The sequence below is a fragment of the Pezoporus wallicus genome, unplaced genomic scaffold, assembly GCF_028554395.1.
Source record: "Pezoporus wallicus isolate ANWC-B61680 ecotype Strahan unplaced genomic scaffold, APGP_CSIRO_Pwel_v1 contig_7237, whole genome shotgun sequence".
In the NCBI taxonomy this organism is placed as follows: domain Eukaryota; kingdom Metazoa; phylum Chordata; class Aves; order Psittaciformes; family Psittacidae; genus Pezoporus; species Pezoporus wallicus.
In genome coordinates this window covers 1,337,418-1,625,775 of record NW_026635802.1, presented here as the reverse complement: position 1 = coordinate 1,625,775, position 288,358 = coordinate 1,337,418, and the positions used below count along the sequence as shown (strand labels likewise).

Sequence of the window (288,358 nt, the reverse complement as noted above, 5' to 3'; positions counted from 1 at the left end):
CTGAACCCAAAACTTACTAACGAGGTTGTCCTCAGAAAACAAATCACCTGAGTGAGCTCTTTCATAGGCTGAAGTTCAGCTCCTCTCTTGCCCCAGGACATGGGTTTGCTTTTAATGGAAGCCTGGAAACTTAAATGATAATAATAACAACAGTAATAACTGTTTGGCTGCTGTTTATAATCTAGCTGAGAGTTTATGGCTTGAGGTGTTCGCCCTTATTTCACAGCTAATTTCCTTATGTTCCTGTATGTGGATGAATTTTGACTGTTATCTATGGGCTTCTCTGTGGTGGGGAATCAGCTGGGGTCACTAAGAGCCACAGGCTGCAGGGTACTGTAGCAGAGGAGGCTCTGACTCACGTTCCTTCCTTGCAAACCCTCCTCCTCCACACCCAAAGAAAGACCTCCACAGCCACAGAGGTACGATGATCAGCACACCACAACAGAGGAGCGGTGGCTGATGCATGCTGCCCCAGTGTAATCAAGACAGAGAGCTCAGAGTTTGCCTTGTTGCCTACTACTGCTTTTAAGGTGATGCTCTCCATGTTCTCACCTGCAATAAAGCCTCAGCACAGATTTATAGCCTGTCTATAGTTAATTTTAGAGATCTGCTAAAGGAGGCCATCTTTAGGGTGGCTCCAACATAATGGGGCCTTCTCTAGCTAGTGCTGTAACGAAGAAAAAAGGTTTTTATGGGTATGTTTGATCCTTGAATAGGAACAAGGAGGAGTGAAAACATGTATGTAGGGGATATTCATATACCTCAGCTAGGAGGCCAGGTTTCCTCAGGGGCAGGGGAAGAGTAATTGCAAGTAGATGCCATTCTGCAACAGCTGTGTAAGGGACCTCCAGTTTAATTAGTGCGAATAGCCCTTTAGCAAATGCATATAAGTGGCTCAAGGATACGAGATGAAGCTGGACTTCATGCATCCACATAAGAAACAGGGTAGTGGCTCAGAGCAGTAGGGAAGCAAGGGAATCCCCGGAAGATTTCCATTTTGCTGTCCCATGGCTCCCCCTCACATGGCTGATCTGCAAGGTCAGACTGCCACAGGCTCCCAAGCAGTATAGGAAGATAAATTTGCAGAATCAGTCTTGGATGCTAGGGGAAAGGAGGGAATGTTTATACCCAGGCATCAGATCTGAGGGAGTTCTAGTCATAGAATCGTAGAATGGTTTGGGTTGGAAAGGAACTTAAGATCATCTAGTTCCAACCCCCTGCCATGGGGAGTTGATGATCCCACTAGACCAGGTTGCTCAAAGCCCTGTCCAACCTGGCCTTGAGCACTGTCCAGCAGACTCATCATTTGTTTTGGCCAAGTGAGACTGTGCTACCTGGTGGAACAAGTCACCAGCTCAGAGGGCTTCCTCTGGACTTGGGAGCAAGCTAGGTGCCTCAGACAGCCCCTCTTGCGCCATACGGCACCATGGCAAGTTATGAAATTGTTGACTGGATCCATGTATGGCCAAGTCCCTGATCTCTTGGCATAACCCACTTATAGGACTCTTAAATCCTATAAGCACTTAAGCATCTGTAAGACCTAAAGAAGTTTTTTAGCTCTCCAGAAAAGTCCCCAGGTGCTCAGCCTCTCTGTGCCCCAGCTGACTTGGTCTCTTCAAAGAGGATACTCCGTGCCTGTGTTACAAAGACTGCAGGATGAACAGCAGCACTGGTGTGTATGCCCATGGACACAGCCTGTCTGCATTGATTATTTGTCTCACCCTTCTCAAAGTTGGTTTGTTGTTGTTTTTTTTTTGTATTGTTGGGGTTTCTTTTCCTGTTTGAATGCACAGGCAAGATTATTTTCTGTAATTTGGAAACCAGAGCTGACTGGACTAGAAGTGGAGCAATCTGGGTATATGGGTCTGTGAAACTGGCTGTGACATAGACACGGTCAACAATGGTAGAGAAGGTGCAGGTAGGGCAACTCCTCCAAAAGATGGATAGATATTTCTGGTTCTTCCATAGTGCCTGTCTCACACTAGCAAAATGATAACTGTGCCTGAAGAAACACCAGGCACCCCTGGAGTTTCCTGTAGCCTTTTAGAAAGACAGTCTAACCAGGAAGGGAGAAGCCATGACTTATTTTCTCTTACAAAGATGATACAGAACAGTTGGGTCTCACATAGTCTATACCCAGCTCTGAAGCTCTGTTTGTGCTGATGACTCAGTTTGATGCAGTGATACTCACTGGGAAAACAAAACAAAACAAAACAAAACAAGAAAAGCCTCTCAGAATTTAGCTTCTAAGAAGAGGTGGGCTTACCTGAAAATTAGCTATTGGTTAATAAAATTGATCTGCCGATTCATGTCTTTGTGCAGGCTGGGCTGATTTGCTGTCACCTGGGGAGGGTTTTTTGGTTCTGAATGCAGAAGGCTTTGGCATCCCTGTGCTGCTACAGAATCTTTAAAAACAAGTTTCATCGAGAGCAGTTGTTACTGTGAAAAATTCTTGCTTGCAGTATGTTCCATACAGTCAAGGTCTAGGAGAAAGTTATATAGCAGACAGTAAATCCCACCTACACTTCTTCTTTTCCCCTTTTTACAGACAGATGTCAGTGCCTTTGAGTGTATGCTACTTTTCAAAGTGGCTTTGTAAGCTGATAACACATTCTTCCGAGGCTACACAATACTTAGCACTGCTCTAACAATTTTTATCTTCAAAGTGCTCTCCCCTGTGCAAAAGGAAAGTCAGTCTCTTCCCTGAAGAATTTCAACTCTAAAAAAGACAAAAAGAGGTTAGTGGAGAATGGAGCTACATGAAGCAAGTTCTCAGACAGTAGTTCACTTGCCATAAACAAGCCATTTTCAGTTAACCTGAAACTTGGCAAAATCATGCCACATTTTCGAGGTTTGTCACCCCCAAAGAATGGAAGAAAAATGTTTGCTTTTAAATATTGCAGTTCTTTCACCTTGCTGTTTGCAAAACCAAAACTTTACATCTCAAATCAGTGTTTTGCTTGGAAATGTAACTGATGATTTGTTCTTTTAAAAAAAAGTATAAAAATTAAAAAACAGAATGAAAGAGATATTTCATCTTGGGTAAAATGAAATAATCTTTATGTTTCCTGGTTCAGCCACTGAATCAAGAAAAATAAAATCAATGCTGGGAGCAGCCTTTGTAAGAGAAAAACATTATAACCAGTCCCGTAAAATGGAGAAACTAAATGGTAGTGAATATTGCTGCACTGATTTTTATGGTTGACCTTCTGGCTACCCTTGCCCTTCCCAGACCTATGTCATGCATCAAAGCCGGCTATGCTATACTCATGATTTCCTAAGCATGGTGCTGTGATGCAGCTGCATTGTTTCTTTTCATATAAACCAGGACCCTCATGTGAATGGGTCTGCAGAGCACTTGTGTTTCTGAGCTTCTCTTGCTTAGAGACCAGCAGACAGCAGAAGGAACGCAGAAGCTCCTGGAGGTATTAATAAATGTGGTGGGATGGGTGCTGTGGTTCACTTTTGTGGTATGATTCTGCTGTGCATGGGTTACCCCATAGAGGCCGTGATGGGCAGTATTGAGATGTGAAACATCAGCCTACATCACAGGACAGCTCTCAGGTTTGGTCTGGGCAGCCACTGGGTTGAGTTTTAGGTAGCTGGTTGCCAGATATGAGCTTGAAATTCATCTTAAATATCTGTGGAAACACAGTAAACAGTTGTGTTGGTTGGAGGGAGAATTTGGACCCTGGATAGAATCCCAGCCTATTGAGTTATGGTTGATAACTACATAAACTGCTTTCTGTAAATAAATTTGGCAGGGGAACATCTCCTTTGTGAGGAGGTTGAAACAGGTTCCTTGTTGGAGCAGTGTGAAGAAGGTGAAGGGTGCTCTCAGCTGCATTGATTTAGGAGCATGAGTCTGTGGATGTCAAGCTCCTTTAGTTCCTCATTTGTAGGTGAAGCTGCTTTAAGATCCATGAGTTCCTCTCCTTGTCTCCTAAAGCAAAGAGCCTAAACATGGTCCTGTCCTGGAAGAAGGGTAGCTTTTTATTTCCTCTAATTTCACAAAGGACTCACTCAGAGCATGAAATCCAACCTCCACCAATGTTTTCATGCCCTGCTGCAGACAAAGGGATTGTACAAGTGTGCGTGAGAACGTGGTGAGACTAAGCGGGACCTTCCCTTGCCTTACAGCATCCTTGCTCTGCACACTGCAATAACGGCTCACACTGCAAATTTACAAAGAGAAGCAATAAAAGATCATCATGAGTACTCTGAGAAGCCCTAGTATAAGGCCTCAGCCTTAAAATAATTAGTATTGATTTGCTCCAATAACTTTGGCTGAATGTGTTAGTTCCACAAGCTACATCTGCCTAGAGGCTTTGTGCTCAAAATAGCTTCCTTTTCCGCTCTTCTTCAACTCCCGCTTCCTTCGCTCCTCCAAATCACTGCAGAGGAGCATTCTGCAGGGAGCTATGGGGAAAATCCCATTATAGACTGTGTGGGAGCTCATAAGATATTCAGAAAAGTGAGCCAGGTTAAGTTAGATTTGAGTATTAGAAGAGAAACTACTGAAAAACAAGCCCTACTTCAGTGGTGTCTCACAGTAAACAACCAAGATCAGTGCTGACAAATCCAGTTTCTTTAAAACCTTGTTTGAGAAGAGTAAATGCCCTGTTTCCTGCAGAAGCTACAAAGCTGGCTGGAAGTTTTGGAAAATAGCTTTTTAAAAGTCTCTGTTGCTTACCATCGCTGCACTAACAGGACGGTGATACTCCCTGCTCTTATCTCTTCAGAATACGATCCCTGCAGAGTGAGGATATCTATTTGCATTTTCCCATTAGTGACTAGCACAGTGGGTGCAAGAGAAACTTCAGTTACTATTGGGCTGAGGTAGATGAGAGAGCCACAAAGGAGAGAAAAGTTTCTGTAGCTGACCACCATTTCTCAGAAAACCTCAGGCAAGTTTCTCATGCTTCTGCTCAGACCGAAGGGAAAGGCTTTTACAGAAAAAATTGGGGGAGGCTGGAAGAAAATTAGTTCAATGTGTTCTGTCAGTTGGTCTCCTTATGCAGCCGTTACCCTCTGCATTGGTTACCTTAAAGTTTTTCTGACTTGTGCAATTGCTGGCCTCCAGAGAGATTGAAATAACACATTGCAAAATGTGATGTTAGGGCTGCCCCTGGGCTCCAACTCCATCCTCCCATAGCTGGGCACTCCTCAACTCCCTCATATAAATTGATATGCCTGAGTGTCCCATAGCAAAGATTTGGGGATTTTTTTTCTCCCTGCTCTTTGCTATTTGCAAAGCCAAAAGCAATGAGATAAAAAAAATAAAAGCTCAAAGCTTCCAGTAGAATGATATAAATCATTGTGCTCTTAGTAGTAAAATAGTCATGTCCTGAAAAGCATGCTTAATACCATTCCTGTGCTCTTTTGTTAAACAGCCCCACTCCTCAAAAGGAAGAAAGTCTCTTCCCACAGTCTTTGAGAGATGCATGCACCCGAAAGGGAGAGGAAATCCTCCCAGGCAGCTAAGGAGAAGCAACATTTGGGAGTATGATTTTAAAGAATGAATGTTGTGATAGCAATACTTCCCATGCAAACTTAGATGTGAAGTTGAAGGGGATGCAGCTGCACCAGCATCCAAATCCCAGACAACAAAATAAAGTGGGATGCAAGAATGAGGTTAACTGCTTGGGGTAGACCAGTTTGATCCTTGCTTTAAAACCACTTTATTCTATGGGAACATGAGTAAGGCACATAATGGTATAGGGAAAAAAAAAAACAATAGGCCTATTTCCATTAGTGCTACTGCCTGGAGGGGGACCTGCTGGATTTGTGTCATGTGGACCGCATGTGGCTGTGTCTCCTATGCCATGCACTTATAGATCCATTGCATACACATCAAACTCCTGGGTCTGGGCCTTCCAAGTTTGTAGATCTGTCTTCATAGTCCATTTTATCTCTGTTTCTAAACTGAGCTGTTAGGGTATGAGGGGATGGTGGAGCAGACTTCACCTGCTCAACCCCCATTTTGTTTAGAGAGACTTAGCTTTGCCTTTTGATCACACTTGCAAGTTTGGCAGCTTAATGCATGTCAGAATAGGAGTTGCTTTCTTAGAAATCTGGACTCTAATGACCTGCTCTAGTGAAAACGAGAAGACTTCAACGTTTTGGAGTGGGATTCAGTTTACAGATTAAGGCACACAAATTTAGATGTCCAGCTGTCCCAATTCCCATTATAGTCAATAGGGGTCAAGGAAGTCACACAGTTATCTAAACATAGGTATCTAGTGCCATTTTAAATGCCCTCTGATACCCAAGATATCTCCCTGGGGCTGGCAAACATTACCCAAAATCTGTAGGAAACCTGCACCCCTCTGGTGCAGCAGTTGGGAACCAACCAGGACACCCCAGAACCTCCAAGGGTACCAGTTGCCTTTTATGCAAAATTATTTATCACCTGATCAATGTTATGTAGAATCAAGAAAAACAGACTTCTACAAATGATCAGTATTGACTAGACCTCCATTTGTTACAGAAGATACTCAGCATCTAGCTCATTACACAACTAAATTTAAGAGTCAATCTGACACTTGATCCCATAACTAAAAGCTGATTCCTTCCTTTTGCTGTCCACACATTCATTACCCAAGTGGAGCAGCCCTGGATTCTAGACTGGTGGCCTCTGTCCCAAACCCCAACACATTGCAGCAGAGTGGCTGGGAAGACCAGCAGAGACCAGTTAGGTCTGGTTCCTCTGGGAGATCTTGGCTGGTTCATGGAGAGACAGTGACAGGGACATGACTCAGATGGCTCCAAAGAGACCAACAGCACTCTGGAGAAGCCTGATGCCCAACACCCAGAATGGCTCTGGCTCACAAAGCTCTGGAGCAGCCTATGCCCAGCTTTCTATGCATATCCTTGTCCTGGCTTTTCTGTTGTGGTCTGTTTCCACCATGTTCATATTATCCAGATTTCAGGTGGTGGTCATGGTGCTTCCTTTCCCCTGGAGGCAAGATTTTTGCTTAATTTTAAGGCTTATATAAATTAAACAGCTAAGAAAGTGTATATGAATATGACCTCATTTTTCCCTCCTACCTCCCCCCACACACTTCCCCAGTTGACATGTTTGTGCAAATGTTGGAGATGAATAACGTAAATAGACTTCTTTAACAGTGATAGCTTATTAAAATAGCATGGGTGTGTGAATTTCTATCGCTAACCAGGAACCCTGCTGCTTACCAGTTGCAATGCCATACATGCATTATTCAGCAGCTGAAAAAGCCCATTGTTCCTGTGTTCTGGAATTAATCAGTAGAGTATGAAAATTACCTGTCACCAAAATATCATGTTTACTCAGTCCATCAAAACAGCCTGCTCTGATGGCAGTTGAATTTCCTCCGTAGAATGGTACGTGTTAAAATACATGTTTATGAATATGATAGAGACCTAGTGGTGTTCAGGAGGGTATAAGGAAGCAATATTTTTCATCCATCTTGTGTGCTGGATGTTAAAGCCTGTTGCGGAGGGAAGAAGGATGAAATACATGGAGCAAGGAGCACCTGTGAGTTATATTTCAATCAATCTGAAATGCATAGTATTATTGTGACAGATCTAAATCCAACTTTCAGGCTTAAGTGTTTTACAGCTGCAGCAGAAGCATATGAGGTCTTTGACTTCATTATTTTGCTTCCATGCTGTCTCAGAGCTCTGGTACTTTCTTTACTGAAAGCTGTGGCCTTTCTTCCGTTTCTCTTCTCCTGGCCCTTGACCTCTTCACTACATTTGCTCCTCTTGTTGCCAAAATAAAAGTATTTGAACATCTGGCCTTGCCAATTTTCACTACTCTGCTGTATCAGATTAAGGAGGCCCAAGGTTGAGCTATGCCGTGGCACATCTCAAAGACTATTGTGGACAGTATGTCTGAACAGAGACCTGAGTGAAAAATGACAAAAACAACCAACCGAAAACATCTGTAAAGGAGAAGAGTGGCTTACACAGCTTTCTTTCAGTGTCCAGAATACTTGAAATAGGTAGAAATGCTATTTACACACAGTATCCCCTATTATTTTTTGTTTATACACAACTTTTTCCTCAACACCTACATATTAAAAAAAAATCTATAAAATTGGATCCCAGATCTTCAGAACCTTGTGCAGTTACACAATCTCAGGTAGAAACAAGTGGTTTTCTGAGCAGGGATGAAGGAAGTGAATGGAGTTGTCCCTGCTGTATCTCCAGGTCCTTGTAGAGCGCCTGCAGGGCAGAGGCAGATGTGCAGCAGCATGGTGCTGCCTGCCCCTTTGTCTGCACAGGCACTAATTTTAGTCTCTCTCTTTAATTTGCCCAGATGCTGCTTTTAATTAAGCTCCTAAAGTTCCCTGGTCTTTGAGACCTCTTTCACTCTGTCAATTTTTGTTGAAGCTGGCAGGCAGCGTGATCACAGACTTGCTTCCTCTTAAATTCAGGCTGAGGTTTGTGAGTAGATATGACTGTTTCCAAGCAGGGTTAATGCATTCACCTGGGGTGTGAAATATCAGCAATGTTACATGTTTCCCATATGACCTTGACGCTGAGAGTGACTTGCCATATGCTAGCTTAAACTGATGGCAATCTTTTTCCCCCCTTGTTGACTTCAGAAGGTGTCTGATCAGGGTTTTAGTCTCTCTGTGCCTGTAATCCCAAGCAGTAAACGAGTATGGACATCATTATATTTAAAATACAAGCTCCTCACGATCACCATTTGTACACATTCCAGCTCACGTGGAGGCTGGTGTCTCCTTCTGGATCACCTATACCAATAATAAATTGCCTTGCCACCCACCTCTGAGGGATATTCTCCCATAGGCATGCTCCTATCAGGGACTTGCATAGTGTCACTATCCACATCTTACAGTAGCATATCAAATGTGATCATGGCAAGGAGTGTAATTCAAGGAACTAGCTGGCCTAGCTAAGAGAGGAATATGTCCTCTTACAGAAAGGCAGCTGTCTCCATGTCTGTTTGCTCTTAACTAGATCAAATCTGCTTGCTTTGAAAGGATGTTTTAAGGATCTTCTGCCATTCTTTAAATTTTCCAAGGAGAAAAATGGATTATTTTAATGAAGAGAACCCAAAGAAAGATAATGGCTTTAAAAAATACTGGGGGGTTTAGGGGGGTGGGGAGAAGATAATGATGCTGCTATCAAATATTCCAATTAGCACTTTCAGAAGAGAAGCTGCTCTCCTCAGAAGTGTTTGTTTGATCCTTTGACTGGCTGAGACCCATTTTGTTGGTCTGAATGCTGGTATCTCTGCTCTTACTGTATAGAGGATGTCCCTGGCCTGGCCATTTGAATTCCCTAAGCTAGAAACAGCTTCATTCATTGCAAGTATGTCAGCTCTGCTCCAGGCTCTGTAATAATAACTCTTTCACTTCAGCTGATGAGATCTAGATATCAATCTTGCTGAGGTCACCAAAGGAAAAAAATGAGTGGTCACTTCCCCATTGACAATTCAACACAAACCATATATCTATGCCTAGGGGGCCTCACACTTCCTCCTTGTTTTATCCGAATTGCACAAAAAAGAGCAACTGAGATTTCACTGAGTTAAAAAAAAAACCCAGCTCGATGACACCATTCATTTTTGGTACCTACAATGTCATAGGGACAAGTGGCAAAAGGCTTCTTGTTTTATTAATGCCAACCATATCTATTCAAAAGAAGCTGTGAAGCTGACGTAAGCTCTCCTTGAATGCGAAGCACAAAAACCCTGTACCCAGAGACATTATACAAAGCTAGTAACAGCCTTTTCTCTGGTGCCTGCTACTACTGTGTAGAGAAAAAGGAGCAAATGAATTCAAGTCTGTTTATCCCCATCTGGTTAGATGATGTGTTATTGGCAGGCCTGGCTGAATTTGCTTTGTGTGGCACCTTATACAAGACACCTAAGGCATATGTCTTCCAGATAAAAGCCAAGTCCCCTGATTAAAGGGTCAAAACAAAGTGCTGACAGTAGGAAGATGAAGCAAGCTGTTACTGAGCTCTGCAGAGGGATGGGAGTGGAGATTTTAGAGCAAGACAGTGAAAATCTGAGAAAAGACGCATTTCATCCAGGCAGAGATACCAGCACTGAACGGGCTGCACGGGATGTGAAATTATGTACCTGCTGTTCACCTCTAAACCACAAACTGGAGAGAACCCCCCCCCAGGACCAAACATGGACAGTGGGAAGTGGAAGATGGAGACATGGAAGGAGCAGCTCCTGAAATGTGCCCATGTAACAGCTCCCATGTTGGTGGCCTTTGCCTCCCCATTTCCACCGCCTGTCCCCACTGCCGCCTCCCTCTTCCTCCTCTCCCACCGCTTTGGGCTAGCTGTGGGGACCACGGGCTCTAGCTCATGAGCATGCAGAATTTGGGCTGGCCCAAGAAAAGGCACTGACCTTTATTAGATGGCTTCAGGTCACAAAGCTGGACCTGCACTGGGGACTAAGAACAGTCAGCCACCACCATTGCCCATTCCTGCAGGTTTTTGCAGTTTCACGTCTCTCCTGGGGACAGAAAGGCAGCTCTTGGTACCTCCCAGAAGTGGAGAGCTGAACCTTCCCTGCAGAAGCAGTTTCCATCTCCATGGGGAGCCCCAAACCGCCTGCAAGCCCCAGCAAGCACAGCTCTGCTCCCAGGGACGGGCTCTTGGACTGCTGTACGGGATCCCTGAAGCAAAGATTAATTAATGAGTGTTTGCACAGCACTTTAAAGGTGTGAAGAGCCATATAGATGCTGCTAAGTATCATCGTTAATTACGATTAGGTGTAATATTGTAATATATCAATATTGCACAGTAAATAGTGTGAAGAGCATGAGAGAGAATTTCTCAGCCGCCATGGGCATTTTATCTTTGTAGCTGGAGAGGCATACAGCCATTGGACACACACCTGGCCTAGGAATTTGGAGAGTACAAGCAGTGGGGGATAGAAGCCAAAAAGCTATTTTAGTGGTAGACTGCATTGTTTGGATTTTTTGCAGGGAGCGTGGAAGGCAGAACAAAGTGGCATTTTAAAACAGAACAAATCAAAATGTTGGAAAAACTCGCTATTGAATGAACATAACTTCTCCAACCTGTTTTAAGGAAACCACCAGCTCTGCAGCCTTCCCACCTCACCAACAGCAATATTTTTGCCAAGATGGGTTTTTTTCAAAGGCAGGTTTGATACTGCTGAGCAATGAAAAAGGTGACTGCAGCCCAGGGACAGTCCCCAGCATGGTCCAAACAGCCGTGTGCAGCATTTCCCTCTCTGTTATGGGAGCTTTGGTGGCTGGGGGGGGACTTCCGTCTGCACTTCTGGGTGTCTGTTCCAGATGTTCGTATCTCCATCTGGGTGAGCAGCGGTACACTCATAACACCCATTCTCAGCTCCCTGGATTCAGGTTTATCTGTGAGCATCGGTATTTGTGTGTCCACCTACCGATCACCCAGGAAGACCGAGGTAGATGGAGACTGCGCACCATGTCCACCTTCTCACTGCCTTGGACTGCGTTTGTGCTCAGGCTGAGCAAAGGGGCTGTAAATCTGAGGGTTAAGCTGTAGAGCCAACACACCTGACAGGCATGCAGTTTTAGGTGAAATCCTATTAAAATCAAACACCTGAGTATCCCAGAGCCTCAGGCCCTCATTTCTCAGTTGTTCAGTTTCCTCACCTGTAAGGCTGAGGACAATAATTTCCTTTATGAAACAGGCCAAGATGTATGGCCAAAGGGCCCAAAGCCAAGGAGAGTTAACTTTTATTAAGTGGATTCTAAAGGCCAGAAGGACCATTGTGATCGATAGGTCTTGTCCATATAACCTTCTTCTGCACGTTCTTTGGACCAATTCTTTAGCTTCTGTTTTAGAACTGATGTGTTACTCTGTGCCTTCACCCATCCCTGGGACCTCAGTCTGCCTCCCTCAGTGCCAGCTCAGAGAACAGATCTGGTACCTGGTGCTTTTGATACAAGGGTGAGGGTGAATTTGTTAACGTTTGTGAAGGACTGTAATTTGGTGGCTGAAGGGTAGGTACATTAATCAGTGGCATGTGAATGCTATAGAAGCCCAAATTTGCCAGAGAGAAAAGCAAAGCAGAAGTGGGTAGGGCAAGAACTAGTACATGATAAATCTAAGTAATATACAGAGAGAGAAACTTATAGGTAGTGAGCTGCTATGCTTCTTCTCTTCTTTCTGTTATTCATGCCTTATTAATAATGCTTGTGATGTTAATTTTCATCTCACACAAATGACAAATAAAAAGGGCTGATTTACATTGTTCTTGAAATACAAAGATTCGTACACAGCCTTGGAGAGAAATTCTGATCACTCATTCCCCCTGATAAACATAAATATTCAATAATTAATATTGAATTTTTGGAAGATTGATCTGTTCTCTTGATCTCTACAGCAGCCTGTTGACCCTGTCATATGTTATAGGCAGCACAATGTTGAAAACTGAGCCTCATCTATATCTGCATATATCAAGTGAATCTATTCAATCCCAGTTAGAAGGGGATATATTAACCATCTCTGAGCTGCCGCCCCTGTGTTATTGCCTTGCTGAAGAAGCAGCACCCTGACTATGCCTTTCATGCAATGCTTTGGAAATTGTTTGTCCTGTATTTTCTCAAGAGAGTCCTTGAGCATCCCTGTTCCAGCTAGCAGAGAGAGCTCCTCTTCATGACAGGGCCAGCGTGAGACATCAGGAGAACCTGGGTTTCTTGGGTTGTGCCCACTCTTTCCCTCAAGGTCCTGGATGCCTCTGAGGTTCACTGCAACCCTCTGTCCTAAATTTTCTTCTATACCACGTAGGGGACACCCGTGCTTTCTCCACCCCTCTACAGAGCACTCAAGAAGCTTCCTGAGGGAGGGAAGTGCCCTAGAGGAGAAAGAGAAGAAACAACTGGTCCTGTCCTGGAGGGAATTCAGACCTGACTCTTTCATTTGTGCTGGCAGGTAAGGATCAGACTTCCCAGAAGTGCAGGAAGGAGAGCAGGGAGTTGGCATTTTGGGCTGGTAACAATGGCTCCCTCCAGCCATGAGGGCAGTGATGAGCAAAATCCCACTCATAAATTCTCCCAGCTCAGAGCAGCTCATTGCTTCTGTAATTGCCGTTTTTCAGACCAGCTACTCTTGACAGGACAGCAGCACCTCTTGAAGCTGAATCCCCAGTGCCTCAGCCAGAGGACCATCTCTCTTAACTCACCATGAGCCACCAGCACAGAAACCTTGTATGACCTGCAGTGTCAGCTCAGAGAATAGCCTTCAGCATTCTCACTTTTCCATAGCATCGGTGCTAATACAGCCACAAAGCAGGAACACAGAGAAATCAAAGGAAGGAATAGCTTCCAAAACATGTTATTTTGGAAATGAACATAAAAAAAAAACAACCAAACCAACCCAAAAACACCCTCAGCACAATAAAATTTCTCTCTGGACTCCCTAGTGGTTTCATCAAAATTTCTTCCTCCTTGCTTGACCTCTCATAACACCACTGAACTATAAATAAACTTGTGATAGTTATGACACAAGCCAGGCTGCCAAAGCAGGCGTGGAAAGTGGATGGAGATGCTATGAATGATCTCTACTATTAGAAGTGTTATTTTACTGTATTTCTTACCAGCAAACAAGACAAGACAAGGAAGAGAGCAAGCCAGCTGAAAAATGCCTTCTTATTTTGCGCTTTCAAAATCGTTCTCTTTTAAAAGACTGCTTTAAAATATATAGGTGGTTTTCTTTCTGTAAATAAATGGCTCTTTTGTGCAATAAATATGTAAATTAGACTACCAAGCATTTCAGATACAAGGTATTTCCTTTCAGGTATCATAAATATCACAGTGTAACCCCTACTTCCGTTAGCAAAGTTTCTGTCTCACAGTCAAGACATAGGAAGAATAATTCACACAAAAAATACCTTATTCCCTGAAAATGTTTGTTGTAGGTTACCAATCAATCCTTTCAGAGTCCGTAGGCAGACCCTTTCTTGTTATAAATTGGTGACACTCCACTGAAGTCAATGGAGATTATATAAATCGAGGGTCTGACTCCATGTGTGTGTCTCCCACTCCCTTACACATGGTGTGTTTTAATCAGCTGAAGTAGAGAACTTGCTGTATAACCTATTTGAGGAAGGAGAAAAAATAACATTGGAGAAGTGATCTTTATCTAGGGCATGGATTTTCTGTTTGAAGCTTGGGCTTGCAGTGATGACTGGGAAACAGCTTGTTGGCAAATGTTTGCAGGTCTGTATGTGACTGAGAAGAGCACTATTCTTTTAAATATTCTAAACGATTTTTCAGGGGTTCCTTGTTTATAAAGTGTACTTTTGCTGGTGGCATCTCTGACCACAAGAACATTACTTGTTTGAGGCTGTGCTCTTCAGTTCTCTCTGCTGACCCACTACTGCATCAAAAATGAAGAGATTGAATTTACTTCCAATAAAATCGTATTAAGTTTGCTATAGATGTCTTCTATTTCCAATTGAATATGGCAGCTCCCTTCTATGAAAAAGAACCAAGTACAGTGTTTCCAGCAAAAACTTCTGGAGGTCTTATCTGTGATCTTCTCTCCAGAACTTTTAGCAAAGTTCTATTGAATTAGATGCCTACTTTGCTGTGAAACATACCTTTAAACTAGTATTGATAAATAATTCTGTGTTGACACTTAAAAACTTACTCTTGCAACGTAGCTGGACTCATAGGCCTGTCTGGAATACCACTGAGATGATCTTTTTCTCACAGCGTAAGGAGATGATGTACAGCAGGGTGCATGATATTTATCTATTTCCATAAGTATCTATGGGAAAGGGGGACAGTTTGAATGCATTCTTGCTATTCTATCTAAGGGTAAGATACATGATTCAAATACCCCCATGAGTATTTTATATTCATTGTGCAACAAGTTTTTCAGAAAACACTTGTCAGGTGTTTAGTTTTTAAACTGTTCTGCACAGCCATTTCTTCCACTGGGTGATTGCTGCTATCTGATTAAAAGAATGCTTTAAATGGGAAAACAATACAATGCTGAATTGTACAATACTGAATAATGAATATTATTATTTTATCCTGGCACAAATTTGGAAACATTCTGGGCATTGTGTTTGGTTTTTTTGAATGCACAAAGTCGTAACTCTACTTGCTTACAAAGAACAAGCAAAGCAGTTCCACAAAATACCGGGAATCAAATTCAAGCTGTTTTGTTTATACTTATTTACCAAATTTGTTTCCATTCTCTGACTAGCTCTCATTGTAACTAGAGTTTATCAACATTTTCAAATGCCAGCATTTCAGTGAAACAGATTTGTTTGGGGGGAGGGAGAGGAAATGTTCATTTCATTCCAAAGAAGAAGACTACTTATGTGTCAAATTGTTCCATTTGATTAAAAAAAACCACCCTATTTTCATTTATCATTCCATGCATCTTGTGAGTTTCTAGACTGAATTAGTTTTCAAGATATTTCTAGAAAGCTCCTAATGCTGCTGAATAGCAATTACAAATTTATCTTGTTTCTATTCAGTGAGACTGATGTTTCTGACAATCCCTGTGTAGGATGAGTATTTAATTTCTCTTCACATCTCTGGTGCTTCAAAGTTTAATTATTATTTATTATGAAATTGTACATAGACGCCCTGAGGACTTTACAGAAATAATACAGAAGGGATCAGTGCTAAGTGGGAGAAAATCAATATGTTCTTGTCATTGCTTAGAAGGTGATACATATCACATTATTGGCTTCACCTCTTATCCTGACCTGTTTCCCTACCTGATTGCAATCACTGATGTACATGGTGCGAGTGATCTGTGGCGTAGACTTGTCTATGATTTCTCATTCTTACTTGATGTGGTAAACCCAAAAGCTTGTGCACTAGCTTTGGTGAAGTGGTGCCTGATTTATCATTATGGTAAAAGCATAACTGATCCCAACATTTACAGTTGGAGCTGCTGATATCTAGCATTACTGATTATTTAATATCAAACGTTTTTGTGTCTGAAATAAGTTTCCTGGTAGTTTTGACTTAACAAGTACGGTCTGTACAGCCCACATACTTTTAAAATAATTATTTTCCTCCCACAGCTATTAGTAAAAACTGTGACATCTTCCCCTTGTTCACAGTGATATGTCATCTCTGCTTCAGCACCAGATGGCCCAGGAAAATGAGCAGGAGAAATAAGCGTGTCTATTTTCCCCTTCCATAACATGGCGAGAAAATAAATGTGAAATAAAGAATGTGTTACCTGCGCTAGGATAAAGCCTTGCTATGTGATGGCTCTCTCTGCCAATTTCCTCCTCTTCACTTTCCTCCCTGCCCCTTCCACCAATGCAGTCACTACTGATAACTGGAACTTATCTATAGATTGGTCCTTCCCTCAGGCCCTTCTGCTTGAACCTCAGGTGCAGGAAACACTTCAGCAGTCTGTTTTAGCACTATCTGTTGCCTATCATGTGTCCCACCTGACCTATTCCATGATTAAGGGTCTCTGTTGGGATCAGGAGAACTAACTTTGGTTCCTGACTCCCCTGTAGGGATCCTAAATGACCTTAAACATCATTCATGCTTCATGTTCCCCAGTTGTTAAGAGGAGACAGTCAACATTGCTTTTTCTCCTGCATATTTAGAGACAGGGCTCGTCTATGACTCCCAGGTCAGACAATCAGATTAGAGATTTGCTCCCACATCTAGAAGGTGTTTCTTACATTCACACCTGTGAAGCAAAACTCAGAAATGTGAGCTGAATACAACGGAAGAAACAATATATGTATAAGTAGATAGGCAACTGACACAACAGTTTTGAAGATCATTACTAGAAACAATATATGTATAAGTAGATAGGCAACTAGAGATTGTTACCCCACCAGCAGACTCAGATGCCCTGCCATTTATGCCTTAGCTTTGCCTGAAAACTGAAGATGGCAGCAAGTCCCAGCAAATACGCTCTGGTTATTGTATTAATAAAAGAAGACCTTTTATTGACCCTCAGTGCTTTGCCTTAAGGGTAAAGAAGATGTCTGTTTCCAGGGGTACAAAACAAGTGTTCTCCAGGCTAGCGTCCCAGCTATCTAGGAGGGTATGGAGCTGTGGTGTTCTCTGTTGTGGTGTTCCCAGGCCCATATTTACCTTTATCCAGTCTCAGTGTTCAGAGATGAAGGAGAAAAGAAAGAGGAGTCAAATACAGCCTTCTCAGTTCCCCTGCAACCCAGATTGCTCATACATTGAAGCTGTTTTGCACACCGCTGCCATACAAAAAGTTCTTCATTAAGGCTAGAATAAATGGAAAGGGAAGGCAACTTAGACATTAGCACTAGTTAGCATCTAGAGCTCCATCTTCTCTTTTGGCTTGAGCTAAATGTGCTTGAAATCCAGCTTGAAATCCAAACCGTCCTATCATTTCTGCCTTAACCTGAAACATCAGGTTACCAACCTGTACAAGGGACAGCCACATTTTTAACTGTAGGCATGTCGTTTATGCCCTGGTAGAGCATTTAATCTCCCAATCTAATCTGCTTGCATGGGACGTAACAGCGTTCATGGGGGCATACACATGAAATTCAGCTGAGAATTGCCTGGCCCCTTGTTTTATTTTGCTGCCTGCTCATCAAAATGTTTGCTAATCCTCAAATTCCCTTCAACTTCTACACCAGTGAGAACATGTCTTGGAGTTTCCTAATACATGTTTCTTGTTCTCCTTCTTGAAAGCCCTGTCATTTATCAGATAACAGAAACAATATGACTGAGATGAACCACAACCCAATAAGGATATAAAATATTCTGAGTGAACATCTTGTGAAGGAAGAGGTCTTGAACTTTCGTCAATAATAGCTTGACAAAAACATAGGAATAAAAACTATCATCTTGCAAAAGCATAGATTGGATCATAAACATTTTCTGGCCCAAATTACAGCTGTTTATCTGTTCTTATAGCCATCTATCACAAACAGTTGGGGCAGCCCCCCATAGTTCTTATTCCTGGTAAAATGCCATGCTTCCATTTTCTTTTCATTACTGACCTACAATAAATTGTGCTGATGTCCCAAAGGCAAAAGACTCTTCAGTCCACTATCATTCCCTAGAGCCATCCTTTCAAATGTAGTTAAACTTGGATCTCTCTTGCCTCTGAGGCCTTTCTCTTTTTCAGACCATTTTCCATTTGGATTGACTAAAACTCTAAAAGGTTAAATGGCTTGGCCAGGGTCATACCATGAGTCTGCGGCTGAGCAAAAGAGAGAGCCTGGGCATGACGACAACTACCCAAGCCCCCAACCCTAAGCCCTCAAGCGGTATAGAAGGATTTTATAGGCAAAACTTCAGCTCAGAAAATTGCAGACTTTTAAATAGCAGGGTTTATAATGGAAATACTAAGAGAAACCTGACTGTAGCAGTGGAATAGTAGTAATGCATTACTTATTCCGTTAATGGCGGTGTTCTTATTAGGAAAAGGTTCATTACATGGTGAGAAGCAAAGTTTGCGTTAAATAGAAACATCATTTGGTGTTTTATTGATTAAAAGGAGATTAGATTTCCATGATGTTCTTTAGCAAATAAGATGCCTTGGAGGAAATGTATATATTTATATTATAAGGAGGAGGGTTTTATTACAGCATAATGGAAAGAAAATGTATCTTACAATGATAGTTTATACCACACAAGGGATCTGATAACTAGAAGTTTAACTCTTAACCTAACAATGAAGTCCAGAATTCTGTGCTAATGTTTAAAGGCAAACTTAACATTTTCCTTTTGGATAGCCTATTGTTACATGCTGCACGTGACAGCAAGGTTGGACCCTCTCTTCCTTACTAGAAGACCCAATCAAACATGTCCCTGTGGATTTCATGGAGAAGGGAGTGGTGTGGGAAAATTATTACACTGAAATATCATCATCATAAACATAATCATCTCCAATCAGCCAATATATGGCACACTCTTGTTTCTCTTCTCCCTGGATCCTTAATGGCATAAATACCAGCAATGCTGATTACCCACCAACTATTTCATTTCTCTCTTTCAGACACATGTGGCTGCAAAAGTACATATTTTCTAAGCTTCAGGACTGTGGGTGACAGGCTGAATTTCAGCTGTGTAAGGGCTACCTTTCCATCCATCTCTCCCACTATTGCAGAGGAGTCAATCCCTGATAGCCCAGAATCACCACAGAAGCTTTTGTTAGCAGATCAGAAGCACATCAGCTCCATCTGAAGAACATCTTGCTGAAGGTCAGGGTGAACTAAAGCACCTTGCAAACTGCTCTGACTTATGCCTTGGACCAGCCTCCAAATTCTGTGGTTCCTTTTCCCCAACCTTTCCTTCACACTGGATTAAGGCTGATGTTTTTAAAAACTAAATCTTGAACATGGTGTGGATCCCTGTGCTGATGTGAGTGTGGGGATGGTGTAGGCTGCCTTAGAAGCAAGCATCTCCATGCCCCACTGTGTGTTTCCAGTTCAAGAAGTGAAGGCACATGCCAGGTGAGCACTTATTTGAGAGTGAATGAGATTTTACTGAGTACCCAAAGTGTCTGAGTTGTCTGAAATACTCCCTCAGCGTGTAGCCTCTCTGAGACCACGTCCCTATAGCAGATGTCTTCATTCATGGGCATGTGGCTTGAACGTAAACCCATCACTTTTCTATCTGGCATGAGTCAAATCCATCAGGTCAGTCAAGAGTTAATTGAAAAACTCCCATTAACTTCAATGGGGCCAGACTTTGCTCCTAAATAATTCTGAAGAGTTCAATTAATATTAATGGGCACCTAATGCCAGTAACTAACAATCTACCTTTAACAGCCTAATTATTTCTTGACAGATGTTGGACTAGTAAATAATCTAGTGGTCATTGGTGATAGCTGCTTGACAGCTTTGGAAAAATGCCTCTCAAGGCAAAGCAAAAATGGTTTCCCACCAGCCGCCCTGCAGATGGTCAGATTTTACAACTTGGCTGTGTTTTGCTGACCTTCTTTTCTTTTTTATTGTGGCTGAAATATGCATGATAGGAAGGAAATACTGTAAATGTAGCTTGGTTGGCTCTGCTGTTCAGCCAGATTATAGTTCCTAAGTGCTTACTGGCAAGTATGACCTGATCATTTGTAGTCTTGTTTCTCTCTAATGTCTGTAAAATGGGGCTGAGGACTCCTGTGCCTCACTATGCGCTTTACCCAGGGAGCAGGCAACAGCTCTAGCTATCCTTTCACTAAGCGACGCATGTAAGGATGCAGTTGTTTGGAGATAGAGTAGTTCAGTGTTCCCTCAGTGCAAAGGATGAGATGGAAAGAAAGACCATTTCAGATGTCTCCCAAATCTTTTATTTCTTAACATGAGAAATGTCTCTTGCTTTCAAATACCCATATGCAGAAACACACTGGCAGAAAAGTAAAAATGTTTATTTGGAAAATGTGCTGGAGAGACTTGTGGAAATTGTAGTCTGTGTCATCCTCTGCATTCTATGGCCCAAGTCCCTGTTGCGTTGTCCTTTACTGCCACAAATAAGGGTTCCCAAAAGGTAGCTCACATTTGTCACATAGGATGCAATCCAGCTGGTCTCTAGGTAGTGATGATAGCCATAGGAGCATGAAATAAATCAAAGCTCCAGAAAGACACTGCAGAATTTCCAGATGACGAATGACAATTTTTTTGAAGAATTTGTGGAATATCTAAATTTCTCCTGAAAAAAATCAAGGCTCTTCCATTAATGAGGATAGGGAGGCATAATTAGAGCTGATGATTATTATGACTTCCCTTGTTTTCACCAAAGGACCACTGAGCTTGGACCTGTAATTGTGAGATACATACAGCATTCAGCCTCGCTTTGCATTAGCCTACCTTTGATGTGTAACCTGTATGGGAAACCTCTTCCACGCAGAGAAATCATTTTCACCAGTCTTGGAGACTGGATCTGGAAAAGGCTGTTTCTTTAGCCATGTCCACCTCCTGCCTGGCAGCCTGCCTTGTGCTGCCTGGCACAGGCTTTACCTCCCTGGCAAACAACAAAGCTCTCAATGCTGATTGGTTTTATAGTAACAGGGCATAATGATGGTATTTATACAGTTTGGTATGGGTCTGGTTCAGCTTAAGCTGTGTGAGGAGCTTTCTTAAGGAAATTGTTTCCTTTTAGATGGTATTGAAAGTCTGCTCAGTGTGTTTAATGGTGCTAGACCTGGACAGGAAAAAGGCAAATTCTATATGTCTATGAATTCTGTGTGTTCAAGAACCTACTGGGGAAATGCCAAATAACTTTCCAACCCAGACCTACCTGAAGATAAATGCTTGTTATAGAGTTGTGCTTGAAGGTTCTGATCCCATATTTTGGGGGTGTTTGCCTGACATGGGAGTTAGAGCAGGTTTCAGAGCAGGTTTCAGAGCAGAAGCAGGGGTTGGCACTGTAGGGTGAATCTCTTGTGCTTCCTCATTGGCGCCCTGGAGCAATCACCACTGTGGCAGCATCCATGGCCCCAGCTGTTAAGGCAGTTTTTTTACCAAAGGGGACCAGCTTGTGCTGATGGGGATGAAGCAGAGAAGAGACATGCAGCTCACGCAGTGAGATAGGGGTCTCCAGGTGAGATGGTCACCCATGACTTCCTTTATAACCTATATAGAGAAATGAGTGTGATTTATCTGACCCTAAAGCAGTTTGGTTTAGGATGAGCTGAACTGCACAATAAAAGTGTCTGCTTTTCTGCAAGGATACGGAGGAGTCAGGCTGTTCAGCTCCGATGGAGATATTCACACTGCCAGTGCTAACACTAGGTCAGATAAATCTCTCCCACCAGGCTTTGGACACTGATCTCACTCAGATGGCTCTTACGTGGTATCTGGACCAAACAATGTCAGCTCAGGCCAGATATGATGGGCTACAATTTGTCTCTCACTTTTCTGAAAGCTGCAATCTTTGCAATACAGATCCAAGATAATTACTGCAAGTTAATTCTTTCATTTGTTGACTTCTACCGCTTCAGTAACTTGGTAAAAATACGCAACTTTTGCTTGGCATATTTTGATCAACATCAAGTGTAAGTAGTTACCGTGTAAGATATTGCTGAGATGAGCCCTGAGACCCTGAGTGGACGAAAATAAGGGACGGCATTGGTTTTGATGCAGAGAAGCAAAAACCATTATGATTAAAGATGTAATGCTTGTGTCTATGTTCATAAATGCAACAGGCCAGGGCCTGTACACTGCTCCTAGAAGCCACTGGCATCTCAAGGCTTGTGTCCATACATCTAAACTCTCTTACACTCATAATTAGGCTACAAAGTACCCAGATTAGACTGAGTGATCTAGAGATCTTTTTTATTTTGTTTTTGTAGATCAGCTGTGGATACTGATGGTTTCCCTTGGTTCATATAAGGATGAAGAAAATGTGCATCTGTGATGTATGAAAGTCAGGAGTAGGTAATGGTGGCCATGAAGACTAGAGCTCTCTTATCAGGCATGGAAAAGTATGCATCATTGGTGATAGAGGAGGAACAGAAGTCCTTATGAGGTTTTAAGCATGCTGTTATCTGCTGGTATAGTGTTATGCCTCTTGGTGAATTTCCCATTGCTTTATCCAGGTTTTTCTTAACAGTCACAAGCACTGGGGACTTCTCCAGGTGACAATCATGTGGTTCTGCAAGACTGCAGGACTTCATGGAGCTGAACCAATGTGGCAATCTACATCTGTGAAGCTCCATGTCTAGCCACTAGCTGGTATTTTGAAGAATGTAATTTTATAGCCATGTTTATTACTCTGTGTGACTATAAATGGGGATTAGTCCATTTCCAAATAAGAACAACTCTAAGGGTGAGAAGCAGACATCAGAGAACAGCATGGAGGCACCTGGAACTTGTCAATGCTGAAAAAAATTAGGAGAGATTGTTTGAAGAAGTGAGATTTAAGGACAGATTTGGATGTGTGAAGATAGAAACCCAGATTCTCAACCATTCCCAGCTGCTCTTGGGATACAACACAGCAATAAAATTAGGATTTGAATCTCTGGGTGGCACAGAACTGGCAGATCCCTGGGGTTTTTCATGCCACTCCAGGATGAAAAAGTAGGAAATCCTGCTTTTTGGAGCAGCTCCTTAGGATCACATGTATAAGTCAGAGAAACTATTTCTGATGGATTTGAGCGGTAGCTGGAGTAACTCAAAGTCGTTTACGTCTCCTTCGGTCATCTACTAGAGTTATTTCAATGGGCCACAGGAATGTGGCCTAAGGAACCTGCAGAAGGTTGGATTGTGGAGCAAAAAAGAAATGAGAATGGGAAAATGTAGCGGTAGAACTAAGAAGACTAAAATAATTACGGAAGAGTGCGGAAAAGAGAAAGATGAGGTCAGAGACATTACAGAAGGAACAAACTGTATTTTCCCTGTCCCCTTACAGCATCTGCTAGCTAACACATTCTCTCTCTCCTTTTCTCACTTTCATTTTCTGCAGAACTCAAAGATGAAACTGCTCATGACTTTATTTTTGGCTTTTCAATGTCTGTGTCCATATGAATTTTACTCATCGGTATATCTCAAATGAATGAGATATGAAATGTAATTAACCAAGTAAATTAAATTAGCATGATTTGTCCTCTCCTTGTTCTTTGCCTCAAGTCCATCTCTTACATGTTTCCATGAATTATGGTTTCTGTGGGGAAAGAGACTGAAGGCCTAAAAAGAATAATGTATTGAAATTAGCACGGTGCTGAGATAGAATCCTTGATTTAGGCTTGTTCACATTAATGGCATTAAAAGATCAAGATCCATCCCCTCATACCTTTTGCGTAGTGACAATTTCTGGGCTATATTTACTTATGAAGGGAAACTAATGAGGAAAGATGAAGGTACGTGATCTATCTACTCATATTCCTTGCAACAGATGCTCTCACAGCTCATCCCTGTGCTGTAACCAGCAGGTGAATGGTCAGGGTGAGTGGATAAAGCAGAGGAATGATGGCAGGAGTCAAGACTCCCTGTGGCTTTTGAAGTGGGAAAAAAAACTTGTTCTGTTTGTTGTTCTTATGAAAATGTCCCTAAAGTTACGTTATATATGTATTATATATATATTACATTATAAGTTCTCCTAAAATGTCAGGAGCCTCCTGTCCCCATAACTATTTCATCCTAACATCAAAAACTTCTTTTGGGCTGAGAGATGATTTGTCTCAGCCTGATGACACTACAGTATTATGAAAACATGAACCTATGGGCCAGATCTGCTTTCCAGGTTTCTTCTCAGAAGTGACACTTGGCGTCTGTCTCATGGCCCCTTATGCCCACCCCCAGTGGCACTGTCTTCCATTTTATAATTGGGTTTTCTAATGCACTGACCCGTATGGGGAAATGATGGTGAAAAGGGGCTCTACCAGCCTAGCATGGCCATCAGTGGCCACCACCAGCTATCGCAGGGGACAAAGAACCCTGTGGCAGCTAGAAAATGACTCTTACTCTAGCCACATTCACCTCAGTTTCCTTGGTTAGACCTTGCCTGGTGCCTTGTCTGGGGCAGGTTCATGTCTTTCACTTCACTCACTTCCAAAATCTGTTAATTAAGTTTATGGCAAGACTTGATAGTCTGAGCTCTGTTTAAATGGCTTTTCCCTTTCCTGTATCCTGAGCTCTCAGTCTCAGTCAAGACATTATGATTTCTTGCGGTGCAGCATGCCATTGCTGAATTACATACAATGCCAAGTAACATTCTGCTGCGGACTTCTGAATTTATCCTGTGACCTATGCGGTATCTATTAGAAGCTGCTGACCTGTTACTATTAAAGGGAATACTGTCACCTTAATTTAGACTGCTAAAAGAAGAATGAAGAGCTGTTTCTTATTCTCCACCTTCTTCTACTCCAAAAACTGATTTTTCTTTTACAGCCCAATTTTCCTGTTCTTTGGGGCTGGGTTTTTTCATTCACAGTGCTGTGGGAGACACCACACGCAAGCAACAAGGTGAATTGCCTGACCCTGCAGAGGGAGTTGGAACAGGTCCTAGGGTTTTTCTCCTGTTAATACCCCTGCGTATTAGGGGTAATTTATTCAATGGCCTGGCTTGCCTCTGATGTGATTTTCCCTTTGGCTCTGCCTGGTCTCAGTGCTCCTGGCTATGGTGCAGACAAGTTTTAAGGTTATTGTTGCTGGAGGAGTTTTGCTTGGCTGTAGCCACTTCTAGTAGTGGTAACCTGATGCACTGCTGCTTGTGACAAGCTCATTAGCCACTTTACGTATTGGCTCTTACCTCCTCCTGAAGAACTTCCCGCTAGGGCTCTTGCTGTGCATTAGCTTGAGTGCTGCTTGTGTGATGGAAATAAAGTGGCTCAGACAGAAACATGAAGTGTCCTCTTGGGGAGTGCTTTAGTCGAGATACAAAACCCAACTGTGGCTGAGATGTGGCTCCCCCTCTGTCTGACACTGGAGGGAGACAGGAGAAATTGGGTAATGGCTACCGTGAGCACAGCCTGGGCAGTGAAGAACAATTAATTTGCATGGTTCAACAAAAACGCATTTGATCCGAGCTGTTTGGAAGACATGAGCAGTGCCAGAGCTGAAAGAAGACTCTTCCTTGGTGTATGAGCACAATGTTATGGGGAAAGCATGAGCAGAAGCATTTAAATCCTTCTGCAGGCAGCCCCATCTTCTCATTCATTATCCTGTCAAGACAAATGATGACCTAGAGAACTAACCTTGTGATCAGTTAGTTGGTGCTCATGGCTCCTTGCCTACATGGAACATGTCTGACACAGCAGTTGAATGATGATGAAAAATGCAGGGGTCTTCTCAGAAACACAGCCAGTAGAGCTCCTTCTTGGAAGGAAGACCAAGTCGCAGCTCTTGGAAGACCCTTCAAAGCTCTTGGAGACGCTGGTCCAAGTCATTCCCTCTGCAGTGCACTGGATCATCCCCTCTGCAGTGCTTTCATCGGACACAGCAGCAGTGAGAAAGTCCTGTCCTGTCTCCTGACACTGAGGTTCCCCTGCCTTGCCAAGGGTACAGCAGTCCATTTGCTTCTCATTCCAGCTGCCATCACAATGACAATCAAGTGACAATGGCTCTTACCTACTATTGAGCTGCACAAGGATAGCTCACTGTGGTGGGTCTGTTGTGTTCCCCATATCAGAGGGATCTTCAGGTTGGCTTTCTACCCAAAAGGAGCCTAGTGGGCCTTTGGACTGTGCTGCCACCTTCGTAGCAGTTTCTTCACTACAATTAAATCACAACAAGATGCCCTGGCTTTTTGCATACGGAACAATGAGCAGAATAGAACTTCAAGATCTCAGAGTTAACATCTTGCCTGGATCTTTCAATACTTCCCTGTGAGCAATATCTGGATAGGATTCATCTACATTGTTTCTGGGGAAGCCTGTGCAATCACACAGCCATTTCCCGCATCCAAGGACTGTACCTCACACCAGCCGGTGCTAATGGCCAGCTGAGTGCTGCTTTCTGGATCAATCTTAGTACAGACCTGAACGCAGCCTCACTTCTGCACCATTGCCAAACTCAACCACTGGACTGGAAATTTATAGTACTAAATGCAGGAGAGACAGGACTCACCATGGAGATTTCTTATATGAAAGAACACAATGTGCACAAACCTGGCTCCAGACCCTCTGACTCCCAGCTGTCTGAGCAGGTTTGACAATACGTGTAATCTGGCTCAGACCCTTTACCGGAAAAAGTTGTGTCAGAGCAGCAAACTCCAGCAGAGCTTGCACTGCGAGGCTGTTCATGCCTTTAAGCCATGTGCTTTACAGGTCTCTTATCTCTGCATAGCTCTACTCGCAGTATACATGAGGACTGATGTCGCACATGAGCCTTCCTTAATTGCAGATGGCAACATTGTTATGGGAGTAGTAGGTTTTGTTTTCAGCTTTCTAGGGAGAAGCTTTGCCTTGCTTTCACCTTCGCACCACATCAATTCATCCAAACGTTCTCCCCATCCCCCTCCTCCACTCCGCCTTGCTAAAATTGTTGCACAATAATTGTAAATTTTACAGCGCTCAAATTAGATTATTTCCCTTGACACAGAAACAAACAGACTGCTAGGAAATGACCATTTCAGATTACTGGAAGAGTCACACAACGCTCCCAAGACCAGGCCAATTGCTGTTTCTCGGTTGCACATGAGTAATCCCAGGGATATCATTTAGGGCTGCACAACATGAAATGAGAGTATTCATCGTGCCCCCAACATGCATAAATCGCAGTGTACCCCATCCTGTGTACTGCTGTCATCAAGTCCAGACCGCTGTGCTTATAAACCAAACACAGTAAATTTAATTAAAGGAAGATCCCACAATGCTAATCAGATACATGTGCAGATCTTAACCGCGGGATCAGGCTCAGAGGTCTTGAGGGCTGAGCCCCATCCGCTGCCATGAACTTGTAGGAACCATAGGATCTGGCTTTGGGTTGTTTTGCTCCTGAATCAAACTCATAACCATAAATGTACCCAGAGGGTTTTGCTTCCTTCTCCATGGTGTCCCTGAGGCTGGCAGCAGCAGCAAGTAGAACTCCTTTCACCATGTGAGGTAGGCAAGTTGCCTAGAGCAGCACCAGGAGGCAGGCACTTTGATCCAGCAGGGTCTGGGGTGAATTCAGCTCAGACCAATGCTGGATCCACCATGCCATGCAGCAGTGAGGCTCTGTTCAGCTCCCAGCAGCTGCGGACATTTCAAAAGGAATATCAACCTGACATTAAGCCTACATGGTGTTGTACAGGATCATCACTGCTCTGGTCATGCCATAACTTGAAGGCTGGTATATACCTGGCTCTTGGCTCAGAAATTATGAAAATGAGATCAAAGGGGTCAGTTTTACTATTATTGGTTGATAAGTATCGTTCCCATAAAAACTGTGATAGCAGAAGGATACAGTTTGCTTGCATGTGGAGAGCACAGGTTCATTCACATGGATTAGGACCATCTTAGGAGATGCAGAAAAGGTTTGCAAGGCTTCTGCCTGTGCTGGGTTTAGTCTACAAACTCTGCACTGAGAGCCTCAGTTGAAGCCCCTGCCGTGTCTGCATCTGCGGCAATGATCCTTGTGCTGTGCTCTTTGGTGGAGGAAGAAAGGAATTCGGTCTGCTTTATTCAGCACCTTTCCTCCTTTGACAGGAGAATGAAAAGCCCTGCCCTGAGTCTCTGTTGTGCAAACAGGAGCGGGGAACCCCATTTTCCATGTGCTGTGCACTGCAATGCTGCCGTTAGGTGCTGCAAGGAGAAATCCAAGCTAATGATAGCAGTTATTTCAACAATGTTAATGATTTGTAGAAAGATGAATTAAGCAAAGGGAGAGAGCTGCACAAGTCTATTATTACCCTGTGCGTAACTCTATTAAAAAGAGCTGAGCTGTTCATCCATTTATGAGCCATTGACAGGGAGGCATATATCTCCATGAAAAAGGTCAGATTGCTCCAAAATGGTCATGGGCACATTTCTTTTCAAGGAGGAGCTTTCTGTGACAGAAAGTCTGTGTTGGCAGAGGGCTTCCAAATGCAAGGCTACCTGAAAGACTGCTGTGTGCACAAGGACATGCCTTCAGCTTTTGAAGTGCTGATCAAGAGGTTGAGAAACCAAATTCAACCTTGACTGCTTGCTTGCAGCTTGCACATGGCAAAAGCTGCGACACACTCTCAGAGGAAAGCTCTGCATTTGTGGGTTTGGGACAGAGGCAGGGCACCCTTGAGGAAAGCTGGTGTTTTGGAAGGGTATTATTACTTTGCCCCACTCCAGTCTAACCCATGGGGTTTCCCCTGTCTATCTACCTTGGAGTATTTTAGGAAATTATCATTGCGGTATTGAAGTGCCACTTGTTTAGTGCAGTCAGGATGTCAGACCTCAAGCTCCCTATTGATCTACAGAAGAAAAACAGCTTCATCATCAGCAGGGATAGCATTGCTGGCAGCAGTGTGGGGCTGCCTGGGAGGCTAAGGCAGCATCCGATGGGCTCCCATGGTCTGGGATCTGTGATGCTGGCTCCTCAACTCCCTAGGGTTCACACAGTCAGAGAGGACGTGGGCAAAGAGCAAGACAGATTTGCAAGAGGCACTACTGAACTTTGTGTCTGTCTTTATGTAACTATTTATAGCACTGGAAGCAGATTAGCCTTGACCACCTCAGTGGGGATGCATAAGGGTCTACGATTCCTGCCCTCCAGTTCTCCCTCGAGCATGCAATTGCTCCTCTCTGGTGGCTGCAAGGTCTACTATTGTTTCAATTCACAATGACAATCAAGTGACAATGGCTCTTACCTACTATTGAGCTGCACAAGACTCAGCTGGAAACAGTGACCTAGAAGTAAAGCACTTCATACCTCCTTCTGTCTAACGACCTGACATCTGATGCTGTTCTGTTCCTCAGAGTAGTTTAGCAAATGAAGACAAAACCCATCCAAGCTGCAGGTTCAGCTGTTTTTTCTGTTGGAGGCTGTGAAACCTGTGCAACACGTGATGCACTTCACAGGGTCTACTCCTGTCTTTCCCTGCCAACTGAAGAGTTTCAGGAGCTGCTGTGTGCATGCCTTGAATTTTTGTCATGTCTTGATTTCAGCATGTTGTGTCATTTCTGTTATGTCGGGCCATGGTGTGTCACCCCTGATGCCATGACATTGTTTGCTGACATAGAAGGAAATAAGACGGAAGCAGGCTTTAGCTGTCAGTGCTGCTTAATATTTGCACTATGGTCACGTCTAGACAGCTGAAGTGAGACAGGGTTCTTCAGTGATGGCAGCGCAGCAAAAACAAGGTAAGAAGTAGACCATTGCCTGAAGAGCTTTAAGATGAACATGAAAGACAAGGGATCGCAGGGAGGAAATACTGTGCCTGATCTTCCTGATGGCAGCCTGGGCTACAGAGAAAACATATCACTTATCAGGATCACAGAAGCCCTCAGCAGGGGAGCAGGACGGATGCTACTCTGCCTGATCCCACTTCCACGCTTCATTAAATCTGTCCATCCTTGTCTGGCAGCAAATAGAGAGGCTGTGCCAAACAGGGACTCCAGAACCACCCTTTCCCCTCTAAACATTTAAGCATAGTCTGGTGTCCAGGCAAGTCACACAGGGCTGAATATTCTTCTGATATTTCCTCTCATTGATAATGATGGGCAACACAGGGTGAGTTGCTGCTGAAGATCAAGTATTTTTCATGCCACACAATCCAATTTGCCCAGCTCCTGCTGCCAGCCAGACCCAGGCTGTGGTAGTTGCTTCATGCAAGACAAGATAGTTGCTTGAGACACTCCTTTCAAAAGACACTGCTTCCACACCAAACCCAGCATGTAAAAGGTCATTCTCTGAAACCAGTGATGGGTGAATGGGTTTGAGTAAAGTAAAAGACAGCCCCAAGCCTCTCAGACTGAATGCCCCCCAAGAACAACCACCTCTTTACCAAGGGAGTTCTGACCTTTATCTAAAGACTTGGCAAAATTGTATTCAGAAGTTTGTATTCAAAGTCTGTTCCTATCTGATTTCTCCTAGGGTTTTTCGGGGTGGGTGGGAAGGGCTTATCTCTGCATTGTGTTAGCTCCATCTTGCTCACTTAACAGGTTAGACAAAGTCCTGTTAAAATCCTGCAGTCTAGTGGGGAAGAGCAGAGATTGTATCATCTAACTCCAGATCTTATCATGGCTTTTCAGTCCCCATGATTTACTGCAATTCACTCAAATCTCTTTTTTCGCTAATTCAAACCAAATGATCCTAGAAGACACTCATTAGACATACTAAACAACACATCATCTGTCCATTACTCAGGCATACCATGGCTGTAGTTCCCCCCAAAATCAATGTGCTTTTACCCCAATGCTCCTGAAGGGCTCAATTCTACCTCCACACAATTCTGAATGTCCTTATTAAAATCACTGCTATAGATCTCTGGAGACAACTTTGAAGTTTAAGCAGGGTTGCCTGATGATTTTGGGATCCAGCCCTGTTTCCCTTTGACACATTACTTTCTGTTTCATGAGTAGAAGTTCATAAAGCAGTTTATCAAATTAAACAAAGCAACAGGTTAAGCAAAACAGCAGGTTCCTGGCTTGGGTAAAGAGTTTGCTATGACCTGAGAAGTCCTTTTACACAACTGGAGCTGGAAACTTCAGGGGAAAATAGAGGTTCTTAATGAAGAAAATGAGGACTGCCAGCAGTATAGTGAATAGTGGGGCTGATATTTTCTCTCAGAACTGATTATAGATAAGAACCAGCAGATACCAAGCAAAATTGATTCCTGTAGCAATTAAACCTACTGACCCTTGAGGAGTTTGTTACAACCTCAGAAAACAGGAGATAAATGTTTAGAAGAGCTGCAGTAGATGTAACAGACTATTGTGCACCACAGACAAGTAATTTTGCCAATTCCTTTGAGTTTCATAGTAGGATAAGGAGATGATGTAGCTGAATATGTGCAGAGCTGGAGGGGCTAATTGAATGTTGTTTGATTAGCAACCTCCTGAGGGATCTGCTGTGAGACAGATGGAATTTCATCATTATGAGTGCCATAAACCATCACTGATTGCTGGTGGAGGAGAACTTCACCTGGCCCAGAACAGTACTGTCAGCAGCAGCAGCAAAGGAGGAAACTGGAAGGCTGAAAAGATGGGTATTTAGAAATACCCAAAACAACAGCTGAACTGACCACAAAACGGAAAACCTCGATGAGATTTTTTTCTACTGTAAAAATGCAGCTTGGTTTCTTTTTTTAAGCAAAAGTTACATATGAAGTATCCCAGGGTCATATATACCTCAGGATGGGACGTGCAGACAAAAAAAAAAGCAATAGGAGCTCTGAAAAACGACCTCTCAAATCCACTATTTCATGCAGAGGTAAAGGAAGAGCACAGGAGACTTGATTTTGATGAGGTGGTAGATGTAAGCAATATATGCTTTCTAAAAGGCAATGAAGGACTTTATGGAGTAAATGTAGAGTTAAACTGCCTGTCAACTTCCACAGAAGCACATACAACACCATCACTGAATATATATCCTGAAGGGCAAAAGAGGACTGAACCCTCTGCTGAGTGCTGCATTGATATGTGGGCTTGCTTTTGGCGGACTCCTTTTGGTGACAGAGTCTTGGTTTGTTTGTTTAAAACACAAACACAAGAGGTAAAATATGTATTAGTCCTAGATACCTAGGCCAAAACTAAAACCCGTCAGATAGAGATTGTTTGCAAGAATTAGAAGGGGAAATGTCAAACTAGACCACATAGATATACTACTTCTCTGTGAAAATATGTGCAGGTATTTATAAGGGGTTAGGACATACAGAAGGGAGAATAATAGACATTTATGCAGAGGATAGGCTCATGCCAAAATAGCTGCTAATAGGGTTAGCTCCTTATGCCCTTGGAGGAAGGATTGAGGAGGGGTGTTGAAGGAGGGCATCATTCTGCCTGGATTTCATGTCGAGTTGCCTGTATTTGAACCATTAAAAAAGAGTTTCCTCTGCAGCAATTGTGCACAGTTGTGAATCGAGTCTCCGGAGGAGGCAAGCATCCCATCCCTTAGACACGGACTGTCAGGGCAGGGCAAGGTGGATTGAAAGGTTTGTGGAGTGGGTGCATAGCAGCGATCTCTGCAGACAAGGATAGGTAGGCACAGTGAGGATCTGACTACTAGGAAAGCAAAATAAGCAATGAGGAGCTTTGGAAATCATCAAAGAGCAAAAGAAGCATCATTGAAAGGGAGCCTTTGTTATACAGGGGTAGTAGGTGATGCCCTCAAGTGCAAGAAAAGATATTTCAGTCATCTGGGGGCAGCAGAAATTCATAACCAAGTACCTGCTGTCTTGTAAAACCAGAAATATAAAATCAGAAGTGTAATACCTGAGGTACTCAGTAGTCAGGGAAAGGACTTACTCTATGGCTGTTTACTTGTGGCCTTTAAATAGGCCAGCCACCTGGGAGGCAACAGATTTATGTAGCATACAGCAGTTGGTAAAAAATTATTATTAAATTCCTTTAGAGTCGTCGCATGAAAACCTGAGGTGGCTTGGTACCAGTGGGAAAAGGCAAGAGAGGATTATGAGAAATCTTAAATGCTGAGATATCATGGAAAGTGCTTTCCATTTTGACCCTCGCAAAGATTTTCAGTGCCACATCCCATGATGTTTTGGTATGCAATGTGAAGGCTATTTGAGGGTGGACAGATGGCTTCATCTTCAGGTCAGTGACTAGGGCAGAAAAGACTAAATTAGCTGATGAAAGAAAGGCAAGATATTGTTGTGGGAATATAACATCTCCATCACTGCTGAGATGGAAGTACTTTATTTTTCTGGCAGATCATAGCCTACTTCAAGGGTTCTTCCATCGAAACAAAGGCAACCTGACCAATGCACATGGCCAGCTGCTCTGCCAGTTTTTATCCTTTTCTGTGTGGTCTGTACAGTGAAGGCTAATGTAGATGTCCTCCCTCTGACAATGGCTAGTACTGCAGAGGTGAAGTCGCTCAAACAGGAAAGGAAAGGGGTAGATTGGACACGACGTATGCTGTACACACAATACACACTGTTGTACACTCAGAGGCCAAGAATTATATCAAATGCACAGGGCATTTTTTGCCTAAAATCTTTGTGGAAATGATGAGGACCTGAGAAGTCTATCAGCACAGTTTCCTGCAAGGAGCTGTCTCCTCAAGCCTCTCCCCAGGATCAGGGGGATGTTCAGTATGCAGGATTGGCTTGACATAAAAAATCATAGAGTGGAACATATACATAAAAAAAATGTCCATGGTGACCTCAGGAAAACTGCACTGCTATCTGCAGAAAAAGTAAACCAGCTATGGCTACACAGAAACAGCCCCTAGGGATTGTGGAGGTTGAAAAGTAACAAGTGTGGATTTACTGAAGACTTTCTGAGTGAGAATGGACTTAAATGTGCTCAAGCATTTTAATATAATCCAGCTTCAAATGGTGTATCGGAGAGCTGCTAGAAAGAGAGTGTGAAGGAGATGATTAATGGGAGCTTGGAAGAAGATCTGGATAGATTTCTTTTGAACTATGCCTCAAATTACAATAGATGTGAGCCTGGCCTTGCTGTTGATGAGCAGGAAGATAACACTCATTTAGTCTTAATCTATGCAGTCCTGGGAGAAGAAATAAAGTGAGCCTTTTAAAGACAAACCACTCGCTTTCATGCAAAGGATGAGCATTGTGTAAAGACTAACCACATAAAAATGCCAGTAGCTGGCAGTTTACATTATCTCAGCATATTGCCTCAAAGTGATTGGAATCTTTCTATTTAAGTGAACTCTTTCTATTTAACTTTAAACTAAACTTGCTGGGGGAGGGGAACCTCAATCCATCCTGCTTTTACCAGTTTGATGTCAGTGCCAGCAAGAGATGCCCAGATCCAGAGAGGGATGGCAGGTCAGCAGGAGAGCACCTGAAGAGCAGCACGAAGAAATTCCAGCCCCTCCAGCCATATGTCAACTTGGTTGGGAGCCCACTTTAAATGTGTCTATGCAAACACACTTTGCACGGGGAATAAACAAGAGGAGGTAGACACATGCATACACCTGAAGGTCATCACGGAGATGTGGTGGGATGCCTCCTGTGGCTGGAGTGTTGCAGTAGAAGGATACAGGCTCTTTAGATAGGACAAGCAGGGGATATGAGGATGGACACCCTATACCTCAATGACCAGCTGGCGTGCATGGAGGTCTACCTGGAAATGGATGAGGAGCTGACCAAGAGCTTATGGGATGGGTTTAAAGGAGGACAGGGACAGGTGACGCTATAGTAGGGGTCTTCTACAGGCTGCCTGATCAGGAAGACAGAGCAGATGAGGCCCTCTATAGACAGAGATGAGCAGCTTCATGTTCATAAGGCCTTGTCGTCATGGGGAATATCAACCACTCTGATCTCTGCTGGAGAAACAGCAGGGCATAAGCAATCCAGGAGGTTCCTGGAATGTGCTGTTAACTACCATCTCCAAGTGACAGAGAAGCCAATGAGGAGAGGTGTTGTGCTGGAGGTTGTTCGACAAAGAGGAGTTAGTGGGGAAATGTGAAGTTCAAGGGCAGCCTTGGCTGCAGTGACCATGATGGATACCTCTGACATGTGAAGGAGTGAACGTGGGTGCTACAGAGAACAGGTATTAAATAGGTGACATGAAAGAGCCTCTGATTTTTAATGTAATGTGTATGAGCTCTAGTTAAGAATGGAGGGATAGAATAAAGATGTCACAGAAGTGTTAATATCTTATCCAGGGCATTATGGGATGCAACACCCTCATTTTCTGTTTTCTGTAGCTCTGTGCTAAATAAAGCAGCAGGTTCCCACCTGCAGTGCTCTGAGCAGAGTGTTTGGTTTTCTTCAACCAACCAGTCTCTTTGCTCAAGGAACTGTTTTTTTCTTCCACCTTGGTTGAAGCCCTGAGGAGTCTTATCCTTCTTGGGTAAACACGTTTCTTGGATATATGAAGTTATTTCCTTTTACTCCCTTTTTTTGCTTCAAGGAGAGCGAATGAGAAAGGCTGGCCCAAAAGCTGGGCTAGTCTGAAAGACTTTTATCTGCTCCCTGGAGGCGCATCAGTCAGTGTAGTATACCTGGAGAAATGTTTGCAATTGCACGGGTGCCAGGTACATGCCATAACCGGATCAGCCCTGGTTTTGAGCCTGCAAGAGCTGTTGTGGAAAGATACAAGGACCCATGCAGACAAGCTGAGCTAATCTGCTGATAGAAATGGGGAGCTAAGTGGAGTATCCTCTTGCTTCCATTCTCATGTCCACACCAGCTCCTGTCACTGTTCAGAGGTCAGAAGGAGACCATGCAATGGAAGAGCTTGAGAGCAAAGTCCTGTTGAGCTGGTCTGTATTTTAAGCAGCAATAAAGAACCCCTCAGCCTAGGAAGCTGTTCAGCTGTGAGTGCACAGCAAGGTGTGTGCTTGTGCACAGGCAGGTTCATCATGGGACTGCAGCTTCCTTGCCATCACCTTTTAAAACTGAGCACAGAAAAGCATGGATTGTCTTAGCAGCTGCTTTTTGGAGTTGTCTCTGGCTGTCATTTTTGGGGAGGGACGGGGGCAGGGAAATTGGGTTGGGTGGCAGATGGTGTTAAACAGGAAAGGAGGCAGTGTTTGTTTGCAAACATGTCGAGGTGTCGTTCCATTACTGCCCAGCGCTCTTGACAAAATCAGTGTGGGAGCTTTCTGCCAACTACCGCAGCCCCACAATGCTGCACAGCAGATGAATCAACGCCAACCAGGGAGCAGGTCTCTGCCCCAGAAGTCCTCCCTGAGAGTGTGACGAGCAGGAGCAAACATGGCAGAGATTCACTGCTAGGCACAAACAAGGATGGTGGTGCTCTTGTATTTCAAAGCTAGCACAGGCTGCCGGCGGCAAGCCTTCAGACAGCCTGCGTCTCTAGCTGTTTGTTTCTCCTCCTCGCCATCCTCAGAGATGGAGTGTTATCAGCAGGCAGAGAGAAATGCCACCCACTGGTGTGCTGGGAAGCGGGGAGCTTGTGTCTTGCTGCACCCACACAGTGGGTTTCAGGCATTTGGGACCAGAACTCAGCTCCTGCTTTTCACCTTATCCACATTACAGGGTGCAGGGCTATGAGGGGATGTCACAGCTCTTCAGTGGTGGCATGAAAGGGGCAGTGCTCACGTCTGCAGCTGCAGCCATGGCAGGTCTACACCAGGAGGGAGCCTTGCTGTGGATCCTGATAGAGACCAATCCTGCATGGGGAGCATCCTGCAATACATCTGGTCATGCAGATGCTGAAACCTCTGGACCCTTTGCACATGAGGTATAGCTATTGACAGCTCCTACAGATGAAGGCTGGAGTGTCAGGACTTTGGCATGTTTAGGAAAGTCTGCTTTGCCACGATCACAAGTTTACTGATGGCGAGGCTGGGAAGGATGCCAGGGGTTTTATCCTCCTCTATAAACCTCTGGATTGCACTCGTTCTGGCACAGGGTGGAAGGGCTTTGAGTCACTATCCCTGGTTCCAGATGTGGGCAGTAAGAGGGGGCAGAGCCTGGGCAGTTGGCATCTCCCAACCTGCAGCCCTGTGGCATGGTGGATGCTGGGGAGTTAGCACCCACTAAGATTGGGGCTGAAGCCATGTCTGCCTCTATGGGGACCGGGGGACTAAAGAAGAGATGGTAGTTTTTATGAGCATCCTCCTAAGCCACCGCAAAGCCTCTGGTTTTAGGGGGTTTTGCTGGTTTTGGGTTTTGTTTGTTTTGGTTTTGTTTGTTTGTTTGTTTGTTTTTCCTGGAAACACGGTGTTTCAGGACACTGCTACTTGTGCTCCTTTCTTCTCCTGCTGGGAAAGCCAGGATTGATGACTCAGAAATTGCTAAAAACATCACACTCAGCGCTGCCACAATCAGGAGACTGGGTTAAAAATCATGAGATTTCTACCAAAAAGAAATCAATTCTTTTCTCTTGTCCTCTGGTGTTTTTGTCTCAGAGGTCATTCTTCAGTCCACAGCTCTGATATATGTGTTATTTTGTTTTGTTTGAGTCTTAACAGAAAATGGGCTTCCCATCTTCCCTCCAGAATGAAGGGCTAGAAGGCAGTACAAAGTCTTGTGCCTCTCCCATGGAAAATGTGAGCACTGCCCACATCCAAGAGTAGAAAATACCAGGAAGGACGAATGCAAACACCCAACTCTGCACCATTAGCTCTTATATGAATATTAATGACCAAGGCACCACTGCAGTAAGTCAAGATTCAGGGAGCCAGGTTGTCTCCATACCCTGTGACCACTTGCCACCAGGAAAAATGAGTGAACTTTCACTGGCTGTTTTTCAGGGCTGGATATTGTACTTTAACGAACAATCAGAAGGCAACTAGCTGGAAAATAACTGGACCTTTAACAGCCTTGGTGCTTAATTTACCATGCACTTTTTCTTACGTTCTCCCACTCATTGCTGATATTATATCAGCATGGCTGCTTCTCTGACATCAGTTTTATTCCAATATTGCTGTTTCATCTTGTTCCATCTTGCCTCTGCTCCTCACCCTGCTTCCCTGGGCCATTTCACTGTGTCTGCCTCACCTGTCAGAGCAGCCTAGCACTGTCTCTTCAATCACAGCTCATTAAGAAAGGCTGCACTCTGGACACCTTCATCTCTGTGCTCATGCCACAGACCAAACACGAGCTCCTCCATCGGATTCAGGGTTGGTTACAATGTCACAGAACCCACCCTGCCTCGGTGGAGGGGGCTGTATGTGATGGCTGTTTGGATGGAGTCGTTTAAATCCAGGATGTATGTGTTCTTCACACTTTAATTGCATCAAGGAATCTCTCACTCTGGCAGCATCTAATCTCTCAACGTTTCACATGCTCTGCCTGTGCAGTGTCAGAAGATGAATAGCCCATTCATATGGGGAGTGTTTCACATCCAGATACGCTGACATACAACGCTGATAGAATGGAGCGGGAGTTGAAGGGTAGGAAGAGGGACTGAGTAACTTGCTGTGCTTACCAAACCTCATTGGTTCAAAAATAAAATGCACTCTGTTTTTACCTGTAAACAATAGCATTTTTACTCACATGGTTTTTAACTTGCATCTTCCACATCTCCTCCCTGTTTGCTAGTCTTTAAATGAGCTGCAAAGCATACCTTTGCCTTTGGGGATTGCAGGGTGATGCTCCCAAGAGTCAGCTTTGGTAGAACAGGCTATTGAGGAAACCTGAAAGTTCTCTTTAGAATATCTATGTGAGTTTTGTTACTATTTGGCGCTGAATCTGTCACCTGAAATGCCTGAGATTTTCTTAACAGTGCATGCACATTTTGCTGGCTCATTTTCTCTCTTCTTAAAATATGTTTGTTCTTGAATACTGTAGGGCTGAGGTCCTTTTTTATTACAGGAAGAGACCACAACGTACCACTAGACAGAGTGGGAGGAAAGAGGTAACTTTATGTTCATCTGAAGAACTAATGGATTAAATAATTTCCCCAAGGTCATACAGAAATTCTGTTTCATTGGATCAGGGAACTGAAAACAGATCTTTTTTTCAGAGTTTTGATTATAAAAGAATTTTTATCATCCTGATCTGCTGCATTTTCACACTGAAATATAATACTTACCTATAGAACAGGTAAAACTTCCTTATAAAGAATATTTATAAGGAATGTGTCCCAAACCCAGTCAGCAGATCCAATGTGAATGAATCCCAATTTTCTTCTGTAATTTGTGTATTTGCACATAAATAGAGTTCATCTGTATTGAGATCTGATGCAGCACAGACAAGAACACTGAGATAAGTGTAAGTTAATAAATAGATAAATAGAAGCACAACTCAGAAGCTGCTGATCTGAAGTCCCAATACTTACGAACCAACAAATGAGAAGGTTCAGCCGAAGGAAGAGAAGGGAATGTGTCTCTTTCACTGAAATTTTAATGCCCTGTTTATTCCAACCACCCAAATGATAGCTAGTTAATATTATTTGATTGCCTAATATATGAGAAATTACTTGTACAGGAGAGGAACACTTTTGGCAGAGTTTGAAGCTTAGCCTAGAGCAGTTCCTGGTCTGGCTGAGACTCATTAAAGGGGTCTCCTGCATGACCACTCCTTGGTGACCGAGCCTCTCCATAATTTTTGGTTTGGAGGCTTTGTCAGGCTCACAGAAAATTTTTAGAATTTTGGAAACACTCCTGAGAAAGGAAAACCAGTTTTGGCCCACGTCTATTACTGAAGACTGAGGTCAGGAAACAGCACAGCAATGGAATCAGAGGGGAAGGGTGGTTCTTGCATTTCAGTTGAAGTCTTAAGCACCTATAGCATGAAAAAGTGGTGTGATCACATATGTCTGAGCAGTCACATAAGTGAAAGGCAGGAAGAGAAGCCTGTCTGCCTTTACCCAAGTATGGACCTGGGTAGGATACATGTGTTTGGCTGCAAAGGACTCATCTCTAACCCACCATCTGCAACTATATTCCTAGTATTCATTTTCTGGGTTAAAGTTTCCTGGCCATATCTCTCTCTGCCACAATGTCAACTGTCCTGGAAATGTTGACCAAATATAGCTTAAATGATACCTTTTTCTTCTTCTGAGAACATACAAAGATATGAAAATCTGGATTATATTTTTTTTAACCTGGAAGCCACAGTTGGAAGTGTTGGTCTGTGTTTGAATAAACCAGCAAGTAACAGCCTTTAAAAGGGGGAATGGGGCTTGGAAATTGAGCTAACAGTAAGATTGCTTGTTTATCATTGCAATGAGTAGCATGATGAGATGCTGTCTACTTTAATTTCCACTCATTTAGCAAGTTACTGGAGTAGCTGTAAGTCCAGATGTCCAGAAGATCTTGGAGGCTTTTGAGCTTGTCTGAAAGTCTGGCTTTTATTTTAGGTGACTAAATGGGGATCAAGCACTTGTAAAATAATCTAGCCCAGTTGTGGGTGCTGAGCACTTACAAATCTGGCCTTTAGTTGTTGAGAAAGTCTGGCTGCTAACATGTTTCAAGACTGAAAAAAGCATGGCTAGAACATCAAGCCAAAGGAAACAATTTGTCTTGTAATGACAGGGTTGAGATGTGGATGATACTATTCTAAATAAGTACAGTACCTAGTTCTGGATGATCTCTGCTTCCAACTAGATGAGGATATAAAGACACTGGTAATGAGATTCATTACAGCAGCTTTCTAATCTCTTTCGCTACAAAATACATTACATTTGGAATTTAACTGTGTGTGCAGCACACCAGGTGGCCAAGCTGCTTTTACTGGGAGAAAATAAAGAAGCTGAAATGCACTGCTATGTAGTGCTCTTAATGCCTAATAATGTCATAGAGGAAGAAGTATGTTCTTGCTCTCTGTTGCTGATGACTGCCGAGCAAAGCACGTGTTATACAAAGTCACATATGCTGGAGAATAACGTTGCTGCGGGAGCCCTTAGCTCACTGGTATGTGACACTGCAATGTGATTAGGAAAGAAATTACATACTGGCAAAGAGCTTTCCCCCATTTTGGGAGTGAGAGAGAAGAATTACTCCCTTGGAAATGTTATATCTGAGTGAATTTACTTTTCCATGGGATGATATTCTTCTAAGGAAGAAGGATGTTCTAGCTGTTGCTCAGCAGAAAGGACATATTTTTACTTAATTGGCCTGAGGTGCTCATGGGGTCATGGACCAAATTCCACCTTGAGTGAAGCAGGGAGGGTTTCAGCAGTTCCAGGGAAATTTGAGTCTGAGGTTTGTGTTGCACACTGAATTTGAATATGGAGACTTAAAAATAGGGCTTCTAGTTCACATCCCCATCTCTGAGGTGTTCTTGCTAACGGTGGAGGTGTGTTGACATGGCAACTTCCTAAATCTATCCCTGAATGCTGTAAGCTTAGCTCCTGGCCTACCAGAACTCAAAAGTCTTCTGAATGAAAGACTAATTCAAGGTTTTCTGTCCACTGAGGGTGATAATTTATCATATGGGTGAAGTTGGCCTATGTGTTTTTTTTCTTTTAATTTCATACATGCACTCTCAAATTTTATATTTTAGTTTTAGAAGAACAGAGTTGGGCTCCGCACTTGTAGAATTCGGTCATTATAAAACTGTGTTAAACACCATTTCTCCCCTTCTAATACTTAAGCTCGTTGTGATGCAGAGTTACCTTTTTTTTTTCCCCTTCCTTCTTTTTGGTCTTAGCAGAAGTTCTGGATGGTTTCGGTAGGAAGCTGTGGACAGGCTGTGAAATATTGTGCGAGTATCAAATGCTCTTCCCAGCTGTTTGTTGTGGATCAGATTCGCTCTTTGTCATGGGCTGGGATCCAGTTGCAGGACAGATGCTTTACAATGTTGTTTATTGGGTTTGCTACACAAAGGGCTGTGGTTCACATTGACAGGGAGCAGGTGGCTTGTAGACAGAAAAGAACCCACCACCTTTTTGTACTTTTTTGATTGTTTACAGATTCTTGTGACATACTGATTGCAGCTGGATGTGAAAAAAGGCAGGGCTGGAGGTATCTATGCAGGCTACCATTCTATATCACTCAAACACTGATTAAACAGGACTTGTGCTTTCTCTAGAGCTTGGGGATGTTCATGCCATGGCCCATGGCCAAGAATAGTTGGCTTACAACCTCTTTTCACTTACCCTTCTCCCATGGTATCTTACTCCTCTTAAAGCTGTGGACCTTGTGGATGTCTCTGGCAGTCTAGCATGCTAAGTCCCAGCAACCCTGGAGAACTCCCTAGGAGTGACCAGAATGCACCCAAACCTCTCCATGCGGTACCTATGTACACACGTGTGTCAGGTGATGTAGCAAGTTTGCTCCCACCTATTGTCACGTACAGGGTGCCTGCCTGTCACTGCATGGAGAAAACTGTCACTTTGATGACAATTCGATTGGATGTCTCCTTAGTCTGTCTTCACTGATGTCATGGATGTTGCTTAAAACAGAACGAGGTATGAAGTTATTGAAATATGCATGTAAATGGAGCGTTGATTCACTTGAAAAGGCAGCAGGAAACTGAATAGATTACTAAAGCCCCAAATAGAGCTGAGCAGTGGCCATGCTCCCTTCATGAATTTCTGTTTCCATAACGTGATCAGACATGAGCCCTTGTGTGGCCAAAATTTAGGTGTCTCCCAGTCCTTCTTGGATCTCTGACTGTAAGAGTCATAGAAAAGTACATGCAAGAAGTTTCCCTTATGGGACTGAGGGATGCCTATGCAAGGGTCATGTGAGATTCCAGACCCAAAGGAAAGAGAAACAGCGGCAAAAATTAGACTATTTTGGGTAGTGATTTATGAAACAGCTTCAACATATAATTTTAAGCTAAAATCCAGGGGGAGAGATGGAGGGCTGTCAAAAAATAAGCATATAAAAGATTGAATCATTTCTGAAAGTCTGAGTGATACCTCCATGCTACACTGGTTGTGCTGACCACAAATGGTGATTGCTCAGGGACTTTTTCAAGCAATGCCTAGCCAGTAATACAGAAAAGCCTGGAATCAGCCTTCAGACCCTAACTCATTTAAACATAAACTGAAAAATCACACTACCATGTAGTATTTGGTACTGCCACTCTGTTGTGTTTAGCCACGCAATTATTTCTGCATATCAAAGCATGGATAAGAGCACTTTCACTCGTGTTTGTGCAAGAAGCATGGGTGAAGCTATGTGAAAATCTCCATGCCCTCTGCTTGGCTCATGTAGTTGAAGGTTAGTATGAGACACGTGGTCCTGGCAGCATTAAGAGCAGATGAGGAGCCAGGATCTTTTTATTCATAGCTGTCATGATCAGTGTGTGAGCAATCTTGATGTCAGTATAGGTTTGTATAAACCAGATGAGCTAATTAAGTGGGAATAGGTGCAGATTTGGGAATGATCAGCCTCTATTAGTGGCAAAATCACAAACAAGAAAAGGAGCTGACTTTGTGAGACTGCTTACTGCCAGCAGGTTGCCTGGTTTGGGGCATGACTGAAGAGCTTCTGTAGAAATTTAGGAACTAAGGAGAGAAATTGCTTTACTTACATATACAGGGAGGTTAACAGGCACCCACTGGAACCCTTTTAATTGGCAAATAGCCGTGTGGAGGCTGGGACACGTTAAACAATCTTCCTGGTAACCCAAAGCACAGTCAGGTTTAAAGTGTTCACATCTATCTTGTGAATTCCTTAAATAATAAACACTAGACAAAGTTCAATAAACAGCCAGATCAAATCTCACTGAGGAGGCACTAGCAAAGCAGCTAGACAGAAATGTGTATGGGGTAATGCTGTTCAAAGAAGAGAAAATCACACACAGAGGAACTGATGTTGTCTCCAAGGATTTATTGGCAATGTGAGGTTAAGTGTTTTGGGCAGGACAGGTACTTTTTGTTCATGTTTAGAAGTAGAAGTCACAAAACTTTTCCAAGGGCTGAATCAGCGTTTCAGACTCCTCTGGTGGACCAGAAATAAACATCAGTCTGTAATAATGCCAAAACCCAATGTGTCCATGAGTTGTGCAAAGTGGAATTGTGGCTTGTGGAAAGGCCACAAATTCTTCAATGCCACATCTAAAGTAGGCGAGATTCAGTGCAACAGATCTCTTTTCTACAGCCTTTCTCGCTATCCATTACTTCCCTTTGTTGGAGAATAGTTTAGCATCTTTAAATCATCATCAATTCAAAGTGTGTCCTCCCTGAAGCATCAGTATAGTTCCTTGCTAATGAAAGTACCTTTCTAAACTCCTGGCATGAATCTACTATATGATGCCTTCAAGAAAACTCATAGCTGGGATGATTGGAGCAGTCAACTTTGTCCCAGCTGAGTGGCAGGAGTTAGATGCTATGGCAGGAGAAACCCAAGCAGAGGCAGCTTCGGGATACCATGGGAAGCAGCTGTAACTCATCCCATTCCTCTCTCCTGGTGAATCCCAGTCCAAGCCTGGTGGTTAAAGTTTATGGGGTAGTATGTAGCGCTGGAAGGAGGTGGGCTGTGGTGATGTGCAGTTGGGTGTATGGGTGGGTGGGCTTTTGGGGGATGTGAGGGATGTAGACCATGGTGGAATCTCTGGGGTCATAATAGGAAGGCAGTAGTGCCACACATGAGGCAGAGGGAGGGAGGTAATGCACAGAGGGAGGTGGGTAGTGTGAAGTTTTATGGACGGGTCAGGGTTCATTTACAGACATTGTATTGAGGTTGCTGATGTATCCTGGATAAATATTGCTTTGACATTACTGTCCTTGAAAAGGAAAATATTTTGGCATCATTTTTAGCCAAAATGGAGCTCTTTGAGCCTTGTGGATATAACACCTTTGTCATGTTTAATGAGATACATGTGAACTGCTGGCTTTCCTACAAGCCTACCTGCTCTTTCACCTAAGCTGTTATGCCAGGCCTCTTATCATGCAAAGCTTTGCTGTTTGCACCTTGCTGACTGGTTGTCAAGATGGTGAACGGGAATGTCACTGCAGTTTGTCACTGTGCTGTCAGAGTGGAAGCAGGTGGTGGTGACATGCAGGTCTTCTTCCATGCTCACCTCCTCCCTGCTCTGTTGCTCATGGCAACATCCACAAGACTCCTTCCAGATCTTTCTCATCCCTTTCAGAAGCCGAATATGACTGGGGCGATCTCTGAGTGCTCAGGGTCTCTCCCATGAAAGGAGAATGGAGTTCAGCCTTTCCCTTTACCACAATTCCAACCACAGGGCATCAGAATGGTGCCTGGTCCCTGCTGTGTGTGTTAGAGGGGAGACAGCCCATGCAAACCCACTGTGGATATGGGTATTGATTTCTACAATGAAAAAAAAGGAGAAAAGTCTTTTCTCACAGTCTATTCTCTACCATTTTGTCCAAGTGCAAAACCAGTTAAAGAAGAAAATAGCATTGCTGCTGTCCTGGGTTCAGCAGTAGCAGTCATTTTTCTCCTTCTTGGTAGCTGGTGCAGTGCTGTGTTTTGACTTTCAGCTCGGGAACAGAGCTGATAACAAGGATGTTTTGGTTTGGCTAAGGACTTTGTGAGCCTCATGCTCTGCCAGGGAGGAGGGGAAGCTGGGAGGAAGCAGAGACAGGACACCTGACCCAAACTGACCAAAGAGCTATTCCATACCACAGCACGTCATGCCCAGGATGTAACTGGGAGTTAGCCGGAAGGGCTGGGGAAACTGCAGGGTTGGAGGAGGTATCGGTTGGTGCTTGGTCGGGCTGAGGGGGGGCAAGTTATCGGTCGGCTGGTGCTGAGGTGTTGTATTCTCTTCCCTTGTTATTTCCTTTATCATTATTATCATTGGTGATAGCAGTAGTGATTTGTGTTATTCCTTAGTTACTAAACTGTTCTTATCTCAACCCGTGGGAGTTGCATTCTTTTCGATTCTCCTCTCCGTCCCTCCAGGAGCAGGGGGAGGGCAAGAAAGGGGGGGAAGTGAGCGAACGAGTTACCTGACTGGGTTTAAACCACGACAGCTGCCCTCATGGCAGGTCGATATTGCAAGGTTGTTTCTATTGGGATAAGGAAGGAGCAATGTGGGCCAGGTACCAGACTGATATTATTTTGTTCACCAAAAAATACCAGCAAAATCCTGTTTCCCTATGTGCAGTGGAGGCAATGGACAGGCAGCTCTCTCAACTTGAGAAGCTCTGAGTGCAAGCAGCTTCTCTTTTTGTCCCTTCTTAAGACTCTGCTCTCATAGAACATAGTGTCACCAGCATAAATTCTCTTCTAAGCATGGCCAAAAGCAGAAAAGCAGGGAATCACTCCTTTAGGATGCTTCTGACCCATCCAGAGGTGAGCAGCACTTCACAATACTCATGGATCAACACAACTCAAACAAAGCTAAGCGTTGGCAGACTTCTTCGCTACAATGGGATCGAGTTCAATATTTCATCCAAATCCTCTGCATCTTGGTGAGTTACTGCTCAGTGCTTGCTAGTGTTCTTACAGCAATTGAGTCCTTGGCAAAGGGGGGAATGGATCCTATGTGTACGACTGCCATTTATCCTCCCTAACAGAATGCTAGAGTATGATCAAGGAGGACCTTCATTCTGCAGATGAGTTCTGCAAGAGGAAGGAGCAGTGAGTAGAAGGCACTTATAGGTGGAGCTTTAATGGAGGAGAAGCACTCATCAAATCAGTCAGGTTGCTAGTGCGGCTGGTTGTAAACAGGCTAATGCTGAACTGCTCTCAAGTCTCAAAAAGACAGAGTAACACTCCAGTTTATGGCTGTGGTGGTCTTTGAATGAAGTCACCACCACACTGAGCCTCCAGGAAATAAGGCAAGGGAAGCTAGATGAGAGCTGGATCAGACCAGTTTCAGTTATGCCTTTTGAACATAGAGAGCACACCAAAACATTGCACTTCGAAAGGTGAAAGGGAATATTTGCCATGATTTGAAACACTCTTTCACCTGCTTCCTAAGTATTTTTAAAACTGAAGGAGAATGTCAGACCTTTGTCTTGCATGAAGAATTAGTTCATTTCCTATAGAAGTATGAACATTTTGCATGAACAGCAGAGCCAGCCTGGAAAGCACAGAACTATCTGTTGAACAGTGGATAACATGTACACTCCACTGTATGCAGTTTGTCCTCCAGAAATGTTGGCTTAATCTTGAGGTGTTTCCCAAATCTTGGTCCTAGGAAAGTCACTGGGATCTCTCCTCCTCATTCAAGTGGGTGAAGATTCACGCTGAGGACCTCTTCTGCCCAGGACCAGCTCTGAAGACTGCGTTTGGTTGTCCCATGCAGGTGGAAGAAAAGTGGTCACTTGTATGAAATCCTCCTGCTGCTCCCTCTCTGGGGCAGATGTTCCCAGAGAGGGGAGCAAGTTCCTACATGAAACAGAGTGGAGAATTTACACCCATGTTGCTTCAGATGGGGTTCACCTGGCCTAGTTTATGCATCTAAAAGACAGTTTTAGATGCAACCTCAGACAGAGGTTGAGTTTAAGGCAGTCAGTCTAGGCATCCTTTATAGCCAAGTGAAGAGGTAAAGGGAATTCAGCTCCTCCAAGAGGTGCCCACAGACCCCTTGTACTAGTCAAGCTCATGTCTGACTACCAGAAAGAGAAAGCTCTGGCCCAGATACCTAATTTACAGAAGCCTAAAATATTTGTGATCAGACGCAAATCAGCCAAATCAGGTCTGTTCTTTTTTGTCTTAATGGAAGCAAGAATAATGCCAGTGGGATTTCTTCATTTCCTGTGTTTCCTTGTTCCTGGGGGGACAATGACTTGCATGGGAGATGAGTCAAGGTTTCCGATGTTACCTCCCCATGTCAGCATAAATCCAGTCAAGTGAAGGTTTGGACCAGCTTGCTAGGAGGTTGAGTGGGACCTGAAGTGGACCTTGCTTAAGCAAAATTGAATGACCCTGGTGTGAATCAGAAACTAGAAGCTTCTTCATTTTCTTTTCACCTATATCTGACAATTTGGAAACATCGACTAATTGCATTACTGCAGGTAGAGCCCATTGCTTTACACAGTGTAGCTGGTCCTTCTCAGAGCTCTCAGCATTTCTTGGTGGCACTACTGGGCCTATGTATTCATGCAAAAGTTTTGGCCTCTGTGGGATTGTGTAAATGAGTCTTTCTCAAGTTGCCCTTGAAAATTGGCCAGATCTGTGGATTTAATTTGCCTGGACCTAGCAGACAATGGGATGACAGCATGAAGGATTTATGGGATGTGCCTTGCACATCTCTGGAGCCTGTATCCTCACAGTTGCAGTGACAAAATCTGGTCCTTGTTGCAGTAACCTCAGGCTTGTCACTGTATCTTGTAGCACCATCGGAGTTACACAATGTAAATGTTTATTGCCCTCTTTTCATGGGGCTGTGGCTTGTGTTTTGAGTTGCATGCAATGCAGTGAGGAAGGCCTCTAGAGCTCAGAGTTAAAAAGAGCCAGAGGCCAGATGTGTATGAGGCTCCAGCCCAGAGAAAAGTCCCCGCAGTTTGACTCCATCAGGGCAGCAGGGTATTGAGAACAAGGGAAAACTGAGCCAGCCGTAGGATGCCATCCGGTCTTTAGGGCAGACAAATGCATGTAATCTTGGTCAGGGCTGTTAAAGCAGCATTGCTAGGCTGGAGAAGAGGAATGTGTGGCCGGGGAGCTGGGATAATAGAAGGAGGAGCTTGGAAGAAAGGAGAGAGGAGCGGCATTCGCTTTCCCTATCTGTGAACTTGATGCAGAGAGACATTCGTAGTTTCCAATAAGCAGTTCATTTATCTTAACTTAATACCTTTTTACTCCATGGCTAGAAGAGTGATCCCAATTAAGGCAGCACAGCAGGGCTTCCTAACACCGCCAGTTACATTATTTGCTACAACCAGCCAGAGTTATGATCACCAGTGAAAAATAAGCTTCCTATCTGGCAGCTGGCCAGATTCATCCTAGCAGAGCAGCAAAGTAGAAGGGCTGGGAGAGGGAATGCATTGAAATGTAAAACAGTTAACATTTCTACAATATATGTTAGCATCCACCAAGCAGTGTGGGCAATTAAGTAATGTTACATTGTACACTTCACCTTGGAAGAAAAGCTCATTTTGATGGAATAAAATACCCAAATGCCACAGACTCTACTGCTGATTTCACATCTAAAGCAGTGTTTTCCCTTCTATGCACAACGCTTAGCACAGAATTAAGAGGAAAAAAAGCAGCATGATTTTAGACTTAGAAGATAAGTAAAAGTGTGGGCCCTCTGCCAAGTTTCTCACCATTTAGAAGTACTGAGATGGGATAAAGAGCAGATTTCTGACTGCTTCCCACAGCCACTTTTCTAGTTTTGCAAAGCTGTTTTATATTAGAAAATTATTGGAAATCTTTCGTTGCATCTTTTCTTTCCTCTGGTTTAAGGGATATTCGTATCTCCTCCTTCCCCTGCTTTTCATTGGAAGCAGCCTCTATAGGGGCCCAGACCTCACACTGCATGGGAGCAGTTTGCTTGCAGGAATGTTGAAGCTCTTCAGCAGAGTGACCAGGGAAATTGATTGTGGCTGCAGATGTCAGCCCTTCTGCACTAGTTTGTGGGTTTTTTTTATAAGGTTGGGCTTTCCCAGAATTAAGTGTGATATCTTTCACATCGCCCTATGGACAGCCTTGAAACTGGGAGGTTATTCTGCTGAACAGTAAAACTGTGTGTGTGCATCTTGGTCATTAGTCTGAATAGCTTAACTTGAGAGATAAATGGAAATTGCCTGTTGCTTGAGTTCACCAGAAGGGAAAACCTGTCTCTAAAAATAAAAATACCAACAACAAAAAAAGGTGGTGGTGGGGGGAGTGGATATAGGGGATATAAGAAAAAAATTTCGTCTCTGCATTCCTGTGGGTTCTATCAAAATTCTTCTGCTGTTGGCATGTTAGGGAGAGCTTTTAGCTTTGAGAACTGATTGTCCAGTACTGCTGGCTTGGGGTTTTTTTAAACCTGAATGCCGACTGGAACCATATGAAAAAAATTTACTGAAATGTCTATTAGGGAACTAATTCTGAGAGGAATTCAGCAGACGTTCAGGCTCGTTTCTGGTATACCTAGATGACAAATTGGTAAAGAGATACTGTACATGCTGCAATAGAAGGAGAGGGATGGGGAAGGAGAAACAAAAATAAAGTGGCAAAAGTGTTTGTGACACTGGGAGGCAGAGGGGGAACATTTTAACCAGGTCTTCTTTTGCCTTTGGTCCACAAATCTCCTGAATGTTAGTTACTTTAGTCATTAAACATAATAGGGTCATGAGATTTAAAGAAAGAAGGAAGTTCCTATTTGCAGCTATGCCCAAGTTTCCAGGAGGTGTTTTGGATACACAGGCTGTTGTTATGCAAATGTAAACTGGCTTTTTCTGTTTTTTCTAAACCTCTCTGTTTGGGGAATTGGGGCCTGGTGCTGTCTTCCTTTGATGTGGTATTTTGGAAATTTGTTGGGCTCAGATTCTGAATGCAGACTCTGCTCTTAACACTTTGAGGGTGTAGGAGGCTGGCTTTGATATTTTGCATAGGTTCTGCTGAACCTATTTCAGGCTGCAGTTTAATGGTTTACACAAGAAAATAGCCTGAAGAAAGTAACATTTAAAACCTGATTATTCATGAACTACTAAAACCAGGAGAAATTGTGTATAATGGGAGAGCAGAGAACCTCCATTTTGTAGAGATCCCCTTCTGGTCATCGATTTTGTGCTTTCTAATAGTCACTGGTCGTTCACACCAGGCAGGGAACTGCTTTTTCAGACTTCCCAGAATATCCAGAACAAACCTGGGTTTCTCAGGCAGGAAAGACAAAATCAATCCCAACAATGCCATGTCTAACAGTGGGACGCTTATTCAAATGGCAACCAAAAGTTCCCTAGAAAGTATCCATGCAATATTAGGAATATCTGAGCCATGGCGGCTCCACTGAATTCAGCTGTCAAACACAAAATGTCCTTCTGCCACTGCTTCACCATGGGGTATGTCATCTCAACCTGCTAAACACTTTGGTCTTACAGACATGCATGCAAATTGCTTTCTGGGCTTTGTCTTACTATTTATCTAGAGCTTTTTTTGATAACACAAAACCTGATGTTCTTTGTTAGAGGTACAGCTCTCACACAGACAAAATATCCAGAAGCATTGATCTTGCAAGGACTTAGCCTCCCGAACACATTGACTTAATTAGGACTACCTGAACTTACTGTTAAGCATACATCCAAGCCTTTCCTGGGCTGAAGCCTGGATTAGTAACCAGGACCATAAACTGCTGGTGGTGTCTCAGAATGCCAAGTAGCAGATTCAAAATATTTATACGTCTAGGACCTGAATCCAAAGAAAACAGATTCTATATTTCCATATTCTGAACTGACCTGTAAGACATGGGGTCTTTTTCAGGGTTCTGAAAACACTCTGTTAATCTCTATTCCTTGTATTAACTGGAAAATTAATGTCTGGGGTAGCATCTTGGTTCACGTTCATGGAATGGCTGTGGATGCACACCAACTCGAGCAATAGGCTAGCAGGATCTGTATTTTTCCTGGGTTGTTTTCTGTTGTGTTCACAGTTGTCTTACTTATCTCTTCAGCCTTTTAATGATTGCAGTGGTCATATGAGTTTGCAGCAACATTCAAAGACCATTATGTGTTTCCAAAAATCTTTGGATATAAATCAGTCTTGTTAAATGAATACTGCAGCTGTCAGTGTGCCCTGTTACATTCAAGTCATGAACATTATCACCCTTATATCCTTCTTCTAAACTTCTCCTTATTCCGCCAATACCCTCTCAATGTTTTTTTAACCATCTGAGACTATTAATGGTAGCAACCTCAAACACCTTCTTCTACTGTTCTTTCCCATAAAGCTTCCAAAATGGGACCCAGGAACTTGAATTGTGCCCAGTTATGGCAAATCCCTCCTACAGTCAATGGGAGTTGTTCTGTGGAGGAGAGTGAATGATGGACCAGGTCAAATGATCTAGTTTGTCACATTTACACACACATGGATGTGGCAGGCTGGGGTAAACATTGTTGGCTCTTGCAACTGTGCTTGAGGGTTTAGGCAGCTCCCTTCAAAAGCAATTAACACACTGCTCCTTAGTAAGAATCTTGGTTTGTTTAATAGGACAAATTCATCCTCTGCCTGACCTCAGTGGGTTTTACAGCTGCACTGCATGTGGCTCCCTGTGCTCAGCTGAGATAGCTCTTGGTAAAGCCAGTAGTGGGGAAAGCCACTCTGTCATTTGCTTAAGGATCACCACTACCAGCAAAAATGTCCCTAAATATGAAACCCTATTACATGTTCTGAAGAATGAACACAGAAAATTCCTCTGTGTAAGCTGAGGTCCTGAGTGCCCCAGCATCAGTACCCTGAGTTCTGGTTCCTTCTGTGGTGTCCTGGAGCTATTTTAGTCTGAAATAATCCATAAAGACAAAGGAGGTGTAAGCATGCAGGGAAGTTTTCTGTGTACAAAACACCTGTGCTAATCTGTGATACGGAGAGCAAATTCAGTCCACAGCTCAAATGAACTATGCAGCCTCTGGGTTTCATGAGTCCCTGTGAAATTAGGTAAAGCAAAGCTCCGGGAGCCCCAGCACACAGTGGTCACCTACCGACAAACTCACATTGCCCTTGCTAGGGCAGGGTTTTACCCAAGATACAGAAAGATCCCATTCCTCCTTGTCCCAGTTTCAGAAAGAGGGGAAATGAGGCTTAAAGCCTATCTTTGCTCTCGCTAATTCTAGTTCTCTTGGCTAGATGAGTGAAATTCATCTGCACTATAAACATCTTCAAATATTTACATACAATAACAATTATGGGCATTTTGATTTAAGTGATTAAAACACCGAGCTTGACTAGACACTAATTGCTATTGATTGTTTAATGATATTGTGGAATGGTAATGCAGGCTTCATATTGACAGTCAAAAGCAATTGACTGAAAAGTCATTATCCATTTTTAGCCTTACAAGTAAACTGCCTGAATTTTGATTGAAAAATATCATACTAAATGTAGAAGACCTCTTAAAGAAAAAGGATGAAAACTCTAACCTCCATATTATTGAAAGCATTTAAATTACTCTTCTGATAACACAGCAGGAATACAAGAAGAAATTTAACCTTCATTTCCAGTAGGAAGCTTTGACTATAATCAGTGGTTAGAGCACTAATCTTTCAGTTCTGGGACTGGGATTTAAGTTCCTTCTCTGATTTTTATGTGCAGTATGTTTATGGCCTCATCTCACTCCTATAATTGGCATTGCATTTCATCACAAAGCCATTATACATAATTTAGCTGTGTTCTTCATAGGTCAGACCTGAGTAGAAGGTCACATTGGAGCTACCTAAACCATATGCCTTCTGAAGATAAACACTGAATCTTGATTTTCGTTCTACTGCCGATTACTTTTTTTCTTTTATGAGAAAGGAGGAAGGGAGGATGGAAAGAAATTTTGAAAAAAGCTGTATTTTATCAGAAGTGGTACACTTTTAATGTTCTCTGTGTATATTACTATGTATGTTGTTTGCAGCATAGTATAGAAACCTACTGGGTAAGATCAAGCATCCACGAACTCACCGTCTTCCCTCTGATCATGACCAGTGTGGGAATTTTGATGTTATTATTGGGACTAATGTTCCTCAAAGGTGTATGCGAATTAAGGCAGAGTCAAAGTGAAATCATGGACCTACAGAACACTGAGCCACTGACAGAATCAGAGCTGGACCAGGACCTAACCAGCTCCAAATTAATCATCCTGATGTTGGTCAAGCCCAACTTCTACATCTCATCTCTTCCACTCTGTTAGTGGTTGTCCAGGTTTCAAACCAGCTCCACATTCAGGAGCCAGAATAACTGTCCCCAGAGAAGAGACAACAGCACACTGACAGCTGCAGTATTCATTTAACAGTCTCTCATTCAGATCAATGACTGAATTCTGCCCCTCCTGAAAACAAGAAGTCACAGTTAACATATGAAACAAGAATGAACCTTGAATTAAAGGAAGAATTTGAGCAAGTGAGAATTTCATTTGACCTGGTAGTTGTAGGGTGGACATCAGCTAAACGGTGAACATCCAGAAACCTCCAGCAGTTTCCCAAAAGGGCATTTTCCAGGACTTCTCTATGAAGGGGTCAAAGCACAGCTGTGTGAATTGAAGTGGTAAGACAGGCAGAGCCATAAGAAAATCCAGCCATGCTTACAACATGGATCCTGGCACCCAGAGGGGCATATCCTGAGTCTTCTAGCTGTTTACACTGGGGTGAGTTTCCCATGTTCAAGCTGTCTTGATCACAGTCAATGGGGAAAACAGAATGGCTCCACCAACAAACACAGGAGAGAACACAGTTTATGCACTTTAATTAAGAAAAACATGCCTTTTTTGTATCATTTATTGTGATACTCGGGAATCTTTTCTAAGGAGCTGAAAACAGTCACTATTCTAATAGTAAAATCTCATCTTCTCACTTCTTGTTCAAAGTACGAAGCTATTCCAATACAGCTCCAAGAGGATGGGCTGCTAAATAGGATTCTTCAATCAATATTAAATCACAACTGCTTTTCAGGGCTTTGAGGACAAAAATATACACTTTGGTAACTGTGTTGTGGCCCCATTACATGGCAGGTATAAACTGTGGCTGCTAATGAGTTGTCATAAAGCCATACAAAAGCATCAAAATAAATATATAAATAGTAATTTTGTTTTGAAACAATTCAGAATGTATTTTCCTAAGTGGAATATTAAAAAATTACTTTTAAATACTTTCCTGCAGGAAATATGGAAAATATTTGCATATGGTACAATTAAGAAGGAAAATTAATATTAAAAGATTTTATGTGCCTACCAACACAATTCGTGACCTTCCAGCCTAAGAATGCTATGAGGTTTGCTTCAAGGTGAGACCAAAGTTTTCAAATACTTGTTTTCACTGGCAGACCCCTAAAATCTAAACATAATCAACTAAAAGCAGCCTGATTTTTATAAGACTGTTGAACCTTCAGTGGCTATAAAAACTAAGAACAAACTTTATTCATTTTTTAGGCCAGAAAGCTTTCAGAACAGCTCATGAAAAATAAAATAAAATCACACAGTCACCATACCAGGCCAAGGGGTATATCCAGCTAAAAATTCTCTTCCAGAAAGGATTTTTTTTCCAGCTGGGATAACACAATGTATGGAGAATCTTTCTTTATCCTTGGTATTCTGCTGAATTTCTTCACTACTTGGCTTTTAGGAGAGGAAAGGAGAATGAGCATCTTTCTGTTTAAAATTAGTTGAATTTCCAGGGGCTGAATCTATCTGCTAAAGGTTTTTTGCTAAAAAGCCCTTTAGGACCTGGCATTTTCTCACTACAAAGATGCTTGGTGATGTATAATTATCATTTAGATTGCTCAGTTTTAAGGTCAGTTCTGGGAACTCTGGTCCTTTCTTGCAACCTGGCAGACACCATTGCCCAGTTTGTGAAATGAAGGGAAAACCAACTTCCTCTAGTGCTCAGCAGCACTGAAGAGCTGGGGGTCAGGTACTCTGCTTAGTATGGGATGACAGCTTTTCTAGTGTGTGCAGCTCTTCTCTAACATCTTTTTAATTCTCTGTGCTTTTCCTACATGAAGTGCATGCATGAAGCAGATGGGCTTCTCATCTCCACGAGCTTTAATGGTACAGTGAAAAGTCATTGGCTAAGCTTCACTGCTTGATTTGTATGCTATTTCATTGGAATTTTTAGTGCCTCATCCTGAAGAAGAAGAGAGGCAAAATGCTCCAGGTCACCTAGTATACCTAAGGCCCTTTTCTTATGAGAGATTCTGACTTTTCTGAACAACTACAGACTAGAGTCTAATCTACCTAATTCTGGTGCTTTCTTTCTCCATACTTAGGAAATCTTCTCTGGACTGCACACAGGTCCAGAGGATAATGCAGTTTGTTTTCACCTCTTTGAGTGACAATACTGGGAGGCAGTGGGAAGCCCTGGGTGTCACCACTCAGCAGGGAATCTGGTATGCCAGGCTGAGAAAAAGTGTGGTGGTGACAGTAGCAATGTTGCTATTTTATGCAGTAACTCATCCAGCTAGGAAGAAGACCCTGGTGTCTAAGTTGTGCTCAGCAGGAGGGGGACGGCACCCCTTCTGTCCACCCCAGTCTGTGCCCATCAGTGCTGGGGCTCTTTCTGCCTTCATCACTGTCCCAGACCTGCAAAGCTCTGGACAGTGCTGGCCAGGACTGGCAGAGTCACAGGGCTGGCCAGAGAGAATGGAGAAATCTAACTTTAGCCTAACCGTAAGGGCTTTTAGCTGGAGGAGACCAAAACCGGGCTCCAGGCCCAGCTTCCTGGCAATCCTGTGCAATTTTCTTTAATTCATCAGTGGGATACAGTGAAGAAGTCTATAGCAGGGACTGGCACCTAAGTCTTTTCCCTTGACCACTGGACACTCCTTTCCTCAGTTTTCACCTAGTCCTTGGGAAATGCTTTTCAACCTCTTTTCTGTCCTGGAAATGTTTGCATTCTTTCCTGCAGACATAGCCCAGCTGCAAGGAAGAGTGCAAAAGCAAGCACTTCTTGGCTATCTCATATCCTAGTGGATAAGGACCTCCCAGGAGGTAACAAATAAGAAGACTAGACTGAGCAGACATAAACTACATCATCCCACTGTGGGTGAGCATTTAATTTCATCGCTAACGAAAAGGGCCAGAGGCTGGTGACACCTCCACCACCCTATACTGCTGTCATTGCTGCAGCCTTAATCATATCTTTGCACCTCTAGCAAAATAAAAGATGGTCATCATCTTCTATTAAGGATGTCTGGTGATGGTTGGTGCAGCCATCAATCTTTCACTTTTAATGTACTTAGACACAGGGCAACACGGACTTGGTATGTACACAGGCTGTTTAGGACTTTTGATGCACTTCAAGTGTTTAAGTCTCATTTGAAGCAGGATTTGAGCTAGCTAGATCTTTTAGTAAATGGCTAAAAATGCTTTCTAGGTTTGTGCCTCAATATGTGATCTTTTGATAGGATTCACAAGTATTGAGCTTGGAAATGAAATACTTTTGAAATGTCTGGCTAGGAAAATGCAATGGCTTTAATTCAAGTCACAGAGACTTTCTCCGTTTCCTTTAGGACAGTTACCACATCTGGTATAATCCTTTGCACTCTGGAATTAGAGATGGAGATAAGACTTTTGTGTGTTTCTTTCCAAGATCTCTTTTTTGGAAGTGACTGGTACTCTACCCTGAAATTGGAAAGTTTCTATTCAAAGTGTGGAACTTCAATTACGGGTAATGGTGTCTTCTGTGTATACATTCCATCTATCTTTTTATCTGACCTTTCTGGTGTTAACAGAAGACTTACCAAGCATCGAATATGTAAAGAACACTGAAAAAAAATGTCATGTAGGCACTTCTACTACAACTCTGTTTTTACTACAGATTGAGTAAGTGGGAATGCAATGCAGATATTAATTACAATCCTCTTTACTATGCAATCAGAATAATATAGAAAATACTTCCCACTTTCCGGGCAGTGGCCCTGATCCAGTAAAGCACTTAGATGTAGGAATAGTCCCATTCAAATGGGCAGGAATTTTATAGGATCAAAGTGTGTGTGAAAGAGATATTTTGTATGCGTGTGAAAACACATATGTACACACACACATAACCCAGATGAAATCTTTTTGTTAAATTCTCAGAAGATAATTCTCTAATTCCCAAATTTAAGGATCAGAGGCAAAAGTTATTGTTTTCATTACAGTGAGGCCTCTGCCTGTTTCATAGTACTCCTACTAACCCTGATGCAGCATCATGCCAGGGTGGCCATAAGACCCCTGGAAAAGAGCTGGCTGGTGGAATGAGTGGAAAGAAGTTGTTTGGCCATCCGTGTAGACATGCCCTTAGTCATGCTGAGTGAATCACATTTTAAAGAAAAATATGAATTCCTAGATGAGAACGTCCAGTTCTTTTGGATTTATGATAGCACAGTCTGAAGTCAGATCCAAAATTCATGGCTGACTCTTCCCTAAAATGATTCAAGACAAAATTCTGGACAGGAATAAATATCCTGGAACTCTTAAAAGTTTGAGATCCAGACCAAACTTCTACAACTCACACACCTCTCCAAGGGATTGCAAGGTATTTTTTAATTGAATAGTTGTTTTCTTCGAATAATGTAAAGCTTAAGAATTTGTCCTTTTGCTTCCAGCTCTGTTTTGTCACTCACAAGCAATCTATACTAACAGTCCAGGTCAGCCATCCAAGGTTTACAAATCTGGCTTTACATATCTCTTTGTCTTTCCTTGTCTCTTGTTGAAGTAAGCATAAAAATTCTGCTTGCTACTAAAGTGTAGTGAACTGGTGCTTGCAGTGGGGCTGAAAGCACATGGGATTTGTTGGTTTTGTTTGAGGCTTTTTCAAACAAGAATGAAAAAGAAAAAATACCCTAGGACTTATATCTGTTAAAGTCTGATTGGGCACCATCACCAAGACAGGCAGCAAGCATGGGTGATTAAGGAGCCAGCCCTTTGGCTTCCTCCCTAGACAGCTTCTGATTAACAATATAGACATTCCCTTGCAGTCTTAAGGCCTGAATCCTCCAAAACTATTCAGCTTTGCTTAATTTTGCACATGGAAACCTGATGTATAAGGGAATTGATGCAGTCAGGGCACCAATTAAAAGACATTGACTGAGAGAAGTGCAGTGAGGGAGCAGCTTGCTGGTGGTCAAAATCGACTGGGAATAGCACCAGGAACAAAATTCTGTTCTTCTTAGCACCCTCCCAAGTGACTCCTTCAATGAATAAGTATTGTGTCCTCTGTGATGAACACTGTCTAGTGCTACTACAGGTGGTTCTTTACACCTGGAAATGTGCAAAAATAATCTCTGGAGTGGAACAGGCAGATAACTGAAAGAACATCTAGAGACTGAGAGACACTGCGGCTCATTAGAGGAGAAAGCAGGAAAGCTGCCTTCTCACTTCTCTAGAAGAAAATCCTACAAGGCCAGGTGAAGTCCCCTAATTCTGGGGGTTAAGCACTACAAAGGGTTAAGCACTACAGAGGCTCCAGCCTAACAGCCACACTGGATGTGAGTAGTTAGGAGCTCTTTGGCCCATTCTTCACACTTTAGGAGGCCCCTCTCAAAGCAAACATACATAAGTCAATAGTTTAGAAGCAGAAACTATCAAGTCATGCTGTGTTACTCAGAAACAGAGAGAAGAAACTGGTATAATGGGAAAAAGAAATGATCTCACCTGACTAGTGGTAGAGAGATATTTCTCACAACATTTAATCTGAGAACTAGTCTTAGCCGCTGGCCATATCTATCATTCATCACTGCTTAATGAGAGAGAAATTGTCTTGCATTGGGTGCAGAGCTGTGCAACAGCAACAATAAACATTTTTGCACTTACAGTGGAATTCTCTTATCTTTCTTTTGACATATTCAGCACCACACAGCAGGGAATAGTTTGGCTTTATATAGAGCTGTATACTTACTGTGTGCTTTGCAAAGTAATGGATTAGTATAGTAGCAACTCTGCAGTTGTGCTGCTTGGACTGTCAGCTCAGCAAGGGCTCACCGGTGGATGTGGAGCTGATGGAGATGAGTAGTGCTGGTCAAAGCACCAGAGAAATCCTACTTCAAGATTTTCAGTGGTAATTTAGCAGCAAGATGAAAATATGGATTGCTAAAATCCCACTGAACCTTTGTAATCCTTTGCATTTGAAAGCTGTTCTGAGACGTGGCGCAATGAACAGATGACTGGTTTTCAAACAAGCTAGTTCAGATACTGTTTCATTTTAACTGGAGTAGTATCAGGGTCCATGCAGACCCACAACTATCTGCCTCTTTATGATAGTCCTACAGCACAATATGTGTTCATGAAGGGTCCTGATTTTTCTGTTGCCTTATATGGGACATGAGGTGAAATGTCATCCTTGTGTCTGAGTGTGTTTGCATTAAGTAATGTGCCTTCCAAAATTCTCTCTGTCAGAGGAGTCAGAGGAATGACAGCCTTATGCTTTGGTAGAAAACCACCTGGAAAAATGGCAGAAATGTAAGTGCTTCTTAAAGCATACATCCCACCTTGGGAAGGCAAGAGGATCCAGAACAGTCACAGGCTCTTTAGGAAGATGGCCTGACCTGCCATGTGGCCTGTGCTGTCCCTCCAGAGCATAAGGATCACAGTGGTTGCCAGATGTGTGATCCACCTAGACCAAAATACAAAGGGGCAATTAAATGAACTAGGTGTGAAATGAAAAAGGATTCTTTCTCTCCCAAAATCTACACTTTTCTAGAGTTTGGAACAGGGGATCAAGAAATAGTAGTTCATCTAAAAATCACATGCAGTTATGGAGTGGAAAAGTTCCTACCAAAAATGCCACCCTTCCTCACAGATGTGAAGTCTCTCATACTAAGGAAAGGGGTGATAGGGAGACTTGGGAAAAAAAGGATACTAAGATTTAATATTAATAAACTGGTCTTCCTCCCCTCTCTTTTTCCCTAGGAGTGTTCTTAGAAAAGTCTGGACTGCTTTTGATTATATTGAAAATAATCAACCTGAGGCAAACACTCAGCATGGAAAACCTTTTTTTCATACCATCAAATGTCTGCAGAATTACAAGAAATGGAAAGCAGAACATTTTAATGGAAAACATTGGCTTAGACTAGTAGTAAGCAGTGCTAGCTTCCCTAACAACGATATTGTTTATCTATGGATGAGATTACAAATAACCACATTACTAAGTACAAATTATGGCACATGCACAGTTGCTGCTCCAAACCCCCTTGAAGTCCATGCAAGCCTTTCCACTGATTTCACTGAATTTTGACTTGGATCAAGCCCAAAGGGCTGAATTTGTTAAAGCAGCTAAAGACAGGAGAGTGTTACTTTGAGCTAAAATTTGCAAGGTAATTATAAAAATAGTTGGCCGTTGAAGTAATGGCCAGGGAAACCACTGGTTGTTAATGAGAATAGCAATGAGCTTAATATGTCTAACTAGAGGTAATAAATAAATCAGCCTCAGATTGTGAGTATGGGTAGTTACCTGAAGCCAGAGTAAAAGCTCTGATGCTCTTACATAAGCTGTATCATAGGGACTCAATTCGATAAGGATTTTTGAGATTTGGCTGGAAACAATGGAGCTTTAACAGCCCATTGCTTTTATATAAACCTTCTTAAACAACTGTTACTTGAATATATTACAGGATCACATGCACCAGCCATAGTTACAAGGCAACATTTTGTATTTAAAAAAAAAAGAAATTCTGTTAAGACTCCAGTCTCACATTGTTTGACTCAAAGCAGCAAAACTGAGATCTTTGTATGTCCTGTTCCTATACATCTTGTATGTGCAACACTTTTGAACTTTTAGGTGATTTTGATCCAATTCAAATAGCTTGCTTTCTTCATCCTATAAATTTCAATATGTTTTGATCATACTAGTGGAATAGCACAAATTTCTTCCAGCAGATAAAACAACTCCTTTAAATTCTTGTGGGTGTTAAATGTCTACTACCCCCGTGCTAGCAGTTATAAAAACTAAGCTATGTTCCACCTTGAAATGCTTCCATTTGAAATTTCTTCAAGTCTGTTTTACAGTGAACAGGTTATTTGGCAGTTTTTCCTTTTCATTGCCTGTATGAATTCATAGACTGTGTGCCTAATTCCTGTCTGAAGGCAGGTACAGATCTCACCCTGAAGCTGCCTGGAACTGATTTTTTAGAGCATCAGCTAAAGTGTAGCTTGCTTGTACTGGGGTTACCAGAGAGAGCTCGTCACCATAACCAGTGCAGTGCCCAATTCCTCCTGTATGTTTTTTTTATAGATTGGCAAAAGTAGAGTTAAGTAGTGGCCAGTAGTATCCCCTACCTATCTCTTCACTTGCTAGACATAGATGAAGGGAGCCTTTCTGCCACATCCCAGTACTGCAAGCTTGGGTGGCATTCACAGGGCACTGATGCTTGGTCTGTCCTTTGTGGGGACAAGCAAGAGTTCTTGGAACTAAGGCAGGGACCTGGAGGGAGTGGGGACAGTCTGTCTTTCTGGAAAGACAAAGGAAGCTCTATGTATCCAGCAGATGCTGCAGCCTTTGTCATGAACATGACAAAGAAGACAAATTCAGACCTGCTTGCCCCCAGCTGAACCTTAAGCCAACCCTCTTTCCTTCTCCTCTGGTAGTCTCAGCCCACAAACAGAGGAGTACTCGTGTCCTGGAGTTGTCCTTTCCATTTGTGAGTCTTAAACACACTCCCACAGGCAGAAACACAGAGATTACTAAATCTGGAACGTTCTCTTTTTGTAGGTGTGAGAAAGAAATGGGAAGGAAGAAGATGTACCTGGAGACAAAGAGGGGAAAAGCTACAGAGCTAATTTAGGAAGGATGGCTTACTTAGTACAGCATACAAACATTTATAGGGACAGCATGCGGAAACACTTACCATCCTGGGGTGGAAGAGAGACCTTATTCAAAAGAGCATTTCCAGAACAGGAAATGAGGACATGTCCTTCTTCCTCTGTACCTAGAGTAGTTCTCTCTCAGCCATTTTTCACCTTCTCTCCCACTGCTTTTTTTTAAAGGGCAATAGTTAAGGTGGGTCAGAGAGAAAAACTTAACAATTAGGATGGCTCAGATGACAAAAGCTCTGCTTCTCCCATTCTCCTCTTTAAAGAAATGAGTCAATGTTGACAGGAGTTAAGGTTGGCGTTGAAAAGGGATCACCTTTCTGCATCTACCCCAAGTGAGGCAGATGGGATGTGAGGCTCCTTGGGATGAAGGGATATTGACTTGGCCAGTCTTTCCCATGCAAACTGGCCCTTCCCATTGCATGTATAACATGTCTGAAAAGAAACAGGTAAATTCCACAGCTGTTGAGGGGCACTTGCCACAGCATGGTGAGCAGCACAGACACAGCAAGGGCAGCCTTGAATCTCGTTGTGATCTTTCTTTCAAGGGAGCATGCTGCTACTGAAATATCTTCAGCATCTCAGATGGGCAGGGTTGCTGGTGAAGCAGCAAGGATGTGGTTGAGCAAAACATTTGGGGCAATAGGATTTCAGAGAAAGACATCTTAGGAAGATGGGTCTGATCTGAATATTGCTGAGCAGCTGAAGTGCAGGGGCACCAGTATAAACAGTGCATCTTCGAACACCCAGTTTTCCCCTTTCTCCTCCAAGCTACAGAAGCATAGTTCACATGTAGAGCAGAGAGGAAGCCCTTCCAGCTGTCTGCCTGGCATGTTCACAGTGAAGCAGAAATCATTTTGGCTTTCAATTTCTAGAAAACCCTCAGACTTCTTAAAAAAAATAAAAGAGACCCATTTGTAGCTGAGCAGTATGGGAACAAACTCAGAGTTATCTTTATTAATAAGTAAAAATATTAATGGTCTAAATGCATGTGCTGTGGAGATGGCCGGCGTCATTCTGCTCCATCATCTCGCTGATGCTAAAAGGACACTGTAAGGGACTGCGTGATGTAATACTGCATCCAGCACTGGTATTATTAATATTGCATTGTGAAAAGCCTTTATCAGCTAGATTAGAGCAGCAATGGCAGAAACACTAGGAAATGCCAGCGTGTTATCAGTACAATAATAATTATATAATTGTGTCCCAGAACTATGCTGTCATTAAAGAGGGCTCTGAGATAACAGAAAAATCCAGTGGCTGAATTCTGAAGAAATTCATTTGGCCAAAGTCCTTCTCATCAGTAACCTATTTTTCTGACTACTAAGAAAAGAGGCTGATGATTTTTCTGCTCTGCTCATTTAAGGATCACCTCCAAAATAATGCCCTTTATGAAAAATTTCAATCAGGTTTCAGACCTTATCATAATGCGGAGGCAGCTCTTCTCAGGGTCAGCAACGATTTACATATGTATAGCGTGCTGATCACAACTTACTGTCAGCTGATTTATTTTTGGATTTCTCATCTACTTTTCACAGGACAGACCATACAGTCTTGAGCTCAATTTGAGGAAAAGCGACTGTACAATTTCCAGCATGGCTTTCTATGTGTTCAGCCCTGACATTGCCACATCCACCAACTGATTTAGTGAACAAGGTGTGATTATTTACCCTTTTTTATTCCTCCCACAGCTTTGCCTACCGATTTACTGAAAATCAAAGCCTTGGGTTCATGCTTTAGTAGAGATAATATCTTTTGTATTGGCAAGTAAGCATCAGTAGGACTGAGCTGTGTGTAAAGTTCGGCTGTGTGTCTCAGACCGCTGACACTAAGGTTAATGTGTCGCTGAACTCCTCTCCTACCAACCCAAAGCAATGTACTCCTTGGATCTTCCACATAAACAGCATAAAAACAGGGCTGCATTTCCCTCTTTGCTTCAAAATTTTTATATTGTTTCTCTCCTTTTCCTCCTTTTGCACAATTCAGCTGGAAAAATAGGATCATGTCACTGAAGCTTGGGTTCCTCTTCTTGAAATCATTGTGTGCTTTCCTGAAATACCATCAAATATAAAGTGCATAACCAGAACTGAGAGAAAGATAGGACCCCAAAACATCTTACTTCTGCCTGAGTTTGACTCATGAAGCTTGTATTCCTGAAAAATGGACCATTTCAAGCCGTCTAGCTGGGGCATGTAGACTCACTTCCTAGCACCTCAAGTACAGAAGAAACATGGCTCCCATTTAGTGCCTTAATCCCACTGCTGTCACTGAAAAAAAAACAGCCTTCCTTATTTTTGAGGGTCTGGGTCTTGTTAATGTGAATTAGTACTCAGACCTATGAAAAGGGCCAGGTGAGTATCCAGCAGTGTACGCATATAACAATGCTTGTTGGCATGAAGGGGGTTGGGACAAACATCTGCTGTTAAGATGTCTCTTCTGTGTCTGGGTCTTTGCTTTTCTTTGCCTCATTTACACTTCTGCAAAAGGGAGGTTATGACTGTGAAAGCACTTCAGGGGCTGAGAAAGCCAAGGGCAATTTTTTTCCTCTTTGCTTCAACAAAAAGTAACCTGATGGAAAATAGAAAAGTTTTCCCTCAGAAATCCTCATCTTTGTGACACTTGTCAGTGACATCAAGCAAGACATGCCTTGCATTGCCCAGTGTACACAAACTCTGATCAATCCCATTAACTTCAGGATCCTGCTTATATGTTTAAATCTGAACATGTGTGCTAAACTGGGATAGTGGTGCTCTACTCATAAAGCTAAACTGGTTTTATGGCAGGTTCACTTAAGCTTTTTGAATCCATTTGGAAAACAGCAGCCTAACCTGGAGCATTTTGCTTTTTGTTTCCTGTATCTCTTTGAGCCAGGTAAGGATACAGGCACAGGAGTGTTTGTGACCATGCAGCATCCAAACACAATATCTTAGATGCTTTAACATTGTAATATAAAAAAATAACCCATGAAACCAGTTTGTCTGACTTTTACTTTCCCTGGTTAAACCTCACTTCTCCTGTTTCTTCTTTTTCTGTCTCATGACAGCACCTCAGGGCTTCCTTCGGTCATGACAGACATCTCTCCTGTCTGAGAGAGGATTCCTACTTTGAAGAGATTGAGGTCTAACAGAAGATGATGCAGCAAAGATGCTGCAAAGAAAGAAGAAAAGGGAAAGAAGCAATACTGAGAAGACGAGGAGAAGACATGGTGGCTTAGCTGACCAATCAGACGCTTAAAAAAAGCCAAAACAGCAAGACCTTGCACCAAATAGTGCAAGACCTGATGGATCTGTTATGGCTTTTTCTTCCTTTCACTATTTGTTCCCTTACTTTAGAAGTTGTTGAAGTTAGGCTTGGAGGATGTGATAAGCTGAGTTTTGTCCTTTTTTGAAAGCAGAATGTTGTTGGGTTTGTTTTCTCTTATTACCCTTTCATCTTCTTAACACCTCTCTATGTGTCTAGAATTTCTAAACAAATAAGTCAGTAGGACAGTAAATTCATCAGTAAAGCTCCCTTTGATCTCCTCAGAATAGATGTCTGCAGATATTCCCTCAAGTCCCCTGTCCACTTCTTATTGACAGATTTGACTGCAACTAAACTGCAGGAGGCCAGAAACAATCTGTCAAATCTCTTTTTTTTTAATTTTTATTTATTTATTTTTTTTTAAATTTTTCCATGTTTCAGTAAACATAGCTCTTTAGGGATAACATCTGCTTCCTGAAGACTCCTACTTTGGAAGAAAAGCACAAGCATTTACAGGCAAATTCCCTTGCCCTTGCCCTGCCTTACCTTGTCTTCCCTTTATGAATTTTTCTCTTGATATCCTCATGGAGTTGATGCTGTTGCCCATTATCCATAACTCCACCCCTATACAAGACTTATTTGCCAAGTGAAGCAATTCAGAGGAGGGTACAGCTCCAGCTGCTCTGGCCTTACAGTGGAATAAAAAGAAGTGAGAGAATGAAATTAACTGTGATACAGTCTCTCAAATGGATAGGTAAGCAAAGTTTGGGGTCTGTGACCCTTGCCTTCTTTTAAAATCAGTAACACTTGCCTTCTGTTCATTTTTCTGGGAAGTATGCTTTCAAGGTAGCCTATTACACCTTGTGTTCATCTGGATAACCATCTGAATCTCAGCTAGTCACTTTCAGCTCCCTCTGCAGTCAGTGGAGATGTAGTCCAGGGAGCCATTGATTCATTTAATCCTAAATTAGATAGCTAAAAGGATGAGAGAATCTTGGCTTAGGTGCCTGTTTGTTCCCATTGACTATGAGGGAATGACTGTCTGAATGACTAAATCACTGCAGCCATCTATTTACAGAAGGTTGGTAAGGCAACCTGCCTTCTATGGGCAGCCCTGCCTTCTCAAACTTCTGAGGTTTAGCTTCATTATATCTGGTTTTGTGCTACTCATCCATTCTTTGTTAGCTAAGGAACCTAAATTCTGTCTTCAGATGCTGCGAGATGGGCCTTGGGGGATTAGATGCAATTATTGCAAAAGTTGCAAATATTTACATTTCTATGAGGGTGTACTGGCAGGTGTGCCTTTTCTTGTGGAAATACATCATTGAGTTTGTGATATAAGCATCAAAAAATCTGTTTCATATCCAAGTGGCTTTATTTATACCAACTATTGAGAAAATAATAATTTACTGGAGAAGCAGTTTCTATTAATATTCATTATCATATGCCTTGAAAACCCATACACAGAATGTAATCACAGCCTGCATTAGTTTTGTAATTTGTGCACCTGACATGCAGCTATTTGAGAACTACACTGGTTAGTAGTATTAACGGCTCCTCTCCACTTGCAATGTTTGACAGTATCTAGATGGGAAAGGACAAAATGGTGGAAAGATGTGGGATATTTCCACTGTAGCTTGAGAGAGACATCTGAGTTGAGCTGTCTGCTTTTACAAGCTTTATGTGGAAATTGATGAAGGCAAATGTCCTAATGCACTGCTGAGTTATGTATATACTGAAGGTCCTGACTGAGGAAAGGCTGGAAGATTTTGAGTGTGACTTCTGTTTGGAAATGGGATTTGGAAAATAAATACCAAAATGTGTTAGTTTATCATGGTTTAGTTGGAGATGGAGGAAAAGTGAAGTAATAGCTAATTCAAGCAACTGATCTAGTGCTATAGCATGCTGGAAACTTAGCAGTAGATACAAAAAAGGAGGAAAAAGACTTAGGGGTGAGATTCATCTCTCCTAACTTCAGGGAGAGGATCCATCTCACTGAAACGTGGGTGTATAGAGAGTGATTCACTGACCAAACGTAGGAGTCTGCTTTACAGTGAGATAAATCGCTTCCTAGGCTCCACCGACCACATTGACTAGATCCCCAGTGCTGGCAGTGGGAGTGCAGACTTCCAGCTCACATGTAGACTCTCGCATTGCACCATCCTACACTACCTCCTACCCAGGCTGGCTTTAGGGATAGGATTCACTTCGTCTAATTTCAAACATCTCCACAGCACACTTCTACATCAAGCTGGTCACCCTGGGCTCCCTGCACAGTCAATGGAGAGACATGGGTATTTTTAGGGAATGAGTCATGACAATGCAAATCTGTCCCTCCCAACTGCTGGGCTACAAAACCAAAGCCCCTCTTGCTTGGTCCTGATACCTGGATATTTGTTTATGTTTAAAAGAAGGAAAAGGAAAGGCTATCACCCCAGTCTTGCTGTAATCTGGAGAACAGTGAGCTACAGGCTTGGTTTTGCAAAAGGCTGGAAGCCAGGTTTTCTCCCAGCTCCCTTTCCCCTTCTGCAGGTGCTGTTCAGCTCAGTCTTTGTGCCTACAGCCAGCTCTAGAAATATAGTCCAGAGGGTGGCATTACTGTCACCTTGTCTGTGGCCCTGATTCAGGCATCAGCATCTGCACCCCAGTGTAATTCCACAGTGCCCTACTCTGTGTATTCAGAGCCTGAAGTACCTCCAGGCTCTACCCAAGTGATGTTGGAGCCCAGCTTTTTAGTGTGGCTTCCACACTATGGGCAGGTACCCATAAATGTGTGACCATGCACCTCAGTCATGGGCACAAACATCCTTTCTGGGAGTCAGAACTCATCTGGGTCCCAGTCTTGCTGAAACTATAATTTCAGCAAATTGTTTACCAGAGGGAATTGCCTATGGAGAAGTTCATTGTGATTTTAGATTTATTTTCATAGTTATTAATTTGGGGAAACGCTGCTTCACCTGCTCTCAGCTTCTAAGATCTTGTGCCAACAGTGCTCCCAGTTGTGAGACCAATAAAAAAGAAAAAAAAAACAACATCACTTTCATATTGCTTCTCTTCTTTACCAAATTCATCAGGTCCCAAGGTGCCTTGGAAACTGCATATACATATGCACAGAGCAGCCTTTCAGCCATCGTTCAAAGGACAGTGGGTATTCAGCAGCCAGCTGGACTGTTAAACTGCTGTTTTGGACAGGAAGGGAAGAAAATTGCTAAATACGAGGGAAAACTGAGGAAGAAATTTAGATAAGTGGGACATAATTACCTGAGCTGGGATGGATCCAGGACACTGGAGCAAAATATCTTCATTGTATGGGTTTGCCAGTGCCATCAAGTCTTCCTGTCTCAGGATTTTGGTCTTTTACTATGGCGTAACAGCATGAAAGGGGTCGGTTCATCCTGAGCAATGGCACTGTTGGTGGGCTACAGTCTGAGCCAACAGCCCCAAAATATTTCCTTGTAGAACTTTATCCCTGCCACCTCCCCCAGCCCAGATTTGGTTAGCTCTAATAGATGCTTGGAATTACTTCTTTTGAACAAGCAACTGTTGATTTAGTACCAAGCCACAGTTTTCCCAAGTACAAAACACAAAATATAACAAGCTACGCATCTGTCTCTGCATGGAGAGATGCGGTCCAAATCTACTGGAGACAGGAAGAGCTAATTCAGCACTCTTGCTGAGCAACTTTAATCCACATATTTAATACAAACGCAACATTAAAACTAATTCTGGCTCTGATGTAGAAAGCAGCTGTAAAAGCTGTATGTGCCTCAGAAAATCCAGCTTTTCAGATTACCCATCATTTGTGGTTTGGATGTTAATGTGGTAGTCAAACCTCTTAGGATTATCTACCTGTCACAGAGAGAAAAGTGGTAGTATTTTCTGTTAGGCAATTGTTAAACCACATAAATGAAGTTAGTCCGTTGCCAGCTGCCTTACAGGACTGTCTAAGGATCCGCTGTGGTTATCCTGTTTCAGGGCTAAAACTTGTTTATCTAGCTGAGTGAATTTAATTATTTGGATTATGTATGGAGGGCAAGATCATAAAAGTTGACTCCATTTTCTGTGCTTGGGTGCTCAGCAAGGTTACACCAGAGGAGGCCAAAATCTGGAGGCTGGCAGCATATCCAGGAGCTTTAACTCACTGAGTGCTCTATAGGCTCAAAATTGTCTTGCAGGTATCTGACAAAAAGCTTCCATTCCTGAGCCAAAGGCACACGGAAATGTGTAGGGCAGAGAACAAGCAGTTAACAGCTGTAGATGTTTTTCCCGTCCTTTAGGACACGACCTCCTGAATTCACTTTGTGTCTCAACTGGCAGGTCCTCACTGCAACAGATTTCCTTTTGCCCTTGAAGCAATGTATGTGATAGCGAGAGGGGAGGGAGTTGTCTGTTGGGGGCAAAGCTGGGAATGGTACCAGTAGCAGCGAAGTGGAGATGGGATGAACCATACAGCTGGAGTTTTCAGAGGTGGCCAGTGCACAGTTTCCTGAAAAGTCATTGGAAAAGGTTTGCCTTTCCCCTGGCCAAAATCTATGAACCCCTCCTTGTGCAGAGGCAACTGAGTAGCTGGGGCAACAGATTAGTCCCTGTGCTCTGCGGCATGTGCCTCTGCTCCTGGGAAAGACAGGGAAAACAAAGAGCAACATTACCATAAGGTAAAAACTCTTTGGTGGGGGAGGGATATTTAGTGCTGGTTCTTGTGATCTTTACCATCTGTAGAACAGATGGAGCTTCATTATGAGGAAGGGAACACCTTGAGAAGCATTATAATCTCACACCAGCCCGGAGAGAAGCAAAACCTGACTGTAGTCAAGATCTCTCTCAGGGAGGATTTCAGCTTGTGTTTATGAAGGTTTAGGGAACAGGGAAAAGAGGATAATGAATGATTGGCAAAAAAAAAAAAAATGCTGCCATTAATTTTGTTAGCATATGAGAACAGAAGAACAGAAGTGGCTTTATTTAGTTCTGAGTCTGAAATAGCAGAGTGTGTATTTTTTAATCCTGGGAAACAAGCCTCATGCTTGCACCTCAGTGCTGAAGTTAGCTGGGTGTTTCTTGTTTGCAAGGTTTGGTGCAAACGCTGTTATTTTTGTTTGTTTAACCTTTGTGCCTTCACCCTCTGTCTGCCCTTCGGAGTGTCTCTGAATCTGGCATTCTTGCAAATCCCAAACTCACAGCAAATCTCAGCTCTATCCTCTGTGTTTTTCCTGTGTTGGCATGCAAATACCAGGAAGCCACAAGGTTCATCCCGCTCATGAATGGTGGATACAGGACAGATCTGCAAGGAGATGCAGACATTCCTGCCTTACATGGCTGGGAGAGAACTGGCTGCAGCGAGCCCTGTAATGGGGGGCAGGCAAATGCTTAACCCCCTGGCAAGCCTGCACCTGGTTTCTGCACCACAAAGCCATAAATCTGGCATAGGACACACCACTGGCCTTTGTGTTCCACCACCCTGTTGACAAAACGCAGCTGAGTTTCCAGTGTGAAATGCAATCCAGGTGAGTTGGAGGGCTGCAGAAACAACCCCATAAAGCTCCAAATCCCTACAGGTGAAGAAATGCAGTTCTAGGAGAGCAGCCTTTGCTCTTGATGACCTCCTAAAATTCCCCTCCGCTAGTTCCCATGGTGCAGATATTGCTGATCTCAAAAACTGTAGCCACTCAGGTAACTCGTCATGTGCTTTTCACCCTTGCAACGCTTGCTGTGTTTGCACAGGTCTGAGAAGTTTTCTTATGGAACAGCCACACAGAGCACGGGACTGGGCAGCAGGAGCCCAGCTATGGTCTTCCTTCAGCTTCTCCATACAGTGTTTTTTCTCACCACTCTTTAAATGTCTTGTCTCTTCCTCTATGTTTATGCGGTGCCTAGCACCATAGGGCTGGGGTCTCAGATGAGCCTCTAGTAAGCAGCACCTCAATACAATAAAGACATGCTCCTTTAGAAACTCTACCACCTTCCATGAATAGCTGCAAGTTTGATCCTGATCCAAGCAACCTTATCCACAAAGTACAGAGAGAACCTGTCATGGTGTGAAATACTGAACTCTGCCTCTATTTGGAGGAAAGCCACAATTTATCAAGCTGAATACCATGAGGAGTGGATCTGTCTGCCTACCTAAATCTTCCTTGCTAGTTAATAGCTAGGCAGAGAGTTTTGTCTCCTATAATTTTTTTTTATTTTTAAAAATCAGAAGATGATTTATTCAGAGTGTAATGACTGCAGGAGATGGGACTCCTAACAGATTCAAAATTAACATAACGATATTTGATAATAATCATAACATTTCATAATATTGATTGCTGTAGAGAACTGACAGCAAAAGAATGTACGAGCCGTCTGTACATGTAGCATTTCCCAGCTTTTTAACTTTTTGTCTCCTAATGATAACTATCAGACAGAAGCTGCATTTATTTATTTATTTATTGGGTTTTGTTCATTCATAGAGAGGGAAAAGAGAGGTGGCAGAAATGTGAACATTAAAGTATCTTCCCAGGAAGGTAAAGACCATAAAACCATTATCTCAGCCCAGATGCATTTTCTGACCTCGCCATCTCTTGCCCAGCTACAGATGAGCACTCTGAAGAGAAAGCCCTAATCCAGACTCTTTATAAGTTTATTGGGACCCCAGTGGCCTCCAGGAAGCTGTGCCCGTGGATGGTGGCTGTGACTGAAGCTGATTTCAAGAAGGCACTGCTCCCTCACCCTGAAGGTGAGGCCAGCCAAGAAGAGCGCATACTTTATACCTGCATTTTCTCCTTCCAGCCTCGGGGTGGCTGTGTCCAAACTGCCTCCTACCCATAGCTGAGTGTATGAGTCTCTGAGCCATGCTGGGGACCGAGTCAGAGAGCACCAGCCAAAAAACACTCCAGGGATGGTGGCTACCCTGTGGGTCACTGCAGGCCAGCCCAGTGCATGAAGCCGTGTTTTTATTTATGGGCACACATGGAATCTGGATACTTCATGGGTCCTAATTCAACAGCACATTTAATCCTTTGCTGGACAGTGCTGCCGTGGCGATGGCGTGGCATTTCCAGTGGCTAGATGCTTTGAACTTCTTCACTTTTACCATAGCAGATCCCTGCAAATGCCAGGAAGGGATTTAACTTCCAGATGCTTAGCAGTTTCTGAAATGCTACGTATGTCAAGAGGAACATTCAAAATCACTAGTCACATAGGCTACCATTGTCTGGAAAAAGTGAAGTGTTTCCCAAGACCACGCAAGTCTGTAGAAAAGAAATCAGCCTACCTCTCTCAAATCTTATTCCAGCTCTTTAATTATAAAATCTTGCAGTTGGTGAGCTTCTTTTGATCACTCAAAGGAGAATGAATTGCTAAATTTGTACCATGGGGGATTTATATTGTGGGAAATTATTGGCATTCCCACCACAATTCCCAGATATGAGTGCTTCTCTGTGCTAAGAAACAATTCAGAGGTTCAGTGCACAGGATTGTGAGTGTACCAAAGAGCTCACTTGAGCTGCCAAACCCCTGCTTTAACTCTTTACCTACTCTCTGTGTTAACTTATATTGCAACCCTGGAAATTTTTGGTGAGGAATTTGTTATGCACATGCAATGTAATGACATTGCGGCAACATCTGTGGCTAGCATTTTCCATCATGTGATGGAGTTTAACAGCAATGCAAAATGAGGGCTGAGAGGCAATATCTGAGGGGGGGGGAGGGGGGGGGTAGGAAGGGAGAGAGAAAGTCTGTTGGCTTAAGAATCCCTCCAAAGAGCATGGGACAAGAAAATAAGGAGACTGGTGGAACAGTCAGTCCTTGTTTGGCTGGCTGGCTGCAGATTGAAAAGATCAAATATTTACTGGTGCTCCCAGCACAGAAGAATAGCTGGATTTCTGGATGATTGGAAGCAAAGTGATACGGAGCACTGTTAAAATAACATAATGCTTAATGCATAATGCAGTTTTTCAGCCAGTACTCTGGTATTCAACTATACCTGTGCTTTGGAAAACTTTTCACCACTACAATAATTTTCTCCTTGGAGAAAGGTGAGTTGGGGAAGAAAATATATGTTTGATTTGGGGAGATGAGTGATTTGATAAGGAAAAACAAAAAATGAGTCACTGATGTGAATGGAAAGGAACCCCCTCAGAGAACAGATCATTTGTCACTAGCAATGAAGTCCCCCTCTGTAGCAGCTGGCTGTGCGAACAACAGGAGAAGATGGACAGAATCACTCAGCACTCATCCTCTGAGTGGTCCTCGCTTCAATGGCCACAGCTCCAGTGCTGCTGCCTTCCTCCTGTGCTGAGACCCAGGCAGCAGGCACAGGCACAGCTTTTGCAGAGGATACCGGAAAGTTTTGACTGTCTTTCCTTGCTGAACTATCCAAACCCATGCAAATGAAAAGTTCATGAAGGAGAATACACCCTAAGCAATTGCACTTGTTTTAGGGGCACCTCGTTTAGGAGATGGCAGCAGTGCCAAGGTACCAGCCTGCATGTTGCAAGAGGTGCATAATGCAGGAGAAGATATATGTCTGAAGGTCCCCTTTATAACCAAGGAAACAAAAGGAAGTAAAGCACACCCTGAATTTCAGAAGACCCTCTGATCTGATGACTTCAGCTGGATTTGACCTCTACAGATTCAAGCTTTGCTTCTTGGAGTGATGGCTATTGCAGAAAGACTGCAATAAGCATGGTAGGTGAAAGGAGAAGGAGGCTCAAAAGACACATGTGCTTTAGCTTGGTACTCTCCAGCCTTTTAAAGCCCTGGCAAAATCCTGAAGCTTTTACCTAATGTTGATGCGGTCTTGCTCAAGGAAAATATTCTCTTGTTACAGTGGATAAATTGCCAGAGGAAATTCTTGAGGATTTGTCTGATAATGAAAAGATGATCGGAATGGCTGTGTAAAAAGCCTAAAATGGTGAGAATGTAGCAGCGGAGTGGTTTGAGAATAATATATTTGCTTTTCTGTGTGTATAGTTCCACTGCATCTTTTGTGTAAATTCTCAGCATTCCCAGAAAAGATGGCTATCAACCAAAGGTGGCATTTTCCTGTAAAGTCTTTGAAAAAGATCATCCTCATATTCATTCACTGGAGACTGACAATATACTAGTGTGTGACATTGTAAAGCCTTTTGAGAAAGCAGCTGAATTAAAGTTTGCGGTTGTTGATCTATGAGACAATTTTACCAAATGCACTGTTCTATAATCCCTTCTTTGCCTTTTTACTGTTTGTTCAAAAATTGGTTGTTTTAAGTGATTGATGATTTTAAGTGATTAGTCTGCCCACCACAGTTTCTTCTTGGGACTACAGTGGAACCAAATCCTAAACATAAAAAGTGGAAAATATTGGGGCAGAAATTCTCAGAGATCATGATCTTTGTTGTTCAGAGATCATATACCAAAGTTTAATGCAGTGATTCTTTTACGTGCTGAAGGGTGAAAATTAGTATATTGAACATTTTCTATAGTTATTTATCTGTGGATTCAAAACCCCAGTAATTGATTTGGTGGCAGTAGAACATGGAAAAGAGGGATTCATGAATGAGAATGAAGAGAGAATTGTCCACTCTGCAACAAACTGCTCGATGCTTAAATTGTTGTAGCAAGTCATGGTCTAATGAGCTACATGAGCTACAGCCTAGTTTTTCATCCAGGGCACGTTTAATTACCATGTGTCTCATTTCTCTTGAGAGACTATGGAAGAGCCAGGTGAGAAGTTCTGCTGCCATTCAGCCTAGATGCAGCTGCAGGCTTGAGTCTGAATCAGCCCATCCAGAAGGTACTGATTTATTGAAGAGGACTGAACACATTAGAGATGGTGTGCTGGAGAGGTGAGAATGTATTCAAACTCTGACAGAAACTTCAGGATAAACCAGGTTCAAAATGGAAATTGCAGCTGAACTTACTTAATAAATTATTGGCAGAATGGCAGGAGAAAAGATGATTTTTGATCTTGCCAAACATGTAGGCCTGTTGGTAGGACGGCCAAAGTACCTTAGGTGATCTCCATAAATGTCAGAGAGAAAAATGTACCTGCTGGGGAAAAATTCCGTGTATGTGAGATCTGAACACCTTGTTGGAGAGTCCTGTCTCCCTCAGTTACAGGAACAGCCCGAGGTGATTAAGTTTCCAACTCACATGCCCTAATGAGATGCCCAGTGAGGAATCCTGAAATTGCCACATCCCAGAGCTGGTTCCTGGGGTGGGTGAATTTAGATCATTGCTTTTCCATGCAAGCAAACAATGGCTCACCAAGAGAGGGAGGAGGAAGGTTAAAGCAATGCAATGGAAACAGAGGTTGAGAGAGCTGCTAAATGCACCCTGGTCTCTGCTTCTCATGCTAAGAAGCAATTGAAATATTAAAGGTAATAAAACATGATTTAGTTCATGCTGTGAACTTCAGTTATTTACTTCAGTTCACGCTTTGCATTTTATCTGCTGGGCCTCAAACTGTCTATGTTGATAAATCACCATGTTCCAAGTACAGAACACTTTATTTCATAACTATTCAATTATGAAAGCAGGGGAGGAGGGATAAATGCATGGATCAATATCAGTTTTCCCAGAGTTATCAATATACCCAGTGTCACCCTTATTTTACCCTTTCTCAGCCAGGGATCTTCATCCCCATTTTAACGACAGGAATAGTGATTTGTCCAAGAAGACAGGAATAAAAAAGAGGTTTCCAACTACGGTTAAGTTTTTCCAATCTACAAAAATGCACAGTAACACTGTGCTGTGGTTAAAAAACAGCCCCTACACCCCAGGGAGCCTCTGGACCCAAATCCTCCCTGCTGAAAACCCCAAGTTACACTCACTACTTGTAGTATGAGAAGGCTGTCAACAGTGATGCTCAGAGAGGAACTGTTGTTGCAGCTTTAGGGGTCTACCCTTAAAGTGACAAATTATGACACTAGTTAACAGGGTCTGTGATAATTAAATGGAAAGTTGAAAGTTATTTCCTTTGTTTTCTTGCATTTGATTCTTGCCACCCCCAACAAAGGACAAAATGTCAGTCACAACTTCGACTCAGCAGGGCTTTGCCACTTTACCTCCATTTTAAATGTTACTTGAATGTTAGCTCTTTACATTTGCTTTCCTTTATTTAATAAAATAGGCAAACTGATCATAATAGGCATAAAACCATCATGAGAAGGTCATAAAATGCCTATTGCCTTCTGAAATGAATGAGGCATCTCCCATCCTATTTATCTGGTAAATAGGTGCTGAAGAAAGTTTCTCTATCTTGCTGTTGTTTATGCATTTTTAAGTGTACTCTGAGCTGGTATGAAGTGCCAGATTGACAACTCCGCTTGTTGCCAGAATAGTGACAGCATAGACTGCAAGCAGAGTGAGACACCATCATGCTAATATGTTTCAAGCCTGTTTTGGACCAGAATGGGATGAAAGAAAATATGTGGAGTGAAAGATCTATTATGTGGCCCATGTAATCTTTTGTCTGTCTAGTCTAACATAGATGGTGGTTGTACATGCCAGATCACAGAGGAAAATAAAGGAAAAAATGCTGGCATTAAAATAATTACTAAGCAAAGACTTGGCCAAGATTTACAAATACAATGATTTCAGTAGGGTTGGATGCCATTATATCTGGGTGTACAAACTAAACACCTTAAAAAGGTGATTTTCAGAAAGGAGGGAGCACTCCTCTTCCGTGAAAACTGCTCTTTATAAATAACATACCTCTCCCTCAAAACCAAAACACTACTTTTGAGCATCCAGCTTACACACAAAGATTATATGAAAACATCAATAGCTTGCAGGAAATAGAAAGTTTCTGTAAATTGCCTTTGGATTCTACCCAACCAAACATTCATTAAAAAGGAAAGAAATCCCTAGATCCACAGGATACTAAAAAGTCCTTTTGAAACCTGAACAATTATTTGGGACCAGATAATATCCCCAGCCCATGAGTTAAATAGGTAGCCTGGGTGCTTTCCCTGCTTCTCTGGGTTTTGTCAAAGAGGGGCGATTTAAAACATCAGTTCTCACTGGTCCCATGTGTAACACTGAGACAAAAATCAGGTTAAGTCCATTCTGCTGCTGCTGAAGATTGAACAGCAAAGTATATGTATGCATCTATCATATATTATCATATATATGTATCTATACATTATAACTACCCATGGGAACTGGAGAAAGGGAAAATTGCCTTCACGTCCACCTTTGATTCAGGTAGAAAAAGGACAAAAAGAACGTTTTTCAACAGAGTGCTTACACGACCTATAGGAAACTTGGTATTTAGAGGTATGATGAGGGTATCCTCTTTAAATAGAAGATGCAGTAAACTAAACCAATATTTCCCATTTTTTAAACCTGCAAGTGGCATATCTGATAGATAAAGCAGTAACATGGATGGTTTTCATCTTGCCTAAGCATCAGTTCACAGGCCAGGAGATGTCAGGTCAGCTTTTGGGAGCACAGTTTAACAATAAACTATAATCTGTGGCTGGAAAACCTATAAGCCCTCCATTTATTGCCTCCACAAGAGTTGCTGTCAGGGCAGAAACAGCACAGCAGAGGTGGGTGTATGCACAGAGGCTGGTGCTGGTGTGTTCCTCTGAGGTCTGTATCAACTAACACAGCTGCAGGAAGGGGAACTCAATTGTGTTCTTCATCAGCTCTTGCAATTAGTTGCATCTAATCACAGGACCAAACAATAGCAATTGATGAATTAATGAATTGGCAAAAGATGATCAAGAGACACAATGTGGCTTTCAGAGACTACGACTGACTTTGTAATGTGAAACAGAAAGAAAGAAAAGCAGGAAAAAACATGTTCCCACCCAGCCAGCTTATCTTCCTGTCCTCAGGAACAGAAAAGGTTCGCGGGCAAAAAAGAGGGCTTCTGCAGGAGCTCAGAGACATCACAGGAAACAAACCTTGTACTGAAGAACCTCCAGTAGATAAGAAAGCAGAGATGGATGGGATGGATGGGGGAAGCGCAGCATCACTTTCCCCATAGCTTCCTGAAGCTCCAGTTGGATGCATGAACTTGTACTTCTTTATGCAGGAGACACATGGCAGAGCCTTGAACTGAACTCGAATTTTCACATTTAGGACAACTTGTAGACAAGTGTTTAACTTTACACATGCACTGAAGTTCCCTTTAAATGCTTGAGAGCTGTCCTAGAACTCAGAAACAGCAAATGCAGTTCCCTGCCATTTTAAATGACCACACCTCTTTCAGAAACTGGTTTCAAGCCATATTCAGCCCACTGAATATTTTACTTAATTCCATTCTTGGCCACCACTGGCTGGCTGCTTTATATCAGGAATGCTCTCCAGCTTAGCCTGGACAACAATACTGCCCTGAGTTGGGACCATGTGATCTTTATCATAAAATCTCTGTGATTCATTTTTGTCCTTTTACATATTGTTCATATTCCAGTTACTGCTAAGCTTACACTGCTGGGAAGGACTCTGGGCTAGGACACCAAATACATTCATATGGTGTTATACATCTCCTTCCTCCTTTGTGATGGAAGAAGTTAGGGAAACTTGTGTCCATGGGTGAGCCTGAAATGAAAAGCAATCCATTGCACAGAACGCTACCTTTGAAAAGCTATTAGCTTTAGACACCCCACATGGCTTCCCATCTTACAAACCAGATGCTCTTTAGGGAGGCCAAAATTTTGGTGCCTTTCCTGGCACACACCTGGGTGATTCCAGTTTCAGATGTCGCATTCGTACCCACTGGAAAATTAGCCAGGTTCCAGCAAGCCAAGGAAGTGCTTGGCTGAGCAAAAGAGTTATATGGGGCTTGAGTCATGGTGGAAATGAACCTCCCTGAACCTTGAAGCCCCAGCCAGGATTGTGAAATTACTGTGTGTCTGGATATCTCTTCTCTTCTGTGAATAACAGCTTTGCGTGGTTGACTTTTGGAATCCATGTTTTTTGTCATAATAATTCTACAACAACATCTTGGGGGAATTCATCTTAATCCACAACATGCTCATGTTTCTGTTTGTCATAATTTAAATTTAGGGAAAGAGAAAACTGCAGTCCACTTATTCTTCTACTGAAAGAGAGGATCAGAGGGAGCATTAACTATTTGCACAAGTTAATGGAGATATATCTAATTCCCTCTTTACCTCACAGACTTGAAGCTGCTTCTTGCTTGCTGTCAAAGCTGGATAAAAAACCCAACAAAACAGCCCTGATAATAAAGGTAGCAATTATTTTTACATTGCAGGATGCCCAGTACAGAGGCTATGCAGGAGCCTCATTACTAAACAGCATTCAATATTTATTCATGTATGTAAATTCCACTGGTCTAAATCTTGACACATTCACAGCATCACGTATTTCATTCAGTTTATCCTCTGTAATTGTTCCCAACTGCTCAACAGCTCTGAACGATGAGTCCCATTGAGGGCAAGAGGTACAATGAGTGTAGTGGCTGTTGCTTCATAAATAATGTCAGAAGCTTGAGGATTGCAAACTTTTACATATATATTTTTTTCTTACAAAAAGAAAGAAAAAAGAAAAGTGCTGCTTTTGAGCTTGAAGCAAGGAGTGCACTGCTGGAAAGCTGTTTGGTGATTTTGACTTTCACACTCTGTGTTTACATATGTGTTTTGTTATTTTGTCTTCTTGAGAAGATGGATGGCACAAAGGGGTTTAGAGGACACAAGGTGCAAGAGGTGTGTAAGAGTTACCACTGTAAATAATAAATTTGATATTTTCACTCCAGCTCGGGGTTTTTGTTGAGTATTTATTGTACCGAATCACACACTGCAGTTGGCAGGAGCTGATCTCGTAGCTTACAAGCATATATATTTTGGGAACAAATATTTTAAAGTGTATGCACTGAAGAAAGAGTGGCAACTGAAGACCAATAGGTTAACATATGTAATGGCTCTCATTTAAAATTCATCTCCTGATTCTTCATCTCTGTCTGGAAACCATTTTTGCATGACTGACTACGTTCAGAAGGTTTAAGTGCAACTTCAAGATCTTGCTAATTCAGAGCCTGAAATGGTGGGCATAGCAACACCCATACTTTTTCTTAAAACGGTGCTCACATCTATGACCCTGGCATCATTGGAAATGCTTGGTAACTATTCCTGAACTTCCTGGCATTTTTGCTGCAGAGCTAGTAGTGCTTTGCAGTGGTGCAGTAAAAGATAAGTCCAAGAAAATGAGTTCTCGCATGTTATTTGAGCAACATGTTATTTACTTATTTCTTAGATATATCAGTGCTGAAACTTCATTTTGTCCTCATTTTATGTCCTGAGTGCTGCCTGCTCCTTAAAACATCAGATAGTTCAGCTGAGGGAGAAAGACCCCTCTGAGAGATCTGAGCACTAATAAGACAAGAAGACAGATTATGCCTTCCACCCTCTCGCAGGGCAATTTGGAAGACACTACTAAACATGTTGAAAGACAAAATCAAGAGACAAATATTTTGATGAGGCAAATCAACACCCGCACAAGGAAAGGGGAACAAAACACCCAAGGTTTTTTAATATATCTGCAACTTGTTTGTTGCTTTAAGCAAGACTTGCGGATTGAAATGAATCCCAGAGAGGAGGTGGAAGAATACGAACATTATTATTACTATGTGTAAATGTGGATGTTTTTGAAGGAAGGCTTGCCACAAGTAATCACAGACTAGAAACTTGCACTGGAGAACCAAAAAGTGAATGGCTGGAATCCCAAGCCCAGGCAAGTGGAAGGTAATCAGCAGGTTTGATCTCGCAGAAGGAAAATAGTGAGGAGACTTGCACTCCCACTTAAAAACAACAAAAGTTATCTTGGCACAACAGCCATCTTGGCTTTGTTATTACTGCCTAAAGTTTAAGAACTGCATGGTAGTGATTATCATCGTGGAAGGAGAGAGAGACTGCTTCAGGCTCTGGTTGAAATTACAGCATCTTTTTTTCCACGTACCACTCCTCTGCATCTCCAAGATAACTGCCTATGTGGCAAGAGGCTGTTGTTGAAACCTTGGCACAGCCACTGCCTGCTACAGACAAGACACACTTGTTGAGCTGATGCTCATGGTCCTTTGACATGTGTCCTTTTTTTATTGTTCTCTTTGAACTAGGTGATGTTAGACTGAAAGCATATGTTGGCTGTTTGTATAAAGAAAATCATGACCAACCAGCGCATATAAATTACAGCTGGTCTTGTTACTTCTTATTAGCAAGAACAAATTTAGGAGGATGTGGTCTGTGCTCATGCTGACAAGGTTCTTACATCGTGTCTGTCTCCAGAGCAGCCTTCGGAGCGAACAAGTTTTGTATTTCTGCTCTTCCATGACATAACCTGGCCCATCCACTGAGTTCAGGCTGCATCACAAGCTTAGCAGGAATTACTGTGAAGAGAGTATGAATGATTAAAAGGAGCTTTGACCAGCTAAGCTGTGAAGGCATTTGAGAAAAAGAGTCTGTCGCTGTCACAGTAATTAATGCTGAAGAGCATTTTGGTGCCATGAATATTGTACTTAAGGAATTATATCAGCATGTTAAAAATGCATCAAGAGAGGGCACATTTCATTGGGCTTACTTAGTTTCGAAAAGGAACAGATAATAATACAAAGACATAAAATCATGCCAGCAGGGAAAATCGTCCTTTCTTCTCTTAGGCTGATGTAACCAGACTCTTTCAATTACAGAGATCCCAAGAATGTGCCCAGCTGTTAAATTTAAGTTTATCAAGACTCCAGCAATGCTGGTGTCAATAACTTACCAGGTGTCTCAGGTGGGTGCTTTCAACATAAAAATTAAAGCTTTCCAAAAATTGCATGCTGAAGCAAAGCTGTTTAACCACATCTTTTATACAGTGTGCAGCTCTAGTCTTTGAACCCCTCCATCTCAAGAACACTATATTAGGACTACAAATAAATGGTACTTTAATGGTCAGAAGGTTGCTTGCAAGTATAAAAAGGCATTGTTGTAAGGAGGCTACACCTGTGCTAGTAAAAGAAATGGACTGGGTCCCAGAGGACAGGTAGCCCAGCATCACTTTCATGTGTATAGCTAAACACTTCTGAAACAGAACAGGTGGGTCTGCTCCCTGCTGCCTCTTGGCAATCCCTGTCTTGATCTGTCCTGGGGAAGGTGCAGCATCTACATTACTGGAGAGTTTAGAGAACAGGTTAAAAAATGTCAGAAATAGTTAAGCTCTATATGAAGCTGCCTTGGGACTGGGGCTTGGTATCTTCCTTCCAGTCACAGTGCTTTCAGTTCTGTTCATTTATAAATATATCACTTCTTGCCCCAAGATGTGTTACAATTTTTCTAGGCATTTTTCAAGTTTTACCTTTAACTCTCTTCTGAAGTGGCTGCAGGAGGTGGTGAAGTAATCCTTGTTCATAACAATCTTTGTATTGTATGTCTGAACAAAGTCCCTTGGGATCCAGCCCCGGTACTGGATGTATACTAGACATGATTATTTTAGCCATCACTTTTTTATTCAAGCTGTAGGATGCTGCTCTGCTCTTCCTTTCATTTGATGGCGTCATCTGACCTATTCTTCTTCCAGCTTTTTGTTTGTTTTGTGTTTGAGGAATGTTCCTTGGTTCTGAACTGAATAGAGAGGTCACTAATGGAAACCCTGCTTCTGAAACATTTGGAAGTGAGAGAAAAACTCTGCCCAGCTTTGAGGGACAACTTCTGGTTCTTAGGATATGTTATGAAACTGGCCTTCATTTTTGCGCCTGTGGCAAGGGGGAACCACCTTGGAAGCACAGGAACAGAGACTAGTCTGCGCTGTATACATCAGCTTGATTTACTGATGAACTGTACCTTGAGTTATTTGCACCAGGGTGTACTAGCATTTTGCATTCAGCCCATTCGGCTATTGGTCTTCAGAGGGCAAAGAGCAGCAGCCCTCTGCTCACATATTATAAAGGGAGGTGGGAGGACAGGGTGAGTAGTACCAGCTGCCATCTGGGGACTGACGTCCCAAGAGAATAAATGTTCCATCTGAGCTTTGTTCTCTTTCCCACTGAGTGTTAGATGCTAAGTCTGATTAATACAGCCTTCTCTTGCTCTCTCATTGAAACCTTTGGTGGTGTCTAAATTCATGAAAAACATGTTTCTTTTACCAACAAATTGATTTGATTTTCTTTGATAAATTATGAGTTATCATAAAAAAAGGAAGCATTTTGTGTGCCTGGTGACAACTTCCTTTAAGGTAGAGCATACTAATCTACATAATGCGTTTGCTTTGTAGTCAGAACTAAATCCTGTATTGTGACGTGAGTGCATGAAAAAAAGAAGGAAGGCAAGCTCAGTTCTGTTCTGCTACATCCATGTAAATCCAGATCAATACCAAAGCTGCAACAGAGTTAAGGACTGGGCCCAGTATGTTATCTCCATGCACATCTCATGCTTGGTAGGAAGAGACAGGAAAGAGAGAAGTGAAAATCCCCCTTTTTAGCTGTATCTCATATCATCTCCCCGGTGAATGATGTCTTGACCGGAGGATGATCTTGCACATTAGAGGTAATATTGTGTGTCTGTATAGAACAGCTTAAAGTGAACTAGAAATAAAAAAAAAAAAGTCAAAGGAAGCAGTTATGGTGGTAAATATCAGTCTGACACAGACGAAATAACTCAAAATGCTTTTTACTGACACAGCGTCAGCAAGATGTAGAGCCTGTTTCTCCACTTGTACCAGTTTTACAGCCACATAACTCACCAGATGGCAACAAAATAATCCTCGATTTGTACTGGTTCAAGAGGGTCAAGCAGTTACCCAAATTTCTCAGCCCAGCCCTCTCCTTTCTTTTTTGCTATAATATAACCTCTTCCTTCCCAAAGCTGTCATCGCTGTAGCCTGTGGGCCGGCTGCTCTGACAGCTCCAGTGCTGCGGGACTGGCTGTCTGCAGGAAGGTCCTCCTGTACTATGTTAGCATCCCTGAGAAACGAGTCAGACCCCATGTGTGGTTGTCAGTATCCCATCTGCAAAAATGTTGTTCAAAGACAATGTGTATAATGCTGAATATAATGCTTCAGTCCATGAAAACTTCAGGAATCATTACAGTGAAATGGAGATGTCTTACCTGCTATTCACCAGTCATAACTTTTCTTCCTCCGAGCTGCTCTCACTCTTGCTTCTTTGGCCAAAGCAGGGTTCTATCCATTGAATTTGGATATATTGTAATTTGGCTTATGATTTTTATTTCTTGGGTGTCTCCAAGCACACCTTGGTAAAGGAAAGATGCTGGGTGGGAGGAGGTTAACACAGAGAGGTCAATGGAGCACAAAAGGCAGTCACAAGTATCTGTGCTTGGATAACATGAGAAAACCACAGAATAAAACAAAGAGGTGGTGAAATCATTTGAAAAGACTGGTTTTACTATCATCTTCCCTGGAGTCTATACCACAGCCTGTAACACCCAAAACCAAAGAAGTAGCTGGTCCACTTCCAGTGAGAGAGCTCCTAGCATTCAGCGTGGTGGAGCTGTGCTCTCAATGGATGGAGACATTGTACCCCCTTCTAGTGCTGAGACTTCTGGAGACCATCTAATCCAACCACCTGCTCACAGCAGGAGCAACAAGAGCAAGCTTCAGAGGGCCTATTCTAGCTGTGTTTTTAATACCCCCAAAGGAGATGCCACACACTCTCTGGGCAACCTGTTTAAGTCTTTGACCTCACTATAAATTTATTTTATTTAATTTAAATGGAATTTTCTGTATGTCAATTTATGCCCTTCGCTTTTTGTCCTGTCACTGGATAGCACTGAGAAGAATCTAGCTCCATCTTTACACCCCCCCGTTAGGTATTTATGCACATTCATAAGCTCCCTCTAAGCCTTGTCTTCTCCAGGCTGAACAGCCCCAGCTCTTGCAGCCTCTCCTCTTATATCATATGCTCCAGCCCCTTAATCATCTTTACTGCCCTTCAGTGGACTCACTCCAGTATGTCCATGTCCTTCTTGTAATGGGGAGCCCAGAAGTGGACCCACCACTCAGTGGTGCTAAGCAGAGGGGGTGGATCAGCTCTCTTGGTGTGCTGGTGATTCTCCTCCTAATGCAGCTCAGGAGACTGTTGGCTTTCTTTGCTGTAATGGCACATTGCTGGCTTATGTAAGACTTGGACACCTGGGCCTTTTCTGTAGAGTTATTTTCCAGACAGTTGACCCCAGTATGTACTGGTGCATGGACTTTTCCCTCCTCAGGTGCAGGAGCTGGCATTTCGCGCTGTTGAACTTCATGACACTCCTGTGGGTTCCTTCTTCAGCCTGTTGAGATGCCTCTAAATAGCCACACAATTGTCAGCTACTCCTCCCAGTTTTCCATCATCTGCAAACTTGTTGAGAGTGTCACCCTGTCCAGGCAATTAATGTAGGTGTTGAAGACTATATGCCCAGTATTGACCCCTGGTGTATACCTCCAGAGACTGTCCTCCAGGTTCATTTTGTGCTGCTACTCTCCCCTTGAGTTCAACAGCTCAGTCAGTTTTAAGTCCATTTCACTGTCCATTTACCTAGCCTGTTCTTCATCACTTTGTCAATGAGGATGTTATGAGGATGTTATGAGAGACATTGTCATAAGCCTTGATAAAATAAAGATAAACATCCACTGCTCTCCCTTCATAACCAAACCATTCACCTCATTTTAAAAAGCTATCAGGTTGGTCAGGCATGATTTCTGCCTCAGAATTCCATGCTGACTACTCCCAATCACCTTCTTGACCTTCGTGTGTTTCAGAAAGGTTTCCAGAAGGATTTGCTCCATCATCATCCCAAGGATCAAACCAAGGCTGACTGGCCTGCTGTTCCCCAGATCCTCCTTCTTGCACTTCCTGAAGACCATACTGTCATTTGCTTTCTTACAGTTCCCAGGAACCATTCCCAGTTGCCATGACCTTTCAAAAATAATTGAGAGGCCAGGTCCTTCAGCACTCATAGGTACATCCCATGAGGTACCATGAACTTCTATATATTCAGCTTTTATAAATGTTCCCTAACCTGGGCCAACTGTACCAAGGGCAAGTCTCCTTGCTCCAGGGTCCTGGGGCAAGACTTATCAGCATAACTCCAAAGGCAAGACTTACCAGCAAAGAGACGTAAAAACCAGCACAACAAATAACAAGGCAGCCTCCCATTTTTCTTCCTTGTCAATAGAGGAAATGGTGTATAAACTGAGATGAAACCAGATAGCATATTGAGGCCAATCAGAAGAAAATACTAATGCAGCTCAGTCCTTCCTGGTGTCCATGTGATAAAGCCAAATAAATGCTTTTTTTACTAGAATAGCAGCCTCTTTGGCCTATTAAGAATGTTACAATCACTAATGCCACAGTTCAGTCTTGTGCGTTTTCCTTACAAACCTATAAATACTGTAGAGTCTTGCTTATAAATTGTGTAGTCTTTCTTACACAGAAGGCTACTGAGGTCTTCAAAAGGTTTCCCTTTAAACATACCTCACTGCAGTATTTGAGGTGCTTCTCAGCGTGTGATAGTAAGTGAAGCAACCAGAAAGGAAAAGATGCCATCTGGATGGTGTTGGCCCTATTTAAACTATTTATTGGGGGTGTGTTGTACGTAAGAGATCATTTGCATCTGCACCACCTTTGGCTTTTCTTAAAAGACCTCACTTTTTTTTCAGAGGGAGGGTGGGAGGGGAAGGAATTGTTTCTGAATCTTATCAAGAAATAAAATAACACAAAGTACATCTTACGAAAGACGAGGCACACTGTGCCTTCTTTTTTTTTCCACTGGCCTACTGCCTAAGGGAAACATTCACTGGCAAATCTAAAACTTGTTCAAAACCCTTTGGAGAAGCAGACTATTATTAAATTATTTATTTTATCTTTGAAGTGTTTCCATTTTTATACTGTTAAGGATTTCTCTGTAAAAGCTGGGGTGCCTCAGAATATTTGGCCTGTAGTGATCTTTGAAACATAAGCCTCTTCTTTTGTTTCTCTCTGCCTTTTCTTCAACCCCACTCTCTCTGTCCCAGTTTCTTCCCCAAATGAACGATCTGCCTGGTGCAGGGAGGCTGCACTCACTGGGGAAATTCAAGGAGATCTTTAGTAGCTGGAACCAGCTACAGCCTGGTTTGTACTGTGTTTGCTCAAAAACTATTTTTAAGAGAAATAAACCTGGCAGAATCAGAAAGGGTGGGAGACATATTCAAATGCTCTTAAGCACTTATTAAAGTGTTATGTAATTAAATGTTAAGATCACGCCTGTAGCAGTGTCTTTTGAAATAACTCTACTAGCTGGGCCTTGTGAAACCAGCGCAGGAAAGTAATTAATTTGGGAGGTTATCGGCTATTGAGGCATATGCCTTGGGGACCTAATTTAATGGAAGAACTCCCATTGACTTGCGTGGGCTTGGACAGCGCCTGAGGAGGGCCCTGCTGCACCCAGCATGTGCCCTTGCAGACTCGGAGGAAAAAAAAAATTGTGTAGCCATATGACGAGCACAGTGCTTCATGTTGGGTGAAGTGTTGGTATGACCCAGAGCGGGACAGCAGCAGAGCTAGCGGGCTGAGCCCTCCATGGGTGGTGGGTACAGGGCTTGGGAGGGATGCTCTGCTGGATGCTGGAGGCAGTACTGCTGCCAGCAGGAACTGAACTATTTGAAGACACAGGGACCATCGCTGTCTCTGCAGGATTTCTTACTGGATAGCAGAAGCTGGGGACACAGCATACAGGCTAGAGTGTGAGCCTGGTAGAAACGCGCCTTTTAAAACAGCATTATGGGCCTTCCCTTTCCAGTGCTGGCTTTTCTGTTATCACAAGGAGAGTAACTCTTTATGCTGCTTCAGGCTCAGGGACCAGAAAGGGTCTGAGTGTTGGGTGAAATGGATGCAGATGTGCAGCCTGGGCACCATGGGCACCTGTGTGTCAGTAGCTCCATCCCTTTGTGTGGGAGGTCTCATGCTAATAGGGTGAGCTATGCAGAGTTACACTTACAGGGCAGTTAGCGAAAAGGATGGGCTATTCCATAAATGGGATTAGGACCATGTGTGTAAGGGAGCATTTCAATGCAGCTGGGCTAAAGCTGACCTCAGCCATGAGGAGTTAGCACAGTGGCAATGGGAGGGGTAGGGCACATCCTAGTAGAAAGGGGCTGATGAGTGCTGCTTCCTACATTAGATAACATGCCAGCTAGTACTAACCCATAACGTTCGATGATCATCACGGGGAATTCCTAGCTCTCAAGATTACTGGTAGTGAGATGTCTTCTCTTTTAGCTAGCTCTCTGATTGAAGGACACAGCTAAAATGTGCTGAAGGCCTGTACACAAAGCCCCGTTTATATTGCTGAACTTTATTACACAAGGGAGGGCTTCTGCGTTGGTCTGTTTTGTCTTGTGCAACCTTTTTCTTGCTGTCTTAACTGCATATGATGATTAGGTAAATGAGTCTGTTCTTTCCCATAAGTAATGGGCATCTTTACTCCTCAGTGCAGTCTGGGTCACAGTGGATCATCTCACACTTTTTCACTCAGCATATTGCCTGTCATTAGAAATCTGCTCATCTTTCCTTCATCTCTAAGGCCAGTTAAGTGCATATGGTTGCAAATGCCTTTGGGTGCTGTCTCTGCTCCCACACCTCTCCTTTTACAAAATATCTGAAACTTAACATACTGAAAGTGCATCTTGTGAAGGGGCATTCTGATGCCACACATTTAAAAACACACTACCATGATCATGGTGTCAGGTCGGTGCAATGCCAGATCAGCCACCTCTGCAGACCTGAGTTTGGGCAGCAACACAGCTGCACACCCAAGAACCAGCAGGAATGGGACAGGATAAAAATTATGCTCCCACTTGTGGGAAAACTAAACACTTGATCTGGCAGAGCAACTTCTGATTTGGGGTGAATCTGTGAATAGTTCTGAACAGGTAGTAAGCCCCTATCAGATCAATGCTGTATGACATGTGGTCTTTTAGCTCCAGCACTTTGAACCCAAAGCCAGAAGTGGTGTGTCATCAAACCATGGCTTAAGCTTGCTGCAGGATCCATATTATGATGGGAAAGCATAAGTCTGTAATGCCAGGGTATCCACTTTAGGGTTTTTTCTTTTTTTTTGGGGGGGAGTGTTTTTTGTTTTGGTTTTTTTTTTTTTTGAGAAATAAGTGAGCATAAATAACGACTGTGGGACCCAAAAGCAGTATCAAAATATTTTGTTTTATTTTGGGTAACCAGGACAACAGGCCTCTTTCCAGTCAGATGGAAATCAGTGGAAACCAGTGAAGCCACATTTTAGCCCTCAAACAGGCCAAGTTTAGATGGGCCCCACTAAAATCAAAGGAATTGTGTGTACCTGGGAGTGCCTCTGAGGCAGCTGCTTCTGCTAGACTGAAGGATTTACAGAACAGGGTACAAGGAGAGAAGAAAAGACATTTTCCTTGTGTACAGCATAAAAATCAGATCCAATAAAGAACATTATTTTGTGTCCCCTGAAAAACATTGTTTTTTTTTTTCCAGGCTTTTAACATTTTCATCTACTGCTTGCAAAGCCCTACACTCTAGCTCCCTCTTAGCAGATGGAAATTGGAGAAAAAAAAGAAAAAGACTGTATGTGCTGGCATATCCATATGGCATTCAAGTGAGAAATCACTTGGAACATGGGGCCTCGTGTGGGGTCACAGCCTCCATACGTTCTTTGATGGGTGCAAAGGGTCCTGAAACCTGTTGCTGCTCTAACAGTGGGGGAATGGGCTTGGTATAGCACAGGCTGAAAATCCCTGACAGAGAAGGCGGGGAAGACAAGAGATATGAACAACCCCCAAGGTATTTAGTTACCTATCTGCCCCTGAAATCTCAAGCACTGTCAAGAAGCCAGGCCTGAGTGCTTTTGAGTGATTTGCAGCCTCTTGCTGTAAAACAATAATTACATCAGAGCAAATATATGCCAGCTTTATCATGCATAATAAACTCCATCTGAGTGAAACACTCTCCAGCAAGGAGGAGCTGCAGAGGATGCTGCACACCACATGGGGAGGGTTTAAGTGATGCAGGAGCGTCGTGTGGGCTTTCTGCCTTACTAGAAGGACGTGTGAATATTGCACGTGCTACGGCAGGAGCACAAGCACATAAAACAGATGTTCATACATTGTTCTGAGTGGCTCAGTAGTCTGCTTGAGCAGCTACTCAAATACCAAAGACTGAGCAGGGTCTTTTCTCTTGTCCCCTGCATAATGTAAACCTGGTTTGGATTCATCTTGTACATCCATCTTCGGCTTTTCGTTGACTTCTGCAGGTTTGGCATCAGCACTGTGTATACGTGTATCTGTCTCTCTAATTCTCTTAGCTGTTTACATATCTGTCTTATGTATTTGTTTTCCCTAGTACCCATCACTGCAATATATAAGGCAGGAATCATCCTCCACAATGCCAACTTCTTTTGGCTTCTTTCTTGTGCATGTTTGGCTTTACACTTTTCCTCTGAAGCTATGTCAGGGATTCTCAGTTATTCTGCAATGTTGCTCTAACTCTGTTCGGATGAAGGGTCTACCGCTAGCTTCAATGGGAGCAGATTCAGAGCAGATTCAGTGCAGGGATGAGTTTTTCTGGATATCTTGCCCTATGTGTATAACAGAAATAGCCTGTAGTTGCAGTATATCATATGACAAACAAAAGGGAGTGGACCATGACTTTCCCAGAAAATCAGAAGAGCTTCAGAGACCCTACAGATCCTTTCCCACCTGGTCAGGCTTAAATGTCAGTTGTTGCATCTCTAATTAGGAGTTAAAATAGCTGAGGTGGACATATTTTTTTGAGAACAGAATATCACGTACCGAAAGGGAACTAGTTGTATTCAAAACTTTATTCAGAATCATACCCACAGCACCAAACTCCCATGTATATAAGTAAGTGGAAGGAACAACCATTTGTTTGTATTCAGACAAATAAGAGGAGGCTAAGAAGAAGTCACATATCTGCAGCACTTGCAGACCTCAGGATCCTCTGAGGCCAGCTCTGGCTTAGCCCATCTTCAACCTCTTGCCAACCAGTTACTGTGATCCTTCCCAAGCTCCTTCTCAGGAAAAAACAACTGATGCTCCAAAGCCCACTGAAGGGATGGGGAGTCTCAGGCTGAAATACAGTTCTGTGCAAGATTTTCATCTATTCAGTGCTAGTGATTCAGCTTTGGGAAAACAGACATTAAATTTGTGCCCCTCAAAGCTTTACCCCCAAAAGCTGCTAGTTTATGTGCTCTTGTATTAAAGACTAATCTTAGTTACAAGCTAGAACACAGAGATCTCATTAGTAACTACCTGTGAACTTCAACTGCTTCAGGTCATATTGGTTGTCACTTCTAATTTTTCAGAAGGAAAGAGATTTGTGGAATATCACCCTTCTTTTAATGCCTTCGCTTGTGCCTAACCAGCCCTTGGAGAGCCTTGTAAGAGATGTGCATCTGTAAGGATGTGCTCTTGTAGCAATGAAACAAAAGACAACTAAATCCAAATGCAGCTAACACTTGCTAATCTATTGGAAGTCCAAAGAGCCAGTCATTACGTATGGACAGCTTTATACCAGACAAGAGTACTGCTTGGCATGGGTCCTTCTTTAATTGCATTGCACAAACATAGCAGAAAATTGACCCAAAGGGGGAAAACAATTTTATCCTTACAACACTCTTCTGACTAAGTACAGAGCTTTTAATTAAATTCCCTATACAAAGTGACTGCCTGTCTCTCATGTTGAGCTTAATTGATATCAAACCCATCCTTAAAAATCAATATTTTTTTTCTGGAAAAAAGAGCAAATACCCTCTCCACCCCAACAGAATTCAATAAATAATTTGATAGTACTTGACTCCTAACTGTAATCTTTGTCTCATTTGAGCAGAATATAAAGTGAAAATTTGTCCCCACTGCCCCCCAGAATTCCTACTGCATCACAAATCAGGTGCCATAAAATGTCAGTATTCCTCCTCAGCAGGTCTGCTGTTTCCATTTATTTCAGCAAACCACGCTGAGCAAGGGAGGAATTTGAAATCTTCAAGTGGCAACACATTTATGCAGCTTTTGTTACCTATTTTATATTTTTCACTTATTTGTGATTATGGTTGCAATTGGATCCCATTAGAAGTCTCAGTAAGATCAAAGGCTTGTTACAGAGCAGGCATTAGACAAACCCATACTACTCCAAGCCTGCTCAGGAGGGTTTGTAGTGTACCATACTCCTGCTGCAAACCCGTAAGCAGGAGCTTAACTCTCCTAGGAAAAGAAGCATGCAGGTCCCTGCAAGACACGGCCCCGCTTTGATAAGACAAGCACACAAATCAGAGGAGCAGGCCTTGTTTGTTACCTTTGCTTTCTAAACAGTCTCCTTCATCTGTCCTTCTTGCTTTGTGCAGGAAACCTGTCAATCTATCTTGTCAGAGCTGGCAAAAGAGTTGGTCCCCTTTGCCAGGAGCAGCTTAGAAAACTGATGGAAAAGAGCAAGAACAAAAATGAAGCTAAATGTTAGGGTGGTTGGTTTTGGTTTATTTTAATTATTCAGCCAGATTAGTGAAGCGGGGAATTAAAGTCTGGCACTGGTTGCTGCCCCACCAAAAAGATGGTCTAACTGTAAGTCAAAGCAGTTAGCATATGAAGTCCTTTTGCATTGCCTGTTCCTGATAAAAAGACAAATAATCTCTGCAGAGACCACTGCCTAGTGAGGGAGCACAGACACAGACTTGAAAGCTCAGCCCTGATCTTCACTTTCTGCTCTGTAATGTTCCTCTGTTGATATTGGCCCTTGGGGACTCTTGCTACAAGCACAATTTTCTTTCAAAAGCGTATGCTAATTGTGGCATTAGGGGTGTATTTATGATCTCTAGCTGACTGTGGCAGGTAAGACTGGGGGGGAAGCGATTCTGAAACTGCAGACAGATCACACTCATAAAGCATGATTTTGTGCTTCCTGGGCACTATGACACCCTGAAGCATGAGGGATTAGCATAAAGAGAAACCTGTCTTGGCACCACTGGAATAAAAATTCATCCATGATTTAGGCAGCTGAGCCAACCCCATGGACCTTGCAGCATGCTTGTGCAACAGGATAATGACCTGAGACTTGGTTTCCATAGGCAGCCAGCAAAGCAGTCTGTTGTTCTGGGTACTGGGCATAAAGAAAGGCTGGGGGAAGACTGGGGACATGGAAATATAATGCTATTTTACCTCATTATGCCTGTTCCTTTATTCCAAAAAGCATCATCTATTTAGTCCTAAAAATCATTTCTCTTCCAAAGTGGCCTCACACCTCACTATGCCCTCACACCTCACTATGGTTCACTTCAGAAGCAAAAACCTGGTGGCTGTAGGAGACAGTAGTGAACTAGCCCTCCTCAAACATCATCTTCTGGGGGGTTTCTCACTGTGGGTCTGCATCCCCTAATCCTTTTATAGTTTTGTTGCTGACTTTGGCAGATGAATGTGATTGGATCACCATGCAAGTGCATTTGCGCACACCTAAGTCGCATCCTCGGCTTGGATTGCAGCTGGCGGTGGGGAGCCAAGCCAGTGCCCACTGTGGTGCACAGAAGGCCCTTGTAGACCGTGTGTGTTCAAATACACCACCATTTCTCACCTAACATAAACTTGTTTCAGCTACATGCAATACAAATAAAATATTTAACAGAGGCTGGCCATACATCTGAATGCCAGCGGAAAGTGAGAAGGGCTGGAAATAAATATTGACATGAAGGTGCCAAGGCTTGCTGTAAGTGAGGGGTATGTGTCGCTATTTTATAGGCTTTGCTAAATGATCAGAGCCTGACGCTGCTCCCAGCTGCAGTGAGGTAAATCTGAAATAACTCTGCTGTTGTTAAAGTTACACCACCTCAGAACTGGTACGTGTGAGCCTCTGTTCAGTGGGGCCAAGCATTTCAACGCAGTCATGAAGATCCAGATCCCTCTTCCTATGAATATTTATGCAGGACTCCTTAGGCGTCTTTGGAAGAGTCACTATAAAATTTCTGTGGCTGTAGGGAGAGTCCTGAAAGAACAACTTGCAGGCAGTTATTGTTATTATTAGACATGGTAATTTAATTAGTGGCTATTTAATTATTATTATTAGTGTAACAAATAGTTCTTGCCCTCCTTGGTCCTGCAAAACGCAGCCTGAGGAACTCCGAGTAAGAAGGAAGAGCTCCATTTGGAGACAGCTATTAGAAAAACACTGCAGTGAAGGAGGAATGAGAGGAAATAGCCATACCCACACAGAAGGCAATTGCTGCACACTCCAAAATATTGCAGAAGATGATACTTCCAGAGGAGTATTTTGATTCAGGGAGGAGTTACACTGGTACGCTGGGAGCTGAAATTGTTGGTTTATATACATCATGTAGGGCTTTTCTTCATCAAATATATGGCATAGAGGCCTCCAGTGTAACCAGTTAACTTTTCCATGGATAAGTTGCTTTGACTTATGAGAAAGATTTATTTACTGATGCAGGAAGTATGGTGACAACACAGCCTGTGAGGCAAAGCAGGTGGAAAGAAGGGTCCATCTTGGCCAGTCTTTAACATGAGCCCAAGAAATAAGTGTTTCCAATACAGCATGCCAAAGTGATGCAGGGAGATTTGTCTCCTACCCAAGCTAATGATGGAGCCATGTCACCATATGTGTGGTTAGTTTCCAGCAGCTCCTCAGTTTTTCAGCACGAATGGAGGGTGACAGATTGTATATTAGACAAATTACTCTTCTCTCAAAAGCAGCAGTCACTTTGATATCCAAGTGCCTCCTTTACTCTTTCGCCACTGAACAATTTCTGCACCATCATTCAAAACTCTGCAATAAAAAGGTGGTCGGTAAGCAAGTATTACAGTGCAGCTCCTTAGCTCCCTGCCAGCACTTCCCAAGGCTATGGCTGTACCAGCAACCACAGCAGGCTGCATCCATCCTCTGATCTTCCTGCCAACTGGCACGGCCATGCTGGCACCCACATGGACAAACTCTCTTCTGAAAAAGCAGGGTGGCCATATCCCAGCTGCCTGCTGAGAGCAGCCCTGCAGGCTCCAGCCAAATACCCGCTGGGGAAGACACACTTGGTGACAAGTGCCAGAATCTCCAGGCTGGGCTTTGGGCCAGGCGATGGACCTGTGTCTGCCCTGGGATGTGTGGCAGAGGGATCTTCACGTGCAGCAAGATGGATTGATTCCCTGACCTCAGGGCTGCTCCCAGGAAATTCTCCAAAGAAGCAGATCCATCAGCACTGTGGGAAAGAGTTGGTGAATTGGTGTCCTCAAGGGAAGCCTCAGGGGTTGCCTCAGACAACAAATTCAGTAGTTGCCTCTGGGGCAAAAACTGGAAGGCAAATATGCTCCTTCAAAACGTGCATCATGTCCCTGAGCGCACTGTGGTAGAGATGAACTTTTTCTCACCGCGTTTGAAGCTTTCCTAGGCAGATAGTGATCCCCCTAGCAAGCTCAAATTTTTAAGGCATTTCTGGTATTTAAGACCCATCTCAGTTATCAGTTGAACCCCCAGTTCCCACTGGTCATTGCCTAAGGACATTGCATGTAGGGTCACTCAACTGGTGATGACAACCAGTCTATAAAGACATACCCTCTTGGCCTACACTTCTTGGTGGAAAAACCCACAGATCCTATAAGCCACATGTTGTCAGAGGTCTGGTGCTTCATGTCACCATCCATTTGTCTGTGTTCACTTTTGCCTTGTGTTATCCAGCATATCTTCCAGCCACCACCCGAATCACAGACCTAACTCCTGCATTTGTTCTTTGGCTATCACTTCTAAACTTCTTTTTCTCCCCTTCCTGAAAATCCTGCAGCTGCTCTGTGTCTCTAGGACATCACTATGGATAGTGCATTGCCCTCTAATGGATAGATTTCAAATTGAGCTCCTTCAACGACCAGAACTGTTGGCAGGATCCTTTGACCAACTAACGAGGCAGGAGACTTGTTATCCACATCCAGGCCACTTTCTATCCCCTGCTTCCATTGAATCAAAATTAAATATTTTATTTTTAATAGCACAGACATAGGATGGAATATTGCAGCTACTTTTAAGAAGAGGCAGAGGAAATCTGTGCCAGTATGAACCCTGTTTCCTTCATGTCCATGCATGCTTTAATTGGCTTCGGGGTTAGGAAAGCATTAGCAAAGCTGATTTCCACACATCTGGATTTCAGGGTGGGTTTTGTTGGTTTTTTTTTTTTACCTGCCTAATCCTGCTTAAAGTCTTAAGATTTATTTTTATGTTTATAAGATGCTGCTTTTCTCATTATACATACATTATAGTCACCATTAAAATAATGTAAACAAAAGGAAAAACAGAATGGACTTGCCAGCAGCTGATAATTAATTACGGAGAACTTTTGAAAGGGTGGCTTAGGTTCTTAAGCAATTCCTTTTGCTGCCAGATACATGGGCTTGTTTTATGAACTACAATCAATCTGCCATTGGGGGGAAACTGCAAATGAACTTAGTCATCTGAGCTCTTTTTCAGTTTCAAAAACTGAAAGGCTTTGGAGTATAAAGTACTCTCTTCTTTTAATGTCAGTAAATAAGTTGATTTGTTTATATGGTTTTCAATACAAGTAAACTGCTTGCCATTTAAACAAGTTCAATCAGCTGTGAAAATTGACATTTTTAACCATAAAATCAGACTTCATCCTACCATGATATTAAATATTAAGGAATCATTTAAAGGACAGTATACATTTCAGAAACCTGCCTGAAGAGATGAATGCCAATTTCTGCCATTCACAAATATGTACAAAAAAATGGCCCCTTGGCTGGAGGCCTGCTGCTCTGTAAAAGCACCTTTACAGACTTATTCCAACATGTCAAATCCTTGTTGCTCTGAAAGACATTCAAGCTTCGTATTCAGACCATGTGTGGCAAAAACACATCCTTGAAGAGAACTGACAGCAAGGATGGATGGAAAAAGGGCATCGTATGCTGATGCTTTCCGTGGTGACAGCATGTCCAGGACTGTGGGAGGCTGAAGCAGGGCTCATCATCCTCTGGTCCCAGGGGCCTGGGACTTTGTGAGCCTGGTAGGTATCTGCCTGGCCATTCCCTACCCATGGAGGTGAGTAGTGGGATTTCTAGCTCCCCTTGCTCATACGCATGGCTGCACTCACAAGTGGCACTTGGAAATGGGACATTCCTAATTTTAACAAGACTTCAAAAGGTCTGCACATACTCCTCTAGCCCCTGCCTTCTTTTTTTTTTCTTTTTTTTTCCCCTTTTTCCTTCTTCTTTTTCCCTGTTTCTAACCAATTTTGGGGACCAAAAAATCCCCCTCACTGCTTCTGACCAGGCTTACAACTGACACAGCTCTTCACAGCTCAACATCCCTGATGTTTTGCTTGCGCCAAAGGGTTCTCATTGTATAAGGGGTTTCCGTCTGAATAGGACAAAGCAAAACAGTGAAGCAGTGGGATTACTGAGCTGCTGAAGGGAGACAATGGGGAAACAAAACTCAGGCCAGAGAGACATTTATTTTTCAGAGGGGCATGGCTGCCCTTACACAATCCCTTTTAAAGCTCTGTGAAGTTTCTCTAACACAATCCAGTCCTGCAGCCAGGCAGAAATCCAGCACATTCGAAACCTTTTCATTCCATCTTTAATTTAAAAAATGTGCACCCATTCACTACCACAAACTGCAAGAGTATTAAGGTATCAGAAGATCTAACAGGCTTTGGGGTTTCTCTGCTTGAGCACCTCTGGATATTTCAAGCAGTGAACGATGATGGTGGTCAGTCCTTTCTGTGCAGACTATTTGATGTGGAAATCTGAGTGGGTGCAGGTTTCAGCGATCTGCTCTCTGCTGACTGAGCACATCTTTGCCATTCCCTGTCCCATACTGGCTCACTTTTGGCTTCCTGCCTGAACTTTAGCTCTAATTCCCCCAAATGACCTTGTCTGAGGGCAAGAAGAGGCAGCCCTTTCTTTGTAGCTGTGGTAATGATCTGCACCCATGGTGGGGTGAGATTGAAGAAGGGGTGTTAATTCTGTGGTGCTGCATGTGCTGGTAGGGTCTGGGTTTGTTCCCTGTTGGGGATTCATGCTGTGACTATAGTTCTTTCCCTTGTAGAGGTTTTCTCTGGAGCCCCTTCAATGCTAGAAGTTGATCTTACCCATACAGGACTACTCAATGCTGTCTCACTTGTCACATGTGCTGGACATAAGCCCCCCAGATCAGCCTGGGGGATTCATTTCCTCTCAGCTTCCTACATGCTAAGCTGCGCCTCTCTCCCTGCCCTGGTCATAATGGTAAAAATGATGGAGAGAGAGCACTAAAGCATCCCACAGGGCCGCTTGCTATAAGGCTCGCTCTTGGCACTCCTTTGTCCCTCCACAAAGGCATGAGGGATGAAGAGAAGCCAGTCCCATCATAAGTAAATAAATGTGCTGAGTTAAATTTTTTTAATGGAGTCATAAATAAAGAACTATCATTGGAGAAGTCCCTAAAGACAAAGTTTTTGCCAGGTTTTTGGTTTCGTTTTGGGTTTTGTTTTTAATGTTAGCAGCTTCAACAGCTTTTACAGTGATATCAGAGTAAATAGCCTGCGACCCTGCAGCATCCTATGCAGTCTTTAACAAGAAGTTTTTTATGTTTTCATATTAGGTGGGTTCCTAATAGACATTCTGTTCACGTCTCCTCATTTTATATAGTGTAGAAAAAAATAATAATCCCTGTCTGTAGCATATCTTAAAATGTGCATCTTTTCAGCAATTTCTGAACTAAGAAAGAACGAGATGCCTTTTGGACAGAAGATGATCAGGGTTTTCTGGGATTTGGAACATCCTGTAGCTTTTGCACCAGCCATAAAAGCAGAAGGGAAGGGAAGAAATGTTTATTCTGTTTAACTTAACGAACAGAAATTTAAGTGAGACTTAATCACACTGCTCAGGTAAATTTCCTGATATGCTGTTAGAAGGCTCTTTCATCTTGCAGATTAAAGGCTACCAGGGGAAGCTGTTGCACAGTGAGGTAAAGGGTGCATTAACTCTCCTGGCTCAGTAAGTACAAGGTGGGCCATTTCACTTTCAAAGGGGAATAAATTTTCTCTCATCAGAAGAGTTGCTACAAGGAGCATTAGAACAATGTGCTATATATTTACAACTTGCATTTGGGATAAGGTTGATTTCCCCCCACAGAAGAGGTCAAAAACTTGATGAGATACAGTAGCTGAAAGCTGACTCTCTCAAAATTCAACCTAAAAATGAGCATACACTCTTAACCACAGGAATTTTTAGCTCCTGGAACAACTTACCTAAATTCCCCATCATCTGACAGCTTTAAATGAAGTCTGGATGTGTTCCTAGAAAATACATTCTAAATCAGCTGAAAGTCAAGAGCCTGATGCGTGATTCCCATAGGGAGGGTCTGCAGCCTACATTATGAGGGAGGTGAGACCAAGCAAGCAGAACGGTCTTAGAGCTGCTGAAGACGATGAACAACATGTTCCACACCACTTGACCAACTGCATCTGACTGCACAGTGAATGCCTTTAATAAATCATGGATTTTTTCCTTTTTGTATCAATCACTTGATTCAATCCTGGAGCTTTCACAAATGAAATGTTATAGGGGCCCAAAACCTTCACCCATGGTTGAAGTGCAAACATGATGACAGGGGTTTAGAACATGGAGCTGGTTTTATTGAAATATCCTTTCTTCCTTATGCCTGGAACTCATCCCTAAAACCTCAGACTTTATAATTTCCTGTATCTGCTTCCAAGGTGACAGATAAGGTGAAGCCCACTCAAACTACTTTTGGAGTTGTTTACACTGCAGATGTCCACTTGACCCAGTCATCATGTGTAGTGAAATGACAGAAACAAGAGTGACTGTTCTGACTAACATTAGGATGAGATGAAGAGTGCTCTGGACTCCATTGGGTCTGCCAACTGGATGTGCAGGGAGCATAACAGAACCTCAGAGTGACGATCTCAGATAGATTTAGAGCTGAAATGGTGTCACTAGTATCTTGAAACAATCTCCAGATGAGAATTTAGGGCAGCCAAGTTGGGAGTAGGACATGATGGCGACAATGTCTTGTTAGTCCTACTGATATCGCTAGTAGAAACCCTGGACAAGCTTCTCAGAATTCTGTTCCTTCACCAGGCCTGGCAAGAAACAGTAGGCTCCAAGGTAAATACAGTTTGGCTGCAACTGCTAATGCAATTCTCTGCAAAGGTCCAGCATGAGGGCTGGGGACTGTCAAGAGATGCCCACTTATTAGGAGCACAGATCCATACAATTGCAGGAGCTGTGCTGGCTGTGTCATATGGACAAACTAAAGCCTTGTCTTTAGTATCAGCTACCTCCAGTCCTCTCTGAAGGCTGCCTTTCTCTTTTCCTTTTCACATGTGTAAACCATCATCAGAGGTGCCTTCCTTTAATGCTGTAAATAGACAGCCTGCTAGTTCCATGACTGTTTGGCCTATATACTTTTTAAACATTGCTCTCATGGCTCTCAACTCTTTATTTCAGGCTATTATCAAATCAGCGCAAACTCACAATGGAGATACAACATTTTACAATGAGGTAGGAATTACTCAAGCTACAATTGCATCTGATTTTGCTGCAAAGGTATGTCCTCTGTACTGTCTCTACACTCATAACCCTGGAGACTTAGTTAAGACAGAGTGGAAGTTTGTAAGGATAGAATGTCTATACCAGATCTGGAAATGTGACTGCAACTGAGAGGAAGGACTAATTAGGTGGGGCATAACACCATGCTTTTGTGGATACTGTAAGCTTGATTCAAAGTAGTGCACCGGTGTGGTACTGCACAGTGCTGTACAGTCAAACCAGACTATTCAGGAGTAGATCTGGCATCTCACATTATACAATATGTCCATACTATAGAGTTTGTAAGACTATCTGAAGAGGGCTAAGACTGTGCCAAAAGACTGGCATCCTAGTAGTCAGGATAATTTGTTAACAAGCAAATCTCTTACACTATGGAATGGGTTCCAGTAGCAGCTTTATTTCAGGCTATCTAAATCTAGATCTGGAAACAATAACAATCAGCAACAGAATATGACCATCCAAAAGGCATCCTCCAGCTTCACTTCCATTGAAACCATGAATGGAAAAATGGTGGTGGATTTACCATCTTGAGTAGTTCTGAGACCATTCCTGGCAGATAGAACTGGACCTGATCTGCAAGACTCTACCAGACACCACCTTCCCTACTCCACTAGCTTACGACTGCCACCAGCTAGTAGGTGAGCCACATTACCTGAACAAGACAAACAAAGTTGTTCAAATCTTCTGCTGAACCACAAGGAAGCTGTTGTTCCACCAGGATAAAACAAGGGATGCTTTAGTTTATTCTGTGCATATCTCTGTTGGCCCTGACATCCAAGAGCGCTTCAGCATTACGAGGGATTTTTTTTTATGTGAACAGCAGGGTAAAAGACAGGTTTTATTGAGAGCTTCTAAAATTTCTGCAGACAAATTTAATTCTTTAGTGCACAGAGTTTCAAGAAATATTGTGGTAGTTATTGTATCTTTGAAGCGCAGAACAGCGCGATTACCAAAAGCAAAAGGCAAGTACCAACTGGAAGTAGATGGAATTAGGGCTGCTTAGTTGTGTGGAGGTGTGAAGAGGGGCTGGGTTCAGACAAGGACCTTGTTGTCGGATTGTGGTTTTCTTGTTTATACTGTTCTGCATTACCTGTTTCTGATCCAGCAAATCAGTTATAGCTAGGCCACATGTGTGCCTGCTTATAATAACTGGTAAAAACACAATCAAGAATGTTCAGCAGTAACCAAAGGTGCTGATATATCTTGACCACTTCTAGAACTGCTGTATCTGAGGAATATGCAGCTGGATCAATACAGTGGGGATCCATCTCGTGTACCCCAGACAAAGCAACTTTTGTATATGTTAGTCCTAGAAGTTACAGTCTAAAGATCATGGTAACTCCAGTAGGTCTACAAAATCACAGATCTTCTTATAACAAAGGATGGCCTTTGAAGAAAGCAGAAACAGATAGGCTGAATATGGATTCACTTCCTGATTTGTGTCTCTCCTGTTTATCAGGACCCATACCCTGTCTCATTCCCTTTATGCTCTTTGTACTTCAGTGGCTGAATAGCTACTGTGAGTAAATCTGTCATTATGGCCTTAGTTAGCATTCAGAACAACTTTCCTCTTGGATGCAACTTGTGAGATCCTAACTTTGCAGACCTAAGACAGCTTGCGTAATTTGTGTTCATATGAATAGAAGCTTGTGCATTTTGAAATGTTACAATCAATCACATCTGTACTTGAGAGTCTGTAGCAGGCTGACATAAAGTTGCCTTTTTGCAGTAATTTTGGAACTTCGTTGGTACGAAGTTCTCAGCTTTCAGCTTCCTTGTAAGGTGAGATTTGTAAACCCAGTGGAGAAAGCCACAGTTTGCATTTTAACAATCTCTAAGAAGACTGACTACTTAGTGACAGCACCTCCTACCTGCTTCAAAAGCATCTCCAGTCTCCTGTGCTTCAAAAACCATGTGAACTTCCAAGGTGACAGGAAGATATTTTTATCTCTAGCCTTCCTTGACTTTTGGGCATTTCTGTTTTTTCATCAAGTACAGTGAAGACCCAGAGAAGATTGCTCTTGTCGTCCAATTTGAGCTTTGCCCGTTGTCCTCATAATGAAGTACAGTGTTGCATGGTTTCTCCATGCACAGCATTTTTGGCTGTAGGTGGGATACAATGAGGTCTTCATCAACACCAACAATTATAATAAAATTTCCCTGCTGCTTTGTATTATATTTTGACAGCAAAGACAAATACTAAAGAAAAAAAAAAAAGGCATTTTTAAGGATATAGGTTTGAGGTCTGCATACAGGTTAATAAGAGTTTTCTAAATGCCAGCCTCCTCCTCCTGTCACTGGTGAAGCTTGCTTAGTACTTCTGAAAAATCACATCCATCGCTAAAACATGCTGCCAGAGAGAATTTGATATCTATTGTTAAAGTTCATTAGACTGAAGCCAAAAAAAATCCCTGTCTGGTTTGGTGTAAAGCTCTTTCTCCCCTGAGTGCCTTTGGCTACGAATTCTGCATATTCTAATTTTAAAGTATCATTCATTTTCTATTTGGTGATAAATGCTTTCCTGCATAAGAGTCTTTTGATTGCTCTGCTAATTAAAGTGGATAGTTTTCTTTTATGTTAGGTGACTGGGCTTCTGGGTAACTGCAGTTTGCAGGGAACAGCCAAGGTTACGTGGCAGTGTTTATTACCTTCACTCTCATCACCAATAAGTACATGTTCTGGAGCTCCACATTTTCAGTAAGGAAATGAATTAAGAAAATGAGGAATTTGTAGTTTTGGATGTTTTTTGGTCCCCCTTTTGCAGGAATGGCTTTTTATCCGTTTGCTTTCTCAGATTCATTACATTGTCAGAAAGTTTTGATGACTTAAAGGGCACGGAGACAGAAATAGGAGTGGAAGTTCCATTTATCCTTTTTTTCCCCCCTCTGAACCTACTTTGGTCAGCATAGATGTGATAGTGTCACATGAATGTGTGCTGGGAAACTCTCTTTTTTTGTGAATGCTATTTTAATTGCCAAGTGACACTGTGCCTTCACTTCTGCCTTCAGAGCTGAACTGCTCTGGCAAGCGCAGGGGACTTGATCTGAAATATTAGAGAAAACACAGGAGAATACCCTGAACAGAACAGAAAGTGAATAACTATGGCTAGCCAAGGCAATCTATTCAGAGGAAAGCCTCTGTAGGTAGAGATCTATCTACCACCCTTCCAGGCTGGACTTCTTCTGTGTTGGATATCATCAGCAAGCTACCAAAGAAGGTCCTTGAAATAATATCAGGCGAGTATCTGATAAAGGGCATTACTACAAACAAAAATAACTACTATATATGTAAAACTCTTTCCAGTGAATGGGACTTACAGAATACATAACGAAAGATCAAGGGGGAGATGTGGAATTTTTGGGGTCTCTCTGGAAGGATGGTACTCACATCTTCAGGATGCTCTTGCCTGTAGGTGCATGTTTCAGCAGGTCTGTAACAATCATGGTGTGTCTGTGCTGAGTGTGCACCTGGCTTGGGAGTGCTGTTAAAATTTGACATTAGGCTTTTCAGTTTATTTTCACATTGTCAGGGTGACCAGGAGCTCTGCAGGTGGTACTCAAATGGTTTTGGTGAGAGAGAAGGCTCCTGTTGTTTCTGAACTGTTGTTCCTGCTGGTCTTTATAGCTCACATACAGCAAGAAGCATGTACAAGCTTTAAAGGCCACCTCCAGAGCTAGTGTCTAAAGGGATCTTAGACTCAACAGTATCAAAACTCACGGACCAAAGTTTGGGTTTAATAAAACATCACGATGACCGTTCTTAGGGAAGCTCTGCCAGCTATCTTACGCCAAGTGAAACTTGGAGATGTTTGGACACATGGTCTGACTGCACTTCTCTGAATGCTAAATATCCCTTTCACACCACAGTTTCCCCTGTCCTGAGTAGTGGCAGAAATCATGAGCCTTGCAGGTCACATCAGCAAGGGAAAGCAACCATGAATGCAGCATCTATGCATAGGATAACTTGGTTTAGTCGGGCTTCTGAAGAAGCAGGAGGTGTAGACCAAAACCTTTATAACAGGTTTTTCTTACACTCCACAAGAATAGAGGAAACCCAAATGGAAACTCCTTAGGCTTGAATGCTCTGATTGTCACAGGACTTTACCTGAGCTGTGAACATTTAAATTATATTCTCAAACTGAGCAGACCTTTGAGATTAAGGAGAACTTGGGAGGCAACGTGTGCTGATACCCCCATAACGGGGGGTATCATATGAGGCGAAAAAGATAAACATAAAAATCTTCCCTGCTATTGGAGACGTAGCTCTCTGCCTGCCTTGGTTCAGGTGCTGGGTGCAAGATGAAGTCAGTCCTATCCCACATGCAAACTTCCCCTTTGTACCCACAGCAGAAGACTGCATGGAACACTGCATTAGTTATAAAGCTCACTGTGCACACTACTTTGACTTATCTATAGTAACCAGGATTTTCCTTTTATAACCCAGATAACACATATTGTCTACATGATTTCAACAGAACCGTCTCTCCTGTTGTCTCTGAGGAAGAGCCACTGGGTGAATCACCAGCAAGATTAAAGAAGCTGCTATAGTCTTCTTGTTCTTCATTTCCACAGATGTGCGCCTTCCTTATAAACAGTAACAGAAACCAACAGTCCAGACCTCAGGAACCTTCACAACGCAGCCTCCTATGTCTTGTTTACACAGCATTTCCTATTTCTAGGAGCTGGTGACCTGCAAGAAAGCCATCACCTCCACCTGCAGAAATGCTAGCACAGTTCTGAAATCTCCCTTAAAACATGGAGGGAACCAGGGAAAAAAACCACTGCAACAGACACAGGAGTCTAACACTCGGCCACTCTGGCTGAAATAGCTGTAACAAGTTGTCATTCATTACTAGGCAGTCTTATATGTGAACAAATGTTGTTCACCTTCCAGATATCCTCTTGTTGGCATGATACTGACTGCCCTGTGGAGGTTAATTGGCTATTTAGAAGTGCCACTTTAGGGTAATATGCTGCTAACAGGCAGACAGCAGGTCCTGGAAGTAAATATTCAGCCAAACAATCCTAGAAAACAGAATTTCTCTGGATGCTATAGAGTCACCATGAATCCTCCTAATTGTGAATTTTAAGCCTGGCTGCATTGCTTCACTGCAGTTTTAATTCTAGAGCACCCATACAGCTGATGTGGATCGAGGGAGTTGTTTAACAGATGGCTTCTTTCAGAAGCTGGTTAAGAAGAGCTACCTGTTAGATACAGGATAAGAGACTGTGCAAGGACTTTCTGAGAGTTCAGGTAGCTTTCCAGCTCAGCACATATCTGTCTGAGGCAGCAAGGTTTGGCATGGGAGAAGAGCTAAAACTCTACAGCCAGTGTAGATTAGAGGCAGCTGCAGACTCTAGGGAGGGTGCTGTTCTCCAAGTCTTCAGTCAGGGTTAGAAGTTCCTTTCTGCGATTCTCTGATCTTATCATGTGATGATTACTGTAAAGTCTAGCAGAAACTCTGTATCACTCCCTATTTCTTTTTAGCACAGCCAAGATCTGCATTCTGGTATGTTTATTCTCAGTGATGGGGTCCTGAGGTCTTTGGGGAGACCCATTACAATCATCTGCAGCTCTGCTAAAGCCAGAAAAATTGGACTTCCTCAACCCAGGTTCAAGAATTCTTGGTCTTGTAATGATGAGAGGACATGGGTCCCCATGGGTATTGTACTTTCCATCACTGAGATTTTCAAGAGAGGCTGCATGAAGAATTCTCATCTACTGCTGCCTTGTGAATTCCTGGAGTTGAACTTATCTGCATACATGTGCCCTTCATACTGTGCTCTTATCTCCTCCAGTTCTTGGAACCACATCTCATTGGCAATGATAGCCTTGTGCCATGGTGAGTTTTTTCCCTTCTATGTGAGAAGATAAACTCATGGCAAGACCCACAGCTGCATGTTTGCGATTAAGGGGAAAGAGTTCTCATTGTCTTTGGTGGACATTGGTTCATGTCTCGTATCATGAAGCTCAAGAGGGCAAAAGCTAGTTCTAGAAGAAATGTTTGCCGTTCATATCACATCAGTAATTTCTTATTATGGCATGTATATCTAAGAGATTTGAATGCCTTTCCTTGGCATGGACACTTTTTCTATAGGAAGCTTTGTGACACCTTAGTCAAAGACCAGACAGACTCCTGTTCCAGAGTTCAAGGATTCCAGGTGAGAGAAAATGAGAGACAAATTGAGAACTCTCAACTAGTTTATTAATATAGGAAAATATAGAGATACTAATAGATACAGTAAAGGATACTTCTGATGTTTGGTTATCTTAGCAACCCCAAGGGCCCTGTGAAGATGATCAGGAAACCAGCTCCGAGAATCATCATTGCAGTGCAAGGTGGCAGGCTCAAACTTAGCAGGTTTCTCAGCGAAGGCAACTCCTTAAATCCATTGTTAGCATGATGTTCAAGTAAGTTTGCTGTACTATGAGTGTAATTGTAAAGAAATTCAAATCAATATAGGTCTAATCTAAGTTAAACTGAGCTTTAGGGATTAATCAAATCTTAATTACAGAACAAACCACACAGCCACAGTTATTTCTAAATTCACTGGATGAACATTCATGAGGGTGATAGAAATTAAATATCACCTTTTTGCATTACTGTTATTAAACATTACACTTCCATAACCTTTTCAGTTGTAAATTATTAATGTGTGTAGTTATAATTTTAATTAAGACAAATTCTTAGGGACAGATTCTACTACTGTTATTTAGTTTGAGCCTTTTCCTACCAGGAGTTCCCTTAACTTCAGTGGAATGGTTCATGTGACATGATACTATTAATTTATATTTATTTCTGGTAAAGTGCATAGCATGTTAGACCATATATTCAAGGAGGGAGCATTTATGTCCAAAACAACTTGAAATCTAAGATCAACAGGCAAGAAGACACAAATTAAAAGAGAAGAAAGAGTGATACAGAAAAAGGATGGACAAGCAAAGTGGTAAAATTTATAGCTAACATCACTCTTGTGTCCAAGAATAAACGATAAAGAATTTCTGAAGGTCATAACTGAATTAGGTGAGTGGACAGCATGAAGGTGCATGACAAGTTACTATTAGCAGTAGTATTATTTTGTGGGCTTAGCTACGGATCAAGGTCTTACTTTCTTAGGTATCACATAAACCCAGATTAAGGTGAGAGTCCTTGCCCTGTTATCCCTCAGTTAAACCATTGTTGGTGAATGTAAAATAATCCATACAAAAAGAGTTAAAAGGAATCTCGATACATGTACTAGCTGCAGATGCACCACTATCGTAACAGTGCTGCAGTGATAGATTGCAGGGGATCTCAGGATAATTTAAAGAGACTTGAAAGTGTTTACAGAAACCTTCCATTAATTACAAAAATATTAATTAAGGCAAACCAAACTAAGCGGTGTTGACTTACACTGGCTGAATACCAGCCCTCTGTGGGGGCTCGTGGGTGTTTGTCTCTGCAGCCACTAACTACAGGTGCTTCTTCCACTCTGGAGAACCTGAGCTGCTGTCAGCTATGAAAGGTAGTTAGCAGCATCTTGTTTGGAGTATTGCACAAGGAAAGATGAGCTCAAAAGGGAAATGCACTTGCAGAAAGCTCAAGAAACAATGAAGCACCTTAGTAACAGCACTGACCAACAGAAAATATCTCTGAATCATTATTGCACTCTTGTCGCTTAAGTTTTCAGCTCAGGTACAAATCCTGTCATACAGGCAAACAAAAGGTTAGGATGTATAAGAAATGGGATGGAGTAAATTTCAGCGTGGTATAAAACCAAGGCTTCTCTCTCATCTGGAATGCTATATGTCACTGCCAAGGGAATTAAAGGATGTTCAGATAAGGATGACAAGAATAATTTCAGACCTGGGAAAAAAAAACCTTATGTGGCGAGAGATTGAAAAGATAAGTGGTGTTTACAGTGCAAGGGAGCTAAATAAGAACGGCTGTGATAAAAAGCTCGTGCTGTCTGGCCTGTGGCAGGAAACGAGGGGGTATGGTGAAAAGAAACCCAGGAGGTGTGAGCGTGCCTGAGCCTGTGGGCAGAGGTGCTGTGGAGCTGGGAAGACATCAGGAAGAGTGGTAGGAGAGCTGGGGCACCAGGAAGGAACCAGAAATTCTGTGAGGGCTGAGGACATGACTTGGGCTCCAACGGGAAGGGACACATGCTGGATGCCTATCAGTTCACTCTCTGAAACAATGAAAAGGAGGCTGGCTCTATTACTTTTTTTCATGTCTCCCACCCAAGGCATAAAATTAAAGAACAGAAGGCAGGAAATTCAAGATTAGTAAGAAATTCCACATCACCATGGAAAATGTGATGGGTTTCTAGAGCTCTAGGACTTAGGGAGATTCAGAGAGGGACTGACCATTCCATTGAGGAATTAAAACCCAGTACTGCTATAGTGTACATGTACAGACTATTTGGAGTAAACAGGCATGCTCTAGCTCCAGGGGTTCTGCCATCTCCTAACTATCAGTAGCTAAGGCCTTTGTACAGAACATGGTCTCCAGAGGGTTTCCTTGCACAAAGTCTGACATAGCCTGAGACAAGGTCCAGGGAAAGATGGAGGCAGGTTGGTTTTGCTGTAGCCTCCTGTATGTTCCAGAGATAGAACATGTGTTCTATCTAACATGTAACCACCTAAGAAGGTCAGCTCTCATGCAATTATAGATTCCTCCATGGCCTGGGGGAAACAAGGCAGCTTGGCACTGCAGCTCTGAATGCACTGCAGCACATACTGCAGCTTGGCACTGCAGCTTGGCACTGCAGCTCTCTTGGCACAGCTTACTGCTGGTTCTTTAGGCACTCTTCACACTACGATTTCCTCACATGTAAAATGGCATCAATGACACTGACCACACTCAAAAGTTTGATGATCTAGCATTAAAAGGTGCCACACAAGTGCTAGTATCCTATATTATTTTGGTCATATAATGTGTGCTTAGCTCCACAGGAGGAATTTGTTCCCAGCAAGAAGTTCAAGCTGCCTTTGGTGTCACCATCTTTGCCCCAGACAGGAGTTAAACATTTCCTCTCCCTCACCTCATTCAGGAAACCACTCCAGCAAGAGGCTAAATTAAGTTCACCCAAAAGCATTTAATTTAGCTTCACTAAGACAGTTATCCTATATTAGATAAATACCCACTGGGTTTTAAAAGCATATTTATTTGAAGATTAACTACAAGGCAGAGTTGTTTATCCAGTGGGGCAACTGGATTAATGAGGTGAAAACTGAAGCACCTATCCTATTATACTACAACTGATGACCTAGTTTTGATACTTTGATGTTTCCATTTATTCTAAGTCACTTTGCCTTGTGCTTTTCCTGCTCCTCCCATCTAAGCAAAGCTACTGACTTCAGTCTGTCCAGTTTTGGAATAGGGAATTCATTTAAAAATTGGTCAGTAGGGTCAATGTTATTAAAGAAGTCTTTGGGATGCAATCTGGGGTCTCTCTCACTCTTCCTCCTTCTTGCCCTGCTCCCAGGACCCCATCCTCCTCCCAGTTTTCTGTACCACAGGCTCTCTATAGACCTCAAATCTTTAGTCTTCAGCTCCTTCTGATGAAACTTTGGTCTCTCTTTTGCATTTGGTTTGTAATCATTTGTCTAATAATGTTCCCACGAAACAAACTCTTTCCATTAGCCAGGGAAAACTAGTGATTCATGGCTGCACTGGGCATGCTTCAGTTGCCTGAAGATAGGTGTCTAGTGTCATCTGAAATGGTCTAGCATTTCTCTCTTGCTGCTGCTGAAGATCACAAATAGATTTTATATCGTGTCTACTTGACCCAGATGTCCTGGATATCCGATATTCATTTACCACATAACTATTTTTTGGCAACTGGGTCATGTATTTTTGTGCTTAATTGGATACCTCCTCCTTCACTTTGGGATACAAGAAAAAGAAATAGGGATGTGAAAGCATTATGGCTGTAAATTTAGACTTTCAAAGTAAAGGAACTGTTAGCTCCTGTTGACTTTCAGCATGTTCTCTGAGTTTAAAAATGCTAGCCACATTCCTTACGAGTCCACAGGTAGCAGCACTACACGTACCACCAACAGCATGGCATTCCAAACTACCCACGGTAATCTTACTCAAGCCAGTATTGAAGAGCTGCTTTAATGACAAATCCAGTAAAAAAGTTCACCTCTTCAAATGATTGAGAAGGAATTAAAAATCTCAGATTTAATCAGGGAGACATGAGGTTTTTGTTGTTGTTTTCACAGAAAAGACAACTGATATTCTAGACCACGGCTGTGCAGCAGACCAATCCTTATGGGTATTAGTAAAATGGATCTAATTCCAAATTTGATGCCAGTTTACGTGAAGCTTTGAGCTATCCCCATGAACCTAACAATCGTCTCGTCTTGTTCTTTATGCAATGACACATGGAAAATGATGAGGTAGTTGGAAAAAAACAAAAGCGGACAGTAGACTATAAGAAGGGCAAGGAACTACCTTGAGGATAATTGATCATCAGTTGTGCTGAGCAGTGGGGCAAAAGAGATAGATAGAGCTTGGCACCACAGATGGAGGGAAAGAACATGTAGTGGTGACATCAAATTGAGAAGTATTATCAGTACTGAAGGGGCTCCAGATATCCTACAGGAAAGCCTGCCTGGCCTCACATACTAAAATACTGGAAAGGGGATGAAACTGTAAAATCTCAAATACCTGACCTTGAACTTTGTGTTAATTCCAGCCATCATCAGAAATTCTGTGGGTTCACTGACACTGCAGAGGAGAAAGATTCACGTGTATTGGTTAATCATGAGATGTCTGAGCTACCAACATCATGTCACACCATGTCAGACTAATGCAAACCTGAGATGCATCAGGAGACAAAGATACAGCCATTGTAGAGGCAGCTGATGTGGCCTCTTCTGGAACAGCATGTGCAATTCCCATCACTAGTATTCAAAACTGATGAATTCATATTGAAACAGGAAGAACCACCAATCAGGGAAATGAACAAACTGCTTTGCGAGAGGAGATTACAAATTAACTCCTTCAGCCTGGTGAAGACAAATGTATATAATGATCGCTTATAAACGCATCAGGGAGGTAAACATCAAGGGGGGCATAGACCTATTAGCCTGAAGGACAACACTGGCACAAGAATAAACAAGAATGAATTGGCCATAAATTTAAGGAGAAAATAAGAAGTAGTGTGCAAGTGACAGGAGAAGCAAGTCTGTAGCAGCCTCCTCCCTGAAACATGGAGGGTAAAAAACCTTCTTAGGTTTAAGTTGGAGCATGGTCATTTCTGAAAGGGAATCTGGTGCTACAGGGACTTGTTAAAAAAAAAAAAAAATAAATACCCCAAACCCCACAAAAAAAACCAAACAAACAACAAAAAAACCAACAAACAAAACCACCACAGAGGAATCTTTTAACCTGAAATAATGTTTTGGTTTGTTTTTTGCAAGTGTGCTGCCCACATAATGTTTCATAGATATGAAAGGGGGAGATGTTAGCTGCAGGATGCTTTCTAGGCAGAGCTCTAGCATCCATACTAAAAGAAATTCGTCACTGACATGCAGTGCTGGTGTTGCTTAACTATTCTTCATACACTGAACTCAGGAGACACATTTCTCCAGGCATTCTGCAAGTGCATAGGTGCAGTCCCTGCATCAACAGCTTACAAGCTAAGGCAGGACTTCTTATTTTGTTAAAAATATTTTATGGTGTCTCAGGATACTTTCCAAATGGGGCCAAATGATTGAAATAAATTCACAATATGCTTTTAGCGTTTGACTGATACATTAAACTGGATTATCGACTTGTATCATAGGAAATCATACTTGCGCTTTAGTTCCATTAGCCTACTTTAAACATTGGTATTAAAAGCAGATACTTACTTAAATACCAAACTGTGCCTGGGTTATAATCTGTTTCTCTGATATCATAGATCATTTGCAAACCACAAAGCCCCTTTGATCTTGCAGAATGCTCAACTGAACTTAAAAGGAAATTAAATGCAGAGCTCAATTTTTCATTAAATTGTCACCCACTGTTTCAGAGTTATGACTCTTCAGATCTGTTTCTTCTAACAGGTGGACAAACAGAATGTTAATACCACGGTATCTGCGGAGCTATAAAATCTGCACTGGGTAAGAGATTTTCTAATTATTATTGCTTCTTTATTAGCCAGGCTAAAGCCTCATTTTTCCAAAAAGTCTCAGGACACTCTAAAACACGACTGAAAAATCAGGCCTTCAAAAAACTGGGGACAATTTTGTTGCCTCAAAAGGTTTAAGGCAATAAGAGCTGAACACATTTTATAAAATTGAAGCTGCAGAGATCAGGGCTCATGTGCAATTAAAAAAGTCCTTGATGGGTGTTTTGCCTTTACAAAAACAGGCATTTGTATCCTTAGGATCTGCAGTACAGTCACAGACTTTCATTATGAACCTAAAACTGCAGCATTAAAACTTGAAGATGCTTTTGCCAGGGACATCAGGGGTGCAGAAACCACCTCTGTGAGAAATTCCCAGCTCCCTGTGTCGCACTGAGCAGGATGACAGCGATCATTTTGCTTCCTAGAACTGCAGCTCCAGCTCCTGAAAACACCCACTATGCAATGCTTTTGAAGAGGCTGAATCAGGAAGATCATGTTATAAGCCATAGGTGTGTGTTTGTGACTCTCTTACTGTCTCATTCTCAGAGAAAAGACCTATTGCAGCTCCATCCAGACAGCCGTTGGTGTCTTTAATCCAAAGTGTGGCAGCTCACCATTTTAGGCTTGAAAGCCTCCAGGTTTGGCAAGGACTGTGGTCATAATAGATAGACTTATCAAGCTACCTATTAAGGTCACAGTCTGATGCTGCAGATACAGCACAGACTGCCTGGAAGGAAAGAAGGAGATTAGGAAGCTGCCTGTGGAATGCATCCATTAGTAACATCCATTCCTTCGGATCAGGGTTAGGGTTGAGTTGTGCTAAGAGCTAAGTAGAATTAAAAGCTGACTTGGATCTGTAAATCACCTGTGCTTCAGATTCCAATTTTTCATTCCAGAAAGGTGCTAGTGAAGGGGAATGACTGCACTCTGGGAGGCTGCTCTGTACTTCTAGCACTTCCTCTGAACCAGGCACATTCATCTGTTTCGTTTTGTAGATGGACTTTCTTACAACTGGGATTTTTTTTAATTTACCTTCTAACTACAGCAATTTCTTAATTGGAGCAATTCTGGGTGGGTTCTGTCAGGTCCAACAAATCCTGTTCTTGGAAATCTGGTGGCATTTTTGGCAGGGTTTTGGATAAATCTCACTCCTGTTTCAGGAAACTTTCTCTTTTGAGAAGTTGGCTGAGCTTTTGTTTGTTCACACAGTCATCCCTCTCTCCCAAGAAATGCGTTCAGATCTAACGTGTTCTTCTGTGAACCGGGCTGTTAGGAACAGTGTGCTAGCTGGGTTTACTGCTTTTATAGCAGAGCCTTAATGCTCTGACAAGTTGAGAAATGAAGAGCGGAAGATGTTTTCGAACTGTGGAAGGGAAGAAATAGTGAGGGTGTCTGGGCCTAGGTGGGGAGACAGACACCCCTTTTCATCCTGAATTTCAATGAGACTGTGAAAGCACAGCTATTATTTCCCAGAAGAGGAGTTTGGAAATATTGGGCAGATGCTTTTATTATAGTAATACAGTCATTGATAGTACACTAAAAATTAAAGGCAACCACTTCCTCTGAGGCAGGGAGAGAGAGAAGACACTCTTTGTGTGCCCTTTTTCCACAAACTCTTGTGGAAAGAGCAGAGTATTTTAGTACGTTTTGAAAAGCAATGGATTAAGACAGATGTGTATGAATTTCCATGTCCAAGGCCGTTAGTGAGTACTACAAAAGATTGCAACTGAGGTCTTTCAGACCAGGCTTGTTTATCTGAGCCCTGCAGAAACCTAGGGTTTAAGTGAAGCCTAGTGGTAAAAAAAAAGCCCAAAGAGTTGCCTTTTCCAGGTTTGTAACTTCAAGACTGTAGCTGTCCAGAAGAAAAACGCCAAACCAAAGAGTTGTAAGTGGATCACTGCCCACAGCGACCTTTCCACACTCTCAACACCTGAGTGAGAGCAACTCTACTGACACAGACTTGGTTGATCCTGAACAATTTATCTGTCTGATCATTTTGAAAATGTTTCCGTAATCAGTAAATCAGTGTGTAAAGGAACAGCTCTAAACTCCTTTTAAGATTGCTGTGGGTTGGGTCAGGCTTCTACTGACATTCTTCTCCAGTAGCAGTAAAAATGCAAAAGACTAGGAGTTTCTCTTGAGGTCTTCTTCATGGACCACCCATTGAGTCTCATCATACCATGCACATACATACATTCAAAGAGAACATCCCTGGATAGAAGATGATTATCAGAGGAAGCTAAAAAACCCCAGATGGATGCAAACATGGCAGAGAAGTATGAGGCAACAGCAAGACAGTTAAAACTAGCCTGAAAATACCTTGGACCTCTTGACCCCTGCCACATCCCCACAGTGGTGTGTTAGCTATTGTGTGAAAACAAAGAGCAGGGAGGAGAAGCTTTAAAAATGGCACTGCAGTCAAAAAGAACTTTTTCAAAATTCTTTACACTTAGCCTTCATTAGTCTTGTAATGTTAATTAGGTCTCCTGGGAAGTAAGTTTTCTTGCAGGACAGCCTTTTGCTGGGAGGCAGAGTATGGATTGGAGAGAAGATGATCATTCTTTGGGAACATTGGGCTCAGAAATTGCCTTTGAAAATTGGCAGGTCTGGCTTACTTGCAGATTCCCCATGATAATGCCTGTCTATATGGGTGGGAGAACCAAAATCCTGTGAATCCAATAGAGAGGGTTAAGTCTTTCTTTGTGTGGTCACAATTTTTTAACTTCACGAAGTGATGGGCCCTTACAAAGCAACGCTTAGCCTCTAGCAGTTTGTTGAAGGCTCCTTAGGGCTCTGACTATCACTGAAAATGCATTTGATATGTTTAATGCTTAGATTCAACTAGATAACTACCAATAATCAGCCCTTAACCAACAATACTTGGCCTTTGAAAGTGAGAGGAGATATATAGTACCCAGGAATGCTGCAAGCTTCCCAGTGTGCTTCTGCCTAGGTACTTCAAAACTTGTGATAGCGGGAAAGGTTCCATCCAAGGGGATGACCATTTGCATCATGTTGCTTAGAGGGTCTTGATCAATTTAATCATTTCCAAGGAGCAGCTTACTGACAAGTAAAACACTTTACTCCATCTTCCAGGCTTAGAAGAGCAAGGCTACCAGTATATTATATGACTACATCACATAACCTCCAGACAGAATATGTTATTAGGATTTATTAGGTTATAATCCTTTTTTGATTAAAAATTATAAATCAGCTCATGTTTGATGTTAACCCATAAATGCATAGCACGTGTCAAGCAAAGCGTAGTATACATGGCCCCTGGGCAGGCATGGAGGAGCCCACCCTGCTGTTTCCATCGCTTTCCAGAAAATAATGGACCCGATCAAAGGAGTGTGGCCTGTGCTGTGTCGGGGACATGGCTTTCAAGAGGTTAAGTCTCAGAGATGGAGCATGCTAAGCTGTTGCATTTGATTTATTGTCCCTCCTTTCTTCTTGTTTCTCCTTGAAACATAAAAGCTGGCAGCCCACAGACTCTTGACATTTCTTTTAAATGCTCGTCATTCAGAAATTGCCACAGTCATCTCCCGTAACTTTGCATTTAGTGTTCCCAGCCTGTTTGGGGTTACTTGTAGAAGCTGGAAAGGAAATACAAATAGACAACAGGGCTCAGTCCTGCAAGGTGAAGTCTTCTAGCTCTGACCCAATAAAGCACTTAACCATTTACTGACAGAACTGTGTTACCACTAATTGAATTACAATCTTGAGAATGAAATTGTGAAGATGTCTGCAAAATAAGCAGCCACTTTAGCTACCGAGGGCAGGTGACACTGTGTGGGATTTTTAAAGGATCTTGTTGATTTATGAGTATAATAATGGCTTGCACTGGAACCTGACACTTAAATGCTTTTCTAAAAATCTGCCTGCCTATGATTTGGGGTTAGGCCCCTTGGCTCCTTGAATTCTCTTTCACGCAGCAGGACTGTTTTTCTGCTCGTCCTGCCCGTACCATGTAGGTCTCCCTCTCTTTAACACATGCTAATGAAGGATGGAGAGTTTTCCAACGTGCAAGACTGTTCAACAGGTTTAAAACTTATTATCCCAGACTCAAAGAGCCCTGTGGGAAACTCAGTCTCTGGCCTTTGTAGCCATCTATGGTTATAAGTAAAAGTTGAGGGTTAAGACTAAAAGTTAAGAAAATCCTGGCCTTTTGGGAAAGCACCTTTATTTACTTCAACACAATGCAGGAATGGAAGGTGGAGCTTTCACTATGAGCCACTGAGCTAACAGCACATGTTTTAGCTCTGTTAGCTACCAATATGACCAGAGATAATCAGCTTGTGAATAGTGCTACATTCAATATGAAAGTACGCATAATACCACCTTCAATACTGTTTTCTGAAAGACAGACAGAGTGAAGACATCTATCAGGACCTTCACCAATCTCTGATATCAGTCATAGGAAAGGTCATATGGTTCTGACCTGGGTAGTGCTATTGATAACAGATTTGTTTTCTTGCCTGTTGTGAAACTTACTCTCCCATCCAGTGCTCACCTCCAGGAAAAGTTCCCTGTGAATTAGTTCCCGAATACAATTTTTTTTTTTTTTTTTGCTTTTCCCAGAAATTTTCTTTATTTATCCTTTTTGATAGAATTCTTTGTGTGTGTGCATGTGACCGATGCTTCCAAAATCCTTTCAGCCTTGAGCTCTAGGGAACCTGAATACTCGCCAGCTCTTCCAAGGACACGTGGAATTCGTATTTCCTAGCTGAATCCTAACAGTTCACTGGGCAAGAAATCTTTTTTGTTTTTTTGTGTCACACATGCTGCAAGTTGGAATTAAAATCTTAACTTTTTCAAGTTGCTTCTGGCTGAATGTAGCAGCTGTTTCAGTGGAAAGGTCACGCAAGAAAAGCATGACAGGGTGGCGGCAGATTGGGGTTTCAGACCTCCTCAGACAGAGGAAGGGAGTGGACCCCCATTTTCAACTTCTTGGGTGCTTGAAGACAAGGTTACTATGGAAAATGTGGTCTCTTTTCACTGTAGCCTTCCAAATGCAGTGCTGCTGGAATCCAGAGGCACCTTGCCTTCTCACTAGGGCATCCTGGGCATTCAAGCAGCACTGCTTGTGAACACCCAAGTGTGGGTACGGAACCTGGATGGGCTTAGTGAAGACAGGGACATCCCCAGCCATTAGGAAGTGCAAGACTTCAGAGTCTCCTCAGAAGCTTTTGTCAGGCAAATGGAGACACTTACAATTTTAAAGGCACCCAAGTGTGCTGGCATTATTTTTTTCCACAGATCTCTCAGTTCAGCTGAGGTGTCTACCTTCTGTGCAACTGCTGTTTTAAATGTTGCCCTTTGTGATTTGCAAGATGAGGCCTCAGGTGGCTTCAGGAAGCCATGCTGCACTGAAGAGGCACAGCTTTCTCTCAGTAATCCTGGGTAAGATAGCAGTGACAAGTGACATGAAAGGTGTGTTCTGCATGACATACATGGAAAAGCCAATTACATGTAATTAATGTTGGTTAAATGCTTTGAAGATGAAAAGCTTTTATATAAGTGTGATTAACATCTATTCTGTCAAAATCATTGTTTTTCTAATGTTTTAAGAAGCTTAATAGCATGCTTCAGCTTTTCAGTGTTTCTCTCTGAGATGTGATGACCCCACGTAAAGCATTCACTGGAAAACTATATAAGAAGGACCTTCAGTGGGAGTTGATGTTGGCCACAAACCAAGAGTAAAGACTGAAACACTGTGGGACAGAGATGATTCACCTGTCAACAATCTCTCACAAAGGTACCTAATCAGCAAATGAGCTGAGTGATGCTGAAGTACTGTCCTGATATAAGGTCTTAAACTGTGAGCACTCACTGCAGGATGGCTTATGGAGCCTATGAAAAGATAAGTCAGATAATCCGTGCATGCTGGATCCAGTTTTAGAAGGTGTATGGTAAGGCATACTAGCTTACGCTTAGCAGGAGCACAGGATCTGGCACAGGACCAAACAGACACCTCCAAATGGGAATTTTGCCACCGATTTCAATGAATGCAAGAAATGACTGCATTTTAGCATGAACAAAAATAAGCTGTTATTGACTGAAGGCTTATAGTCGATTGTCTTGCCCCGACATATTTTGCTTTCCACTGTAAATAAAGTGGATTTCGTTGTAAACCACTCACAGGAGATGAGAAACAATAAGGGTCGGACACTGAACAATAGGCGTTCTGAGAAAATAGTGAGTTCATACATTGGCAGTTGTTATTTTCTGAAAATGAGTGCAGATGTTTTAGTATGCTGAAATCACTCAAGACTTTTATAGCAGAAAGAGGCCATGGAGTAAATAAACTGGTGACAGGTATAATGAAAGGCATTCAGTTTATTTGCTTGTTCAGAGTTATTTTATTCAAGGGAGCCCTGTTTTGCCTACCACAGGCAAATCCTCAAGACCATCTTGAAGGAGTGTCTCCCTGGAAAAAAGAAGATCATGTGGTAAGGCCAGGCTTCTGGATGACAATCAAATAGGTTACTTAATTCTTTGCAAGCAATTCCTAGAGAGCATTGCTCCCCAGAAGACACATATATGAAAGCTCTGCTCTTTATTTGCTGGGAGGGAAACACCAGGGCTGTATCTCCCACAGTGAGGAGAATGCCATTTGAATCATTTGTGGTGCTGCTGCCAAGAAAAGTGTTCAGGTATCACCAAGCACATACCATTAAATCAGCCAGATAAAGGTCAGGGAGGTTTGCAAGGCTATAGGAATGGACAGAGATCACACTCTTTCCCTACATCAGGTATCTTCCCAGATGAGCTGACCTACTGGTGGATTAGGACCAGTCCCTGTAGATTCTATCTGTACCATGAAGGTGGCATGATAGCTCTGAAAGGTTGCTGGGATCACCTTTTTCACCATGGCTCCACCAACCTAGCTAAACCCTTCACTGCACTGCCCTCCTGGCAGTGGTGGGGGAGTGGGCGCTGGGATCAGTATTAACGTCAGTTGCATGATGCACTGGGGCAGTGTCATTATGAGCTGTTGTCCTTCACAACACCTCTTTTGAGGTTCAACACATCCCTCAGTTATGTGGTGCCATCTTTACCCAGCTGCAAGGCCTGTGATTACCTTGTCAATCTACTCATGGCAAACCAGGTGAGACAACTCTAGCTTCACTTGGCCCTGCTAATGCACATAGAAGATGGATGAGGTCCTCAGGACTTATCTCTGTCAGTTCACATATATGAATACTTCGGCTGCTTTGCCTTCGCTGGGTTAATCACTTTGTATTTATTAATGCCATGTAAGAACATGTATTTTTCCCTGTGGTGAAGAGAAGCTGGATCTAGAGGAGCACTCACCTTTACTATTAGCTTGCACTGGCAGCTTCACCTTTCAAAAATTCAATGGCAAAAACATCAAAACTGTTTCCGGGAGGCTGTTGCCACAAGTGGGGATTCACTCGCTCTCCCACCAGACACCAAGGTGTGCTGCTGGAAAATGGACATAGCTCCAGCTATTCCTCTTGCTGTCATTTACCATGCATCAGGTTTTCAATTCCACTACCTTTCATAAACACTAAATGCCCTGAAAAGAAGTTTTAGAGGAGAGAGCTGCAAGACAACCAAACTTTCCCTCAAAGGGAGGTATATGATAACTTCAGCTTTTGTTCTTGTGACCTGCCCTTGCAGGACTGAAAAGAGCTTTGAGCACACACCCAGGAGAGCAGGAAATCTCTCCTATGGATCACTTATAAAATGGACCAGTTTGAAAAACACACTGCGGAAAGAATGAAGCCTGACTGCAAAGGAGAGTGGGTTTTTTTTCATCCATGAATAGGATTTCAAACTAGCAGCCAAAGTGAATCATTATACATCCTTGCCATATGCCACTTTCAATCAATAAGGCCTTATGCTCTGCTAACAATCATCCTAAACTATACCTATTAACAAGAATGCATATTTTCATAGTAATATTCCATGCACGTCACTGCACACAGACTGCAAACAGTCGAGAGTGATCACAGATGAAAGGAGATGGTTTCTGAAACAACGGGCTAAGTGTGTGGACGTACGCCACACTGTAGAGGCTGCCACTCTTACATGTGTAGGCTGTTTTTTACTTCTAATGGCATACACTCCTACAGACTGATGGTTTTTTATTCTCTTTCAAGCGTACACTTTCTTGATGACCTAGTGGCTTTCTTTCCTGGTGACCCAAGACTGCCTCAGAAGTGGATGATGCACTGAGGATACAGTGCAGCAATAGCCACAAGGGGATGAGATATGGCTTCAACAGGACCTTTTCAGTTTGTAGGAGAGAGATGACAGCAATCAGCATGAACTAAACACGAGTATGATTAGTTCACACCTAAACTAATCTCTCTGTGAAGACATGGAAACCTCCTATAAGAGACACAAGGTTTGAGGGCTGCAATGCAGGAGAGGGAAACAAACTTTATTCCCTACTGATCATGGGGCACCTCTATTTCCCACATGCTATTTCTTTTGTCTACTTCCACTGCAAGCTCCTCCTGGTAGGTGTCACTTCCCCATAAACACTGTGCTTGCCACAAAAGTTATTGACTGAAATGCCACAGTCTGAGCTACTCAGAGCAGCCAAGTCTCACACTATGGGCACAAAGCACTCTAGGTTTGCCTGACTAAAGCAGAAATCTGCACTTGGGCTAGTCACCTGTGGTTCTCTTGCTAGTCAATGGAGAGCCAGTCAATACAGTTGATGGAGTCTATGGTGATTCATCTCTTCCTAAAGTAGATGGTTAAACCAGCAGATGAATTGCATAATAAACCCACTTATTTCTTCTTGCTTCCTGGAAAGCCCAGTGTGACAGCTCGCATTTAGGAGTCTACTCTGAAATAAGGTGAGTCTAATCCCACCACTGCCCTCATGACCTTCCATTGCCCTGATGCATCCCAGGCATTTGCAGGTACAGCTCACTCTGTATCCTGAAGTGTAAAGAGAGTTTTGATTGGGTTGAGGGCTGCCAGAGGAGAGTGGCAGTTCCACACTCAGGTGGCTAAAACATTCCACCCCTGACCAACAGCCCACAGCCCCAGGCCTTCCCATGTGTCCTCAGGCTCCAACCCCCCTGCTCCACGCCTAAGTCACAGCCACATCATTCAAAATGCAGTATGTGAGCTGTGCATTGGGATTGCATCAGCCCTGGGTGTCTGGCTGTGCAGGGGCATAGGCTAGACTATACAAAGTTCTTGTATCTATGGATGTTGGATTAGTAAAGCATTTAGGGTATGGCATGTCCTGATACAGTGGTCTTCAGATGCTACCACATAAAAACCCCATTTATCTTTCTCTCAGAGGGTGAATTTAATCTTTGCTTATTTTTATGTTTTATAACTAAAAGCTGTTTCTGCCACCCTTGGTCCACGGGACACTTCTCATGAGTAATCTTCGTGTGTTTTGCAAACTTCAACATAAAAATGCTTTGCTAATCAACAGGCATTACTGCTTGGATGTTTCTGTGCTGCAAAATAACCTGTCAACCAAACCTTCCTCAAACAACCCCTAACTATGCTTATTGTTTTGCAACCCTGTTCCCTGTGGGTGAAGATGGGAAAGGAGAATGTGCTTACCTTTGAGCAAAAAGCTGCGTAACTCTTGCGTCAGTGATACCACCAAAATATAGCTGAGGTGCTGCAGTGTCCGTTTGCTGGCTTTCTGTGCAAGCACATATCCATAATAGCATAATTTGGTGCACAGATTTCAGCTAGTTTCTTCCTCTCTGGCACGATACACACTCATTGGATCTTGAAGTCCTTATTCCTCAGACAATTCCTCCTGCATTTGATGAAGATTTGTAATCTTGGAAGGGTTGTGCAAAATTTATACTACTAATTTGTCATATTTGGAGATATTAATGACGTACAAGTTACTGGATTCATATTTGGAGGTATTAATGATGTACAAGTTACTGGATTCAGTACAAGGTAACTGGACAAATTGCTGTAGTCTATACTTATGTGAAGTAAATATAAGTGATCAAAGGGTAACTTCTGGCTTGAAAAGGCATTAATACTACTAGTATCAGCTGAAGTAATTAAACTGTACGTATTTTGTTTCAACACTTACTGTAGCCGTTGACCCTATTTCATCCTCCCCCTTCTTTTTAGCATCCACAGGCATTTTGACATCAGTGGGATCTTTAAGAATGAGGGCAGTAAAGCTGGGCAGAAAAAAAGTTTTCCCATCACAAGAATGATCAAGAGCATGAAATAAACATGCTCTTATTCCAAATTGGGATGAAAGCTCAAAATCGCAGCCCCAGAATCCAGTCTCGGCAATGACAAAACCACACATGGTCCCATCCAGTTTCGTATCTGGAAAAAATAGTCAAACACCTCCTAACATTTTTGGCTGCTGCTTCTGGCCGATATAAGATGAACCTGCTCCAAAGCAGCCCTGCATCCCTGGGGATCCTGTGAAGGTACTCAATGGGGTGTTGCTCTTCCTTAGGATGGCTACTTGGGGATAAAGTCAAAAGATGACCTTAGCTGCGGCTGGGCAAATAAGGTGGTGGATATTTCATACCGAGAGGTTCCTTTTAAATGACTTTAAAGAGCTGTGGCTACTTGAAAGGCAGATTTGCATCTGCCCATGGCAATTCATTCCTATGGTGTCCCCAGGCATAATGTATGGCATGTTTTGGGGCACAAGACTGCTTTCTTACGTGCATCCTCTGTGACTCTTTAGGAAGGATGCCAGCTATTGAGACAATTATTTTGTTACCCATGTTATATTCGGAAATGCAGTGCAATCTCATGTTCTTAGTTTGTTGCTTCAGACACAGCTGGTGGGACTTGCTCTGCATGGACATGTTGAGCTCAATTCAGAACCAACTCTGTGCTGCAGCTAATTAGAAGGTGCTTCTAGTAGGTGAGATACTGGAGAAGAGCTTTAGTCACAGCAAACCATGATCTCCAGCCAGATTCAAATCCACGCCCCCCCCAGCAACTGCAGGAGTGTGTTTTCTACTCTGCACAGACCACACTTATTAATACTTGTGCTCCTTCAGTTTTTTCATCCTTCATTTCCCTTTACATAGTTTTATTTTTCCCAGTCAATAAGAATGATTTTATTCTTTTTTAATTAGATATTTTTTTAGGTTTCTCATAGTAATTAATGTACTTTTCTTCAGCAGTATAACCTATTACAGTAGTTACAATATTAAATCATAACTGCTGCTAGTTATAAGGGACCAAGAAACATAGGTTTTTCAATAGACACTTTGTCTTCATCTTTTGAATTAGTTTGCAGCCTGCTTTACATTTTTGGGCAAGTAATAAGATTTGTTGATTTGAATGAAGAACGATGTAAAAATAAATTGCATTGTACTTTTAATTACATAGACTTAATTTTTGTGGTGACACTCCAGGCTCTCATATAATGTTGTTTAATGTTTATGTCTCCTTATTGATTTGATAATTTAAATACAAAATGTCATTTGCATATTTCTACATTCATTGTTGGGGTGCTGTGCTCCTTAAGGAATCAGGGGAATTCTGTCTTTTCCCCCATCTGTTTCATGCATGTGCAGGCATGTATGTCCCATATTTCCTTTTCCTTTTCTTAGGCACCAAATCCCAGCTACACAGATGCTTTCCTTCTCCACTGCTGTGAGACCATGATCCTCCCTATGCTCGACATTTTGAACCCAGGGGTTTGGTGTGATATGGGCTGCTGCTCCAGGAAGCCCTTTTTCTGGGACTCCTTGAAGATGGTTGAAGATAGTGGTGGGTAGCTCAAGAGCTACCACTGGGCATGTTAGCTTTGGTGTGCTCTTTCTTCACTTGGGAAGTCAAACACACAGCACAGAGTGGTTTGAGTCCACCCACCCCCTGTAGAGGACATAGTAGAAGCAGATCTTGCAGAAGTCCACAGAAACCATAGGATGAGCCCAGTTAGATCTCTTTTGTTTTAAGGTGAGGATGCTGTCCTTACTGCTCTCCAGACGCCATTCAGAAGTAGCTATGAGAATACAACCAATCAACAACAAAACTTCAAACCTTTCTTCCTCCATCAAAACCAACGTTTATGACCACCCTCTTCCACTCACCTCAGCTCTATCGGAGTGAAACCATGTTCATGGCACCATCCTACCCGAGGCAGTCTTAGCCATCTTTGTGGACTGGTTTTGAGGTGTTTGTCTTTAAGTTATAGAGCTCCAGGCATATTTCAGAGTTTCTAGAAGTTAAGCAGAATTAACTTTTCTTTCAAAAATCCATCATCATCAAACTGTTTTCCCCTCCTCTTCATTAATGATTTACTTTCTGTGGAATAAATGCACCAACTGAGGACAGAATCATTATTAAAATCTCAGTTAACAACACAATATTACTTTGGTCCTTTCATTTCCTCCACTATTATAAAATTCAAGATTCATTTCATCTATTAATATTAGCAATCTATTTTTTTTTAATTTTGAGAAGGCACAAATTAAAGGGGGAATGATATTATGGAAGCAGCACTAGAACTTATTCCTTTTTCTCTAAAATCTATTTTTTCCCTTCCATCAGTTCTTTCTTTGCATCTAATACTGACTTCTTTTGTATTGATATTCCCAGTGACTTTATTTGGTACCTGGCATTATACCCATGGAAGTCAACTGGAAGAGGCCAATTAGACTTCCTTGGAAGGTGATTAAAATTACGGGTCAATGAAAAGCTGAAGACTGGCACATGGGTTTGGGAGCAAGGGAGCTGGGTTCTGGTCCTAGCCCTGCCACAAAATTGCTCTGTGACCCTGTGCAAGTCATTTTATTTCTCTGTACTGCAGTTTCCATGTGTTTAAAGTACGAACAAGAGTGTTTGCTGCTCATTATTCAAGTCTCCTAGCAAATAAAACGTGATGCGTAAGAGCTAACTGAGCAGAAGGCACAGATCCTTCTCTGAAGGAATCTATGTCCTACAGTACAGCAGCAGACAATGAGGACAGGGCAGAACAGAGACACATTCTGTTTTCTGAGAACTCACAAATTGCTCCTGTTCCCTTTATAACAGATCGTTGTTGGTGGGCTCTAATGAAATTTCCTTTGTGCCTCTCTAACTCTAAACATAACTGAGATTTCCCTGCATTATTTTACATGGAAAAGTTCATGTGCAGCACTTTTTGTCAAAGAAAGACTGGACTTTTAATGCTCTAGAGTAACCACCTTCTATGGTTACAGCAAATTTATTTCTTAGCTTGTTCTGGCACCCCTACAATCCTAGGAGCTAGATATGCATGTGATTGCTCTGGCAATCCACTAGACTGCAAACAGGGGATTGCTATTGTAGCAGGTTTTCGCAAACGCTGAAGTGCTGAATTGCAATGATTTCAGTGGCAACTGGAGGAAGTAGTTTGATAAAGCCTTCTAAGAGGCTCCCAGTACAATCAACAATACCTCAACCATCCCTGCAGGATCTTTGTCTTAATGCCGTCCTGCACTGACAATTCCACAACAGCCTGCGGGAATACTCCTGTGCTGAACTATCCATGGCACTGGAAAGCTTTTCCTGATCTTTTACCTACATCTTTTCTGCTGGAGCTAAAGGCCATTACTCGCCCTGCTTGCAGAAGGTACAAGGACGCACCACGCTATTCCTCTTTGCTTCAGCCTTGTATGTACTTGGCAACTTGCTTTGTCTCAGCTTGGTCCCCTCTTCAGACCACAGACTTCTCTCTTTCTCAGCCTTTCTTCAAAGGCAGGTTTTCTACAACTCAAATCATTCTTTTTGCATCTCTTTGGGCTTTTTCCCTGCTGACCCATATCTTTCCTGAAGTGTGGAAATTGTTCTTGAGCCAAGACACCACCATTGCCAAGTTTAATGGAAAAAATTGTCCCGTGCCTTCTGCAGCATGCCCCTCTGAACAGGCATCCCAGGAGGACTGCTGGAGTTTTGCAGGACTGGATTTCTGCTGTACTCCCAAGCATCACAGCCCCGGATCTTTTTTTCTGCATGGCAGCAGCCTGGCCAGTTGCTTCTCATCTTGTATTTGAGAAATTGATTTTAACTCCCCTGCCAGGGAGTGAAACATTTTAATTACTTCTGTGTATAAAGCCTGCTGCTCCCATTCTGATCAGGACTTATCTCTTAAGTAAAGCAAAGCCTATCAGAGATCCTGCAGAAGACTGAGCTGAAACCCAGGCCACAAGAATACTTCCAACCAGTACTTCTGCCACAAGGGTCCTGCACCTTTTTCATCCTTGTCCTATGCCATCCTTGTTTTAAAAAAAATCTCCCTCCATTATTCCTGAATTATTTTCAAATTTGGTGTAGCCACTTGCAATCATTTAAACTATTGTAGCTGAATAATTAAGGGTCTGTGTACCACCCCACAGCATCCACAGGCCACAAAAAATGGGATTAAAAATGAGACTAGTTGCTTGATGGGGATTATTGATAATTTTCCTGCTGCCTGTTCTTGCTTCTCAACCCAAAGGAGTGGCATTTGGTGGCACAAATAAAAGGACAAGATCAGTGGCTTTTGAGAGCAAGGGTGTGTTGAATGGATAAGGGGCCAGGAAATGCAGCGCAGTCTTCCTGCCAAAGGACCTAATCCCAATTTAGGGGTCACCAAGATACCTATAAATAGATAAAAACTTGAGGCTGACTACAAAAATATCTCTGTCTCATTCTGCCCATGCCAGGAACCCACAATACCCTGGCATCACAGCCTGCAGGGCTGGCTGCTCTCACTTGTGAACACATTTATCACTGATAATATGCCAAAATGTCCACTGTTGAATCTGGGGAGCGTTGGGAAGCACAAGTGTGACTGAGCGCAGCAAGATTTTACCTGCATCTGTATGGGCAATATGTCATTCCTGCCTGTCTACAAAACTGAGAACCAGTGGCTGGATTCTTAACAGAATAGATTCTGTATTTTGCATTTTTTATGACATGTGGTATGTCCTATGCTATAAAGCTAAGGAAACAGTCTTAGAAAGGGTATTATGTCAGCTGGGCAATAAGCAGTTGATAGGAAGGTAAAAAGGTAATACCAAGGTGGAAGCCCATGAAAGCCAGAAATTGCTTGGATGAGTCTGTCAGGGAGCCCCCCATGATCCCAAAGACCTGTGGTGTAACTGGAGAGCTGAACCTAGAGACGTCCCTCAGAACTGAGGAGAGCATGCCAGAGATGCATGGGAAATCTAGGACTTCAGCAACTGAATTTAGCCCCTGAGATACAGCCAAGCAACTCAAGGGATGGAGCAAGGGTCATGCTGTGCAGCCAGAAATATGAGGAAGGGACAAATGAATTTGCCTGTTTTGGGTCTGACAGGCTGAAAAGAGACAATCTTCTAAGGGGAAAAAGCTGGAGCAGAGTGAAAAGGAGCAATCCCTCCCCAACATGCTCAGCAAGGACCAAACTGCAGGAGGTCAGGCTGAGGTTATACAGGAGGGAAGATATTCTGCAGGCAAAGCTTATGATGCCCTAAGAGTCTGGAGCACTGTGCAGTACCCAGGACTGCAGGAAGAGCTAGGTTGAACAGGTGCTGCCAAAGTGAGGATAGGCTGGATGGCACCTGAATATTCCCACTTGCACACTGCCAGCTGCCACAGTGTGGGAAGAGTTTCATCCAGGCTGTTTACACCAGCATTTCCCTTGATGAGCAGCAAGGACAAACACTTTATGATGTAAAAAACAAACTCTGGTCCCAGTAAAGACAAAAGGAAAACTACCTCGCTAGCGATGTCCAGTTCATTACTCAATACCATGTAACACAATAATGTTGCGTTTTAAAGCTTAGTGCATCTGCTATTTATACTGTAGTCTTGAGTGTTTACCACCTCCTGCTACTGGCAGTAGAGTATTTGCCACAAAAGCTTAATTATTTGCCTTCTCTGAGAGGGTACTTTTTGTGATTAAAGCCTTCCTGAGAGTAATGTAGGAAGCACTTGGCCTCACTGGGCATTCTTATAACCTAACCACTGAAATCTGGGACAAAGGCCAATAATCTGGGTTAAACTCTAAAAATACACCAAACACTCCAGGACATATTTTGTTAGCCCTTCCATACATGTCTTGAGTGTGTTGGGAGGCATGAGGCCACAGGTGAGAGTAGTGGAAGTAAAGCCCGCAGTGTGTTCTGGCTGGCTGCAGGAGGGACACAGATGCTTTTCTTACGCAAAGCCATTTCAAAGAGGGGCACAGCACCTCCATATGAACCTTCCCATTGTTAAAGCTTAATTGCAACCAGTTTAAAAACCCCAAGTCTACGTTTTTAAATAGAATACTGGAATTTGAAAGATGTTCTGCCCAGGGAACACCTAGGGAGGGAGAAACATGAAGGAGTTGGAGAGATGACAGGCCTCTGCTCTAGGCTGCTGTAGCCACCATACGCACTTTAAAACACCTGCATTGCATTTTCAGGTAAAACATCAACAGCTGAAGACAATGTGGGTAAATACCTACTGGACTGTTTTACAGATGATGGTAACTTAAATGGATGGGGCTAGGGAACAGTCTAAGGGCAGTAACTGAACATGCTGTTCTCACTCTGCAGATTCAAGGGTTCTGTTGTATTCCCAGGCTCTTTTTTAGGTGTGGCAAAACCCCATGGGATACGCTGGCAGCCACCCAAAAGAGTGCAGCACTTAAGGCTGTCCTAGCCTGGTCCAAACACACTCCAGCACAGAGGTTTAACACCTTGCCCTTCCCCTGCCACCCCCAGCTGTTATCAGCAATGTCGGCTGTTGTGCACAGAAAAGTGGAACAACCAGGGTGACTCAACAGCTCCTGAGCCCCAAGGTTGCAGCACTGTGCACTGGCTAGCCTTACACCAAGGATGGGAAGAGTTTCTCTTGCCCTTCTGCTTGTCCATCTCATGTAGAGGCTCCGTAGGTAACTTCTATGCAAGCAAAATGATCAGATGATGGGACCTGTACTTATTTACCTTCAGCTTTTGAAGGAAGGAGGACAGAGCAAAACATTAATAGGTTGCCATTACTGGAGGCTGTCACAGTCACTAGCAGTGGCACCAAGAAATGATTCCGGTGCTACTACCCCCAATTCTGGAGCACATTTTCCTGACAGGAACCCAGGCAGTCTTAACATTTCAAGCTAGAAGGGATTTTGCTGCTGTGGCTCTTGGTAATCTGTTTGAACGGTTGGTAAAAACATCTTCCGCTGAATTTAAGGTGCATTGACTTCAACTCCCTGCAACACACACTCTTAGAAGAGAGGTATTTATTTCTTTTAATGAGCTAAGCACCACCAATGCTGTATTTGCATTTTACAGGGAAACTGAGGCAGAGATCTTGAAAGCAGGACATTAGAATGAATGTCTAAAGTTTGGTACTGTAGTCCACTTATATAAATATCATGCTTTTTGTGACTCCTGGCCACTGGCTCCTGAAACAGCCAAAGCTTTTGTACCTGAGGTTCAGAGAAGGCTCTGTGAGCTGCGAGAGCAGCACAGCCTTATGTTTCAGGGGAATTTGAATACGGGCTTCTCATAGTGCTGAAGAGCACAAGACAAAGCCAGAGGTCACAGTAACCTTAGGTACAGTGAATCTCAATGAAGGAAATACCTGAAATGAACCTCGAATATCAGGCAGACCTTTGACGCTATGTCCTGGGTTAAAAAAAGATAGAAAATGCAGTCCTTTACCAATTAAGCATACACCGTCATTTCAGAATTAGTCATATGATGTCCGTAATCCTCCTTGTCTGAGCAGAGGAGTCTCCAGCTCAAGTGTGGGCGTGCTTTGGTACCCATCGAGCTGGTGGGACTTGCGGATATGCATTAGAGCTTGGATTCTTCTTTTCAGGGGCAGTAATATGCTAATAGTACAGCTACCATCCAGTGCCAACCGCCCTCCAAAGCCTTCTCACAATTAAGTTCCCTGCCCAATAGGCCAGACTTGCTCTCCTGGATTTAAGTGGAAATGATGATACGGCCACTCTGCTGGTTACAGTGGTAAAAATAATGAGCTATGTCCCAGAAGCCCTAACAAAACCCACAGATGAGTAAAGCAGTGCTAAAGACTGAACCTGAAGAAAGCTTTGGTACACGGCTCTGACACTGTCTGACATGTGCCAATTGCTGGTATTTACACTTTGATCAAAATACAACTAAGAACCAAAGGAAGAGTTCACATTCTGGAGGATGGCAGAACTCTCGGTTTATGGGCATCTTGGTAGCAGATCCCTTTGCTTGGTATATTCCCCTTTAATCTGTCAACATCGGATGCCTTGCTCTTTAGTCAGAGCTAAGAAAAGCGATCAAAAAATATAGTTTAGGGCCCTTTCTGTCTGTCATATCACTCACTATTTTTACCAGTTGCACTGAAGCCAGACCGCAAAGGGCAAATTTGTCAGTGTGGGTGGGCTTTTTTAGTGCAAAACCCAAGGGCTCATACAGACAGTAGCAAAGACCATCTGCATCCACGTCTGTAAGTTCAGCCTCTAATTTAAAGCTGCTTCAAATATAGAAATTCCAGCAAAGTTAATTGTAGCTGCATTATGGAGAGGTGACAGCAGTGAGTCCTTAGAAAGCTGGGGAAGGTTTAAATCTGCCTCAGGTCTGTTCCTGTTAAGAGTCAGGCAAAACCACCAGAAGCAGAGTCAGGCTAATGCTGGGTATAAATCCTAGTGGGAAATCCTGCAGGTGAGGTGCTGACCACACAGCAATGGAAAATAAGGATAAAGCTCTCTAGCAAAACCACCTTTCCTCCACATGTTGAGAACTGTGCAACATGGCTCTGCCATATTAATTGGTCTGTGCTTTTAAAAGCTTCCTAATTCTGCTCACAACTGGGAACTTAGCTTACTGTTATATTAGGAAACTCCTTCATGGTGTGGGTTGCTTATTACTGAGAAGCATTTAATTACAATAAAACGTGTAGTTAAAGTGACAATTTATTTACTTAAGGTTATGAATATAAATTGTTTTCTCTTACCCATGCATTTTGAAATGGGAATGTAGAAGCTGGGATCCCAGGAGGTTCTTTAGGCTGGGTGAATTCCTACAAGCAGCTTTAGGAACTGATACAGACACTGCAGCCTGTGAACCAGTTTGCCATCTCGGGGCCACAAGCCATGTCTCACCTGTTGCAGTTACTGCAATTTTGGTTAAGACGACTGGAAACGGGTCCCTTTGCTTGCACCAAAGCTCTGTAATCTGCAACGAACCAATGCCAAGCTGAAAAATAAATTCCTGTTACTGAATACTTGAAGAGATAAAGGAAGCGTTGGGTCCCCTTCCCTGAGTATTTTTCATGTTTTATAACACCTCTGCCAGTATAAATTTCCATTCACTGAAGAAATTACATTTCACGAGAGCTACAATAGGATTTTAAGATAAATGACATGTGAGCATTGCAGTTTTGTACAGGCTTAAGTGATCCAAGTATCTTTATCATGTGCCAGGTATCAAAATACATGAATTTGACTTGTTACAACAGTCACACCACAAAGATAGAGTGTCATATGAGACTGCAAAGCACAAAGCCATCTTAGCTAAAATTTCTTTTAGCATGTGAGGGTTTTTAACTGGTAAGTATAATTATTTAAAAATGGTCCCAGCTGTGCAGCTCTAATGGTAACTGGGAACAGAAAAAAGCTCTTGAAAACACTGCTTGTGAGGGCACTTCGTGCAAGCACTGCCTGAACACTTGCTACCTTCATTCATCCCTATTCTGAAATTCTTGGAGGCTGACGAAGTTTTTAAGTGTCATCTTGCTGAGGCTGTAACATTATCTCCGGTGACAAAACTCACTCCTGGGCTTTTTATGTTGCAAGGAGAGAAAACATTTTAGCTTTTCAGCAGGGTAAACATCTCCCTGTGAAACAATGTACACAACACAGGCTGCAATTTAATAAACGAGAAATCAGGGTATCATTTATCCCTGGGCAAAAACTGCCCTGGGTCCAGTTCTCTTGTCAGTTTGCTCTTCACAGCATCGCTGTGAAGCAGCACACTGTCCAAGAGCAAAGGACCACATCTTATTGGGTGGCTTAAGGACAACATCCCAAGCACTATGGACCTGTTTCCTCAAAAGCAATGACAGCCATGTGATAAACGTGCTCCCAAGTCTCTGCCTATAAAGCACAAATTCACGTACTGTGGAACAGGGCTTTTCATAGCACAGAGATTAAAAATAGGAGCAGCGCTGGCCAGGGAGCATTTAAGTTTGGGCAGGGACAGAGCGCAACCGACTACTGTGTTAGCCAAGCTGCCTGCTCCCCAGGGCTAATATTTTCTTGGTATGAATTAAATGTCTCATTTTAGCTAACTGTGGGGATGCCGGTACAGTGAAACACTGGGTCTTTTTATTGCCCCACACATTTCTCCATACTTGAGCCATGTGGTAGTTCTCATAACTTGTTTGTTGAATGAAATACACAGCAATGACCCATTATTTGCTTTTGAATGAAATAAGCAACCGTATAGGAAATACTGACCTATTACTTGTCTCTTCTCTTGAGGATCCCAATGCATTTCAAGCAGCTGCAGCCCATGGCAAAGACATTCCTTCTCATTTAACTACTTTCCATTCCCTTTGCTGTGTGCCCTTGTCAGTGACTTGTTCCACGAGTGTTTGGCGACAAAAATCAGTCCTTGCTGTCTCCAGATTACAAATCTAAACAACCCTGCTTGTGGGTGCTTGTTTATGCATAAGTAGGGGTCATCCCTGACCAATCCCTCTGACAGACATGTCTCCTTCTTATTTTCCACCCTCAGTTTGACTAACTGGGTAACTTTACCCACCTTGCTTTTTCCGTGCCACAGACCTGCCCAGCACTAGCTCTTTGTGAGCTTGTTTTTGCTGCTTTTTACTCCAAAAATTATTTTCTTGAGCATTTTTTGCAGCTTTACCAATTGCACTGCCCAGTGGTGCATGCTTTAGCTGTAACTTTTCCCTCCAAGAGTATCGCGTTTGAAGTCACGACTGCTATACTCCTGCCAATGTAATTCCTCTTTACTTACACTGAACATATGAATGAGGTATGATACCATGAATGATACTATTAATCAGTTTATTGCAACTGCACCTAGGAATCTCATTCACAGTTAAGACATTGTTACGCAAGTGCTGTATGTATATAAAGAAAGACTCCAGCTTCCAAGATGCTACAAGCCCTTACAAAAGATTCCTGAAGTTTCCTGCAAACTTCTTACTGAAAAAAAAATTTACTTATTTCTTCTTGAAACAAAACACTTCTCAAACTTTGAAAAGGAATGATTCAGTTTTACTCTTCTCTCCCTCCAGAGGAAAAAGTAAACGCTTTTAGAAACATTTTCAACCTTACTCCCCATAGCACAAACTGGAGGGAGGTGACCTGCGATTCACCACTGTGTGCAGGAGCTGCACGTCTGTGCTACAGCCTTTTCCCCCATGAGTCAGTGGACCTCGCAGGCTCCAAGCCTTGGGAATGACCCAACTCCAGCATCTTTCGTTCCTCTTCCTTCCCCTTGTGGTGCTCCCTAATACCATATTATTTAGTTATCATTAAAACAGGTTGTGGAGAGAGTTCGATTCCTGTAATCCCTGCAATACAGAAAACCTTATTAACCCTGAAGCAGCCTGGGAATTGATTCTGCTGAGGTGGCCCTTCTGCCCTGGCACTCCTGGACACTGTCCCTGAGCCATCGCTACTGCAAGATCTGGGGGTCAAGGGACATTTTTGCGTGCGGGGGCTCCGGGGTAGAGAAAACACATTCTCACCAACCTGGAAGAGAAGGATTATTTATTCCATACAGACAGGGTATATCCCCACCCCCGAGGGGGTCCTCCCGTCCTTCTCCGGGAAGGCGGCGGGCACGAGGGGAGGAAGCTTCACCCCTCAACCCCATCCTCCCCATTTCCCCCGCTCCCTGCCCCCCCCAACCCCCCCCCCCCCGGTCCATCCCGTGGGGGGCGGTGCTCTGCGGGGCGCGGCCTTGACGGGCAGCGCCGCTCCCCACTCAGCGGCCGCGGAGCCCCCGCGCCGCTCCGCCCCGCTCCAGCCTCTTTGTATCAAACATCCGGGTTTCCCCGCTGGCTCCGCTTTGGCTTCTCCCTTTTTTTCAGAAGCCATTTTGGAACCGGTTCAGCTTTTTTTTTTTTTTTAATTATTAAAACCCCCTCCAACAACAACAACAACAAACCACAACAAACCTCCCCTTTCCCCACAGCTGCTTCTTCTTTTCTCTTCTTTCCTTTCATCCCCCCGCCGGTACATGGCAACACCCTGCCCAGCCCGCGCCCGCCACCCCCTCGCTCCGCGCCCCGCGCAGCCCGCGATGCCGCGGCCCGCCGCCACCGGCTCCGCTCCCCTCCCCTCCACCACCACCACCACCACCACCACCACCACCACCACCACGCTGCCGGCGCTGCGCGGCTCCTCCGCGACCTCTTGCCTGCCGCTAAGCACCCGCGCTGCACGCGGGGCCGGTCACCTCTCATAGTCCCGCCGCTGCCGCTTGCTGCCGGCGCCGGGAGCGCGTGTGCGTTGCGTTGCGCGGGGAAGCGGAGCGGGTGAGTGTGTGTGCGCGTGTGGCGCGCGCGCGGACATCCCGCGCGCCTCTGCACTGGCCTGCGCGTGCACCACCACGGGGACAGGCGGGGGGGCGTGCGCGCGCGCGCGTGTGTGCGCGCTCTCCCGTAGCGCTGGGGGAGCCGGAGGGGCTGGGTTGGGAGGAGGAGGAGGAAGAGGAGGAGGAGGAGAAGAAGAAGGGGGTGAGGGGAGGGGGGAGTCAGTGTGTGGTGCACGCCGAGCTCCCAGCACAAAAGCCCAGGAAAAGAAACTCTTGGAAAGCTCGGAGCGAACGCCGGGGCCAGGCAGGAGCAGGTCGAACCGTCCGGGGCTGTTCCTCTCCACTGGATACATTTTGCAACTGCGAAGGAATTAAATCCGATTTTTTTTTTCTCTCTCCCTCCCTCCCCTCCCCCGTCCCTCCCCCCTCCCCCAGGTTTTTTGCCTTTTTTTTTTTTTTTCTCTTTTTCTTTCTTTTTTTTTTTTTTTTTTTTTTAAGCGCGAGAGAGCGCGGGCAGAGCCTCGCGTCTCCCCCCTTCTTTCACTCTCTCGATCTTCGTATTTTTATTTTTGCTTCCCTTGGGGATAGAGCGGCACACGAGGAGGAGGAAAAAAAAAAGAAAAGTAAAGGAATATGATTGCTTCGTGGCTGACTTTCGCCTTGCTTTGTGGAACTTTCTGTGCAGGTAAGTGCATTTCGGTGTGTTTACCTCCCGCTCGGGCTTACGGTCGCCTCTCCAAATGCAGAATTGAATGGGCCGTGCAATTATTTGCAGCCACCCTCCGAAACAGAGCAGAGCAACCAGCGAGCCTGCGAACTGGGGAATGTCCCCACCGCTGCCGTCTGCTTCATTTGCTTTATTATTGTTGGGGGGTTTGTTTGGTTTTCTTTCTTTCTTTTTGCTTTTCACCCCCTCGCTCCCCCCCCCCCCCCCGTTTTCTCCCTGCTCGCAGGACGAGCCTTCCCGTGCTGCTGCTTTTTGTTCCCTTCAGGCAGCCTGTGGGAATTAATAGCAATGTAAACACGGCGCGATATCGAGGAAACTTTACAAAAACGGGCATTTACTTCTGAGCGGGTGCTCAACCGGAGAGGTTGCAGGGGTCGTGTGTGTGTTTGTGTGTGTGTGTGTGTGTGTGTGGAGAAGTTGGGAGCAGCGGGAGGAGACCTGGGGGTTGCTCCGAAATGGTGCGGGGCCGCTCAGGTAGTAGCCATGTGTGCGCTCGCTCCTGCCGGGCTGCGCGTGTGTAACCCGAGGGAGGTGCAGAGGAGTTCCCCCCTGGTCCTCAGAGGACACCCCCACCTCGCTCCATCGCAGCCCCCCGGGCTACCGCGGTCCCGCTGGGGTTTGCCTGTTAGCGCGAAACGAGTCGTTTGGGGATGGCTGGCGCTGGGGGGAGCTGGGAGAAAGTTGGGATAAAGGGGGTGTGCGGGGCGGGAAGGGGGTGCCTGGGGGAGTATCTCCCGGGAGGGGGCTTTTGCGGCAGGGTTGTGTTTGTTTAGTGTGTTTTGCATCCCATTTATTTTGTGGAACTGGACTGGCCCCCAAACTTAGGCTCCAACCCGCGGGGTGTGCGTTTTGCCGGGGGGCGCGGGGTGGAAGTTAGCCGAAAGCCCGGGCACTGCCGGGGGAGCTGTGGGTGTCCCAGGCAGCGCTCCGGGGGGGGGGGGGGGGGGGTGTCGCCATGGGGTGCCCCATCCCGCAGCCCTGGGGGGGGGGAGGCAGAAGAAGTCAGAACGCCTGTTTCCCTCCCCAGCACTGAAAACGCGGGCACGGTTGAAATCCCCGCGCTCCCCACTTTCCCTCCTTGTTTTAATTTTTGTAATTATTATTTCCTCCTCTATTCCTTTTTATTGATGCACAAACCGCGGCGGCAGCAATTTTGCCCTCCCCGGCCCACCCCCCTTGCTGGTCACCACGACCCCTTGACACCCCTCCTTCGGGGTTGAGCCCCCCGCCCCGGCGCTCGGCAGTGACTTGTTTCGGTACCTCCATTCCCCAGCCCGGGGTGGTGGTTGGATTTGGGGGTTGGTGGTGGGAGGGAGGGCTGTTTGTGGCCGGGGAGGTGTGCTGCTTGTGGCCGAGGGTTTCCCGGGGGCAGGGTGTGGGAGGCGGCAATGCTGCAGCCGTGCCCTTCCCTGCTCCGCGATGGGCAGCCGGGGAGTTCCCGGCGGCTTTGCCATCGCGGCTTCATTGTATTGCAAAGTGGGTGGGAGTGGGAGGGGTTCCCCGCGTGTCCGTGTCCCCCGGCCCGGGGAAGGGGCTGCCCGGGGGGGCGGCGGCGGGGCCGGCCCCGGGGCGCTCCTGCAGCCGGGCTTCCTTTGTTCCGAGTGCCCATTAAATATGCACTGCCACCGCCTGCCTTTGGCATTATAAACACTGCCATCGCTTAATTATTTTTTAAGTCACACCGAAAGTGTGAGGCGGGGAGGGGAAGGCAATGAAAAGGGAGTGGGCAATAAAAATAAATTAGAAAAAATTAATTTGATGGTGAGCAAAGCCAGTTTAGGCTTTTTTATCTGATCGCTGGGACACTTGTACGCAGCTTTGTTTCCATGTGTTAGGAAGGGGGTTGTGCGGTTTTGTATTTACATAGCAGTGCTGAGGGAGAGCAGGTATTTTGGAAGAAGCAGGCGGGGTGTGTGTGTGTGTGTGCCATCAGTATTCGTGGTGCTCGCCGTTGCTATCATCACAACAGCTCTCTTGGCTGAAAAATTCTATTATGTGCATAAAGGAGATTTATGGTCAATGTATTTTCTTTCCATATATCTTGGAATCCTTTTATCTCGGGTGATTCAATAAAAGAGATGGCTTCCGGGTTGGTTTTTTTTTTTTTGTTTTGTTATTTTGTTTTTGGTTTGGGTGTGGGGTTGGTTTTTTGTTTGGTTTGGTTTTTTTTTTTTTTTAACCCGATCCTATGGCTGTGTGCATATAGTGGCAGAAATGGAAGTTGGAGGAGAAAAAACGATTGCGTTAAAAAAATTAACCCTGAAAGCTTCTTAAATGTATCATGTTACGAAAAGGATAATGTGATAGGGCATAACTACGCTGACTTTTTCTCCTCCCCCTGAAAACGGAATAAAGAAACCCTAGAAAATGAATATAATTCTGTTTATTTGGAAAAGTCCCCTGGAATCATTAAATCAGTGCATTAGCAATTCTGTAAATCCCTCCCTCTCTTTTAAAGCTTTTATTTATGAGTATTTATCAACATGATCTTCATTGTCCAGCTTTTCATAAAGCTCTTCAGTCAGGGGAAAAAAAATAAACAACCCCAGATACCCACAGTTGCAATGTGTTGCTGGGATTCGTAGCACCCGGCTTTGCTTGGAGTATGTCATTTGTGTGTGTACATGTTAGGACTCTGAGAAAGTGGTGGGCTTTTCGAAAATCGCTTGACCTCCATTGTTGATGCTTCTCTCATCGCTACCTTGGCTGGCTGTAACAAAGCAAGCACGGGCTGCTGTTCTTTGCAGAAAAAAAACAAACCATAAAGAAAGAAAGAAATCTGTTATGCTTAATTTTTGGAATACTGAGGATTCATTGAGGAAAACATTATGTTCATTTTTAGCCCTTTGTTTGCAAATTTTTCTGCAGCCCAAATGTTCGGAAATCATGTTTTAATCTATGAGCTTTAGAAAATACAGAAGGTGTAAAAGGATTTGTCTTGCAGAATGCATTGCTAACACGTTTTCCCGAGCCATTGCATTACTTTTATTTTGGTGCAAGTTTAAGTAATGCCATGCAGCAATGAACTGTGCTGCAAATGGATCTGGTCTCCTCTTTCACTGTCTTGTATTTATCCTCTTGTGCTTGAGAAGGGGAATAAAACTGGCTTCATTAGCTTGCTAATTAAACACAATGAAGTGCATGGCCCAAGGTTAATGGCAATGGCCTTTAAAAACACAGAACTCTTGAACAGGTGTTTGAGAGATATATTTTTTTAATCTGTCATCAAATCTAGATAATTATACCACCGAGATAACCATTGTCACAGTTCTGTGGAGAAGAAAATGCTATGTTAGAGATGCGAGTGTGCAGTGTATTATTTTTAGTGGCTTTATTTATAAACACCTCTCCAGGTCCTGCCCAGCTTGTGGTTTAACTTCCCTTTCCCCCCTCCCTCCCTTCACTATTTCAAAGCATCTTCTGCATGTTCCCTTTGGTATAGGCTTTTGTGGATGACGCAGGGTTAAAAATTCAGTATCCCTGGACAGGAGTGAGAATCTCTGTCAGCCTGGGTAGTTAGCTGAAGTATTTACACACTGAAATTTCGGCCATTTCTTGTGGTTTTGAGCAGCCCATCCAGGCTCTAACGCTCCTGCTTGTTTGATGAGATAGTAAGAAACAGGCAATTAAAGTGGAGGTCTCTTACTCCCTGCATTTGAGCTGTCACCAGCCTCCTGTCCATTCTGGTCTCCATCAGCTAAAACACGCTTGTCAGGGTTTTTTTGTGCTTTACATGACACAACAGTTGTAGACCTCCCCTGCTGCCACTGAATAGATGGTAGAGAAGAAAGAAACAGGCCGGCCTCACTTTTTTCTTTCTTTCCTTCCTTTTTCTTTTTCTTATTTTTTATTCTTTTTAAAATTTTGTTCTGTTCTCTCCCTCCCACTGTTTCCCTCCCCTTCCCCATGCACTCCTCACTTTGTGGCTCACCTAGAGGGGTTCCCTTACTTTGCCAGTTCTGGGAAGCAGGACTGGCACACAGGCTGAGAGGGAAAGGCAGCCTCTCATTTGGGCTGAGAGGGGCAGGTTTTGGAGTGTTGGTAATGGGATGATGAGACCAGCCCAGGAATCCCACTGCTGTGATTTCCATAGTGCCTGTCCAAGGGTTGGGTTGCTCTACAAAAGCGTTGCAGTTGTGAAAGGAACCAAGGGATGTCTATCTTAATTTATCAAGAGTGAAGGAGGTCAATGGAAGAGATGGTTTGAGGCTGGGCATCCAGCAAAGGTGTAATTGTGCGCACTGTCCACATGGTGCTTGTTCCTAGAAGGAACCTTAAAGGTAAAATAAATAGGAGTCAAAGTTACTCCACTTCTGGGCTTTGTAGGGGAACGTGTTTTGGGCTGTCAAATACCAGGGCCTACTTTGAGACGCATTTCTAAAATTTAATGTTAGTAGTAGTTGACCATGTGGAGCTGCACCAGAATGGTCAGATGGGATTTTAGTAGCACTGCATCTTTCAAGCCCCAGAATATATAACATCTCTCTACCAAACACACCCAGGGTGATTATTTCAAGCTTAACGCAGTAGCTGTAGTCTGAAAATTGTGGAAGCGACTTGATAACTTGCCTGCTTCTAGCTGTGCATGACCAAGGCAAGGTAATTTGCTGGATGCCCCTTTTCCAGGGAATACTGCACTCTGTACCAGGCGCACGGCTCCTCCTTATGGTGCTTTCCATCCCTCACCTGGAAATCTGCGTATGCAGCCCCACTGGCCAGGTGCTGAAGAAGCATTACTGTGATTGGGAAGGGCAAAGGCAGGGGAGAGAACCTGGTTGAGTTCAGTGTTAACATAGACCCAAGTGAAAGCCCTAATGGCGTCTTGCCTTCAGCTTCACTGACTGAAGAACTGCTTATGCACTGAAAGAGTCTAGTAAAGGCAACTCTTATGAAGTCAGTTTGGTTTTGTTGAGTCAGTACCTGCTTCAGAGTTGGCTTTCCCTTGCTGTTGGGCTGAACAAGTGCTGTTAAAAAGGCATCAGTGTCATCCAGGCTTTTGGTCAGCTGTGGATAGCGTGGTGCCATGCCTCGGCACTACTGCGGTACCCCAGCTCCAGTGCTCTTGCAATGACAGAACATTGTGGGAAGTTGGGAAATGGGAACTGCAGAGAGTGATCTCTGCTTTAGAGGTGTTATCTTTCCCTTTTATCCTTCCTTGGCCTTTGATTTTAAAACTAGCAGGGGTGTGTGATTTTCTTGCCTGGCCAATAGCAGTGCCTGGATCTGAATTATTCAGTGTAGCACTTGGCATTCTGCACCCTGTTCCCACTTAAGCTCTTTTTTCGCCTGTTTCTTCACGTGAGGATTTTCACATCAGTGAAATTGGATGTGTAAGAGAGGTGTTTGTGGCCGCAGCATTCATCAGTATAAGCTCTCCTCTCCCCTGCCTTTCCCCTCCATTAAACATTGAGGATCAACTAATGTCTAATCTCTTCTCTTCATTATTACTTCATTCTGAAATAATTTTGTATCCCTTTAGTCATTTGTTCCTTTAAGGTATATTAAAAATAATGTACATAAATTCCCTCTCCCAGATCTTCCATGTAACTTTTCTTGGAGCCACTGAAGTCAGAGGGGCAGAGAAGTAAATTAAAGATGAAACACTGCCTGCATTCTGCAGACTCAGCACATTTTACCCTTAGATTTAAATATAACCGTTGGTCTTTTTCACCAATTTCATGTTCTTTTTCACTCTGTCATCTTCCTCCTTTACTACAGTATAGCTTCAATTCAAACTAGAAGTTAAGAGCAGCAATTCTCAGTGTACACTGAAAATAATAATATGCTTCCCTCTAGCACACAAGTGCCTCTTATTTTGCCAGTATTTGAGTCTTTTCTCCTTGATTATGTTATTGCATGTGGCATTGGTCCATCATGCTACTTAAGAAAAAAATGTTACTGATGTCTAGGTGCCTTAAAAAATGCCGCTTCTCTTTTGGAAAGTGCTGTTTGTGTCAAGAGAAGGTCCCTGCCCCAAAAGCACCGAGCAGAGGGGCCAAGTATGAGAAAACGTTACTGTCTGCAAGTACGCCTTGCTGCATTGTTAAGTGGCTCACCCAAGGTCACACCAAATATTTTGTACCTATACCAAAAATGTAAGCTGCATGAGGAAGTGTTTCTGTGTCAGGTGAGATCAGGCTTTGACCAGGTAGTGCACTCTGGCCACCTTATGTGATATATGTTTATCTTTTTTTGGTGACTTTGGAGATGGTTGGTGTGGTTTGGCTCTTGGAGAAGATCCTTTTCTCTTAGGTTGGGTTACCTGCAAGCAGGGACTGGCTCATGAACACAGGTTTGTAAATTTAAATAGAGAAGAAACATAATAGAAGGAGTGACCCTGTTGCTGGAGGAAGATGTGAATTACCTGTTTCTCGTTAATAATTCTGCAATTTCCAGCTTGCTGTGCCGTTTCATCACAGGTTTGGTTTTGTATTGGAGGAGAGTTCTGCAGGCAGGAGGCTGCTTGGAGGAAGGCATGGGGCTGGGTTGCAGGCACTGAGCAGGAGGCAGCCTAGACTTGAAGCTCACTGATGGGTCTGGGAAGCAGAGGTGTATTAAGGAGCTGAAATGAGCCTGTTAAAATGTTTGCACAAGAGTTGTTAGACATAGAACTTGTATCTGTGGATGTCTGCATCCTGCCCCTATAGTGCATAATTTATGGGATGTAATAAAAGTTTATCGGATATTCCCACCTCTTCTATGGCAGACATTTCACTGAGATCTTGGGAGTCAGTGGCAGGAGTGTTGTTCCCCATTCTCTTGGGTCCACAGCTGGTGCTCTGACCACCACAATGTCCTCTGTTGCCCACCTGGAATGAAATTGGCTGAGAAAAATGGAATGTTCTGGTATATTTGTTAAACCAGAGGTATAATTTTGTTTTCTTTCCGCTGTCTTGGCCTCGTACTAATAGATCTATATGAGTCCGTCCTCTTTATTTAAAGAGAATAAAACACATTCATGAAAAGGTGCAGTGCTTTACAGTGTGAGCTTCATAAATCTTAATCTAAATGGATACTCGTGCAAATTAAGACGTGAATTTTGAACTCTACTCTTCTTGTCTACTATGTGCCATTATGTAATAGCAGAAGAAGAGCAGAGGGTGTGCGTTAATCCTCCAGTAAGGCTGGCAATGGAATGGAAAAATGAGTGTGCCTCCGGCACTTTCCAGACTGATCCAAAATCCCGAGCCTGTGCTAAATGAGCCCCAAACCCACAGTGGCAAAGGCTGTGATCTTTAAGTCTATGGTAGCTGATGCTACTCTGTAGTGTCTTAGTACTGTGACTGTATACCTTTTATTTAAAGCTTTTCCCGCTGTAGAACTTGTTTTCTAACTAGTAGTAGAAGTTTAAATTTTCCATGTGGTGTGTGTAGTGCTAGTGTAGCACTTCTTCCTAATTTATTGCTTCACAAGGTGTGAGATTATAAGCCTTTGAGTGGATGAGAGGGATGAAGTTAGCTCCATTTGTGCCTAATCTATCAAATGGTCAATCTAGGTGGCTAACCCTTCATTCCTCCGACATTATGTATTTAAAAGGCCTTGTGTAATGTGTGCAGCTTTTTTAATTTGGCTTTTAGGAATATTTTGCTTATGCATAATTTACCTCTGCAGACAGTTTTGAATTCCTGGGGAGGGAGGAATGCAGCTATGGGTCTGAAGTGAAGAAATGTGTTCAATCAAGCTCTGTCTCCTTTTTGTGACTTTTAAAAAGGATTTCATAAAATGAGGGCATTTCGGGCTTTTTAAACCTTTTTAATGCTCTTCCCATGTCTTACAGTCTCTGGCCTGCTTCTGCAGGCTGGTGGTTGGTGGTGCAGTTTGGCTGAGCTGTCTGAAAACTCCCCTTTCCAGTTGCCTTGTTTGCTGTTGATACTCCTTTTTCTGGGAAAGGTTTTTTTTTAAATTTTGCACAGCTGATACTCAGGCTTTTCTCTGAGGCAGCAAGCTGAGCTGTACACTACTGAAGCTGTAAGGAGACTATGGTACTGGTCTTGGAGGAGCTTGTGAGCCTTGTAGATGCTCAAGTGCGAGTACGCATTTGCTTTGCTTCAGACCCGCATGTTACTGTGCGGATTTGCCCAAGTCCCTCTGCTCAACAGAGGGCAGCTATGACTGACATGAGATGCTGCTGCTCAGCAAAGTGCAGATTTGTGGTTATCTTGGTAGTAGCCTTCTTCGGGCAAGTTCACTCTTGGGATGGCTGAGGCATGGCAATGCAACCTGTGGGTGCACAGCTCGCTTGTTTCTCCAGTTCTTTGTTTTCCTTTCTCCAGTATGACAACCGAAACACAGAAGGTTTTGTATTGCCACTTTAGTTCCTGGGCGTAATTAATGGGTTAAGAATGCTAATTCCCCTATATATGTGCAGGCTGAGAAATTCAGTTGTCCTTGGGTGTTCATGGTGGGAGTATCCAGTTACAGCTCGGTGGCTATTGGGTAGCTCTCCGGGGCACAAAAGTTTGAACTTGGAATTCCTTGCTTTCACGTGCACCCACGGCATACCAGGCACATTTATTTTTATAGGGAAGTCTCTGCTAAAGCACATTCTTAGGCCTGGGGCAAGGCATTTTCCCAGATACCTATTGCAGTCGTACCGGGTAACGCTCACCTGCTTGGCTTCTAAAAATTGAGTTTGGGGGAGTGATGATAGGCACTGTTGCTGACATACCACTTCCCTGCTGTGAAATTCCTGTTTACTTAAGGAACCTGAGATGCACAGGGGATAAAGCTTAGCACAACAAGAAGAAGAAGAGGATGGTGTATTTAATGCTTGGCAGTGCCTTGCTGCGATGTTGGCCCTGGCTGCTGGCAGGCAAGGAGTTGTGAATGCCTGACTCTAGTGATTACAACAGAGCCGCAGCATCTCTGGCTGAAATGCTGCACACGGACCCTCAGGTGGGGATGCTGTCAGGGGTGTGCCCTGCCGCAGAGCTGCCCCTTCCATGCTCTTTGGCTTCCTTTGAAGTATTTCAGAGACAAATCCTCTTTCAAGCAAGAAAGCAAAAAAAAACAAACAAACACACTCCAAAAATCAACAAAACAAAAAAAGACCCCAAACAAAACAAATAAAGACCTCACAATAAACTAAAACTTATGGAGATGAACATTTTTACCTGATTGCTATTGTTCTACTATGTCACTGTTACAATAGACCGTAGTCCCTTCCTCAGAGTCCTGAAACATCTTTTTTAAAGTGGAAGTGTGAAGCAGGGGTTTGTAGAAAGGGCAAGCTTGGCACACTTGGTTATAGCAAGAAATTCCCATGTGGATTTTAATCACCTTTTGGAGTCTTTGAAGCAACATGGTGGCCCTCCATTCTTGATTTCCAAGCTTCTTTATGCAGTCAATAAAGAAAAGCAAAGCCTGATGGAGCATTTCTGATGAGCATGCTTGCTGTTGCTGGGCAGCTCCCCTCGTGGGTGCAGCTTGGTGGCACAAAGCTCATTCTTCCCGAGTTTTGATGGTGATGGATGAAAAAAACCCAAAACAAACGAAAACCCCCAAAACCACACCAAAGCAAAAAGGAAACACAAAAACCTTCAAACCCCACTGAATGTACCGTCCATGCAAGCGTCTATCCCTGCGGCTCTTGCCTGGCTGAAGCCCTGGCATGGTGCCTGTTTGTGTTGGCAGGGAGTCTGGCTCGATGCGTCTGTTCCTGGGGGGTATTTTAGCGTTTATATTGTACCTGAGATAACTGGGGAAGTCTCTTACAGATAACTTTATGGCTCTAGATAATTTTCTGTAGATAGCTGCTTCTGTCGTCTAATGGGATGGAGTTAGTGCTGTTAAGAGCAAACATGAGAAACCGTTTTTTATTATTATTATTATTATTACTATTATTATTATTATTGGTAATAGAATTTCCTTTCCTGTGCACTCCTGTACAGATTGGCTATTTATTATGTAAATAACAGCTAAAAGAAGCCCTTCCAAGGTAACTGTAAACCCCAAAGGTAAATGAGATCACTCCTACTCTGTTAGATAAGTGAGATGCAAGTGTATCTGGCTGTGTAACTGTGTCTATAGGCTCCTTCTCAATGAATTGCTGATGAAAGAAGAAACCCCGAGTGAGGGACGTGCCATTCTTGCAGCCTGCACTCGAGAATTGCCCTGTTGATGTCCCTAACACTTTTGTGCTGGATATGATTTTGAACCAGCTAATGTACAAAACTTTGAAGTGCAATACAACAAGATAAAGTCTGCTAAAAATAGGTCTGAATATGAAAGCCAGGCAAAAACTCGGGGTTGGGGGGGGGGGGAAGGGTCGTTTTACAGGCATTGTTGATAGAGTTTCAGTGTCCTGAGAAGAGAAGATGAATGTCTTTCTGTTATAGTAACAGCTGCTCTCTGTCCATCGGGATCTAGTGTTTGCCGATCCAGCTCATAATAATTAAACAAAAGAGTTATTTCATAGCAGCCTCGGTGGAGGATTTATATTGGAATTTTATCTTTCTCCAGTTAAACTTTTCTTCATCCATTGAAGAGAAATACAGAGTTAACCTCTCACCTGGACTGGGTCTCACCTTATGTCATATCTGGCTAATTACTGTGGGGAGGAAAATAGACCTTAACTGGGCATTCAAAGTTAGAGTTAAAAAACCTCAAACCTCCAAGTTTCACTAATGTGCTTGTCCTTAAAAAGCTCTTCAGGGTTTTTGTGTCCTGAATCTGGGAGCAGTTGGGTGACTCTGCATGGCTGTTAATAGCTCTCTGCAACGTACAGAACTCTTCTTCTTTCCTCTTACTATTTAGAGATCGCCCCCCTTCATTTTGAAAGCTAACAGCTAGTGTGAACAGCTCCAAAGGAGTCCCTGATGCAAATTGCAGCAGCATTTTTGGGAATGGACCTATGTTATGGAAATGATGCAGTTAACTCTGCAAAGCTCCCTGCTATGGGTCAGTCTTAGAGGAGTCATGGAGGTCCAGAGCAAGGCAAAGCTTAGTTACTTAGTTCCTTGTTGTGTATTCAGCCACAACTTCTAAGACAATTCGAGGTTACATCTGTACTCCAGAATAAAATATGTGGTGCCCACCTGAGCTCGATGGTAATTTTTGACCCCTGTCTGTCCCATGCCCTGGTCATGGGCTGGGAGAGGCACCAGCCAGAGCTGTGTCCCTCATTCCTCCTCTTTCCAGATCTCTTACACCATTTTCTGTTGTTTGTCTCTGTCCCTGCCGAGGTTTTCCAGAAGGCTGCACCTAGAAACAGCTGGTTTGTAACTTTTTTTTATTGCAGTGGCATAGCTTTTTTAAAATATGTTGAAGCTACCACTCCTTGAAGATCACAGGCTTGAATTTATCCTGTGCTGAAGCACCACGAGAGGTTACCTGAACCCTAGGGGTTCTGTTGCAATATCCTTTCTCAGGTCTTAGTTGGGATACGTGCCTCTGTGTAGCTGCCTTTTGAACCCTGTCTGTTAAATACCATTTACCCTTCTCCAGAAGAGTATAGGCCTAGTTGGATGGTAAGGGTAAAACCTGAGCAGCGCTATGTTTGTATTAATAATTTCCACTGGTGAAGTATGGGTCTGAGACGTTCCTCATTCATTTAAACCTCGTGGTTAATAGGCAATAGTGGAAATGTACCATGTACATGATTATTGCAGTGACCTGATTTCACATGCATTTCTGATCTAACTTGGTTCAAAGAAAAAAAAAATAAAAAGAAAAAAGAATTATATATTAAATTGATTTTGGGAGCCCTGGGAAGGAGAAGGAAACCATTTATTTCAACCCCCAAATTCCTTTGAGCTGTAGAAACATTGTCAAAGTAATTGTAGCCTTTTCAATTTTTTCTGTGTAGATTTCTTTCTGTGTAGTCTCAGAAAAACTGTGCTCTGCTGATGGATGTCACTATTTTTTTTACTTGTGACAAATATCTCCCAAGGTATTGTTTGAGTGATGTAAAATTGGTTCATGTGTAAAATTCTAGCTTTTCATGAATACTTTATCATGGATATGTGCATGCCAGCTTCTTCTGGATTAAGGTGTTATACCTTTAGTGGTTTGCTGCGGGATATCATCTTAATCATTTTTGCTGTAATTTAATCATCTTAATTAAAATTGCATTGAATTGTGGAAAGTAATTTGGGTCTGGAGAGCAGTGGGTTTTGTATTTGTATTTCTTTTTTTTTTTCTTGTTATAAGATGGTAATGGTCTTGGCAAGATTCTGCTGAAAATTAGCACAGTGTACAAAAACTCATGTTGCCAAGTTAGTACAGTATTTCTCCACCTAATTGTGGCCTTGAAGGGTATAATATAAAAGGTCATCTTTGTTAGTGAACTGCAGGCTTCTCCTGTGAGACAGAAATCCATGTCCTTATCAAGGATGAAATCTTGGCTCCTTGGTTACACAATTGAGCCTTGCTATAATTTGGTCATCATTAGGCTGTTTATTAAAGCAGTGGAACACGCTAATCAATCTTGGTGCTTTGCTTTCTTAAACGTACTTCTGGATGTGAATTTGTGTTACGGCTTCTCATTCTTTTCCTGCTCCACAAACCCTATGGAAGGGATGCGTCTAAAGATGAGGTGGATGAAAAGTTGCTGGTTTCCCCTTTTTGGGGTGTTCTTTGGCCAGGAGGTTCCCATTTGTGACAGTTGTTTTGAGAGCTGGGATATTTGACCTCCTCATCCTCTTGTGTTGAGAAGAACCAGAAGGAGACCATTCTCAAAAGAGCTGCCACTTTTTTCGTTTGTGCTGTTAAACTTAAACCCAAACACATAAAAAGCACAGAACTTCATGAAACAAAAATTCAGTTTAAAAATTGGTTGGCATTACTTTTCTCTTCCTTTAAACTCAAACAAAAGGGCTTACTTTTTTGGGGGGTGGGGGAGAGAACAACCCAAAAAACACAACTAAACACCCCCAAATAGATTTCTGTTTCTGTGGCATATGGTCATGGGGCAGAATTGTGGGAGGTGAGAAAAGTGGTTTTTTTGTTCTTTTACCACTTATTTGTGTTCTGGGTTACATCTTATGATGCTGGCACTCCAAGAAGCGTATTTTTGTGTCTCTGACTCGTGTATTGTAAAACATAGCTGGTGTTTACCATGTAATTTTTCAATTGCAGTTTCTTTAACCATCATATATTTTTCTATTGGATAGATAAATGGATCTTCCCTACTTTCTGGACACTTAGATCTGATTTTGTACGGCTATAAGAGTTAGCCTTATGCTTTGCAGAACTTTATTCTCAAAATTTTGGCAACTCTCAAATTTTGGTGCCTTCCATCACCTGTAGTTTATGTTAGAGTAGATGATGTGCTGGAAGTGACTGTGTCCTTGAAATACTCGCCAGTGTTAGAAACTTGCAAAGGCAGGATCAGCAGTATTGGATCATTGCTATAAAGTACTGTTTTCTGTAATATCCCTGCCAACTTCACTTTCGTACGTTTTGAATATGATAATCTGAGAGCACCGCTCCACTGGGACAAGGAAGTCCCATTATTTGCACGTACAGATGAGGACCAGAGCAGAGAGACATGCTCTATGAGAGTGATGCTCGGACCCTTAGTGGTGTTTGGGCAGGAATAAGTCTATGGTCCCTGATCCCCAAAGGCAGGGGTTTGTATGTGGTCTTCTAAATCCCTTCAGCATTCCTATGCTGGGAGGTAGGTATCTACAGTTGTTATTATTTTAATAATACAGCAAATAGATGGCTTCACCTCAAGCACAGATGCTGTGACAAGTGCCTAGCTTTGCAGTTGGTTGGTGCACATGCTGTGGCTCTGATCAGAGTAACATGTTACGCCTACAAAATAATTAAAAACTGGGAAAGAGACTGTTTGTGCTTGTGGATGAAGAAACCTCTGTTCAAGGACTTCTGGCCTCCAGCAGCTTATCTCAGGAGTCCTGCTTTTCCTTGAATCTGCTTACTGTGAGCTCCCAACCTCGTGCTAGGGCAACCGTTAGTGGTTTGCTGGTGTGTGGGTGCATGCCAAAGTGCTCAGTGGCATTTTAAACGGGTTGGGCACCGCTTTATTTGCAACCCCTTGGTTGGTACTTCTCCAATTGCTCCTGGACAGATACATGTGCTCTTCAGGAGCTCTCCCCAGGATTCACTGGTTTGTGCAAAAATTTCTCCTTGGGCAGTTATGAAAACCAAGCGTTTCTGCTGTGAAGGGGCAAGCTTTCCTGGACAGCAAGTTTTTAATGAAAGCATTAGGTTATGAATGTGTCATCATCTTGTTACTGTGCCTTACCGTTTGGCGTCCTGTTGGTCTAAGGTAGTTTGACTGTCTCCAGCCTTAATTGAGTGCTGCTTTCAGTATTTATAAACTCTACAACTGTCAAAACAAACCAAGCCTCCAGGTAAAGCAATGGCAGTGGGGTTAAAGACGAGTTGTCTCTAAGAAACATAGTCTATTATGCACTGGGTATAAATCAACCTCTGAATTGTGGATGTTGGGAGGAAGATTTCCTTGGGGACTTGTAATCCAGAATCAGCCTCCTATAAATCTGCTTGGATCTTCTCCTGAAGTGTGTGGTGGTACTGGAGAGCTGATTATGGGTATAGACTGTGCACCTGGGAGTGTGAAATACTACTGCTCCTTCCCTTCCATCACTGTGCTGGATGGAGAGGTCCAAGGAGCAGATTATTTTCACTACGTTAGAAGTGATGAGTTCATTGTTGTGTTCTTCCTTACAGTTAAACCTTCAGACTTGGCTTTAGATATTAGAAGTTGAAAGCAAACAACTCGGTTGGTTTTATTTGCTTTCTGGGGTTTCAGGTGTAAAAATGCACATTGGTTGCATTTTTGTGCTGCTTTTCCCATTCCTTGAGGGCTGGAAAATATTTTTCTTTAAATAGAAGGTGATGTTTTATATCTTCTAAATGTCACTGAGGGATGAGGTTGTAGCTGACAAAAATCCAACTCTTCCCTGGGTTGTGTGAAATCCTGGGAAGAAAAAGCAGGGCAGGAGCTAATGCCACCATATCTGCAGGAACATGTTTGGCTCTTGGCAGCTGGACATGACAGTGTGTGAAGTTTGTGATTGCATGTGTTATTGAGACGGGGACTTTTTTGTCTTTTTGTGTTGCCACCCAGTTGCTAGAAGCTCTCTTAGTGATGCAGGTTAAGTTACCTATTGAAGGATGGATTATGTGAGTAACTCCAGTCCTTTAGGGCTTTCCACAAAGAGCAGAATGTGGTTGATATCCCTGAGAAATTTGTAGTTGATGAAATTTTCCCCAGAAAGTTAAACCATTCTTAGAGCAGCTCCGAAATGACATCCCTTCTCTGTGCTACAGGAACACCAGCAATTAGGGCAGCTTTATTTTCTTCAGTTGCCTGTGAGTTCGTCAGCCTCCACATCCTAGAGGATGCAGGATGGGGCACCTCCTATAAGGCATAGGACTTGTCCGCACCTCATGTTGCTCACCCTTTTTATCTCTGTGTCCATCATGGCTTGCACACTGCTCAGATGTGGTGTTTACAAAAGGTTTCTCCTAATGGGAAGCATGGCCTCGGTTTGTGGGGTTTTGGGTGTTCTTTGTTTTTTAACATTTTTCTTTTATGACTTCTCATGTAACTCGCCTAATTCTTGAATGCTTGGTTTTTTTTTTGTTGTGCTCTTTCCACCTTTCTCTCTCATTGGAAGAAATTGTCTGTCCTGACTTCAGGAAACGTTTTCTCACTTGTCAGAACAAAAGCAGCTAGCTGGGCTTGATGGGTTTTTTTGCTCACGTGTGTGTGTGCAGAGAATGTGTTGGTGTTTTTACAGGCACTGTTGCTGAGCTTGTCAGTGGTGGATGGACCAGGAAAGCTAGGCTCCGTTATAGATTATGTATCTTAATGGATTTTTATCTCCATCTTGCAGGGAAAGGGTAGCCTGAAGTCAGTCTTGACAGTTCAGTAGAGAGGAGGGCTGCAGCCACCACTCATGCAGTGCCCCTGCCAAATGACACATCTTCCTGCCTGATAGGAGCGAGGTGATGGGCAATGCAGACAAGGATGCTCTCGCAGCATCTCTGTCCCCAGAGAGGTCATCCTGCTGTGATAGTCCTATTGATCATTCTGTGTTTGCAGTGAATTCTCCTCCCTTCCCCACCCCAGCTGCTCCTCACAGCTGGAGGGACCTAAATGGAAATTGAGAAACCTGTCCCTGCCCTTTCTTCATCGAGGGGCAGTCTTCTCCGACTTGCTTTTTGGAGTCCTAGTTACCCAATGATATGCCAGAAGTCAGGAGTCCTTATAACCATGCTGATAAAAGCTTTTTACTTATCTTTCTCCCAGGTGGCAGTTTGGGGGTGGATGCTTGCAATTCTTTGTGCATATTTCTTCTGCTCCTTATGTTCCAAGGACCCTGGACTGGAGCTGAATCCAACCCTCTGGGCTGGAGCGTCTCCTGCACCGGGGTGAGCTCCTGTTCCCAGCGTGACCATGCTTGTCGTGATTTTTTTCAAGGTGTGGGCAGTGTCCTCTGTGATCCGATCCAGTCTGACTGCAATTTAAAGATGTTACAGGGTCTTCTTGTGTGTACAGGCATTGACACTCATCCATCCCCTCTGGGATGCCATTAGCTACAGTTCTGTTCGGTGGAGGATGAGCTGTCAGGAGTTAATTTGCAAACAGGCAGCAGGTAACTGGACTGAATTAAACTGGTAATGCCATTTGAAACCCCTTCTCCCTCCTCTCACATCTTTTGAAATGCCTTTTATCTGGACCATAAATTGAATTATTGTTGTTGATGTTGCATCAAAGAAGCTGCAAAAATGAGTTAATGGGAGCTCTGGAGAGAGGTCTCCCAAGAAAACCTCCTCTTAGTAAAATATTAAGGCATCTTTTTTCCATAACTTTTCTGAAGTTAGACTAGAAATAATCATTCTGTCTTTTCAACTTTCATGATGCATTTACAAAGAAACAAAAGTCCAATAGATGTCTTATGTATTATCTTTTCTTGCAGGCTTCATCGTAAAAATATTTATTGAGGCCCCGCTGCCTTAAAGTGTTGTGGTCAGCATCATGAAAGTAATGTGGGGTTTTTATTGTTTAAATGGTACTTAAAAAAAAACAACAAAACCCCACCAGAAAACAACTCCAAGAAAACTCTTGTAGCCTGGAAATAACTTGTTTCCCTGGTGCTTTGTTATTTCTTTACCAGATATGAACCTGAAAAGGAGCAGTTCCCAGTTCCTTTCTGTTGTCAAAGCTGAGCTAGCAGCAGAAAATGAATGTTTAAAATAATGCTACAGTTTAGCAGTACACAAAGGTTCTTTAAAAAAGATATGGTATAAAAGGTGTGTTTTTTTTTTTTTTGTGGTTGGTTGTTTTGGGGGGAGTGCTTGTTTTGTTTGTGGTTTTTGCTTGTTTGGTTGTTTTTTGTTTTGTTTGTTATCCTGGTTTTGGAACTATGGAGGGGCCAGTTCCTAGGGAATAAAAGGAAGTGGAACATCAACCATTAACATGATTTGGAGAGGAAGGAGAGGGTAATGGGAAGATTTGGCGGAAGAGAGACAAGGCAGCATGTTAGCACTTCCTTTCACCGCTTCCATTACCTTTGTTTCTCCACCTCTTCTGCTACCTAATCCTGGTATCATGCAACTTAATGCTTTTGATATCTGCATCTCCTCTGCATCAGTTTGTCCCTCTGCAAAACCCCTTCTGCCAAAAGCATGCTGGCTTTCGTCCCTCAGGGCTGGACAGGTGGCACTTAGGCATATGGAAGTGCAGGAAGGTGGTGGCACAGGCTGGGGTGCAAGCATAGCTGGGGGCTGGCTTGCACAGTGGTTACTGCAGGTTGGCAGAGATGTGAATTAGTGATTATAAAGTAATGGGGAGATGTTAGAATCATAGAATAGTTAGGGCTGGAAAGGACCTTAAGATCGTCAAGTTCCAACCCTCCTGCCATGGGCAAAGACACCTCACACTAAACCATGACACCCAAGGCTCTGTCCGACCTGGCTTTGAACACTGCCAGGGATGGAGCATTCACAACTTCCCTGGGCAACCCATTCCAGTGCCTCACCACCCTCACAGTAAAGAACTTCTTCCTTATATCCAGTCTAAACTTCCCCTGTTTAAGTTTTAACCCATTACTCCTTGTCCTATCACTACAGTCCCTAATGAATAGCCCATCCCCAGCATCCCTACAGGCCCCCTTCAGATACTGGAAGGCTGCTATGAGGTCTCCACACAGCCTTCTTGTCTCCAGGCTGAACAGCCCCAACTTTCTCAGCCTGTCTTCATACAGGAGGTGCTCCAGTCCCCTGATCATCCTCGTGGCCCTCCTCTGGACTTGTTCCAACAGTTCCATGTCCTTTTTATGTTGAGGACACCAGAACTGCACACAGTACTGCAGGTGAAGTCCTGACCTTTCTTGACACTGATGGCCCCTTTGAATTTCTCGTGCGACATTTTTGTTTGTTGTGTGAGACATGTAGTTGAAAACACAAACTGGCAGTGGGGCACTCGTGGATCCCAGAGCACCACTTGGAAAACCCTGGTGGCAGGAAAAGCCAGGGAAAAAATAGCTTGGAAGGCATTTAAAAGTTTCATTTTTATGATATGTAGCTACCTCAATTTTTTTACTATTTCCATTTGTAAAGACGTGGGGCTTACCCCTGTTGGTGAGCTGTGGTAGCATTTAGTCAGGGCTGGAGCCTGGGGCTGACACTAAAGAAGGTCAGATTTAGGTGCAAGAGCTGGACTTTCTGGAAGCAACTGATTAGCTAATTCCCCTCATTTGTCAGTAGTAGTACAGACTTTGGAAATCGTGCCCCTGTGATGGCCAAGAAAAGACAAAAAACAGCTGGGGGGAGTTTCTGTAACAGGGATATCACTCCAAAACCCAGCAGCAGTTTCTTGTTTCTTGCCTGCCAGAGCACACTGCAACCTCTCCTCCTCGAGTGGTTGTGGTGGCTGACACAAACTGTATTTTTCAAGTAAGAAATCATCTTTTTGTGAAACACAAAGGTCACCATGTGTATGTGCAAACCTTCCATCTGGGAAGGGAATAATGTAACCTCTGTCCTTTCAGGCTTCACCTCAGTTGATCTGTACCACATGTTCTTCAAAGTAAGCTGGGTAAGTGGCTAGCAGTCAAGGCAGGGAAAGAGAAATCCCATTTGATGCTCACCTGATGCCATCTGACATTTTGTTTCTTTGGAAAGAGAAGGTTTGGTATGGAAATGCTGGGCCTAGTTCTGAGTTGCTTCAGCTCCATATGACGTTATTAATCTTCAGGGTGAATTACAGCCTTATAAAACCAGGGTTTTGGTTTTTTTTTTACTCTGTGATAAAGACTTTTTCTTCCGCAGGCAGTCTTAAGTCTGCTCAGATCCTTGACATGTTTCTGTGCCTCACTTGAAGCATGTTGAGAAGCTTTTGTATACCTAGTTAAGTATGTGCATTAGTTCTGCAAAACTGAAGCGTTCTTTATTATCCCCCTACTTAGGTTTTATGGATGATGAGGTGCATGTTCCCTACTTGTAAGTGGGGCCAGTATATTCTTGTTCTCTCTTTAGCCCTCCTTCTTGGAGAAGCTGAAAGTTTGCTTTGTGCTTTGAAATCAAAGGAGTTACCACTGCAGCCTGTTTGCTCTCTGGCAGATGCAATCTCCCCCTTAGGAGGCATTCAGCTAGAGGTTACAAGAGATAAAGGACCTCTCCATACTGTATCTTTTTTTAAAGTGGGCCATAGAATTTATAAGCATGGGTAGGACATTTAGTTTGCTGCTCTGCTTGCTTTTTTGGTCTTTTTGAAATGGCGTTAATGTTGAGGCTTTGTGATACTTTCTGTTGACTTTGTGCCAGGGTGAAGGTTTCTCAAGCCTGCTGTTCAGCTTTCCATGACCATTTAGGTTGGAGCATGCCGTCAGCACACAGTGGATATGGGTGGTCCTGCCTTGGCGCGAGAGCCATTACCTGCCTTGTCCTTATTCCAGCTACTGGTACTTGGACTGGCAGAACAGGTTGCTGCAGAGACGTTTAAGGCAATTAAATGCCTGTCATTGGTAATAGAAGTCACTGAAAGTCTGTATTTTTCTCACTTTTGATTGGCACGTGTGATGTCTCCAGGAGGAAAGGCAGCATCTTTTCAGGTTGTCCCCTTTCTCCCAAAATCCAGCAGTTGAGGTGGCTGCTCGTATGTCTCATCCCACTTGGTGCACCAGCATGCTGGCCTGGGATTGCATTTCTCATACTCTCCGCTGGGTATAGTTAGAGAGTGGGAAGAGCCAAAAGAAAGATGTGATGGTCCCCATCCCACAGGATGTAAGGAGGAGACTGCTGCAGCCACGAGTGAGCCAGGCACTCTGCCGTTACGCTTTCTGCTCAAGTCCCCTTCTACAGTTGTATCTTGTCCAACATTCCTGATTTTCCTTGGCCCAGCACTCATCTTCATGATACCCTGCTGGGTGCTCTTTAAAATGTGCTGTAATCCAGCCATTGGCTCCGTGTGGTCTTCGGGCTACTGGCCAGGCTGTAGGATGGGAGCTGCTCTCCAAGGCAATGTCCAGCCTGGCCACTGTGGGAACAGGTAGACCACTGCTGTGGCCTTGGGGATATCCACATAGCCATCCCACTCCAGGTGGATGTTGGGATGAGCCAAAGGGTTATGAGGATATATGGTTGGTGGGATGTGGGTGAAGGAAGGACATCTGGGGGTCCTCAGCAGAGCCATCCCAGAAGAGTAGGGGTTGATAGCTTCCACACACCTGGAGGGTGCTCTTCTGTACTCCTCATTTTCCTTCTTAGAAGGAATTGTATTGGGTGCAAATCTCTGCATGGAAAAGCTGCCTACTGTCCTGGTAGGATCATATTTGAGAGTGCTCTATGATTTGAAATCACAGCTGAAACATGACTTGCATCTATTTTTTTTTTTTTCCCCTCTTTTTACATTCCTAAAAATCATTCAGATTTTGTCTCCTCTTTAAAAGCAGCAGTGCTGCAAACCTCTCCAGCTGCCGTTACGAAACGCGTGAGTTATTCTTGCTAAATTGAGTAGATTGGACTGGAAACACTTCTGGAAATACTGTGCAGGTTGTGGACCAGCTGTTGGCAAAACTAGCCAGGCTTTCAGACACAGTAGGCCCCAAAAAAGAAATGGTATTTTGCTGTAGTGATTCCGCCCCCCTCTTTCTCCTGCTACAAGCACAATTCTGCACTTTTTAATTAAAAAAAAAATTGAGCTGTCTCAGCACTAGGAGAGGGCTGTAAGTCTGCAGCATGAAAGGGCAGTTGTTTCCTTCATGGTAGCTGGTTTCTCTGCCTCCATCGGGCTGTTGATGGCCTGAGACAATGGCATGTGTGAAGGGGCACACTGGAGGGAGCAGGTTTTTTTCCTCCAGTAGCAGCACTTTCCTTGCCTTTCCAACCCCTTTCATGACCCGACTCTTCCTCTGCTGCACTCAACGGGTAGCTTGGTGGCAGAGGGAGTAAAGGAAGAGCTTGCAGTAATCAAGATAACTCAGATGCATATCCATTGGGGAGCAGATCCATCAGGGCTAGGTAGACCTGTGCTGATCTTAATCCAGGCTGGCAATTTTGAACATCTCTGTTTCTTCTAGTGGTCTCTCCATGTCTGCCTCAGTCTCATGCGCCTGGGCGCAATCCAGTTTCTCGGAAATTTTCTGCTTTCCCATGAGTATATCCTATCACTTTAATTTAGGGCTATGGTTGTGCATGGAAGGCTTGCAGGCCTCCTTCCCTGCCCAAGTACCTGGGGCAAATGGGGGGGGGGGGGGGGGGGGGGGAGCACAGAGCAGCCTCAGTGTCTTTTGAGTTATTTTATTTTGGATGCATTGTCAAAATTCTCCCAGAATAATCTCCCTCCTTTCACAGGAATGAATATTGTCATTAGGCAAAATGGACAGGGTCACATTCTTCAGCCTGCTGCTACTCTTCTTGTTTGTGATGGCAATGTTCTTTTCGACTCCCTTCTTAAATAATTTCCCCTTCCAGTTTGGGTGACCTCTTGAGCCCTCAGGTTTTCAGTCAGGTACATACAGATCAGAATTTTGTTTCTGTTTTCTTGCTGTGCTTGTATGTTGTTTGATGTAAGGTATCTGGCCAGGTCACCAGACATAGCCTTGCCACTGCTCGCTAGGGTAAGCTACCATTAGTTTCTGAATGAACCCAGTTTTAATGCCTCGCTGTTAGGGATATTTGAATATAAGAGGGGTCTTTTCCCCAACCTCGAAAGGAAAGAACCCTAAATACTTTAAAGAGCTGTATTCAAGAGTCTGCAACTTTCTTCAGCCAGTTGACCAAGAGGTTGACAGGACTGGTGAGATGCTGCCGGTTACATCCCATCTACTGCTGAGATACTAAAGAAGTTTTGGTTCCCTTAGAACAACTTGAATTAGTCTTTGCAGATTGAGATGTTCCTGCTCAGCACTGAACATAGCATTTAAAAACAAAAGAGGAGGTGGATGCTAGCCCCTCTGCCACTCTTTCTACAGAAAAGCTTGCAAGTGCTTCCTCCAGTTTCTTGCAGTCTGCTTTAGCCAAAGACTTGCTTCCATTTTGATGCCTTTTAGCAAAAGTGTGATACTTGGGAGCATTGGCAATTCTTTTCTCGTTGCAGAGTAGCAGTTGTATGGGGCAAACTCCTGCAGCTCGCTTTGCAGCACCAAACTGAGGTTTTGAAACGTTGCTTGTGGTCCAACAGCACGTGGCTTTAAACAACGGCTTTAAACTAGGCCACGCTCTGATTTGGGGGAAGACAAGGCAATGGGGAGCTATGAGTGTGGCTGAGTAGGCGTGTTGTAGCAGGGAGATAAGCTACAATGTCCTCTCTCCTGCTGTAAATTTTCCTGGAGATGAGACTCAAGTAATGTTCATGGTGACACAAGTGACTTCCCCAGACCTTGCTCAGCTGTGGATGAGAACTTCCCTGCTTTGCCTTTGTGATGATTTGGGAGTGGTACAACTGTAATTCAGCCTTATGTTACCTTATGGTAAAAAGATAATTTTGGGGGGAATTTTACTCTTTAGCTGCATTATCTTAACTTTCCATTCTGCTGAGCATGGGGTCAGAGACCCTGCATACCTCTTCCAAAACCCAGAAGCACTCAACTAGCTCCATGGATAGCTTTACTAGTGTACTTGAGATTGCAGTACACTGATACACTCACTGCTTTAAAATGCTGTGTGTGCTATTTGGCTGGGACTTTTTGCTGTGGACTCCATGGGCTTTGACAAGCACTGTTGTGTTCTAGGCAGGAAAAAGGAGGATCTGAGGAGGCTCAAATTGCCATGATTGGTCTCGGAAATCCTCTGCCCAACCATGTTTAGCAAGAGTCTTGCTCCTGGCGTCGGTGGGGAGGGATCTCACCCTTTGGAAATGTTTCAGAAGTGAGAAATGCTGTCCCTCCCAGCGTGCCAACCCTGCAGGCCTGATATTTTTCCCCTGCCCCCTCTTGCCAGTGTAGTTTGTATACATGAAAAAAATTTGCTTTGAATTTGTCAAATCTGCATTATAGGCACAAATTACTTTCTCTTCTTTAAGCGTAAAAAAGCCTTTTGAATGGCCGATCTGCTTTCTGAGGAGCTATTTACGTGCAGTAGGTCATCAATGTATTGCACACATTATGGCCATGCCTTGGCATTTGTTTTGCGTTTGTAATCCAACACCCAGCTGCTTCAGCCTCAAACTCCAGGCAGCTATTTAGTGGTTCAGCTAGTGTTGAGGAATGCATTGTGGTGCTGTTTACTTCATTACATGCAAGGCTTATAGGGAGTACAGTGTGGTTCAATTAAAAACAAACAGACAAACCCGAAGCTGAAAACCCAGGCTAGGAAATGAAAGGTTAATATAGATGCTAACCTAAGTCAGGGTAGAGGGACCCAATGGAGAAAATCTGGGTTGTATTCTGCAGTCATTGCAAGCATTCTTGATGATGAGAGCAGAGATTACTTACAGTGTGATAGGGAACTGGACCAAGAAAAAAAAAAAAAGAGTATGCATCTACTCCTCTGCTGCAGCTGTTCTATTGCTTCTCCATCTCTGGCTGAGCAAAAGCACTGGAAAACCCCACCCAGAGCAGTAAATGGGCTTTGCTGTGGATATACTCGGTTTTTGGTGGTCCCTGTCTGGGTTAATGTTTCAATTGCAGACTCAGTGGATGGTTTCACCCAGTGTTTCCACATCCCCAGACCCTCTATTTTTTTACTAAAGTGCCGTGGGGCAAGTTGCCCTGTATGTTAATTTATACCTAGTGTAGTAATGAGAGTGCGTGAAGTGAAGGCAAATTGAATTCATGACGTTTAGCTGGATAATTAGGATGTTGCTTGCTGGTTACGTAAAGGGTGGTTGTAAGCAAAGCTTTGGATCAGCTGATGAGGATTTTGCATGTATTCTTGCCGAGGTTCTTTAAGTCTCCTGGGAGTTGAGGAGCAGTGGTGGCTCTTAAGAGGATATAAGAAACTGAAATCTTGCTGCTCTGGGAGAAGGGAGAGAGGGCAAAGCTCTTCCTGCTCTTTAGGTGGTGGAGATTGTCACGACAGTGTCTTCTCAGTCACAGAATAGCTTCTTATGATGGACCAGTATGTTGTCTCTGAAATGAGGAGTGATTAATGGGGGGCTATTCCTGTCCCCATGCTGCAACAGCTGGTGTTGGAGGAGGGATCTGAGGATACAGAAGAATGCAGGGAGCTCAGCCCTTGTCCCTGACTGTCGCTCCTGTGGATGAATTTGGTGTGGTCAGGGTGAGGGTGATTAGCTGGGCTCCCAGCTCCCAGTTTGGGCTGATCACAGCAGGGGACATATACTATGTATTGCAAATAGAAAAAGTGAAAGATGTGCCTGCCTGAACCAGAAGTTTAGGATGTGTGTGTGGCGTCTCTTGGAGGAGCCACTGCAGTGATACCTGCAAAAATGTTCCAGCAAACAGGGTGTGATTGCTGAGCCAATGTGGTAGTACCTGGCCAGGTCACTTTATGGATTTGATGGAAGAGCAGTAACCTTCTCCTCGTGCTTTATAAAGCATGAGCCCATTGAACTCAGATTTCTTCAAAAGTTAATGCATGGCCTGTAAAGAATAAAGGTGGAATTAGGACATAAATCTCAAGCTGGTTTGAATGCATGACCTGGGCACCCTGCACAGCAGAGTTCTGCTTTTGTTCTGTGTTTCTTTTTTTTTTTTTTTTTTTTTTTTGCCTTAAATATTGGGCTAGAGAACAGTAATTCTAGTTCTGGGCTTGGGTCATGGTTGAGTTTTGGTGTACCCAGTTGTCACTGGGCTTTCTAAAAATATATCATCCTTTTGAGCTTCTCGTTGTTGTGTAGAAGAAAAAAGTGTAATGGTACAAGAACACATCCAGGTAGGCTCTGAAGGGGTCTGGAGTGCTGGATGGATGCAGTTATCTAACAGAGCAGGTTTAAAATGCATTTGGGTTTATCTGAACAAAAAGTTCCATGTCACATGTAGCTGCATCTGACTTGGCATTTACTTTCTGGGTTCAAAGATCTACTTTAAAGCTCGTGCATCACTGACACATTTTTGGGGGAATGCCATTATATCCAGCAAGCATACTGTGCTGGGCTCTAGGGAGGGTTTAATGAGTAAAGGTTGGAGCACTGACCTTTTCCACGTGTATTGTTTTGGATGTGATCCCACTGTAGAGCCTGGTGTGACTGCCCTGTGACCGCAGCTGGAGTCAGAGCTTTAGCAGCCTAACCCAGCATTGTTTATCAAATCCTGAGACAGGAGTTCAGTTTCAGTGCCAAAAGGAGACACTCTCCCCCCAGTATGAAATCTGAGGGAAATGAGAGAGGCTGTGGTCTTCTGCTCTCTGTCCAGGGCGCTGCACTGATGGAGGTGGGAAGGTGAGACGACTCCTCACAGGTCTCTTAAAATTGAGTAAAGGTGCAGCATCTTTTAGAAACAGATCTCTGCACCATGTTGAAAAGGGGAGGGGGGCAGAATCTAAGCCTGCTTGTAGCAAAGCAAATAAGAACTAGCATTTTACTGAGAAGAGGCTGAGGCTGAAACATCCCTTAATTCCAATAAGCCCTTTGTCCTTTACAGCAGCAGTAAAGAAGGATCTTCCTGCCTCGAAGCTGATGCTTCCAGAAGGGTTTCCTCTGTGTACAGCAGCAGTCTTCAGATTCAGAGAGGTGCTGGATCCTGCAGACATCTTCAGCTGCGAAATGGTTATTATCCAGCTATTTTTGTAGCAGAGGGCATGTAAAAGTGGCTGTGTGGATTTGATTCGCCTGTTTTCCCTGTCAGCGTAGGTTAGGTATCTTGTCATACTCTGCGGTGGCTTTCATTAAAGTGGTTTCCAAGCAATAGCACTTCAGTGGTTTTGTTTTCTTTTACTCTCTCCCTACTTTTCCATCGGCACATTTCAGGTTTGAGAAGAGTTGAAGAGTGCTGGGCATGTTTTCAATGCTTTCTCACCTAGCCTTCAAATCCTTCCCTGCAACCTGGGACAAACTCCTACCTGTGCCCCATTTTTTTCCAGACTCCCAAACCTTTGCGGTACCAGGCTTAAAAAAACCCTAGCTGATGCATTCTTATACATTATGGGACAGTCTAAAAATAGTATGCAGCCCTTTTTAACAGAAGCATGTATTATTAAAGAAAGAATGAATAGGCAATGGACCCAGAAAAAGATCCCCCTTCTTCTCACTGAAGACAAGCTTTAAAAACCTCTATGTCAAAATATTTGACCCTTTTGAAAACAGGAGCTCCTCCTCAGGAGCTACACTGTAAACTTGGAATGTCTCAGCTTGTGGCATGGTGGTTGTTTGCCTTTGCAGTTTTAGTACCCAGGTGATGGGTGGTTTTATTTTTCTCCAAGACAAGCAGCAGCAAATATGGAGCTGGAACCAGCATTTTCCTAACCACCCTCTGCCCTTGCATTTCTGCCATGTGATTGTAAGTGGTTTATATATAGTGATAACAGGGCCAATTGTATTTATCTTCCCTGGGATGTAGTGGTATAAAATACCCCTAAATTGGACTGGTAGCATCTGACACTGCACAGTCGTTCATGAGGGTGCTGTGGTGTGTAAAATGATACTGTGCTGCTGCAGTAGCATCTTATATTTGCTGCTGGCGCAAGTGAAGCAAACAAGATGCCCTGTGTCTTTTCTTAACTGAATGACCAGTTGGGACAAATTATTGTGGGGTGTTTATATGCAGCAGGCTCTTCTCTTTGGCTCAGTTTTCTGTGTGTTACTGGTTGTAATAATATAACAGTGTGTATAATAACAGTGTGTATAATAAGCAATTAATGTCTATACATTTAATTTTAAAGGACACCGTAAATAACAGGTTTTACTTCTCTTCCCTCCCCCAACTGTTGCATTGAATTTCATTCCCTTTAATTATACTAACAAATGTGGAAAAAATTATAAATATTTATAGTGGACTGTGTGGCTTTATTCCATGAGTGAGTGAATGTCCCAAGGTTGATTATAATCTTCCATTCAATCACAAATCAAAAGTATCTATTACACAACTTCAAGAATGAGACTTCAAACTTCTGCCAAAGGCGGAATGAAGAAACATCAGATGTCAGGAGCGTTGTTAATACAAACTGTGGTGTGACTGGCCAAGACATCTTTGTTATCCCTGTTTCTGAACAGCTAAAAAGTGAATTATATGGCTGTAATTCTGGTGACAGTGCATTTTAGATGCTGTGCCAATAGCTAATTTTTAGAAAACAAATGTCGAGTACTGTGCTTTGACATTGACTTTGATTCAGCATGTCTTGTAGACTTTTAATTTGTTAAAGGATATTTAGCCAGGCATATGAAATGATGGGTACACAAGTAGCTTTTCCACATTTGTTTTTTCTTTTTACACTTGGAGTAAAACCTCTACTTTTAATACTGCATTTATAACCCTAGTTTCGCTCTCACAATCTGTTTTTTTTTTTCCCCTCATCCTTTCCATGTGTGCTGGTCACAGGAGAAACTATCCTTCTGGCAGACCAACCTTGTTACTGGAAATGCATCCATCTTGAAGCGTATTAGCAAGCACAACCCTTTTCATGTCCTAAAAATGTGGTTTTTTTTTACTTAGTTTTGTCTTTTTTTCTCCCTTGAACTGCTGTGCCATTACAGAGGTGGGTGGGTCACCTCTTCTTATGCTGCAATAAGAATATGGAGTTCTAAGTGGAGCTGTGGAAGGGCTGAGTGTTGGTAGCTTTGCAGAAAAGAAGAGCTAAAACTTTGATATTGTTTAAAATGGGTTAGTTTGCATCATATGCCTGCTTTTGCTTTATGACTGTATGGATGAGAAGAAAGGAAAAAATATCCCTGCTTTCACCACTGAATATTCAATTGTCACTGTAGGGTTAGTGCTGTGAGCAGCTCTCAGTGGATGAATTCCTCATTCCGTGTGCTTTATCTCTGTTAAACTGCTGGGACTGCTTCTATGGGCTCTAGTTGTGTATCTGTACCAAGCTGCTCCAAAGAGGACCTGCCTGAGCTTTTTACAAATGGGAGGGAGGGGGAATTATATAATGTATATGTATCTATAAATATATATACGTGTATATATATATATAAAAAATAATGATATGTGTATATATATATATATATAAAAACATTGCTGCTATAACCACTGAGTAATGATCTGATTAAAATTTTCTTAAAAATAAAGAGAAGGTTTTCAAACTCTCAGTTCTTTATTAGCTATTCTTTCTATCATTGAACTGCTGTAAGCCAGCCAGGTAGAACTTTAATGGTACGGATTGTATTTTATAAAGGGTCCAGCATAATAGAGTCCTAACTAGAGCCCATAATTGAGACAGTGATCGTTACTGGCAATAAAAACTGGCAAATTTTCTGGAAGTGTCTTGTTATTTTATAACTTCAGACGTCTGTCTTACATTATGGTTAAACAAACATGTCTCAAATTATGAATTTAAGGCTTAAATTAGACTAATATTCCCACAAGTTTCCTAGGATTTTTTTTGTTTTGACTCTGAAGAGCTGAAATAATACCTCTTCAGTTTATCACTTGGCCCCCTTCCTTTTTATCATTGAAAAGGCCTGAAGTAAAAGTATTTTCAATGTGGTTAGATTAAATGTTGGTTATATAACTTTTTTATAGGCGCTTTGAAATGCAAACAGCAGGTTTGAGTTGTGGCTTGAGTAGAAGACGTGTCAAGCATAGATTTTTAGATTTCCATCCCCTGTTGTTGTTTTTGCTGTTGTTTTTGGTTTGGTTTGTGTTTTTTTTTCTTTTTTTTTTTTAAATTTGTTAATTTTTAGTTTTTAAAGAAAGTTACAGTGATGGGCAAATGTTATACACTGTCCCATGTCTAGCCTACTGGTATTTGCTCCTTTGGCCTCCCCTGTCCAATAAGCAACCATCCAGCCATCCGTACTGCATCACCTCTGTGAACATCCCCAGCCTTTCCTTCATCCTTTCAACATTTCTTCCATCAGCAGTATCACATGATCTTTTTTAAGCTCCTTTTCCTCATCTTTAAGGGCCCTTTGTGGCTCCCTCTCTGGTCACTTAGCTGTGGTGCTTTGCTGCATCACTCTGACAATGCCAGTCTTAATCATCCATTTGTCTGACTCTCCTGCGGGTGTCCTCAGCAGGTCTTTTCTGTGCCCCTTAAATGGGTCCATGAAGAAGCTTCTTTTTCCTCCAAATTGTTCTTTAAGACTCTAGGGATCCAAGGGAGAGTTGGTATTCACATGTGCTAGGAGAAAGGCCCTTTTGATGTGCTCAGGTAGATAATTTGGGAAATCCTGGAGATACAGTTCCACAGGAGGCTGAGGGTTTTAACTTTCCAAACCCCAGGAATTTTAGGTGGTGCCTGTGTAAAACCATATTAACATGTGTCTTGCTGTGAATTTGTTATCTCTATTGCTCTCTGTTTCCATTGTTTGTTCTCAAATTAAATTGCAAATGACATGGTGGCATTGCAGAGAGTGAGGAAGGGTGTTTACAGGGTGGCTACAAAGAAGGTGGAGACTCCTGGGTTGTTTTTTGTTGTTGTTTGTCTTTTTTTTTTTCTTTTTTTTTTTTTTTTTTGCAAGGGGTCACACAGAAAAGATGAGGGGTCATGGGCACAAGTTACTCCTGGGGAGATTACAACTGGACACAAGAGAAAAATTTTCACAATGAAAACAGTCAGCCATTGGGATGATCTCAGGGAAGTGGTGGATTCATCAACACTGAACACCTTTAAAATTTGGCTGGAAAGGATGCTGGGATATCTTGTTGAGGTCATGCTTTGGCAAGAAAGGCTGGACCCAGGTGATGGCTGAAGTCCCTTCCAGCCTGATATTCTAGCATTTTATGAAGGGCAGGAACATTTCCTTTTGTGCTTGAATGGTGAGAGAGGTTAGTCCTATTTCATACCTTTTGATACTACTTTTAATGTAGACCTTTTTGTTGAGTGATATGTGTAATTGCCCAACAGCATCGTCCAGTGCCACCTTCCTGGGGCTAGCATGTGCTCCCTGCGTGGGTAGCCAGCTTTCACATGTCTTTTATATAGGCCACAGCAACCTTGAGATACTCAACAGCAACCCATTTTATTTTCCTCTGCCTCTTTCTCAAAGTTGAAGTAAATTACTTATGGGGCATGGTTGCTGGTAAGGCTTCTGGTAGGCCAGCTCCACAAGTCAAACAAAATTGGTTGCGAAATGTTTCCCCTCTATTTTAACCTCAGTTTGTGCCCTGCTGGGTCTCAGTGGCCATGCAGTGGGAAAGAGGACTTCTGCTCACCCCACTGGGAAGACTCTGTATGCTGCGCTGTGGGCATTTGCCATGTAGCTTTTGTCGTGCGTAATAAAAGTCATATTTACGGATCAGTAGCGCACACTGTCCCGTTCCTGAATAGCACTGATTTGTACTTCACAGCCCGGGAGGCACCCAAGTGTGCGCTGAGGGTGAGAGCGGTTGAAGCTAACCGGGAGCCAAGTGCAAGAAGGAGGGGAAGAAAGCAAGGTCCTAATTCTTCTAAAGGAAAGCATGGCTGAACACCTGCTGTTCCCCAACAGAATAATATGAATTTGCATCAGAATGGGGTCCCAGTCAGTTGTGCTGGCTGCTTTTGAGGAGAGCAGTTGTGTCTGGAGGCATTCTGTTGGGGGAGATATCTTCCAGTGAAAGCATTTTCCACACAAGGGCTGTGGGGCCCACCCTGTGGCTGGCATTTAGAGAAGGGTGGAAATGCTATTTAAATTTCAAATGGACTCAAGTTTTCACAGTTGCCATGTCAATAGATCAAGTTCCTTGAAATACATTTTAAGCGGAGTTTACACAGAGCTGCAGGAGCCCACATTGACTCCAAGGCCTGCCTTTATTGTGCCTCCAGCAGCGGTAAGTCAATATGGCATATTGAAAGCAGCTCTGCTCCGACACCAAGTGAAAGTTAGCGAATTCCCTCTGCCTCCTTCCAGCTCTTTTCTTGGGTAGCTGCATGTTTAACTAACTGAAATGGTCTTTTTCGTTTCTTCTTATTTCTTTTCTGACTTGTTTTGGGAAGGCAGTAATTAGATCAGGCTATCAGAGTCATCGCACCTTCCAAAACGCCTGTCCAGACAAGGCTGAAAAACCAGCGTGATACAAGGGAAGGTAACAGGAAAACAAGTGGGACCAGGGCGGTGCTGATAAGGAGAGGCAGTTGCTTAGTACAGAACAATAGAAAATAAAACTCGGAAAACAGGACCGGCCAGAAGAGTAGTTGTATTTCATTGAGGGAGCTGATAAAGGTTGCAAACCCTAATTCCTGCGGTTCCAGGAACAACATCCTCTGGGACTGACCTGATCTGACCCTGCCTCCAACTATTACCCTTGCCTGATTGTGGTTCTTACTCATCTATCTTCACCTCTTTTTATCTATCTTTTTTCTTCCTGGGGGAATGCTGTGTGGAGCAATGCATTGTGCTTCTTTATGCTGTTGTTCATGGCTGATGCTGGAATCAAATTTTGTCTCTGGTGTTCTGGAGTGTGACTGCATTTGGTGTGTGGGTGCATACAGTGAGTCTGCTGGATTTCTACAAGACATGTCTGAAATGCTTCTGGAGATGTGGTGTGCACTTCCTTCTCCATCATCTGCTCATGCATGAAAAACAGTTGCTTCTCCTTGGTGTGGCTACCGTAAAAGCTGTCCCTATTAAGTATGCTTGTTAGCTGTATCTTGCTGTGTTCCCAATGGATACCTGAATCTGAACATCCCCATCCATGGTAAGCATATGCCATCAGGTACTTCTGATTTTGAGTCTGACCTGCTTTGGTATTTTAAGATGTGGCATGTGGCTAGCTATCTGTGGTCCTCCTCTTTGCGCTGGTGTAGTGTGTGAGGAAGCCGCAGCAGCGTGCAAGCTGGAGTCTAGACTTGGAATTTTAAATGCTCTGGTATGAGTTGTTTTGTTTCTGTTTGGATTGCGCCTACTGCTTTTATACCCTAGTGCTACTCTGCCAGGATAAATCACTCTTGAGGTGACCACGCATTTCCTGAGAAATACTGTTAACTTAAGCAAGCAAACAAATGACCTGGCAAATCACTATGTGATGTTGGGCACTGATGATGGAGCCTTTGATTCAGCAACCTAGGGAATGTTCCTCTCCCTTTTCCAGGGCTCTGGTAAAGCTCTGTGGTTGTGGTACCCAAAAAAAGGATAGCTAGATTTATATTCTACCAGAAATAAAGGAGCATGGGAGAAACATATGCCTTGATTCCTAAATGGAGAAGAAAAAATATTCAGGAAGGAAAAACAGTTCTGTGACTAATTATTTTTAGTTGTTTTCTTTTTAAAAAAAGATCAAGATTGTTAGAATGCTTCTTCCCCTCCAAAATGTCTACAAGTGATCAGGCTACCAAACAGACTAATTAGATGTCAAATAGACTTCAGTTCTTAAATTGGTTTAGTTACACAATGCAAAACATCACATTGGGAAGCAGATGGCATGTCGTTCTTAATATGTCTTGTAAGTTGCCTGAAACCACTTCAAAGTTTCCTTAAAAGAGAATATTGCTACTACTGACCAAATGAGGTGCCACTGAGTATCTTTGCTGTGAGGGTGCTGAGACACTGGAGCAGGTCGCCCAGAGAAGCTGTGGCTGCCCCATCCCTCGCAGTGTTCAAAGCCAAGTTGGACAGGGCTTGGAGCAGCCTGGTCTAGTGGAAGGTGTCCCTGCCCATGGCAGAGGAGCTGGAACTAGGCGATCTTTAAGGTCCCTTCCAACCCAGACTGTTCTGTGATTGTATGATAACAGCTAGATATTGGGTTGGTGTCCTGCAAGTATTGTTGGTGCCTTCAGAAGCTTGAAAGCAGGGGGATTTTTTTAAAAGGGGTTTTTATTCAGTGGATAAGGAGCTGGTGCTCTCTTAGAAAATTGTGACCCTTTAAGGTTGGGCAAATTGGATGCCAAAAAAATCAAGGCTATAATATAATTAGTTTTGAATTTTTTTTTTCTTTGTACCCAGTTTATGTAATTCAATTAGAAAGCCTTTTGGGCCATGCCTGTCTTAGAAATGCCTGTGTTGCCCTGGAATGTAAATGATTTGTTGAATAGGAATGTGGAGAACCAGAAACCCTGCAGCAGTGGGGGGAACCCATAGTCTTGTTTGTGAAAACATGAAAATGGCTCAATATCTTGTAACTCAAGTCATTACAGCATTAATAAAAACAGCATTAAGTGCTGCCAGGCTGTTCCATTGAAACCTTAATTACTGAAAGAGTAGGAAATGAGTGTTTGGGTGAAAAACAGCTGTAGGATTGTGGTGGAGATTAAGTAATAGCAAAGTGGAGGGAGAGCTGTGCTTGAGTGATCAGAACTAGGAGATAACCTCAGTTCTCTTTGGAATCCATCCCCAAAGCTATGCTTCAGTGGCTTTGTGTTTGTTGCATAGGTGGAAATGCCCATGAGATACTGAACAGTAATGAAAACGAAGTTTGTAGTAGGTGATGAGATTTTTTTCTTAATAGGCTCTAGTATATAGAAAAGGTCAATTTAAGTATCACCAGATGATTTAACGCTTGAAGAAACATGTCTTCCCATCATAGGTTTCTGTCGTGGTTTAAGCAGTTTCATTATTATTAGAAGAGTATCAGTTTGGGTTGGGATGAAACTCAGAAAATAAATCAATATAGGCAAAACAAGGTGGAGGGTTTAATTTCTCTCTAAAGTTCTTCCTTCATACTAATTAGCTTTGTTACTTAAAATTCATATTTCTAAAGGAAAGTGATAAATGCAAAGAATTAATTCTAATATTTTAACCTGTTATGCAGATTTTGGAAATATCTTCTTTTATCACCGAATAATCCAAAATAGTGGAATTTCCTCCCTCCATTCCATCCCAAGCTCTTAAATAGCATGAGTAGCAGGCCAAGCTTTTGCCATGGGGTATTTCCTTGTCAAATATGGTTAACTGCCTCTGAGTCTACTAATCTAATACATGAGCAAACACCAAAACAATTAATTATGTTGATATAAACCCCACTTCCCCCTCCCCAAATCTCTTCACATGTTCATCCTGTTGGTGACAGATCATCAATTTTGAAATTGGGTGATGTGTTGACCTTTTTGGATTGGAAAGCTGTGGCTTGCAACACAAGTGCTACTTTAGGAGGGAGGGAGGGAGGAGATGGAGAAATTGGTTTGGATGAATTGGCAGTGGAGGATGCTTTCTGCAGGGATAAAGTATGTTACAAAATCACTGTTGGATGTGACATCTTTGGTCATTCCATGGGGAAAGAGGAAAACCAAGCTGGATGGTATTCCCTGGGCACAGTAGAGAGGATCTTGCCCTTTGAGTTTTTTTCTCACCATTTAGTCCCCCTGCTGGTAGCAGTGTTTATAATTAACCTCATTAATACAGCATACAGGTCCTCAATCCAGTCTCTGGGGGTTGCTCACAAGGAGATCTTGCTAAAGGACTATATGATAAGTATGTTTGGCACCAGAATGCACTGAAGATCTTTGTCCATGGCATTAATTAACTTGTGTTGTCCTTCTCCCAGATGCCAGCTACACATGGTCCTGAAGATTTTCATGAACAGCAAAGCATTTCCTTGGAAAGAAAACAACTTTGACTGTACTTTTGACAATTTTATATGCAGTGGTTGTTTTTCATTGCTCCTTGGGGGCGTTTGAGGAGATGGAGGCAGTTTGGAGAGGGAGTCTATGTGGACCCAGTGGAGAGTCGGGTGGTTTTGACAGGTGCTTCTCACCTTTGGGTGCTTTAGAAAAATCTGTTTCTAAAATAAAACAAATTCCCAAACTGAAGGTGTAAAACAAAAGAAGCAATGACCAGGATTGCTTGCTTATTTTTTTCTGGTTTCCCCAAAATAAGAGTGCACAACTGCATGGAGTTACATCAAGGTCATGAGGTTTGCGAAGTAGCAACCAGTGGGGGAGAAAGCAAAAGTGAACACAAAAAGACTGGGATTAGTTTGTTTTTTTTTTTTGGGAAAAAAATATCATCCAAGGTTTTTCTGTTGGTGGATGCTGTCTGTTGAGTGCAAATGGAGACATCTCATTTTATTCTGCTCTTGGCATGACTTTGCTTTTTGTTACCTGGTAAGTTTCATCCTACCTGGCTTTGTGGATGTGGCTTTGTATGTTTTGTTTGTGGTTTTTTTTTTGTGTGGTTTTCTGGTGTGTTGGGGTTTTCTTTTGTTGTTTGTTTTTTTTTTTTGTGGGGGTTTGTTGTTTTTTGTTGTTTTTTGTTGTTTGTTTTTTTTAAGGTAGGGCAAGACTGGAAGCTTTTATTTTATTGCAAAGGGGTTATGAAATCTTTCAGCACAACCACACTTTTTACCTCACAGTGGAAATAAAGATGCCGCTGGCTAATTCAAGATGAATCTGGGGGAAGAATGTGGGTTCTGGGGTGCTTTTGCTGATGGGTGATTGTGGCTGTTGGCTCACCTTCCTGGCCACTAGACTATTGACTTCATGTGATCCTGATGCAGGAAAAGGTGTTGGAGGAGGAAGTGAAGAGCAGCTATGTTGCCCTTTTTGCATGTTGAATCCTGCCTTGCTCATTATTTTAATTACAAATGCTTTACTTATCTGTTTGTTTGCGTGGGGGCTGGACTCTAGAAGTAGCCCCTTGACCATACACTCAAATGAACAAGAATGACCAGAGAAATCTGACCTATCATTGCCTTTCATTCTCAAAGCTATTTTCAGTAACTGTAGTTTTTGTTTGTGCTACATCTAAAAAAAACCCCAACCCTTCAGCAGCCTCAGTTGGTGGGCTGCAGGAGGATGGGAAGGCCTTGTAACCATTTCCCCCATTTTATTTTCCATGAAGTGCAAGCATTTTAAACAGAAAACCTGACAAGTCATTTCCTATCATGCATTGTAATTATCTATTATAATAGGGAATAAAGGATTAATTAGTTTTCAAGCTGCAGATATGATTTAATTAGTTTTCAAGCTGTATCTGAAACACCTGTTTCGGCAGAATCAAAGTGCTTTCATTTAAAGGGGAAAAAATAGAGGAGAGAAGGAGAGAGTGAGTTCAGGGTTGCTGATGTTTGCCGACCCATGGGGTAACTCCCCCATTTTACACTCTCATCAAGGCTTTTCTTTTTAGCTGTCCAATTTATGAGAAGTGTTTAACTGCATTCATGTGTGCATGCCTGTATGCCAATTCATGCCGCTACTCCCCAAAATCCAAGAATTTTTGTTTGTTTTCTATAGGATGCATGTGTTGACCCCAGGGAGGCTGAAGCAGAGACCAAAACCCACTGTTTTTCTGTGAGAATCTCAGTTCTAGTCACTTTGCTGGGGAAGGGCAAAGTAGTGGCCATGAATCTCTCCTCTGGTCATTGATTTGGGGACAGTTCATTACTGAGTGGTCAAGTCAGGTTGAAGGAGGATGTTTTTGGTTTATGTGAGCAGCAGCTCACATCTTTGTCACGGGCAGCAGCATCTTTCCATTGGGATTAAATATGATTTGGGAGGAAAATGGGTGTAAACCAGGAGGATTGAGGATGGGTTTTATTGTGGCAACACTGCTAGCACCCAGCACTCAAGGGGATGATGTGAGAAGATGAAACCCCTGGCTGTGGATTTGCTTGGGGGCCAGCTCTGCCTATGAGCAAAACTGCATCCTCTCTACTGGCTTTTCCTTCAAAATTGTAATCCTTATCTGCAAGAAATTAAGCTGCTTCTTCCTTTGCTCACCCCACCCCTTCACCTCCCCACCTCCCCCCATATTTCAGGGTCATTCTCTGGGAAGTGGTGTCCGAAGGAACAAGAGTTTTGCCTTTAGGAGGTGGGAAAATGGGCTGTTCCTGGAAAAAAGTTGTGGTGGTTTGGGTTGTGGGTTTTTTGTTTGCTTGTTTCGTTTTTGTTTATTTTGGTTGGGTTTTGGGGTGGACGTTTGGTTTATTTGTTTGTTGGGGGGTTTTGTTATTTTTTTTTTCCCCCCGCTCAGTATTCTTGTCTCGTATTTTTTCCCTCCATCTCCTTTTCTCCCCACCACTTTAACTTTTGAGTTCTGCCTTCCAAAGCAGCACTACCTACCCAGGCAAGGCACAGGGTGCAGCGTGCTTTCTTCCTGTAGTAGTAGTAAAGGTCACGCTTCCCTGCGGTGGCTTTTTTGGCTGGTTTATTTTTAACTCAGAACAGCCCATTCGCTCTTCTCTCTTTTGCCATCGCGTTCGCCCGCGACAGGGTCAGACCAGCAAACCGATTGCACTTGATTTTTTTTTTATTTTCTTGTTATTATTTTTGTTGTTTTTTTTTTTTATTTTATTTTTGGAGCTGCTGGGGCTCTGCGGTTGGGTTGCGCCTGGTCGCTCGCCAGCAGCTATAAATAGCCTTGTGTACAAGCAATAAGTGCCTGAATGAGGTTGAGCGGCAGGAAAGGAAAAGCCCCTTTTGGCTTCCAGCTGGCTGCCGGCCAAGCAGAGCATTGCTTCAGCAGATGAGTGTTTTGAGGTAGCGTGGGAAGGAGAGAGCAGTGAGTAAGATGGTCTTTCTCCGGTTAGAGGTGTGTGTGGATGTCTGTGTGTGTGTCTTTTGTTGGGGTTTTATTTTATGAATGGCTGCCTGCGGGCAGGGTGGTGCTGCTGGCAGGGATGCTGCGGGCTGCAAGCGGCTTCCTACCGAGGTCTGATCCCTCGAGGTGTTAATGAGTGAGCCGTGGGAAGGGCGTAGTGGTGAGGATGCTCTGGAGGATCCCTGATGAGATGGTGCCAGGTTGGGAATCAGGTAGGTTTTTGGCTGAGATTTTACTCCTGCTGCTGCTATATGTAACATCGGTCGAGTTTCTTTTCCCTTTTTTCTGGTATGGAAATGTGTCATCACATTTGAACCGGGGTGTTGCACGTGTTTATGAGTGTCGCATCTGCAGCACTTCTCTTGACTGTATGTGATCCTGGTAGGTTTTGGACTTCTGAGCTTGGGACATGGGAATGGTCCCTCTGCATTGGGAGGGATGGGACCATCATACATCACTCCATCCCCATCATCTCTGGGGTTGAGCTGCTGGTTAGGCACCCCAAAGGGCACCTGTAACCCCAAACCAGATTCCTTTCACCTAGACAGTTCCTTCTGGGAGAATGATGATGCTTTCTTGCATTACTGTAGCACCGAGTGGACACTGGTGCAATTGGGGTTGTGCAAATAGCCTCGAAGGAAACACTCATAATCATCCCTTGATAAATATTTTTTTTTTTCCCCTCTATGCGTAGATAACTTAATCAGGGACTTCGTTTAGGAAGTCTTTTATCTATATACATACTAAAGAAGAAACTAGGAAGTGCCTTTAAGTGCCCTGTATAGAAGCACAGATTAAATGGCATTGTTACTGTTGAATTAAATGACTTTTTATCAGAACACTTAGAGACACTTTTTCAATAAAGCCTGAATTGGACTGAGGAAAACCTGCCTTTTCTCTCTCCAGTTATTTCGGATCCATTGAAAGGCTTTCTAGGAAGGGCCGCAGCTCAGCCAGGAGACGCTGCCAGGTTTGTGGGAAGGAAAGAGGATGAGGGAAGAGTTTGCTGTCTTTGGCCTTCCATTTTAGAAAGAAAAACAATGAAAAACCCCACCAAATTTCCTTTGTAAGTATAGACTGAATTTGCTGAATTTCATTCTGAAACTTGAGAATTTCAATGAGTTGTGAGATACCAGGGGCGAGAAGAACGAGAAGTATATGTATTCAGGAAATTTATTCACTCTTCCCTCTCCCTTTTAGAATTTATTTGCAAACTCAGTGAGAAACATTTATGTTAAGCCTTCCCTCCACTCCTCCCCCCCATTAAGAAGTCCAATTAATGATTTACTTAAAACCTCAAAACCGACAAATTAGCACTAGAAAAAAGTAAGAACATTAGCTGATACACTGAGGAAGGCAGTGTTGTTTTTTAATAGTGATGGTAATGAGTTAATGATTGCTTATATGGCAGAACAATATATTCAGGTGTTTATGGTCTTCAGTGCTGTCTGGTACGATGAGTTACTGCAACTGTCTTCCCAGAATAACCTCGGATCCTGCACAGTCTCCTTCAGAAAAGCCATGTACTGTGGGGTTTGCTCTCTTAAATATTTTGGGGACTTTCTCTTTTTCTTTTGAAGCTTCCTTCCGATTGTGGTGATGATCCTGCAATACAGGTAATGCAGCATTCATTTAATAAATAAATAAGTCTCCCTCTTTTTGGTTTCATAGCTATTCAGATGCTAGAGCTGCATAGCATATTATATTGCAGGATAATATTTTTTCCCCTTCTGTAATTGAATAGTCTCAAAATGCAGAAATGGCACTCCATTTATTTGAAATGTTTAGAGGAAAATTAATTGGACTATTTTTATGATTGGTCTTTTGTGTCATGATCTTATTTTTCCCTAATTTATGTAGCTAGCGTAAAAGGACCAAAAAAAAAAAATCTGTCTCATTTGAATTGCTGATATTTCTTTTATAGAGGTTTAAGTTGGGATTTTGTAATTTCTGCTTTTGGAGCAGGAGACAGAGAAGGTCATGCAGGAGAATTTGAAATACGGAGTTTCTTTTGTGCTGTTGTGATACCAGGGCTGCTTTGATCTCCCATGGTGAAATGTAAGATGTTGAGAAATGAAAGATTGCTTGAAAGGCCAAGCGGGTTCCCCCCCCCCCCCCTTAGATATCTTCAGGCAGCTGGATGAGAGTGGGACCCTCCGGAGGGAGTGGGATAGGTTGTGGGGCACAGGCTGGAAATGCCATTAGGGGAATTTGAGTGATGAAGGTAGGCAGAGCCCTTCCATAACCCCAAACAAAGGTGGTGACCCCCAAGTCATGGTGGGGTACGATCCTCTTTGAGGCTGCAGGATTGCTCCTGGATGAAACCGAGATGTGGAAAGCTGGCTTTGGCCTTTTTCAGAGTAGACAATTTGTTCTGCACGGTGGTGTTTGCTAACCCAGGTTAGAGATCAAATGCCAGGCTGAGCTGGGAGTTTGCAAATGGTAGTTTGGGAAGTCAATAAAGAAGTATATATGGCAGCACCACCTTCAATACCAACTTTGAAGCCTTCTGCTGAGCTGTGTTTTTTTCCCTGGTGCAAGCAGCATGTGTGGATGTGGGAGGTTTCTAGAGGTGCTGCTGCATTTACTTGAGCAACCCCAAGTTTAGGGGGGAAAAGGGTGGGTACCTGGCAATTAGTGACTGCCTGGCCAAGTGTGTTTGTCCCTAAAGCATGAAGTCTTGTACTTTGTTTTGCCTGCAGTGAGCAGCTCTGGTTTGATGTAATCCATTTAAAATGGTGGAAGTCTCCTCTTTCTTTCTTTCTCTCTTTTTTTCCTTTTTTATTTTTTCTTTATTTTTTTTCTTTCTTTTTTTCTCTTTTTTTTCTTTCTCTTTTCAGTTGTCAAAAGAGTATTTGAAGCAGATAATTATCACCAACTTGTGTTGCTGCCCCTTTCCTTCTATCTCCTTGTGTGGAGTACTTGAGCTGGGTTACAAAGGAACTGGCCACCTCTTCAGCTGCTTCCTGGCATCACCATGATGCTGAGCTTCACCAAGAGATCACCGAAGGACCCTTTTCTGACAGCAAGAACTTGTTATTCAGGGAAACACTGTTAATCTTCTGCGATAAAATGCTGCTTGTGGGTTGTTTTTTTTTTTTTTGGCAAATAGCCTTCTTATGGTCACAACTACTGGAGAAATTAAGTTACCCGGCTTTAAGGAGACTGAGGCAAATGAGGCTTTTGAAGTGCTGCTGCTCAGTCCCTGTGCGCTCCCTTTCCTGAGTGCCCTTTGCTTGTTTGTGGCAGCAAAGCTTGCTGATAGGAAGTGTTACCCTCTAATAAATAGGAGATAGCAGATAAGGACATGTTAATAGTGGAAGGTGCCACATGAGAAACAAACACAAAAAGCACTTTGGGGGATGTTGGTGGTATTTTCCTTCCTGTGTGACTTTGGTGTCCTGCTGGGCTACACAGTTCATAGACAGCGTAAGGGGTGTTGAGAAGTTACTGTTAGCTCTGAGGGTAAAATCTACTTTGGCTAATTATGGAACAATGACTCTACACTTTGTTTTGGTTTCTTTTTAGCTGCAGTTTATAATTGAAACATCTCCTCGCATGATAGTTTTTTTGTCTTCTAACCACCTAATGCTCATAGTTAGTGAAGGGAGTCAGACCTTCTGCTTGTGGTGATGCCATGTTCCCAAATTTCACATCTCCTGGTGCAGATCAGAAGGTCATGTATCAGTAGTAAGAGACAGAGTGAAACCATGCTGCTTGTTTGAGCTATGGGCAAAATAAAATACAAGACTTCATGCCGTAACTCCTCTGCTGGAGAGAGTGGGTTTCAAGCATTGCTAGGTGCTTTCTTTACTAGAAATTTAGGAGTATAAGGTTGTACAGAGTTGCGGTTTTGAGATGTGAAAGCAGTGTATTTGAGCATACAGTGTAATTAGCAGTATAATTAGCCTTCTAATTAATGCAAGCCTTGATTTTTGACATCCAAAATAGTGTACTGGTGGTTGGGAAGAATAAATGTCACTGTGATGGGGTTGTACAGTGTCCCTAATGACTGCACTGAGAACTGCTGGTCCAGGTACTACAGCTGAGCTGCCATAGGGATCCCAATGAAATATGTAGGGCTGGGATGTGTGCTATTAGAAGAATGGTGTAGGCACACTGCCATGGAGATGGAGGTTAAATCACTGGGGCCTAATGCAGATTGGCATTAAACCTTGCCAAATTAAATGTTGAACCTTTCCTCTGTCAGAGGTTGCATTAACCGATGGTGTAATTAAGAAAAAACAGTAATTTTACCTCAAGAGAGAGTTGAGAGGCATCTTCTACCTTGAGTTGCAGGAGTGAGTAATACGAACGCCTGTCGAATTCGAGTGTTCGTACTAACAGGTTTTTTTTCCAAAAATGGGAGAATTAAGTCTAGTGCCAAGCAGGCGTTCTTGCTGCAAAATGCTGTGGCCTAAAGAAGTGGCGAGAGAAGATGGAGTATGGTTAAAAGGAAGGGTAAAACCACTCTTTTCATTAGTGAGGTGTCAATGATAATTGGCTGTTCAGTGGTGCTTTAGCCGTATCAAATGGGCATAGAGTCAGACCACACTGATTTCTGCTTTTCACCATCAGAGAAGATCTTTGAGAAGGTAGTTTTCGTGCTGGGTCTTGCCTTTCTTCTACTTCCTCTTTCTAGTAGTTTGGAGCCCTGCTAGTTGGAAACTTGGTCCTAAATGAGATAGTTTTTAATTTGGTGCTATGCTTTTATTTGTTTGGTTTTCTACTGAAGGGAGAGATGCCATTCTTTAACCAACCCTTCCCTTAAAAGCAAGCATAATATGTGTCTCCTGAGCAGAGGTGGTAAAGAGAGTTGGAGAAGGAGGTTAAAAATCAATCACCTTCTTACACATTCCTATGTCTGTCTTTTGTTTTAACAGGGAGGGAGCTGGAACGTAAAATGGGCATGGTAAAAATCACTTCCTTAAGTAGCTGAGCCATTTAAACTAGATTTTGCTTTTGTTTGCTTGGCCCTGCATCATTCATTCGCACCAGTGAAGCCTATTGGTCTGGAGAGGGCAGGAGCTCCACAGGAACAATTGTGCTGATGTGGTGGCCCAGACCTTTGCTGGTTTTAATGTTCCTCTTGATGCTGCTTTTTTTTTTAACCTTTTTGAAAGCTCCTATTTGCTGTAGCTATTTGGTGTTACGTCCGCAAACTGTGCAAGACCAAGCGCCTTGGCTGTGGTGACTTTGCAGTGCTGGAAAGAAATGGTTTGGGTTTTCTGTTAGGGTGGGCTGTTGAGAGTACCTGATCCTTTCTGTGCCTGGTGGGTGCAACCGATGCTCTCAGTGGTGGAAATAACACAAATGCGTGCGTGGGGATATGAGGGGGAGCATCCATTTTCTTGGGTTGGGGAATAAAAACTATTTTTGTGGGGTGGAGCACCACTGTGAGGGGGAAAGAATCCATCTGCCTGGGCTGGAGGAGCAGACTCGGTGGAAGTGGCAATCTGATAGTGGGGTTAAAATCAACTGGTCTGCAAGAAATCTTTAAGTAGAGCGAGACTCCAAGGAGCCATGTCTTTACTGATAATCAAGCCCAGGCTCCATGAAGATGGTCTCAGCAGCCGTGCTGGTCCTTTAATCTTTCCAAGATGACCCAAGCCCTGTCATGGTTGATCAGGTATCACAAAAACTTCCCAATTTAATGGCATGGTCCTGACGGCTGCAGTGTCAGCCTGAGCTCTGCCAGGAGCAGCCCATGTGCGTGTTGTGTGACTTGACAGATTGAAGGTGCTTGTTCAATTAATGCTGCATCATGGTTCACTTTCAGTAATGCAGAAGGTGTCAGCAGTTTTGTTTACGAGCCTCTGTGCTCTCCTGGTTTAAGTCATTCATGACAAAAGGAAGTTTAAATACTTGCATTGATTCCTTGCTCTGCAGGTGAAAATATCCGCATGTGGCAAAGACAAGCAGATTTTTCAAAGCGGCCTGTAGTATTTAAAGTTCTTTTAACATCATAGGCACTAAGCCCCCAGACCTTAGACCACTGCTTTTAAGCATCTGTAAGTCACAAATAGATTTAGAAGATAAAATGCTGGAGGCTGTTAGTTCTCTCAGTGCACACTTCACTTATTGTTTCTTTTGAGGAAAGCACGCTTACTAACTTTGCCCTTTGTAATATTTAGAGATTGAAATTCACAGATTTGGCCTTTCTAAAAAGCATGTTGGGGTTCGTAAGGAACATCATGGCTTAGAAGCAAGATTTCTGGAGATTTTTTCATAAGTCTTCTCCCTGTCACTGAATAAACTACCCAAAAATATAGTCCTTAACAATTTAGTGTGTGGTACATGTAAGAAACTAAGACGCTTTCTAGTTTTAAAGTACAAGCTTGAAAATAGTGTGGGGGAGGTTGTGGTTTTGGTCTGTATGTTTTCTTTTTAGGAAAGCCAGGTTTTTAACAAAAATAGTTACTTTTTCCACTTTTTTATGGACTTAAAATGAACCGTGTTTCCTTTGAATTTTTTCTCAAGAGGCTAATTACTTTTTTTTCTGAAAAAAAAATGGAATATTGTATATTTAAAAGTGGGGGAAAATGTGGAAGGGAAAAAAATAAATTTCATAGAACCACAGAATCGTTAGGGTTGGAAAGGACCTTAAGATCATCTAGTTCCAACCCCCCTGCCATGGGCAAAGACACCTCACACTAAACGATGTCACTCAAGGCTCTGTTCAACCTGGCCTTGAACACTGCCAGGGATGGAGCATTCACATTCAGTTGGAGCAACCAATTCCAGTGCCTCGCCATCCACACAGTAAAGAACTTCTTCCTTATATCCAACTTGAACTTCCCCTGTTCCCCATTACCTCTTGTCCTGTCGCTTCAGTTTCTAATGAAGGGTCCCTGTCTGGTATCCTTGTAGGCCTCTTCAGGTACTGGAAGGCTGCTATGAGGTCTCCACGCAGCCTTCTCCTCTCCAGGCTGAACAGCCCCTACTTTCTCAGCCTGTCATATTTCTGATAATAATACCACTTCACCATAGCACATCAGAAAAGTTGCGTACTTGATGACTGCATCACCATCTTGTGAATTGCTTCAGACTTTTGTCAGATAGTTCAGCTCATTAGTGAGATTTCTTTCAGTTTAAAACTCTTTTGCATGTCAGGTATATTGGAGTTAATTGGCTTCTGTACCATGTTCATCTGCAGTGGATCTACCAAAATAGCCTAGGTGATTGCTCTGCTCCATCTGGTTATTACATTGCTTCTTGTAATATCCTCATGCCATGCTGCTGTGGCTGGCCGCGGCTGAGAAAAAGCTTGCTGGAGGTTCCTGAAGATCTGCTCTGTCATACGTTACCAAATTGTCAGGGACTCACTTGACAAATTGAAAATTAGCCAAATGCTTTTCAAGCCAAAAGTAGCCTGATACGATGTCTACGCATCATACCAAAGAGCTCTTTTTAGTTCCTTAAGGTGACTGACTTCAAATACTTCTCAGATTATTAATAGTGCCCTAATAAACCTGGAGAGTGATCCTATAAATTTCTGCATGTTCGGGGGTCAGGCAGTGAAGTCAATATTAATTAATAGACAAATGCAGTGTTCTATTTCATGTAATCAGCCTCCTGACAGTCAGAGCAGTCTTGGAGGTTAGGTATGCTCAAAGAGTGGAAGCAGTGCCAGAGCATCCCATGCTCTGTTGTTATAAAATAGCAAATAACCTCGAGCTGTTGTGTCTATTAGCTCCAGATTTAATACATTGCCTGAAATGCTCAGTGCCCTTTTGTAAGAGGTGGTAGGAGCGGTGTTCTGGTGGACCTCATGGTGGTTTCTCCTTGCCATTTCCACCAGCTCTCGGTGCAAGAGCATTGCAAAGCAACAGAAAAAGTTGGCTTTATCATGAAGTTAGGAGAGGGGTGCGCAGATCTGGTATCGGGGTGACCCAGGGTGGTTGGTAGCTTCAGTGGCTTCATGGTGGCAGCTCCAAAGCAGAAGGTTGCCGGGAGAAAGTAAGGACAGGTGGAGAAACTCCACAGTCATAGCACAGGTGGAAAATAAGAGGGGCTCCAGGGAGAGGGAAGAGGATGACCCTGCTGTCAACTCTAGTGTAAATTATATAACTTCAGAATTGTTTAACATGCACTACTGGGAATGTTTAAAGGGTTAAATTTTTTTGTGGGGGAGTTTTATTTGTGTACGTGGACTGTCAAGATTACTCTTGTCAAAAGCAAATCCATTTATTTGAAGGAATGATTTATAGATATTCTGTCTCTCAGTAGCTGATCTGCAGCTTCTGGAAATTCCTCATGAACTCTTCTCCTTTGCCTGGCTGGCAAGTTGGCATCTCACCTGGATTTGGCTGTGATTTAGAGACACCCTTGGTGGACAGGAGTGGGTGATACCTAAAATTCATTGCAGGACGTTTGATAATAGGCAGCCCATCTTGTCCAGAAGTTCTGCCTTCATTCATTTTCACATTAGCTTGAAACTGTAACACAGCCCAAATGCCACTTTTTGTCCTCAAAAGGGCTGAGAGGGAAGAAAGGAAAAAAAGGAAGAAAGAATATTTTCCAGGCAGACGTGCGGATTCCTCTTAGCTGAGGGTATTTGATGGTGCAAAGATGGATGCTTCAGCCAGGTATTTATATTTTCTTCTCCATATGTTAGAGTGAATTAGGATGCCTTTTGGCTACTTTCTCTTCTCCAAGCAGCAGGCTTCTTATTTATGTGTGGTATGTCACTTTATTAATTATATTACTATATAATCTTACGGGGCTGATGAAGAGTGTTCTCCAGCATGACAAGGATTCATGTGTGATGAAATCGGGTTGGCTCCACAGTGCTCATATCCAACCTTGTGCCATACTTGATTCTTGGGGAAGAAAAATAAAGAAATTTGCAGAGATTTGTGGCCAGTTAACCCAGGCAATGCTTCATTTTTGTGGAAGAAAAGAAGATTTGTGGCTAGTGAAAGGTTTACTGCTGAATTTTTTAAATACCATGTATATACACATGCATGCATAAATACAATACGTGAATATCAAATAAACATGTATTTACTTCCAGCTGCTGAAGGTACGTAAGTGTTTTAATTTGATTTAAATACATTTTGCCTGCCATCTTATTGCAGCTGGAGTTGCAGTTTCCAGGTTGAGGTTATGTGATGAGCAGCCAGGTGGTGGCTTTGCAGGGTGGTAGAGCCAAGCATGTTGATGTTTCCAAAGGAAAAATTCTCTCTCTTATTTTTTTCCCCATTGTTAAAACAAATCAATTCACTCAATGAACATAAAATTTAGATTGAAGTCTTCTCGCGTTACAGTTTTGGCCCCCTGTTCAGTGGAGTACATCTTACGATTCTAGTTTAGACCCATCATATATTTATATATATTATTTTAATGTCATAGTTAAGGCCTTTGCTGAAGGGTATGGACTAAAGCATGTTGCCTAAATGCTCTCTGAATTGGGGTTTTTAATAACATTCACCAGATGTTCAGCAGCCTATTTTTGAGGGGACATACGTAGATGGAGAGTAGGAGAAGCAGCACTTTTTATCATGCTCTGCTTTTCTGTCACTTAAGGACACAGTTGTTTATCATTCATATTTCTATATCTAGATGCAGATGAAAATAAACGTTCCTGGTTTTAACAATTTTCTTGAAAAATGATTTTAATTGTTTCTCAAAGCTTGTGCTTTTCTTCCATGAGCCGTTCTTATCCAAGTATTTGCTAATGGAGATGTTAGGCAATAGCATTACTTGTCTGCCTGCTCTGCTTCTGTTCAGCCTTTTGACATTGCTGCTATCTCAATGGATGAAGTTCTCAAAAGCAATGTGTGCTTCTACAGCTATTGCGAGAAGAGGCTGCAGGGTTGAAAGAGTTGTGTTTCTGCCATTGTCTTGACTAGGTGTTTTCTCCCATCTGGACTGTTTGGGGCTTTGGGGTGAAAACCTCAGCTGTGAGAGCTGTAGAAGGGATTTCCCCCCGAGTCAACCCTTCAGTGACCTATTCAGCAAGCCTCTGGCCTCTGCAGCATCCCAGCGCTGGTGCAGTACTGTGTACTTTCACAGTTGCTGCCTTTTTCTGTGTGTTTTCTTTTTTTTTTAAGTGGTGTTTTGGCTTCATCTTTGGCTGTAATGGATTTTGTGCAGTTGAGGAGATAAACTGAGAAGCTCCACTCAAATGCACCTTGTTGACAGCCTCTCCTTCGCCACAGGAGTGCTTTCTTTTGCTGGCCATATGTGGTTTTTAGCCGGGGTGGCTGAATTTCTAGTGTGTATTATTAAGCCCATGACAAGGCTTTTTGGTTGGCAAAGCACACGTGCACACAGCACCAAATTGCCCAGCGTTGCAGTGTGTATAGACCTCAGCCATAAAAATATAATACTATCTCAATATCTTGTCAGGTCTCAACCTTAGAGCTGGTTTTCCAAAGGAAGTCAGACCCCTTGAGTGATTGTTTGGTTTAGTTGATATCTACCCAGGCACCTCCAAGTTTGTGAGCAGGTGTCGGAATTTGGTCCTACATCCTCATCGTTGTTTTTTTTACCAAGTGCTAAGAGGCCTCAGGTGTGATGCTGAGGAGGCTGAGACACCCTTTCTCCAAATGGGTCCCTCCTGTATTTGCAGGGGAGCTTGAATGAATGTGCAGAGACGGGGTTTAATGTGACTGCATCATCCATCAAAATCTGTATGAAATGAAAATAGGGCTCACTGAATTCCCCTAATCTCTGGTTTGTGTGCCTGAGCGATGGAGAGAGTCTTGGCCTACTTTGAAGTGAGAGGAAGGGAATGTGTAAGGGGAAGCAGGAGCTGGAGTTGCTAGGGAAACACGAGCGTGAATGCTTGCATGGCTCTCACCTGATCGCTGCTGCAGCAGTTCCACAGCACGGGTTCCCTTTCATACAAGTGTCATGTAGCCTCCTGGGTGAGTTCACAATCACAAAAATATGCTTAAATTGTCCCTTCCAGGAGCATTTCTCCCCAGCGGCTTGAGAGGCAGCAGTGATGCCATTGAGGAGAAGGGGATGTGGTCAGCCCCCTGGGCTGTTCCAGGGATGCGCTGCCCATTGGCATCATGGCTGGTCCCTGGGGTTTGTGCTGGGGAATGAGGCAAATGGGGATTTTTCCCTTCTGGGATCGCTTCTGGGGAATTGACACTCTCCCTCAATAGGAAGAAATGCAGCAGGTTCAGTGGTTTCTCACTCATACCCATATTGCAGGACATGGGGATGACTCTGGACCCATCTAAGTTGTCTCTGTTTTCATTGCTCTTACAATTGTAATTCCCATTTGTTCCTCTGGACTGTAAGACCTGGAGTACTTTTCTATTTGAATAATTTGTACCAGGCCGTGTACCTAGTGCTAGCACAGCCCGTACCAGGACAGATGACTTTCATTGAATTTATGATTATGTAGGTATTTTCTTTCCTGCAAATGTTTTATTTATTGCAATGGTTATTGATAGCTGCACTTACCAATTCTGTTCAGGCAAAACAGCCTTCTATGACTGCTCTTTCTTTTTTTTTTGTGCACATGGAATAAAAGTCAATCCTGGCAAAATCTGAGTATCTGGATTCCTCTTGGCTTCCCCACCTTGTAAGATTTGATAGTATCTTGTAAATGTTTTCATCAGCTGTTCCTGTGCTCTTTAATTGAGCACAGATGAATCTCGAATGAATGGGTTTTGTATGACTGGGCTTTGGTTTTTTTTTTCATGTTTAAGCAGTGATTTGTTCACTTTAGGCAGTGAGCACTTTTGGGGGGTGGATAGCGAGTGGCATTATTTTCTTAAGTTTAGAATTGAAACAGTTGAGGAGGAAAGAATTGAAGCATTCCTCTGCTGGCTGCTTCCTTGGGAAGCAGCCTGTACCATTCAGGAATTGGAAGCAGCTGGCTTTGCTTTATAATTAATCAAGAGAGTGATTATCTTGCGATAATCTTGCCCTCTTCATCTCCTATTGCATAAATAAACAGAATTCCAGCTTGTATAAATTGAGTTTTGGCCTTCTACCTTTTGCTAACCAGAGGTGAAAATTCAGGCATGCCTTGATGAGCTGCCCCTCCATCAGCTCTGCCTGGCTCATTGTCCTCATTGCCCCAGGATGATGATGCAAGGAAGGGCTGAGCTGGGCTGGCTCTGCCAGGAGCGGTGAAGGAGCTCGGTGCCAGCTCATGGGTGAGCTGTCCCTGACTCAGCCGAGCAGGGACCACATTTCACAGCCAAACAGCCTTGTGAAAAGAAGGTGTAAGTGGGTGCTGTGGGGCTCCGGATGCGCTCCGCTGTTTTTTCTGTAACAAAGTATTTCTGGCCAGAGGCTGCTGCGTTGAGCTTCAAGCAGAAGAAAGGGACCAATTGAAAAATGAAGGGCACCTGCTATGAAGTGAATGTGAGACTTGTGCTGTGGAGCCATGGAGTCAGCATCCGGAGTTCAGTAGGGTGGCGCTGGGCGAGATGAGCTCAGATTAGCTGAACTCCTGTCCTTAAGAGCCTTGAGTACTTCTGAACTTGCAACAGGCTTCAGAGGCAGTTGGCACGCACATGGCCAGCTTTGGTGCAAGGTCACAAATCCCCTTTGGCCAGCTCATCTGACTGCGGCCAGGGGGTCAGAATGCCACTTCTGTAGATCCTGGCACCCCAGGTTAGGCTTTGCCTTTCCAGGCTGCTCTCACATCCCTTTTAAAGGGAAGGAGAAGGCATGTCTGAATAGCAGGCTCTGCATTCATCTCTGATTTTATTCCTTACCATTCCTCTGCAGTATCTTCCTGCTGGGTAAGTGATACCATGAGCTGGAAGGACCTGGATTTTTTGCTTGTCAGTGGTGCTGGCGTGGCCCGTTTGCTCACCCAGAGGCAGGGAACGCTCAGTGCCAGCTCCTGTTCAAAATACATTTGATTTCTAAATTAAGACGGGGATTCTGCAGAAACACTTGGCATAGGTGAGTTGGAAAAAGGTTTTAAGGGTAAGCAGGTTATTTATACTCTGCCTTGTGTGTCCGGCCTGTGCTTGTGCTGCTAAGTCGTTTATTTTATGGAGGTAGACTTCTGCCATAAATACTCCTCTAACCATCAGTCAGCAGCAAGCACAGGGTTACCATAGGCCATGATGTCCAGCTTGGATGGAGGAGACTGGCTGGGGAGGGAGGTTTAAAGGGGATACAGCCCCTTCCCAGGGACCATTTCCTGCACCATACATCAGCTGAGGGGAAGCAGTGGGCTGGGTGGTGAGGAGCATCCCTCCTCCATCTCTGGGCAGCTTAATTTTAAACACTGGAAAGATTTTCAGGTTCCTTGGGCTGGGAGCAGTCACAGGTTCATACGTTTGATAATTTTTTAGCAGGGATTGATTGGTGTGTTTGTATGATTCCTGCTATACTATGGCAGTGATCCCACTTGTGAAGTATGTGGAGAGTACTGTCCAATATACATTTTCCTCCTTGGATTATAGTTGTGGACTGGCCACTGGGCACCCAGATTAGTAAAAGGGGTTTGGAGGTGCCTCTTGGTTCAAGGATAGAGGAGAAGGCTTTGGTAAGAGGTGAAACCAATGGGGTATTAAAGAAAATCCCTGTCTTCCTATAAAACGTCTGTAGGGGCATTTACCCTCACATTTGTCTCATGGACTTTTCAGTGGGAGAGAGTTAAATGTCTTCTCGCACATGTTCATCACCACAGCCTTGAGGAGGTTTCTCTTCTTCAAGAAATAAATGTAGCACGTGTTCAGCTAAAAATACTGCAGGAGGAATCCTTCCTTGGCCACAGCCTGGATACAGGAGAGCAGCTGTGAGTCGCGGGGATTTTGTTTGTTTTTAAACTTCATCTGTCTTCAAAGTGATGCTGTGGCTGTCGTGGAGTGTTAGAAGAGCCAAAGTCCCTGTTGACCTTCTTTTGTATCCAAGGATGGTTATGTAGTGACTCCTTGGCAGCTATTTGCAAGTTGGGTTGGAGGAGGCTGTTGGTTTGGCTTGCAGTTACCTGTAAAAGCAGAAAGTCTGGAGGTTACTGGTATAAATTGGACTTTGGTAGCTGCAGGATGGAGCATCCCTGAGGCCACTCGTCAGCATGATGATCGGCTGCTTCACAGAGCGGAGGGTGAGAGGTGTCAGCCTAACTTTCTGCAGGAATCAATCCATGACACTGAACCTTCCTCACTGAGCAAGGCACCCTGTTCACCGTGTTAACGGGTAAAATGGATATTGACGCAGCAAATTGACTGTCTTCCTGTTACCATGCATGCCTTTGATCAGTTCACTGCTTTTGAAAAGTCAAACCACTCCCATGCATGTCTCAGTGGGATGGGATTTCTTACATTTGACTTAACCTTCTATTTTAGGGTCTTTTGTCCCTGCAGGTAATTTCAGCTTAGTGTTTCCATTCTTAAACCCATAATGTGGGGCTGTTGTTGCCTTAATAGTTTTGGGGTGTGAGATAGGGCGTCCTTGGCAGATGTATTAAAACCACAGGTGGATGCTGCTGCTCAGTATCATGAAGGTGCTGGGAAGCTGCACTCAAGCACTGGCATGCCCCGTGCTAGCTGCTCCCTCTCTCTCCCAGATGGATTATTTTAAATTGTGCTTCACTTTGCATTGTAAAAGTAACCCTCCACCCTCCCCTCTTTTTATTTCTTTTTGTTCCCCCCCCCCCCTTTTTTTTTTTCCTGCATTGCTGGCCAGTCATTTGCCCAGCACCCCAAATCCCAATTGAGACCTGATGCTGAGGGGCAGATGAGGCAGTGAATGTATTCAGCCCAATGATTTCCACATGAGCAGGGCTCTGTGCCGGTGAAAGACGTGAACTCATTGCAGAAACCTCACAAGAACAAAGCTTTGGAGAAAGGATCAACCTTATTAGCACATTTAAGGAGAAAGGGGGTTTGTCACTGTATCAGTTTATGCTTCAGCACATTAGGGTTGTAAATCTCTTTGTGGAAGGATTAAAAAACTATGTTTACTTTCTTCCTTAAAAACCCAGAAAGAAAAAATTAAATCCCCAGCATACTAGTTTGCTGTAAATCTTTTAAACAAAGTTTATGAGGTTTGATAGTTTGAAACCTCCTGCAGTTAAAATGATTTTTTTTTCCCTTCCTTTTCTTTTTTCTTTTTTTTTCCAAGCGATCTTTTGGTTTCCCAAGTATTCTTCTGGCCTTTTCACTTGAAAAGGAAAGGCAAACTTTCATGGATTGAGCTGGGGCACTCTTTGAATGAAGGGAGGGTCAGTGCTTCTCCAGGCTTTTCTTCCCATTGTTTAAGGAATACACTGAGGATGGTAGAAGCAGATGTGCTGCTTCTATCTGGGCTTCTTCTGCCCCTAGTATGGATGTATATGAGTTGCCTTTGCATTAATTCCTCCCATGATTGCTGTGGCTTAGTCTACATTGCTTAATGTATGGAGTCTCTCCATAAGCATAGGATGAGGCTCTTCTGTAAAGAATCGGTGCTTTACATTGACACCACCCCATTTTGAAAACTACAACAAAAAGGATGAAAAATAGCAGTAGAAGGAAAAATCAGTGGAAATCTTTCTGTATCGTGATTTATGTTATGGGATATACACCCTGCACTTGTGACCCCTCGCAGAGGTGTATCTGCCATACAATCCTGCTGCAGCTGGGATCTGCAAGCTTCGCTAATGTTAGCGTTAGTGGTGGAGGGTGAACTAATGCAGCACCCAGCCGTTGACTGCTGAATGGGAAATGCTGTCTATAACAGTACCTGCCACTGCTGTTTAATTCCAGGAGGGGAAAAAAAAGTGTGGAAGATGAAGGAGATTGGCTTTAAAAGAAGTGTATGTCAATGATTTGTCTGTATTTCATAATACACAGAAAGATTAGCCACACATTGAGCACTAGAATACTAATGGCTATTGTTTGGCCAGTGACTCTCAATTTAACTGAGCTATAAATGAAAGAGAGTGGATGCTTGTGGTCACAAATATTTTAATGTTAACAAAAAAACTAGAAGTTAAGCAATCTAGCTTTGGAGCAGAGATGCTGCATTAACTAAAGGCAGCCAGAAACCTGGCAAATTTTCTGCTTTTGGGGAGAAATATTGCAAAAAGAGACTTGCTTCTGGCTATTAAAATTGATATGAAAATCTCAGATGTGGCATCCTCGGTTGGGTTTTGTCCCATCATGGAAATCTGGTTGTGCCACTGCATGTTACCAGCTGGGTTTCCGCTGTTAAGGTGTCTTTTAAGGTAGGTCTTGTCTGATGAGTACACATCATTGCAACCACTGCTTCAGGGACAGTATCTCTTTCATGAGGACTGTATCTCTTTCACCTTCTGAATTGGTCATCCTCTTAAAGCAGAGCAATTGTTCAGTGGAGAATGTAAAGTACATCCTCATCCCTACCCACCACTAATGATGGAGGTGGCTTTTGGATAGGGGAAAAAAAACCCCGACATATAATTACTCACCTATTCATCTTCTTTTCTGTCCCATTCTGTTACCTTATTCACATATGCGTGCGTGATGTGATTTACCCAGGGGAGATGGCAGAGCTGGGCTCAGGGCTGTGTGAAATGAGGCAGCCATGGAAAATTCCACTTGCATGAATGATGGTAGGTCATGGTCTGCTTGTCTCCTTGTAGCAGGCAAGGAACAATCTTTACCCCCTGAAATGCCCACATGGAAAAATCCATGACAAGTGTCCATCTTCATAGAGAAGGATATATTGGGAAGAAATCCCGATCTGCTCTGCTGGAGCTGCCTTTGCCACAGCCTCCTCTTAAATCAGCCTCGTCTGGAGGAAATTACTGGTTTCTACCTGATTCATTATATGAAAAAAAACCTCACGCACAATGGGGTTGGATTAACCATAATATTTTACAAGGCCAGCTGGGAGAAATGCTTCATGATTAAGCTAAGCTAGTATCTACACAAGCCATGTGCTTTATTCTCCAAAATGTCTCATATTTGGAGGACAGGGTGTGAATTTCTCACTTTCTTTCTGATAACTACATTTTAAAACCGGGGCTAAACTGCAGCCATCCCCTGGTCAAACAGAGTTGGAGAGATGCTATCTTCAGCAGGATTTATGATGCATTTGTGTGCTTGGAAGATGCTGTGTGATACCAGCCATAGGTTGACCATTCAGGGAAGCAGATGGATGACAAACGGAGTCACCCAGCACAATCTTGGTGTCATGGGCTTGAGATTTTGTAGATGTTAACATTGTTGAAAAGGACTGTGTTGCATTAATTTAGCCTTCTACATCGTGTGGACAGAGGACCTTTGTCTTCTGATACCCGCAGCCTATCTTTTTTTCTACTGAGTACGCTTCAGGCTTAAAATCTGTTCCAAGATAAAAGTCTACTTAAGCCTCTAATATTGCTTAGCAGACAGTAGAATTGGAAACAGCACAGTTGGCTGAGGAGCAGAATGATACTGGTTATATCGTTTCCAAATCCTGCAGGGATACCCATGATATGGCAGAGGCTGTTGCTACTGACACAAAGGTCTGCTGAAGGAATGGGACCAAGAAATCTTACTGTAATGAAACCCAATATCCTCTCTGGTGTTTGAATTGAAAATTGAGGAACTGTGGAGAAGTTGTGTCCTTCATCTAAGTGGAAAATGGAAATAAGAATCAGAAGATGAAAAACTTCTATCCTACGATAATGAGATGGGACAAAATACCAGGAAGGCACATCTGACTGATGCAGATGACACCTCTGAAAACGAGTATTTGTCATTCCTTAATCTCCTACTGACGATGCTCTGAGTTTAGGATGCCTGTTGTGCTCCAGAAAACATTTGTGGATTCATCGGGCTTCCCAGTACATTGAAATGCATGAGAGAGAGTCACTTTCTAGCACTGCTGTGGTGTGTTCTGTTCTTGCCATCCCTCAGGTGGATGGTTTGCAAGGAGGGATTTCCCAAAAGCACTTGGTATTGACTCAGCCCTACTTCCAGAAGCCAAGGGAAATATCTGCTGAGGCACTTGGAAGCCCCTCCTGGAGTTGCTGAGCTCCATGGGGACTTTCACATGTGCTTTGATCTTGGTGTCTGATGCTCTTTGAAACAGATTTTGTGAAGAGCAGATAGCTGGTGAAGACTTTTAACTTCTGTTTTGCAGCAGCTCTCAGTACGTTTTGCCTTTATGATGAAAACTGTTGGAAGTGAAAGACCTCTGTTGAGTGCAGCTTTGACACAGGAAGGTATGGACAGCATGCATGGAGCTGCAAGTGGGGTTTTCATCACAGATTAACTCAAGGCAGTGGCTTTCTGTTTTGCATACTCTCCTACTTGATGAGCAAGAGGATGCTGTGCAGAAGGGGGTTGGGCAAGAGTATGGGGGAATTTGGATGCAAACAGCAGGTCTTGGCACTAAAACATTGGATGTGATGGGGAAGGTGTCCCTCCTCTGAGAGCTGTGCTCTTCAAGTCCTTGAGTGACTGAATCTCTGGGAAGGTGTGTTGCTCTGTCCTTCACCACTGAAATCACATCCAAGTGAGGCTTTTCTCCAGTGACACACACCTGCCTCACGCTGCTGCCAACAGCTCCTTGGATGGTGTGCTGGGAAGAGCTCTTTGGACTGCTGTTGTAATGCTCTCTCTCAGCATACCTCATGTTTGCCTACCTAGTTGAAAGCGTTACTAGTTCTTGAATAAAAAAGCCATTTGCACGAACTCATTAGCTTCGCTGCTCTTAAGCACTACAGCTTTTAAGAAGTGGCTGCTAAAGATGCGGTCAGATGTGCTACTGAAATTAAAACTATGAATTTAATGTGAAATAGCTGGTCCTAAATGGATGCATGCATGTAGATATTCCTAATCTGGAGCGGAGAATTAATTTTTGATCTGTTTTATTTCATTGTGATATACCCACAAGGCCAAATTGAAACAAAACAGTATTATTGCAGAGTAAACGTGCTCGCCTGTGGATATTCAGGAGGAGCAGGAGCCTGAACAGCTCTGCTGGAACAGCTTGGTGTGTGCACAAGCTGCAAACCGATTGCAGGCAGCAATCGTCTGCTGCGATTTTAAGAGGGAACCCATGATGTGGAAAATCCTTTGCAGCTGATATGTCAGTCATACCTGAGGATCAGCCAGGAGGGAGGGATAACAGCACGTTTGCTTTCCAGTCGAGGGCGAACAGCTTGCAAAAAAACTCAAGTAAAGCTGGAAATAAGCTGCTGGAGCTTAATGGGGAATTGCACTGTGATGTGCAGGGAGTTACAATGTTGGAGAATACGAAGTAAAAGCACTCGGGGAAAAAAATTAATGGAGCTGGTATTGGTGATTTCAGTCAGCATCTTGAAAGCAATAAGACTGATCAGAATTTCTTGCAAACCACCATGTTATGGGGTGTTTGCCCAAGGTCTGCTTTAAGTTAACTGACTCTTCAGGACATTTCTCTGTGGGAGCTGTTTGCACTGAGGGTCATGCCAGGGGATGGGGAAGTTTTCAAGGTGGCTCTGGGGACTCTTTAGGCTAAAATACGCCAAAAAAAACCAAAATCTACAGTGGGTATAGGTGGTATTTTCCCCTTTTAACATGCCTGAGCCAGGGCCACCCCACCCCTCAATCACATCCTTCTCTCTGTGCTCACTTCTGTGTGTGGCTCCGGATGTGCCAAACCAGCAACACTCCTCCATGACACCTTTGGCCAGATTTTGAGCTAGGGAGAGAAGTTCCCAGCTCACAGGGGTTGAGGAGTGTTTGGGGTGACTTCACGCCAGCAGTGGTTTTCATGCTGGGCTGCCTCCTCATCCTCTCTTTGCCTGCGCCATTGATGTTGTGCTGGTGGTCCCAGGTGGGTTGATTTGCCCCAGTGCCGATGTTCTCACACCCATTGTGGTTGTTGATGGGCAGGACAGAGGGATGACAGGAGCTGTATGACAATGTACGCAGCCACAGGGCTCTTCTGGCCGCCATGCTCTCTTGGGTCCTCTGATTGGAAGCAGTGCAAGATGCCACATTTTTCTTGATAAAGAGTGCTTTTTTTTCCTCTTTTTTTCTCTCCCCCTCCTTTTTTTTTTTTTCCCTTTGCTTTCTTATCTTTTCATGGAGGATGGTGATGCTTCTCTGCTTTAGCTATTTATACATCCAGACAACCCTGCCCGCTAGTGCTGTTCCTTATTTTAGCACAGCTCAGCTCCTTCCTTTGAGGCTGCCTTCACCTGGTTTATTTTGTGGTAAAATAAGCCTGTCTTCACCCTGGCTTTACCTTCCGGCCTGTGAGTTATCCCAATTAAGGGCTATGGTATTTTTCTCTTAGTTCTATAAAGATGCTCAAAACCCTGGTGCTAAACAGCATCAAGCCAGGCACTGGCTGCCTGGGGTCACGGGTGCCTGTGGAAGTTGGGTGAAACATCCCTTTGCATTTTGTTTTTCTATATTACTTGGTTTTGAAAGTTGGAAGAAGCTCTAATAACTTATTTCTCTGTTTTGTTGCTTGAAAACTGACAAACCCATTGCTTCAAAAGGATGAAAATGCCAAGTACAAGTCTGCAGCTGAAATTACAGGTGTTGTTAGCAAAGCAGTGAAATGCAATGGGATCGTGGACTGTTGAGTGTCATCCCACCCCTGTGGCATCTTCTTGGTATAGGGGAATACTTGATTTCATCTTAACAAAACCTGCTGGGTTGTTTGTGCTGGGATGGCAGTGGTGACACACCAGGCAGATTCTTTGTATTTGATATTGTGCTGTTTCACCTCTGGTAGAAATTGGGTGCTTTTCATCTAGTCCCAAAATCACCTGTGCTAAAATGGTTGATGATTAATGTGATTATTTTTTCCCCCTCAATTCAGAGAAATCTCAGCAGAAGGTTGGAGCAGAGCAGGAAGCATCAGCAAACTCCGTGTTTCCCTTATGGGGAAAGATCCTTCTCCTTCCCTATTAAAAAATTAACAATAATCAAGTAATTCCTTTATGGTCATAGCTGGCCAGAAAAAAACTTGCCCACCTCAGGAGTCTCCTCATACGTTTGCTGAGATCTTTTTTCAGGATGCAGGGCTACTTTTTTTTCTAGTTCAAGGAAATTGCATCCTCACTGGGAGTGATGCTATAATAGTGTGTTGATGGGAAAGTGATCGGGGCACTTCGGTTTTCTCTCATATTAAACCTTACAGCAGGTTTACCTGTTGGAATTGAGAAGATTTAAAATGAAAGCAGAGACGTTCAAATGAAGATAGTGTGCTGAGTGATGGTGATGGAAAATGGGTATAAAACATTAGGGATGGTAGCCTGAAATCTCACAGGCGGAAGACAGAAGAAAAGATAAAAAGTTCCTCAGAGATGTTTGCTTAAAAAAAAAAAAGAGTAAAAATCTCGTTTGGGGCTAATGTGCATTTGAAAAATTTGGCAATTCAAAGAAAGCAAATGCTGAAAAAAGGAAATTAAAATTCCTTATGTTGTTTGACAGGCAAGAGACTGCTGCTTTAGAAGAAGCGCCATTGGCACGTGTGGTATATTCTGAAATTGGGAGAGAATATTGAATCTGGGGGGGGGGGAGTTGGGAATGGAGGGATAGGCTAATTATATATAATCTTAAAATGAATTAGGTGATATAAATGTAATGAAAGCAAATCCTGTTCCTGGAGAGACTTTTCAGTTCGCATTTTGATATCCTAGGGCAATGGCATGTTGCTCTCTCACAGACGACCGTTTGATTTGGAAATACGTGAATAATTGAGAAGTGGAACCTCTTTGAATTTGTTACTTTCCCCTCTAGCATTTGAAGGACTAATTATAGGAATAGCTGCAGAATGCCCTCTGCAGGCATGCATGCAGCCAATTTTGTACTTTGCTGGTCGCATGAGTCACTGCACTACATCCTGTGCTCTTTGATATGTGTCCTTGCTTAAAAAATTATATATTTATTTTATAGATGAAGAGATAAGTGTGTTGTACTCCTTGTCGCCAATCCCTTGTTAAAGATGCCTATGGCAAAAAAATGCACAGCTGCTCTGTGGTTGAGGCTGGGGATGGGCTGGGATGTGTTGAGTGGTTGGGTAGGGATAAACTTAAATGTCTGGGCAAGGTTTGTGCTGCCTGCTTGATGGAGAGGCATCATCCTATTTTAAGACAATTTTGAAATGGGTCTGAGGATCCTCCTCTCTGCAGTTCTCTGCTTACCAGCAGCCGGAGCCTGACCTTATGCTAGGCAGGAGGAACCATCTCCCTGTGCCCAGTGTGGCTGCTGCTAATCACCCGGATGGCATGAGCAAAATCAACATGACCAGCCCAAACTCTCCCAGGAGAAGAGAGGGTTAATCAGATTTATCAGATGTGTCCCTGGTCTGAGGCACTTGGTCTTGTTTATCCTCTCTGCCTGTGCTCAGTCCCAGGGTGATGGGTTTTGAAGGGGGGTTGTAGCCAGCATAAGGGTGGGAGACACTGAGTGTGTGAGTAAAAATGCTTCTCAGTATGGAAAAGAAGCAGTATTTCACTACTTTGGAAAGTTCACAAATCTTAAATAATAATCTATACAAATGTCTTAAAATACATTAAGTCTTTCTCTCCCACTGAAGGTAACACTTATGATGCGAGCAAAACCGCTGTTGCGTTGGGCTGTGCAGGGGGAGAAGAGAGGGGCACTTACAGCAAGCTGATAGATACAAAGCCACAAGCCTGCATGCAAGATCTGTAATTCCCAAGCTGTGCTCAGCAGATCTGTTACAGTGTCTTACATTAAGCTTTTGTTGTTTAGGTAACATGGAGAGTTTGGGATCTGACATTGATGAGTCAGATCTTCCTAGTGGCTTGTTCCTGAGTGATGTATAACCTTGGGCTTGGAGCTGTGCCTCTTACTCTGGCTCTCCCCACCTGTGATAACTGGGATAATGACATTTGCTGCTATTTGTAAAGCAGCACTGGCATGGAGAGCTGCAAAGTAAACCGAGATGCTTCATCAGGTGAGGATGCGGGAGGTTCTGCTCATGGTTTTGGCTGAGAACCTATGCGTGAGGTTCTCAAGACGTGCTGCATCCTTTGTCTCACCTTCTTCAGGCAATATCCTACTTGGAAAGAGACTAATGCAGTGAGGACCAGATGTATGTTAAGCCCTTGGGGCCGTATTTAAATGCAAATGGAAATGAAATAATATATTACTTCCAAGAGCCGTGATGGTGATATAAAGATGAAAATGTAGCATTCGTAGAATGTGCATCAAAAGGGGATAGCTGGGTATCAGTCCTGACAATGCTTTATCCTGTTGGGAAACCTGCATGCAATGCAGTGTTGTATTTAGGGGTTTGAGGTCATTGTTACACAGATTATTTAAGCCTGTATGCATTTTTAGCTGGACTTTGTCTAAAGAATAAACATAGCCAGGGCTTTTTCCCAGTCATCAGCTAAACAGCTACATCAAGGGCTTGAGTCAGCGATCCTTGCAAAAAACGTCACTGGCTGTCTTCAGAAAAATTTCCTAACATTTCTGCTTTTGAAATGTTGTGCATAAAGTGATGCGTGTTATTTTTACTTCACAAATGATTCTGCTGTCTGGACTGTGCTTGTCTGTGTCTTAGCTCTTCTCCTCCCTTGTGTGTATGGTGCTTTGTTTCCTGCATGCATCCATGTGTGCCTGAGATGGCAACCTAAAGATGGGACTAGTCCTCTTCCAAGAATAAAAAAAGCTTAATTATCTCCTTCTGAAAAACCAGTGGCACAAGGGCAGGACCTTTATTTTTGCCACACTAGGAATGTGTGGCTTGTATCGGCATAACCACCATGTAGTCCCTACCCCACTAGAAAAGCCTGCTGTGAACAAGGGACTCCAGCTCTTGCTGCAAGGCTTGTAGGTTTTCCCTTGCTTTGATTCAATCTTGGGACTACATTTTGATAGAAACACCAGTATTGTTCAGAATTGGTGGTGAGATAGCTAATCTAGTTATCTCACACTAGAAATGTCTCTCTTACGGCAAGGACAATATGTTAATACCTTGCTATGGTGAGACCAAAGGTGGTTGTGAGATGCCAGCTCTGACCAAGCACTGTGGTGACTTCTCTCCTTAGATTTTTCAAAACTGTGTAGTGGCTTGTGGATACTTGAGACTTTTTAAACAATTTTTGTCCCCTCAGGAATCAGACACCTTTTCAAGGTAGGTTAGACTGGCTACCCTGCATGAAAATCTTGGCCCACATCTTCTTCCAGAATACAGCCAGGCAGGCACGGCAGCTTCCTCTGCTTCAGTATACAGGTCACTTATGATGTGTTCTTAATGAATAGTTACTATTGCATGCTTCCGTCTTTAAATAGCAGGGACATCCTTGCTGCATAAAACATTAAAAACTTGTTAAGATGGAAAATACCAATGAAAAATGAATGAAAACCCTATGCAAAATCTCTGCCCACAGGGAAACTGCTGCAGACATTCATCTGAAGGGGAATGGGGATGAGTTGTGCAGGGAGGAGCTTGTGAAAGAGTTGTGTCCTTCTCCCAGCAGCTGTTGGCTCTAAATGGCACTTTCAGGCTCAGGGCAGTTGTTCAAAGGGATTGGGTTCCTCAAATCCCAACATGAAAGAAAAGATAGGTCAAATGAAAATCAAGACACAGTTAGTAACACTCTGCATTTGGTTTACCAGTAGCTGCTTGGGCATTGCAGCATTTGAAGTATTTTTAAATGAAGTTTTTTGGTTTGAAGGCATTTAGTATAGGAACTAGACAATGGGCAGACTGGGCCAGAACAAAAGCCCATCCAGCCCGGTGGCCTGATGCCATCTATTGCCAAAAGGTGCCTGGAGAGGAATGACGGAACAAGCAAGCACACTTGATTCTTCTTAAAACATTATGGGGCATCTTCTGAGAAGGGGTTCTCTGCATCACCTGCCCTTTTCATGAGGAACTGTCTTCTCCATGTTTGTTTTGAACATAAACCCCACCATCTGTGATTGTTTCACCCTTCATCATTTCTTGTTTATCACTTGTTTCACTCTTCATCAGTTGTTTCACCCTTGCAAAGTATGGGCTGTCTTAGAGCTGGGGGAAATTAATCAGCGATATTATTATTCTCCAGTCTTAATTCAGCATTAAGAAGAGTGCATATCAGTGGTCACTGAGATCCCAGGATAGCTAAAACAGTTGGTTGTGTTTTCCTGGGGTTATTTTATTAAAGAGAGAATTCTGTACTAGAGTATTTAAATTGAAAGGCTTAAACTGTGACATGATAACCCACGGTAAATGTGCGCATGTAGTGGTGGGCTGAAACTCTCCTTATATTTGCTGTGACCTCAAAAGAAGGGTGTAACAGGTGGAGAGTTTCCTGTCCTTGTGGCTGTCTTGCCTGGGGCAGGTGTGTTCACCTACTTGTTGGTGTGGACAGTCGTTTCCTCTCTGAAAAGTTATCAAAAGTTTTGTTTGCTCTTCTCTGATAGCTGCAACGCCTTACCAAAGTTCAGGAAAATTGGCTGAAGAGCATTGAGACCCGTGTGTCAAAACCTAGTGGGTAGTTCAGGGGTTTTATTGATCAGCTGGCAGCAGTTGCAGAGAAACTTCCCACGTTGCCTTGGAATATTTTATTATTTTATGTAGTGAAAAATTGAATTTATTCATGGTATGTCCTCCATTTCTGTTCCTGCTGATTAACAGGAGTATACGGTAATGTCTCATGCGGTATTGGAGAGTATTGGAGAGGTGGGAGTAGTTTGCATGCCTGTGTCCCTGAGCAGAGGGAGGCAGTGTGAAGATCTGTTCGGAGTTGCAGTTTGCTCATCTCCATGTGGCTGCCAGACCTCTGTGTGTATGTTCCTGCAGTCACCTCTCTCATCTTACAACTCATGCACACAGAGGTAAACAAGTGATTACTGCATCTTGCTGATGAAGCTTTTGAGAAGAAAGGGTTTGACTGCAGCCTAAAATAATTTTGCAGGTTGTGGAGGGAGTATTTGAAAGATTTTTTGCAAGGTGGCTTAAACAAGGATGAATTAATACTTTGTTGCCTTCTTACTGAAATCTGGAGGAGAAGGAAGAGAAAAATGTAAAGTATCTTGAAGTTTTGATGTGGTTTGCTCTGTCAAGGTCTGACCTACTCTCTGGTGTCAGAAAAGGTCTCTCCACTAAGTGTTCAGGTTAGTAGAGGGAGGAACCACCTTCGATCATGTATCATTCATCAACCAAGCCACTTTCAATCATTTATCAACAGTTCTTGGTAACCAGGGAGGTCCCAGTCGACTGCAGATTAGAAAATGTGATGTCCATCTACAAGAAGGGCTGGAAGGAGGATCTAGCAGTGAACTATAGGCTGCAATAAGGTCTCCCCAAAGCTTTCTCTTCTCTTGGGCTCTCATTGCATTTCCAGTGAGAAATCCATTGAAATACTTGTGATATCCCTGGAACTGCCCAGACAAGGGCACCTCTGTTTCCTTATTCTCATACATGAGCATCTGAATACATGGGAGCAGCATCAGGGATAGGGCTTGTGGAAGTTCCCACCTGTCTTGAGGTTAGGAAATTGTCTAGGAGTACAGGACTGAATCTTAGAATATTACTTGGTGTTGCTTTATGTAATATTGGAGCCTGGTCACCATGGAAACAGGCATCTAAATGGGAAGGTGAACTGGAAGGGAATGTGCCCAGTTTCTGGGGTGGAGCTGTTGAGCTCATGTCATCCAGAAAGCTTGGACACAGATGGGAGAGTGCATGCTTCTCCTTCCATGCCGTGTACACACTGTGGTCCAAAGTGTTTTAGTTCTCCTTATGGCTTGAGAAAACTATAAAACACTAGGATGGAGAAGACCTGTCCAAAAGCACTTATTTATCTTACTGCTTTCCACCTGTGAAACAGGCAGAGTTTCAACTTTCTGGGACAATCTCTCAGAAACATTTTTATTTCAAAGTGGAATCCGGATGCTGCTGGGTGCAGGTAATCAAGAGGAAAGCTAATAGGGGACTTCATTCCCCTGCTTTACATAATATATATCCAGCATCTCTTTTATAACTTGTCCTTAGAGAATCACTGCAGTTATCCAGCCATTTCTTCCGTGCCTTTCATTATTGTAACAGAAACAATCACTGGAAATTGCATGATGCTATTGGGTTGTGCTACATTCCTTCCTCAGGTCATTTGACAGGAGCTTTTTTCAATAGACCCAAAAGAGAAAGGTACATTTCTGTAAACATGAGACAAGTCCTAGATATGCGGTAGCCACTTGGGAGAAAACTCCATTGTAAAAGAGGCTTTCAAAATTGCTCATGTGGGATTTGCCATTAAGAGCGTAAAGATGGGAGAAATGGACTTCTGATTCAGCTGACAGCTTGCTTCTCATCCTCGAAGAATTTTAGGAATGTCTTTACTTCCTTTTGGAGGGCTTAAGGCTAGTGTGTGATTGCAAGGGCTAGAGATTCGCTTTTCTTCCTGCCTCCCTTCTCTTTCAGGCTAGCTTCAGCTGCCTTCCCATGCTTTGACTGAAGCTTTTTAACTCTTGAAATACCACTGTATGCTGGGAAAGAGGCTTTGAAAAGTCAATGGTTTCTTCTTGTACAAAACTTGAGTGATCTGAAGATCTAGGCTGTAATGTAAAAGATGTTAACTTGCTTCAAGAAGTTATCAGGTATTTTCATACATACTGCTGTGGGCTGAACTAAAGGAAGTCTGGAATGTGGTAATGCATACTTGTCCTTCATCAGCGTAACTGACTATAAATTGTGCTAGTGCTTGTTTGTGCAGTGTACTTTGATAATATTCTTACCTTTTGAGCTAAAATGCACCAAGGTGTCAGGGTATCAGGGATTGCTTACGTGCTGGGGAATTCAGGTCGCACTGGCAGCTAAAATTGGTTTTATTCTCTAGAGCATGGAGAAATATGGGAATTTTGTATCATACACAAATGGTCTTTGCCCAAAATTGCTTAATTAACCATCAATACATTGAACCCTTGAGCATGCTCTAGGGAGCGATGGGCTTTGCTGCAACTCAGGGCTCTGTGTAAAGAGCTGGGTAAGCATCCCCAGCATGGTCCTACAGCAGTTCTTCTTGCTGAAGCCCTTGGTTCCTCTGAAGCAAAGTCTGATTTTTCTTGGATAGAGACCCCAGTGGGGATCAGCCAGCAAATGTCCATCATCACACTGGAACTGACGTTTGAACTTAGACATCTGGTGAGATTTTCTCTCTGCCACTGCCTCCCCTACACCTGGCTGGCAAGGAGAAGCACAATGCCTATAAAGCTATGGAGTAGCAGAAATGTAATCTTAGAAAGGTGATTTCTAGATAGAGAATCTTCTTCTACTGACAGAGTTATCAAATTAATTCTTCCTCGAGTTTCCCACTTGCTCATGTAATCTGCTGATCAAGTGAGTCATCTCCATGGTATATTTGAATTTTGGTCAGTGATGAAGTTTAAAGCAGTGATTTTTGAGCCCATAGTTTAGAGTGTTTGTGCTTATTTATTTCCTTTCTTCCTCTACCCTGTTGAGAAAACTGCCTGGCTCCAAGCTTTTATTATTCAAGTGGAAGAGGATGACAAGAAGACAAACTAACATCATTTAGTTCTTGGGGGCATGCTTTCCTGATGCTTGACCTTTTGGACTTTCAACATCTTCTTGTCCATTTACATGCATTACAGTTTTTCCAATTACCAGTGAATTAAATTTGGAATTGTGGTATTTGGAAATGTCAAGCAGAATCAATAGAAAACACTTGGGGCCCAATCTTAGTAGACTCAGCACATTTTAAAGCATATTTGAAATGTCCCTGCTGATAAATCTCAGAGGACCATGTGTAGATTATGAATTGAGGTGCTGCTGTTTAGGTACTGAAGTTCTCTGTGGCTTGCCAGGTGTTCTCTGGTGTTTTAGACATGCATCAGTCTCTCTCTGGAGAAGACCTTAGAAATCAGGAGCTCTGAAAAGAGTTTCTGCTGGTGGCAGCAGCATGGGAGCTTGAGGACGGTGGGATGGAGCAGGTACATGTGCAAGAGCTGGGAAAGGTATTGCCATGTGGTTATTACTGTTCCTTAAATTCTGCACTCCACAAGGAGATGCTCCCATATCCACATCCCTTTGCCTGGAAAGAAGTTTCTTTTGTAGACTTGCTTTGAAAGTGTTTCAAAACTTCACTCTGTGTGTGTGGAAAATATTTACAAACTGTGTGATTTTGCTGCCGCCTCCCATGCCCTTTGGAAAACTTATGCTGGCTCCTGAGGAGAACAGGAGAGAACAAATGAGGATGTTTTAAATCTCATTTCAGTATTTGCTGCATATTTTATGTAGTGATCTGTGGTATCTGGTCAAAATTTGCTCTCTACTTGATTTTTCAGGACTGTAGTTGTAAATATCTTAATCTTGTCATTAAAGTTGAATATTTTCCATCACCAAGGCTGCAAAGTTTAGCAGCTGAGATAATCTCGGTAGCTTATTTGCACAGTGCTTAGCCCACAAGGGTCCATTTTTCATGCCAGAGAATACTCACTGCTGTTACAAACTAAATAAATGGTCTTCTTAATGCTTTTATAAATGCACACCTCAAATTTAAGGAAAAGAAAAGTAATCTCTATAACTGTATGCTTGTTTGAAAACTTGTAGTCTGCAGGGTAAACACAACCCTCTCCTATGTGGAAATCCTATATGGGTCAAGGCATTTTCTTGCAAAGGGTGTAAGGAGGTGTCTGCTGATGAGCAAGGCGACTGGAGGAGTGGTAGGCATTCACCTGTTTTGCTTGTGGTAGAGGTTTTTCATGAGTTGGCATCCTTGAGCACAGTCACACATGGATAGACAGTAGCTCAGCACTTTGGGGAAGTCTGGATGAGTGATCTCCAGCATCACAGCTTTCTACTTCACCCTACAGCATGGGCAGGCAGTTGGCCAGTGATGGCAGTGATGGTGACCTTGACCTTTTTGGATGTGTGACTTTGTGTTTGTTGAGGCTGACTTGATTTTGTTTTTATCCTCTTGGGTATAGCAGAGTAGTAGTGTGCATCTGTAAAAAAAAAAAAAAATGGAATTAGGCCTTTTTTGTGTGTTATTACTAATCCAGTTTGAGCTCTCCTGTCCAAATTGCCTCGTTTGTGACCCAAAGTGCATTTAAACATGAACTGCAGAAGCACCATGGCATTAAATGCTTTTGATTGATCTCCCTGATGGTTTTATTAAAGAACTAAAACCTTTTTGGGGGAGACAGATATGGTTAGCGATGTGAAGGGAGAAATCTAATTACATTTTGGCTTTGTCCTTAACTGAAATGCTACAAAATAGGCTTTTTCTAATGGATAACTGAAATGATCTCTTCTTTAAATAAAATATAGAAATGACCCGCTGAGTTCAAGTCAAAAATGCTCTGCTTCCAGAAATTGATTAACTGCTGGCAACATTTCTGTCTTGCTTCACGCCAGTCCAGCTGGTGACCTGGCCAAACCTCCTCGGATTGCTCTGCCTGGCCAGAGGAATGATTTACTAAACCTTTTCCTGAGTGATCCTCCCCTTTGGGCCAAGAGATTAATCTCATCAGCTCTGTGTGTGTTGTGTGTGTGTGTGTGTACACTCAGTATTTCACTAGATTGAACAGCTCTGACATCTCGCTCAACTCTTGTCTTCCCTAAACAGGAATCTGCCTGGTTTTATGGACTTGTAAGGAGCTGGAACACCAGATGTCCTTCTCCAGATCCTTCTTCTGTCCACCCTATTCGACTTAAAATACCAAGGAAATTATTCAGAAGACTTAAACAGCTATTGCATCCTTTCCCCAAGCTGGTAGTAGTGACTCTTAAAACATGCTCTCTGCATTTTACAAAACAGGTTTTACTAGCAGTTTGGGGGAAAATTCTAATAAAGATCTAATCCTTTTGAATAATTTCCTTGTTATCTTTTACTGACTTAAGCCCAAGTTAAAAAAGAGATACATGGGGGGGGGGGATTGCTACACAGATGTCCGTGGAAGCTGTGAAGCGTGAGTCATGGTGTGAATATAGAAGCCCTGAGTTGTCATCCCTGGTGAGCAGGGAGGATGTATTTCTTTAATATTAAAGTTCCTTTTTTAATTTTAAAAGAAAATGACTTAAAGCCTCCTGTCCTTTTGAGACTGGTTGTCAATGGCATCATTGCAGGTTACCATGGCAATATATGCTGAGATAATAGATTAACAGCCATTGATTGACTAGAAAACTTAGAGCTCTTTTATCGTGGGATATGCCAAATGTATTGACAGAAAACAAAATTCAAAGTAATATCTTCCCTTGGTGTTACACTGTTACTGTTCTCAGTGCTGCATGGGCCTGTTTCTACCTGATCTGGCTTAAGAACCAAATCATTTTGCAGCAGTGGATGCTTTACCAGGGTTTTTTTTTTAATTAGCCAGAGTAGTGCCCATCCCTGCATCCCACTGGCTGGATATTTGATCATTCTGTGCCTGGGTGTTCACTGGCCATAGAGATCCCAAAAGGTGGAATGAAGTTTTGGCTTGAGAAAAGGGCTGTGCAGTCAAGGGGGCTTGTTTCTGTTATGCGGGGCTCTGCTGTTTCAAGGTTTTTTGTGAAAGAACAGGGGTTGCACGCAACAAGTCTTCAAATCCTCGTGCACAGTTACGTACTTAACCACAGATGTCATCGCTAGTTTGATGCTTTGCCTAAAAATTTATTTAGACCCTATTATTTAAGTATAACAGGAATGAAATCACCCTGCTTGGGGAATAAGTGTTGGAGCAATACTTACTAGTTGCGGATTCAGTATCAGCTCTGTAGAGATGCAACTGGGTGGTCTCTCCAGAGCAACATTTTCCAAACTTTCCTAGTTGCAAACCTTCCTCTGGCTTTATTTGGGGATCTGAAATGCTAGCAATAACTGTTTGAATTTCTTTAATTTGCAGTCCTGCACATAACTTCTGGGCAGTTGTGTGGGAGAGAGCAAGCTGGGGGTCAGCAGCCCTCTTTCCTTACCTTTCCCTCTCCAGCAATGCTCCCAGATGTCCTCTATACATGCTTAGATCTTGGCTTTCCCCATTGAAGAATATGCCAAAATGCAGCCCAGGGCTCAAAAGCAGCTGGTTTAGGATCCCTGCAGGTGCTGAGCAATCGAAAGTGGCTCATCCCAGAAGATTGCGCTGCAGCAGCCTCTTATTTCCCAGCTCTGCTCAACCATGCTGTGGTTTAAGGGATGGCTCTTGAAAACAACCCCAAACCTCAAACAAAGGGCCCGACTTTCATAATCACATGTGCAAGAATGCATCCACAGTTGCTTAATTGCTACATGCAATTACCCTCCAAATTAGAGGGCAATTACCCCAATTCAGTGTACAATTTCTGTCATTTTATATTATAAAATTGCATGTACAAATAGCTATATAGGGATATAACTAAGTGTTTGCAAATAACTTCAGTTGCATACACAGTTTCATATATAAGCCCGGTGGTTTTGACAGTTAGGCAAACAAACTGTCTGGTAAATCACTTGGTGTTTATGCAGACTATTTTGACACATCCCATCTTTTCATATATACTTTCATTTTAGGTTTTAAAAAGGGGACAGGCAGAGATAAAGAGCTGAGATTTATAGCAGCCTTCAGCCTTGGGGAAGATATTCCCTATGTATCTAATTATGAGTTAGGAGCCCAGCAACTGCTAACACCTAGACCCAGAGTTGCTATACTGGATCTTGGCTATAATTTAGCAGCTGTTGGATAATGACACAGCCTCGGTGATCTGTCAGCAGCTCCAAATTAGGAGAGCAGAGTTTAGTCTCAGATCAGCGGCAAGGTCCCATGTTTCAGCAGGCTGAAGTCCTTCAGTTCAAGAGGACCCTTTTTAATGAGATCACTCTGTGCCTTGCAACTCCGAAGTAGAGGAGAGAGGACTTCCCATGCTGCACAGTGTTTTGACTGCTCTTCCTATCATTATGTGCATCAAATAGGTTCTGGGGGTCTTGCTCGGCAAAAACCTGGTGATGCTTCAGTTATTTGGAGCAGAAAATTGACCTAAAGGAATCAGTATAATGATTTCTCAGGACAGAGGTAAAACAGATTTTGAACCCCAAAGTGGGTGGTGATGAGTAGTCTCCCTCTGCCTTCATGATGGGAGTTAGTTGGGCTTGGTCGTATTTTGTACAAAGGTATTTTTGTGTGGCTTTTGCTGAAGAAAGGTGTTGGGAGCAGCCACACTGCATCAGCCTGAAGCATTGGGTGGATACAGTGGGATACCAGAAACCCATCTGTTCCTGCAAAGCCTAATTCTTCTTTCCTTAGACTTTGATTCCAAAACAGACTTCAGACTTTATTCCTTAAATGACTGTTTGTGGTATTAAAATGTGCATCATTTTTCCTGGCTGCTGACATGAGGCTATTTCCATGGCGAGAACTCCAGTGCTGCTGGAGATACTATGCTCCTGCTGGACTTGCATGCTCCTGGTTTGCTTGCTCAGCATTTTCTGCAGAGCACTGCCAATGTAGTGATGTGGTTCTGCCTGCAGTAGTTTCTGCAGGCAATCACTCAGCCTTGGGGGAAACATCTCCCTTGCAAAATGCATACATGTGGCAGGGGCCAGCAGGTCCAACCACATTTCTACCTCTGTCTGTACCTCGTGGGAGTCTCTGCTGGGTAGGAAACAGGCTTTTTTCCCCCAGATTTTGCTTTGTGGCTGGCAGAGTAGGCTTAGGCAGGAGGGAAGAAAGGCCCAATGACTTAAACCAAGTTCCGACAGCAGTCTTCAAACACTTGCTTAGCAAATGTTTTATATCTCATTGCACCCAAGTCCTGTTGACCTTCTGCCAAAATCTAAGTAGTTCCTTGATAATGTTTATTTTCTACCCTACATGAGCAGGATGTCCTTACCAGGGAGTGCCATTGAATGAAGGAGGTCAGGAGATTTCCTACCACCTACCAGTGCTGGTATGAGGAAGACAGCACGAACGTTGTGGTGAGGGGAGGGCAGGACAAGGGGGGACACAGCCTGTTTAGTCCATCTCAAGCTGTGGTTTGTAACTGCCCCTAAAGGCTTTTGTTTCAGGAAAGTTTTGGGGTTTTTTTTTGCCCTTCCCTCAGTGGCTCAAATTTGGTTTAACACCTCCTTTGAGCCAGGTTGTGTTGCTGGGTATTGAGGGAAGCTCACTGAAGTCCAGCCCAACACTTGTGCTGATGCATCAGCTGTGTCCAGTGAAAGGAGACAAGCTCTCTTTGCATCCATTTTGGGGCAGTTCCCTCTGATTTTCTTGCAAGTTTGAAATAAGAAGTAGGACATGGTTGATCTGTGCCTCTTGCACCTGTGTCACTTGGTGGAAGTCTCCAGCTCAGTGTTTCTTGCAGGCCTCCAGTGGCCTTGGGGGAATGGGCACTATCCATTGTACCAGGGGAAGAGAAGGCAGGAAAAACTACATGGCTTCCTGGAGATGCAAGAAGCAGACCTCAGATTTCTTTCTCTTAGTCACCACTACCCCACCTTCCTCCCTCACAGGGATAAACTCCTGTTTCAATTCCCCTCCCTCCATTCAGCTGAGGGTTTTAATGCAGCAAGTTCAGATATAACAGTTAGTGAAAAACTTTCGTCTCTACGTGATCCAGTACAGAGCAAGGTGTGAGTGTTTCTTGATGAGCTAAAGCAGCAGATAAATTAATACCCTGTCCTGGAGCCCTGTCCCTTCCTGCTGGGGCCATCTTGGGCACAAACAGAAGGGTTTCTTGCAGTCCTGAGGACCCAGCAGGATGAGGATCCTTACCAAATGGCTTTTTAAGAGATGTGAAAGCAGGTAGCAAATACACAGGTTTTTAAAGTGTCTCAATGCAAGCATCCTTAGGAGCTGTTTTAAGTGAAGCACACATGCATTTAGTTATCCAAAACTTTATATATGTGCTTTTATTCAACTCATCTAAACTTTGACGGTAGGGAAAAAGCTGCGAAAGGCCTTTTTCCTGGCGCAGTTGCTGTTTGCAGAGTTGGGTCTGTGTGTTTGCAAGCAGAACTTAGTCTTCAGCTGAAACTTGTTCCAGAAAAGACAACTGTCTTGGGGGAAGGGAGCCTGGGCTCAGCACAGGATTTAGCAGCCTCGGTTTGCTGGTCCCAGAGCTGATACAGCTCCTGCTGCACATCTTTTTAACATTACCTTTTCAAACCATAGTGGAAACATCAAACCTCACTGCAGCTTTGTGCATTGCATTGGCCATTGTTGCAGGTGGAGAAAGCAGAGGCTACGCAATATTGCTCATGGTTACAAATAGAGGTGGCTGACCCAGGATTAGATGTCGGGCCTGCTTCCCAGGCAAATGGTTCATTTTCCCAGAAAGCTTCCTGCTTTGTGGGAAATGGGATTGGGGAGGGAGAGGAAATTTCCATCTAGAACAAAGGAAAGATTTGGTTTGGGGTGATGGAAATGATATTACAAAATACATTTCAAGGACTGGACCAGAAATTGTTAGTATTAGCTATCAGGTATCAGCTGGAAGCCATGTGAAGTATTACAATGAAGCAAAGATATTTACTCATTCCTTTATAAATAAAAGGATATTTCCCTCCCCATACACAAGACAATGCTCCTTTGCTTTTCTGTTAATTTAACCAGTGCTTAGCAAAAATGCTTAATTTTCCCTAACAAAGCATAGTGTAAGTATCAAGAGAACAAATATCAAGGCTTTAACAAGGAGTGTCAATATTGACACTGTTCTGTGTTGAGGGATATTGGTAGGTTGTTTTTATTACAGTAAGCAACTTGTCAGAGGTGAACTCAGAGCTTTGCAAGTGCCGATAAAACCTGCAGGTGATACTGAAATCGAGCTCTTGTTTGTGTGTGATTTGAATATAATTTCCAGTTTCAGAAGTCAGCTTTATGACTTTCTCATACCCCTCCTCCCTTGCAGTCTCTCCCACAATGCAGATTAAACATTCCTCTCAAAAAAGAGTTATTGAAGGATTGAAGCCCTCTTCGACTTGCAAAGAGGTCTTCCTAGTCTGATGAGTTTGTTCCGTTACATGAAAATTACCTGAGGCGAAGTGCAGGTGTTGGTATCAGGATCGGGTCAGATACATCACACCTAGCTTTGGCAGAAACTGATTTTTCTCCAACCTTCTTACAGTTCTGCTTCCACTGCATCCCAGGTCATCTGCGCTCCTTGCTTGATGGCTATTGGAAGCAGAAGGTTGATTCCTTACAGCAGATCAGGCCACGTTGAGTAGCTTAAATGCAGTCTCTGTCTCAAGTGCTGTCTATAAAGGGCTTTCCATGCACTGCAAAATTTGAGGTGAATCCTGCCACCATGTTACAGCTTGGAGACTTGGCAACTTGAGGAGTTGCAGGCTGTGGAAAGGCAGGTCAGGTTTCTCCCCAGCATCCTGCTTCCTTGGGACAAGTTGTTTAAACTTGGTATGTTGGATCTTCAGTTGGAGATCTCCAGCTGCGTGTTGTGAAAGTACCCACTTCAGTAGTAGATGGTTGTTCAGGAATGAAAATGATGAAGCTACAGAAGGTATCTGGGGCCTGGAGCTGATGCCTGGGGCCTGGAGCTGATGCCTGGGCCCAGGCTGGATGTTTTATTTGCTGGCTGTAGGCCACTTGCTGCGCAGTGTCTTATGAAGAATGAGCTGCATCCCCTTATAGAGTTCTTTCAGAAGTGGCTGGTTTGCCATATCGAGTAGGAATCATAGGCTGGGTTGCATTTAGATTGTCCAGACATGGCCCTGGCTGCCTTAATCTCAACATTAAAGGTTGCACGGCCTTTGGGGATGATGGAATCATGAAAGCACTGCAAAATTTTCTAGCCAGAAGCTTAGTTCTGCACTTTGCAAAGGTCTGGCTATTTTATGAGTGCAGCACTTTCATTCCACCATCCCATGGGACCCTTTTGTGTTTTCTACCTGGTTGTCAACACATTTTATCAGGATACCTATGTTTCCATGATTGCAATCCATCAAAATAATGACCAGAACTGACCTTGCCTTAGGTTGGGTAATCTCAAAGACAGACAGCTGAGGGTATCTCAAGATTTGTGAAATCATGAGCTTCATGGTACCTGTTTGTCTGCTTACATGTTGTGTGTTTGTTTCATTCTCCTTATTTTAAACTAATCCTCAAAATGCCACAGAGTATTTCCAAATGTAGAGCGGCTTAGGACAAAACAGGCCCCCTGCAGATATCAGTGTTCCCTTACAAGATTCCCTTTTTAATGGCTGTGTCTGTAATTGTCTTTCAGTGCCACCATGGCTATGGGGGAATTTTTTCACTTTGAACAGTAGGAACTCCTCAGTCTTTTGGTACAAGGTTCTAAAGGAGGAAAGTCTCATAGGCTGTGGAGGCTCCTTTGTTTGTGGTGCTCCAGTGTCCATTTGGGGAACAGAGTTGCTTTTTGCTGAAAGTCTTGCTTGGGTGGAGAGGCAGCATGAGTTCTGTCAGCCACAGCTTAAAAACATGGTATTTATCATATAGAGACTCATCCAGATAAGCCTAAACTGGGATCCAAGTGAAGAATAGGCACTGGTCTGGATCTCCTCTGCAGGATGAGTATTATCTATTCTCAGTTACATCCTGCCCATGTAAGAATCCATTTATTTTTAGGTGGTGTTTCCCAAAATAGTGGTGGAAAGGGAGGGGAAGTCAACTGTGTGACATCCCAGCAAGTGCTAAGTAGCACCCTGGGAGGTTGTCTTTCCTAAACAGGGTTTCTGTGGATAGAAAATACAGAGTATGGGTTGCCTTGTTGTTGTGGTTTAAACCCTAGCCAGACAGCTTGTTCACTCACTCCCCATGAGTGGTACTGGGCTGAGAGCAATTGAGGGTTGTCTGTGTCCTGTCCCCCCCCGTCCGTCCCCCCACCCCCGAGCTCTCCCCTATCCCGCTCTAGGAGGAACGGGGAGGAGGATTGAAAGAGTGTAACTCCTACAGGTTGAGACAAGAACAGTCCAGCAACCAATGTACAACACAAATCACCACCGCTACCGCCAACGACAACAATGATAAGAGAAAATAACAAGGGAAGAGAATACGATACCACCGGCCAAGAAACGAGTCCCACCCCAAAGCCCGTGTCCTTCCCGATAACTCCCAGTTACCCCCCACCCCGGGCATGACGTGCTGTGGTATGGAATACCTCTTTGGCTAGCCTGGGTCAGGCGCCCCGTCTCTGCTTCCTCCTGGCTTCCCCTCCTCCCTGGCAGAGCATGAGCCTCGCAAAGTCCTTGGTCAGGGTAAACATCACTTAGCAACAACCAAAAACATCGGTATCACCAGCACTGTTCCCAGGCTGGAAGTCAAAACACAGCACTGCGCTAGCTACCACGAAGGAGAAAAATGACTGCTACTGCTGAACCCCAGGACACTTGTACATCCCACTGTTAGGATTCTGTTGTTGAAGCACTGGCCAGAGGAGACTTAAGGGGAGCGTGTCTCAGCTGGGCTCTTGGCTTCATCATGAGCTCCTGTTGTGTCCCTAAGCAAACCAAACCTCTTTGCTCCCTACCTCACACCAGCAGAGGGCAATAACCCTCTATACTATGCTGAAGCTCACATCGATGAGCTGCGTAGCTCCCAGGGAGGCAAATGTGTAAGTCACCTGAAGCATAGTGACGTGGATATAGGTCTCCTGGGATGGGTTTCTGATTTTGCTTGAACTAACTTGGGGTTTGAATTTTGCTTCAGGACCAGGCCATGGGGAGGCTGAGACAAGGGAATGCATTTACTACAATGCCAACTGGGAGCTGGAGAAGACCAACCAGAGTGGTGTGGAGCGCTGTGAGGGAGAGAAGGACAAGCGGCTCCACTGCTATGCTTCTTGGAGAAACAACTCAGGCTCCATCGAGCTGGTGAAGAAAGGCTGCTGGTTAGACGACTTCAACTGTTATGACAGGTAATAGCCTAGCTGTGTTTTCTGCATACAGGTTTAATTGTGCCTTTAAGTGCAAAGGCTCATGATTTTTGTATTGGGGAAAAGAAAGCAAGTCCAGGTGACTTGGCCTGGTAATTACTTCTGTTGCTAACATACCTCTTGAAATTGTCACTTACCTGCCTTAACTTTGTAAATAGAAACTAAAAAACGCTACAAAAGGCAGTTTTAGGTTTGTTTTTGTATTTGGTTGCGGTTTGGTTTTTGTGGTTTGTGAGGTGTTTGGGGGTTTTCTTTGTTTTTTCTTAGCAAAGCTTTGACAATTCTAGCATTTGTTGAAAAACCTGTCCTGTACCATCAAATGAAGAGCAATATGTTCTTCCAAGAGCATTTGGCAATACAAAAGAAAACTTGGAATTATTTAGAGCTCTCTAGAAAAGCATGGGTATCTGGGGGTGATTAGAGGTTGAGGTATTTGGCATTTGTGATGTTGCAAAAAAGTTTCACTGTTCTTTGGCTGAGTTAAGAGACTGACCAGGAGAAGGAGTGGGGTAGCAAAGCAATATGAATGTTTATGTCACTGCCTGTATGGAGCTGAAAAGAGAGAGGCTTTGTAGTATGGTGCCTCCATCCTCATTAAATAGCTAGGAAAATAAACTAGTGTTTTCTTACTTCCCTTGATGCAATTCTATATGGGGCAACAGAGTTACGGCTAAAGAAAATAGCCCTCTGAAGTTTCACAGTTTAAAAGGACAGTGTTTAGTAGCTCTAGACCTAGTGTTTCTGTTATAAAAACCCAATGACCAACCAGTCCAAACCCAACCCTTCCAAGAAGGGTTAACAGAACATAAAATTCAAGGATTTCCTTAGATACAACACCAGCATAGGCTGGTCTCACCTTTGTGCAATTCCCATCTGCACATCTTTGTAGCTTCTCATTCCAAAACTTTTAGGATATCATATGTTAAGCTGTGGGGCTTAACCTGGGACTAGATTTGCCCCATGGCTGGAAAATTTTCTCCCTTTGGTACTGTACATTATCTCTGCTTTTTTGCCTGTTGTCTTAGCTTACCCTGACTGTGAGTTGTTCCTCATCTTCATTCTATTATTAGCACCGGGGTTACTTTCCCACCACACCTATTCCCTTGCCATTTGCGTAGCCAAGCTCTATATATAGTTAAATTTTTATTCTTTCCCGATAAATCAATCCTTCTTGGCCCATTAGTCATCTTAATGCCAATCCTTCTGAGAACAGAAGGTCACTCTAGTTTCCTACTTCCAAGCAGAAGTGTTTACTGTAAACAGACTTCTCTTTTCAGTGCCTGCTCTCATATACAGTGCCACTTGTATTGTCACTGAGTGTCTCTGTGCAGGGATGTAGTGGTTCTTAAACTTTGTCATGATGTGTTGCTCTGTTACAACAGTAAAAAGTTTCCAAGGCTCCTCACCAGCCTTTTTGCAGCCCTGGGGTTGAGCATCCATTATCCTGCAGCCTGATTCTTCAAAGCCACAGTTCCAGGGCAAAGCTAAAAGATCTTCTGAGAATTAACAAACAGTACAAGTGTTGAAAGCATCATGTGAAATAAAGGTTAGCTTTAATTAAATAAAGGCTGTTTAAATGCAGGTTTTTTTTTTCCTTCCCTTGAGTGCCCTCAGCAGCCTTTCATGCAGGTAGTGTTGCATCCCATGATAGCAAAAAATGGCTAAAAAAGATGACTTATCGATCAGTGGTGCTGTGCTGATGCCCTTTTTGTCTCTGTCTTCAGCAGCTTTGGAAGGCGAGCTTGGCACAGCCTCAGGAGATGCACCTGTATCTATATGCACAGAAGCATCCCCTGGATGCAGGGCATGGTCCTTATTCTGCCAGGCTGCGGCTCCTCTTGAAACACAAGCAGTATGTTCCGTTTTCTGGCACTGCCTCTTTGCCGCTGGAAGGGGAAAAATTCAGGAGTGCAAGGGCTGGGATGTTGATGGCGATACCTCCTTACTCTGTTCTCTATCTTAAGGAAACAAGAACATGGCACGTGTACATTTAAGGTTATAGGAAAAAGGTAGTGTTTAAAAATTCACTTGTGCTCTTCATTTGTTTACACAGCCCCACTACAGAGGTTGTGTTCATCTTGCCTTGAAGAGCACATGAACCGCTGCGAAACCTGTCCTCGCTGCCATAGAAAAATGTGTCATTCTCTCCCACTGTCTCATTTGTAATATTTGCTAAGTATAACATGTCATATGTACCTGGATGCCTGCCCTGAGTGCACACCAACTCAAAGACAGGGATAATGAATTGCAGATGTGGAGCAGGCTGTTTTCACTCATTAGCTTGATTTTTTTAACCAACAGATTTAGCAAAGGATGCGTTTTCTATTGAAGACTCCAGTACTGATGCTGTTAAATCCAAACGGCTTGTTATCTGATTTCACAAAAAAGCATCTGGAAACATTGCTTAACTTGTTGAAACATCTTTGTTCATTTGAATAAGTCAAATGACTGTTTGTGGGTTCTTTTTTTTCTTTGAAGTTTGAAAAAATAAAAGCCTAAAAACAAACCAAGTGCTTCCCAGCTGAGATCTTGCAGGAGACATTTCAGCTATAGCCACTTTTTTTTTCCTCCAAAAGGAATAAAGCATTGAAAACTACCCTGTGTTACAATTGAAGAGAGGCCTTTCTGTTTGTCTTGTGGCAGTATGTCAGTGATACCACAGAAAGGGAGGCTTGGCATGGGTTCATAAGCAATAATGTCAAACACATATGATTGTTTTGCTACTTCCTCCAAGTGGTTGAAGGAAGGAAGTTATGCATATAATTTAGCTGGGCTCCAGGAAATAGTTTGATACAGTTCTCTGCAGAGAGCAGCTCTGCAACTGTAATAACTGAAAGCAGAGGGTAATGTAGCAAAAGGTGGCAGGGAAGGGAAGCAGGCATTTAAGAAAGAGAAATGACTGCTAGATCACTGATGAAGTCACTGCACATCTCTTGGCATTGATGTGTGGGAGAGGGAGGATGTGTGGAAGTGGAGTTGGTCAGATCTGTAGAAGTCCCCTAATGCCTTATGCAGTGCACAAGAAAACCTCAGTGCTGGGAAGGCTAACAGGCAAATACAAAAAATGAGACCGCAACCTGATTTTCTTAGAGGCTTTTGTGCAGAATAAGTTTTTTGAAGAAGATGGCACTATAAAATTAAACCTTAAAAAAAAAAAAAAAAACAAAAGCTGCAGCTGTACTGTTGGTACTGCTGTCTGGTGCCCTTCTAGAGTTAGCGATGCCAAAGTCTGTGAGAGCATTCTTAGCTCAGCTCTTGTCTTATGTGCTTTATGGCACAATCTTTAATTGCATGATCAAATACTCCTCTGCCCTGCCAGCATACATATGGGCTGCGAGAAAGACACTGTTCAGGGAATGAGGCATCTCTCCATCATTTTTCTGCTTCTCATTCAGTTAGCAGTGGCGGCTGTTATTTATTACTCACCATCTAATGCCTTCAGTACATATGGAAGCATTTGTTTCCTTTATGGTCTTTACAAGGGTCTTGGCACTCAAGTACCCTAGTGGATAGCGAAGTTGTTTTCTGTAAGTGGAGACTGCTGATCTGTGCAGCTCAGCAGCAGGAGAAGGCACATGGAGAAGACAATTCGGGGCAGGTCAGCTCCCAAAGACAAGAGGCAGGAGTTGGCTGATGTTGTTTTCTGTCTTCCCTTTATTGCCGTGTCTGTCTGTCCCTGATGCAGGCAGGAATGTGTAGCCACAGAAGAAAACCCCCAAGTGTTTTTCTGCTGCTGCGAGGGCAACTATTGCAATGAGAAATTTACCCATTTGCCTGAAGTAACCGGTCCAGAAGGTGAGTGACTGGGTGGATGGGCAGTTGGGGTCTCTTCCTCTAGACCCGGTTTGTGATGGCTTTGTTGGTTCTTGATGTGGAGTTTTTGGTTGTTGAGGGAAAAAAAAAGTACGTCCAGCAGGACACAAAGTACCATTTGGCTACAAAGGCCAGAAATCCTTCTGCTATGGATCTTTAAGAATAGTTTCACTCCGTGAATGAAGGGTGTTGCAATAACACCTTGGATCCCATCAGTAAAGATTAGGTTTTCTTTATGCTGGACATTCACAGTGGGATATTACAAAACAAAACCACACACTAGGGGAAGTGGGTAGAGTGATTTATACAGCATGGATCAAGACTTAAACTCTTAACAAGGTATTTGACACCTTTGTCATTAATTTTCATAGGTCTCAGGTCTCCACATACCTTGAGCATCTGAGATTTTTGATTTGATAGCATTTGATTGCTGTCTTGCTCATCTGAGGATTGAAAGGGAATAGGTGTGCATGTCAGCTTTCAGAGGTTGTAGATATACTTCAAGGAAGAAAAGTAATAGCAGGTCCTTCTTCAAAGGCTAATAGAAAAAATTATTCTTTTAGCTAATGCTTGCTAAAGTATCATTCAGTAAAATTATTAAAGCAGGTGGATCTTTTCCTTAGGATGGTTTCTTTTGCAGTCAACTACCTACATTTACTGAGATGTTCCAATAGACCGTTATCAGATTTTCCTGGGCTTTCCTGTTAGGTTTTAATTGTTTACAGATGTTTTATTATCTCCTGTTATTAATGTACACGTAGCAACCTAGTAGCAAATATTCTTTCTCTCACAGTTTTTTGTTTAATTTGGCAAGTCTTGCTATTTTTTCCTTCCCTGTCTCCAACATAGCAACATGGCTCCATTTAGTATTCCCATTGTTTGTGTCTCAACTGCACTGATGTAATTTGGAACAAGAACTACTGTGGGAATAGTGTATTTGATTGTGGCTGCGGCAGCATTTTACTAAAAACTGACATCTTGTCAATCACTGTAAGAGGCAAAGCAATGCTGCAAGGGATTTCGTGCTCACTTAATACATTCAGAAGGGTTAAGAAGAGGAAATGTTCTGCTTTTATGTATCCTGGCAAAAAATACCCATCTTAAATAAAGGTCAGATGGAGGCTCGGCTTGCGCAGTGTGTTTTGGACCATTGTAATTCCATTACTGAAAGCCGTATGGAAAAGAGTAAACTACAGAGTCTTATGAATGCTGTTGGATGTGCTGGGTCATGCCACTAAGCATTGTCAACTTTGGAGCAGAAGGAATGATAGGGTTTGGTTGCATCTGGGTGTGTAGCTGACAGTGCTGTTGCATGCCTGAAGGGTCCTTTCGCACATTTACCCTGATCTTTTCTCACAGTCATATATGAACCGCCGCCGCCAACGCCCTCCCTGCTTAATATCCTGGTGTACTCACTGCTCCCCATTGCCGTCCTCTCCGTGGCCATCCTCTTGGCCTTCTGGATGTATCGTCACCGCAAGCCTCCCTATGGGCATGTCGACATTAATGAGGTGAGGGAGTTGCTTCCCTTTACTTGGACCTTACAAAATGCATGGAGGCTGCTCACTATATGTTCATGTCCACTTTTTCTTCACTCTCCTTAGATGGCCTAACTTCCCTCTGTTTTTAAAGTTGGTGGTGTAGTTGGCCTCTGTGGTAGTCATTCCCTATTGGGGCTGATGGGTTTAGATAGGGTTATCAACATGTCCGAGGTTACTAAGGGATGGAGTTACACAGCCCTGCTTGTTGGCTATCCTTCCCCTCCAAACTCTCAATCCCATTGCTTGATTTAAGCCAACTTTGCAGAGAAAGAGATCAGGGACAAGATAAAGTTCCTACCAGCTTTATGGGACTAGGAGAGATGCTTTCCTTGTTGAAGCTCAGTTTTTATGAGCCATCAATGAATGCATGTAGGAGGTCGTCTTCATGGCCCAGAGCCATCAGGAACTGGTCCTTGCTGGCTCTACTGTACCCTGAGCATTCTGGTTTCTTTTGAAGGGCCAAGCAGCTACCTTCCCCTCCCTCCCTCCTCTGCCTGTTAGAGCCCATAGTGTGAGCCTTTCTCATCTGAAAGCAGATAGGACAGAACTCCGACCTCACGCATCCTGTGAGGTTGCATTGTTCTCCTGAATAAATACAGTTTAAACAGATACAATCTTTATGATGCTGACAGACCTGTTTACTGCCCATTGCAGGGGTTATGTGAAAAATGCCTAATGAAGTGCAAAGCAATGGGAGGTTTTAGGTGTAGTTGGCTGTTTGGTCACATAGATCAAAAAGTTCTTACTTTTGACAGGAGGTAGCCTTGAGGTCATCAATGTTTTACAGCCCAAAATAGCTCTTGCTTTGAAAACATAGGAGAATTTGGGTTTTGCCAGAGGATGGCAGATGGTAGTTCAGCACACAAAATGACACTTGGAGGTGATTTGTATTAAATAAAATGTCACTTCTTTATGTCTTTTTTTTCCATCCACAGTCTCCCCATAGCTCCCTTCTCTTTGTTTTACAGTCCAGCTTCAGCTCGTGACAATGTTCTTCTCTCATGCAGGACCCAGGTCCTCCACCTCCTTCTCCCCTGGTTGGCCTAAAGCCCCTGCAGCTCTTGGAGATCAAGGCGAGGGGACGCTTTGGCTGTGTGTGGAAGGCTCAGCTGATGAATGACTATGTAGCAGTGAAAATCTTCCCTATTCAGGTAAGAAGGGCATCACATTAGGTTCTCACTCACCGGGCTGCCTCACCGGTGCTAAGATGCCCTAAGTGCCTTTGGAGGTTATGGTTTTTAAGACAATAACAAAGATGCATTTGGACTCTTCTTCTGGGGAAAAAGTTCAAGGACCCTTCCTTCCTACAGTTTTCTCTATGTTATCTCATATCTCATTAGCAAAAGCTTTCTGTAGCAATAGTTGTTGCAAGAAGGGCAAAACCAAACACATTTTGAAATCTACAGGGTGTTTTAACTTCACTGCAAATGTCTGTGTTGTTAAAGTCCAACAAGGCAGCATGCTGCTGTGGTTCCCAAAATGCACACAAAAGCCCAAAGCCCTCGCTTTGTGTGTATTGCCTGGGTAGATTGTAAATCCAGACCCAAACCTAGCAAACAGTTTAGATCTTACAAAGGCACAGCCCCTGCACTGTGAAAGCTAATTGCACTGCAGCATTTCTGTCAGCTCATGTCTTGTGCTTTAGGAAACCTTTGAACACTCCTGACTTCACTCTCTAGGAATTGCAGATGGGAAGAGTAAAGCAATCAAAAGTCAAATGAAAGAAGAATGACTGAAATATGTTTGTGATCCTGTGCTATCTCCTTTGTTAATTTTTTGGCCCGTATTTGTTGTCATAGTATTGCTAAAGGAGATTTGCACATCTTCTGTCCAAACCAGCTGTGACCTACTAGTAAATATTCAATAGAGCCTAGATTAGATTTTGCAATCGTAACAATTACAGCTACAATGCAGATATGGGTGCTATATGCACTGGCTTTATTCTTGCAAGCATCTTTAGGAAATTTTGACAAATCTAATTTCTTGAGTTTGGATTCTTCCCCACACATGTGCAGTAGGGTATGAGTTGAGGATAATTTTGGAGAAGAGAGACTGAGAACAGCAATTTCCAGTCTTTCTCCAGCATCTACACTTTAGGAAAACAGCCTCATTTTGAAGGGATACATCACATCCGAACATAGGAGGATGATATTAAGAGGACTCTGAACACTTCTGGCTGAGCTGAAGGAGCTGTTTGCTTTAAAGGGAAGCGTGATCTTTGATGGTGCATTTCTCCCTGCTTTAGGATAAGCAGTCTTGGCAGAGTGAGAGGGAGATTTTCAATACTCCTGGCATGAAGCATGAAAACCTTTTGCAGTTTATCGCAGCAGAGAAAAGAGGGACAAACCTAGAGACAGAGCTCTGGCTGATCACAGCTTTTCACGATAAGGTAAGGTATCATTGCATGTACATTCTGGGAGGGAAGAGAGGTGTCTGGCTGTGAAACAGCAGGATTTGATGTCTAATATTCTCCCAGAAGCTCTACTGTAATCTGTTCAGTTTCTCCATGGTGAGCCGTGGCTCAGTGGTAGCAGAGAAGGGCTACAGCCCTCCTCCTTCAAAGGCCCTTAAGCTTTCAAGGCTTCCCTACACAAACATGGGATTAATAAAGGTGGGACTTGGGGTGAGAGGCAGGCAGAAAAGGCCACAGCTTACGTATGTGGTGGTCACCATCTCTTAATGTGGGAGTTGAGTGTCACAGACCATTGCAGTCCCAACTGACCCCTTGCAGATGGGCTCTGTGTTTGCTTTTGAAGCTCGGGGCACATCTCCCATTTCATGGATTGCTTTAGTTATCAAACGTGACTAACACTTGAAATAAAACAAACATGCACAAATCCGGAGTTGAGCCAGGAGTGTTATCCCTCTGTTTAATCCAAGGTCTACTGAGTCAATCATTGCCACAACCAGCTGATATGATGCATAATCTTCTTGCATGGAAGGCTTTCTCCTTTTTTAGGTTAGATGAATTGCTGCATTTTGAGATGATTTTATTCCTTCCTTACCTTCCTCCTCTTCCCTGGCAGATTAGTAGACTCCTTTTTGACATCTAGATACTTTCTGTGCTGTCAAAGGCTGAGGACTAATGAATGCTTCTGGGGTTTATTTCTTCCTTTTTCCTTTTCTTCTCCCTGTTAAATCAAGGTTCAAATTTCTCAAGCACTCATTAAAATAATTTTCTAAACTGATGAATTGGCACATCTGTCACATAGCAGGGTCTGCAATTAAGAACATACAATGTCCTGTTTCACAGGGTTCTCTGACGGATTACCTGAAGGGCAATATTATCAGCTGGAATGAGCTCTGCCATGTTGCAGAAACAATGGCGCGTGGCTTGTCCTACCTTCATGAAGACGTCCCTTGGTGCAAAGGTGAAGGACACAAACCTGCTATAGCACACAGGTATGGCCTCTTTCACTGACACCATTCAACTGCTGTGTTCAAATGTTCGCAACCTCTTTGAAATTATGCTGTTGAATGGAAAAGGAGGAGGTTATGCTTTTAGGAGGTTAATGCCTTTTAACCTAACAAATTCTATGCTAAGGCCAGAATTTTTTTCAGCCGTGTAGGAAATGGTGCAGAGCAAGTAAGTTTCTTGTCTGTGAAAAAGTTAGTATGATTGTTAGTGATTTCTGGCAAACATCTGAAGGTTAGGTGCTTCTGTCTTTGATCAACTCTTTTCTTGACATGTAGTGGGAAGGGAAATCTAGTTGCTGAAGAACTGTGCTTGCTAAATCACATTATAATCTATGTATGTTTGTAGCCACACCAAGATGTGGTCCCTAATTTTCCCTAAGTATTTTAGACTGATAACTCCACTGTGTGCCTTCCCACAGAGCTTTTGATCGTTAGAAGAAATGGAGAAACTGTAGAAATGCAGAAAATGGCTGCTATATATTTTTCCCTGTATTTTATAGTGCCCAAATCATACCGGGGGGAGGGCTTACACCAGAGCAGGGACCACAAAGCCTCTGAGACTTCTTAGCACCCTCTTCAAATCATCTGGGTTATAGGCCCCTGGGGACAGCAGGAATCCAGAAAGTAGTGGGTTAAAGCATCCTCATTGCAATAATACTTATTTTAGCCCTTCTCCAAAGTCCCACATTGCTTGCCCTGGACTAAAGCATCTCTACCAGGGGTATGCTAGTGGCACGGCAGGAGGGGGGAGTTTTCCAGAAGGGATTTACATGGGCTGTGCCCTAATCCGCAGCTGTACTACCCTGCCACCCACCACATTTCATCTAGGAGGGACTTAAACCCTGTGTCTAGCTGCAGCAATTTGTACCCTATCTAGTGGGGGCTCTCTTCATCTACAGCAAGATAATCCCTTTTTTGCAGGAGTGTCCCTGCCCCCAGAACAGCCCCCCTACTCAAACCTGAAGGTTCCTGAGAGCTGGGGGCTGTTGAAAGAGCCTGCAGCTGCCTTTGTGCTGCTCCTGGAGCTGACCTCTGTGTCCCTGACATTTGTCCCTGTGGAATAAAAAGCAGTGGTTTATACATGAAAATTCCTGAGGGTGGGGAGCAGAGAAAGGCTATAGAAAGGCTTTAAAGCAACAGATCGTGCTCATTAGTGTCCCCATCCATTTAGCAAATTATAAAAGATGGAGAATGCACTATTTGTGTGAGCTTTAGCACATACCTACCAAAGAAGGATTTCGGGACACAGGGGATTTCCCTTGGATTACCCCACTCCTTTCAGTTTTATTTTTGCTTTAAAAGAAAATACCAAATGCATTTTAAACTGAGGGGAGGGTGGGTATTTATGAATGGCTTCACACAAAGCATGTGAAGATGCTGGGGTTGCCCGGTGTGACTCCCAGAGTCACTGTTGGGCAGGGCTTCAGCTAATTCCTTACTGGCCCCCGGCGCTACAGGGAGGATTAAGGTTATGGGATTGCTTATTGGTGCGAAAGTGCCCCCACGTGGAGGCTGAAAATAAAATCTCTGGTATCTGAATCGACTTAATGCACCCATCATTCACAGTCCCCTCACTCCCTTATTCCCTAGTTGAAAGCATTGCACAGGAAACTATATATATTTATTTTTCAGGCCATTTTCCTTTATCAGTCACCATTTTAGTATGGTCTAACGCATGTGATGTTATTGGGAATTCTATTTGGCATGGCTTGGATCAGGTCTTTCTCCCTGTCCTGCATATGTTTGCATTGCAGCTCACATGTGGCAGTTCAGGATGATTTGTGGAAGGAAGGAAACAAAACATGGAAAAATGGGGAAATGTACAGAAATAGTGGGGAAAAAAAGGAAGCAGAAAGGGAAATTACTGCATCATGTATCAAGATGTAGTAGTTAACTGTTGCATGCCCAAAGGGCAGTGTGGGTGAACAAAATGCCCATAACAATAATACTGGTTTACATTTCACTTTGGAAATGTATCGTTCAGGCAGGCAGTCTGAGCATTTCTATGTGCTCCTTATTCCTGGGAATCACCATTTTGGAAAAATCTTGCACACAATCTGTACCATCCTGGAGGGCATAATCCCCTAATGCTGGCTGAGCAAAGTCGTTTATCTATGTCATTAGATGATGGCTGTTTTCTAAGCTTGTGGGAAAACTGCCATAGCATGGAAGCAGTCTCTGAGATGACAGGTATTAGGTAAAAGGTGGTTTTCTGTGTAACGGAGGGGTACGAATGTTTTGCAGCCTCTGCAAAACTGTACGGTGTCCCTAGAAACCTGATGTGTCCGCCTGAAATGATGGGGACTCTTTTCTGCTGGCATTCCATGGCTATATGATGCTCTACAACTTCCCACCCACTTTCCCCGTCTTAATCCTTGAGCCAGAAATTTCCATCGTGCTGTAATTAGTTTAGAAAGGAAAAATCCTCTTTTAAGCTCAAAATCAGAGGCTGGGTGGCACAGAATGATTTTTGCTTGTGGTGCTTTGAGCTGGTGCTCTGGCATCCGAGGCCACAGCAAGCAGTCCTTCTCTACGGTCTAGCAGTTTCTCTCTTCCCAGAGAATTTTGACAGGTCTCTCTAGTGTGGAACAATTGTATCTGCCCTCATTAATTATTTGTGCAGGCCTGCAATGTCCTGCAATCAGCAGGGTCACTGAGTGAATCGATGATAGGGAAATTATAATGCTGAGCATACAGGACAATTGCCATCTGCTGTCTAAGGTCTGTAATTTAATTAGATTTCCAAACATTCTTTTTCAGATGAAAATGCGGGAATCCCAGGGAACAGGGCTCGAGTGGTTAGGCATCTCAGTGTGACCCTCCTCCACCCTCCTCCCCTTTCCAGCCCCCCCCAGACTTACCTGAGCTGCTCTGAAACAGTCCCAGCGCAGCACAGGACTGACACGAATGTCTCCTTAAAGCCGTCTTCAAGGACAGTCCCACCATCTCCACTGCAAATGCTTATGCCTGCCTGTTAGCTGCCCGGTCTGATCCCAACAGCTTTTCTGAGTGTGGGCTCACCCTGTTTCCTGCTTGCTTTCCAGCTCTCTGAATTCTCCAGGGAAGATCAATCCAGCAATTAAAACATAAGTGCAATAGATGACTATGGCAAAAGTCTGTTGAAGCATAATAGTCAAGGGTGAAGAGAGTCTCACCAGCATCTACTAATTTCCAGGAAGATTTAATTTTGTAGAAGGGAGCAAATATCCTTGCTAGGATAAAGAGTAAATGAACCCCTTAACCTGTCTTGCTTTTGTTGTTGGGAGTGAGAAATGTAAGTGTTTAGAGGAGGGGGTCCACAGCTGGTGCTCAGAGCAAGAAATGGTGCTTTATACTGCCTGTTCTAATTAAAACACTGCCTTCATATCACTCCTTCATTTAGTTTGAGGTTAATTCACTGTAGAATTTGGTTGCCTCTGTGCTGAGCAGCACAGGGCTGCTTGGTTGTGTTTTAGGGATATGGGCAGTGAGGAGCAAGCAAATTTCCCAGTGCTGGCCATGATGAACAGCCAGGTAAGGAAGGAAGGAGTTGATTTACTGGGGGCTGCTAAGCCTATAGACTTAAACATGGTGTGTTGCAATGTGATTTGGCTGTGTGCCATAATAAACCCTTCCCAAACTTGCTTCTTGGCTTGTCCTTAGGGACTTCAAGAGTAAAAATGTCTTGCTGAAGAATGACTTGACAGCAGTGCTAGCTGATTTTGGACTAGCTGTACGGTTTGAACCTGGAAAGCCTCCAGGGGACACTCATGGACAGGTAATCGTTATCTTTAACAATCACATTTTTAAAAATTGGGCTTGCCAAAGCTCCTTGCAGGTGGGGGAAGTTTGTGTAGTTTTAATTCTCTTTGAGATACGTATTTTCCATACACGCTTGCGGTCAGACATAAATTCCAGAAGCTGCTTTGAGCTGGGAGAGTGCTCAAACCCTCCTGACCACTGTGCAGGTGAGGTCACCCCAGCCCTGGGGCCAGGCAGCTTCTTCCTTCAAACATGGGACTTGCTGACTTTTTATTGTCTAGGTATTAAATATTCATAGAATCATAGAATACCAGGTTGGAAGAGACCTCAAGGACCATCTAGTCCAACCTTCCTAGGCAAAGCATGGCCTAGACTAGATGTCCCAGGACCTTGTCCAGCCAAATCTTAAACGTGTCCAGTGCTGGGGAGCCCACCACTTCCCTGGGGAGATTATTCCAATGACAGATTGTTCTCATTGGGAAAAATTTTTCACTTGTGTCCAGTCAGAATCTCTGTGGGAGCAACTTGTGCCCATGACCCCTCATCTTTTCCATGTGACTCCTTGTAAAAAGGGAGTCTCCATTTTCTTTGTAGCCATCCTTTAAATACTGGAACATGGTGAGAAGGTCTCCCCTGAGCCTTCCTTTCTCAAGTTTGAAAAAAAAGTTCTCTCAGCCTTTCCTTATACGGCTTCTCAGCCCTTGGATCGTCTTTATGTTTCTTCTCTGCACCCCCTCCAGCCTGGCCATATCTTTTTTTGTATATTGGGAACCAAAACTGAACACAGTATGCCAGGTGTGGCCTGACAAGCGCTGAGTAGAGTGTAATGATGGCTTCCTTTACCTCTGCTGGTGGTGCCCTTGTTGATGTAACCCAGCCTTCTGCTGGCTTTCTTTGCCCCAGCAGAAACTCATTGCTGTTTACTGGGATCCCAGGTCCCTTCCAAAGAGCTGCTCCCCAGCGGGGTAGATCCCATCCTGTGCTGCTCTCCTGGATTATGTTTTTCAAGGTGCAAGACCTTAAACTTGTCCTTATTGAACTTCATAAGGTTCTTGTTAGCCCACTCTTCCAGCCCATCCAGGTCTTCCTGCAGGGTGGCTCTCCCTTCCAAAGTGTCCAGTTCCCCACCCAGTTTCGTGTCATCAGCAACCTTCATCAGGGTACCACTGATCCCATTACCAGATCATATACAAAGATATTAAACAGCACTGGGGCCAACATCAATCCCTCAGGAACCCCAGCTGGAAAAGTTGCCTGTCTAGACTGTAGCACAAATATTAATACTCCTAAATATTAATACTAATACTACAATGCATATATTAGTACTCTGAAAATCATTCGTTTAGTTTTAAGAGTTCAGGCAGGGTGGCTGCCTGGGTGACCTTTACCAGCAGCAGATCTTGTGAGCTGGCTGTGCACTGCCTCAAAGATTTAGTACGTTTTTATGGGTTCTAAATTTTCTGCCTTTGCATTGCAGTAAGTAGCCCTCATTCAGACAATCTTAAGGTCTTTTCCAACCCTTGCTATTCTGTGATTCTGCTCTTGTGCCAGGGCACAGCAAGGCCAGCATCCCCTGCTTGTGCCTGTGGGGTTTTTTAAGTGTTCATCTCCAATACAGGCTCCCTTTTTACTTTTATCTTAGAAGGAGTGAAGTTAGTCCCTCCCAGCTTTCCTTATTTTTGCCACTTTATTTTTGTCTTTTCCTGAGTTTTTTGATACCTTTTTCACGTCCTGCCTTTTCCCTGTCCCCACTGACTCAGGTAACAGCAAGAACGAATAAGAATTTTCTAAAAGAACGTATTAAAGGAGTTTCAAATCCCATGTTAAAAAGGTGCTTTTCCCCTGGCTCTTCTCACCACTCTCCTCCAGTATGGGCTGTAATTCTGCCACTTATATACTCACAACTATATGAGGAGCTTAGTATGGCTCTGGCTGGACTAAACACAACTGTAATGAGGACTGAGTCCCCTCAAATTGGCGAGAGGGGATCTTTTCCAAACTAGATCACAGCAAGCCAGGGCAAGGTAAACTTTGCAGGGTTCATGCTTTACTGCTCCTGTGGTTAAAGGAGACTTGTTTTATCCACGAGTATCAAAACAATACCTTTTCCTACCATTTCAGGATGTATCAATTTTACTCTTTCTTTCCATACAGTTAATTTTTTTGAGTGAAAGGGGGTTGAACTTTCAACAACTATGATAACCAAGTCTGAGTTGACCTCAGAATGTTTGGTGTCTCCAAAGACATCATTTTCTCATGGAGCAATATGCTGCCAGAGCAAGATGTGGTGGGATGCAGGGAAGGCAGAATTCCATCCATACTTACCCCACCACGCTGTGTTTAAATTAGACCCGTAGCATACCCTGAATGAATATCACACACATAGCCATGCACTTCAGCTTTTTCCTTCAGGTAGCTTATATAGACTCCAGTGATCTTAATGAGAATCTGTGTCAGAAAAAACAGCTCCCTTTTTCCTGTTTTCTGAGCGTGGTGCAGCTTTAGCAGAAGTAGTCTTAAGGCTAATGAAACCGGCTGTCACTCATCTCCAACCAGTGGAGGCTGAGAGGCCCAACTAGAATGTCATCTGAGTTGTGTCTTTTTTTCTCTGTAGGTGGGAACAAGGAGGTATATGGCTCCCGAAGTGTTAGAGGGAGCAATCAACTTCCAACGAGACGCCTTCCTGAGGATAGACATGTATGCAATGGGACTGGTGTTGTGGGAACTAGTCTCCAGATGCAGAGCAGTTGATGGTAAGAATATAAAGATTGTCTCTTCCCTGGAGAGGGCTTTGTTTCAGCATTGTTTAGTGGTCCAGACAGTGGGCCAGTCTTTGTGGGTTTATTTTTTTTTTTTTAATTAATAATAGTCAATGATATATTTTTATTAAGCAGCTAACCCGTTTTTCACTTGCATATTTTTTAACATAATCTGTCATTCTCTGTAGATAATAACCTTTGTAGCGTTCAAGTCTCAATGTGCTTTTAATTGTGCTGGTTACACTGCAAATTGGCTGAGAACTCAGAGGGATGAGGAGTAGGTGATTTCTCCATCAGTGGTGGGTGTCCTGTAGCCCTAAGCCTGCTCTGTGTTGCTCTCTGTGGCACTCTGCATTCCTGCCCATGACCAAGACAGGCTTTGGGCTTCAGCTTGGCTGTCACACCTCACTTCTGCTGGTAGTGTGGTAGCCTGAATGGAATGCCCAGAAATGAAGCACCTTGATGAAGTAGAAGGAACAAAGGCTGGAAGGATCTTCTTGGGGCAGCAAGTCCATTTCCCTGCTATCATAAGTCGTTAGGTGTTAATCTTTGACGTTTGCTGATCAAGCCCCCTCTCAGCAGCGGGAAGAGTTTGTTGTTCCATGTAGAGTTTTAGAGGATCTCACTTTCTCTTGCATGATCCAAAAGAATGAACTTTCATGGTGTCTCCTTTCCCAGTTTTGGTTTGTTTTTTTTTTTTTATGCTAATATGATGCTGCAAAATGGGGCATCTTTTCTGTCCAAATAGCACTTCTGTCCATTGGTGACACCCTTGCCATTTGCAGAACCTTGCCCCTGGTCAAGGAAGCAATGATTTCATTGCTCCAAGGCTGCTTGCTCCAACTTCTTTCTTGTATGGATATGGGTGTTCATACATGAACAGTACCTCACCTGGACTTCAAACGTTTTTATTAGCATTACAGTAGGACCAAAGAGCCAATCAATCTTACCACACAGGTGTGTGGTAAGTAGAAGGCCTTTTCTTCAGAAATTTTCTTCAAAAATTTACTGTCTAACCAGATAAAATGATGGAGTTTAACAGTGCTGCCCATGTAGGAATGACCCTTCTCTGTTGGGACTCCCCAAATAAGCATTTGGATTTTTAGACTGTCATGTTTGTGATTTCCTTCCAACTCCTCTCATGCAGCAGCTGGCCAACATTCTGCAAAAGCCATACAGAGGACCATTAAATCAGAGGGAAGGCTTCCTTTAGGGTGATGGGGAGTTACATTATAGAATCATAGAATCATTAGGGTTGGAAAAGATCTTAAGATCATCTAGTTCCAAACCCCCTTCCATGGGCAGGGACACCTTACGCTAAATCATATCTCCCAAGGCCTCGTCCAACCTGGTCTTGAACACTGCCAGGGATGGAGCATTCACAACGTCCCTGGGCAACCCATTCCAGTGCCTCACCACCCTAACAGGAAAGAATTTCCTTCTTATATTCAACCTAAACTTGAACCCTGTTTGAGTTTTAACCCGTTACCCCTTGTCCTGTCACTACAGTCTCTAATGAAGAGTCCCTCTCCAGCATCCCTATAGGCCCCCTTCAGATACTGGAAGGCTGCTATGAGGTCTCCACACAGCCTTCTCTTCTCCAGGCTGAACAGCTCCAATTTCCTCAGCCTGTCTTCATACGGGAGGTGTTTGAACCTTATTTGCACTTCTAACTCAGAAGTGATGTTTTGTAAACAACAGATTTGGCTTGGAGGTCAGCAGTGCAGCTCTGCATAGCCTTGATCCCCCTCGGAGGAAGAGGAAGGGAAGGTCATGAACGTTACTGTGCCATCTCTGGAACAAGTGTTTCAGTTTGGTTTAGTGACTGGTGTGCCATGTCAACAGGAATAGTGATAAGCTGTTTGTGATTTCATTTTTTTTGTTTTTTAGCATACCTAAACATCACATTGTTGGCATCACAGTTCATGACCAGCTGAAGTGCTCAGCTCTTACTTTAGTCTGGAAAGGCCCTCTTGAAATATCTCCACTCTTGAAAGAGGTCACTCTTTCTTACCAAGAAACCATAAGTGATGCCGTGGAGCACTCTGAGAAAGCCCATCAGTTAAGCTAGGCTGCTGTTTGTGAGAAAGCATCTACACATTGCCAAAAGCCAAACGATGTTCCAATAGGCAGAAGTTACTGCTACCTTCCAGCATCTGCACTGATACTCATAACAGTTGTCTCATTCCTGTGGCCCATAGCAGTTCACAGCCATCACTGGTATAACTAAACCATTCACAAATCATTTTGCACTTAGGAGCTGGTACTTGGGATGAGTGCATCTGGCTCTAGCAAGTCAGGACTGACTCAAACCTATGACAAGCCAGATCACAAAGCAAGAAATTTAAGTGTTCTGTATGCTTGACCATGCTAGTCAGTGCCTAAAATAAAATTATGCTCATGCTGAAACCTTTCTCTAGGTTATTGTGTGTTGAATTGCTATGCTAAAGTGTGAGGATGCGCTGATTTGCCCTTTCTATTAAAATAAATCACAAACTACCCGACAAGCCTCCTCAAGGAGGGCAGTGGGATTGGGAGGCCCGGCTGAGGGTTCAGATTCTTAACTTGATGAGGTGGAAAATACATAAGGCAGACAGACAGCGGGGACAGCAAAGTCCATTGTGCAGAAAGAATATTAATCACATTTGTCTGCAGTGACATATGAACTTCAGGCTTTGCTGCAGTGGATTGAGGTTGCTCTGGAGCCACAGCTCACTCATGCATGGGGAGGATGTGGCTCTGCGGAGGACATTTCTGTACTGACCTGGTTCTTTGTGTGCACCTTAGGTCCAGTGGATGAATACATGCTGCCTTTCGAAGAAGAAATAGGTCAGCACCCATCCCTTGAGGACCTGCAAGAAGTGGTGGTTCACAAGAAGATGCGCCCTGTGTTCAAGGATCACTGGCTGAAACACCCTGTACGTCCCTCCTGGTTAACGGTGGAAAATGTTTTCCTGTGTGATTGGAATGAGGGATGTGGTTATGCATCACTTGCAGGCGTCAGGGGGAAGCTAACCAGTCCACCCTGGTGCATGGACCTGCTCGCCAGTGCTAAAGAGAGTCAGTGCTGGGAATGAGGGGTCGCTCAACACCTTCATGTTCCCCTTTCCATTTTTCCTTCTATTTAGAGATTAAATTAGCTGATTAAAAGACAGCCAGTGCTGAACATGGAGTGTCTGGTGGTATAGTAGGATTTCTTCAATATGGTGAAAGAATGGAAAATAAAGTCTTTTTCATGAAGAAAAAGAAAATGATCCATAACATCAGAGTTGAGTACCTCACAAACTAGATAGGTGCAAGACTTGAACAGTTTTTTGAGGAAAAATTAGTTAGATGTGAAGCAAGCAGGCAATGAAGCAAAATGCAGCATGGGTTTCCCAGAGGTAAATAATTTCAGGCTTGCATTTTTAATAAAAGATAATATTTTTTTCAGACTGGGAAACTAAGCAGATGATGAAATCTCACAGGGCTTCAGAAAGAAGCTAAATGCATCTATTCGGACCAAACTGCCATGGTTTTGGCTAGACTCAGGTGTATTAATCACTGCCTTGAAGCTGAGGGCTGTGGGCTGCAGGTAAAGATGAATCTTCAGTTCAAATGAGGGTTCAAGTAAGAGCTGCGCTCTTCCAACAATGTTGAATTTAGTTATTCTGATTATATAGAATCATAAAATGGTTTGGATTGGAAAGGACCTTAAAGCTCATCCAGTTCCAGCCCCCTGCCATGGGCAGGAGTGCCTTCCACAAGGCCAGGTTGCTCGAAGCTCGTACTATCTGGCCTTGAACACTGCTGGGGATGGGGCAGCCACTGCCAGTGCCTCATCACCCTCACAGGGAAGAATTATTTCTTAGTTTCTCTTCAGAAGTGACTGCAAAGAAAGCAATGGTTTCATAGTAACTGATATGGTGCTGCCAGCTCTCACGGTTTTATCATGGGAATCACAATACTTGATGTTTTGTCTTTTAATGCTTTAACTGACGAATCTTTGGCTATATTTTAATATTAAAAAAAGTACTTTTGAGGTTATGAAAAAAAGCTGTATATGACCAAGCCATATAGCCCTAGAAAGCAAAAGCTTTAAAAAAATCCCCAAACGCGTATTTAAAGTCACTTTTAATGCTTATCTTATGATAATTGGCATAATTTTTTGAATTGGCATGATGTTTGGAAAATTTCCACAATAAGAACAATCAGCCATTGGAATAACTTTCCCAGGGAAGTCATGGATTACCCAACACTGGACATTTTTAATCTTCAGCTGAACAGGGTGCTGGGCTATCTAGTTTAAGTCATGCTTTGCCTAGAAGGGTTGGACCAGATGATCCTTGAGGTCCCTTCCAACCTGGTATTCTATGATTCTATGATGCCATGGAGAAAATATTCTTAGTTATTCTTTACAGCGTTAGGCTGTGTTAAGTGGACCTCCCCATCTGCTGCAGACAGTCCCTGGAGCAGGCTTTGGTGCTGACAGTGCTTTCTCCCCCTTGTTGCCTGCAGGGCTTGGCGCAGCTCTGCGTGACCATCGAAGAGTGCTGGGACCACGATGCGGAGGCTCGGCTCTCGGCAGGCTGTGTCGAGGAGCGCATTGCGCAGATCCGCAAATCTGTAAACGGCACTACCTCGGACTGCCTCGTCTCCATCGTGACGTCCGTCACCAACGTGGACTTGCCGCCCAAAGAGTCTAGTATCTAAGTCCTGGTTCACTTTTGTCTTTCCAGACTCAGTGGATTAAAAAAAAACAAGAAGAAGGTTTTAAGAAAAAAACCACACAAAAAAAAAAACAAAACCACAAAAATCCAACAAACACATGAATGCAGCTGCTATTTTATCTTGACTTTTTATTATTATTGTTATTATTATTATTATTATTTTTTTGGATTGGATCAATTTTACCAGCACATTGCTCTACTGTATTAAAAAAAAAAAGGACATTTCAGCAAGCATTCAGGTGCCGACTAATGAATGCAGAAAAGGTGCAGGTACCTCAGAACCTCAACAAACTCACTTCAGTTGTTTTTATTTTATTCAGTTTTCTGGGTTTCTCTTTATTGGTCTGTCTTCTGAGTGGAGCATCTGTGACATAAAGGAAAACCACCTACCATCTTAGAAAACACAATGCTGCAAACTGTGGAGGAAACAAGACTGTTATGTAAAGAATACACCTTCCTCAAAAGGATTTTTTTTCCCCATTTTGTTTTGGTTTTGGGTTAAGTTCCTTTTGGTTCTCGGGTTTTTTTTGGAAGTGAGCTTCAAAAAAAAACAGCAGATGTGTCTTTTACGGATTTAACGGGTGTCATTGTAACATGGAAAAAAAGTAACTGGGCAGAGAATGTTAATTCTTGATGGTAGAATTGAAGAGGGGAGCGTAGAATAGGGGTGGGGAGAGTGACGTTGGATTTGGCAGCATTTGGGGAAACATCATTTGCTATGGAGCTACTTCTCAGGTAACCATAGAGGAGAGGAAGGACATTTCTGGGCAGAGTATTAATGACTGCAGAGTGTGGAGAAAGCTGAGTTAAAGAGCCAGTGGTTGTAAGCAAGGCAAGTTCTTTCTTCCTTCAGTATCTCAGGCTTGGGTGGTAACAGAACAAAGCAGAATGATAATTACCTTTTATTTTTCAACTCCAGGTAGTAATGAGAGGAATGCTTGTAAGCCATGTAATTGGAAGAGGTGGGAAAGTGCGTTTTCAGACGCACTTTGGTAAAAGACTGGAAGATGGCAAAATTTTTGCATCTTGCTTCAGTTGTGAGTCAGTTCAGCAAATTTGGCCTTGGGGTTGGTGATCTCTCAGCCCAAGCTGCAGGTGCAGATGGTGGAAAAAGGAAAAGTGTGAAAACTGGCTCTATAATTTATTTCTTTTTTCATTATTAATTTGGGCTTAGGGGGGGGTGGGAATGCCTGAACCGGTGGCAGATGGCTCCTGTAGCATCTGAGACACCTATGAGCTGCCCAGCTGCAGGAGGGAGAGGCAGCTCAGCAGCGGCAGTGATTATCGCAGCATCTCTCCGACTGGTTTCTTTGACGCTGCTTTCTCCTTGCTCTGTGACAAAACTCTTTTGTCTTAAAGTGGTGCATATTCTAAAATACCATTACTCTTATTATGCCATAAACTCGCTCTAGTCAGTGAATGTTCCTAATGCTGCTGATTCAACATTGAAATATTTTTTTAATTTGCAAAACATGCAATGTTTAAAAAAAGGAAAAAAAAAACTAAAAAAAAAAGAAAACCAACAAACACAAAACACACACGTTACGTGGCTTCCGAGGTTTAAACTGAAAAAAAAATTAAAAACTTCATGACCACAGACCACCTCAAACCAGAAATACCTCAGAATTTTCTACTTGTATGAGTTTTATTATATATTTTGTTAGTTGTGTTGTCTTGTAGTAAGTATATTTTAATGTAAGTTGGCTTTTATGACAAGGGAGTTTTAAAAAAAGAAAAAAAAAAGAAAAAAAAGTTCCAAAATCTTTTAGGAAGTGCTACCATTTTTTTTTGTTTGTTTGTTTGTTTTATAAAGCACCATTGTAAATAACTGTATACAGTTGTAGAATAACTGCCTATATAAGGTACCTGGGCATTATTCACTCTTATTTGTGAAGGCTGTTTCCATTCTCTGTTATTTTTTTGGTCTGTTTTAGTGAAAGGACAGTACATCTTTTTTTTTTTATTTTATTATTTTTAATTTTTTTAATTTTTTTTTTACTTTGAATATACCATGAATTCTGTGTCTTGCTGGACTGATAAAGTTACTTCTATTGGATGGCCAGAACTACTAAATTTTCCTTTGTATTAAGCCAAAATGCAGTCCTAAACTAATCACCCTGTAACGAAAATGTAAAAAAGTGTGTATTATATAAATGAATTGGACTTCTTGCCACTGCCAAATTGTCAGGGTGCACCCTTGCACAGATATAATTTATTAAGCGAGCAAAATGGCTGATTGGAGAAGATATAAAGAAAATTAAAATATATTTCTTGAAAAAATATAGCTTTAAAACCTAGAGGTCACAAATGAGGACATGGTCCTTTATCTTGAAGAGACATTAAAATAATTGCCTTAATTTGTCTATCTGAATAAAGTCTTAACCTATTCTTTCAAGTTACTGAATGTATATTGCATATTAGTATGTACACACATGTAACTGTATTTCTGTGTGTAGGTTTGGAAGTTTTTGTTTCTTGATGTGCTTCTGTTGAGAACACCCTGACAAAACCAGACGGAACAAAACCATTCTGACCAAGTGATGTCCCCGGAGGGGGTTGGCATCTTTGGGCCTGATGCTGCAACAATACCTGTGCTTAGCATTAAGCATGTAGGTAGCTCTTCTGGTGTCATGATGTTGGGCGCTCACTTAATGTTAAGCGTGGTTGTAAACATTTGCAGGATCAGTATTTTTCATGTTGAATACATTTCTGCACTGAGACTCATATAAAAATGTGACTATGTTTTAGAAGTGAAGTGATGTAAGGGTTGGGGTGGAGCGTAGAGCAGTTGAGTGAATACTTGTTTCAAGGTGGGCTTGCTCCCATTTCCCCAGGAATGGGAGCCAGTTCATATTGCTGCAGAAAGAAAAAAGCTGTACTGTCTTTTAACTGTTATTATCTGTTTGCTGTTCTGGATTTTTTCCTTCAGCATTATGTGTTATGGCTAAAACAGGCTTATTACAGCAGTTGCTTTTTTTATCCTAATTTCTTTAAGAAGCTTTAAAGTATTTATTGAAAGTGCCATATGATTTTAATAGCCTATTAGTCTCTGAAATCTTCTCTTTTGAGAAAGCATAAACAAAAATTCTCACATGTAGCTTATCTTACTGTGGGGAACTGCACAACTATACAAACTTTGACTGAATGTTGATTGTAAAGTATTATATCTTCCCTGGTGTGATGGTTCCTTATAGATCATCTTGTCAAACAGGATTCAGAAACTGATTTTAAACAGAATTCCCAAATTGTGTGTGTACTGAGTTAAAAATTCTAAATGTGTGTAGGTATGTGTGTCTGTCTTGCTGTCGCAGCAAAGAAGGAAATCCTGAGCTTTTGCTTATTTACTGATTTGTACAGCTAAAGCTGTTTTTTCAAACTAGAACTTTTTTATTCATGAAGACACACTCTGATTAATTTCTTGGTTTTTCAACACATGAGCAGTCAAGCAAGTAGTTTCCTCATCACTGATCTGGCATTTGAACTCTCACTGACAACATGATTTTGGTTCTGTTCAGTACTGCAGAGTCTTTTTCCAAGTCAGCATGGGCACATCCATAGGTGTAGCTGTGATAAGTAATTGTGGCTCTTTCCCTTCTAACACTCCCTTGAATATGATGGGTACAACACCTCTTAAGTTACTTCCTAAGCTCTAAATTTCACTTCCCATTCAGACTTGGAGGATGTAGCTCTTCAAAAAGTTTGCTGCAGAACTTTTTGTTGACCTTCATCTCTTGTATGGCAGTTCTGATGTGAATATGAACCTTGAACAAAAATTCCCCTTGACTTTAGGAGCCAGGATTCCCCATCAGGATCCCCATCCCCATGTGGTGTAACTCCCTTTAATTTATTGCACTGACTGGGCTGGATTCCTAGGTGAAGAATGTTTGAGTTCACAATTTGAATCTGGAAATGCCACAGAAACTCAAATTGCTTTGTTTGATATGATAGAGAGTGACTTTCTAATGAAATTGTAGTGCAGCAAGGCTGGAAATTGTATGTGTCTCGCATGCATGCTTATATGCATGGCTGTAAACCAATCTAACCATCACTTAAGTAGTACCAGGCTTATTCATTATGATTAAGGATTTTAGCTAGTCCTGATCAGTTTTCTCTATTTAAGACAAAAGAAAACCATTTTTTATTCTGCTTCGTTTTTCAGCTGCAATTCTCTTACAGAATATGCTGGATAAAGTTACACCTATGGAAATGCTGAGATCTTTGTGTATGGTTGTTTCAAAGAGATGGTCCGTGAGTGCTCCCAGTAACTGTACTGCATTTTACTTGTCTCCTGGCTCACTGCTGTTCCCACTTGAAGTCACTGGTTTCAGTAGGAGCAGCAGAAGCCTTGGGACCCCTTGGTGCAACGTTGCTGGGGAGTATTTCCAGGTTGGCAGGGTCAGGCCTCGCCATGAGGAATCCTGATCCCCCTTAGTATCACAGCATGGAAACCAGAGAGCACACATTTTATTCCTCTTGTGCTACTTCTAGGCAGACTGTCAGAACTTGCCCTGCCTTACAGGGGAAGGATCTGGTTTTATTTTGGTATGGAAGAAACTCGTATTGCAGGGGAAGGTGTTGGTCAGTAATGTTATGACAGTGCTGTTGTTGCAGTCCTCTTCAAGCCACACTCCGCTTGAGAAGTTGCTAAGCAGGAAGTGTCCCACAAATTATCATCACTTTTTACATACAGAATATTGTTTGGTAACATTGTAAATAATATAGACTATATAATAGAGGAAAATAAGGACATTTTGACTTTTTTACTTTTGCAAAAATATATATATATTTTAGTTACATATACAAACAAAAAATCTACATTGTGTGAGAATTCTTTTATACCACAAATTATTTTTGTAATGTCTGATATGTTTCTGCAGGGAAAAGGGAGAAAGGTCTGTGTACGCACAGCAAATAAATATATATATAATATTTAAATTAAGTGTGCACTACATCGAAGTCTAGAGAATAGAACAAGTTTAGCCTGAAACGAGTTTGAGGCAAAAGTTTGGATGTATTTGGACATGCTTTGAGGGTGGCACTAAGTATATGTTTAGGTTATCTTGCATGTCACATCCTTTCTGCTAAAGTTGCTTATTGCTTTTTTATGACCATCTTCAGTTTAACCAGGAAGAGCTTTTTCATGTATTCATGTGAGTATCCATATGTGAGCAGTGTGCCTTTTGGCATATGCCGTGATGCTGCAGTGAGTTGTGAAGTCAGGATGTTAAGAATTTACCAAGACCAAATAGCCAGGCTGATCTCACTTGCTGCCATATCCATTTATAGCAGCTGCATCTGCTGCATTGACAATATGATCTGTAAGGAGCTGTTGCCAGTAGAGTCCTGATAAAACCAATTCCTAGAAGTTCCTTCTCTCTGAAGTGACACAACTAATCAGGCCACACCAGAACATGCAGATACATGTTCTGTGTTCCCAATGTCAGATTTCACAGTGTGGGATTGAGGCACTAAAGGAGCACTGTCATGTCCAAAGTCCTACTTAGGAAAACAGCGTTCCAAGTTTGTGTAACCAACCCAAGGTATTCTAAAAGTATGAAAGAAAAAACTTTACAATGTATTCTTTTCACTTAAGCTAACTTTTCCCATTGGACCTAAAATTCACTCCAGTCTTTTCGGTTCCCTTAACCTTACAACACAGTGTCATTGGGGTAAGAGTTACTGAAAAAAGCTTTAAACCAAACAATGTGCCACAATCCCTTGAAGCTGGTTTGACCGTGTACCTTTTGAAATTAGTGCTTAGGCGACCTCAAGCAGGCTTCTGCCATTGCAGAGACCTGCCATCCATGTTCTCAGTGAAATCCTGGCCTTGTGGAAGCCAAGGGGAGAGCTGCCATCCAATTCTGTGGGACCATGAGTGTGTGTTTTTGTGTTCCTGGAGCGCTTTCTAAACACACCTGGTCCTTTTCTTACATGGGACTTCTCTTTCAAAACTCTAGTTTTAGGGTGATGCTCAGTTCCCTGACTGAAGCAGTAACCTCTCGAGTAAGCAGTAATCCTTTATGTCAGGACATTTCCACAGAAAGAGGTGATACTTGTGTTATGTCCACCCAGCTGTTCTGAAATGTAATGCTATTCTGTTGTGCCTTTATTTTGACATGTAAAAGCAACTGCTGTAAGCTTTTTTTTTTTTTTTCACCTTTTACTAGTTTTTTCTGTCTGAAAAAACACTTCTCATTGCCCAGCTGTTATTTCTGGATGCAGTCTGTGATCCAGGTATTTCAAGAACCAATTACCTCAAACCTCATGTTAAACAGTGTTGCTATCTGGATTCTCCTTGATACTACAATATTGTAACATACACAAACAGGAACCTTGCTATATATGGGTGTTTATATATATGTATCATATACATATATACACATATGTATATGTTATATATATGTAAATGGAGTGTAATCCCCAAGGACTGAAGGAAAAAAGCAAAACTTTTTTGTTTGCCAACATTGAAACCAGAAGGGCTTCCCTGAAGCTCTATAATGGCATTGTGCTGGATGTTTATCAAGAAAGTGTTTCTGAAAAGTGCTTCCTTTATTAGCGTTTTATTTCAGTATTTTAATGGGGCAGATGATGTGATTAAAACACTATTTATGCGGTTTTTTTAACCCATTTTGAAGCACAGGGCTCTTAATCTTTCCAGCTATTAAAAAACCCCAAACCATCAACCAAAACTCAATGTATAACATTCCAGTGAGGTCAGTATTGCAAAATTAAAAAATGTTCTGGGAAGACTTTATAGCTTCTGTTTTTTGTTTTTTTTTTTTCTGAAAAGAAAGGTATTGGCCATATCTTATGCAGCTTTTCCACTGTTTTGAGGAACTGAAGTTTAACCAGTAACCATCCTAATCAATTAAATTCCTAATTCAGTAGTCGCTGGCATTTCTGTATTCCCACTCCTGTTAAAAACAGATCATCAAAAAAAAAAAAAACAAAACAACCCAAACCAAAAATCCAGCCATGGCATAGGAGGAAGTTGGAGCATTTCATAGCTCCAGAACATGAATTTAGTACTAGAGCAACTTTGTGGGTAGCAAAAAGAGTATGTTGGCAAGACCTAGAACCTGTCTGGCCCTTTTCTTTTTCCAGCTACCTTCTCCCAAGAGCCTTCTCATACAAGCAGACATTCAATCACAGTGACTTCTTAATGGTACTTTGCTGAAGAGAATTCTCTTCAGGTTATGTTTTCTGGGGAAAAATAAGACCATTTTGGTCATTAACGTTTTACTGTTTCCCTCCCAAATGTCTTGTTTTTAAAAAATGTATCGATGTAGCTGATGCAACATTATAGTCAGTTTTAACTGGACAGAACAGTAGCTTTCCAGTCCAAATAGTAATGAATTTACTATTATTAGTAATTCTCTTAATTAACTACTGGTAATTAATGGCTAGTAATTCATTCACTATTATGAAAGGAAGAAAAGGAGATGTTTCTCTTTCCCCATTTTTTCCTCAACTGTCTGATGCGTCTACGGCTATTGATGGTTTATGATTATCTTTGGTAAATCCTTCACAAAAGTACTAAAATCTCCCAGAAGGAGGCATTTTGCAATGCTGCTGGCCTTCCAGTGGAATAACTGTGATACAAAAGTCAATCTGTTGGTGGATGAGAATTGAAGGAGGTGGTTACTGCAAACTAAGTAACATTCTTGACCTCAATTCTATGCCGTAAGTCCGCACAATGCCATTGTCAATCAGCTCAAACTATCTGCTTATGAATTCTGCATGATCCTCATGATAGAGTTGAAAGCCTGATCTTTCACCTGTTAATATTTTCACATTCGTCCTTAAGTTTAACAAATTTTATACTGTAAAGTTGACTTAAGTACAGTTTGATGTCAATTCTTGTGGAAAGAGCTTTCTGCATGTAACATTAGATGCATACAGTTAAACAACACAGCATAGTACGAAACTCACAAGAAAATGTTTTGGCACCAGCAGAAAGAACTCTCACCCTAACCATTTGTCATTTTAAACCACCTTATTGTAAGTTTTACCAGCTACTTCTAAATTTGTGCTTTATTTAAAGAAATAAAATAAAAATCCTAAGACTCGTCTAGCGTAGTGAAATATGTGTATATCAGTTTTAGGATAAATAGCTAAGTCTTATTACGCTGTGTTACTTAACTTGTATATATAGAGTATACATAAGAGTTTGCAGTAACCTGTTTCTCCAGGATTTCCAGTTTGAATGGATTTAAACTCAAGCTATGAGATTAAATAAACGGTCTAGAAGATTGCAGAATAAACTGAGTGTAAATTACAGGAAGCTCTATCAGATGGTGAAATAATTTTTAAAGAGTCTTTTGGTCCTTGGCTCAAATTCAATAAGTACTGTTTGTATACCAAGATATGTGAAATGTAAATGTTGTAGGTTATATTTCACTCTTGTAGCTATAAAAATGTAGAACAGAGATAGCTTGTACTACTGAGTTAACAAAAGTTATACTAAAGTATCCTGTTAAAGAAAAAAGTATACAGAGAGTTAAGCTCGTTGCTGTAACCCCTTTTGGATTGAAGTGTGCTGATTTTTTCTATATATATATTTTATATATATATTCTGCAAAAGTATATATATAAAATGTATATATAAAATGGCCTAATGCAGATATCCATTGTATTGCAGTTATGAAATGAAGACATTTTGGAAAGAACATTGTATCATAGTTCATGAATTTGCAGTGGATCTTTGTTCCTTTTTACTGTGGTATTTTAGAAATGAGTCTCAAGTTTGAAATTAGATCTGCCAAGTTGGAGTTTGGCTGCTTCAGCTTTGCACTGGGTGTCCGAATAAACCTGTATGAATGTAGTATTTGCCCTGTGTGAAGCAGCTACACCCCAACAGATAGGAGGAAAAAACTAGAAAGAACTATTTCAAGTTTATCTTTTTGTATATGAAAATAAACAGTAAATTACAAATAACTGTTTCTGTTGTTGGTGCAATGTTAAAAATAATTGTTTTTATTGTATTTGGCATCTAGCTGGAGTATTTCACTTTCTACAGAAGAATGTTTTGGTGTTTTAATGGAATCTCTGTAATCCAAAATCCCTAACAAAATCCCTGAAGAGTCATAGCTGAGGCCTCTACTACCCATCAACTGCAAACTCCTCCAAAGGGAAGAAGGAATTAGCTTGAATCACTGCATCCTTTTAATTGTGTTGCCTCTTTAGCACTGTGGTAAAACTGCTTATTACTCCCAGCAAAGAACCGTCCACAAAGAGCATTACGTGCATGCTAACCTGTCTCAACAAAGTCCAGCAACATAGCTGCAACTGCCACTGATGGGGGGTTTAAGCTAAATCCCAGGACTATGCAGAGAAGTGTCTGCCCTTCCCTTCCACTAGCTCTAGCAGAGGATCAGAGGCGAGAGCAAAGAACAGTGATTGCTTAAGTGGTTCGAACCTAAGTTGCAAAAATTTACCCACTAATACCTTCACATCACTGGAAGTGAACATCGAATGTACAACTGCTGTTAGAGCCATGAACAGTATGAACAAGCATGCCCTGTTCATAGTGTGTCCCCAGATACTGCACAGTCAGGTCCTTAACAAGGACAGCTGTTTTTTTCTTTGGTTAAGGGAGACTGCTGGCAAACCAAACAAAAAACAAAACAAAAAGCTGCCTGTGCTAAAGTGATGGTGTGGTAGTGGTGCAGCCCTCATGTTTTTGCCATTGTTAAGCTGATTCCTCGGCAAAAATGCCTCTTGCTTGGTGCAGGGTTGGAAATGCTTGCAATGGACCCATGTCATAGAATTATAGAATGGTTTGGGTTGGAAGGGACCTTAAAGCTCATCCAGTTCCACCCCCCTGCCACAGGCAGGGACACCTTCCACTAGACCAGGTTGCTCAAACCCCATCCAACCTGGCCTTGAACACTGCCAGGGATGGGGCAGCCACAGCTTCTCTGGGCAACCTGTGCAAGGGCCTCACCACCCTCACAGGGAAGAATTTATCCCTAATTTCTAATCTAAATCTATCCTCTACATGAGGCCGCCAGGAACATTAACAGGCACCTGTTAGGGAAAACCGGTGCTAATCGGGGTGGTGCTTTTCTTAACCAAAAGTCTGTCGTCAAGTCACCAAATGGTGACTAAACCCAACCCTGCACCATGCCTTGGGGCTGGAGCCAAAGACCATGGCCCCTGGCATTGCTGCCTGAGGACTGGCTTAGGCACCCCTCCTCTGGCGGTCCCGTGGGGGAGAGCCCCGCTCCTTCGCTCTCCGTTTTTCACAGCTCTCGGTCAAATCGCGCTTCGCTCCTTCCTCGCTTTTCATTTTCCCGGGGCGGCAGCCCCGCTGAGGCGGTACCTCGCTCAGGCGATACCGCCATGGCGACCAGCCTCCCGCGCCGCCGCGGCGGAGCCGGCAGGGGGCGGTGTGGCTCAGGGAGCAGCCTCGGATGCCCCTCCGCCAGCCGCCATGGCGGCCTTTCCGCGCCACCGCCGCTTCCTGAGCGGCTTCGTGTGCGGGGCCGCGGCGGGCGCCGCTGCATCGTGCTGGGCTGCGTGGCGGCTCCTCCGCAGCCAGAGCCAGGCGGAGCCGGGTCCCGTGCCAGTCCTGCTGGAGGGTAAGAGCCGCGGGCTGAGGGGAGGCCGGGCGCGGCGACCCCGTGGCTCTGCGGAGTTGGGAGCCACAGCGGGGCCCCAGTCCCAACAGCCGCCCCTGTCTCTAAACCCTCTCCCTCCTCTCAGAGGGGTTTTCTCCCCGCTGTATCCATCCCAAAGGTCCCGGAAGGGCCGGAAACTCCCCTTGTACATGCGTCGGGCTGGTGGGGAGGTTATTTGAGGATGCTGGGCTGTAAATTGAATTAAAAACGCAGCTTCCCAGCGCTATACTTGCTCACACTGAAATGTTAGTGACATCGAGGAAAGTGGCTTGTGCTGCTGCTGCTGCCGCTGCCGCGATGGCTGCGAATGTCCCGTGTTGCAGTGGAGAGCAGTTGTTCTGTGTGATCAGGTAACGGCCTCATAACATTCACACGCATAGATACAGATATATTTATTTTTAAACACACAGTTCATGTCAGGCCGTAACTGAGATTTAGCTGTTGCTCGCCCTGGGGAGATGAGTCCAGCACGGGTGGTAGCTGTTCAGCTAGGAGCGGGGGGAGCAGGGGAGCTGCTTGGGGGCACTGAGGCCTGGTGGGAATGAATGGTTTTCTCTGCAGTCTGAAGGTTTTAAAGTACTGGGAGTGTTGGAAAGCACAGGAGGAATGGCTCTAAAAACGTGAGTTTCTGTTGAACAGATGTCTGCAGGATGATTAAGTCAGTAAGACAGATGTAAACATTCCTCCATGAGAGAAAAATGTTACTTGCAAAAAACCCTAAACATCTCCAATTGAAGTTTTCATTAATTCAGCAGAATGTAAGCATTCCCAGTGAAGGCAGTATTCATGCTTGTTCACAACTTGTACAGTTCAGTTTGTGAGGAGGAGTGCAGTTTCCAGCTCTGAAGGGTGAAATGTCTGTGTGGATCCTGTTAGATCCTCATGTGAGGACATGACAAAGAGCACAAGTTTTTTAGTAGAAGGGAGCTTCACTGGATAGCTCTCTTTGTATTTTTTTAAGTGTTAATTGTGGCAGTAACCTCAGGTAGTACCCTATACAGTATGTTTACATCCACTGAAATGCTTTTCTTAATGGTTTGTTTCTGACCACAGTTCACCTGCGGATGCCTTCCTATGTGTTTTTCTCCTTAGAACCGGTAGAAGAGTCTTTGCTGGAAAAGTATGGATTCCCTGAGGCTGGAACGGAGACCAGATGTTACACAAATCATGCACTGTCTTATGACCAGGCAAAACGGGTGCCCAGATGGGTGATTGAACATATTTCAAAGCAGAAGATGCTGGGTATGTAGGTATTTATTTATTTACCTTTAAATGACATCTAGAATGGGCTGTGCTGTTCAAAGTAGGTAGACCTTGGAGCAGGCAGGGAGAAAAATCACACAGTGATCTCTAGGCATGGATTTTTCCGTGGATTCACAATCCCACTGAAGGCAGCAGGCCTCTCGGTAGATGTTAGCATCACAACAGTATTAAGGCTGATGTTGCCAGTGATTGAAGAGATCTGTCACTGCAGTTTGGCAGGATTCTTCAGTATTCTTTCTCTTGTTGGGACTAGTCTGGTATTGAACAATGTCTTGAAGCCTGCAAAATACACTTGGCCCAGTGGGTTGAGTATGAAAGGGAGGAATGAAGAACTATAGCTACCTTCCATGAGAAATTTCTGTTATGAACAGTCCGTAAGCACCAGGTCAATATAGCTGTGTCAGTGTAAACACTGAAGTCATGCTGCAGGAGGGAATCTTAGCATACATCTTTTAAACATGAATGGAGAAAAAATGAAACACTGAAAATTAAATTTTCTTTACCCTATTCAGACCTGCTTGAGCACATAAAAATTGTTCTTGCTTCCTTAGCTAATGTAGCGCTGTGGTCCAGTTTCTCAGTTTGCAGAGTGCTCCTTATGTGTGAAGCCTTGTGAAGTGGCCAGACTGTTTAATCTACAGAATTTAGAGGTTTGCTCAGAATGAGAAGGAAAGATGGATGCCTATTTGTGAGATAAAAATGGAACAAAGGGTGTCAACAGTTGTAATCGTTCAAAGCTAGATAGAGCATTCCCTACTGACTGCAGCCATTATTTACTTTGATGCCATTCTGTTGTATTTTCTGATGTGCATTATCTGATATGCTCTCCCCCGTTCCTTAAGCAAGACAGAGGCTCAGTGATTTTTTGCTGTCAACAGTGAATGAAATATGAGTAGTATACAGTCATTGTAAATTAAGTTTATAGCATTAGTTCAGCTTTTGTAAAGCAAATTATTAGTAATGGAGATAAGTGTATAATTGTAAAACGTTTTATGGATGCAGTAGCCCTCTAAATATATCTTAATCACTGTCTTCAAATTACCTTTCAGAATGAAAAGCCTGATCCTGAAAATATTTATAACCATCCCCTAAGTAGCATCATTGATTCCACTTCTCTCTGAGAAGAAAGCAGTAATTCCAGGCTTACTTTGGAGTGGGTCTTTACAGCCGAATTGTTAAAATATTTTCCAAATTATCAGATTCAGCTAATCTGCAAATTGAAATTTTGCATCTTGATGCATTCAGCTCCAATTTATGCCTGATAGCTACCATAATGGAGATTTGTTGCTGTTCAGGGAAGGTCACAAAAGCCAAGTCTTAGAGTTTTGAAAGGATGTGGTGTAAAAAAACATATTTTATTGGCAAGTAAGAGATCAAGTGTTTAAAAACATACATGTAAATGAGGTGTACAAAACTGGTTACAGAAGAAATTAACCATTTTTATCAAGACAGTGAGTAGAGAATAAATATATTTTTCCACTTCTCAAGTTAATTGATAAATTGTGCTTTGTCTTAAGTACTGAAATTAAATATGATTTTTTAAAAATAAGAAGTCTGTTGTTTTGCACGCTGATATACTTGTCAGTGTTGCTCCCAAAGCATCAATCCTGTCTTGAAGTGTCACATGCTTTACCAAAAATGAAAAGTAAAGCTCCTTCCTTCTGCCTGCACTGCATAAAGTTCCTCTGACCTCTGCTCTGTTTTGACATCACCTACATGGACATACAGACAGATGGTCCTGAGTTCTTCAGAGAGTTGCCAAGTGGAGAGCGTGTACCACACTTTGTTCTCAGTATGTAGCACAGGGAAGCATAGGGTGCATATGTGCTCAGTAGCAATATTGCTGTGACAAAAAAAAAGCCAGAGTGGGTGCAGTTTGTGTGTGTATGCACAGTCAGCTACAGAAGAAAGAATATTAACAACTAGCAGTGATCACTATTGAAGATTGTCCTTCATTTTGTTGCAACAGGAAATGCTTTATAAAATGCCAAGTCTGAGGAAAATTCTCTCGTGAGAATACTGATTCGTGCTTAAATGGAAAGAGACTACATAACAGTCCTGTGAAATTATGCCTAAGGTGACACCTTGAATTTTATTAAAAAAAATCAGTATGCTGTACATACTTTGAATTATTTTATCATTTTGGGGAAAAAAAAATGTGCACAATAGTGATGGTGCTCTAAGCCAGTTATTTTTCAGCTGTGTACTGTGCTGCTGCCTGTGTGGAGCCATTGCGCAGGTGCAGCTGAGTCAGCCCTTGCATGTGCCTCCACTGCTTCTCTGCAGCACCCTCCTTAACCATGGAAGATCTTGAGCCCCATGCCATTCCTCAAGAAGAGTGGTGTCTTATTGGAGGCTGTCGGTGCCAGAATAATTCATGCAAGTCTTGTCTGGCCGTCACTTTTCCAAGGAAAGCAGTTAGTGTTTGTGAAGGAGTCCTCTCAAAGTTGCAGCCCACTCAGAGTACTTTCTTCTACAAGGAGCTGACTGGGAGTTTACACACTGCCAGTACACAAATACAGGTATATGGTCAGCAAACGTGGGAAGAAAGCACAGGCTCTCTAGCAAAGACAGCGGTTTAGAATGGGCTGCCTCCTCTGCAACAGTTAAGTTAGCTCCCCTTGCAAGCATCCCCCAAAATATTTTTCTTTACCAGAGGAATTTAGGCCTAGCCGTTTTTTGTGCATAATTCCCAAATGTCTGGAAAGGCAGCAGGGGAATCTTGGAAAGGAACATGAAAGCTCTACACTTACTTCTGTGCCTGTGAAGCTCAAATGACTTAAAACTTTCTCCTGAATGGGTTTAGTGTTTTACCAAGTGTAATTTTATCAGTATGCACCCATTCTACTTCCAGGCTAGACTGGAAGAAATGCAAGAAGAAATACTTGTAGTGGCTGAAACATAAAAATGGAATTCCAGTTGGTGAAGATCTGTGTGTCTTCATTGCCCTAAAAAGTGAATCTGTGCTGGTTTATATCTTTATCAGCCTTTTCTTTAATATTAATCTGCATTTATGATAAGGCTAAAGTGCTCACCTGGAGTATTGTGTGCAGTTCTGGTGTCCTCAACATAAAAAGGACATGGAAGTGTTGGAACAAGTCCAGAGAAGGGCCACGAGGATGATCAGGGGACTGGAGCACCTCCCGTATGAAGATAGGCTGAGAAAGTTGGGGCTGTTCAGCCTGGAGAAGAGAAGGCTGCGTGGAGACCTCATAGCAGCCTTCCAGTATCTGAAGGGAGCCTGTAGGGATGCTGGGGATGCACTCTTCATTAGAGACTGTAGTGACAGGACAAGGGGTAATGGATTAAAACTTCAACAGGGGAAGTTTAGATTGGATATAAGGAGTAAATTCTTTTCTGTTAGGGTGGTGAGGCACTGGAATAGGTTGCCCAGGGAAGCTGTGAATGCTCCGTCCCTGGCAGTGTTCAAGACCAGGTTGGATGAGGCCTTAGGTGATATGGTTTAGTGTGAGGTGTCCCTGCTCATGGCAGGAGGGTTGGAACTAGATGATCTTAAGGTCCTTTCCAACCCTAACTATTCTATGATTCTGTGATTCTGTGATTTTGCTTTTGGGTTTTTTATCTCTGTAAAACAGAAGGCATGTTAGAATTTCTAGTGTGTTGTGAGGAAGAATTTAGAACAGATATTTAAGCAGAATTGTTCTTTTTTTTTTATGGTTGAGGAGGAAAATATCCCATTTAGCTCAATGTTTTGAATCCTTAAGCATTGATCATTTGGCAGGCTATGACAGAACCAGTTCTTTTTGTGTGGTTGTTATGATGTTGTTATAATAACCTAACAATTTAGCATGTTATTCTTCAGGCAATGCAGACCGAAGGCACTGTAAATTCAGGCCAGATCCTAACATCCCCCTAATGTTTAGTGCTGTCAATGAAGACTACCTTGGAAGCGGATGGTCACGAGGACACATGGCACCTGCGGGAGATAACAAATTTTCAACAGTAGGATTTTTTTTCTTTCTTTTTAATTTGTGTTTATCAGTCAGAAAGGATCTAAAGGCCCTTAAAAGTGATGTGTGATGTTCCTTTTGCAGTCTCTTTTGAGTTGGAACATGATCTCATTACTGATGCGCAGACCTGGACTTGGAGCTACAAGGTCTGTCCCTGACTGAGCACTGTAGGATGCTCTCACAGACTGCTTCAGGTGTCTAAATCAGGTGCATCCTCTGGTGACATACCTCTCTTCAGTAAACCACATCTAGATTAGCTTATTTGGCAGAGATGATGTGAGTATATCTTGTACAGTGTAGTGTTAAGCAAGTCTTCCCAACTTCTTGTGTGTCACATTGTCTATCTGTAAAATGGTGATAACCTTCACCAAACAAACCTCGAAAGTGTCTTCTGAAGCTTGGTTAAAAGGAGACAGGGAATGATGACTTCATTCTGGCCAGCAGGTGCTGAGATGCTTAAGGCTAGATTGGGCAAAGCAAAGATGCTGTTAAGTACTGTTCTGTATTGGCAAGGGGATTGCCTGGATGATTTAAAAGGCTTTTTTCTTTCTGGCAGTATGTATGAGGTAAATTAGACCCTTCTTTTGCCATAGTTCTTTCACTCTGTAAAATGTCTTCACCTGTCATTTATTTGAGCTGTAAGAAAGCATGCCCTAATGCCTTGGCCGACTAACAAAGCAGCCTTGGATTTATTGGATCGTCTTGTGGAATGTGCCTAATGCAGCAATTTGTCAATTAAGAAGCATTTTGAATTTGTATTTCTGCGAGTTAGAACAGTATGCAGTGGGGCAGAGTGACAACACAGTGGAATGTGGTGGAGGAAAGAACAGTTGTTTTATTTCTAATAGAAGTGTCTTTGTGGTTATTTATGTGTGGTATCTGGGGGCATTTTGCTGGTAAGCTACTCGTGTAGAGAGATCCTGGACCTGGCTTGAAATGCAGTGAGGTGATACAATCTTCCACAGTTTAATTAGTGCAGGTAGTGTTTGCTCATTATCCTAAGGAGTTTTGTCAGCCCCTTCACTTTGAAGAAGTAGTGTGTGAAGAATGTTCACAAGTACAGGACCTATGAAGGCACTGGAATGGGTTGCCCAGGGGGTTGTGAATGCTCCATCCCTGGCAGTGTTTAAGACCAGGCTGGACAAGGCCTTGGGTGAGATGATTTAGCCCATGGCAGGGGGGTTGGAACTAGGTGATCTTAAGGTCCTTTCCAACCCTAACTATTCTATGATTCTATGATTCTGTTCAGAGTGGTTTATAATGCTTTTTAAAGATAAGCAGATATGTAGATGCTTGACCATTATGGTCTCATAAATCATTTAGTTGCCTGCATGTTATGGATTTGTAAAATATTAATGAATATTTTTAATAAAACCATTTCTTGGAAGGAAAAAGCTCGCCATTAGGCAGTCAAATAAAGGAAAAGCATGGGTGAAAGCATTCTTCCCATTCAGAAAGAAGACAGTACAAAACTGACATTGGGTGAGAGTAATTCCTGTGCTTCTAGAACTGGATATTCTTGTGCTATGTTTCTATAAAAAAAAAATTAAAAAATTACTTACATTTTGCATCACCTCAGTTATTCACCTCTTAATCCAAAATAATTTTGTAGATGTTCTGACTTAGTTTTTATCTGTTCTTTTCTGTTGATAAAATGAAGACTAAACTAAAAATGTATCTTGATCCAAAATCTTCTAAAATGTGTGTTTAGCTTGTAAATGTTTCTTTCTTTTCTCTATGCAGAGAGCTATGGCTGAAACATTTTATCTGTCTAACATCGTGCCTCAGAATTATGAAAATAATGCTGGATTTTGGAACAGGTGAGAAACTACTTGTAAGTAAACTGTGAAAAATATCAGGCAGTGGCATAAATAAGAAATTCTATATTTATAGAGCTTTTTTACATCCAGGTATTCTGATGCTTTTTATAGGCTATCTGTAGAGATCATAGGAACTTTCTCCGAAATGAAGAGCAGTCCTTGCAGTGCAAGAACAGTATAACGACTACTTTAGTTCTTTATTCGGTCAAACTGCAGGACCTTTATTTAGAATAGATAAAATTACTTCTTCTGGCTGATGTGGATAAAGGTACCAGGCTTAACATTTCTGCCCTTACAGAAAATTCAGTAGAAGAATTGGACAACTGAGTGCTTCCCACTGAGTTGTGACTACTTCTGGTCTAGGGCATTTCTTCAGGTTCTGGCTTCAAGGAGCAGTCAGGCACATTTTCTGTCACTTGTGAGCACTGGCTGGATTGGTTTGGAGGTAAAGTGAGTGGTTGATAAATTTAAACTTTCTTCACTTCAGATTTTTATTCTTTCATTCCTTTGAGCACAGAAGAACATTAATAAAAGTAGCATTCATTTAGTGTTTCTTGCATAGGACTTATACAATGTTAAGACTCAGAAACAGGAGGGAAAAATGATGAATTTCACAGTGTTTGCTCAAAGGAAGGTTAGCAAAATTATGTACAGCATTTTACTAAAAGTCTACAAGAAAATGTATCATCATGCAACTGCACACTGCTTTCCAGTTTTACAAGAATGCATGTAAAATCATATGAGGCATTCAGTAAGGTTATACTGTTTTATAGACAAATAAAATGCTATAACATTTTAAGAGGGGTTTTTGGTATTGTTTTAATGTATGTGCGTATAAAATTTACGTATACCAGAGCTAGGTATTTGTACCAGTTCATGGTTGGAAATCCTCTTTATTTCCCTTGAGCAGGATCTCTGCATAATTATGAAATCATGGGGAGTATTTGACAAATTTCCCTTGGCACTATCACCCCCCAATTGAAGCAGCTTTTACCACTTTCTCCCAACCTCAGAACTCTGTTCCTACAGTTTAAATACATGAGCAAGGTGTTGATGCCACTGGTTTTGTCAGTCACTTGTTTAGTGATAAATAGTTTTAAGGATACTATGTTTCATATGTGTTGTATCCCTTCCTGGCTTCAGAACTGTCTTCCTTTCTCTTTTTTTTAATTGCTTGCTTCTTGAATTGTCTTCTGAGGTGCAGGTAGACAATACAGCTTAGTCAGTTCAACAGTCTTTTTTTCAGTTGAGTTCACCCTCCAACCATGTGTTCTTGCTGCTTTCCCAGTTCCAGCGCTTGTACTAGACAAACTGCAGTAAGTCAGTTCCATTTCCTAGCCCAGTTAAACTGATCTGCATTTTGTTTTATTTGGTCATGTTTCTGACGAATTAGAAAATGGGACCAGCTGGTGAGATGAGTGCCAGAACCAACATGGAAGACTGAGTAGGACTGTTCAGCTGGGGCAGGCGAGGGGAGCAGTAGGAAAGGGGGATCAGGACTGCATCTTTCAGCAGTCTGTTAGATAGTAAGCTGTTAGATTAGTTCAGTGGTGTGGTCTAACTGCACCTTAGTATTTATTCCTCATTCTCTTCCCACCAACACGCATACTTCTTTCTCTCTTGATGTTTTACTACCATTTCCTGTCTTGAGAGTGATTTCGTGGTTGCTGTAACCTGATCTCTGTCCCTGCTGCCACTAACAGCAGTTTGCTCCCCAGCTGCATTTATTCCCATCCTTTCCTGTGCCGGGCGGTGCTTTTATTGCCATGCTGTGAAACAGCTGGAGGAGCTGAGCTGCTTGGAAGCAAAGCTGATGATGGCAAGAAGAAAAATAGCTTTTGGTCAGTGTTTTGGTGTATCACATGAAGAATGGGCTCATTCCTACTAAATCTGCTGTGTGTGAGCTGATTCAGCTCACTAACCCAGCACAAAAAAAAAAAAAAAAAGAAAAAAAAAGACTGGTTTTGTTCAGGATTGTTGACAAATGAGGAGTACTTAAGGTGGCCTAAGGGAGAGTTAGGAGGAATAGGGATGAGACAGAGGAGGAGGTGAAACTTCCTTGTTCAGAGGCAGCCAGATTGGCTGGGCTGATCATCACGTGTTCTGGTCTGTTTGTACATTTGATTGAAGTGCAACTCTATAACTAAAGTTAGTCTTTCTGGAGTTACCACTTTATTTTCAAACAGTTTTGTATTAAAAAGTAAGTAGACTTAGTGGGAATGGCACATAGAAACTTTCCTAAGTATGCTGGGCTATGGAAAGAGCAGTCTATTGGAGGATGTTGATTCCTTGGGGAAGAACATACAAATCCAGTAATGCAGTAAACGTTTTGAAGCAAGAACGCCACAAACTGCTGTTTAAAACAAGTATTTTACTAGTCCCAAGTGACCATCAACAGTATCCTTCTAGTGTGAAGTGTGGGAGTTAGACATAGTAAGTAGAGAACTTGGATTTTCAGGACAGGTGGTAAGGCTACAAAAACCATTTTCAAATGCGTGCAATAACACAAGCATATCTGTAAGTAAGTTAAACTGGACAAGTAGGAAGTATGACTTGGACCTGTGTTTTACCTTTGTTGGCTTGTGAGTGAGTTGCATGAATTTGCGAAAATGCTTCCAAACCATCAGGAACTCATCTTGCCCTTCACAGTATGTTTCAAAGATTATGATCGTAAGTTTTCCCAGCTGATTTTGCCTTCTCTGACAAATATATTCCAGAATGGAAATGTATTGTCGGGAACTGACAGAGAGATTTGAGGATGTTTGGGTAGTTTCTGGACCTCTGACCTTGCCTCAAACAAATGATGATGGGAAGAAGAGTGTTACTTACCAGGTATGTATCTATGTGGCTGGGTTAACAGTACAGTGACAAATACTTATTTAATTGTTTAAAATTGATCCTGTAGCTTGATAAAGCGGGGTTAAACATCCTAGTACATACAAAACATACTAAATATCCAATACTAGTAGGAAAAAGTTCAGTAGAGCTGTTGTATCTTGCCTACACATGAAAAAGTAGCTGGGGTTGCCCCAGTGGGGCGGCGCTCCAGAATTGATGAAGACTGGGAGGCCTCCTATAATCCTAGGGTGAAATCGGTGTGCTCAGCTCGCTCCCTGGAATGTCTGTACACCAATGCGCACAGCATGGGAAATAAGCAGGAGGAGTTGGAAACCTGTGTTAAGTCAGGAGACTATGATCTGGTGGCAATTACAGAGACGTGGTGGGACAGCTCACATGACTGGAATATAGTCATGGAGGGCTATGTCCTTTTCAGGAAAGACAGGCCAGCCAGGCGGGGTGGTGGGGTTGCTCTTTATGTGCGGGAGCAACTACAATGCACCGAGTTCTGTCCAGGGACAGATGACGAGCGAGTTGAGAGTCTGTGGGTGAGAATTAAAGGGCAGGCTGGCAGGGGCGATACTGTTGTGGGTGTCTGTTACAGACCACCAGATCAGGGTGAGGAAGTTGATGAGGCCTTCTACAGGCAGCTGAGAGCGGCCTCACAGTCACAGGCTGTGGTCGTCGTGGGGGATTTTAACTTCCCTGATGTTTGCTGGAAGGACCACTCAGCAACCTGGCCACAGTCCAGGAGGTTCCTCCAGTGTATGGATGATAACTTCCTCCTGCAAATGGTGGATGAGCCGACCAGGAGAGGAGCGCTGCTGGATCTCATCCTCACTAACAAGGAGGGTCTGGTCGAAGCAGTAAGGGTTGAGGGCTGCCTTGGTTGCAGCGAGCATGAGATGGTGGAGTTCAGGATCTTGTGTGGTAGGACCAGTAGAATAGCAAGTAGAATTGCAACCCTGGACTTTAGCAGGGCAAACTTTGGCCTTTTCAAGCAATTGCTAGGGGAAATCCCATGGGCAAGGCTGTTTGAAGGTAAAGGGGCCCAAGATAGTTGGTTGGCATTCAAGGATTGCTTTTTCCGAGCTCAAGATCAGAGCATCCTGACACGTAGGAAGTCAAGAAGAGGGCCAGGAGACCTACGTGGCTAAATAGGGAATTGCTGGGTACGCGCAATTGGAAGAGGAGAGTTTACAGGTTGTGGAAGGAGGGGCTGGCCACTTGGGAGGAACATAAGGCTGCTGCTAGAGGATGTAGGAAGGCAGCTAGGATGACTAAGGCCTCCTTAGAATTAAACCTGGCGAGAAGGGTCAAGGACAGCAAAAAGAGCTTTTTCAAATACATGGCAGATAAAACTAACACCAGAGGCAATGTAGGCCCACTGATGAATGGGATGGGTGCCCTGGTGACAGAAAATACAGAGATGGCAGAGTTACTGAATGCCTTCTTTGTCTCTGCTCTGCTGCAGGCAGTCCTGAAGAGCCCTGTACCCCTGAGACCTTAGATGAAGTCAGGTCGACGGAGCGGTTTGCCTTAGTCGATGAGGAATGGGTTAGAGATCAGTTGAGCAATCTGGACATCCATAAATCCATGGGTCCAGATGGGATGCACCCACGGGTGCTGAGGGAACTGGCGGAAGTCATTGCTAGACCACTCTCCATCATCTTTACCAAGTCTTGGGAAACGGGAGAGGTGCCTGAGGACTGGAGGAAAGCAGATGTCACTCCAGTCTTCAAAAAGGGCAAGAAGGAGAACCCGGGTAACTATAGACCAGTCAGCCTCACCTCCATCCCTGGGAAAGTGACGGAACACCTTTCCTTGGTGCCATCTTAAGGCATATCAAGGATAAGAGGGTTATGAGGGACAGTCAACATGGCTTCACCAGGGGGAAATCATGCTTGACCAATCTCTTAGCCTTTTATGAGGAAATAACACGGTGGATGGATGATGGCAGAGCGGTGGATGTGGTCTACCTTGACTTCAGCAAAGCATTTGACACAGTCTCCCACAGCATCCTCACAGCTAAATTGAGGAAGTGTGGTCTGGATGATCAGGTAGTGAGGTGGACTGTGAACTGGCTGAAGGAGAGAAGCCAGAGAGTTGTAGTCTATGGGGCGGAGTCTAGTTGGAGGCCTGTAACTAGTGGAGTGCCTCAAGGGTCAGTACTGGGACCAGTATTATTTAATATATTCATCAACGATTTAGATGAGGGAATTGAGTGTACTGTCAGAAAGTTTGCTGATGACACTAAGCTGGGAGGAGTGGCTGACACGCCAGAAGGCTGTGCTGCCATCCAGCGAGACCTGGACAGGCTGGAGAGTTGGGCAGGGAATAACTTGATGAAATATAACAAGGGAAAGTGTAGAGTCCTGCATCTGGGCAGGAACAACCCCAGGTTCCAGTATAGGTCAGGGAACAACCTGTTAGAGAGCAGTGTAGGGGAGAGGGACCGGGGGGTCCTAGTGGATGACAGGATGACCATGAGCCAACACTGTGCCCTTGTGGCCAAGAAGGCCAATGGCATCCTGGGGTGTATTAGAAGGGGGTGGTTAGTAGGTCGAGAGAGGTCCTCCTTCCCCTCTACTCTGCCCTGGTGAGACCGCATCTGGAATATTGTGTCCAGTTCTGGGCCCCTCAGTTCAAGAAGGACAGGGACCTGCTGGAGAGAGTCCAGCGCAGAGCCACAAAGATGATTAAAGGAGTGGAGCATCTCCCTTATGAGGAAAGACTGAAGGATCTGGGTCTCTATAGTTTAGAGAAGAGGAGACTGAGGGGTGACCTTATTAGTGTCCAGGCTCTACTCAGTGGCAAACAATGACAGGACAAGGGGTAATGGGTACAAACTGGAACACAAGAGGTTCCACTTAAACTTGAGAAGAAACTTCTTCTCAGTGAGGGTGACAGAGCACTAGAACAGGCTGCCCAGGGAGGCTGTGGAGTCTCCTTCCCTGGAGACATTCAAAACTCACCTGGACGCATTCCTGTGTAACATTATCTAGGTGTTCCTGCTCCGGCAGGGGGATTGGACTAGATGATCTTTCGAGGTCCCTTCCAATCTCTAGCATACTGTGTAAACTGTGTAAAGTACAATTTTGAAATATTTTTTTTTTTACTTACAAAGAGAGATCTATTAAATGTCTGTTCAGTCTGCAGTAAAACTGTTTTCTAATTTCAATAATACATGACAGTATTTAAGCAGAGAGTGGGCTTCACTGATGTGTAGTCATCCATTCAATCATTTATTGATATATTTTAGAAACAGTGCAATACAGAGGTAGTGTGGGTTTGTCAGATCTGTGTTGGAATGCCTGTGCTCCGTTACTTTCAAAAGCAGTTGTTTGCTGAAAGGTTTCATTCAAGTTCAGTAGGTTTTAGGTGAATGCAGTATAATCACTGGTCCATGTTACTGATTCCTGCCCCCTCTGCCCCCCGCCCCCCCCCCTCCTTCTTTTACTCACCCTTTTTTATTACCTGCTTAAAATACTCTGAAGATTTTGAAGTGCACAGTCTCTAGAAACTGTCACTGACAGACAAAAGATAGGCTATCAAGTTGAGAGATTAATTTATTATTGCTTATCCTGACTTACTCTTTGTAAGCAAGCGTTCAAACATCTGTAGGATTTGAGCATAGGAAGATATTCAAGGAGTGAGTCTATTGCCTTCTGCCCCTACTGTAATGAGATATTATTGCTGTTTTCAGTTGCTAAATGAAAGCTAGCATAATGCAAATAATAAATGCTGTATTTTGTGCCTCTTGAAAGAACACTTTTCCTTGAAAATGAGTGCTTGGATCAACTGCAGCTTCAGCTGTTGAGTGGTTCAGCTGTCCAACTAGTTCTCTGAGGAGCAATGAGTGAGCTCGCTATAACAAGCTCCTATTTCAGAGGTATATGAGAGAGACAAACAAGAGAGATGTTAGGCTTTCAACACTGCCTTGTTTAGCTATAAGATTTAGGCATTATTTCTCCATCATAAATACACATTTGATTTCCATTTGATTGAACTTGGAACTCTGTCATTAAATAATGTAATTTTTCTGTTCACTTTTACGTTTTTATTTCTTTGAAAACTGTCCCTTATGTTCCCACCTGCCCATGGCTATAATCTTGACTGTGATGAAATTACAGCTTTGGTTTTGGGTTTGTTTTTTTTTTTTTTTTCAGTCATATGCATATGAAAATGCAGCCATAATAATTTATCCCTTTCATGTTCACTGTCAGTTTCAACTTCATCTCTCACTACATCCTAGTGAGGAAGGTGGCAACTGTGCTTGTTTTCAAGTGCATACATGAGCTGTGGTTAAGGGATACCATAAATTAGCAGCAAAGCCATCTTTAGACTGGCAATAGTTCCTTGCCAACCAAAGAAAGAGTGCTGACTTGGCTACTGCCCATTATATTTTCCAGTCCTTTTCCATGTCTGCTAGTGCTGATGACGTGTCACATCCTTCCACAAGATGCTTAATTACCCAGTACAATAGAAAACCATCCATACTGGACTCTTTATTTGCTTACTGGGCTTGTTTTTTAGTGCTGTAGAAAGATAAAGGAGCACACAGAGGAGTCCAGTGCTTACTGGTGATAGCCTGAGATATGTCCAAAAGCACAAAGCTAGGAGCAGGATGAAGATGTTCCCTTTCAACAGTCTTCTGCCGGACGTTTGGCTTACTGTCATGCAAAATGGCACCATAATGTTCACCAGGCTTGCACATAGTTTGCTGGAGATTGCCTCCTTGCAGCTGTCAGGATATTGCATTTTCTTTTTTATCTCTAAAGATACATTGTCATCGTGCATAGCAAAAAATTAAAAATCTTGAGTTGAGTTGAACATTTTATATCTGGAAATTATTTTCAGGAAGCAGTTGAGTCATCTGTCAACTGCACCTATCAACTGCTTCACTTTAATCTTGGTCACCTTTTTCTAGTTTTTCTCTAGAGAACGTGTTTGATTAGAAGAGAAAGATTACATTTTCTGGAAGATGATTGTTGCTCTCCATTTAGGTTTTGAAATGTAAATTTTAGTATTCTACAGGTAAAAATAATAGCAGGCACTGCGTTTTACTGCCTTTATTCAAAATAACGTGGTACCAGGGTAAGGTGATGGAATAATAGGCACAAAATGTCCATGCTGCTTTGATTATCATATCGTTCTGTTCTTGGCTGTTGCCAAGATGTCTTCGTCATCTTCGGCTTTGATGACAACTCTGGTCTTTTTAATGAATGCTTTCTCAGTTTCGGTCTTAATATAAACTAAGAAGTGAAGTTCAGTGTGAGATTGTAAACAGTGGAATGATGGTATTCAGGTTTTCATTTTACCATTTGGCCACATCCTTTGCTCGGCTTCCTATGATGAGATTCAATATATAAATTGATTTTTATTTCAGTACAGTTAATGCTGTCTGCAGGTAGGAAGAGTTGGTTTTCTTTGGGGTTATTTCCTTTTTAAAAAAATTTTAGTTCCTTTATTTAGGTCCTCTTTAGCAACACTCCTAAGTGTAAATAAATACAGGTTGAGAATTGTTTTACAATTTTGAAATCTCTTTATGGCATAAGATTTTGTGCTTGCCATTGTCCTTTGGGGAGAGAGACTTCAGAGTAGAGTGGTATGTTGGGTTTGGGTTGTTGGGGTTTTTTATTCCTTCTTACAACAACACTACACTTAGAAGAGGGAACACTGGCTGGAGAGACGTTCTTTTCAAACAGGTACATTGGCTATAATTGCAGTTAATACTGTTGATTTTGGTAGTCCGGGATTGTGCCCCTAAACCATGAACACAAAGAGCTGGCAGCTGAATGAGAAGGGAAGGTGGTACTTAGTTGTCTTTCAGAGTGAATTCTGCTAGGTTCAAAAAAATGAAAGGCTTTTAGTCTTCATTGTTTGGGCTTATGAAGCTGATGTGAGAGGATGTCCTTTTCATTTGTATATGCTGTTTAAGGAGAAGTGCTGTAGTATATGCAGTAGTGCTGAAACTCATGACCTGTAGTCTGGCTATGTGATGGTTAAGGCTGAGCTTCCTTCTAGTGTCTTCCTTCTTCTTCTCTGAGACTAGAACTGTGGAAAAAAAGAAGACGCAGAAGTACTACAGTGAATGTGTCTGCATTGGTTTGTTTCAGATCCTCTTATTAATCTGTTTCCTTGTTTTTGTCTAAAGGAGTGGTGAAGTATGTATCCATGGCTTTACAGGCTGGTGTTTTTCTCATCAGACATCCAAAAAGGTTATTTTTAGACCACTATAGAGGAAAAACAGAGCATTGGTCATGGCATTGTTCCCAGTTCCTGCTTGGACTCTGGTACCATTTGCTGTTTAGTTCCAGAAAGGGAATTAACCTTGAACTCCTTAGATGCCAGTGTTGTTCTGTCTATTGGCTGAACTTGCTGTATCCTCAGATATGTTCTGTCATTTCATCCATCTCCAGCAGAGGCTCTTATTGCAAAGAGTAGATTGATGACCATGCTTGTATCTGAAAAACATATTTTGAGAATATATGTAAAATAGAATGCCAACAGGAAAAATCTGTCCTCTGTCTCTGCAGAGGCAGATGCAGATTTTTCATCTTTGTCCTGATCAAATCAAAATGGCATTGTCTTGTTTTATACATACTGTTCTCCCCTGACTGTCACTTTAGGGATTTTCCTCTGTCAGCAGATGTGGAGTTTGAAATACAAATTTTGCAATAATTCTACTGTATCATGCATGATGCTGCACCCTTCTTATTCCCAATGCCATCCTAGTAAACAATAATTTAAGAATTGCCTATGGTTGGTGAGCAAAAGCACAGTGTAGATAACATCTTGTTTGTTATTCGAAGTACACATTTTGGGGTACTTTTTAGTGTATACTAAAAATACAAAGCTCATACTGGAATTATGTCTGCTGTTTAATTTTCAAAATTGAATCACGAGCCTGGGCCAGAGACATACAATAACTGTACCAGAAGATATACTTACATGTCATCTAGTTCTGTGGCAACAAGTTGCACCTCTCAAATAGAAGGTGGTACTTTATGGTTTTCCCTAGTCAAATTTCAGAATCACTAGAGGTTTTCTCTTAGCCAAGATACTATATGGAAAGGAATTTTTGTTAATGGAGGTAAACCTGGGGACTCTGACTCTTTGGTGAGTGCTCCAAATGGGCTTAGGGCCATGGAGACAACTATTAGGATTTTGGTCTGTTACATATATCCCATAAAACTTAACGTACAAAGGGCTTGGTCTTAGATCAGCTGGTATAAATGACTAGAGCTCTGTCAGCCCTAAATTTAGACATGATGTACAAATGAAAATAATAGATGGTGGGTTAAGATTGGAGGAGAAGAGACACCAAAGGATAGATTTATGAGGTTGCTTTTATTTAGCACTGTACCCATCCCAAAGGTCCTTTTATTAGAGGAAGCGTGGTAATAGAGATTGTAGTGGATTCAGTGGTAAGAAACCTAAATGTCTTCTGTAGAAGTAGTAGTCTGTAAAAATCAAACCAACCAAAACCAACCAACCAAACAAAAAAACCCAAACCCCAAGCAAACTAAAAACAGGGGCTGGGGTTTCTGTTTTTTAAGGCCATAACTATGTATTTAGGCACAGTATTTTTTTTTTTTAGCATGTCTTCATTTCTTTGGGGTTGGGTTTTTCTTTCTTCCTTTCTTTTTAGTATTTCCAAATGATTTGGCAATAGCAGTCAGACCAATTACAACAAATTAAATTTTCCTGAAGTACATGCATTTGCATTTTGAAGTGCTTGGCTGTGCAGTGTTGCAGATTGTTACTGTGCTTTTTATCTGTAGTATTTTCTAGTTTTTATATTGCTAGGTCTGCCTCAGTTCTTACTGCCATCTGACAGAGTTCTCTCAAATATTCAGGGGAAAAACACTATCGACAGAATCAGTGCTGCCTAACACGAATCTGAAAGGAAATGGATGAAGGCAGTTAATGTTGTCACAATAATCAAGTAAATAAAATCATACTGCTAGGAAAGGGAATTTTTTATACTGCTAGAAAGTCTGTTATTATACAGAATTTAGTATCAAATTATAATAAAAGCTCTGGATTGTCAAAACTGGTGTCATATCAGCAGGAATTATATCATCTATAATAAAACATCTGATGGATCTGGTCAGTGTCATACCTAAAGTTACAGCTGAAACAAAACAAGTACCTGTTCAGAGAAAGTCTTATTTTGGGTGACAGGAATGATGTCCTTGAATTCTGTCCATCAGGAAATGTGACAGAAGCCTTAATTTTGTTACTGCCAAATGTAGGTGGAAGTACCCACACAGAATTGTGTGTATGCTTGTTTTCAGTCAGTTGTGGTTTCCAGTATGGCTTAGTTCTAAACTCTGGTTATTATACAGGAAGAGTTAAGAAACAGTTGCTGGAGTATAGAAGGAATTTCTGGAGCTATCATTTTAATTTATTTGATGATGGTACCCTCTGATGCAAGGAGTCTTCAGTTTGCGCTGTCCTTTAAGGCATGATTGAATGTGATTTCTATTTACTGGGTTCTAAGAGGATCTCGGATAATTGCCAGTCCAGAGCTGGCACTCGCTGATGAAAGGCTAGTCCCTTCTCTGCTAATTCTCTTCACGGCTGATTTTCATTTTCTAGTCACTAGGGGGCAAAAGACTACTTTTATATTCGTGATTACTTTCTTTTAGAAGATGGTAATTTTCTTACCACTCTGGGAAGCTGTAACAGGTCCAGTATAAAATGAAAATATGGTAACATTTATGTATGTTTTAAAATTTCTAGTAAAAGTAACAATGTTTTCTTTTAATATAATCTCAAGTGTTCTGCTGTTACACCTGGCATATTCCTTCCTCCTGTTAATGTAAGAATGCAGTTTTATTTCTCAGAAACTCCAGACTTTAAGGGACTGTAACTTTTAGGGACTGCAATTTTTAGGGACTCCTTTGCTTCATATTTATCTGACTGCCACCACATAGGTAATGTCATGTGCCTCAGCTTACTGTAGATGCCATTAGCAAATTTCTTCATTATTTATTGTGATACTTAAGCATTCCAAGGATGCTACCAATTTTGTCCTTCCAGTTTTAAAAACCATGACCAAGAACAGATTTGGCTAAAATTCTGAGGAAGGCCGATCTTAAGACAACTCCTCATCCAGCTATGTAGCTGTTGGGCCAAATTTATCAAAGCTCGCTGTTTTAAGAAACAAATTCTCTTTGTTTTAAGAAGCCATGTTACTTCTTCCCTTATCCTTATCTGTCCCTGTGAGCTGTTTAAATTTGTATAACTACTTACCAACATGTTTGTTGTTTTAGCAATATGTAAACACCCCTAAATGTCAGTAATAATAAAAACCAATAAATACCATGCTGAAAATGGCCTTATCATAATGTTGCATTATTAGATGACACTACTTCAGTCACAGGGCTTCAGCCAGCACCAGATCACCAAAGGAAACAAGAGCAAAGCAAAAGTGAAAGGAATAAGCAGCCACAAAAAGGTAGAGCAGTGAACATTTTTATGTTGAACTGATACAGACAGCAAAGAGAGGTAGTATCTAAAATTTCACATTGGTTTCCCAGATGATGATGGGAAAGGAATATATTTAATACTATAAAAAGAAGGCTTTTAGCTGGAGGGTCTTTATTTTTTTTTTTTCTGTTATGAGGCTGTTGAAAATTTGAAAGATTAAGCAAAATTTTATTGCAGTAGCAAAATGGAAGTTTTCAAAGGATTACACAAAAATTTACTTTTTGGCCTGTTGCCAACACGGTGTGAAAGCGTGTGGGACAGCAGTGATTTTCAGCAGGGTATTGCTGTATTTTCTTGCTTGTATTAGGGCATAAGATCTTTTTTGAATCACAGATACTATTTAAAACTGCTGCTCTTCTCCAGCTGGGACAGAGCTGTTTCAGGCATTGATTGCTGAAAGATCATCTGCTGCCTATGGATAGACTAGCACAAATCAAGTCAACATCTGTGCATGGATAATCTTAACCCATTTTCTCTTCTGTTACAATAGGAGCATATGCTATCTGCCTCTGTTAAGCATGCATTGAGATAAATGGGATGGTGCAGATCAGAATAGTGATTCAGACTGCTGTTAGGTAAGAAAATCCTCTAGGTGACAATAGGAAATGAATTGTTGAGTTTGGTTTTCCTATTTACTGCTTCGATTGCAAACTTCACTTCTACAGAATCATACCTTCTTCCCCTGGCTGTTGAACTGTGGTGTGTGTGTGTGTGTGTGTGTGTGTGTGTGTGTGTGAAAACTCTGTGGAAACATTCACCTGCAGCTTCTGTATATACTCACATAAAAAAGCAAATTGTGGTATATTAGAGTGTAATGATGGAAATATTATGGCATATATTTCCTTGTCAACAGAAATCGTTGGGTCACACTGGCAGTATGATTTTTTGGTGATGAATCCTGTGTGTGGTTCACATAAGTGTTAAACTGCAGAAAAACCCCCTTACATGTTCCTTGTCATGCTTTTTCTTCTGTCAGAGAAATCAGGCACACTCCTTTGATGTTATTCTCCACCAGCAGAATTAGCTGGGAATAGAACTTTATGCCCCATTTTATGTAAGGAAAGGACATTTGTGAACTCTGGCCATTTGGCAGGTTGAAGTTTGTTTTAATCACTTTAACAGTATTAGAACTCAGTGAAGTAATTACTTGCAGAAGTAGAGTATTGCTATCCAGAAGACTAGTGTAAAGCCTTTTCACTACTTAAATTTTATTTAAATCCTAAAAAGAGAGTTTATGTGGAACTAAATTGGTGCATAAATTACACGTATGGCCATTGCATGTATAGGGCTGAATTGTATTTAGAACTACGTTTCTGAAAAGGCCAAACCTTCCTTCATTTGTAACTAGTCCTCTCTTTCTTGCTTTGCTTCCTTCCTTCCATAGGTGAATATACTATGCATAAATGTGCATTATTTTGCATAGAATATATATATTTGCATCATATTGCATAAGCATAGGGTCTGTTTTCCCTTAACACCCACTTCAGGCATTCAGCATTTCCATTTCATACCTAACTATTTTATGTTCAGCTCTATTCATTCCCCAGCCTTTCTATCCACCCACTCAGTTCTCAGATTCAGTCTCGTTCCCTCTGCTAGCTCACTCAACACGCATTCACCTGTTTGTTTTACATATGTCATATACCCCCTAATTGGAGATACTTGTAGCAGCTCCATCTGTATGTTTACCCTTCCTCTGGTCTTTTATACAACAGAAGGAGGATGCTGGTATGTGTGTGGGAGGTATTGAGAAGGGGAGGGAGCCGAGCTAAGGGGGACCTAGCACATGTACATGTATTTATAGTGGGACAAAGTATGTGAAGAAGGACAAAGCATGCCTGGAAAAGGCAGTGCAGGCCATACTGCACAGGAATGCTGCAAGTCTGGAGACTAGTGGCCAGGTTGAGCATGGGGAACGGGGTTTATTATCACTACTGCCTTCTCTCTGGAGGCTGCAGGTGCAGGATGCAGGTGCACCTGTGCGTAGTCTCTTCCTTCTCTTCTGCCCTGCCCTAGGAGCATGCAGAGAGTGGGATTGTAGTGCAGACTTTGCAATCCCAGGGGAGAAAAGGGCTTCTAGCCTTTTGCCTTCAACAGTCACTGGATATACTTGGAATATACATATGGAAATATGAGCTCCTTCCTGTCCCCCTCAGGGCTTTTTTTCCACTCCGGAAGCTTCTTGGCTGCCTGTCTCTCACCCGCAATACGTTGTATGTAATCCACAGTTTGAGTGCCACCTATCTCAAATAGGTTAAGCTCACAACACCATTCATGGTTGCTCTGGGGCCCAACATGAAAAGGATATGGACCTGTTAGAGCAAGTCCAGAGGAGGCCACAAAGATGATCTGAGGGATAGAGCACCTTTCCTATGGAGGCAGGGTGAGAGAGTTGTACTGGAGAAGAGAAGGTTCCAGAGAGAGCTTAGAACAGCTTCCAGTGCCTAAAGGGGGCCTACAGGAAATCTGGAGAGGGTTTTTTTACAGAGGCATGTAGTAGGACAAGGGGGAATGGCTTTAAACTGAAAGAGGGTAGTTTTAGGTTAGGTATTAGGAAAAAGTTATTCACAATGAGGGTGGTGAGGCATTGGCACAGGTTGCCCAGAGAAGCTGTGGCTGTCCCATCCCTGGCGGTGTTTGAAGCCAGCTTGGATAGGACATTGAGCAACCTGGTGTAGTAGAAGGTGTCCCTGCCCATGGCAGGGGGGTTGGAACTAGATGGTCCCTTCCAACCCTAACCATTCTGTGATTCTATGATTTTGTAATTCAGTTTTAATCCACCAGATAGCACAGTGTGTTGATGCATAGTTTTTAGTATATTTTAAAATTATCGGTGCATCAGTCAGTTTTGATTATTTATGCCATTGAACCTAAGGAGCTGTAACTCTGGTTTCACCCACACTGAATGCTAAATGTAAAGTGCTTTGACACGCAGGAGTTCTAATTTCCCTATCAAGACATCTGTCATTGAAAGGATAAGTAGATTTGCCATAAGGCATTTATTTATTGCTTACCTGTTTCAATGACTGCTAGATGTCTAGGCAGAGCTTTATTTAGGAAAAATTTGGTGGCATAAGCGTGATCATTTTATTAAAAAAAAAACAAACGCAAAAAGTCCACAAAGAAACACAAACACACCAAAAAATGTTTAAACTACACCAAAGCCATGAAATAACCTAGTTTAGGGAAGGGGAGGAAAGTATTCTATAACAAAGAAATCTAAGAGCACATGTTTGACAGAGATGGTAGTAGTGTTACTACTAAGTTATTGTGCATGAAAAACTTTAGTAAAGGCTTCACTTTCTCCTGAAGGCTTTTTCTCTGGCTTTGGTCTAACCAGTAAGACTTGAATGCTGGTCAGTTTAAAACCTAAAAGCTCTTAAGTTGAACCATTGTGAATTTAATGCAAAGCACAGCACTATGCGGACTGCTCAGGGGAAAATTAACTCCATCCTAGCCAGACACAGTACAAGTGCCTTCCACCTCAGCTTCTAGTCTGATAATGTTGCACATGATTTTGGTGGGTACTTAACATGCTGTGGCTCCTTTTCAGAGGTTGTAGGATTAGTCTTGGTTTTTTTTTCCCCCTCAACTGGTAAGTTCTGTATCTGACACATGAATTTCCTTTTCACAGGTAATCGGGAAGGATGATGTAGCTGTGCCATCCCACCTATACAAGGTGATCCTTGCCAGGCGGAGCAGAACATCTACAGAGCCCTTGGTACTGGGGGCTTTTGTGGTGCCAAATGATCCCATAGGCTTCAGTCACCAGCTGCCTGAATTCCAAGTAAATATTGAAGATCTGGAAAAAATGTCAGGTTTAGTTTTCTTCCCCCAGGTGGACAAAACCAGAGATGTTAAAAATATCTGTGAGGTGGATACCTGTAAACTGATGGGCTTCAAGGAATTTACATTATACATCACTGCTAGGAAAGTGCAGAGTGCCCGTACATTGCACCGGTTGGAGAAAGTCATGTCAGAGTTAAGGGATGCAGGAATTGAGCCTGATGAATATCTTTTAAAGCTTCACAAGAAGAAGGAAGAAGAGCTACTGCAGGAAAAACAAGTCACAGCTAGAGAGGGGAAAACTGGCTAAGTACTTGTTCAAGAAGATGTTTGGGGTTTTGTACTTTGAAAGGGGAGCTGAAGGCAAACACAAAGACAAGGGCTGTATGAATTATCCTTTTTTGAGTTGTGAAAACAATAAAGAAACATTTGGAAGATGGTGGGTTTGGAGTAATATTCATTCTCATGTAACATGATGCATACACATGATTTGCTGCAGTACTTAGATGTGGGAAATGAAAATGACCCCATTCTGGCATGAATAGATTACTGGACCTCCAGAAAAGGCTTTGTGCTATTTTCCAAGTGAGACGTCAGACTCGGGGTTTGTGTGGAATCCCTTCTAGGAATATTATAAAAATAGACAGTAGACACCTTGGGAGAACAACTGGAACATGTTTAAATGTAATTCCGCTTGCAAATGTCTTTCAGTATGATACTGTGGAAGCAGTGGTACTTCCTGGGATTTTTTAAAATTAATTTAGAAATATTTCATTTAGCACTCTTTTATTAGAGACCTGTAAGACATAATGGAATCCCTTACAGTCTTCACATAGTGGTGTTAACCAAACCAGATCATCTCTTACCTCTCCTGACCTTGTGTGCTTGGGATATTTTAGCATGTCAGTAGCTGTCAGCTCTTGTGATTTGCAGCAGACTTCTTCCATTAATGTATAATTCTGAATTTAAAAAAAACAAGAATAGAAGCAGAGTTTGCACAAATTGCTGTCAGGGTCAGTGGAGTCTTCATAAATTAATATAAGCTTAATATTTCACTTTCACCACTAAGTTTGGATAAACGTGTTTTCTTTGATATTGCTTGATTTGAGAGGTGTGCACTGCTTTCTTTTTGTTTGTGGTTGTCACTCACTGGGGTTTTTCCCCAGCATCAGTCTTTGGTATATAAATGTCACAACAAAACTCCTTTGTGAACGCAGAAGATTGACTATAAATGCATTTCCGGTTCTGCCTCAGCAGCAACTGAAGTTGGTCAGATTTGCATTGGCTTGAGAGGCTTAATGAGGGTTTTTTTTTTTCATTAGTTTTGTACTTGTGTGTACATCTTGAATTCCAGACATACTTGAATTTTGGACATAAATTAGTGTGACTCATATCCTGAGATTTTAAATCTGGAAAGAAAGAGTAAAAACTTTTTAGAATACTTAGAATTTTCTTTTACTGGTAATACTCTATGTAAATTTGAAGTTGTGTCATATAGACACCTTCAGTAGTCTTAATGTGAGAATTAATAGTTTCTGAGAATGGTCATGTACTGCCAGGCTGAATCAGGCTGTTTTCATAAAGGATGAATCAGGAGCATTATTTGGATGTTGTGAATCATCAGCTGGATTTTATAAAAACTATATAGTTTCCTTCATTTCAGAGAAAAAAGCCAGGAGTGGGAATCCTCAGAGGGATATTGCCTTGGGCCACCAAGCCCCAAAGGTGCCAGTTTTGCACGGCAGGGGTGAACCACCCCTCACCTTGGAGGCCATCCCTTCCCACAGCTACTGCTGGACTTGCTGCAGCTTCTGTTCCTGGACTGTCAACCGGCTCAGCACCTCCTGGTCCTGCTTCAGGGAGGAATATGACATGGTAGTGCCATGCAGGGCAGGGGTGGCTGTCCGCCGGGGACAGACCCAGTTTACTGGGCAAGTGGCCACGGGCTCTAAGTGCCAGCAGGACATCTGCAGCATGGCTTGAATTTCTCTCCATGCTGCTGACTCATACAACCCAATCTGGGGTGGGGAGCAAGGGGCTCCCCCACATTACACTGAAGCGCAACTGGCTGGAGGGGAGGGGTGGGCCCAGCAGCCCCCTCCCAAGCCCCACATGTGACCATCTTCTTACCTGCCTCCTCTATCTTTCCACCTTGCCCTCCTCCTGCCTCGACAGGAGGGAGTCCACCTGCTCCTGCAGCTTCTCAAAGCACTGCAGGAGATTCCCCACCTGCGTGCTGGTGTCCCTGTACATGGGGCACACTGCCTGCCTCTGCCTGCTCCTGCCCTGGGCTCTTGTAACATGCTAACTTGTACAGGAGTGATCTGAAGGATGGCCTCAGCTACCAGTGGGAGTAGCCTGGATGCATCCTGCCATTCTATGAAAGAAATACCTCATACACGTATCGTACAAGAAAGAACATCCTCTGTACTGACTGAAGTCCGTCTGGAAAACGCTGCTTCTGGCCCTTAAGGTGTGCTCTTGGGGATAACCGGCTCTGCTTCTGCCAGTGGGCATAACTGTGACCCCAGTAAAATCCAAAGGCATGTGCTTTGCAGGAAGGCAAATTTCCTCTGGAGTACTGGCCCGGCACACTGCCCTGCACAAGGGCCGGCTCAGGCCATTGCCCCAGCCATGGAAAACAGACAGGGATTTGCTTTTAGGAGGGGAGAAGCAGGGGAGGCTGAGAGGAGTAGTGAGAGGAAAAGAAGCCAAGCTGCCTCCAAACTTCTAGATGCGTAAACGAGTCAAGGTGCAGCTCTGGCTGAGCCGCACACATCCTTGGGAGACTTGTTGCCCTGCTAATTTCCCTTAACGATGGATTATGAGCAGGGCAAATGATGTCAGTTCCGAGCTTTCATTCGTGACCTGGGAATGCACTCTGCAGCATTAGGCAAGCCCAGCACATGTGGGTCTGTCAGCAGTCAAAGCACCTAATGAAATCAGGGAAAGGGTAAGGCCAGAAAATTTGGAGGCACGAAGGGTAAGGGTAGAAGAGGCACTTCATTACTTAGCAGGTTGTGAACTTTAGGAACTTGCCCTCAGCAAGGGAATATTATATACCTATAGGCACAGATTAGTTTGCTATTGCCTGATGGTTATAGCATCGTTTTGCGAACAGGGTCTTAGTAGTAGCACCAGAAACTATGCATAGCTCAAGAATAACACATGGCTCTAGAATGCACTCTCTTCACCTTTTATAGAATTTAGTTTTCCATTCTCTTTGGAAACCAATGTCATTTTGGTTTTCACAATTCAAAAAGTGCACAAAAGGAACAATTTGAATTCCAACAGGGACAGGTATCTACCAATTCCTGTCAGGGAACCAGACTCACAATGGGTTTCGGTATCCAGCTCTAGGTGCAGGACCTGGCAGGAGACGTTCAGCTCTACAGTGCCTAAATAACTGTAATACTCTGCTACTATAATCCTTCACCCAGCTGAGTCCAGAGAATTTCATGCAGAAAGGTTATTAGGCCCTTTAGGAGGAAGTTGTAGAAGGATTCTGTTGTCCCGGTTATGGCTTTGCAGGCCTGTGCTTACAGGCTTAGTTTACAGCAATCGGACCTCCTGCTTCATGTCCGTCATTTAAACTCTGTGCTGTATTTGCCCACTCTTTATTTTCTGTTTATTTCTCACCTTTTTTCTACTATGAACCTTTTCCAGAGCAGAGACCACCTACATGCCTACCCCAGGCAGAGCAGAACGATGAAAAGGAGGAGGAAGAACACTCCTTTGGGACTGCTAGACTTAGCTACCATAAGAGTAGCCAGTAGTGCAAATGTACTTGTTTGAGAAACTGGAGCTAAAACGCAGTATCTTGGGTGCTGGTGGTACTACCTGCAGGAAAGCTAAACCCGAATTTGACAGAAAATAAATTGGTCTTTTCCAGTCTAGTTCATTCTATGATTCTATGATTCTATGAACTAAACTTCATTTTGCCTCTTTGGTACTAAACTCGTCATTTTGCCTCTTTGATATTAAACTCATCTTGGGACTTTTTACTTGCAGGAGCATTTACATGGCTCACTGTGCTTTTCTCCAGAGGTTTGAAGGTAGTCTGGGAGTTAGGCCATGAGGTTATGGAGCATGCTAGTGATAGAATACTAGAATCAACTAGGCTGGAAGAGACCATTATCCCAGGACTGCCAAGTCAACCACAAAACCATGTCACTACCTAGTGGTGGTAGGGTTGCAGGGGCTAACAAAGGCTCTGTGAAAGGAAGAGCAACCTTGTTATCACAGTGCTGCTTCATCATTACTCTACTTTAGGTTTCTGAAAGTTTCTTTATCTCCACAAAGGTACGTGACGCTTTCTGCTGCCTGAGAACCTGTGTTTGCAAAGTCTCACCTCAACTCTTAAAGAGCAGCTTGCTTTCTGTCTGAAGTTTGTTATCTCCAAACTCGACAGGGTTAGATCCCAGACAAAGCAAGGAGAGATCAGTAGCAAGGGCATCTAAAACCACTGCATCCAGAACTGCTTTTGAGAAAGCCTTGTTTGTTCATTTTACCTTGTTTGCCAGCAGACACCTCCAATAACAGACAACAAGAGAGCTGCCTGAACACACCTCCTCCCCAGGCTGGTTTGCCGTTTGCCCACCACTCATTCCCTGCCCATGTCTCTGCTGCCTGGAGCTGTCCTTTCCAGGAGCTGCTTCTCCATGCCCAGGTGTCCTCCCAGTCAGTGCTCCCAGAGCCCATCCCATGGGCTGTGTGCTCAGCTCTGCCCAGCAGGCCCCTGCCAGAAGCAGGGACTGCCCAGGGGTCCCTCTGGCCGCGCAAGGGCTCAGGAATCCCTAAGGACTCAGGAACCAGTGTTAACGAGAGCCGGGGTCTCAGTGCCTTCTCCAAAGCAGGAATAGAAATTCCCAGTTCCCACTCTCCACCCAGCCAACCAAAAAAGAAAAAAAAAATCCAAGCACTGAATCCTTCCTTTTAAGGCAAACGCTGCCTCAGTAGCTTTCAGAAAGACCCTCTGCCAATATGGACAGGGAGATGTGGAGCTCTCAGCAGCCATGACCCGTGCATCTCCCATGAGAAGAGAAGGAAAGCGGCTGGGTGGTGCTCAGCCCTCCGCAGAAGAGAGAGCAAAGCAGCAGGCTTGGCCTGGGAATGGCTTTTGGCATGAAGCAGTGTGCTGCTGCTGTTGCCCTTCCCACCCAAGTGCCCATTTGCCACAGCCTTCAGCAGCAACCGAGCATCCTCTTCCCACTGCTGCACTGCCTGGCTCCCACAGACCCACTTTGGGACCACAGGCTCCCAAACGGGGCTTGTGCAGGCCAGGGGGAGTGCAGGAGCTCAGGGAGCACAGGCCCTGGGGACGTGGGGTGGCCAGGGGCTCTTTTCAGTTCCTCCAGTGACTCTGGCCACAGGCCAGGGATGCTGCCGAGCCCTCCTTGTACGTGATGGGCACATCCCTAGCCAGAGTCCCCCCAGGCCACACAGGCACTTGGATGAACACAAGTACTTTTTGAGTAGCTGCTGGGCTGCCAGGGTGCTCAGCGTTCAGCTGGGGACCCCCAGTCTTGCCTGGCTGCTGGGGTTTCAGTTCTATTGAACAGCCCAGGAGGGGTGGGAGGAGCCTCATGCCTTGACAGAAGGGGTCCACATGCTCCTGCAGCTTCTCAAAGTGCTGCAGGAGATTCCCCACCTGCATGCTGGTGTCCCTGCACAGGGGGCACACTGCGTGCCTCTCTGCCTGCTCCTGCCCTGCACTCTTCACCATTGCCCTCAGCATTTTCCATCTGCACGAAGGGGAGGAGGAAGCATCTCTGAGATGGGATGGATGCAGTCAACAACCCCCGGTGCTGTGGTGGCTCCATGGCCCCAGCCAGCCAGAGGATGTGGCCGGGAACCCCATCAGGACCACCCCCCTGAGCCAGTGGGTGGTGGGAGCTCTCCCTGCACCTCACCTGCTCCTGCAGCTGCTGGGATGTGGTGACCAACTGTTCCAAGTGTGGCCTTGTTCACCTCCTGCTGCTCTGCCTGCACCTTCAGCTCCTTCTGCTCCTTCAGCTCCTGCTTTATCTCCTGGAGCATGGACGTGCTCTGGGAACAGTGGTGGGGCAATCAGGGCATGACAACAGTGTTGTCCCAAACCAGGGGCTCTTCATCTGCCTCCTCCCTGCCCAAACCCCCCAAGCATGAAGTCTGTGTTTTCTTTCCTTGGAATTGCCATTCCATTTCCAGCCTCACTGTTTGGATTTCCTTACATTTTTTTGTCTTTTTCCAAACAAAAGGCACTGGCAGTGCAAACACAATGTACATATTGTGAAACACTCCCCAGCCCATCCTGCCCTCCCCTTTAGCAAGTGATCATCTCAGCATTTCAAAAGGGTCTCCTGAGATGGTATCTGCATGCACAGGACTCCACTGTCATGCTGGGTACACCTTAAGAACCACGTTTTTACATCCATCAGAGAATGAGATACTACAAGAAGACATTTTGTTGGGAATGCAGCAGGGCATGGGAATGCTGCAAGGCTTGGGAATGCCCGGGAAGACGCCGACGGCTCTCACTATGCTCTGGATGGTGACGTGGTTGGATGTCTTCAAAGCCTGCAGGAGAAAAATGGAGCAGAAAATGTAGCTACTATAGCCACATTAGAAGAGACCCACATTTTTGGTTGATACGCTGGAGGGAAGGAATGCCATCCAGAGGGACCTTGGCACACTTGTGAAGTGGGCTGATGGGAACCTTATGAAGTTTAACCATGACAAATGCAAGGTCCTACACCTGGGTCGGAGCAATCCCAGGCACAGCTACAGGTTGGGCAAAGAAGAGATTCAGAGCAGCCCTGCGGAGAAGAACTTGGGGGTGTTGGTTGATGAGAAAATGAACATGAGCCAGCTTCAGTGTGCGCTCGCAGCCCAGAAAGCCAACCGTATCCTGGGCTGCATCAAAAGGAGCGTGACCAGCAGGTCGAAGGAGGTGATCCTGCCCCTCTACTCTGCTCTCGTGAGACCTCACCTGGAGTCTTGTGTGCAGTTCTGGGGTCCTCAACATAAAAAGGACATGGAACTGTTGGAACAAGTCCAGAGAAGGGCCACGAGGATGATCAGGGGATTGGAGCACCTCCTGTATGAAGATAGGCTGAGAAAGTTGGGGCTGTTCAGCCTGGAGAAGAGAAGGCTGCATGGAGACCTCATAGCAGCCTTCCAGTATCTGAAGGGGGCCTATAGGGATGCTGGAGAGGGACCCTTCATTAAAGACTGTAGTGACAGGACAAGGGGTAACGGGCTCAAACTTAAACAGGGGAAGTTTAGATTGGATATAAGGAAGAAATTCTTTCCTGTTAGGGTGGTGAGGCACTGGAATTGGTTGCCCAGGGAAATTGTGAATGCTCCATCCCTGGCGGTGTTCAAGGCCAGGTTGGACAGAGCCTTGGGTGGTATGGTTTAGTATGAGGTGTCCCTGCCCATGGCAGGGGGGTTGGAACTAGATGATCTTAAGGTCCCTTCCAACCCTAACTATGCTATGATTCTATGACACCCTAGAACAAAACTGGTTTCTTCAAGACGGATCCTATGGAAGTCCCAAAGCTGATCAGCTGTACAATATATCTTCTATCAAATTAAGTCATGCTGGGGCTCCAATTTAGTATAACCTGAAAAGGATTCGCTGGGGAGCATTCAGCTACTCTTCTACATGCAGACGTTACACAGTGCCTGACCTTTTACTCCTGTTGCTGTTAGTTGACTCTCATAGCTTATCAGATGAATGAGATGAAGGGGAGTGGTAATGCTCTGTTCAAAATATAAATGCAAAGCTTGTTTCACCATCCCCATGGCTGTAGGTTTCCCAGAATGGTTACAAATGACACCCATCTTTACTACTACAGGTCAAAGCTGAGAGGTAGCACATCTCACCTGCAAGGGCTCGCTCACTTCTATGGAGAGCTGTAACAGATCTATGTGCTACAGATATGTGTCCATCTATAGCAAAAAACTCATGGAACAGCACCAGTGGTATGCAAGGAACTTCCTTCCTTTCTGCTGACAGCTTGCTGTTAGGACAGCAGAAGTGTGACTCTCCTGTGGAGACCTGCTGCAGAGACCAGCTGCTCCCTAACTTGATATCTTGGGTCTTCTGTGCCCCTTGAATTCCTGCAAGCCCTGATTACATGATTTTCATGCCTCATGGCTTAACATACAGACTGGACGCCCTGTGTAATTGTCAGCTCTGTTTGAGCATGCTTGATGTTCCTCAGCTCTCCTTGGAGGGTGGCAGCAGGTGGCAAACAGTGGAACCACTTCCAGCGCTGCTCTGTGCCAAAGAGGACATTCACCTGCTCATCTCCAGCTAGTTTCCTCATCTGAAGTAACTGTGGACTGTAGCATACAGCAAAAAAACAAAAAACAAACCTTCTTTTTTACAACAGGAAATGTTAGACAAGTAATAGCAAGGCAGTGAGGCTTTACATGCTTGTTAGAGCCATGTCCATAAGTTACTGCTTCGAGATCCCTGGTGAGAACTGTGCTCGTGCCCATGTCATTCCTCTTGCACACTTAATCACATCCCTGCCTACATCTGTTGTGACAATACAAACTCCTGTAAGGCAGCTAAGCTGCAGGAGCCTTGGGTATGGAGAATTTTCTCCCTTGTTCTTCCACTGTTTTAATATGTTTGGGTTTAAAGCTAAATAACTGAATAGTAAGGGAGATTGATGACCAGGCTGTCCACAGCCTGATACAGTGATTTTCTGATACTCCCTTGACTGTCTAGTACTGATTGTTACTGCTCATCTTGAATCAGGGTAAAAGTAATGATAAATAGGAGGCAGAAGAGAAGGGAATGCAGGGGAGAGCTGCTGTGATGGTCAAGGCCTTTGGGCTACAGCCCACCATCTCCGCTCGGTGCACTGTTGGTATTTGGCCTTTTGAGGGCAGACTGCTTCCACAATGTTGGCCTTGGTGGACAAAAATGATGCGGGATATGCATCAAGTGTCTCTGGCCCATAATAACTGTCTTTTTGCTGGTGATACTAAGATATCCTTTAAAAATGAATTGTTGTTTGGAGTGTTGTATTGACAGTAGTGCAGTATGAAGCTAATGATTTTTCCTAGATAAGGGTTTTGACAATGAAAGTCAAAGCCTTTAGATTGACCACATAAGTTATGTATCTGCTCCCTAGACAATTTTGACTCCAGCTTCCTCATGAATCTCATTCTAGGTGAGAATTTATCCCTGCACTGATGTCTTGTAATGCTATTGGTTTGCCTTTGTAAACAAAATTGAGGGGGAAGGGATTTGAATTTCTGCTTTCTGTTGGTTCACTTCAGAGCACTATTTTGCAATATTCAGTTTGCCCTGTAGTAGTAAAGATGAGTGTCGTTAGCAAGTTCTACTAAGTAAGTGCTGCACTAACCTGTGGAGAAAGAATACCTGTCCTGAAAAAGTAAAACATATTAGATAACAACAGGCAACAGCTGAAAGGAGAGAAGATACACACCCAAATATTTGACTATTTCCTTCATCAAAGGGCTTCAGAGATGATGCAACCCACCTTGAGTGTTCTTTCCGTCACTGGAGTCATCTCCCTGACAGAAACACGCAGGTATCCTGTAAAATAAATGGAGGCAAGTAGGTAACAAAGGCCAAGATTTGCAGAAGCTGCTAATCTGGCCAGCAGTGACTGCTGGAGGTTGGTACTGTGTTTCTCAGGGGAGAGGGAAGGGGGTTAGTCATTAGCCTCTGTTTTTGGAATTGGCTAGTCAAGGTAAACCTCTGCCATCAAAAAAAACTGTTAAATAGAGAAACCATTAAATAGGGAAGAGTGTCTGGAAAGCTGCCCAGGAAAAGGACCTGGGGGTGTTGCTCGACAGCTGGCTGAGTATAAGCCAGCTTGTGCCCACGTGGCCAAGACAGTCAACAGCATCCTGGCCTGTATCAACAACAGCATAGCCAGCAAGACCACGGAAGTGATTGTCCCCTTGTAGTCAGCGCCGGTGAGGTTGCACGCCAAACACTATTCAATTCTGGGCTCCTCAACACAAGAAAGACATTAAAGTGCTGAAGCACATCCACAGAAGAGCAACGAAGCTCTAGAGCACAAGTCTTATCGGGAGCACCTGAGGGAAGTGGGGTTCTTTGGTCTGGAGAAAAGGAGGCTCAGGAGGGATCTTATCTCTCTACAACTGCCTGAAAGGAGGTGGTAGTGAGGTGAGTGTTGGTCTTTTCTCCCAAGTAACAAGTGGTAGGACTAGAGGAATGGCCTCAAGTTGCACCAGGGGAGGTTTAGATTGGTTAGGAAAAACTCCTCCACCAAAAGGAAGTCCTTCCCTAAACCAGAAATGCTTAAAGATAGGACAGCAGAAGAACAGGGAAGGAGTTTTTTTGGTGGCAGCTTGTGGAGAAGCGGGCATCTGATACTGTAGTACCTGGTCTCTTTGTGTTTAACCTGTGCCAGCCCATGTGAAGAAGACTCCAAACTCTTCTATGCTCATCCTGGTCCTATGTGCTTGTTGCCCAGCAGTGAAGGTATGGAGGAATTGTATATAAACCCCAAAGTGCTCTTGCTAGTAACATGGCTCGGTGGGGAAGTGAAGAGCAATTTTGCTGTTATTTTTGAATCGTCTTCTGCAGTCACACGGGAAAAGCTTTTCTCACCATGTAGCAAAGGAAATGTAGGAAATGTTCCTTTTTTTTCTTTTTTTTTCTTTTTTTTTTTTCTTTCTGATTCAGGTCCATCTAATCAGCTCCACCTACACAGCGATGGAGTAGCCAGTTCTCACACACTTCCTAATAGCCATCTGCCTGTGCAATTAATGGCTTGTCTGCTTTTGCCATAGCTTGGAGGAAGAGACTGAACAAGAGCTTTGTGTATTTGCTTAAAATATCTGTGTGGATGCTCTGGGCTGGATACTCAGTGGAGTCTATGAACAACCCCCACTTTCCTGTGTTGTAAAATATTACAAAGCAACTGGCCTTTTCCACTGTGCCCTTCAAACAGGGCAGGTTTGCCACCTGCTGTGTGAAAAATTAACAGCTGTGGCAACATAATACTCCCAAAATACTCACTTTCACAAGCTGAACAGGAGGCTTTTGATGTTGGCTTGCGAGGTACGATGGCTGGCATCCTGGCTTCCTGGCATCCTGGCTTCTCCCTCAGTGCTCTGAGCAGGTCGGGAAAGATGCAGCAAACAGGTCTGGAATGAAGTGCTTCCAACTCTGCTTAAGAAACAATGTGGAAGTATTTAGCAGATCACAGAAGTAAACTTGGTTTGTGTCAAGAATAAATATTTCCCAAGACAACAAATAAAGACCAGCGCAACTTCTCCCTAGCAGCTCTCAATAGATGATGGGGCCAGGCTCAGCACTGAGCAGGCTGGAGCCAGGCAGGGCATGAGAGTACCTACCGATCTGCCAATGCTCAGCAACCTGTAATCCTTTCCCATCTTTGCATGAATGCATCCATCTGGAGGAAGACCAGCCCATCTCCGTGCCAGCCTCCTTTTACTCCCATGGATTAAGAAAAATATGCATTCCTCCCTACACCGAATTTTGTTACCCAGCCAACACGTTTTGGTGCTGCAGTGCCTCCAAAAGTGGGGTGGCCATGCCCAAGCACCTGGGAACCCACAATGGGACACAATGCATGGCAAAATGAAACCATAGCTGCGTTACATACCCTGGCTGTAGAAGTGGGCTTGAGCTTGGATTTGATTACCAGGGATGCAAGGTAAGCTAAAACTAAAACGTGTGAAAGCCAGGCGGGAAAGTTGACCCCAACTGGTGGCGGTGCTGGAGGGAAGGATGCCAAACCATGTCACTCAGCCATCAGGAGCTCCCTTGGGTTGAACCTGAGCTGCTTCAGTGGCAGCTGAAGAGCCTTCTGCCGAACATCAGCCTTGTGATACCATTCTGTGAGGTGTGCATTTGTATACATGTGCTCGTCCCAAATGGACGTGGGCAAGAAATGTAAGGCTTGCTGATACAGCAGTCTTTCCCTTCATCACTTCCTTTTCAGTCTTCTCTAGATCTGAGTACTGAGGATTCAGCCTTTGACTGGTTTTATATTATCTGCACTTCCACAAGCTGAATTTCATTGTCTGCAAGGAGATACCACTCCTCTCCCATTCTTGAGGAGGAGGGAAGAGGAGAGAACATGACCATTATCCTGCTTGCTTATTTGGGACACAGCATTGCACTCAGCAGAGCTCACCTACAGCTGTGATGTGTAGCAGCTGGAGCTCCAGGAAAAGGTGCTGGGATTCACCTAACTTGATTTAATTGCATGTTTAAGACTATCTTTGTTGCTATTCCTATTGCTAACCTATCAGTAACTGTATTGTTATATTATTAGTGTATCAGACTGACTGTCCTTTCTAACCAAGGGAAATCTAATCAGAGAATACAATAGTGCTCCCTTGGAGCTCAGGACTCCATGGTAAGAGACATTCTGGCAACAGGGCTGCCTTTCCCCACTGCCACCCACTGCTTGGGAGGACTTTGGAGCCCTGCAAATACCTGCCAGGGTTAAAGAGCAAACAGAGTGATTGCTCAGTGTGTTAGCCTGGGTGACAACACCTTAACCTTTTGTTTTGCTTTGTCACAGGTATCCTGTAATGTCAAGCAAGGGTAACAGGAAAAAGCTGCACAGGGAAAAGCTGTGCAGAAAGAGCGGAAGGCTGTGGTGAAATTTCCTCATCCTCCCTTGTCCCAGCTTCAGTCTTCAGGCGGTTTAATGTGTGGAGAGATTCCTGTGGGTGGGAATACAAGAATGTATGTTCATGTGGAGTTAGGATTGGTGTGTGGCTGTGTGGGAAGAGTTTTGGCTCCAGGGTTATGTTTTCATTACATGAGGCTTGTGCTGTAGCAAGTAGGAGATCTCAGAAAAGAGATCAAAGCTCCTGACATCAGGGTAACTCCTATCAGTAGAAGAGTGTCACCCTCATTACCTCTGGGCTTGCCTGTCCTGAGCCCTTGCTAGGAGTTAGGTGCCCAAGGCAGGGCACGTCCTTTTTGCAAAAACCATGCATGTAAAAAGCAGACACGTATTGAAGATGCTGGAGACCAATATTCAAACCTTCTGCACCTGATTTCCACTGCAGATTTAAAGTCCAGGTTCCCGCTCTGAAGGGAACACATTCACCATGGGGGTGGAGGAAGAAGTGGGATGTGAACTATCCTGTTAAAGCATTTATGGTGTCCCTAAATTGCTCAGTAGCTTTGGCTACATTTGGGCCAAGAAGGGAGGATGCAGTCCTCACTGCAGAGCATATTGTCTCTGCCCTGCAGAGGCAGCAAGTGCTTTGAAGAAGTGTGTGAGACTGCGCAGGAGTGTGTTTGGGGCCTCCCACAAAGCAGCACCTCAGCGCAAATATGAACAGGAGCCCCAGGAAGGTCTGGGATTTCCCATAGCCTTAGGAGTCCTGAATCAAAACCAGAGACATTCCCATTACATGTAATAGGACTTCAGGGGCTCAAAGATTAAGCTAGGTGATTTTATTTGTTAATGCAACATGTGCAAAGCACATAAAATGCTGAGTCCAGCCATTCCCATGCTCTTCTGCATGCTGAACTCTTGCCTGAGCATCATCTTCCTCACTCACAGCCCTTCTCATTCACGTGTACTCTTTAAGAGCAGAAACTTTGCTTTGTTCTCTTGCCTTTGTACTCCTCCTGGGTCGGAAGCTGCCATCACCAAAGTGAACATGTTGCTCTTACTAATAGCAAAGTAATCAATTTGAGTCACAGTCTACATTAATAATGGCCATGTAATTCTAGTGCAAATTAGGTTTGGGCAGGCTGCGAAGCCCGAGACATCTCATATTCCTGAGCAGAGCTTGGATTTACTGTCCTCTGGGGAAGGCCACAGTGAAACGCCTCCCTGCTCCCCTCACAAATCCTCCCTTGATTGGACACAGTATGGTCGTCTGATTAAAATTGTGCAGTGGTTCAGAAAATGATTTTCAGCCAGTGCTTCACAGTAAATCACTTCCCACCCCCCCCGCCGGTCAACAAATTTTACCTCAAGTACAGCTGGACACTGAAACACGAAACTTCAGAAAAGCAAGATGCCAGCGAGGCAAAGACAGAGAGGGGGTCAGAGAAGCACGCAGCAGTGGTGACAGGCTGTCACGGGCCATCCCCAGTGCTCAGACGTGCATATTGCATAGTGATGCTACCCACTTACACCCAGATCCCTTTTCCCACCGAGTCAGGCCCCTGGCAAGGTTTGCATTTCCTGTGGGCAAATGTCCTGGTACCCGCTACTTTACTCCTGGGTGGGATGTCCCCTTCCCAAAATGCCTTGTCTGTGCCTGCCACCAAACTGCTTAGAGAGGTAGATGGCAAGAGCAGAGCATCCCACCTTCCTCCCCTCCAGTGTGTCTGTGTAAGGAAATAGGATAACGAATAAAAATAATAATAATAATCATCAGCATAATAGTATAAAAATAATCCATGTAAATGCTGCAGCAAATATCTGCCTGACAAGGAGTGGTTGGCAGTAGGAAAAAGGGACATGGGGTATTTTGCATTAGATCTGTATAATTTATTGACTGCGTGCTCATATTTGACAGTGTCTTTCAACAAGTGGTATGGCATTGCTTATATAGGTGGTCATACCCTGTGCTGAATGTCTAAATTTACCATCATTTTTTTGTTTTCCTGGAGAGACTGGCAGCCCAGGGAGTGGACGGCAGGTAGTAAAGCAGCTTTATATATGCTATATTAAAGATGTAAGTTTGCAATCAAATAAATGTAAAATTGGTTTCCTCGCACTTGAGAAAAAAATTTAAACACTAACTAGAAGTCTGTCAATGGCAATGAACCACCTGAGTCTTTTAACACCCCGGGAAGCAGAAGAAAATATGCATGTTGTGCAAAAGAATGGGGAACCTTTGTCATAACCAATACCAACTTCCCACCTTTGTTGCAAGAGAGGCTCTCTCCACTTCGTATTTGCTCTGAGGAATGGGTAGTGTGGGTGAGAGAAAGGCTGTTTATTAAATTAAGAAAACATATTTCACAGCATATTGGCACTGAGCTGGAAAGGAGCAGCTTGGTTGCCCACTCCCTCTTGCAGTCCCTGCAGGATTGTTCCTCACTGGGGATGATTAGTGCCTTTGTCCATCCAGTTTGAAATGTCACATTTCCTGCTGCAATTAGAAAGAGGTTTTATCCACGGGATGTATGTGTGTGTGTCTGAGGGGGTGTTTTCATTCCCTCCAGGTGAATGTTTTAGTAAGCTTAGATGCTTCCAACACATAACGCAACCACTTGAAAAGAAACATTTTACTCTTACTAAAGATTGTTATTGCAGCTTTCACAACCCTTCAGAGATCCCTGGGAACCTGAAAGGAGGAGTGGGCTTATGAAAGGAACCATGATCATCTTTTTAAGCTGGGGCACAGGTTTCAGCATTCTCAGTTCCCAAAAGGAGTTGCTTTCACCATTGCAGGGCTTGCCAATACAGCCTGCTGGGACCCAACAGGAGCAGTTGCACAGCAACTGAGAGCACCTCCAGGCAGCTGGCAGCAAAGGTCCACCATGTTTTGGTGGACCTAACAGGCCTTAGACTGTTTAATTTACCAGTACAAACGTACCTGAACATGCCTTGAAGATCAGGAAAGGACACTCCAGCTTGAGGATTTCATCCGAAGTATGAAGTCCCCCTGATTCTGATTTGACAATGTGTCTGCAAACACAGGATGAAATTTTCAGTTCTATTAGCTATCAAGTAGTCCCACTCTTTTTAATGGAGCAGAATATAACTCCAAATGAGCCCACACAGCAGAACAGAGGTCTCGGCTACGACATACAATTTAACAAGAGTATGTGTCTACTTCCTGTATCTTGTGCATGGATGAAAAGATGAGGTTCCTACCCAAACAACTTAAGAGTTTTCAGGTATCTTCCTACAAACCCTTGTTCACACAAGTAGTTACTTCAAAGGGTGGTCTTCATAAAAAGGAAATTTGCCTCTCTAGAGTTGAAAAGGCAGAAAATAGAAATGTTGAGTAAGTCACAGTGTACCACCTATATAATTTAGTGTATATATTTAACAGTCTAAGCACTAATATATTGATCATGGCGACCAAGACTTTCAAAATTAGAGCACTAATATTAGATCTCTTCAGCTGTATTTGGGATGCAGAAAGCCCTGAGGCATCAGAAAACAGAAAGGAGATACCTAACTTCAGGTATATGAAGGGGTTATTTACCTTCAGAACGTTATTTGGGGTGAAAGTTCAGTAGTCTGTGAGAGTGAGGTCTGAGAAAGTGCTCTTGTTTTTACAGTTATGGTACTCAAGGGTGCTGTTGTTCTTTGGGTGTTTGCACATTTAAGCACCTTTTTCCAGGGTAAAGTATATCTGCAGTCATGGTCAGTTATGCTGGCTCCTTGGCCCATCTTACCTTCTTCATGATTTTGTATCTTCCATCTCCAGCCAATGGTGCTGCATCTCTCCCAGGCTGTTTTTCAGCTGCTGGCAACATGCTGTCTTTGGCCCCTGTTAGTACTGCTTTTAGCAGGCACTACAGAACAGGAGTGTAGGAGCAGAGCAAGATCAACATGTGGAGCCCCAGCTCAGGATGTTGATGATTGATGTTTGAGTCCCCAGAACCATCATAAACATCTAATGTCAAAATGTCTTGCTGATAAAACTTCATTGTTGTCTTTTGTTGTGTCATACATCTCAGGGTTTCTTGGACAGCCTGTTTGTTATTTTTTTGTGAATAATTGACAATTACTCCTGTCCATCTGTGGCCTTTCCATAGCATCAGCTGCCTCATGAAGGTCAAAAACCTTGTACAGAGAAAGCCTGTTCTGTGTTAGGGTTAGATGCTGTTGGGCGAGCAAAAGGAAGAGGTACACTTGCTGTAGGAGTGACCATGTTGTGGCACATGGCCTGAGGACAGTGTTGCCTCCTCCACTTGGTGATCCTTAGCTCAGTAAGAGCCAGGTCTTAAAACCCACCTGGTACACCGAGACAAATACCCCAATCTGATTTTCATGAGGCACTCTGGGAGAGCACATCCTTACTGTCCTACCTCAGACATGAAATAATTAGAAGTCATCTTATGTGAACTGCAGTAGTTTGTCATCAGTCTTAGTGTTAATGGAGACTGAAGTGGTTCTGCTATTGACCTGATATTTATTTTAAAATGTGCTTACGGCCTAATTTTAAGCACTGACATATGAAAACCCTGCCCTTGGTTTTCAGAAGAAAGTAAAAAAAAAACCCCAGGCTGAGGAGGAACGTAATGAGAAAGGAAATTTGTGAGGAGGACTCACAGCAAAAGATGCAGATACGATGGGTCCACCAGCTGTCATAACTCTCTTGCCTAATGCTCACTTTAGATCACAGGATGAAAGCTCAAAACTTGAAAGAGAAGACTTCTGTGTGCAGATTAGCACCTTTTTTAAAGTACTGCTCTTCCATGTTACCTGACATGTGTCCTACTATATGTTTCCTTGCACCATAGAGGGGGGTGTGTGTTGCCATTTCACTTCTGGGGTGAGTTTGCACAGGTCTCAAACAAGGCACAGGGCAATGGCCCAGGATGCTTGTGGCTTGCTGGTAGTTTTGCTTCCACTTTTCCCTCTGCCTTTCTTGTTTTCATGTACTTTTTCCTCTTTTGCTTTCATTTCACTTGTTCTTCCCTCATTCCTTGATGCTCTGGCACAGCCTTCACTGTGCAGTTCACAAGGCTTTGTCCACATCAGATAGGGTGGAACTGCAGGAAAAAAAAAATGACTACATTTTGAATATGCAAAAGAAAAAGCAAAAAGCCCAACATGCTAGTAAGGGGCAGGCTTTCGTTACCTAGTCATTATTGAATTACTCCAGACTAGTAGAAATATGACTAATGCTATGTCTGTGCTTCTGGCATATGGTTGCTGTCAAATTCAATGAAGACTTATTAAACATCACAGAGGTGTGACTAAAGAAAATGATGAGTAGAATGTGGTCCTATTGTCTGTGTGGTGAATTTCTAATCTGGGATGATGGGGAATGTTTGTGGGGGAAGAGCAGAAAGAAGTTGCTGTATTTTGCCATCAAAGAAAATCAAAGTTAAGTGTCAAGGGAGGCTCTTCTAAGTATGAGGTGATGGGTGATCCTTTGGCCCAGGTGACCCTGCAGTGCTGCTAAATCTTCTCTGATGGCCTTCCTGGGTGCTGATCCCTGCTTCAGGCATTGCTTGTTCCCTTTACAGGAGACAGTCATTTACTGAGAAACCCCAGCAATGGTCCTGAGAGGAGAGAACAGAGCCCTGGTCTGTCCTCCTGTCTGTGGCCAGCACTACAAGGTGGTAGTCTAATTTTCCATCTCTCTGGCCTAGTTGTGGTGCATCTTGGGCATCCCAGCTTTCTAGTTTGACCCTCCAGAGGTACATCTCCTCTTGCTGAAGACGCAGGGACGTCCCTGATTTACACAGGCTGGGTCATCCTAGCAATAGCAAGAAAGACGTACTATTTTACTGTCACTGTGCATACATTAATCACATAAGCAGGTCTTCCAAATTGCACTTGCAACCTCCTGAGTCAAACTCTTCTGAGATGACTTTTGTTTAGGACTCAGCGCCAAAGACTGCACTGGAGAGTTACGGCCTGCTATGAAACATGCAGTTATCTCCTTGGAAGAGGTATAATCGTAGAGCCAGATTTTCTGCTGATGTCAAAACTGTCCAAACCAAGGTGACTCCATTGGGCCCATACCTGGCTATGCCAGCAGCAGTCAGGCCCATCATCCCCATATCTCCCCTTGCGTTACTAGCCCTGTCTTTAAACCAAAGACATAATTGACAAGAGTTCGACAGTTTTTGTGCATTAAACCATTAGAGCAGCAAAAACAGAGCCTTCACACCACTTCTTTCAATACCTAACATCAGTATTTTCCTTCCAAATGAGTTTTTAACAGCTATATTGTTTCAAAATGTGGCACAGCGCCATTAACATCTTTCCAGAACAATTGTATTACTTTTAAGTAGAGCATTAAAGGGCTGAGCACCATTTTTTTCAGGGATGCAATTAGGTAGGTGATGGATCATGATGCCTGGTCAGGTAATTGATCAAGTCCTGGTCAGCTGCTGCCCTGTATTAATAGAAAAATCAATAGTGATGATACAAGTTTACTAAAAGAAATAGAAACGAAAGAACAGCCGGGTTGTAACTGGGATTTTATGCTCCACTGTCTCTGGTGACAAGATTTCCCTGCAAGCAATTCCACAGTTGTGATATGCAGGGAAGTACCACTCATCAGATGCTCTTTGTGGACTTCCAAGGCAGGATTGCAAGTTTTCATCACATCTGTAATGCAGGTTATAATTTTGATGACAGAGGAACAGATAGATACAACTATCTCAAGGTCAGACAGACATGGAGTTATTGAAACTCAGAAGTTCTGTCCCTATTATGCAGGCTTAGCCACATGATTAAATTATTGCACTGATTCTTTTTCCTTCTTTTCCTGTTGTAATGCTATTATTGCCTGCTTAATAAACTGCACATATTAATGATGCATGAAAATCTTCTAGAGAAATATAATTAATTGGGAATTTCAACCTCTTGAAACTTTAACCAGAAGTCTAAAACCAAGACCTTAAAGGCACAAATCCCAACATAACCAAAGATCTCAAAGCCATCACTCAGCTGCTGTTTAATCTGTTGGTGCCCCAAGGTTCTAAGTTTCTTTTGGTCTATACTTATCCCCTATTTTTGAGTTTATATTAAACTAGCCTATATATATATTTTAATATAAACTCCAGCTTTTATATATATATGTATAAATGTATCTATACAGCAAAATATTGTATTTTAGATGGTTTCATGCACAGCAACACTACTGATCTGGAACTGTCCTCATCAGCATATGGATGACTAAGATGACTAAGAAGAAGCCCCTTAGTCCCTCTTCTGCTGCCTTATCAGTGCTAATCAGTGGCAGTTCCCATCAAAAGAAAGAGCCTGGTGGTGGGCTGTAAAGCTGTTGTAAAAGATCCAAGAATCAGAAACAAACCTCCACTGAATTTCTTTCAACTAAAGCCAGGTAATGCATTACACCCTGCTGAAAGGATTAAATGTATTTGCTGAATCAGTAACATCACGGTGCCCACAGTGGGACTCCTGTTTTAGATATTAAACTTTTCTGCCAACCATGCACAGTAAGTATGTCAGAGAAAGGGAGAACAAGAGGACAAACCTTATCTCTGGAAAAGTATTTTCTTGTATGTCAGCAACTGTGTTTCTGTAATATTATGTGTATTCAACTGAGTTTTATGTGTGGAAAAGAGATGAATCAGGCCCACATAACATGAGAGAAAAGAGAGCTACATTAAAACATAGCTGGAATTTCTGTCTGAGTCATAGGAACAGTTTATAGATCAGCAAGACAAATTTCAGAGGTATGAGAGACGGTCACCCAAATACTGTGTTTCCCTCTAAAATGTCTTGCTTGCAACCACTATAAATTGAATCATTTCTTCTCAGGGAAAAAAAATGGGAGAACATCTTCCTGTCTTATTTATTTTGCATTATTTGTGAGACATTTGAGTGTAACTCTTGCTTGCAGTTGTCCTGTGCTTGTTGTGGGGAACTGGCACAACTTTACATCCCTAGGCCAAGGAAATTCTGCCAATGCATTTGGAGGAATGTGCCCACAACAGTGAGAAGCACAAAGATTTGCTGGGCTTTTCTAGCTTGGGTCTGCATGTGCTGCTGATGGCTGGCTCAGTGCTCTGGCAAGGAGGGAGCCTCGTGCTCCTTTTCTTTCTCCTGCTTTTCCTATCTGTTTCCCAGTATTTTCAGTGCTTATCTTAACATACAGTTATGTTATTTGACAGGCAAGGGGACTGTCGTGGCTTGCCATGAGGCTTTCAGCAGTTGGGACTTTTCCTGGTGGTCCACTTGATGGTGGACTGGAATATCAATGGTTCAAATCTCTTACAGCAAAATGTAAGAGAAAGGGTCAATATCCTGTGTCTTTCCATCTTACAAATACCCCCTCAGCTTCCAGCTTTGCAGAGAGACAAAACAAGCTACTTAGTGGGCTGTTCCCCCCACTTCAGACGTCAGTTGATAGTCTTCCTCCTGACTTGAGGAGTAGGCTGAGAAGGGAAGAGAGATTTCTGAAGTGAAAAGTGCCCTGTGATGAGATACGGGAGACACAAGAGACACAAGCTGCTCCTGGACTCCCAGGCTGTGGATAAGAAACTGCAACTGACACTTATGAGTGAGTGGGGAAAAAATGCCTTAAACCCATGTGACGTTTATATAACTTCAGGCCCGGGATGTTTTTCTTACAAAGGAAGGTTGAGTACTGCCAGGGGCAGCTTTCATGATAAGAGCAAGCCAATAACCTCTGAAAATGGAGAGTTCCTAAGAAACAAACCTTCAGGAGAAGCTAGAATGTTCCCTGTCAATATTGTGCCCCTCTCGACTACAGCTGCTGGTGGCCCCCAAAACTGGCATAAATCAAGGAGCTAAGATGAAAAAGGATTTTGGGTGATACAAGGAGGATTTTTCCTGGGCAGAATGCTGAAGAGTGTACACAAAAAGAAGGGGAGGAAAGTGCCATTTGGGAATGGGGACTGACCAGAGACAAAGTTGAGCTGACTTTGTTCGGTGAGGTGGGCCCAATCAGTCATTTTTCTGTGAACTTCCTAAAACCAGCAGGCTCTCCTCATTACTTGCAAGCCTTTAATTCCCCTCCAAGAAACAGAGGGAAAGCACAGGAGGACTGGAGCAGATGACCTCCTGAGGTCCCTTCCAACTTGAATCTGGAGAGGGACTTTTTACAAGGGCATGCAGTGACAGGATAAGGGGGGAAACTGCAAGAAAGGAGGTTTAGATTAGATATAAGGAATAAGTTCTTCACAATGAGGGTGGTGAGGCATCCTGGACTGGCACAGGTTGCTCAGAGAAGTTCTAGTTGCCCCATCC

The 288,358-nt window shown here is 43.1% G+C and overlaps 2 protein-coding genes and 1 long non-coding RNA gene across 3 annotated transcripts; 2 read left to right on the top strand and 1 right to left on the bottom strand.

The window, feature by feature from the left end:
• Window positions 1-131,789: 131,789 nt before the first annotated feature.
• Window positions 131,790-133,452, bottom strand: LOC130593277 (uncharacterized). The gene is made up of 2 exons (XR_008970772.1): window positions 133,353-133,452; window positions 131,790-132,069 (listed from the first exon to the last, which is right to left on the bottom strand). It is a non-coding gene; the product is annotated as an uncharacterized LOC130593277 (long non-coding RNA).
• A 2,446-nt stretch (window positions 133,453-135,898) lies between these two features.
• On the top strand, window positions 135,899-232,971 carry ACVR2B (activin A receptor type 2B). Its single transcript, XM_057398307.1, has 11 exons — window positions 135,899-136,093; window positions 212,462-212,669; window positions 216,373-216,482; window positions 217,860-218,011; window positions 219,049-219,192; window positions 220,287-220,430; window positions 221,295-221,443; window positions 225,101-225,215; window positions 227,814-227,952; window positions 230,746-230,876; window positions 232,456-232,971. The coding sequence occupies exons 1-11, from the start codon at window positions 136,042-136,044 to the stop codon at window positions 232,648-232,650; spliced, it is 1,539 nt and encodes a 512-aa protein (XP_057254290.1). The 5' UTR covers window positions 135,899-136,041; the 3' UTR covers window positions 232,651-232,971.
• A 10,106-nt stretch (window positions 232,972-243,077) lies between these two features.
• On the top strand, window positions 243,078-267,561 carry EXOG (exo/endonuclease G). The gene is made up of 6 exons (XM_057398306.1): window positions 243,078-243,250; window positions 244,382-244,531; window positions 248,376-248,515; window positions 250,267-250,343; window positions 253,061-253,175; window positions 266,317-267,561. Exons 1-6 carry the CDS (start codon window positions 243,103-243,105, stop codon window positions 266,776-266,778), a joined length of 1,092 nt encoding a protein of 363 aa, XP_057254289.1. The 5' UTR covers window positions 243,078-243,102; the 3' UTR covers window positions 266,779-267,561.
• The last annotated feature ends 20,797 nt before the right edge of the window (window positions 267,562-288,358 follow it).

Coding starts and splice junctions, on each gene's coding strand:
- ACVR2B (XM_057398307.1), top strand. CDS start 136,042: ATGATTGCTTCGTGGCTGACTTTCGCCTTGCTTTGTGGAACTTTCTGT. Junction 218,012..219,048: donor GGCATGTCGACATTAATGAG/GTGAGGGAGTTG, acceptor TCTCTCATGCAG/GACCCAGGTCCTCCACCTCC. Junction 230,877..232,455: donor ATCACTGGCTGAAACACCCT/GTACGTCCCTCC, acceptor TGTTGCCTGCAG/GGCTTGGCGCAGCTCTGCGT.
- EXOG (XM_057398306.1), top strand. CDS start 243,103: ATGGCGGCCTTTCCGCGCCACCGCCGCTTCCTGAGCGGCTTCGTGTGC. Junction 243,251..244,381: donor CGTGCCAGTCCTGCTGGAGG/GTAAGAGCCGCG, acceptor TTTTCTCCTTAG/AACCGGTAGAAGAGTCTTTG. Junction 250,344..253,060: donor AATGCTGGATTTTGGAACAG/GTGAGAAACTAC, acceptor AATATATTCCAG/AATGGAAATGTATTGTCGGG.